The sequence below is a fragment of the Homalodisca vitripennis genome, chromosome 1, assembly GCF_021130785.1.
Source record: "Homalodisca vitripennis isolate AUS2020 chromosome 1, UT_GWSS_2.1, whole genome shotgun sequence".
In the NCBI taxonomy this organism is placed as follows: domain Eukaryota; kingdom Metazoa; phylum Arthropoda; class Insecta; order Hemiptera; family Cicadellidae; genus Homalodisca; species Homalodisca vitripennis.
Genome location: NC_060207.1, coordinates 220757169 through 221045526, shown reverse-complemented (window position 1 = coordinate 221045526; position 288358 = coordinate 220757169). Strand labels below are relative to the sequence as shown.

General features: G+C 32.7%; 12 protein-coding genes and 1 pseudogene across 15 annotated transcripts; 8 read left to right on the top strand and 5 right to left on the bottom strand.

Annotated features, from left to right (window-relative positions):
* The first annotated feature begins 16360 nt into the window (after positions 1–16360).
* LOC124353073 (putative pre-mRNA-splicing factor ATP-dependent RNA helicase PRP1) lies at positions 16361–37978 on the top strand. The gene is made up of 14 exons (XM_046802886.1): positions 16361–16560; positions 23540–23569; positions 24528–24611; positions 25960–26100; positions 26805–26981; positions 28265–28466; positions 29171–29347; positions 30383–30637; positions 30863–30975; positions 31880–32025; positions 32954–33145; positions 33952–34074; positions 36583–36773; positions 37343–37978. The coding sequence occupies exons 1-14, from the start codon at positions 16508–16510 to the stop codon at positions 37631–37633; spliced, it is 2175 nt and encodes a 724-aa protein (XP_046658842.1). The 5' UTR covers positions 16361–16507; the 3' UTR covers positions 37634–37978.
* A 4725-nt stretch (positions 37979–42703) lies between these two features.
* Positions 42704–52817, bottom strand: LOC124353072 (grpE protein homolog 1, mitochondrial-like). The gene is made up of 6 exons (XM_046802885.1): positions 52480–52817; positions 50395–50557; positions 47888–48001; positions 46857–46979; positions 43744–43827; positions 42704–42920 (listed from the first exon to the last, which is right to left on the bottom strand). The coding sequence occupies exons 1-6, from the start codon at positions 52554–52556 to the stop codon at positions 42804–42806; spliced, it is 678 nt and encodes a 225-aa protein (XP_046658841.1). The 5' UTR covers positions 52557–52817; the 3' UTR covers positions 42704–42803.
* Positions 52818–58968: 6151 nt separating this feature from the next.
* On the top strand, positions 58969–67225 carry LOC124353071. Its single transcript, XM_046802884.1, has 2 exons — positions 58969–59029; positions 65387–67225. The coding sequence occupies exon 2, from the start codon at positions 65463–65465 to the stop codon at positions 66975–66977; it is 1515 nt and encodes a 504-aa protein (XP_046658840.1). The 5' UTR covers positions 58969–59029; positions 65387–65462; the 3' UTR covers positions 66978–67225.
* Positions 67226–70215: 2990 nt separating this feature from the next.
* On the bottom strand, positions 70216–114649 carry LOC124353070 (BCL2/adenovirus E1B 19 kDa protein-interacting protein 3-like). The gene is made up of 6 exons (XM_046802882.1): positions 114474–114649; positions 91315–91504; positions 84272–84356; positions 78995–79074; positions 73736–73879; positions 70216–72370 (listed from the first exon to the last, which is right to left on the bottom strand). The coding sequence occupies exons 1-6, from the start codon at positions 114505–114507 to the stop codon at positions 72319–72321; spliced, it is 585 nt and encodes a 194-aa protein (XP_046658838.1). The 5' UTR covers positions 114508–114649; the 3' UTR covers positions 70216–72318.
* Positions 114650–119591: 4942 nt separating this feature from the next.
* On the bottom strand, positions 119592–123943 carry LOC124354926 (RRP15-like protein). Its single transcript, XM_046805739.1, has 3 exons — positions 123909–123943; positions 123557–123809; positions 119592–119777 (listed from the first exon to the last, which is right to left on the bottom strand). The coding sequence occupies exons 1-3, from the start codon at positions 123941–123943 to the stop codon at positions 119670–119672; spliced, it is 396 nt and encodes a 131-aa protein (XP_046661695.1). The 3' UTR covers positions 119592–119669.
* Positions 123944–124930: 987 nt separating this feature from the next.
* Positions 124931–130688, top strand: LOC124353069 (oocyte zinc finger protein XlCOF15-like). Of its 2 annotated transcripts, none has more exons than XM_046802881.1 (2): positions 124931–126183; positions 129640–130688. In XM_046802881.1, the coding sequence occupies exon 1, from the start codon at positions 125377–125379 to the stop codon at positions 126142–126144; it is 768 nt and encodes a 255-aa protein (XP_046658837.1). In that variant the 5' UTR covers positions 124931–125376; the 3' UTR covers positions 126145–126183; positions 129640–130688. The 2 variants fall into 2 exon arrangements, with proteins under 2 accessions (XP_046658837.1, XP_046658836.1); XM_046802880.1 differs by having other exon boundaries at positions 124932–126144.
* Positions 128650–131438, top strand: LOC124353068 (gastrula zinc finger protein XlCGF57.1-like). The gene has a single exon (XM_046802879.1). It carries the CDS (start codon positions 129587–129589, stop codon positions 131300–131302), a length of 1716 nt encoding a protein of 571 aa, XP_046658835.1. The 5' UTR covers positions 128650–129586; the 3' UTR covers positions 131303–131438.
* A 6539-nt stretch (positions 131439–137977) lies between these two features.
* On the top strand, positions 137978–145832 carry LOC124353065 (zinc finger protein 585B-like). 2 transcript variants are annotated; one of them, XR_006921565.1, is made up of 2 exons: positions 137978–141234; positions 145702–145832. XR_006921565.1 is itself a non-coding variant. In XM_046802877.1 (1 exon), the coding sequence occupies exon 1, from the start codon at positions 139574–139576 to the stop codon at positions 141176–141178; it is 1605 nt and encodes a 534-aa protein (XP_046658833.1). In that variant the 5' UTR covers positions 137979–139573; the 3' UTR covers positions 141179–141312. The 2 variants fall into 2 exon arrangements, 1 of the variants encoding a protein (XP_046658833.1); XM_046802877.1 differs by lacking the exon at positions 145702–145832 and having other exon boundaries at positions 137979–141312.
* LOC124353066 (zinc finger protein 239-like) lies at positions 145702–146873 on the top strand. The gene has a single exon (XM_046802878.1). It carries the CDS (start codon positions 145784–145786, stop codon positions 146801–146803), a length of 1020 nt encoding a protein of 339 aa, XP_046658834.1. The 5' UTR covers positions 145702–145783; the 3' UTR covers positions 146804–146873.
* An 8764-nt stretch (positions 146874–155637) lies between these two features.
* LOC124353064 lies at positions 155638–160231 on the top strand (annotated as a pseudogene).
* Positions 160232–162591: 2360 nt separating this feature from the next.
* LOC124353063 lies at positions 162592–173524 on the bottom strand. The gene is made up of 3 exons (XM_046802876.1): positions 173500–173524; positions 166693–166890; positions 162592–162762 (listed from the first exon to the last, which is right to left on the bottom strand). Exons 2-3 carry the CDS (start codon positions 166888–166890, stop codon positions 162601–162603), a joined length of 360 nt encoding a protein of 119 aa, XP_046658832.1. The 5' UTR covers positions 173500–173524; the 3' UTR covers positions 162592–162600.
* A 5416-nt stretch (positions 173525–178940) lies between these two features.
* Positions 178941–246835, top strand: LOC124353062 (signal transducer and activator of transcription 5B). Its single transcript, XM_046802875.1, has 18 exons — positions 178941–179209; positions 195497–195630; positions 195905–196061; positions 197857–197946; positions 202814–202988; positions 207811–207917; positions 208957–209135; positions 210041–210199; positions 211298–211412; positions 212581–212729; positions 213559–213682; positions 213874–214109; positions 216118–216267; positions 226558–226685; positions 226773–226928; positions 228403–228571; positions 237740–237920; positions 246411–246835. Exons 2-17 carry the CDS (start codon positions 195506–195508, stop codon positions 237879–237881), a joined length of 2361 nt encoding a protein of 786 aa, XP_046658831.1. The 5' UTR covers positions 178941–179209; positions 195497–195505; the 3' UTR covers positions 237882–237920; positions 246411–246835.
* A 10634-nt stretch (positions 246836–257469) lies between these two features.
* LOC124353061 lies at positions 257470–287518 on the bottom strand. 2 transcript variants are annotated; one of them, XM_046802874.1, is made up of 11 exons: positions 287420–287518; positions 277237–277295; positions 276026–276061; positions 272300–272457; positions 270390–270475; positions 268168–268269; positions 267349–267438; positions 265964–266064; positions 264911–264948; positions 263362–263455; positions 257470–260959 (listed from the first exon to the last, which is right to left on the bottom strand). In XM_046802874.1, exons 2-9 carry the CDS (start codon positions 277273–277275, stop codon positions 264934–264936), a joined length of 627 nt encoding a protein of 208 aa, XP_046658830.1. In that variant the 5' UTR covers positions 277276–277295; positions 287420–287518; the 3' UTR covers positions 257470–260959; positions 263362–263455; positions 264911–264933. The 2 variants fall into 2 exon arrangements, with proteins under 2 accessions (XP_046658830.1, XP_046658829.1); XM_046802873.1 differs by lacking the exon at positions 287420–287518 and adding an exon at positions 282823–282984.
* Between the last annotated feature and the right edge of the window lie 840 nt (positions 287519–288358).

Sequence of the window (288358 nt, the reverse complement as noted above, 5' to 3'; positions counted from 1 at the left end):
TATACTCTTTTTGGTCTTGTAGTTGTCAGTACATTACCTTTTACAATTAAAAGTAACTACATAATGTTCAAAAGTGTGTCTAATTTTAGTCCAATAAGAATCAAATTGTTCTAAGTTGCTCTTAGAATAATTGAAATTATGTATAATTTTTTTGTTCACTTAGGACAAGAAGCTTATAAATTGCACTTAGTCCTGTAAGAACCTTAGAGTTGCTTCCGGAATGACTGGATATCCGGATGGGTAAGGTTAGAGGGTATGGGCCGCCTCCTATCGATATCCTTAAGGAAGAATTAGGGCACTAATCTCAAAGTTATGTCCCCCCTGGAAGAAGAGGAGGCCAGCTCTGAACCAGCCTTTCCAGTCAAAGCAGGTAGGGTTGGCATCCCCTTGATGAGGCTAGCAAAAACCTCTTATAGTTATGGAACGGACTCCACCAAACTCCAACAGTCATCTCCCGCAGTAGACTTGACCTATCGAATTGCCCTTGCCCAGAATCTCGACATTTGCGGTTAGTGATGTGCCGCTCCTGGAAATCCATAGGGTTGCCCAGATTTAAGTGAACATCGGTTTTTGATGTGCCCAGTGGTAGGTTCAACTGGAAGGTATAAACCAGCCTGAAGTGATCACTGCTGGGTTATTTATAAATGTTACGTGATTGATAAACAAGGAGGAAAACAGTGGTCCTAAAATGGAGCCTAGAGGTACTCCGTAATTACAATGGCGACTACACCTTCAGAATACATAACACTTAACCTTTCCAAATGACCTTTGCAGAGGACTCTATACCAAATTATCGCTAAGTAAATTGATTAAGATTTGTGTCACACGAAACACTACTGATAATGTAAAAGGGTTATTAAGATTGAACAAATATTGAAAGCGCTTCGTGAATATTAAGCACTGTACCTATCATGTGAAATCCCCCATTCCTAAACCGATATTCCGGATACCAATCTCGGCCGATCGTACAACCTCGTTATCCACTCGATTAACCGCTCATGTCCCGTGAGAACTATACGGCAACGTCATTACATCATCAGAGGTTTAATCCAATCTATTTGAGGAAACTGGTGATAATGAGGTTTGGTGGTACATCAGCTGGTTATTAACTCACTGTGACACATCGGTTACCGGTAACGTTATGGAAGGGGATGGTTAACGGGGTGGTTTGGGAGGCGCATGCGCAGAAAGGCACGGCAATGTCTTCCCTCCAGTCAGTTCGCTGCCGCCGTCCCGCAAATAATCCCGCGCGTTTTTGAATTGCTGACATTTCTGTTCACGAGTCACTGAACATCTTCCGAAATCATCCCTTAGAAGGTAACTGGCACGCCGCTTTATCCCAATAATTTTCTAAATCTATTCTGTGAATTATATAGTTTAGCTTAATTACATACACACGCTTTTGTACAGTTGTAATTGTATGCACTAGGATTAATTTATTTTAATATTTATATTCACCACCTAAGTTTATCATCGTTGTTGATATTAAAAAAAATAAAAGTATTAAAGTTATTATTTAGTGCAACAATCGTGATTGGTAACATTGATAGTTACTGCACTGTAACACAATTAACTTCTTTCTAGCATAATAAAACTTTGGTACTAATTTAATTTTGTATGTAATGTAGAAAGTGGATATTATCCTGAGGCAGAGTTTATACGGATAGCATACTTCGTAAACATGCTTTTAAAATTGTAGATAACGTTTTTCCATTTATGAGTTTGACAGTTTAATAAATAATTATGTTTTTTAATTTGATTATTAATTGGTAAATTAGCAATTTACAACAATATTATTGTAAATATGAATATATATTTTTACTAATTATTTTGCTTTCGTCCCTATACAGGATCAAAGTTCAAATAAATATATTGTATGAATGTAAGCGCCTGCTAGGTAAAAATGATAATACAATGAATGGAGCTTACGGTCTTGTAGTAAGTATAATATTCATTTTCATTGAATATTTTAGAGGTTCATTGATGAATTCTCAGTATCACGGGTCCGAAGAGTCACTACGATTGCGTTGCTGCGTTTGACACTTAGAAGCATTGGTCCACCCTTGTATAAAACGTCCATTACAAAAGATTAGAACTGTAGTAATTATCTACCTTTTGTTATTCTGAAGTCCAACGAGAAAACGAAATCGTTATAAAAACAGAAGTGTTTTAAATGCCTGAGGTTCTGAAACATTATAATTTTGCTCTAAGAGGGTATACCGCGGGTACACCGTGGTCCATGCCTGGTGTGTGTATCAGCTATTTACTGAAAAATATTAAAAATTGATTAGTGTACGCTCCGTAAAAATTGTATCTCAACCAATTCCATAAAGAAAAATGAATAGCTTATATTAGTTTTTTTTATATATCCTAGAGTTTCAAGATGGCGACCGTATACTACTAGAAAGGTTTTGAGTTCTAGAACAGTAATACGATACAACAATCAACAAAACGATCTCATTTCTACCGTAATTAATTATTAACTCGTTTAAAAAAAGACTAGTTTGATGATTTGACTTATCCAACGAATGAATAGGTAAGCTACCCAACTCTTGTATAGTTGTGAAGTTTTACATGTACACAATTTCTAAATCTAGGTTATTTCATAGTAAATCGATAAATGCAACCCTTAATTGTCTCGGGGCATATTTTATAGGAAAAATATAAGTAAGTAATTCATATTTCTTTAACTTACACTGCTTAACTTTGAATAGCGTTTTATTCAATTTTACATTACTCACACACATACATATGAAGAAGGTTGAAGCAATTTATTATTTTCATTGCATTCTTTGTCATGAGCGCTTTATTTTGTAATAGCTTAGTAGTTATCATTATATTTATGCTCGTTCAAACTATACATAATCAAATTTTGGTCATATACTCTACTTTTAACACTACAATTAAAGTTATAAATCATGTCATTGTTGTTGAAATAAATACGGCTTTATAATATGACAGTGTCATAATACGAATTTGAAGATGTCATAATTTTACACACTTGAGAAGCCAAATAACAGAGTTTCTTACAAGGTCTTCGTGATAAAGCTGATCCGATTCTTTTGAAGCTTATAATTTTGAGCTGATTTGGTATTTATATAAGTTTTTTCAATTACTAACTTGAGCACTATTTGATTAAGAATTTTATATGTCAACATTGATATTTTTTAGATCACCGGCTTTATTGATGGTAATGTTGGATAATATTTTTATTTTCTTCATAGATAAAAATTCAGAATAACTTCTATTTGTGAAATGGTTTCTTAGTTTGCCTAACACTCACATTTTAAAATTATTTTGAGATATTTTCATATGTTAACACTTATTTTGGAATTTTAAGACAATGAAGTTAACCAGCTAAATCCAAACATAAGGATGGGTATTGTTGTATAAAAGAATGAAATTTATTTTTCATTTGGTAACTTTTATAGCACAGTATTTTACTTTAGCGATAAGAATAATTGCCTGTTGTTGAAATTTTTGAAAACACAAAATGTTATTTCTTATCGCCAATCACTTTTCCTGGGATTTAGGAATTGATTTTCAACGTAATATAACAAAATAATTTAAAAAGGAGTTAATTAATTTTTGAAACATGTATGAAACCTTAAATTTTATAAATTGTGTGGTTTTAAAATCCAGTTTACAAACAGTTTAACCACCAACTTTTATCAGCTGACTCGATGCAGTTTTCTGTCATATTCTGTTAATATTACATAAAAAAACACACCGTAGATAAGTGATAGGAATCGGCAATCACTGCCTTATTGAACTAAATTTTGAATAATTCCAACCTACATTTAAAGGGCAGTGTGTCACAGCTCTGACCCTGAAAGGTAGTTTTGATTACTATAAGAACAAGAAGAGCTCGAATTTATAAACAAAAGTCTATGATTTTGGAGCTCTTAAAACTATGTTAGTTGCTATTGAATTTGTTAAACTCCGGGTGAAATAGCAGCGGCCATCTTGATTTTAGCTCCTTAAGAAAAATGTTAAAATTCAAACACTCTACTTTCTAATCTTTCTCATTTGGCATTAATATGCATAAAATGCACTTTAGATTTTTTATAATACGTTTGATTATTTAGAAAAAATCTCAAATCTCTGTGTACTGAACCATAACTACTCAAAACTTTATTTGTTATTATTAATTATATTTTTAAAGTGAGACATATCGTATAACTGATTAACAAAAAGGTAGCACGGAGAATAATTGTTTAAAGTAATAATTGTTTTTTGAGGAAAAAATTCAACTACAGTTGGTTCTTAAAGACATAAGGAAGAATCCCTGAAGTTAGCAACGATAGATCTTTTTAGTGGGCACTCATGATAATATATGATGGAGGCCAAACATATCTTAAAACTTTATTAAAAAAAAAACTTGAAACTTGATCTTAAATGGGGATATTTGGTAAATAACTTCTGTATTACATATATATACATATAATATATAATGTATATTACTAGAATTATAATGATGTTATATTTTGATACCAGAACAAACACCAAACTTTTAAGATGGTAATACTTAGGATTACTATAATTCCCTAAAAGCACCACAGCCTCCTTGATGGGACCCACATAGCTCGTTTTTATCCAAGAATTGCTCTCTTGGAAATTTTACATTAGATCTGTAAACTGATTCAATATAGTGTGTCTAATTTCTTTCCAATGTTGTTAACTGTATTCTATTTCCAGACCTTTAGACTAGGAAATATCCATACTCATATGGCGATGACTGTAAAAAGGGAATAAGTACAATTTTTACTACTCGAAACTGAGTTTAAAATTTGCTTCACAAGTGTGTTTTCACTACTTGAGTGCAAAAAGAGAGTACGTACATTTCTATTTGCCTTTATAAAAACTAGAAAAAACAACTCATAGTGGGAGAGGTTATCTACAGCAATCGCTTTCCCTCCTTTTTGTACTCAGTCCGCGCCAGTGAACTCCTCATTACATCTAGATGGCTTCTGTTGAAGGAAAGAATTTTAGATCATACAATCATTTAACAATAGAACAAAATAACTCTATATATATTTTATACACGATTTAGAGAAACTTTACCGGGTGTCTTAAAAGTCCCACTCCCTCCAATTAACTTTCCTATGAATAAATATGGAGTAATACACTTTGGGGGATGATTATATGACCAACAAAGGAGTTTTTTATGCATGAAACTTTTGACTCTCCCCCAATGGGGTAACTGGTGGTAAGTCAAAATTTTAAACGAACCCCTTGGAAGTGACACCTAATTTTAAAGGTCTTGGAGAAAGAAGAAGATTGGCACAAGCTAGAGGTGTCTAATGTTACCTTATCAAATTTGGTGGCTAATTAAAGTTTGAATTGGTTTATAAACCTCCATTGCTTGTGAATAATTCTGTAACGAAATTAAATTGTAAAGATCTTAAATTGTAACCTCAATTTAACTCAGATGAGATGCTCGAAATTGCTACCATGCATTTCTTGACAAAAATAAAGGCTGGATTCAAAACCGCGTCTCACATTTTGTAACATTTCAGGTGTTATGGTATCCTTTACCCCACACAAATTACAGGTAGTATCTAATGCATTATTTTGATGGTTTTATTAAAGATATCGTGCTCGCTGCTTATTTTCCCTCGGGAAATAGCTTGTATTGAGCCATAATCGAGCTAGACCCTCTGTTTCTTTTCCATCATCCACTGTAAACATGACGTGTGCAAGCCAATTTCGAGTGGCTCACGTGCACAAATTCACCGCGTTGTTTCTGAAGTTGGTTTTTATACTCTATAAGTTTTTAAGTACGAATCCTCAGTGCACGAAATGGATTGAATTAGAAACTGACACCATGTTTTGTAAAAATTGCAAATCTTATAAATGAATCCAAAAAATGTGTTGCTAACAGCTAATGTCGAAAACAGCTAAACCGATTTGGCTAATTCTTTATGTAAAATTTACGTTGAAATAGCCATCAAGAGAAAGATTTGAAATGTTATCTGGAATATTTTGGAATTATGAAAAAGTTGCAGTATTTATTTTTATAATCCAAATTGAACTGACACTAAACAGTTGTTGACACTTTCAACTGAAGATTGACAAAGTGGCTCAAACATCTGTTTACGTTTAAATTTTATAGTTTATTGAGCATATCAGTGTAGTTGACATAGCAATGACAAAATTAATATATTTTTTACTCCAAAATAAAACGAATTAGATGAATTAAACACATCGAATGCTTTTTTATTTAAAAGAGGTGTAAAACTAACTTGATGAACAAATCTCTGAATGTTTTTATTAGATCAGGTACTCCAAACCGGTGGGCTTCCTTGAAATTATGATATGGCATTTTAACAGTGGCTTAAGGGAAACCGGTGAAATGAACAATTACATTACCTCACCGTTCAATTATTCACAGACCAAAGTCCGAAATTCAACTAGATTTCTATAACGTAAAACCTTATAAATGATTATTTTGAAATGTTGCATGAGCTTAATTAGGATTTATCCGTTATCTCGGGAATATAAGTATGCTTCTTTTGCAGACGATACAGCTTTATCGTATGTAAAAAATAATTGGGATGATATAGAGCAAGAGATGAATTCAGACCTTAAAGCACTGCAGTGGTGGTTTTCAAAAAATAACATGTTATTAAGCCCAGAGAAAACTAAGTACATCAATTTTAGTTTAAAAACAGATCAGCAAATTTTTAGTAATTCAATTTTGTATCGATGTGTCAATTGTTTGTGTAGTAACATTCAGTGCCAACAGAACTGTGCTGTAGTATCCCAGTGCGAAAATTTAAAATATTTAGGAGTCATGCTAGATAGATAAATCAACTGGAAGACACATATTGAAATTTTAAAACGCAAACTAAACAATATTTTAAGATTTTTTTATTTTTTACAATACTTTTGTACTGAAGAAGTGTTAAGAATGCTGTACTTCTCTTTGGTCAATAGTAGGCTTGACTACGGAATATTTTGTTGGGGTGGAGCCTATGAAACAAATCTAAAGCCACTTCTAACTCAACAAAAGAAATTCATAAGGTTGATTAAACGAAAACGAAGAATGGAGAAATCTTTTCCTCTTTTTGTTGATTTAAATATTCTTCCCCTTAAATATATGTTTGTTTATAAAGTTTTAAAAATATTTTATGTCATAAGTGGCAATTTACCAGAATTAAAAAATAATTACAAAAACAAATTAAGAAAGCAAGAACCAATACCAGTTCCAAAGCCTAACTTAGCATTTTTTTCAAATAGTTATTGTTTTTTGGGACCTAAAATGTTTAGTATAATTTCTTCAATTATTAGTTGTGAGAATATAAAGTTATTTTCAAAAACATTAAAGAAGTGGTTATTGGGTTTTGATAAATTAGATTTTCTTCTCTGCATAGATTCCTAGTTAATTAAAGAAAGTAACAGTAAATTTTAGTTTGAATTTATTTAAGTGGATTTTCATTTGCTTTGTAACTGCAGCAGCACACTTTTAATAAATTTTTTTTAGGAGCTTATAAAAAAAATCAAAGTTTTATTGAAAATTTCTTTGAGCTAAAAAATATTTTTGTAATAAAAGGAACCTCCCCACAGGCACTTGCCTCTAGAGGCCCTAGTTATTTTTGAAAATATTTCTTTTAATTTACGACTGTTTTTGTTTTAATTTTATTTACAAGAATGTTACATTTTTATTTAAGTTTGCTCATTAGGTTTGTACATTGTGTATACATTTGGTTGTTTAGGTTACTTTATTGATGTATTACATTGTGTATACCAATGTATATAATGTGTTATTGTAATATTTTCAAAAATAAATTCTATTCTATTCTATTCTCAGTCTTATGTATTTATATTTTCTTTGCCAAGACAACAAGGCAAACTCTTAGACCGGAGGTATATGACTACGCCTTGAAAACAAACGCTCTTTGACCGAAGTAGGTTTCCGAAACCTATGTATTTGTATTTTCTTGATCGGAGCAAGAGAGCAGACTTAGATATGGCCATGGAACATAATGTATTGGAACCAGAAATACACATACACGTGCAAAAAAATGAGTCAAGTTAAACTTCAATATTCTTAATCATGATTATTAAAATTTTATGTACCTAATGTACACCTACCTACGTTTGAAAACTTTCAATTGCGTGCGAAGCCACGGGGTACCAGCTATAATAAAATAATATATGCTTTTCCATTGCTACTTACGCTGCTGATTCAGCATTGTATAGTTCTTTACAGGCCGTGGAAAATTGAATCGGATCCATGTTTAGTTGGATTTAAAATAGGAATTCGTAAGTGAGACGTTAACCAGGGAATTAACCAGGGGTTTAAATACGTTAAGGGAGATGGGGGGGGGTGGGGGGGGGGGGGGGTGGGGGGGGGGGGGGGTGGGGGGGGGGGGGGGTGGGGGGGGGGGGGGGTGGGGGGGGGGGGGGGTGGGGGGGGGGTCCATCAATCTACAAAGAATCAGGGTTTCTAGGTGGGGGAGGATAACAAATTAAGGAGTGGGCAGATATTATAAGGGGAGGGGATAACAGGGTTATCAACATTCATGTAAGAAAGAAGCATATAATTTGAGTGGGAATAATAGCTTTTACCAACTACTTTGGAGGATAATTTAGGAATTATTCAATACTTTTTCTGTTTTTCATCATTCTGGCCACAGTTTCTACCTCCATGGTGCAATGTATTCATTGTTTTTCCTTTGCTTTGGTGTAGCTTTTTCGGATTGATTAGATTTGGGTTACATAGTTCATTTCAAGAAATAGGACATTGTTCTTTCTCTTTTATAATGTTAGTAGTGTGTGATGTTTTTCTACATACTCAATGTAAACACATAGTGAATGCACTTTAAAGTACATACTATAAAGTAGCCTAATACTATTATTGTATCACAATTGACAGAAAAGATGTGTTGTTTCTTTTATTTCACAATGGGGGTTTAATTTTATTTGTGTACTTCTACATTTGCAGAATTATTGTCCCTGTTATATGCAACACTATTGTTAGGTGAGTTTATAATATGTTTAGCTTCAAGCATTAGTGATCAGGTCTTTAGTAATTTTATATTTACTTGATTGGTATTATCTCGACGGATGTTTTTCATTCGTCACCATCGGTAAGGGGCAGCCCAAGTGCCTGCCGCAGGCATTACTGTCAGCCAATTTGACTGATAGTTCCTTTTGCAAAGTTTCATTTTTAAATTGTCGGCCTTTCCAAAACTTAACTGTTTTCTGTGGTTTCTCTGACTCTTTAAGCATTTCCCAGTTGAAAAAAGCAACAAATATTGTGAGGTGGCTAAAGTAAACATTTATCTTTGGTACTTGTTTACTTCTTTAATAAAAATAAAAAAAAGAAGTAAACAAGTACCAAAGATAAATGTTTACTTTAGCCACCTCACAATATTTGTTGCTTTTTCAACTGGGAAATGCTTAAAGAGTCAGAGAAAATGTCAAACAGTAGGCTTAGAGCTAAATGAAAGATAAAACTAAAATTATTCATTTTGGAAGACATGCTGGAAATGTGAGAACAAACTTAAGCATTGATAACTACTCGATTGGCTGGGTAGAAAGTTTTAAATATTTGGGGTGTAACAATAAACAGCAAAAAACGTGGAGGATATAGAGATACAAAGCAAATTAGCTAATGCAAATAGGTGTCTTGGGGCGTGTACAAAACTCTTTACGTCAAGATTGTTGTCACAATGCTCCAAAATAAGAATTTATAAAACAATCATTCAACCAGTCCTAATGTATGGAAGTGAAACATGGACATTAACGAAGAAAAATGAGGGGCGGTTGATTGTTTTTGAGAATAAAGGTTCTCCGAAAAATATTTGGACCAATATGTGATGAAGGGGTGTGGCGAATAAGAAAAAATAGAGAATTACGCAATGTATACCAAGATCCTGATATTGTGGGCGTTGGTGAAGGCAAAGAGAATTAGCTGGCTAGGACATGTACATCGGAGACAGGAGGGCACAAGGTTAAAAGAGGTCTACCAGGCGGTACCGGCAGGAAGGCGCCCTTTGGGTAGGCCAAAGATAAGATGGTGCGATCAAGTGGTCGAAGATGTGACCCGGTGTGGAGGGTCTGTGGATCTGGCGGAAGACAGGGTGGCGTGGAAGAGGCTCATAGACGAGGCAAAGAAATCGACTGAGATTTGTTACGCCCCGGCAAGTAAGTAAGTAAGTACTTGTTTACTTCAGCCACTTCACAATATTTTGTTGCTTTTTCAAAAGGAACATGCTTTAAAAAAATAAATTAAAACCAACAGATAACAATTAAAACTTTGGAAAAATTTATAATCTTGTAAAATGCACTGGTAGTTAAACGAGCTAACAGTAATGCCGGCTATCACCTGCTTTGATGGTGATGAAAGAAAAACATCTCTCGAGACAGCACTGATCAGAAAATACTGCCAAATACTGCCCGAGTCAGGTACTGATTACGGCGTATTATGGACTGATTTACCCCCATCTGTCTTACGGCGTGGTCCTTTGGGGAGCTTGCGCAAACACACAGTTTCAAAGCGTATTCAGACTTCAAAAAAAAGCAATTCGAATAATCGCCAAAATCAAATTTAGAGAGTCGTGCAGGGAAGCTTTCAAGAAATTGCAGCTGTTGACTCTGCCGTGCCTCTACATTTTGGAAACAACTTTTTTTTTGTATGAGTAAATGTGCCTTAACCAGAGGCCGAGACATACACATGTATGAGACACGTGGGAGTGCTAACTACCGAACTGGGAGACACAGAACGGTGGTTTATGAACGCCTGCCCTCGCAGGCGGGTGTTCATTTCCTCAACAGACTGCCCAATTCAATTAAAGATGCCCCAACGCCTAAGGCGTTAAAGACTCGCCTTAAACGCCTATTGGTGTCACAAGCATTCTATAATGCAGGTGACCTTTTTGGCATTCGACTGGGAGACCGCCCAATTAGAAGACTGATTCCGTTGTACTAAGTGGGTAGCATTGGCGATGGATGAAAGAGGCGTAACTGTAAAATTGTATGTGTGAGTGTGTATTGTTGTATGAGTGTTAGAAATTTTTTAAAAAAACCCCATGACGTTTGCCATACAATGTAAATATTGTCTTCGCAATTAAAAAGATTTGATTTGATTTGATTAGAAAAAATATAAATTTCCAAAAGGTTGACCACTAATACTGAATAAATATTACAAACTCATCTAACCACATTAAACCCAACTACACATATAGCCTGTAGATACAACATAGAAGGTAAACCCACTGTTTTAGAAGCATACTAATGACAGAAACAGCACAACTCAAATACAAAATGGCTAATGGCGAAATATAAACACAGAACATCTTTATTTTTAAATGTGCAACACAACTAAATCTGACCAATTATGAAACGGGAAAAAATAATTTAACAAGATTTACAAATAAGATGCGCATTGGCAAACAAGGGAAAAGTGACGATCAGATTTCATTATTAGAGGTAGAAAATGTGGCAAAAATGGTGAATAAGAAGATAAAAGTACTGAAAAATCATAAAATTATCCCTATTTACAGTTGGTAACCCTACTCTGACCTCTCAAATTCCTTGTACTTTTCTGACGTGAATACTGGTATTCTGATTATGCCCTCCACCAATGCCTACCCTTATGTAGCTTATCCCCCTCCACCCACCCAAACTCTGATTAGTCCCCTAGATTGATGAGCTAATTGGGATATTACAACCACGATCAGGCTAAAAATTTGTTCTGGAAATGACAAAATACTATTTTAAGAACTTGATAAAGGTGGTATTAGATTGTTATGCCTAATGCAAACATTATCTTTAGAAAAAATGGGATTACTAGGAAACATTTTACATAACTAGAGTAAACATCTAGTACAGATAACCTAGATTTGGAACTAACCAAATTAGTGTACATGGACATATCCAGGAACTAAATATAAACAAGCAGTTTGTAATGATTTTCCTAATATTTTTTGGTCAAGGGAAACTCCATGGTTCCACTGAACAGCCCCTCCCTTACCTAGTTTGATTTAAAACATGATTAAGGCAAAACTTAACCTAATTTTCCCTAAGGTTGTAAAAGATATTTTTTAATTGAAGTCTTACCATATTATTTTACAGGTTTGGACGGTTCTTTATTACTTATGTAACAAAATAACTGGAACGCAATGAAAACTAACAAAAGTAAATTAGAAAAAGTTTACGTTAACTCTGACAACTGACGTTTACATCTACAATGAGACTTCTTTTTTTCTATTTTACGTGACCGTGAATGATGACGACATTGTTCTTTATTACCATATGGCTAGTCTACCATTCAACGGTGTTTTTTTTCTATTTGTATTAACCCTTTGAGACGTATTGTCCATTTCCATATTTTGTATTTCAAAATTTGAAATTTGAACCTTCATTTTTAATCTCCTCAAGTATACATTCAGTGCGACATCCCTGGGCTCTGATATTGTCTGCTTGTTGAAACATAAACAATTTGACTCAGGAAAAACAGTATAGTCCGATACCTTATCTCGGCCGGGATACATCGTGCGTCCTTTTTCCATCACTTTAGTGGGAAGGGTGGAGTATGCATTCTCACTAGCAAGGCTTTGGAAATTGAACAGAGACACAACCTTGAACCTAGTATTCTTCTGAAGATTTGTGTTAGTTGGCAGCTGAAAGACTAAATTTAAATACTCTGATGCCTATACTTACTTCTAGTTAGTAATTATTTGCGGAATTCCCATATAAGACAAGGTCGTTTTTGGAACAGTTAACCTTCGGTCTTGACGCTCTTCTCCATAAATATACCTTTACAATAGTTATAGGCCACTTCAACATAAATATCATATCAGTTATCGGTGTACTAATCTGAAAATTGCTATGACAACTTATGGCTTAAACATACAAATACATGCTTTTATGGGGGAAGCAAGAAAGTCTCAGACAATTATTGACATGTTCGCTATCACTGAGGGTAACGTGTTACTACAGTATGCTATATGTAGTAAACTGTGTTGTTACAATACAATGTTTTGGTTATAGCTCTTTCAAACTATTATGGATAAGAGCATGTAATCAAAATACCGAACATAGATAACAAAACCATTACAAAGTTTGGATAAACCCGTAAATTCTGTCGCAGTAACATATTAAATTTCAGATACTTTCAGGAATTACACTTGAGAGTAAATGTTTGTTAAAAACAACTTTGACTGAAAGCTAGATATTTTTAAACACATAGTGTTATTCTTATTATTTATTTATAAGATTTATAAGTATTGATTCTTATTATATTTAAACAAAAAACCAAGACTCATCATTAAAAGTTTCGTTAATTACAACTATTTTACAGCTCAAAGGTAATTTACAGTAACTGTATACAAACATAAAAATCTAGAATCTTCAAGTCCCTTTCGCTTGGAGTATAAAATCAAAAAGAACTTGTACAAACGAGAAGTAAATAAGGCAAATCAGAGTACATAACAAATCAAATAAACAATTTGTTAAATAGAACGAAGACCATCTGGAACATTATAAAATATAAGAAACAATGACAGGAAAAAACTAATAACGTCACCATTTTACTAAATATTGACCGTAAAAGCCCTGTGTTGTCGCAAATGTTGAATTCATTGTACAGCAAGAAAGGACAGGGTAAACAAGCTCCAATTGACACTCAAGTGGCTACAAACTGAATCAGACGTTGTGCATTGCTTCTATGTTCTTGTTGCAAACCTCTTAGGAGGAAGTTAGACAACAGATTATACTTAAAATGAAAACCTCTGCTGGCTCAGATGGAATTTTTCAAAGCTGTTGGAAGAAATACGTGATTTGGCCTCTAGTCCTTTGCCTTATCTAATCCGTATGCCCTTTTATCTTAGTATATTCCTTTCGTCTTTGAAACATTCCGTTGTGCGATCTCTATACAAAAGAGGAGGCAAGGTTGTAATGTGAGAGTTTTAGACAGATTACATTAATATCAACTTCAGTGGAAAGAATATTTCTCAATAGGTTAATATGACGTGCAAAAGAACCAAATTCTTTCTCAGTCTCATACTGGGTTTATCAAGGGATAATCTAAGGTAGAGACCATTAATTATTGTTTCATTCATTGTCTATATTTTGATTCTTGTCAGTGTTCTGCAGGGTTATTTTTTATTTAAGGAAGGATTTTGACATAGTACACCCCAACCTTTTTTCACACATACAAAATCATATTGGTTTGAAGAATGTTTTGTATGTATGGATTGTTCCTTCTTATCTCAAAGGTAAGAAGCAATGCCTAAGTGCCAAGTTCCAATGTGCAGTGTTTAATGTGTCCAAGTTCCATTTCATGACACTGTGGGTTGTCTAAGATTGCTGGTCTGAAATTGTAAGGAGAGCTCCTCAGGGTTCAGTCCGGAACCCAGCTATTCCTGCTATTCTTTAACGACTTGCCTAATAGTATCACAACTTCGAATGTTTACATGTTTGCGGACGACACTTCTCTATATATTTCGGTTAAAATTATTAAGCTGCCTTGAGGTAAAAGTACACGAGGAAACAAATTTTCTATTCCAGTGGTTTCAAGCCAGAGCAGCTTGTTTCTCGATCGTGAAAACACATAAGCTATCGAGTATTTCAGTTTTGCACTACCGACACGAGGCCTGTCTTTTCTTCTAACTTTTTTCATCTAACTTCATCTTTATGACTAATGGAACTCAAGAAGGTACACCGGTTGTCATGATTAAATGTTTCAGGGTTGTTCTTGATAGACATCTTAAGTTCGGTGCTCGCGCCAAACTAGTTTGTAAAAAGTCAGCTCAGAAATATTTGCCATGGGGCTGGTGTCTTATCTGATTTATAGGAAAGCTCTGCTTGCAGCCTACTATGGGATTATCAGTCTATACATCCATCTTCTATGGAATTGCTATTTTGGGTATTGAAAGCACAAAAATCAAATTTTTGTTAATTGCAGGAAAAGACCTTTATTTATTACTTAAATTTGGCTGATTTTATTTAACGTAGTAAAATAATTTAACGTACTACAATTTTCGTTAGAACTCTATTTAAGGAAAACTATATATTGAAATTTCTATCAATTTATATACATTCGACTGTTATGTTTTGTTCGGAAGCTTATTACTCTTTCAGAGACATGTCTGCGGCGGGCAATACCTCCGCAGTAAATTGAATCTTAGATTTTCTGTTCATAGAACATTTTCCAAAGCCATTTCACTTACAGAGGTTTGAAACTTTTAATTCACTGCCAGAACAGCTGAGGCGTTGAAGAGTTTCTGGCTTAGCACTGATGAGTTCAATACATACCCTTAAGAAAACTAGTTAAGAATTCTTATTCTTTTGACCTAATCTTATAAAATAATCATTCATGGTTGACGATGTAATACAGTGTATGGATGCTGTTTCAAATATACTTCTTGAGTTTACCAGGTAGGGTTTCATCAATAAACGCTCACCATCCATCATAATATAATCATACTATATGACACAATTTTATTCTTTGTGAGTTATTTCTTGATTTTGGAAACTACTACTAACACATTACTCAAATGGTGATACGCAGCAGTGAAATATACTGAGTTTCTTTTATTATCTTTTACTGTCCATCTATCTTACGAGATGAGCTTTAGTATAATTTAGAAGGTCCCATTATTGTATTTGATTAATATATCAAGTGAAGATTACATAAAAGGCAGGGATATTTTATAAAATGTATATTAGTTGAATTATTGATTAGTAATTTTTAAGTTATTTTGATGACATAAGAATAGGGAAAGGGAGCGTAGTTTTCTTTTCAATATTGTTTTGAAGTGAAATATATAAACAAAACAATGAGTGAAAGGCATAATTTACTACAAAACGATATTTTTCAACATTGTAATGAAAAAACATTCGTATCATGCTAATGAAGTACCAAGTACACTTCTATCTAGTTCTTGTCTAGAAGTTTTCTATGCAATTTATAAACAGATTTATACAGTCAAAAACCTCAATTGAAGCTATGAGTGAGAATTGTGCTATGTAATCTTCATTCAGGGTCTTCTTGGCGCCCCCAAAACCCCATTTTAGGGTAATGGTCAAAGTTGCAAGAGTGACTAAAAGGTTCACCTCTATTTTCAAGAAAGGTGTCTCGAGTTCCATTCCTTCATCTTGATCAATCAATCAAAAACTAAACAGAGTGTATCCAAACTTTTAACTCACTATATTCATTAAATTTGTATAAACGGCAAGAACTTGATTTAATTTAAATATATATTGAAAAAAAAACGTATATAATTATTACATTTCATAGAATTAGAGTATGGTTTATTCATTCTAAATTCCTTTAATTACCCTTTAGTATATATGTATGCACTCTCTGATCTTAAATCTCATTGTGCGCAATAATAGTTTCTTTTCATTCCTCCATGTGGCTGTGGATTGATGTCTGAAATCCGTAGTGGAAGTGGAAGTGGAGTAGCGTTGTTTTCTTATTCAGGATTAACTGTAAACTGTAAAATATAGTTCGATTAGTGTAACATAAGAGTTAATATAATTTTGGACTGCAATGGCTAAGAGAAGAATAGAAGTAATTGATCCATACGTAACGAAGAAACGCAGGTGAGAAAAAGTCTTCCTGATGCTAGCCTAGTTTGCTCTAAGTTAATGGCAGATAAAACACAAAAATTAGTAAGCAGAGCATCATTTTGTCCACTAATTCTCAAAATATTATGTCTTAGTGAACTTTTTACTACTTGTCTTAATTTTATAATTACATAGTAAAGACCACATCCTAGCAATCATTATTCAACTTGTATTTACCCTACATATAATACACAACTAGGCATGTACTAAATGTGTATAATTATGACCAGGAGGTTTTTACAAATATTACATTGTTTCCATATATTCTATTTTAAGAGATCTTTAAAATTTGTACAACTCAGGATGGAAAGAACAATTCTTTAAAAGATTGGCTTAGTATATAAGAAAATCTGAAGTTCATTAAACTTAAGGGGTAGGGTACGATAAGCGGACCCGGTTTTTTTATATTGAAATTAACAAACGATATTACTTAATCATAACCATTGATATAATCAATCGATACTGATTAATTATTTTGAACTATTAACTTAAATAATGTATATTAACAACTAGGCCTATAAACACTCTAAAATAATACTTGTAGGATAATATTTCAATTTTACATAAGTAAATTCTGATTATTAAAAATGGCAGTCAATTTTATAAAACTACATGACGTTGCTTTTTCCTGGCTTCAACATGTTGGACTCAGGGTAGGGTACGATAAGCGGACCCGGTTTTTTATATCGAAGAATGTAATCATCGATAGCTAATATTCGCATCTCAAATCCTAGACTATCAATCGATATAAAGTATCTATATAGTTCTCAATAACAATCATATGTTTTAAATTAAAATATGAATCTAATATTTACAGTGATCAAACAAATTATTATAACCAAAATTAGGAAAACTGAAGACGATCATATTTGCTCCTCTCACAGTTACAGTTGTTTCTTTCCCACAAATTTCACATAATGTTTTTTTTCTGCACGAGTCCAACATGTTGAAGTCATGAAAAACATGTCATCATCTTTCCAAATAATGTTGTGTAGTTTTCTAAAATTGACTGCCATTTTTAATAATCAAATGTTACTTATATAAAATTGAAATATTACATTACGAGTATTATTTTTAAGTGTTTACAGCTGTTGATATGGATTATTTAAGTTAATGGTATTTATTTACATTAGCGTAACCATGGAAAATGGACTTTTTTTCATGGGTTGGGCATTTATAGCCAAGTATTATTATCACAGGTGCATATGAACTGGGGGGAAAGTATATTATTGTATTATATTGATGCCTTTCGGACATTATTGCGTTAAGGAGCAGGGGCAACACGTGATCTGGGATTCGACTTTTGCAAGCTTGAGTTAATTTTTTTTCTAAAAGAGCAAGCAGTGCACAGCACTGCGCAGCGGGCAGGCATCGTTGACAGGATTAACATATACTGGTCTTTACGAATTGCTTCCACGTGAGATACCGAACATCCAACACAAAGGTGTGCCATTACCACTACTGAACTAGGAGGTTAAGAATAGACGTGGAGGAACAACAGTAGTTCAAAATGGCGTCCCTTCTTTATTTGAGAAGGGTCGGAGTAATACCAAACTGTCAAATATGGATAGTGTTGCCAGAGGTACGATAATTTCATTGATTTTATGCGCCGGTAAGATACACGATGGGTAGTTATTATCGTACCATGAAAGATTTTTGACAAATTTATATACAAGTAACAAACCAAAAGTTAATTATAACATAATTTATTACACGAACATAACATACTTTTTCATTAAATGTGTTTGGTACGATTATTTTATATGAAAGTACAATAATTTCTCGTTGTTGGTATGATAATCGGTTTTTAAAATCTGGCTATACTGAGTGTGAGCAGACGCGGAGTTATAGGAAACTGTCAAAAACGGAGTTTTCAGAGGATTTTAAAAAAATCGTAGCTCCTTTGATTTTCGTTGCCGACGAATTTTTTCTTCAATATTTTTTTCAGGAAAAATTGTAGTTTTCAGAAAAAAAAATGAACATACCTTTCCATGGTCACGTTAATGTAAATTGATACCAAGTTAATTGTTCAAAATAATCAATCAGTACGGTATCGATGGTTATGATTAAGTAATATCGTTTGCCAATTTCAATATAAAAAACCGGGTCCGCTTATCGTACCCTACCCTGGACTCTTACCGAAAAACCCATTAAATGTGAAATTTAGTGCATATATGTAGGATATTAGTGCATTAGATATAAAGGGAGGAAAGTCAAAATAATAACAGAAATTACAACGGAAACGCCCATCAGTGCAGGCTTCGGCGCCACCCTGCACTTATGTCAAAAATATCCTTGAGATAGTACCTACCTAATTTCCAACTCAGATCACGTGAGTACCCCGTTTTGCCCTACCCTAAATTCCTTTATCATCATCTAACGTTAGAAAAGTGGCTTATCTGGAGGCCAATCAGTCAACACAAGAATTAAAGTAGTAAAATTTCAAACATAATTAAAATAAAAAATGGGTAGACTTAAATAAGTGGCCTGCACTTGTTATGCGGTTGCTTTTATCAAATGGATTGATTATTTTTATCCTAATGAATGTTACAACTTATTTGAACATATGATTTCAACCTAGTTATAGTAATTTTTAATGTAAGCAATAAACAGCAAGAAGTAATGAACTGTTGGAGAATTTATAAAATGGTGATCAATACGAGGAAATTATGTGAGATATTTTTATATACACATGTGGGTTTTGGGGGGAATTTACCCATGGGGAGAATACTTTCCTCCATTTCACAAAAGAGGTTGCTCACTGCTAATCTGGGCAAGGTGGCTATTGGTAAGCTATCTGGGTGTATTGTAACGTTTTTCTGTCTTTTAGGCCATAGTTGGTTTTTTTATTTTGTAATGTTATTGTTAAATTTATGTCATTAAAATTGTAATGTTTTATTCTTGTTTTAATGTATTAATTATAGACTAACTACTATTACATACGGTTATTATACATTATCAAAGTTTCATAATATATCATATCGTTTGATAATAACAATTGAATAATGAGTGTAGGCCGCTTATTAAAGCCTCCCCAAAAAAATAAATAAAATAATAAAAACTTACTAAATATTTAATGAAGAAGAGGATACAACTTCTTGGCTGCTTTGGAAAAGTTGTGAAGACGGTCTATTCCACAAGGAAATCCCGTTCAAGACTCTAGTTAGACTAAAAAAGGACGCAATTTCCAAATTTTTCATTGTAATGCAGTCAAACAACGTAACAGAACACCCACAACACTTATTTATCTCAGTTTATATTACTTCACCAATTAATTGTAGAAGGTAACTCCATTCTACTTGGAGAACCACGAGAATTAAATTTCACTGAAAAAGACGCCTACACAAAGTGACTAAGGGTCTAAGGGTCATTCCATATAAAATCAGATATAAACGTGACCACCTCAGAATTGTATAAATTTGGTATGAAGGTAGTGCATATAGATTATGAAAATTGCCAATTTTCCCCCAAATATTTCAAACCGCTTCAAAGTTACCGCTATATAAAGTTGCTCAAAATCCAGCAAAAAACCGGAACCAACATATTTAAAATCACAATATATTTTCTCTTAATCGACATATGGGAGTGGTGTCATTTGACTAAGTTTTTTTGAAAAATTTTCTATAAATAGTTTATATTTTTGTTGTCATTCTCAAAGTTTTAAAGTTGGAGGCGAGTGGGAAGTGGCAGTGGAGTTATAGTTAAATAATAATTTAAGAAAGGGTTTTTACTAATTTTTATAAAAATGTCATACTTAGTATCCTTACTTTACTTAATTTCATTATGATGGTGATTATTAGGAGAAAAGCTATGCTGACTTCAAAATATGTTGGTTCTGGTTTATTGGTAGATTTTGAGCAACTTTACATAAGCATAACTTTAAAACCCGTTTGAAATATTTGGGAGAAATTGGCAAGTTTCCTATTTATTTAAGGCCTACCTTCATACCAAATTCAGTGGTGGTTAAGTAAATTTTTTTTTTTTTTTTTTTTTTTTTTTTTTTTTTTTTTTTTTTTTTTATGTTGATTTCATACGGAATAACCCATAAATAATAATATTTTGGTACTTTGGGATTATACCGACCACACCCAGACATGAATCGTTATTTGACATTTTGATTCTACTGATTACTAGATTAGCGTAGAACAATATTTCGTCAATATAAAACAGAATTGTCTTATCGCAACCCCTCCCCATCCTTAGACAGAGGTCAGTAGTAGTCGAGCGGTCTAGTAGATAACGTGATTGCAGAGTCTTGCCGCCCGTTCAGCTGGTGCGTCGCTTTGTTGTACTTCCGTGTTTTACCCCTACATTTCTCCAAACACAAAAATTCAACAAAAACAAACATTACCAAACAAAAACTAAACTCTTTATTGAAAAAAACACACAAAACTTGTTTTTATTCTTGATCACACTCCGCCACCCAAAATGCGAGTGCCTCCGTCCATCAGCGCGGGCTTCGGCAGCACCTTCGGTGATGTCAACGAAAGAAAAACAGGTACTTTGGGATTATACTGACCACACCAAGTATGAAGAACACACACACCAGTATGAACACAAAAATATAAATTTATAGAAACAAACATGATAGAACGAAAAAACAACTGTTTAATCATAAAATTACAAACTTACAAGTGTTTCTAGGTATTGTGATCGGTATTGTTGTCGCTGTTATCTTATCTTTCTCGAGAATCCCGATTACGGCAGGCCGCGCGGCATCACATGATTTGCACGGTACATAATTGCCTTTCCATTAAAATTCAATTTATATTTCTGATCAGCCCCTCTAGAATTTGATATTTTACTGATAGGTACTATCTCGAGAGGGATGTTTTTTCTTTCAACCACATCAAGCGCACTGATGGCCGGAGGCACTCGCATTTTGGGTGGCGGAGTGTGATCAAGAATAAAAACAAGTTTTGAATGTTTTTTCAATAAAGAGTTTAGTTTTAGTTTGGTAATGTTTGTTTTTGTTGAATTTTTGTGTTTGGAGAAATGTAGAGGTACGGAAGTACAACAAAGCGACGAACCAGCTGAACGGGCGGCGAGACTCTGCAATCACATTATCTACTAGACCGCTCGACTTTGACCTCTGTCTGAGGATGGGGAGGGGTTTGCGATAAGACAATTCCTGTTTTATATTGACGAAATATTGTTCTACGCTAATCTAGTAATCAGTAGAAGCAAAATGTCAAATAACGATTCATGTCTGGGTGTGGTCGGTATAATCCCAAAGTACCAAAAAACATCCCTCAAGATAGTACCTATCAGTAAAATATCAAATTCTAGAGGGGCTGATCAGAAATATAAATTGAATTGTAATGGAAATGCAATTATGTACCGTGCAAAAAACTTAAATAATCATGTGATGCCGCACGGCCTGCCGTAATCGGGATTCTCGAGAAAGATAAGATAACAGCGACAACAATACCGATCACAATACCTGGAAATGCATGTTGATTGATGGAATGTTAGTTCTGTTACTCAACTACATCATTTTATAACGTTCTAAGTTCATTGAAAAAGGTTTAAGCGTTGGGGGCATATAACGGAATCTAACCCCATTGATAATCGTTGTAAGTTTGTAATTTTGTAATTAAAGAGTTGTTTTTTCGTTCTATCATGTTTTATTCTATAAATTTATATTTTTGTGTTCTTCATACTGGTGTGGTCGGTATAATCCCAAAGTACCTAATATTTATATATGTGTTTTGATAATGAGGTATGTGTAAATAATTGGAAACTCAAAGAGTTTTTACAATCCAATTATTAAGCAGTATCATGTTTTGTATTAGACTTCAAAAACTGTTATGGACAGGATAAATTTCTCAATAATTATTGTAATAATTAATTGAAGATTCAAAATATTCTATGTCTTAAGCTTTTGTTTTGATCAGTTTAATTTATTAGTGTGCGGTCTATTATAATACATACATAAATTATTGTTGGGTAAATGAGAAATCTGTAACTTTTTGTTTAGGACGGGACGCTTAAAAAGGTACAGACTTTAGAACTCTCAGAACTTTGAATGAAAAGTTTTGAAAGAGTTTATATTGAGACACTTACAACAATAAAAACAGCTTTTCCCCTCTGTAATCAGATGATTCTACGTTCATAGCCAGCCTATAATATAAACTTGATGGTCAAAGAATCAAAACTAAATTTGTATTTAGTACAGGTAATTGGTAACCTAGTTTACATTATAAAAATTCACCTACATAAAATTAATTTTGAAAAATATTTATGTTTTAATAAATTGTAACCTATTATCTATTGAAAAATAAATCTGTCTACAATTTACTGTAAACATATATTTTTTCTAAGATCTTAGTTTTCTGCCTTGGAATGGCTGTGCATTTTAACATGTTTACCCCATTGAGTTCACACGATCTTTCACAACTGCCGTCATGTACCCGATGAATACACACCGAGCATTTATAAAGTGTGTCGGGCGCCCGATGGGCTATACGTTACTATGCATTTCATTATTGCGCTTTTATTGTTTGCCTGTCTTCGTGGTTTGTTAAATTTGATCCCGCTTTTAAACAAATGCCTCAGACTATCATATACACCGTTGATTAGATTATTTATTACTTGTTTAGTTACAAAAACAGCTGGACTCTATTGTAATTTCAAATACTTGTAATTTGGTTCGACATTATGGTTTCAGTAGTTTTAGATAATCATGAATATTGAGGATTTGATAATCATGAATATCAATAATTCGATTGTTGTGGTGGCCGCTTATTATACTGCACACAGCCCATTTTTTTTTATTGTTCTGTAGTTTAGATGATCATAAACATCAGTGATTCAATTATAGTGATGCCACATTATACTGCGGCCTTCACATTTATTAAAGCTATTTAAAATACTAGTTATAACCACCTTCTATGAGCAAATTTGTATGAATGTTTATTTGTATTAATGACTAACATTTTTGTTTCTGTTTCAGCACTGAGGGATCCTCAGAACAATTATTAAGGTAAGAAATCTAAAAAAATATAATTAACAGTCAAAACAGTAAACACCTACCTGCCTCTTAAATTCAAAGTCATATATCAAATTTAATGTCCCTTTCAAAACCTTTTTTATTAATGTTTTAAACAAGTTAACTCAAAGTCTCAACTTATAATTTTTTTAATTGTCAAGCTATTCTGAAGTTCTTAATAATGATGTTTAGAATTATTAAGAATTGACCTCTATATATGTAAGGAAAGTGTTTGATTTTAAATATCTATATGATTTGTTAAGTGAAAGTTTCACGTTAGTAAAACATTAGAACGCTTAGGAGTGTCACAAATTGTTGTTGTGTGGATTGTATTTATTTAGCTAATTATAACTGCTGAATATAATAAATTTTATGACTAAAATTTATATGCCAGCACATAAAAAGTACTGAGAAGTCACTGTGGGGTCACCATTAATAACAGTGTACATTAGTCTGTTTATGTCGTGCCTAATTTACCTAGTGTATGTATTATTAGTGTGAATGTGTAGTATCATGATTGTTAAATAGATAAATATTTAAGTTGCCCACTTCACATTGTTTTCTTCCAAAAGGTGAATGCTTAGAAAAATGATATTTTGTAAAAACTAAATTTAATAGTATAAATTATTTAAAACATCTTTTACTAGCAAAACTTCGCATATATTCTAAAAAACTAAAGTTTGTTGCAATTTATGTAAAACTATAATAAAGTGCAAAAAAATTCCTTATAATATTGGTATTTTAACATTGTGCATCTAGCAAATACAAGCAATTGTGCATGTTCACTTACTAGGAAAATACCAGTATAGTGTGCCAGAATAATGGTTAAATATTACAACCATTGTTGCAGCATTTTTATTACATAGATTTCTAGTGTTATTGATTGAAATAAGGCATTAAGTATGTTTTAAATATCCAGTGCTATAAATAATAACTAAACTGTACTTTTCAGGCCCATGATTCCAGCCGTTATTCCTCAGACTACACAGAAAAATCTGCAGGTCAATCCATTCACCGGTTTGCCTTACACACCCAGGTGAGATTATATTCTGTAATAAACCATTTATTACAAAATATATTCTGTAATAAACCATATATTACAAAATATATTCTGTAATAAACCATATTTACAAAATATATTCTGTAATAAACCATCTTGTTCAAAATATATTCTGTAATAAACCATATATTACAAAATATATTCTGTAATAAACCATCTATTACAAAATATTTTCTGTAATAAGCCATCTATTTCAAAATATATTCTGTAATAAACCATCTATTTCAAAATATATTCTGTAATAAACCATCTATTTCAAAATATATTCTGTAATAAACCATCTATTTCAAAATATATTCTGTAATAAACCATCTATTTCAAAATATATTCTGTAATAAACCATCTATTTCAAATATATATTCTGTAATAAACCCATCTATTACAAAATATATTCTGTAATAAACCATCTATCTCAAAAACATGTTAATGCTTTAATTATATGAACTGTAACGTTACATTTATTATGCCTCAACACTGGATTAATATTTTTTATTTACCTTCTTTTTAAAAAGATTCAAGACACATTCATTAGATACTCATTATATAGTCATTAGATACTCATGAGTATAACAGATGTCAGAAATATATGGTCATCTACTTGTAAATGTGAATAATGACTATATATTTTAATAGAGTTATAATTATTTTTAGTTAGTCAGATATAACTCTACAACCTTTGTTATATTTTAATAGTTAAAACAAAAATAGTAATAAAACAAACAACAGATTTCAATAACTTAAACTTAAAAATTGATATAGTCAACTTAGCTGACGTCATCTTATGTCTGATATCAAATCAAATCAAAATTCTTTAATTTACATATTCTTTGAGAATAGTATTTAAGTCAAATTACAGTAACAAGAAAATAACTTTTAAATACATTAAAAGTAAAAAATCTGTTGATAAAATTCTTCCATGTGATAAAATTCTTCTGATATGATACTGACAGCTAAACTGCTCTCACAGATGATGAAATAAATTGCCAATTAGAAGGTTTGTGATTTTTGCATGTAGCTGAATTTTTCACCCATCGCTGGGGTCATTTGTACATTTTATAAGTCAGTTATATTACAATCTAGAGTTCTCCGATATAATGAACCTTTGGCATTTTAGCTAAACCACAGCTGTTTGATATATCGGCACTGGTCTTAAAAGAATTAACAAACACTTGTCTGATTGTCATTCATATTTTTAACCATTGAGCATAATGAACTGATTACAGTTAAAATGTAAAAGAATAATTAGCTAATCATAATTTATAAGTTTGTAAAATTTTCTACGTATTTAAAATGTATGAAAATAAATACTTTGTTTTTATTTCAGGTACCATGAATTTCTTCGAAAGCGAATAACACTTCCAGTTTTTGAGTATAGAGAGGAGTTCATGAAATTATTGGCTGAGCACCAATGTATCGTGTTGGTAGGAGAGACTGGATCTGGGAAAACCACACAAATTCCACAATGGTATGCATAATGTTAAAATTGTACAATTATAATATTTATTCCACCATGTATGTCGGTGAATCTGGCCAAATCACAATTAATTATATTATTAATTTTAAACTTTGGATATTTCATTTAAAAAAGTGTCAACCTAGGTCATATTTATTTTTAGTAATTATGCATCTCCTGTATAACAAATTATTAAAGGAAAAAAGTAAATCTTTTGTATTTGGATTTCTCCACACTCACAGCGGAAGTCAAGTCGCAATAGACCTGAGCTTGATAATGTTTATTACATTCAAGTTTTGGTTGATAACAAAATTTATAATGTTACATGTATGCACGTTGTTGGCTCGTAACACTATTTTATGCATCAGGTCTATCCAAGTCTTTGCTCAATAAGGATTACATTATCAAAAAGTAACTCTTGTCAACACGCGAGTGTTCCTGGAATATACTGTTGTCACTTCTAATGCACTGTCGGCCCCAAATTGGTGGCAACGCTTCATTGACCTATTGTCAAAACGCGCACTTTTACCACGTAAGTCGCACAGCTGACATAAGTCAAGTGTCTACCCCAAAGGATTATCTTAAAAACTAACAAAACCATTTCAGCATTAATTGAAGCAATTAATTCAGCATTAACTCGAATAACCAATCAAGCTTTTCTTTGACAACATTATTTAGTATTATAATTCCCAATTGTATCTCCTGATATTGCGCAGGTGTGTAGAATATTCTCGGTCAGTGGGCAAGAGAGGCGTGGCCTGCACTCAGCCGAGACGAGTAGCAGCAATGTCCGTGGCTCAGAGAGTCTCGGAGGAGATGGACGTCTGTCTTGGCCAAGAAGTTGGATACAGCATTCGATTTGAGGACTGCTCCTCGGCTAAAACTTTGCTAAAGTAAGTAGAGTTTGATCTGAACTTTAGTAGTAGTACTACAACGTCCGGTAGTAGCATATTATAAGAATCTACTGTATCTCACCTGTTCGGACGTTAATACTGGAAATGTTATATCTTATACTACAGATAGTAAGATGTTATCATATAAGCTCAATAAAATGCCTAGTAATCATAGATTTGTTACGGAATTATACCAGGGATGCTACAGGTCAGGGAAGTCAGGGAAAAAAAACAGGACTGGAAATCAGGGAGAAGTCAGGGAATCCGGTCTCAAGTCAGGGAAAAGTCAGGGAATTTCGATGTTGGTCAGGGAAAAATATAAAATCCCTTTACACAAATAAACTTACTGCCGCCGCGCCGAGTCCAAGCCTGCAGACTACGCGGCGCATATTTAACTTCTGTGTTGTAAAAGATCATTTAAGTCAATCTTTTTGTACGTATTAAACTGTGTTCACTTTATTTTTTTGCTTTTTTATATTTGCCACCCTGTTAGCCTCAACACCGCTTTTTTCCACCCATTAATTGCCAAAAACTCTGGGGATTGCGTCGAAAAAAGTCAGGGAAAAATGAAAAATTTGGTTTGGAAATCAGGGAAAAGTCAGGGAATTTCATTATTGGACTCCTGTAGCAACCCTGTATACAGATTCTCACCAGTTGCTACTGTAAGAATTGAAATGAAAATGCCGAAGCATATGTGTCAGTCAGTGGTGTAACTAAGACTTGGTTTTTGGTGTTGTGGTGAATCTGAAGAAGAGCCCACCACAGGTGGGGGGGAATAAATATAAATTGGACAGGTCTAATTCAAAGTAGTTATTCCCAACTGTATTTCAAACCATTTAAATTGTTGTTATGTGTATATTTAACCCTTTTAATGCCATTGATTGTTATAGTAATCGTTCTCTATTTTATATCTTATGTGTCTTTTTTATAGGCGTTTTTGACATATCTACTGCATAATAGCCTGATATTATTCGTTACACTACAAAAAATCACTCTTGATACTAAAAGGGTTAAATAATTTTTGAGCTTTTGGGGAGGTTCTATCCACCACTCGGTTACACAACTTGTTTTAGTAATAGTAAAAAGTATTAAATGTCTCTATGTTTAAGTATTATAACGTATAATATAAGAATTTATTCAATATTTTGTGTTTTTCTGGTTTTTATTGAGATTCCCAGTTGCCTACCCGAGAAAGACTCTGGGTGGCGGAGCAGCCACTTAATTCCAAAATATTTCTTTGGACAAGGGAACTGAACAGATGATCAAACTGTGAATATTTCTAGGTACATGACTGACGGTATGTTGCTGCGAGAAGGCATGTCAGACCCGATGTTGGAAAACTATCAGGTGATCCTGCTGGACGAGGCCCACGAAAGAACACTAGCTACAGATATCCTCATGGGCGTACTGAAGGAAGTGGCCAAGCAGAGGTCAGATTTGAAGCTGGTCATCATGTCTGCTACTCTTGATGCAGGCAAATTCCAGGTAAATTGTATTTAATATACTCACGGAATTTTATAGCAACCTGCACCCAAATCGATAAAATTTGAGGTGTTGTTGCCATATTGCTGTTCCAAAATGACAGTTATTTTAAAATTTGCATGTTGAAACCAATCGGTGAGTTTTTTAGTATATGATAATGTAAAACATATGTATATAGATTTTTTAAATAAGGCTTAAAATTATATAATAATTTTAATTGAGGACTTGTCTACTAAGATAAATGTGTTATGTTACCTATGACAGCTCTGTGTATGTTCTACAGTTTCTTAAAAACCGGCATTGAAAAAAAGAACTTGACGCCATTCTTGTACATAATGTACTTTTATGAGTAAAGATTTTTTCAATTCAATGTAAGAAAACTGTTAAAAGATCATATAAATACTTGCTCTTAAAAGATTGGATCATTAATAAATAAATAAAAATACATTTTAAATTTTACAATATAAATTTTAAATCCCTTATGCTTGTGCAAGAGCATTAAAATAGCATTTTCTTAGTTATTACAATTTTTAAGTAGTTGCAAATATGAGAATATCGTTCAATGACAGTAACTTATCTCGGGGATGTTTGGGATACCATTTTAAGGATAATATTGCTTACAGATTTCTTAGGTTGAAATTGATTGAACCCATTCTTATTACATTGCTTGACTGTACTGAGTGTGACAAAATGTGTTCTGTTATCAGCAATACTTTGACAATGCACCACTGATGAATGTGCCTGGCCGAACACACCCGGTGGAGATATTCTACACGCCCGAGCCAGAGAGGGACTATCTGGAGGCTGCTATCCGTACCGTCATACAGATCCACATGTGCGAGGAGGTGGCCGGTGACGTCCTGCTCTTCCTCACTGGCCAGGAGGTAAGTCCAACATCAACGCACCTCACAGGTTTATGGTTTGTGTAGGATAACGTAAATCCATAAACTTTCTTAATATATAACTGTGTAATAACTCTTGCAAAAGTAATTTTTTAAACTGGCTCAATCTGGTGTTCCCCAGGGTTTATTTCTAAGATTTCTTTGTTATTAGGAAATGAATCGATTATTTTATTGACTGTGATATTTTTGGGTCTCTGATTGCAGTAAATCAATGTTTTCAAAGAAAAAGTACCTGGCTTGTATAAATTTATAATTTAAAATGTAAATATGTAAAATGATACATACAGTTATATAGGATTAACACAGTTAACCTTATGTGAATTTAGCTTTTTAAATTATAATTTTTTTACTTGGATTAGTCAATTTTCAAATGTAGCAGTGCTTGTATTTGTATATTCCCTTACAATTTATTCTAAATATATTATATTATGCCAATAAATTGTCATATTTATTACTTAGAACACCATTAATTAATTGTACCAATACTAGTATTATTAATGTATGGCCATTTGCAATTCAAATCATTTCCAGTCTTAAAAATGTGCTACGTAAAATAACCTTCACTAATAAATTGCATTAATCTTTATGAATTTTATTAAATTGTTTGACAAAATATTTATGGTTCTTACAAAATGTTTGAAAATAGATTTATTTATATACTACAATAATTCATCATAATTAAATTCATGCTTATTATAATTATCAATTGAATTTAGATAAAAATACAGCCTAAAATATTAAATTTAAATAATAGATTCTTCTTGTCTAAAAACCCCTGAGACACAGGTTGCTAAATACATTTTTGAACACTTTCTTATATTTATTTCAAACGTCTTTTGTGTTCTTACTTAATGCTAACCGGTGAAACTGTTGAACTTTAAAAGGTATTTTGTTTCAAAATGCTGTGTTAGATTAATTTCTGCATCATTTCTTGGTGTTGTTCAAGTATTCCTTATATGTGACTTAAATTACTTTTATTTTCAACGCATTTGCTGTGACCATTGTTGGTGATGACAGGAAATAGAAGAGGCGTGCAAGAGGATCAAAAGAGAGATCGACAACCTCGGACCAGATGTCGGAGAACTTAAATGTATACCCTTGTACTCGACCCTGCCACCCAACCTGCAACAGCGTATCTTCGAGCCCGCACCTCCCAACAAGCCCAATGGCGCCATTGGCCGCAAGGTGGTGGTCAGCACCAACATCGCCGAGACATCCCTCACCATCGACGGTGTGGTGTTTGTCATAGACCCAGGCTTTGCCAAGCAGAAGGTATTTGACCTCTCTTTGTTAGTATTAATCATTGCAGGTTAATACAGGTGGGAAAAATAGAAGAAATATTTCATTGTCTTCAGATCTGTAGCAATTGCATCCTTGTTTGTAATTGATTAAGAATTTATTAAAATTCGCAGAACCCTTTAGCAATCATAAGAGTTGTGGGTGCAATCTCTCAAATGTAAACATATCTAGGTGTAAGTAACACTTGGATTGTTGCAGGTGTACAACCCCCGTATCCGTGTGGAGTCGTTGTTGGTGTCCCCCATCAGTAAGGCCTCAGCACAGCAGAGAGCAGGTCGAGCCGGACGTACCAGACCCGGAAAATGTTTCAGGTAACCGCCGTGACCATTGTCAGTAACCTAAAGAGAAAAGCGGAATTTTTATGTAGGTATAATAAACATTAATGACAGATATACAATAGTGAGTAATACACAACAAAGGTATTAAGTTCTTCCACTTGACAACAGACTGTATACAATATCGTCATAAATGCATTTATCATGTACATGATGTTTTGGTTATTCTACAAAATAAAAATCTACTGATATAGTATTTTATTCAAGTCTTTGTGGCTGATTGTATAATTTTTTACCTTCAGAATTCCCTTGTAAAGAAGTATGTAATCATAATTTTGAAAGGACTGCCATTTGTGACACACATTTTTTTCTTAGTTCGTATTATACCTAATTCAATTTTGAATTTTTATTTTGATTAACCTCATGCACAACATTATATGGACTATTCGGTTTATTGTATTTAAAATGTCCACCATTTTCAAAATAATAGTAATTTTATTGCCTTATACAGTCTAATAAGTGACTTGCCTCACATGTGCATTCAAGATTTTTCACCAAATTCTCTAGAGACATCTAAATGAGAAACAGAAGAGTCACTGATGGCATGAAAAGCCAACCTAGATCTTTCCCTTACTTTCGTTCTGTCAATTTGTATTTGGCACTTTTCTGTCACGTTTTTTAAATTTATAATATTTATTAAATTTGTTGAAGGAACAATAGGGTAATTTAATCTTAAGAGAGGTTGAGAAACAAAAAATATTCTGTCCATTTGGACTAGAATCCAGTTCTTCTACTAGTGATATCTTTGATAACACCAAAACATCCCAGATTAGAAAACATCATAATAGATTTGTGATTGGTATATTTTGTAAAGCTAAGTATCAGTTTTTACAAACAGCAGCCTGCCGTAAACATATAATTGAAATGTAAATGTTTTCAGGTTATACACTGAGAAAGCGTACAAAAATGAGATGCAAGAAAACACATATCCTGAGATTCTGCGGTCAAATCTGGGTTCTGTTGTTCTGCAACTGAAAAAGCTGGGCATTGACGATCTGGTCCATTTTGACTTCATGGATCCCCCAGGTACTTCACTTTAATCACAAATAAAAACTTTAATATTAGTTCCACGTTTTTACTAATTTTGGGGTTAAAAATAAGTACAATAAGTTGATGTTGCAATGTTAAAAGGAAACGGTTTCTTAAAACCATAGAATTACAAACATTTGAAATTCAGATTGTCTGTGCAAGAAACGGTTTCTCCACTATGTTTACTTGTGGTATAAATTTAACAGTAGTGCATTCAGCATTGCATATACAGTAGAGCGATTATTATCTAGACGTCAATATCTTGATGGTTTTCATTGCTAATGTTTGTCGATTGTACATGTCTTCCACATGTTGGCTACACTTCCATGTAGCCTGATTCCACCCCTCCAAGATGAGACTTGTTCAAGATATATATATATATATATTTACATGGTCTAATTTTTTCAGACATTGTGTGAAACTTTACTAATTTGTCTTAAAGTACTAGTAACAGGTGTTACTTTTCATTAAATTATATTACTTTCACACTTTGATGCCCTGGAAATGCCTGGAGTTTATTCTAAAACTCTCAGGGATTTCATTCCAGGAAATTTGTAGCAACCCTAGTTTTGTAAAACAAGGTTCCCGGGATGTATTGTACTTAGAAGCCAAAATCTTTCTTCCCTGGTTCTTTCTCCCTGGTGACATTTTTACAAGTGTTGTAACTTAATTTCCTCTCTTACTGCATTGCTTTTGTAAGCCAAACAATTCCATGAAATCGTTCTCAGTAAATGATCTCCATAAAACGGTTTTATGTGCCAGATGGGGTATGTTAAACCAAAATAGGCTCTTAGAATGTTTTTAGTGGGAGAACTGTGGTGCAAATATTCTACAGCAATCACAAGGACATGTCTGTGTACATTCTGAGAAACTGCGTTTTATCGCTCTTCCGAAACTGTGTACATCAATGATTTGTGGTTTGTAGCTCCTGAAACGCTGATGCGAGCTCTAGAGCTGCTCAACTACCTGGCGGCCTTGGACGATGACGGGAACCTGACAGACCTGGGCTCAGTCATGGCCGAACTGCCGCTGGACCCACAGTTGGCCAAACTGCTCATCTCCAGCTGTACTCTCAACTGTTCCAATGAGATTCTGTCCATTACCGCCATGTTGTCAGGTAGACCCTTAGCATACGCCTATCGATATATCTCATTTTACCTTTGTTGTTGCAATCTTTGAAAAATATTCAAGTTTTACTATAAATTGAGTTTTTTATAGCCTACAAAAGTGTGTTGAGTTTAAACGCTTTTTGTGATAAAGTAGTGTATTATATGGGATACAATTTTTTTTAATTGTACTCTAACATTAACTTACGTTTGTTACTGCTAACTAAATCTCACAAGTTTTGTTTATTATAATTATCTCTTTATAACTAATTAATTCGCTATTCTTCTCGTTATTAAAATGTTTCACTGTTCTTCTCATTAAAATGTTTCACTATTCTTCTCATTATTAAAATGCTTTACGATTCTTCTCATTATTAAAATGTTTCACTATTCTCATTATTAAAATGTTTCACTATTCTCATTATTAAAATGTTATTTTCATTGCAGTTTATCAGTGCAATTAATTGCTACTAAGTAGAGTAGAGAAATCGTACATTTAACTGTTTAAGATTGTCTTACACCATCTGTGCCGGTGAAGTTTCATGTTTGGTTGGCATCTTGCTCAAATGCTCTTTACAGTTTTCCAATCGCAAACTGCAGTTTAACAAAACACTGTTTTGTGCACACGATAGTTAGTTCTACTCGACAGTCAGACTGTGTGTATCTAGGTTACTTCTCTAAGCTTGAAGTTGAAACGTAAAGAGTACCGGAGCAAGATCCCAACTAACACTATAGGTCTGTAGGTGGCTAGTGTATCGACGGGCTACTAAATGGGTTGGATGGTCGGGTCTTCTCCCCCTCCCCCTGTCTTGTTTAGTCCCGCAGTGCTTCGTCCGACCCAATGAGGCCAAGAAAGCCGCAGACGACGCCAAGATGCGGTTCGCCCACATAGACGGCGACCACCTGACACTCCTCAACGTCTATCACGCCTTCAAACAGAGTGAGTTAACAATTTCTTATCGATTAACAGTATTCTCTGTTTGTAAATTCAGAGCCACATTTTGAATTTTTAGCAAAGTAATAAGGATATAATGAGTGTACAAGAAATTTTTATTAGGGGTTTTTTCCAAGTCTGGAGGGTGCTGAATGGGCTGCTCTTTGCGTAGTTTTCTTTCATTGCCTCCATTTTTAGTTGTGATAAATTATTTTAAGCACGTAGTGAGCTATCTTCAATTCTTGGAAGGCCTACTTGCTGCTGTTTTGTGGTTTTGGTCCAGAGAGAACCAAAACACGAACAAAGGATTATCCAGGTCCAATACAGGTTTCATTTGCTCCTACGATTATCAACTATTTGTATCATACCGTATCGCAATGATAGACAACAAGCTAAGACAGTGGCTAGAGCTAACTAGCTTATTATATTTAAAGTGGCAAAAACAGTGATAAGAGCCAAAGGATTAATAGATAGGAAATTGCAAATAAAACAATTATTAAGAGTCAAAAATATCAGTAGGTACGAAATTACAATATATTTTTATTCCCATTAACGGTGTATATAAATCAACATTCAAAGAATTGTAAATTAAGATGCAATAAGCAGTCAACAAGAAATTAGGATTGACGTGAATTAATTGTGACTATCAAATCTGAAAAATGAGTTGCTAAATTGCCTTCACTTTGACAACGGTGTGTCTGGACAGTTGTAGAATTCTGAACTTTACATCTACTTTTTCAATGCAGCCCCATTGTGTCATGTTGCGAACATGGGTGTATATTTAAGTATAATTGATGTATTTCATGAGTCATTGTTTTATATATTTATATTTCAAATATTCTGTATTAGTACTGTGTGTGCATAAATAACATTTGTACCTAATCTCTTAATAAATTTGCTGCTTATAGTAAGGGTTCCAAATTATTTAAATCTTAATTTCAAGCATCATTTGGGATGTAAATGTTTGGGCGATCTTGGAGACACTTTGTAAACAAGTTATTTTTGTGGTGTGTGCGTTCAGTACCTATCATTACATGTGCTCAAAATTAGGTGTTTCAATAAAGCTGCTAAAATCAACTCCCAACTACATATATACATGCATAATACGTGCAATAAAAAATGTTATGGAAAATCAGAGGTTAACTAACTAGTCTTTCTGTTAGTAATTTCTGTGTTTCCTAATATAAAAAAATTATTTTTCCCCAAATTTGTCTCTTCAACTGTTCACAATAAACACCCAGGTAAGTTGACAGCAAAATTTTACAACCAAGTATTGAAAACCTTGTAACTAGATAACTGTTCCAAGTTTAATGGTAGTTGTATAGAAACATAACTTAAAGGAGGCTCTTCCAAATGTATATGTTTCAAACGTATTTGTTTAAAGCTACTCTTGTATTTATAAAACACTTATTATTCAAGCATTTAAGTTATGAAAAACTGTAATATGGCTTTATAGGGGTGAAATAATTTTTTAAAGAGATGTTAATGTATTTATTTTAAAGAAATGCGGCTCTGTGGAAAAGACATTTCTTTTAATGTGGTTTTGAAATGGCAAAACCCAGTTTCCTTTTACTGGAATATATTTTTACTTACTTTTGTATGAAATAGGATAGAAATATATGAAAATTACTCATTAGTCACAAAAACTATCACTCTCTACCATTTTGGAAATGCAGTAACTGTGGTTACCGCTAGCTCCTGAGGATAGTTTTCTTAGCCAGCTGGTAACTCTAGTTACCGCTCGCACTAGGGAACGCCCTTTTATGGCAGTGGGAATATTCTTAATAAATACATCGTAGCTAAGTGAACTGTATTTTATTCGTTTTAGACAAACATAAACAATATTTATACGTAAATGTGTAAACCAAAATGAATGTAGAAGTTTATAAAAATGTGAAAAAGTTTATATACATCTCCACTAACTTACTCAAATTCAGTTATAATTTACAAATATGTGGTGAGTAATTATAACAAAATATATTTAAATGTTTACTTGAAATGATTGTAGTTTACAAAAAATATTGTAGTACAAGATTATAAAAATGTAAGAAAAAAGAAGAAATAAGTGTACTAAAATAAAATATTGATACAAATGTGTATATACATCCTAACCAACCCACCCAAAAGTCGTTTATTTTTTACTAATACGTCTAGAACTTGGTTGTTTACACCGCTTGATGCCGGGGGAGATCCATTGTGTTGCACAATCACTTACTTCTAAAAAAACTTTCAAAATCATTAAAAATAATGAAAAAGTCTTATGTAAAAACAAAGTGCATAGAAATGAGGGAAAAAGTACCTCCCGAGGAGCGAGAAATACGGTGTTGTGATAGCTCGAGTGCTGGCCGCACACTGACCTCATTTCAGAACAAAGGCTCTGTGGTAACCATAGTTATCGCCCACTCCTAGCGCAGCATAGCAGTGGTAACCAGAGTTACCGCTCGCAGTGAACGTGTTGAAAAGAAAATAAAAAATGTTGTTATCCCATGCTAACTGTTGTTGTTGTATGTTGAGATGCGGAAGATCCACAGTGGTGCTATGATAACTTTGTCAACTACCGTTCGCTCAAATCTGGGGACAACGTGAGGCAGCAACTGTCACGGATCATGGACAGATTCAACCTGAAACGCACATCCACAGACTTCACTTCCAAAGACTACTACATCAACATCCGCAAGGCACTCGTTACAGGGTTCTTCATGCAGGTGAGCAAACGTACTATCCTGTAATGTCTTAATTTTATTCACTTATTTGTGGGCAAAGTTGTGGGGTAGAAACAGTTGTGAGTCTGATACTGCTTTCCTTGAAAGCAAAAGGCCTCAAAAAGGTAAAAATTAATCATTGAAGCGTTTGATTTACAAATCCATAAATAATTGCAACTCAAAAAATCATGTACATTTTTACCACAAAGTTGATAATAAACACAAAATTTGTTGCGTGACAAAAGTTGAAACTTAACACAGCATGAACAATCATTGTGCAAAATAATCACACAAATAATCTTGATGAGCTATGGATGATGCTGTCACACACTGAACGAGTAATAGAGATATAAAAAAATTAACGTAATAAAGGTTTTACCAATATCTGATCCATGCCATTTTTATGTAGTAGCCTATGAACCCAATCTAGAATTGACCTATTTTTTATTTTAGAATTCTATACACTATTTGTGTCATAAAAAATAAACTTTGGAAGAAAACTATTGGTTGTTAAGAACATTGCAACAACTACTTAATTAACATGTCTTTAAATGTCTGTATTTTTGTTTGAGGTGGCACACCTGGAGCGGACAGGTCACTACCTGACAATCAAAGACAACCAGGTGGTCCAGCTGCACCCTTCCACGTGTCTGGACCACAAGCCGGAGTGGGTGGTTTACAACGAGTTTGTGCTGACCACCAAAAACTACATCCGCACTGTCACAGACATCAAGCCCGAGTGGTTGCTCAAGCTGGCACCGCAGTACTATGACCTCCAGAACTTCCCCCAGTGTGAGGCCAAGCGTCAGCTGGAGATATTACAAGCCAAAATGGAGACCCGCCAATATCAAGAGGGATTTTGAACTCGTCCGTTGCTAATCCAAAATCACTTGTGGTGACACAAGTTTCCGTAATTTTTTAAATGTTAGGATATCATTTCATATTTTAACATAATGTGATTTCTTGTAATCTTATCATTATACCTGTATAATAATGGCGTATTATGAAAATATTTTTATATCGTTGTTATTTTGCACTATTCTATTTGATTTTGTTTCCGTTTTTTTTTTATTGCCACAGATAACGAGCTTGTAACATTTGTAACTGAGAGTTCAGGGTTAGTGACCTCACCACCTTAATTTGATTATTGGATTACTTGTACAGTTGTTGTAAAAAATTTTGTTTAATAAACCTTATATAATCAACAATGTGTGTGTTTTACTGTCCCTTGAAAATCATGCAGAAAAGACCTTTGAAAAAGTAGAAAGCATGATATTGGTCTATAGTTCTCTGGATCTTGAAGATTTCCATTCTTCAATATTTATCAATAGATTATTTAAACCACATCAAATAGCCCCTTAAAGTGAGAGAATCCTTGTTTAAGTTGCCTCATTTGACACCTAGAAGCAACGGTCCACCCTTAAAAAGGCATCACAATTGCAGTCTTAAGAGACGTTAAGATACAAACTCCACCTTATGCAGTCTACAGGTTGACAGAATCCAGACAAAACTGAGAAGCCAGAAAGACAGAAGGACGTAATATATCTAGCAAAAGTGTTCAGAAACACATAATATATATAGTGTTGTCAACTCATCCAAAATTTCAGTGTGCTCTATCTTTGAAACCATTTTTTCTACAGTTTGGAACATCAGGCATTAATGGACATATGCAGAGTTTTTTTTAAGGAAGCATTAACACGTTCACTGCTGACATGGAAATTCATTATTGTGCAAATGCTGAAATATTTTATTTTATTTTTGGATGTTTATTATTTCTTAATTTATTATGTACATGTTCACGAAATGTTTTATTAAAAAATTAGCAATATAATGTAAAAAATAATAAATGGCGCCACTTGGCGTCATCAGCATATGGCATCTGGTTTTGATGGGATATGCTGATGACGCCAAGTGGCGTCGTTCTTGTTTTTACGAAACTAACTCGAATTATAATATAAGTATTGATAAATGTATTGGGTACTTACCTTGTATCCATAGTTTGTATTCTTTACAAAATATAATATTTACAACAAGTTTATATTTACACTATATACATTGACACTTTTATACTTTTACTTGTGGTGATTTATAAAACAGTCACCCAGACATAGGCCAGGTTTACTGTTGCACGCCTCACATTGATATATTGTGTCTTTACGAATACCTTTACTGTAACACATTACACAACGTTTTCGTTGGTAAATTTCACGGTCAATTTCACTTATTGTCATATCTTGGGTTTCACGAGAGGTACTCGGCATATTATAACTCATTATAACATATATTTATTTACGCACTGATAATTTAAACTCAAAACGAACACTTAAACTAATAAGTATAACTTATTACACGAGTAATCACTCTGAAAAACAACCACTTACTGACTGATAAGACAGGATAATATGGCTACAAGTTTTGGCTTGCAAAAAGGTGGGAGTGACGCCAACTGGCGTCATCAGCATTGAACGTGTTAAAGGTGTGCCATATTGAGGACAACATGCAATTAAGGAAATGTGCAACAAAAGCAACTCTCCTCTAAGAAATAGTTTTATCTCTTAAAGTTCCAGAACACACAGCACAGGCTGTTTCTGCATCATAACTCCGGTCAGGAATAGTGGATAAATGTGAGGGTTGTTTACAGGATATGTTAATGAGTTTTCAAATGCCCCTTTTAATCAAGAATTTCCGACTGTGAATTATGTGCTATTATTTGTTTTCTTGGTGCTAAAGGTGTGAAAGCAGTTGATATTCACTATCAGAATTGTCACATGAATGGAAAAAAAACCTTTAGAGTGTTCAAATGGGTAAGAACTTCAAAAGACCGAAAGAATGTTCATGATGAGCAACGGTGTGGGCGATTCTTAATCAAGTCAACATTTTTTATTGTCATAAAATCACAGATCATTGACAGCCTCATTACATCTTTTACTGATAGCCAAGCCAGTTGAAAATGGAAACATTATCCATCAATACATAAAGAGAACACGGCCAATAAAATAAAATTGGCACAGCATTTGGGAATTCAAAAAAGTTGTTTTTCAATCGGAAGAACTTCTCCAGTACATTAAATGAGTTTTCTAACAGCCATAAACAATGTTTATTTTAAAATATCTTTTTCATTGTACATCAGCACTAAGGGTAAAAATAAGTGGTTGTATTCCCTTAGGAACTTATTAAATAACCTAATAGATAGCCCCATGAGAATAGCTATTAGGTTATTTAATAAGTTACCATTAGAGATAAGACAACTTGGTGATAAGGATTTTAAACATAAACTTAATAATGTTCTCTGTAAAAGATCGTTTTATTCTCTGGAAGAATATATTGACAAGGCTTGGACTGTGAATGACTTTTAGTGTGTATTCTCTCGTATATAATAATTGTGACGTGCCAATGTATTTGTGTAAAATATTTTCTGGCAAAATAGTTCTTATTTTTATTCCCTCAATGCAATAACAGAATGGCTATAAAGAGTCTTACTTAATCTATTAAAGTGTATAGATGCAGCATTCTTATTCCTGGTATTGTGGGAGTGTTTGATACCATTAGGCTTTACTAATTGTGGGTTAAAAAAAAAAAAATATGTTTCATAAGATCAAATATGCAGAAATATTATGCTTTGAATTTTACAAATAGTAAAAAGAGGTTACAATGTTCTATTGGCTATGAGTTGGTAATTATTCTTATAAACTTTTCAGAAGGATAAGAATGTTATTCATCTTACTTGCACTGCCCCACACTAGAAGCAAATAATGGATTGAAAAAAAGAAAAATAAGCTGTTTTCACATTATGACCATTAACGGTTTGGTGCAGAAAGTGAAAATGAACAAACGTTTCACAATTTCTTCCTCATCAGAAGAGTTTCATGAAGTGTTCTCTACAACATATTTTTAAAATATCCGAGAATCATGTTTTTCTATATGGCAATGTCCATCCACATGTGGCAAAACGAAGTCAAGATCTCACCACAGCATTTTGCTAGGAACAGTTAGATAACATATAAACCGCCCCAGTCGGTGGTTTTTGATTATTCATCAGAAGAAGTATCTTTGAGACCAGTGCAACAAAGACAACAATAGAGTCAAAATTATTGTATTTTAGTCACTGTTAACCCTCTCCCGGTCGAATTACCGCGACGCGCTTTTGGTGCTACTGGGCTGAATTAAATCGGCCGCTCTGCCGCGAGGGGACACTTATTTTTTTACGTTTTATAAAGTTACGTTTTTACTAAGTTAAGAACTTTATTTTAATAAAACTATTATGTATTGTACATCGTTACAAAGATGATTAAATCCTCTATAATAACGTTGTATTTATTTTAAAAATATCAACCTTATGAGGTAAATTAAAATCAAACAAAAAGTCAAACTTACATGAAAAATCTTGTTTTAATTGACTGCAAAAACGACTAACAAAATTATTTCAGTAAATGAGTGGTTATAAAAAGTCCCAAATAGTTCATCAAATTACGTAAGATAGCAGCACAAGTCAGAAAGAATTGTACTACTAAACAACTAGATCACCGTCAATGAAGTAATCAATGAACCGTTTCAAATTATTAATTCTAGATAGCGTCCCTAGTCATAAAACTATGAATAACCAAGGCAACAATGACACTGCCAATAGATATTTCCAGTATTAGTTCCCCAAACAATCGTATGACAGCAGCACAAAGCAGAGGGCGTTGATAAAGCAGTTTGAGGCGATTGGAGGTGTTTGGACTTCAGCGCCAGGCGCCCTGCCGAGGCGTTTGCCTGGGAGAGGGTTAAATCAGGTGGCAAACCTTCTATTACGATAGTATACAAAAAGGTGGTTTTTAGGTATGATAAGTGCTTTAATATTGATGGCAATTATGTTTAATAGTACATAAAAGTTTATGTTTTCATATAAAAACAAAATTGTTACAAAACGCTTACTTGGCTTTTATATCAAAACTGTACTTAAGTTAAAAACACACCTTGTATTTTTATAATAAATTTTATACATTTAAAAATAATTAAAAAGCTTATATTTTTTTGTTTTTAAGATGATCCATAGTATGACACATTCATACACTTGCCGAGATGACTGATTTTTAAAAAAGACCCAGGGAAGCATGTCATGACAAATATTAAGGGCTTGAGGCACGAAATGTTACTTTGTAAAAATGCCTCACCTACTGTGGTAAGTTGTTTATATTATTTTGTTTTATTTTTTGCTGCTTTAATATTTAAAAATCAATTTAGTTGAATTTTTGTTTCTTTTTCAGGCTTACCATTTTTTAATTTAATAAATTAGTAAACATAACTTATTGATTTTCAATAAATTACAAAAAGTGGTAGACAGCATGCTGTATTAGAGACTACAACTTCTGAGTAACAGGTGTAAAATATTTCCTGTTTATTAGTTCAGATTTATTTATCGTATAAATAATATTGTGTTTTAGAATAGCAATTTAATTAATGCAATAAATAACTGCCGCAAGTAAATAGAATGAGCCTATCTGCCACTGCCACTGGGTGTTTAATTAAATAAAATCATTACCCAGAAAATATATTCAGTAATGAAGTACTTACATAGATATAAATCTTTAGTTATTTCAGTAAGGTAATTACTGTTGTATTAGAAGCACAAAAAAGATCAAACACAGTTCAAACCATGATCCAACGGCAAAATCTAGGAATTACCATTTACGGCACTTACAACAAGCAAGTCAACTACTTCTAGTAACTAACGTTGGTTAGATTGCTAGGTTTGGATTATGCGAACCCCATACACATATACAACCCTTGTAATAAAGTCGTGTTGGAAACATCACCAGTATCCTAAAATCTAATCCACCTTCTCAAGTTTCAATGTGACTTTAAACATGGGCCATACTAAAAATGTTATACATGAATGGATGGATAGGACTTTTGTATTGTGGGAAACATTTAATAAATGTAATAAAATGTTTTTGTAACAAAGGAATGATTAACTACCTTTATTTTACAAGTACCGGCAATTAGTAAATATAATATAAATACATGAGAATGTAATTAATTTCAGTTCAACTATGTGCTTTTCTGCTTGGATACGGCGACTAGAGCTGGTCTGATGCAACGTCCATTCAGTGTATAGCCAATCTTCGAGACGACAACCACAACATTCGGAGGTCTCCCCTCCACTTCCTGCAACAAACACGATTATTATACCTTTACGCTCATCACTGACTATTTTACCTTTAGAGTTACCATCTGTGAGCATTGTCTGTGAATACACTTAAGTTGAAGAATAAGAATAATTGTTAAAGCAATACGAAAATACGCAGCTCAAATAAAAAACTCCTTTACAATCTACAACTTTAAACAAACAAAATCTTTCAATGAATACTTGTTTTGGTATGAGAAGAAGTACAATAATTTTATGTTCAATGTTATGAGAATATTTATTATAGTAGAATATTAACATGCAGTTAATGCTAACATTTTCACTAAATAATAGCAGACAAATTATTAGTTAACTACAAGCCTTTATTCTGGGGGATGAAAACCTATTTGTATTGTATAAGAACACAATTTTCCATTAAATCGGTTGAGAAAATTACCTCTGAAAAAATTGATCATCAGGTGTGCTAGTTTTTGTTAAGTTAAAATGAGTAGCAAAAAGGTTAAAAATATAACATGTTAAATCTATTACAGGTCACATTTTATATCCTGATCTGTGAAAAAGTATTGGTATTTATAAATATGTCATCCTTTCTATTTCTATCCTCAACAATACTAGCAATCTTTTCAATCAACTCATTTCTTACAAGATTGATTTCATGAAAAAATAGGTTGTGCTCTTATACAATGCAATTAAGTTCTTTCGTCAAGGATTGTTTGTTAGCTACCATGTATCTGAAACATTAATGAAAGAAATAAAAGATACCATAAAAAACAATTGAATTAATAATTACAAATCAAACTCTTATTTTGTAACTCTTACAGAAATTAAAACAATTTAATGTACCTGTTGAAAGAGAGCCTCGTGGAAATTAGGATCGAACGTTTCATCAATTGGATTACATTGTGCTAGACCATGTTTTTTGAAAACCTGCAACAGAAATTGCATAAAAATTGGTTAAACAGTTCAACAAAACATTGTAGATTACAGGCTGTGAATTGAATAAAGAAACTGGAAACGGATTGTAAGAGGACCTTCAGGAACAATCCGAAACCCACTATTACAACAGACATAATATTTCATGACTAGTTTGTTTTAATTACAATTATGACAATTACAACATTGCTGTCTTTAAATACTAGCTTGAGAGACTAAAGAAAAATGACTTTATAGCTTCTAATACAGATTGAACGAACAACTATCATCATAGTGTGACTAGACATTATGGTCAGAGATGGCTTAGCAATGCTTGCGTGTGGACTGTTTCTCACTGAAGCACATTTACAATAGTTTCTTTATTAAACTTCATGCCCTCAGACCATAAAAAATCTATGCCTTTTCCATTTTCTGTACACAATTTTCATTATTAAAAAAACAGCTGGTTCATGGGGTCTGAGTTAACCCCTTGACTGTCATGCCCGTGTTCACAGGTGATCCTACTTTTTCGTTCAACTGCTACACCCGTGCTATCATGTTCCAAACAGCTGCTTCACTACACGACGCCTGACAGCTCTAAAATGACCTCTAGTACATACATCACCACCACCACCTCTATATTGATTGGCCTCTAGTAGTGAACTACTAAAAAATCCACAGTAGTGCTGTTTAATTGCTACTATGCTCTGACGGCCAAATCCAAGGAACTATGATGAAAGCACATGGTGATGTTTTACTTGGACGTTGGAAACAAAACATCATTGTTTTCTAGTTTCATCAATGGCGTTTTTAAAGTTGCAACAGCAAGTTTTTTTTTATTTTCTATTTTGATTGTGGTTTAGTCGGTATGGCAGGAATTAGTAACGAAGGAATTAATAACGATAAAGATGTTTTTGTTTTATTTGACGTTTATCATTATTTATTTGTCTAGTTGCGTTGTGAGCATTCAGCAGTGTAATTTTTGCAGATCAGAATGCGGACCAATACTTCAAACAACAACATAATGTGACAAACCAGGAGATTCTGACTGAAGTTATGAAAATGACGATGTTACTGAAGTAGAATCATGGTAGGCGAGAGACACAGTATATGTGTGCTGGTCATGGAGCAGTTCTGAGAACAGCAAATAAACCCAGTAGTAGTCTATTAACAACACTGTTTAAAACTCGGTACTCAGCCAGAAATGTAAATAGCAACCCTTATAACACTGGCCTGCATCATAAAATATGTTTTCTTAGATCGTTGTTAACTTTAGATCTATTTTAACTCTCTCCCGCTTGCATTGTTTCCAGGCGCTCACGGTGCTTCTAACCTCAATTAATTCGCTCTGCCGGTCGCGCTCGGTCAAAATACGCGGTGCCTCAACTTACACACGTTCTGTCATTGTAATTAACTATAATTATATATATAATTAATAATATTATATTTATATAATTAATTATTATAAGCATACGGTCAGCTGGGCGCCGGTGGCACGGAGCTGTTTGTTGCGCAGTTACTTGGTGAAGGTTATTGTCTGGCTCGCCGTCACTACCACTACCACTGTGATCACTCCGAACTACATCATCAATGCACCAACAACTTCACAAGGCTCTGATACATCACTACACTCACTTGAATCGTCGCAATCACTACTAATAACGAGATCGATTTCACTGTCACGAAGTATACGACTACAACCCGCCATTGTTTGGAATTCCAATAATGGAATAAATCTACTGTAAAAGTAAAGTAAATGGTCTCCTAATAGCAAACAACCCGTAGTAGTACAAAATATTGCTACTCAAGAGCAGCACTTATCGGCTCTAGTGGGTAAAGCAGTGCGTGCCGATCTGTGCCTTTAAGCTGCAGTGGCTATGTGGTGGCCATGCCGATTCATGCTTTGCAAGCGGGAGAGGGTTAAGGAGGAATAATCTTGAAAATATAACATCAACGTGAAATTCAAGACTAATCTGTCATTCTAATCTTATTTAGACGATCTGAGTTGTTCACACTCATTAGACTGAGTTCATGCTACATATTAGACACATACTCCTATTCCTACAATTTAACCTTTTCAATGCTTCTTTCTGATATATTTGGCTATGAAATTATTTAAAATATGTTATTTGCATTTAATTGCCAAGAAACTGCATTAAACTAAAGAGACCAATAACAGCTTTATAAGATAATCTTTTTAAACCTCGTTGAAATTGTAAAAACAAGTTTATACATCTTTGGATTTTTCTATGTGTTTGTCTATGTCTTGTGTACAAAGTTTAAGCTTCACGAAGCATCCTGCACATTCACAATTTTATAAAATTGAAATGTAAATAGTTGTAAATATATATTGTTTAGTATTTTGTGTGAATGTCTGTCAGCTTTAGAGTAAAGTTAGTATGAATGCATAATCTAAAATACAATATAACAGCTTTTATTAATATATGAAGTTCCTATTCCTTGGTATTAGACCAAAAATCAGCATGACATGTTTGAAGAAAACTTCGGACAACGGTCTGAATATAAGATCATAACATTTTCTATACATGTTACTAACAAACTTAACTTTGTGAAATGTATAATTTTAAAATGTACTATTTTTTTAATCCCTTATACAAGTTCAAACTATATGAGGGATACCAGCAGTGAAGGCAACATGTCGAAAATAAAATCCCTCCAGCCATGAGAGCCTCAGTACACTTACTTTGCGCATATGCCTCGTACTTATTGTTTTAAGATTATTTTCAAACTTTATTTTAAACCCAAAATTGCTTACACATATAAAATCAATTTTTTAATATTTTGAGAGCTTAAATATGAGCTATTGTACTAATAGTCTGTTTTATTATCTAAAAAATACATAAAACATTAATATCACATACAAAATAAATTTGTAAAATTCTTAAATTTTGACATTTTTAACTGAATACGTCCAGAGTGCAGAAATTTTAAACAGCAAATTGTATTGAGTGTGCAACCACCAGCTCTCTCAGTAACTGTATATTAAAAAAGAGTTCAACATTTTATTTTTTTAAGAACATTACCTTTTGCAAGATATTTTCTGTCAATACTAGCCCATCATATAGATTCTTTAAATGAGGATTTCTGTTTTCTGAAATTTCTTCTTGTGGAACACACTCCGTAGCTTTGTTGAGAGTATCTGCAACCTGTAACAAACACAACACAATTGTAGCAAGCACTTTTGAATTCCCTGTAAAATATTGCAAGTCACAATAAAAGTTAGAGAACTGTTCTTGACTGAGGGAGCTAAAAGTTACAAAATATCTGATTCGCTCACTTCATACTTCCTAGCATGCAGATTTGTAGGTTTTACTGGTCTAATGTACAAAGACCTCCTTTTGGGAAATCAATGCCAGCAGTTTTTTTTTTTTTTTTTTTTAATAGTGTTGTGATTCAGGAATTTCCTGAAATTGTTCTGAGTAATTTATGCAAGGTATACAGCAAATATAGATTTTTTTACTACAAAATCAGAGTTCTAGAGTACTGAGTTTAAATATATTTACATGTACTCCTTGTACTGCCTTATTTCTAAATTCAACTAAACTTTTCTTTAAAAATTAGTCTCAATATTGATCCTTGGAGCATTCCCTATCTACTTATTAAAAGTTGTATGGATCAGTAGACACACTTTAAGTTTAGTTTTATTAATTTCAAAAACATTAAATGACCTTTAAATTACTTGCAATCAATTAAGATTTGTCTTCTAGAGGTAGTAAAACAAATCACATATGGAATACAAAGCAAAGAACCTATATTGTATGTTGAAGTTTGGTAAGTCTCTCCCCTCAAATGTTAATGTTTTCAACAAATTTTCATTTAAAAAAAACTTAAAAATTTCACAACATAAAATTAGTTTTAAAATGTTTGTATGGCCTACTTCAATTGCAAATAGTATTCTTTGTTAGATTCTTGACAAAAAATAGCCTCTAACATTATATTAGGGACTGTTCCTCGTTTTGAATCATAGTTAATTTTAAAAGCTACAAAACAGCCTAATAATAAAGTAAAACATTACCACAAATTCCTGATTTAAATGTAAAAACATATTACAAACCTCAATTAAATCCTTGCAAAAACCTTGAATTGCAAAGTTTTTGGCTTTTTCAACTTCAGCAGTTTTTATCCTCCGTACATTCTCTGCTTCTGCCAAAGCCCTTTTGTACTTGTCCTATATAAAAAAAAGAATAGCTATATTTAGTCTTATATCAGTTATTTAGTCTTAATAAAAATATTATACAATTTTCTTCTTTAGCTGGACAATTTTGAACAAAACTGATGTACATAAAAACATCATATAAATCAATAAATAGTGTAAATGTGGCACATAGCTTTCCATTAACATACAAGACATTGCATTTCATTGTTTTAAACCCACTTTCAGAGACTTCTGAACCAAAGGTTAGTTTGGCTGAATTTACTGAACATCACTCAATGTGTACTATTTATATCATTTGAAAAAAATAAGGCAGCTGGAATGTCACTCATGCTTGTGTTGCAGAAGGAGTATTAACCCTATTCAATGCACCTTACTCTACTTTCAGTATTAGTAAATAGAGCTTGTGGCTAAAGGGCCAGACAGTAGTCTCGCACAAAAAACCTCCACACTCACGAGCACAGAGGATTGGAACCAGTCCGGCACCTGGTATGATCACATGGTATATGTGTCATGCTGGAGCCATTTTTTATTTTTGTGAAAAACAGAAAGTCTGGACTGTCTACGTGCAAATTATACAATTACAAACTCATTGGTAGCTCAATAAAACATTTCCCAGCACAAAAAACCAGATGTATTATGTCATTTTGTAGTGTATATTGTGTACTTTCACCTAGTATATGTGTCTTGCTGGAGCCGTTTTGTATTTTTGATGAAAAAGTTCAGTTTGGACAGTCTACGTGTAAATCTATAATTCATTGTTATGATTTTCAAATCTGCCGCCAAAAATATCCTACTATGATGTTGTGATGATTATGGATTATTTTTGTTCCAGCCACTGACAGTGTAATTATAAACATTAAATTTATATTAAGTTATGTAATGTGCCAACCCGTAGAACGTTGTATTTAGTAAAGGTTTCAATGACTGTTGTCCGCCATTTTCTTCTCTCGCTTTGGTAAGTAGTGGGAACTGGCTATGAAGTATGGTGGAGGAAGCCTAAGGAAATTTCTTGGTAGAATCCATTCAGTTTCACACAAGTGATTTTTCAATAAAGTCTTATAAATCTCTTTCAAATCTATTTTGTTTTTCATATGTTAGAAAAGAAGTTTTTTGTATAGGCTATGTTAGACAAAATACTATGTTAGTAATTTATTACAAGGAACTAAAAACTAATACAGTAAAAAAAACTTTTCCGAGTACAGTAAATCATAGTATTTAGTAAAGTAACAATTCAAACAATTATACAATTGATTCAAATTATGAAGTAATCTAGTTTAACAATCCATTACACAATAAAAATTTATCTTATCATAACATCATATTTTTAGCATCTTTTGAATTTGAATCATTTGCTAGCGTTGAATTTGAAATGCCACTGTCCAGTAGGACTAACAGTGCTTTCAAAGATTTCTCCAATTGTAGTTCTTTTCTGATAATGAAATTATGGTTCCAAGTAAATTATAGACACTTATTGGTGATAGTACATAGTCAACAGCCTTGTGGAAATAACACTACCATGATCTGTCTGCTTTTGAAACCGATTTCTGCATCTAACTGGGTTTGCAACCAACCCTAGTTTTCACACCATTTAAATGAATGAAATATACTGGATTTTAAATGTAAGTCTTTAAACACGTACATTATAATGCCAAAAAGCAGAAAATATTGTAACCAGAATCAAACAAATTTCATCTATCTGGTTTTAAAACCAAATGACTCAGTTAACACATTGGAGTCTGGCTTGCTATTTGCTGTCTTTATAGCCTGGTCTGCATAAATTAATTGGTTTTCAGATATTTTTTTTAGAAAACTGTTAAATATTATGTATATGATATTATATTTTCTTGAAAGTTCTATCTTTCCTCTTTAAATTGATATGCAAAACTGTATTCCTATAAAATCTAATTAATTTTTAAAAAATTTCAAAACTTATCTTTTTGGAAGAAAAATAAAAACTCTCACATGTCTTGTGTTACTTGAAAACTAACTTTTGAATAAATAAAACAAGTAATTTCAATTTTTTTTAAGGCATTTACTATATACATATTTACAAATAATTTTAATTGCCAAAAAAATTTCAAATGCTAAAAAAATTATTGTTGTCGTAGACAGACTGTCGACGCGCCAGGCCACGTCAGTGGATAAACAAAAGCCTCAAGCGGGTATGACGTAGTAGCACCTAGTGGAATTTTTCTGAACTAACCATCAAAGCTGGCTTTCTAATGCAGCAGACGGCACTCGAATATCACTCGAGCAACTCCGTATATCAATCGGCAAAGCTGTGCTCAAATTACGCTCGAGCGCCGGCCGGGGGTTTAAAAAATGGCGCTCGAGTCTGGCTCGAGCGTAGACTCGATTGTGTTAATATTTAACAACCAAATACACAATTAAATCGAATACGAAACCTCAAGTGATGTTTTTTCTTCAGTCAAACTCTGTATCTGCTTGGAGAGTTCCTCAATATTGGGACCTGAATCGGAAGCGTCAGTTTTAGGTGTGTTTTCTGATGTAGTTTTTTCTTCTGTGGCTGTAGTTAATGTTTTTCTTCCACCAGGTGTCAAGAAAAAGCTGCAAATAATAGAATTCTATTATGATTAACAGTTAAATGAATCCTCAAATTTAGATTTTGTTTACATTTGGCAATTAGATAAACCAACACCTCAAACTTTAAACACAAATCAAAATACAGCCAAAAAGCTAAAATACAGCTAAAAGTTAGTATATCCCGTCTCCAACACCCATTATGAAAATACCACACATGTGGTTTAACTTTGTTTAAATTACTTTGGTTCAATCATGTCGAACTGAATTATGTTATAGACTTTTAAGATAGTATTATTGTACAGCTATAGTTTTATATATGCATTTTAGATTATATAAAATAATAAAACTTTCTTTAAACTAAGTTACATGGTACTTATAATTATTAAACAGGGTAAACAAATTTATCTTATAGCATTTAAATTATTTTGATTAATGATCCGATATTATGGATCACTTGAGTATTGGATGCTTATTATACTGCTGCTGGGTAGACTTTAATAAACGGCCTACATTCGTTATTCAGTTGTTTTTATTGGACAATTCATATATTATCCTACTTCGATATGTACAATTCGTACACAATAAGTTTTGGGTAGCTAGGGTACGATAAGCGGACCCGGTTTTTTATATCGAAGAATGTAATCATCGATACCTAATATTCGCATCTCAAATCCTAGACTATCAATCGATATAAAAGTATCTGTAGTCCGCAACAACAAACATATGTTTTAAATTAAAATGTGAATTTAATACTAACAGTGATCAAACAAATTATTATTATAACCAAAATTAGGAAAACTGAAGACGACAATATTTGCTCCTTTCACAGTTACATTTGTTTCTTTCCCACAAATTTCAAATAATGGGTTTTTCGGTACGAGTCCTAAGTACATGTTGAAGCCATGAAAAACATGTCATCATCTTTCAAAGCAATGTTGTGTAGTTTTCTAAAATTGACTGCCATTCTTAATAATCAAATGTTACTTATGTAAAATTGAAATATTACCTCACGTGTATTATTTGAAAGTGTTTACAGCTGTTAATATAGATTATTTACAGTAAGTTAATTGTTTAAAATAATTAATTAGTATCGATTGATTATATCATTGATGGTTATGATTGAGTTTGCCAATTTCGATATAAAAAACCGGGTCCGCTTATGGTACCCTACCCTAAGTTTTAATAAAATACAGAAAGAAGAATATCGTACATTATAATTTAAAAAAAACTCAACTAACGTTTCAAAATAACGAAACCAATTATGGCCTAGACTTAGATATAAAAGAAACCTTATAATATTAATAACTTGCCCAGCTATATATCAATGAGTAACCGCTATTGTGAGAAGGAGGAAAGAATTCTCCCCATAGGTTATCAGGAGCCAAACCCACATGTTGAAGCCACTTATACAAATTTCATCACTTGTGACAAATATCTCACACATTTTCCTCATTCATCGCCATTTTCAAAGTCTAAAAATATTAGTTACTTCTTACTGTTTATTGTTTACATTAAAATTACTATAGTAACTAAGTTCCCTATGCTAAGTTAAAAAATCGTAATTTCAAATTATTTCTTCAGATAAAAACATCAAAACGTTCAATAAAAACAACCGAGTAACGAGTGTAGGCCGCTTATTAAAGTCTACCCCTGCAGCCTGTAAGATAAAGGCTCTACCTAGCTTACAACAAAAAGTCCCTAAGAAAAGAAATTACCATGAGGATTTGTTTATTAACCATAAGTAAGGCTTGTAAGTTGTGGGCCTATATCACTGTATTATATTAGGCTATCAATCCTAAAAAGTTTAAAAGGTATTTATCTTAAAAATTAGCTTTTCTTCAAGAATATCCTAACCAAAGATAACCTCAACCTTTGTAACCTATACTAAATTACTATAGGCCTACAATTTATCTAATTTAGTGTATTATTGTTTTATATTTAAATACCTTATTCTTCCATCTAAATTTCTTGAGTTTCCGAAAATAAAGCGTCCAGCTCTGTAGCAAATTCGTGAAGTACTCATTGGTAGTACCGCGCTCTTCTTTTACTATAAAATAAAAAAAGTCAAAAATCCGATCGGCTCTTCCAGTCGTAAAATAATAGATCACTCAGAAAAATCAAATTCAGTTGACTTTTATTATGTCTTTAACTAAAAACAATCGAAAATTTAGAAAAATTAATTTATCTTTGTGTAATTTTATATTATATCCAAAATGAGCACATTTTTAAGAGGATTACATCAACTCAAAAATCGGAATGAACAAGAGATTAAATATGAACACTGAACAGCTGATTTGTGATAATGCAGTATGTCGGCTGTCTGTAGATTAACCTACAAAAGATTTACGGAATGTCATAGATTCTACAACGTTGCAATCTGTTAACATTCAGTGATACTCAAAGAATTTTTGTACGACGAAAAAAGTTAGATTCTCCCATTAAGTATTAATTGGAATACTGGATGAAGGTTTCAAAATTGTATTGAAAATACAAGGCAATCAATAGGTTACATGTACCATAACAACCACTAAAGACTATGAATATTGATTAAGCCTTAGATAATTGTGAAAATTTATGCAAAAAGTCTAAAAAATAATCAATTATCTGAACCATTTGCAATCCAGCCAATTGACAACCCTACGGCAACTGAACCTAGACTCTCGACAACTCTACAGGCAACAGGATTAACGGAGGGAACCGGTCAAACCCCAACTAAAAAACTGTCTACACCAACATTGACAGAGGTATCCAGCCAATTGACAACTCTACTTGAAACAGGATTAACGGGGGGAACCAGTCAAACCCCAACTAAAAAACTGTCTACACCAACATTGACAGAGGTATCCAGCCAAATGACAACCCTACAGGTAACAGGATCCCAGGTTAACAGTTTGGACTTCACTCCAAGTGATGACGAGGACTTCAACATCATTGTACTGGAGGCAGATGTTCACCACCCAAACCCCAACTCCACTTTTAAAACTAGCAGACTAACTGACTGTCTGAAAACTTCATCTGCTCTCAACTGCAATCCACCCCTAAACTCAAAAAACATTAGCAGAGGACCAAACTCTAGATGACTTCTTTAGCAGTAATATTGCATTTTATAAAGAACATATGGCTGTAAACTATAACATCATGGCAGATCATAACAAAAAACACAATTTTTTAGAGACAACACACTGGAAAAAAGCAAAACTGAAACATCCGCAGAAACCAAAAACCTTTACAAGAATCTTCATAAACTCCCAGCTGAAACTAAAAGTATAAACCCTCTAAAAAAGCTAAAAATACTCCACCAAAATATTGACTCATTAATGAACAAGACAAACCAGCTTGACCACTTACTTGACACCACAAAACCTCATATTGTAGTCTTGACAGAACATAGTCTAAAAGATTACCAACTTCTACATACCAAACTAAGAGACTACATATTAATTGGGCGGTTTTCCAGAAAGCTTTCGAGAAAAGGAGGAGTGGCCGTATATGCTCATGAATCACTTGGAAATGTAGTAGAAAGTAAAGACACAAGCTCTGAAGAACTGATTTGTGAACAATATGCAGTCAATATTAAAGTGAAGAAGAAAATTGTATACCTTCTTGGCGTCTACAGACCTCCAAGTCCGAACCTTGAAGATGCCCTGAATATAATCTCAAGTACCTTAGACAAGATACCTACATGGAAATGTCCTACCATCATCATGGGAGACATAAATATATACATGCTTACAAAAAACCAAAACAGAAACAAACTAGAAAATATATTGAGCAGTCATAACATCGAAATACTAGAGCTACCCCCAACTAGAGTCACCTCAACCTCAGCCACATTTATTGACATGGTATGCTCTAACTTAAACTCTAAAGACATCAACGTAGAAGTCATCATTACAGGACTGTCGGATCACAAAGCGCAAACAGCACAATCAACGTCCAACCCCAGAACTTGAAACTCCCATCCTCAACACGTCGACAGTATAATCAGGAAAACGTCAATCAACTAAAAATTATACTGTCAAACGTAACCTGGTGTGACGTTTACAACAAAATAGAAGTTGATCAGGCCTATGACAGCTTTAATAATACTTTGATTTTAGCCTTGAATACAGCATGTCCTACCAAAACTTTAAGGTGAAAGAAAAAAAGAAAATTTGGTGTAGTGATTGATGAGGATACACAAACACTAAAACACAACTACTGTACTTACAAGCACTGGACAGAATGCTACTTCATGGTTCAGAAGAAAATAAAACAGAAACAGCTGCTAGAAAAAGGAAATACGACTTAAAACTGAAGGAAAAGCGAAAAGAAATCACATCGAACTACATTCAAAACTGTGAAAACAAACAACCCTTTGGGAGGTGATCAACTATGAAAGGTGTAAAAATACAAAAGATTCCACCAACCTTCAACTACTAGTCAAAAATGAACTGATTGAGGAGCCGCTTGAAATTGCTCAGCACTTCAATCAACACTTTGTATCAGTGGTAGAGAAAACTCTTACTGCTGCTGGCCAGATACAACAAAGGCCACAACCAAATGAGCTAGAAACTGACTATGTTCCTGACTTGACTTTTCTACCAGTATCAGTCATCGATGTAACAAACACCATAATTATCTTCTCTTAAATCCAAACCGTCCTCTGGAATTGATAAAGTGTCCTCCATACTACTAAAACACTGTAAGGAAGAAATTGCACCTCCACTTACATTCATCATAAACCTATCTTTCACCCAAGGAATTTTTCCCAAAGCATTAAAACTAGCAAAAGTCTTTCCTAAACTCAAAAAGAATCCGAGCACCTCAATCGATAACTACCGCCCCATATCCCTCCTATCAACAATATCCAAAGTAATTGAGAAAATTGTCCTTGTCAGACTCTTGAACCACCTGACAGTAAACAACATCATCACAAGCCAGCAACATGGGTTCCTCAAAGGCAGATCAACAACTTCTGCCATAATAAATTTCACTGAGCTTGTGCTGAATGAAATATAGGAAGGAACTGCCATCAGTGCATTTTTCCTGGATTTCAGTAGGGCGTTCGATTGCTTGGAGCATGATCTTATATTAGAAAAGATGAAGAACATGGGGATAAGAGGGATCTCTGGAAAGTGGATGTCAAGTTATCTAAAAGGCAGATCACAAACAGTAGAGATAGCATATATATATTAAACAATACAATTTATAAAACTAGATCGCCACCACTTTTAATTGACAGAGGTGTTCCCCAAGGCTCAGTTCTTGGACCAATGCTTTTTATTCTGTTAACCAATGACCTCCCAAAAATATCTACAAGAGTTCTGCCAAGTCATGATGTATGCTGATGACACAGCCTTGGCTGGTGGCCGAGAAACAAATACCAGAACTTGAAATATCTTCCTTTGTATAGCCCTGGACATGGAAAAGAAATTTATTGTCACAAAAAAACAATCTTATATTAAATGAATGCAAAACCCAACAACTGAACTTAGGAAGAGCAAGTGCAGTAATACATGGCTTGCCAGATATTGAAATTGAAAAATGAAGCTAACTACCTAGGAATCATCATTGACAACAATCTAACCTGGACTCCACATGTAGACCAACTCTGCAGAAAGCTCAGCAGTAGTCTATATGTATTAAAAAGAATAACAAAAATGAGCAATCTGGGGCACAGCAAAAACTGCTTATTTCTCACTCTTTGAAGCACATCTAAGATATGGATTAGTGGTATGGGGATACTCTTCCATCGGGAATCTCCAACGGGTACTAATACTTCAAAAGAAAGCTGTGAGAACATTGGCAGGACTATAGCCAAAGGCTAATTGCGGCAAGCTTTTCAAAATTCTTAAAATTTTGACTGTGATATCTCTGTTTGTGACAGAAGTGATCTGCTATGCTGTCTCACAGAACATTACAAGGCTGGGAGAAATGCACCATTACAACACCCGGAACCCCATGACCTATGCTCTGCCAATTCATCGCCTTGCTTTGTACAAGAGGAAGCCAAGCTGTGCAGGACCTAAACTCTTCAATATTCTTCCAGACCATCTAGAAATAAACAGTGGACAGAAATGCTTCAAGAAGAAACTCCAAGAATGGTTTCTACAGAGGACATTTTACTCCCTTGAAGAATTTATAAACTGGAGGAACCATTTAATCATAGTGCTTAAAATGGTTTATCCACTGTTTTCTACATTGCTGACTAATATTCTAAATTTTTACCTTTACCTACTTGACGCCAATTCTGTAACTCTATGTACATGAATAAAGAAACTGTCTATTGTCTAGATTGGCACTATCATGATCTTTGCCTTTTTAGATTGAGAATAAACTCAAGGACTAATGATCCTGTATTGTCTAAGCTCTGCAAATTGTTCTCCATCGATATGTTTTTGTATGCAGAATAAACTATGATGTCCAGCTTTAGGTTGATTGATATCTCTACTGATTATAGAAGTGACAGATCTATTTCTACACTCAGCCACTGATTGTGCTGTAGGGTCGAGTGAAATCTTGCATATACTCTGAACCTCAGCAAAACCATGGTAGTACATTTATACTTAAAAGAAAGACATTTTGCAGAAGCTTGGACCCGCATAAAGTGATGTGAACAATAACGGTTAATTTAATTAATTTTGATTGACGATCTGTGTATTTGACATAAAGTTGAATTATATTCTGTTGATTTTATTACTATACCCATACCTGAATAATTTGAAATCTGTTAACATTCTTTATGGTTGGCTGGAAGTTGTGCCAATTGGTGTTAAAAAGTCTGAGAAACCTTGATATTAGTCCCTGGAGCCACAAGCCATTTTTTCACTGTATACAAAACTTAGTTTTTCTAAAGTCGATAGAGGAATTTCCTGAGAAATAAATGAATTGCACCATGCTAAGAAATGGAAGGGTTTCAAAAGGTTTCAAACATACCACAAGAATGTTTTCTTAGATCAGATTATTGTTCCTGGTATTACCGATCGTCAGACATATAAATAATATTTATATCACCGTCAGACAACTAGATAAAGGGGCTGAGAGTTACCATCACTTTCTGAGTCTTTATTTTAGAGTCTTTATTATGGTGTATGGCTGACACTGACTAAGATCTATTTGCCAGGCATTTGATTTTAAATGTGATAAGCTAAGAGAAATATAATCTGAGAAAAAAAATTATCGTTTTATAATTTTAAGCCTTTTGTTACCCTCCCCATTTCAATCTCAACTAAAATTAGTGTGGTTGAAAATCGGTTTATTTCTCAGAAGAAATTCATCACCATTTTAGAGAAAAACTAAGTCACATAACGTGGCTATGGTGGGAAAGATTGATTCAATGTGAATGTTGGGTTTACTGAAAAACTAAGTTGTGTGCTTATACAGGGTGTCACGTAACTCTATGGACAAAGGTATACCATGTTATTGCTCAGATCAAGATAGACATATTTTTTGAACATGGGTCTTCAATGCTTAGTTTTTCCCATCTGTCTGTCCGTAAGTTTTTTATAAAAAAAATTAATATCTTAAAAGCTAATAAATTTAAATTGTACAAAATTTGGCTCAGTGTGTTTGTATTGCTGGCTATTCACTGAGAACCAATGAATGTGGCCATGTCTTCTTACAATAAAATCTGCTCTTAATGAACTATTTATTATTCGATTTTTTAAATAATTTTTGGTTGTCATTAAATTTGTGATGAAATCCTTAAAAAATGTTATTCTTGTAATTCTTGAGAAAAATTGCAGGTTCTTAAGATATTCAAAGTTTTAATGGCCGCCATCTTGAAAAAAGCGAATGATAATTTTCATAATATTTTTTTCGGTAACTGACCTTGTTATCATAAACAATTTTAGCCAAAATTGGTATAATTTATTAGTTTTTAAGATATAAATTTTTTAATAAAAAAACATACAGGCAGACAGATGGGAAACTAAGCATTGGAGGACCCATATTCATATGGTAACATATGTTTGTCTTGACCAGAGCAATAACGTGGTATACATTTGTCCAGAGAGTTACAGAACTCCCTGTATTATAATACTCTCACACTCTGGAACTAAAACATGACCTTTGCTGTCCTCATAGGTCACACACCGAATGAAGTCAGAGTGCCAGAAGAACATGGGCACATGTTGTACATGCTATTCTTCATATTGCAGAGCCATAATAATATTTTGCTATGTATGACTTGGAAAGAATGTGTAACATTGGCTCAAATTGATGATTGTATATTAATGTTTACATTATTTTACATCACTGATAGATGGCCGGAAAACCCAATGTAGTATTAGACACTTTGGTAGTCTCTTTGTTAAAAATAAAATATAGGTAACTGATTCATTACAAAACCACCATAGCATAAAAACTGAAGTTTTAAAAAAAAAATATGTTTAAGGAAATGCATGCTGTGAATAAATAATATTAAACAGCTGGAGGTTTGAAATGTCACAATTTTAAAAATGTAAATAAATTTTAACTAAGGTTAAAGAAAAATTATCTGTCATTCCTTAAATTGTAAGTAAAAACTATTTCAATTTATTTTTTATTAAATAATTAACTTTGCATGAATCAAATTACATAATTATCAGTAATATAGATTTATTTATAATTAAAGACATTTTATATTGTAATTATTTATACTAATACAGCTTTTTGATACTTGCATTTAAAAATAAATATATTTATAATTCCAATGGCCAAACACGTACATCGACAAGAATTGTGAGGAATGTAATAGAATTAAAAATAGTGGTAAGATATATAAAAAATATTAACTCAAATGTTAAGTGTGATAATAATGTGAAACTGTATTCAGATAAATCCAAAACAAAGCTTTATGATAAGAAAACAATCAAATCCCCAGAGGAATAAAACAGAAAAAGGCAGGTAATAAAACAGAAAAAGACAGGTAAGAAAGCAGAGGGCAAAACTGATTACGATTCACTTAAGAGTGATGTAGCAGTGAGTTACTGTGTGACTAATCCAAAAAGTACAAAGATGAAAATAAATCCAGAAAGTCAACAAACTGTATACAGTAACAACCAACAAAGTTTAATTCACAATGCCAATTTTGCGCAGAAGAAAAAACGTTTAGAAGAAAAAAGAGGTGCCACTAGATATGAGATATTTAGAGCTGTCCATAAAACAGAGTCGCTGTCCTATGATCGTAAATGTTCATGAAGGATTTAAAGATGTTTCAGATAAGTTGAGGCTGGAAAATTTCAAAGTAAAAAAAGATTGTAGTAACTCTACAAGATCAAACCAGATGAAGTTACATATTGCCGGTGATAGCTTGCAAGATCTTCAGAAAAACTGCATTTAAGTACGAACAAACACCTCCACATAAAAAGAAGTTAAATACTTCCAAAAAAATCTAAGGCTCTGAGCAAAGATTTGCTTCAGGTTAAGTTCAGTGACAAGAAAACAGATTTGTCTCAAGTAAGAATAAAATCAAATGATACATTAGTCAAGAAAAGGCAAGTAAGAAAACAAAATTCAGAAACATGATATAAAAGACGAAACTAATGAAGGACCGATAGATAACAAACAAACTTCGTTTGAGCATAAAGCCAGTAGAAAACACTCACATAGAGACAATAAAATTACTAAGAGACAAATGTCTCTGCTAGTTAAAACAGAAAAAGGATGGTCACTTCTTCTTATAAAAGATGATGACATTAAATCTGACCAAACTTTAAAATGCTCTCTTACAGCAAACCTAGACAATAAACTAAGCAGTAACAGGGAGGATCTTAGAAACCAACGCTCTCTTCAGACAGAAGATGAGAACTATTTCAGACATAAACGTAAACTAAAATCTTCAAATCGTATCATGGCGAACAAAGTGGTTATCCTCAATGCATCCCACAGTCAGTTTCGCAAAATATCAAACTTTCTCCAATGTGACATCTCTAATGAACTGTCTAATCGTGAACATGGCAAAGGTGAAATATTACAGAATTTAACTCATAATGATGATGTGAGTTTGTCAAATCATAATCATCAGTCCAATTTCCAAAATTGTAACTCTGGAAAAGTGAATAAAAACAAAAAAGCACATTCCGGGCATAATCTAGATTTTGCAAACATTATATCGGAAGAAGAAAACACTGAAAATAAAATAATTGCAATTAAAGCCAGGTTGAGAAGAGGAACGTTTCAGAAACTAAACAAAAATAATATTAGACAAACTGAACTTTCATACATGTCTACTATTAACAATATCAACACAATACTTAATGAGCTAAGAAAAAATGAAAAGACTTCAACAATTAATGATAATGATTTAATTGAACCTAAAGAACTGATTAATAATTGTAAAATTCCCAACAAAAATAGAACTTACAATGCAATTAGATCTCACAGTTCATCTTCAATAGTGGGTAAGGGATGTATAAAACAAACGGATAATTTTAGTGAGATTCATAACAAAGACTATTCACTATTACAGCCATACTACTCGTCCAAAAAATCTAAAAGCCTAACCATAGTTAATTACATGGAAAAATATTTACAAAACTCAATACACAATAGTTTTACTTCAAAATATAAAACATGCTGGTGTAAACACAAGGCCCCAAATAGTTACACAAAATGTAACAATGACGATTTGAGAAATGATAGAATTTTCTACTCTGCCCACAGTGGTGTAAATAATTCAGCAGTTTTCAATAACAGAATGCAGTTTGAATCTCATCAAAGCACTCTTGATGAGTTTGAAATTGACAATTTCTCTTACAAAAGTAATCTGACTGGTTGTAACAATTTAAAACAAACAAACAAAGGTAGAAGTGATGTTCTGTCACTAAAAAGTCAATACAATAAACAAAAAATCACTAAAGTTGTTCAACTCGATGAAAAACTTAACAATCGACAACTGGCTTTTCCAGAAGAATTACTTAGTTCTAGATTGCAAGATTCTAGTCTCAAAAATGTTAATTTGTTACCAGAGGTCAGCCCACCAATGATCTCGTATTCTAAAACATCAGTAGACGTTGCTGTGCAGACCGAGCCAGTACAAACACTAGATTGGAACATTCAAACATTAAAAACACACCAAGAAGGATCACAGGCACCTTTGGAACTGGAAGAGAGAAATACAATAAAACCAATACTATCCGAGCCAGTCCAGTTCTTTGAAAAAACATTTTTGATAGATGATAATTCTAATATGGGTTGTCAGAGATTTCCAATTAGTCAGGTCAGACAGGATGAGTTTCTAGAGAGTCTTAAACAACCACCTCTGTATAAAACATTAAAATTTGGCTTGGACTTACAACCATTCCATGTAGAGCTTCAAGAAAGATCCTACAGCAAAGTGTTTTGTTGCAATTTTTGTAAAGAATTCACAAAAGGGAACAATGAGTCAAATGAATGTACAGTACAGAGTTGTACAGATTCAATTTGGACTTCACAATTAGATAAAGCTTCTTCAGCTGCATATTTGAATCACGAAAACATAAATAAAAATGGTAATGCAAAAAATTACACTTTAGAGGAAGGAAAAGAATTATTAACTGCTATGAAACCCACTCTCTCGTATAATGCAAACAAATTAAACTTTTCACACACGAACTCTTACAGAAGCAAAAACGGACACAGTGCCTTAAAACAAGCTGAAACTTGTTCTACTTCACCTCAACAAGGCTCTTATGTTAGAATCGGTCATATTCCTTATGAAACATATAAAGTTCAATCATCACAAATGTCATTGTTTAAATTTGTTAATAAAAACAAACATTGCTCAGATAAAATCTTCCAGCAGAGTTTGCACAAAAAAGAATCACTAAGAAAAACAGACCTTATTACAGAAAATATGCAACCACTTACTGAATTATCAAAAATGCCAGGTAAAATAAAAATTTTTGAGCCACAAATAGTTTATAATCCAGGGAAAAAGTATCCAACCTTACTTAAAAATAAATCTTCAATCCCACAGATACTTGTTAAAGAAAGTAACAAACCTGATCACACATTTTATTTTCCGACAAATAATGAGAAACATAATTCGATTTCTCCTACTGAAAATAAATTAATGAACGGCTATGACAAATCTCATGCAACATCTACTACAGGTCTGAGATTAAATTATGAGCCACTAGTATCATTAACTTCAAGAAATAATCAATTAAATATTAGGGACATAGTAGAAAGTTATTGTAAAAATAAAGATGATTATTTTGTAGATCTAGAGAGTGAACTCAATAGAGAAACTTATGATCAGGATTTTAAAAAACTATCTTCTTCATCTTCAACTTACAGCTTCGGTTCCTTTTCACACATTCTTTTCAATATAAAAGTGCAAGAGGAAAACGCAGATGAAGCTTCTCTAATAACAAAGAAAACAAAGACCTCAATTGCTTTACAAACTAGCTTGATTTTAATGCCAATAGAAAATATGAGCCAAGAAGAAAATACTTATAATTTCAACAGTGATGGCAATAGTAGCAACTTGAATAATGTTCAAGAAAATGTTAATATGGAAGCTATTCAGAAACCAAAATATTCTGATAAGGCAACTCAAATTGATGAAAAACTTAGTTTGAAAGCAAAAAATAATGAAATAAAAACAAAGTTCCAACATAAATCACCCAGTTCCCTGAACAACTTTATAAAACAATTTTTGCTAACAAAGAAGTCATCAAGTAAAAACAAGGAAATACAACAAGTAAAAGAGTCTGACTTGTTTAAAAGCAACAATGGAATTAACACAAAAGAATCCCTGTCTAAAAGCGACAATGGAATTAACACAAAAGAATCCCTGTTTAAAAGCAAAAATGGAATTAACACAAAAGAATCCCTGTCTAAAAGCAACAATGGAATTAACACAAAAGAATCCCTGTCTAAAAGCAACAATGGAATTAACACAAAAGAATCCCTGTTTAAAAGCAACAATGGAATTAACACAAAAGAATCAAATAAATCAAAGCTTAAGAGAAAAAAAACTAAATTTAGAGTAAATAACAATAATTTTGTAAGAGTTAATAAAGCCTTCCTATGTTATTATGCAATGTATAGTCCAACTGAATATTTCATGAATAGGTTAAGAGCCAGAAAAGAAGACGAAGACATGAAATCACAAACTTCATTATCAACCACAGTTAAAAAAATAAAAGAAAACCTCTTGAAATATAAAGGTTTCTTAAGTCGTTAAATTAAAGACTACAACCAGCGAATTGTTTCTTGACCCTAGCAAAGTGACAATTGTTGACCGACAAATTTCCAGCCTTTATGAGATACAACTTGAGGCGTTGGATTAGCTATTTAGATAACGCCGTTTCTGTGATCAATTCCTTAGATTACTCCAACTTCAATCTAGATAATGGTCAAATATGAAATAGATAAACATATAAATGGAGAATTACTTAAAAAGTCCAATAAGCGAAAAACGCAATGCTGCTACACAACTGCTAACCAGAACACAATTAACTCTCTTATATTTCTGGTGCATGATTATGGCCTGGTAATAACTGCATGGCAATAGTGAAGACAAAAGTGTTTTATACAGAAACAAATTGCCAATGAGTTAGAGGAAACAATTTTTTATTCAAGAAAACTGTTAAAATGGATATTGTTTTTGTATAATTACTCTGAATAAAAACCAGTAAATAAAACTTCAATTTAAAACATTAGTTTGAATAAAGTTTATTTCTTGTCAATCCTGAAGTGGAGCAGAGTGCTCTCGAGCAAATAGGCAATATTAAAACCGATGTGTATAAAACTAATAACTATAAATTGTGATTTACTGCAATGTTTAAATATATAGTAAAGGATATCAACCGCATAAATTGCCAAACCTTCTTAAAATAATTTACAATAAATAGGCAGTAAACATTACCATGTTAACATTATGAAAGATTTTGAAATGAAATACAAAATAATAAATTATTATTTAAATCATTATATTGAATTTTACTTATTTTGAATATATATATATATATATATATATATATATATATATATATATTTACATACTTCGTAGCCTCAGTGATATTGAATAAAATTAAACATATCTTCCTAAGACTTATGAAACATCTGATTTTCAGTTAAAATTGGAAATAAGATAGAAAAACAAAATGTTTCCCCAGAAATTTTGTATAGAAAAAAGTTTGATAACTAAGATTGTTTCTGCATTTGTTAAATTTTATGTACAATATCAACTTAGTTATTTAATAATATTGAATTAGCGCACAGCTTTATAGTTCTCTATAAACACAAATTCACATTATTGTGGATGTTTTCAACATTAACATGTAATTCAAAACATGTTTTTACATTATTGGGCAGCAAATTGAAACAAAGAATTAAATTAGTTGTAACCTCACCAAACTGTATTTTGCGAGTAGAGATCTTTAAAATGACTACTTACCCATGTTTCTATATAGGAACACAAAATAGCCTCAAAGTATTGTTTTGTTATGTTTCTTTACATAAAATATCTATGGATCAAACTTAAAACTTGTTTTATTAGAAGGCTTAATATCAAAATATTTTAAATTCTATATAATTGTTTGGATGACTACATGAAACTAATCATTTAAAGTCAACTAAAATAAGGTTTTAAAAGATTATCTGTAAAATTATACACAGTAATTTTTATTATAAAGTGAACTCGAATAAGACATTACAATAATAAATTTGGATTGATTCTTTCAAGACCAGAAAATTTTCTTTACTCAATTAAATTTGACAACCCATCAAAATAATTAATGAGTTTGTAATGTTACTCACTATTAATGATATTTTAAAATATCACCTGTGTATTGTATGCTTTAAAATTTAGCTCATAAACATATGCAGTGAACAATATGATTTTACTGAGGCCTTTAATAATAAGTATTTCAATAATCATAAATTGTTGTTCTTTTACAGTAAAATGAACATAATAATCAAGACGGATTGTGTAGATCCACTTTAAGTAGCTTCTAAAACTCCACAACCAATCAAAATGGGTGAAATGGAAGATGCAGTTTTGAAGAACTCAAAAGGCGCGACTTACATGTCATTTGTTCTTGATGTTGAAGTTATTCTTAAAAAGAAGAAAGGTGCTCAGCGAGGTAATTTAGCTCAGAGCAAAGTCAGGAATGAGAGTAAAGTCCCAACCAAAACAGAACAGGAAGACAAGATTGTCAAACAACCTGAGGAAAATGAGAATATAACAAATCCACCATCCGAGAAGGATGATATAACACCACCACCACCAGAGAAGAAGGAAGGTATAACAATGTCACCACCAGATAGAGAAGAGGATGTTAAAGTATATGCAGCAACATTGGAGCCGACTGATATATTTCTCGAACAAGGCAAAGTTTTGAAAAAGATAAAATCCTCAGAACCACTCGAAGATGACAATCCAACCATAAATGTAGCCAAAAAACACAGTATAAAGAAGAAAATGAAGAAAATAAATCAAAAATCTAAAGTTTTCAAAGGAAAAATTGAGAAAGTTGACTTTTTAGAATGCAATAGAATATTTATGTGCAATTATTTAAAAATACGAAACAATAAACCTCACAATACGAAATCACAAATTGAGCCAAATACAAATGATATCAATTGTAAAATAATGACTGAACATGAAAGAACATTTAAAACTATTGGACTTGTGGATAACATTGAAAAGTCGCCAATCTTGAAGAAGAAGGATACTTTTTCATTTCTGGTTGCTGATGTTATTCAACAAAGAAATTATTCAACTGGTGATTTTATGAATGGAAATCCTGAGGCAGGTTCCAGAAACTTGTCAGTCACTGGTTTAAATAGAAGAGCTAATGTCAAAAAATGTTTAAGCTCAGGTTATTATAAAACTGTTAATATTAGTAGCAGCAGACGTCAAAAATATTTTTACAGACACAACTTTTCCTGTCAAAACGTAGTAAGTGAAAATGAACAATACACTGACAAAGTAATAAAAAGAAGCAAATCGTTGCCCAGCAGGTATTTTGTACAGGAGTTAAATGAGTTCAAGACTTCCCATGAAGACATTAAAAAATCAAATGTTTTTAACTTTCTTCATGGAGATAGAAACAAGTTTTCTGTTGAACCAAATATTCTGAATCAAAGAGCAAATGTCTTCTCCAAAGATGAAATATATAAAGATTTGTTTAACTTGGAGGTTAAATTTTTTCACAATTCTGAGAGGATCATTAAGCCTCATACACACAGAGTAACTAGGTTAAAATGTACAAGCAAAAACGTTAAACTGAAAAGAGTGAATTCTACTTGTGAAATTTCAAATGTAACAAAACAATGTATAGTTTTAAGATCCAAAAGCTTGGACCACGTTCATAGATTTTATAAAGATAACAATAGCAAAATACTGACCTTAGTAGGAACAAACAACGATACTAATGTTCCACAAGGAAATGATAAAAAATTAATAAGTAAGAATAAATTTAAAAAGAAACAGAGTATCTGGAAAACTATTAACAGTTATATATTTGAATGTGTCATAAAAAAATAAAACTTAAAAAAATCAGGAATAGTTCATAAATGAGTCGGTGAAATTTATCTGTAGATATTAATTGTTGCACAAATTAGTTATGATTGACTGAACTAATTTATAATTTGCCGAGTCCGAAGTTTAGATGTAAATAAAGCTAGAAGTGAAGGAGCTTGGACTAACAGAGTATGAAGACTTTTTATGCAGGCAGTGGAAATTATTATGAATTTGATGTCTAATTTTAAATTAAAATTTGTTTAACAGACAAATTTACTTACTTTAATCATAAGTTTAGATTAGTACTAACAGTTTTTATTTTATAAAACCGTTTTATTGTCAAATAAAACATTTGCAGAATATTTATAGAATATTATACATTGTAGATGACTGCTTTGTGAAGCAGAACAAAATTTAATAGTACTAATAATAAAATACCAATCACTTTATTTCACAATTGTTACACTGTCATCTGAGTGCCAGTTATATATTTGGGAGTGTTTAGTACACACACTTATAGAGCTCAGAGCAATCATATAACAAGAACAATTTATAGAATAAATAATTTATGTCTCTAACAAGCATTTTAATCTTTTTGTAATATTACAAATAAATTCTGGTTCAAGATTTTCAATTAAAAACAATGCAAAATGAACAATAATTGAGCAAGTGGGAATAAGTACTGCTCATAAAAGTCTGTATGAATTTAAAACACTTATGATTTAATAATTAAACAAAGTAGGGTATGCCAGATCATGTGTTCGCTGAGGTTGCATGCAAAATTTCTAATCTATAATTCACTTAATTCTCGAGATGTCCTGTGGGCAGAGAGACAGACATACAACCGTACAGAAAAAAAAACTGACAAAAAATTACACTCACCCAAAACAATTCCATGGTTGGGCATGCACCATCATAGAACACATTCTTGTCTATGTATCAAAGTTTCATGGAAAATTTAATGTTGTCGGATAAAATCTTTCTTGAGATATCTTGCCGCATGATACATTCAAATTTTTGTTTGTTAAGTTATGTTTCATAGCAATTTTCAAATAATAAAAGTTACGGTAAGATAGAAAGGGTACAACGCAAGATTGCGCTGAAACCAACATTGACTTTCCACTCTATTATTTTTTTGTTTTACTGTATAGATAAACATGTCACATGTTCAAATCACGTACGATTGTATAGAATTTGTTTAAAAAAAGTTTTATTCTGTTATTTTCTCTTTGCTATCACGGTTACCCAAGAGACCAATTTAAAAATATTCACGAACGCTCAGCCAAATCTCATGGAGTGACATGCACCATCATCAAACTCTGTGTTCCTCATAATAATAAATCTTCAAGTAAAATTTCAAGTCTGTAGGTCATTTTGTTTTTGAGATATCGTGCAGACAGACAGATATGAAATTTTTTCAACCTCCCAAGAAGCTTTGCTAAGCTCAGCTAAAACCAAATAATGTATGCTTCAGTACTCACATGACATGTGAACTGTCTAGCAAGTTTCTAAGGGAATGCTATATTTTTATTAGCTTCAGGATGTCTCACTTTTCCCTACACTTACTGAATTCTTCTGCTGCTTGCTTGTGGAGGTTTGCTTGAAGTAGACTTGGTACAGCAAAATCTGATGTGTCACTAAAATCTAGGTAACCCTATGGATATCCAGGAGCAGCAGCATATCGCTAACTGCACATTGTTGAAGGATGTTGCAAGCCTAAACATTAGTACAATCGGTTCCACGTTCACCGTGCAGTACAGGTCTAATGGGACATACTCCTTTTACTACCTTTACTGGGAATATCAAGCCTAGTGTCATGCGGGTGGCATCAACCATCCTCATGACCCGCACAAAGACGCTTAAATCGATTTTATTGTACCATACCTTTTGAACCTTAGCTCATGTTCATATGTGTTTTTATTTATCTGTGATGTTCGTATCACTATAAAACTCGTAGGTGTAAAAGGAACTTATAATTTATTATGAAAATATATAAATTAATTCACACCGAACTGGTGTTTAAATTAAATACTGAAACATTAAATAGTATGATTTCATTATGATAGTGTTTAGGAGAAAATTTTTATTTCAGGGACAGTAAAAAGATTGTAGCTTTTGCACGTGCAAATATAGGTACAAATATGATATATTTTTATTTATATTACAGTTTATTTGCTGATTCACTCTTGAGTATTTTTAAACTTACATTGTAAGATGTCATGGTTCTGAACAGGGTAAAGGCAGGACAGGAAAGAATCTGTTATCTTATCTGAGACCAGCATGGTTTATATATATGTTATTAGAATTCCTCAGCCTAAACACAACAATAACAGATGACTGCAGATGGATAAGATAAGACTGGCTTATAAACAAAGTTAAAAGTCAAAGTATTCATGAGTTTAATGGAAGTGACAGACCTTTTTTGACATACTTTTTAAAGGCATAAGCTTGTGTACATTAATCAGTGGAATATTTTTAAGTTTATGACCTAATTACATAGTGTAAAATATTTTTATACTTTTTCTTCTCAATGTCACTTTGATATGTTTCTTACTTAACTGTAGATTGTATGTTATGGTGTTAGGAACTGCAAGAACCTATAAAAAGTGGTGACGTAAAACAGAATATTTTAAAATACTTTCAAAAATCTTTTCCTGAAGAAAGTGTGTCGTTTTGGTTAAAAAAAGAACTAGTGAGTCAGAACTTTAACCAGTGTGCGCTCAGTTTATAAATTTCAAAAAGAAGGAACCATTGGGAATATTTTTACGCCAACAAAAATAATCATGTAAAATACAATACAAAACCAGTAGAAAATGATGGGGTTGTTTTTTGGCTGTATTAAAAAAATAATTAATCTTTTTTACCAACAATAAACCTCCAACACTTGAGCAGTTTGAGAAAAATTAAACGAAGATCAAGATATTTAGTTTAAAAAACCATGTTGTGGACTTGCTCAAGGAAAATAGATTTTGCTTTGAAAACACAGCAGACATCTGTATTGTTACAAAGAGACGACTTAATTGTTTGGCATCATTCTTAACTAGGGCAATTTAGGAAACAAAAGGGAAATTCTTGGTTTAAAGTTTATTATTGACAATGGAAGGATTGTGAAGGAAACAGGATTTTTCCGGACATTTGCCATCATTCAGTGAAACAAATGATCAGTAACACTACGTTCAAGATCTGCAATCTGATCTCTTCTTCAGGTAAATAACTAACCTAACACATAATTATCTGGTGTTGGGAAAAATAAAACTTCTTGTTTGATCCATATACAAATAATTTATTTTGGTATACAAACTGTACAATATAAATGAATTAAGTCTTCTAAATCAAACCATCTTAATTCTATTAGCCGATAATCAACTCTTCATATATTATACATACTAATATTATATATAGTAATATATATTATATAGTATATATTAGTCACTCACCGACAACTTCAGTATGATGATTTATTGTGGGCTAATACACAGCTTTTGTGCCAAAAAATTACTATGAGGATCAAAGTGACAGTTCAGTCTTAATAGACAGTTTCCTAAAGTACAAGAATATAAATTTTCTATATAAAGAGATTATAAGAAAGTACACAAATAACTTATACGAGGAGACGACTACCTAAACATGATCTAAGTCTATAATAGTGCTAGTGTTGATTACAAACATTGGAAATGTTGAGTGAATTCGCCAAGCTATGAAAATGTTAACTGTAATAAAAGACTAAGATGATTATATTGATTCAAGATAGGACGATCGTACATTACAGCGCTACATATCACAATAACTTCCCCTTACAGTACGTATCTCGTGAAAAGGTATCTCAAACAAGTGAAACGGAATTCAAAGAATTTCTTTTAACAAGTAACAAATAAATCTTAAAACTGTAATACAAAATAAAAACAAAACAGAATTAATGTATCATGTACTGTAATTTTGAATCACAGACAAACATTACATTTCCAAAACAATACAACTTAGCCACAGCTTACAAAATTAGAAGTTCCCTGAAAGTAATTTCTACTTATAAAGCAATACAAATCACCCCAGTGAATACCTTTCACTTAATTGAATAATCTTAAAAAATTAATTTAAATATAATTTGTTTCAAAAAGATTTAAATACATAAAATAGTATTTTTAATTAAACTGAGCAGAACATAGTTCTTTATTTTATGTTGTAAAAAAGGTGTTTACTCGACAAAATATAGATACAAGTCTCAAAGTATCACATTTTTAAATCCACTCCGGTAATCACTAATAATAATGACTGACAGTTGAATTATTGGGTAAATTTACAGGAACATTCATAGAGCAACCAATTTTGTTATTATTTTTTCATCTATCTGGAGAAAGTATTTAAAGATCTATTTTATCATCCAATTAAATTGTAGTATTGAATAAAATTGTATTTATTGGGGGATATAAATGTTATAATTTTTAGGAGCCAAGCGATAAATGTAAGTATTTCATTATTAATTATGAAGAAAAATGTTACAATGTTGTTAATTGAAAGATGTAAATATACTTCAATAGTTTTTAATAAAAAAAGCAGAAACTTGAGTAATTCTCGACTGAATATTTTAATAATTAACCAAATTTTAAAACTAATTCATAATGACATGCATATAAAATACTAAAATATAAATAAAAAGAATTCATGCTATATCTGACTCGTATGGTTAACAAGGTGTGGTGTGTGTGCCACCTCCAGATGTTTATTTACATTTTTGTAAATAATTAAAAATATTTCCTGAACTGTATTTTTTCTGAGACACATTTTTGTCCTTTACTGACATTTTTTTTAAGAAAAAAGTCCAAAACTCTACACCATCTTTACAAATCACTTCCATGCAAATTTTTTTCTAAAATAGTAGAACCAATGTAGAAGGGTATCCAGTACAATGAATCTTATCAAAATTAAAGTTTATTAAACGTATACCACACTTTGACAGAGTGGTACATAAAATACGGCCTTTTGTGTTTTACGTAAAATCAATTATGTAAATTACAGAATAAGTACTCACAAAAATTTCCAAAAACACAGAAATTATATTAAAAATAAATGTGTTTTTACGAACATTATTGGACACGTTTATAAAAATAACATAACCACTGTATAAACTTAAAATAACCAGTCTTCTTTTTGTGACTAAACTTTTTATCTGGATGTTGCACACAAATAATTTTTCAAAAAAAGATTGGATTAAAAACTAAAACCTTTTCAAGACCGATGTTTCCTCTTCAAAATAAACTACTATTCATATTCCAGTTATACAAACGAACAAATCATTATCAAAATAACACGTAAGAAACTAAAACGATTATTATAATGCATATGTTAAGTGATAGAAATGCTGGTTGTCTCAGTCCAGTCTGATGGGAGTCAGGTTGAGTCCTCGCCGACTCAGCCACATCCTGTCACAAATGACGTCTCATTATGTACACAGCTAATTACACTCTGAATTACATTAGTGAAAACGCTAATTTTCAAAATGCCAAAAAGTGATGTGACATCGTAAAAATGCCGTATAGGTTTTATAATTTATTGCTTTCAATTTCTTCCTATGTAAATAAAGTAAAATATTTTAATGTATTTGAATGTGAAATTGAATTAAGAGATATTATATACAAAATGAAATTTGTTTTAGTTAACCTCACTTTTTTTAAGTCTACATATATCAGCTATTCTTGACTAATACGAAAACTAAATCTATATTTGTAAAAAGAACAAACTTACAACTCTTTTTTCAAGTTTGTTATTCACGATGGAAGGTTTGAAAGAATAACAGGATTTCGAACATTTGCCATCGTTATACAGTAGGTTATAAAAGGTATAACACAGCGTTTCAAGGTTTATATTAATAACTCCCCCACTTGACGAAGAGGATAGATTCCAATCCTCGAAATGTTGAGTTATACCTTTTACAACCTATAACGATGGCAAATGTCCGAAATTCTGTTGTCCTTTCAAACTTAAAACGTTTATATAAAGTTTTGTTTTTATATCCAGAGCAGTTGGATCCAGTGCTCAATGAAACAAAACTATTTTAAACATTAACCTCATTGTGAAGAAAAACAATTTTTTTAAGAGTAACTTAGGTATAAAATAATGAATTGGAAATGTCATTTGCGAATAAAATTATTGTGTTTGGGTTTTGAAAAGTTTGTATTATGTACTTCTTCTGTCCAAAATACTACATAGACAATGCTGGAATACCTCAATAAAATGACAAAAATATCTAAAACCTTATTTAAGATTTTAATAACATAATTTAATCTATGAATGAAAAAATGGTATTATGTAAAACTAAAGATGAAACTATAGGCTGGATCATCTTGTGAGTGAAAGTAACTATAAATTTGCCTCCAAAGAGGTTGTGCTATCCTTTTGTTCAAGTAATAAAGATTGAGATTGTATATGATATTTGTAAGAATATGAACATCCTAAGAATATTAAATTTGAATCACACACAAATTAACACCACATTCTAAAAAAGGGAAGTTAGGGACGTGCTCAAATGCACCTCAATTTAAAAATGTAACAATGGGATCCAAAGTGGTTGAATATAAACAAAGGATGTGAATGAGGTTTATATTCAAAATATAAAGCCTCACTAATACGGACTTTACACACATTTTCAAATAGTGTTTTCTGACATTTAATGAATACTTAAAAAACTATAATTTGGTTAGTATAATAACTATCTAAAAAAAAATCAAACTTGATACCTCTATACATTGTGTTATGTTTTTGTAACAATACTTAAAAACAAAACTTACCCAAATCCTGTTCCAAGAATAAGCGACAGTACGTTTGTCAACAGCAACGTGTACAGAACCTCTTTTGAAAATAAACTATTGTTGCCAACTTTAGTTGTACGAATACTGTAGGTTCTCCTCTTGGGATGCTTGAACTTCCAGTCCCTGCAAACAGTGTACTCATACAATCTAGCAGTGATACCAAGTTCAGAACAAGTAATTATTATGTACCGTAGTTATAATCATTTTGCTGAATCGCGGTAGGAAGTAGGCTCTTTGTTAACTAGACACGGTGCATGGACATTGTTTTGTTGGTTAGGGAAATAAAACAGCTGTTAGAGATCTACATGGTGATATGTTCCCGAGCCGGTTGGTTTGAAGAAGAGAGGGGGGTAGTCTTCAAGTGGAGAGCAGAGCGTCCAGACGTGCGGTTGAGAAGCGATAGTACTTCCTCTAATCCTATACTTTTGGGATATAGAGTAAATTTTTATCCGGTGTGATTTAAGTCACGTTTTTAAATTTCTTTAAGTGCGTAATAGTTTCTTTTCAGCCTCCATAGTCTTCAAAGTAGTAAGTCCCGTACCAGCGTTTAGTTTAACATCTTTATTTTATACTGTTGCGTTTAAATTTCTAAAGTTTGCCATATAGCAGAGTCTGATAATTAATTCAATTCTTTGAAGTATTGTAAATTAGATTTTGATCGTAAAGTTAACATCAAGTTTTGTGTTATTTTGATTTTGAATGTTTTGAGAAGAGAACTTTTTATTTTATTTTGTTAATTTAAACCATTTTGGAGAAGTATACATTTTTGGTTTAATTTTAATTTTGATCAGACTCTTAATTAGATTTGACCGATTGAGAGAAATTTTGAAGAAAATCAAATCAAGATTTTGTAAACTTTGTTAAATTTTGGGTGAAGTTTAAATTCCGAATAAATTAAGTATTTCCGAAAAGTTGTTCTGATTTATAGAAAATTAGCTCCAGACTCTATAATTATATGTACTATAATAACAGTACACTTATTCTAAAACTAATAGTTCGACATGAAAAAGAGTTAACAGCTTTTTGAGATTTCTAGTTTTAAACAACTAACACGAATTTGCACAAAGCGTAATGATATAGCCCTAAAATATCAATTGAATTGTTATATATGAATTTAATTCATATATAATTTTCACTTGATTATATTTAACAATGTCACATATATTAACCCCTTAACAGCTTTTGCTGAGTTAATTCATAGCTAACTTATGACAGGAAAAGGACCGCTGAAGAGTTAATCCTTTGTGCAACAAATGATTACCTGTTTTTTTTTTTTTTTTTTTTTTTTTTTTTTTTTTTATCTACGACGGGTGGCGATTAGACTTGTGGGAAATAAATAACAGTACGTAGTCCAGTTTTGTGTGGGCATGCTGATTGGTTTACATTGAACTATATAGTTTGCTTATAGCATAATAAGTGCATATTATGCACCAAGAGTCGTGTTACAAGTGTAGTGATTGCAATGTAGGTTTTTGCGCGGTTCTTTTTGCTCCAAGGTTTTTCATATCGTAAGAAACTAGTAAAACTGGTATTCACAAATGAGTATGAGTAAATATATGTAAATAATGGGTGAAAAAGTGTTGAATCTAGATTTTTATTCGTCTAACCCTGGATCTGTACAATATTAAATATTTAAATTTTCCCCCCATTTTCAGCACTTTGCATGGTTATTTACTTTTTTAATCGCCACATGTACAAGATTTGCTCTAATTGTAGACTGTTATACATCATTTTTTCAAAAAATATACAGTTGGAATTGGTATAAAAATGACTTAATAGTTGGTGCATGTTATGCATTTTTTATAACTATGCCAGGGTTTTTGTTATCTGACTTTTAAAATTTTAAACAGACGCCATTTTGAAACAGGTAAAAGGATTTTGTTAATACTTTACTTTCAAAAAGGTCTACCAATGGTTAATACAATTCTCAAGTTTCATAACTTTATCTTAACTGGTTCAAAAGATATAATTTTTGTTCATTATAAACACACATACAGACAGATAGATGGAAAACTCAAGGTTTTAGGACATACCTTCCTACAAACTTTTTTACTCATTTTTATGTGTAGAACAAAATCCCAAAGTATTGGAACACTTTTACTGAACACCCTGTATATACTTCTCTCAATCACCAAGAAGTAGTGAAAGAAATGCTGAAACGTGTCCAAACTTGGTATAAAAAATTGTTCTTATACATCTTGATGCATTCATTGGCCGGCCATTAATTTACTTTTTTACAACTCAATTTAACGACTTAGATAAAAAAATAAAAATGTTGAGTAATGCTAATGACATTTTCTACACTTTTTGTAATAAACAATTTTTTTGTATCTCGAACAGTTATAAAACTGATATTGATTATATGTAAATCCATAAGAAACAAATTATTAATACTTTTTTATCACAAAATCTACCATCTTCTTCCGACTGAGCTCGAAGGACTGCTTTTTTATAATGTCAAGATCGATGAGAAAGAAGTCTCAAACAAGTCAATACTTGTGGTCTATCAATCCAAAGATAAGTTTAGAACATTTTGCTATATTTTGTGGATTACCTTATAATGCATCTACATTTATAATTGTGAAATATTTCCAGTGTGAAAATTGAAAACTTTGTCAAGCGTTTTATACTTTTGCATATACAATTTTAATGTATTATTTATGGCCTTGTAAATATTACTGACAGAGATATTTTGTCAAATATTGAAATGATCTAATTTCACTTCAGGTTATTACGTCGGAAGATAACAAAAGCTGTTTCTAACAATGACGTACTCATGCTTAAATTGCTATCAAATCAAATTAGGCTTAAACATATTGATAACACAACTAGATACTAAAATGAAATTTAAAAATGTCTTTATCATAGAGGTGAATTTAGGACTTAAAAGTCCTATATTCCATTTTTCTAAGCACAAATAAAAAAAATATAGTCATTATAAAACTATTTAAAATGACAAGTAGAATTAAAATTATGTTAAACAATAAATTACATAGTGGATCCAAAATAGAAATTACATTTAAAATTTATAATGTAGTATTATACATTAAACTACTCTATGGCAATGTTAAAAGTTTTGAAGACTAGAATAAAAGATTATTCTGTGTATGTATTTACACAGGTTACATACCGTAACAGTCTCTTACGTAGAGGGTTATGTGTTAGATAACCTTGTCGGTATACTGATATTGTTTGTGTGTAAAATGAGTTTAAATAAGAAATATATAAAAAAGAAAATATAAGTTTAAATAAGGAAAACACTGAAAATATGAAGTGATAATCAATTATCCATTGTCCAAGACTATAATAAAGCTAAAAACATTTTACATCACGTAAAACTTTCCACCATTCAGGCAATGTAAAAAAGACTGCTATTAACCCTTAGACCTCAAATTACTTTCAACAAGAATTGGTAGCCTAATCGATTTACCGTTAGTGGGTTTAGGAGTGATTTAGTTTTTTAGGTGTTTCTTGTTATATTTTGTGCTCTTATAGGGGTTTAACAGTTTTGTGTGCATAACTAATAATTTTCCTTTCTGTGATGTTTGCAAGATATACATATATATCCCATTCAGCAGTGTATGTATATATCATGTCAGCAGCAGAATAGTAAGTACGTCCAACTGAATTCTTATACATACAATATTTTCGCTTATATATTTAAAAAAGATATATATTATATTATTTCATGAACTAGCACTCTCTAATAAATACCGATCTAATTCAGGCAATTCTTCATTTTCCATTTTTAACAACACACGAGACACACAACTGATTCTGTAAAATACGAAACTAGTTTCTGATTGTAGAAACAGCTTCAGAAAACAACAGATCAAGTAACGCTATAAAGAGAAGAGTGCTGATGCTTAAACTTCTACATGCAACTGTGATTTATACAATATTTGCAACATGTTTGGGAAAACAAAAAAAAGACCATGTTATACAAATTCAGTAGACTAGTAGTGCTGTTCACACAGTCTACAAGATATTATTAGCACTATTAGGAGGTAAAATTGAAAGCATATAGTTCATTCTGCATGACGAGATATTTCGTAAATGTCTGCAATGGGTTAAACCAAAACTCAAGAATAAAATTTATAAAGAAATTGGCAAATAAATTTAGAATAGGAACAACATAATACGATGTAAAAGTAAATTCATGAAATATTGAATTATGTTTACAAGGATTTTACTCTGTATGAACAAAAATATCACTAGGCGATGATAGTCATGAAACAACCTGCAAATATCTAAAAACTAGTAATAGCTTGCTCTTAGGCAACCACAAACTCATACATAATTTATCATAAGATTGATTTACCTCTTATGTACTGATCTAATTTTACTCACTAACAATGCTTACTCAATTCTAATACTTGGTTGAGATGTCAGATATTCCTGAGTTGACCTTGATTAATTCAATAATAAACAATGTATATTGAAAAAAACCAACAGAATATTTGCAGTGTTACAGTATCAAGTATAATTTATCATCTCACATCATGACTACAAGTCCCTTGCAGTGAGAAAACCATAGAAAGATCTTTGGGCCCAAAACTGACTCTTGTGGTATGCCAAAACAATGAGTTAAGTTTTGGTATTTCTTCACCATGCCATTAAATTTAATGTTCCTGTTCTGATTCCTTCACAGCAAATATATAACCCACTCAATAATATTGAAAAAAAACTCCAATGGAATATTTGATATATTGTAGTATCAAAGTATAATTTATCACCTCACGTCATCACTACAAACCAGTACTTTGCATTGGAGAAACAGTAGAAAGATCTTTAGGCCCAAAACTGACTCTTGTGGTATGCCAAAACAATGAGTTACGTTTTGGTATTTCTTCAACATACTATGATACATGAAACTTATTTTCATGTTCTGATTCCTTCACAGCAAATATATAACCCACTCAATAATATTGAAAAAAATTCCAAAGGAATATTTGCAATATTGCAGTATCAAAGTATAATTTACCACCTCACTTCATGACTGCAAGCAGTACTTTGCATTGGGAAAACCGTAGAAAAAGACCTATGGGCCCAAAACCGACTTGTGGTATGCCAAAAGATCGTAGACAGGTAAACATGGTAAACAGTTTCGATATTTCTTTAACATACCATTAAATTTAATTTTCATGTTCTGATTCCTTCACTTCAAATATTTAACCCACAATAAGCGGCCGGCCTGCTCTGACTTGCACACGTGTGCAATAAACAACTAGGACTCACTTGGGCGGCGTCTGGTCAGGCCGGCTGCTCCAATCCCAGATCCAATCAGTGTTACGGTCCACAGCAACAAAGTCTCCATCCTACACACGCACATACATTCAATTTGTACGTTTTGTATTAATTAGGTTTCATAATGAAAATGCAACAAATTGTTATGATCCACGGGGTTATATATGCATTGATAACATGTAGCAGACGTAAACAAAACATGATTAATGTTCTGTTAAGTGAACAAAACATAAGCCAACTAACTTTAATTATTCCTTACTGCAATCATAATCACCTAATGATTACAGTATCCAAAAATATTTCCATTCAAAGAAGAATATATAGGGCTCTTAAAGGTTTACCATTTATAATTTAATTTTCCTTGTTGATATTTTATACATTAATATCACTTTGATAAACAATGAGAATTACTGAAACCAAATTTGAGCTAGTTATTGACAATAATACTTCCTTTCACATTTACACGTTTATTGATTTGTTATAAACTCAATATATCCAATATAACTACTATTTCACTTATTTAATTATTAATTAGCTATATTAAACACATTTTAGAGTTATATTTATTAAAATAATAATGCTCTCCACAAAACTTTAGATTGCTGTGGGGTAGTCACAAATTTAAGAATAATACTAATATCTTAAAAACATGATTCTGTTTTAAAATTTAAATACACTCTCTGTTCTGGTAGAACCATAACAGACAACAACAAACAGTCAGACAATCTGTTTTGTTCTTTAAGTATCAGTACAATGGATAACAAATAGCACCATTATATTTGATCTTTCCATCTGGCCAATTGCAGGCCAGTAGAATAACAGAACTATACTATGTAAAATGTAGTTTCTACGTATGGCTCTAGGACTTGAAGTATGTGCATGAGATGTTGAGGAGCATGACTCTCGGTATTAATAGAACAATTAATAAGCGAATAGTGCTACACAACATTATAGCACTAAAAGAGTAACGTTCAATAAAATAAAACATACTATATGATAATATATTTTTAAAGGACCTTTCCGAGTTGTATTGCATGTAGTCATTAACAAATTTAATTGTTGTTAAATATTTTTAGAGAAAGTAGTAAAGTATGCAGCACAGTCTAGTATGAAGTAGCAACATGAATTCCATAAAAACTTGCATAAATGAGGTTCGAGTTAGCTGCCCAACATTTTTTAAATAGTATAAATATTTTCACAAAACCGTTCGGTTTTTGAAATAGTATAAATTATGTAAAAATAACTGTATATTACTTGGAAACATTAGTTTATTATAGAATCACAAATAAACATGTTTGTTTTTTTGTCACGCCAACAGCAAATCAGATAAACAACACGCCTCCGCCTCCACCACGATTCACCAAAACGGTTTTAGACGACCAAGGTTGTGCTGTCTGACATGTACTGATGTTTAGTGCAGTGTTTACGTCGTAACAGCCTTGTAGACCGGGAAGTCACTCAAAGTGGGCCACTTGCCAGTCTCTGAACTGCGAATAGTCGCCGATCTACGTATCAGAGCTCCACTTCCGTTATCTCTAGCTGTGACGCAACACACTGTTGCAACACTGGCTCTCGTACCACTATCTATTGGGTTTATTAATAAAGATAAATTTGGAAAAACACTTCTTGCAAGAATCATACAAGTTCAGAATTTCCATGTCTCTTCTTTCAAGTGAAGCTCTTTTGTTGAGTTTACAAAAGAAAAAAAGTATATTAAACTATATGATTTTTACATTCTTGGAGCTCTTTTCTTATTGGAAATTAGATATTAATTTTAAAAAAACACTCTAATAATATAGGTTTTTTATTTTTGTGAGGCCTTTCGTACTCAATGAGAACATCCTCAGACCCACATAACTATTCAGTTATTTTAAATTAATATATATTATTTTTACTTTAATGCAAAGTGAAAATGTATCTCCGAGGTTTGTTGTACAATCACACACACACACACACAAGTGTGTGTGTGTGTGTGTGTGTGCGCGCGTGCGTGTGTGCGTGCGTGCGTGCGTGTGTGTGTGTGTGTGTGTGTGTGTGTGTGTGTGTGTGTGTGTGTGTGTGTGTGTGTGTGTGTGTGTGTGTGTGTGTGTGTGTGTAGGGTACATATGATGTTTTACTCAATTGTAAAGTTTTAATGTACTAGAATAAAAAATATAATCCCTTTTGGCTTAGTTAGAAGAAAGTTAGATTTCACATATGGCTGCCATGTCAAAATATTAAAGTGAAGAATTAAGATACATTATCAGCTTAAACATTAATTTGCACAACACTGATGGGATGATAACTCTTAAGGTTGACTTATTAATGCACTCGCAAAACTTTCAAATATTTAGAAACCCTACAAAAAATATTGTTATAATAAAGCGTATAGACTTAGTCTGTAAAAACGTCGACCAGATTTAATTATGACCTTGATTATTGAACCTTGTGAATTTCAGAAGGTTTAATAAGAGTTACAATCAACACAAAATGATCTTTTAAACATACTCATTAGAACAATTCAATGTTTCTGTATACTTCTAAAAATTTTGAATGGCCATCTTGATATCTTTAAGAGTTATATCAAAATTAGTAAAAAATAAAATTTGTTTTAAATTGTTTGACATTTTTATCAAAAGTGTTTATTTTCATTTAGGTTGTGAAATACCAGAGAAAAACATTTGGACACTTACAAACGGCTGCAAGTTTGAATCGTTTTATTGGTTAATACTGGCTAACAAAGTCATCCAAGCTATGACCAAAATTTGTCTTTGTACAAAATTTACTCTGTATCCATTAAAATTTAGGGCAGTTATCATGTTCACAAATATTTCCATAATGTAATAATAACATTTTTGTACAGTCACTTACGGAAATCTTACATTTTAAAAACGCACAACGTAAGAACAAACATTGTAAATGACAAGAATTAAAAAACACTTATTATTTGTTTCTACCATTGCATAATACCTGTAAAATATGGCCGCCATCTTAAAACGTTTAATTGATTACTACTGGCTATTAATGTCTTTGTTAGAACATAATTTTAAAACTACGGTGGTTTTGGGTTCTGCAAGCCATGATTGTAGAAAATGCAAAAGCCTCCAAAAATTCTGTCTGATTGAAATAATTATGCTGATTTCTACAAAATCTACCAAATATAGATTACACTTTAAAGTGCTAACTGAACTGGAAAACAATATAATACCTATTACACTAATACATTTTATTTTAGTACAAATATTTATATGGCAAGTTTATAGCACGTTAGATGACAATGAATCTCACACACTGACATTCAACTTTAATGATTATTATTAATATTATTACATAAATACCTACTGTGATATTCATAAGTTTTTAGTACAATCATAATAGTCGGAAATAATTCACTATTTCATCATCAATAATTCACTATTTCATCATCATAAATTCACCATGGTCCTGTCCATAGTTATCAACATCGTCAATAAAATAAAAACTATATGAAAAGTAGATTCTGGGAAAGGAGTGCTAAAACAAACGAGATACTTATGAATCACACAATATTTTCATCTCACTTGTCCAATTACGTAACCAACACTTTAAATAACCCCAGAACTGCGTTATTACGCAAAGAAAACCCTCAATGTCGACAAGTATTTTCTTTATAACTTCAGAATTGATTTATGTGATACAGAAGTTTATTTTTTAATATAATCTGTTTTAATACAAAGGTGACCAAAAAATCTTATGCAAATTTATTGTTCACCAAACTTTTAAAGCCTTGTAAAATCTCTTTTAATTAGTTACTTACTTCTTTCTTCGAATTCAAGCCTATAATTGTTTTCCAACAGTAAATAATAAGCCTAGGTTGACATTAAAAAGGCCAGTGATATAATATACAAAATATCCTTGTTTACATACATTTAAAAGGTCCAGATTAGGACTAATTCTTTGGACCCCAGTTGTACACAAATTTAATTTAATCATTAAAATCTGCTTTTGTGACCAAAACTTTTAAATAAAAATAATTATTTATTGATTATAAAAGTCATAAAACAAAACATTCTAAAAATGAAATAATGAAAGCGAGAATAATGAATCTTTATTGTGAGACAATTTCAACGCCAACCAGCAGTAAAATTACCCAATAAGGTAAGTTAAAAATCAACAAGACAGTAAATAAACTTACAATAATTAATTAAAAACAACACTGTAAAAATCCCGGTACTTTGGTATTATTACTTTGGTTTGGTTACCTCAGATCACGTGCCAGATCGTCCAACTAGATCTCAGAGTCAAGTCAGAAAACTGGACGATCTGGGATGTGATCTGAGGTTGGGAAAGTACCAATCGGAAATGCCTCTGTCCATCAATGTATATGGCACCTTTGGCACCACCCTGCGGTTCTGGCGAAGATAGAAAAACATCCCTCGAGATAGTACCCAAATTCAAGCTCAGATCACGTGAGCGCTTGTAAAGGTTATCTTTAACTTTTGCACTACTAGTGGCATATTTATGACAACCTAATCTAAACCTCCTTATACTGTGTACTAACAAGTAGTACATAGGGATAGAGTGGCCATCTTATCGCCGACATCGCTTCCTTTTGGGAGGCAGAAAACAAGAACTCACAATGACATGTAATTTTTACAGTAAGTCAAATAAAGTCTGTTTTTTATATTAAAGAAGATTTTGGGTCCCCAGTAAGTAAAACCCTTAACCCAGTAGGGATCACTTCTGGCTGGTTTATACCTTCCAGTTGAACCTACCACTGGGCACAGCAAAAACTTATGTGTCCCTTAAATCTGGGCAACCTTATGTCCAGGAGTGGCCACATCACTAACCACAAATGTCAAGATTCTGGGGTGCAAAGGTAATTTGATAAGTCTAGTTTACTGCGGGAGATGACTGTTGGAGTTGGTGGGGTTCGTGATAACCTCAACAAGGCCACCCCTGCCTGCTTTGACTGGAGAGGCTGGTTAATAGCTGACCTCCCCTTCTTCCGGGGGTACATGACTTTGAGATTAGTGCCATAATTCTTCCTCATGGATCTCGATAGGAGGCAACCCCTAACCCCTAATCTTACCCATCCTGAATATCCTGTCACTCTAGAAGTAGCGCTAAGGTCCTTATAGGACTAAGTGCAATTTATAAGCTTCTTGTCCAAAGAGAACAAAAAAAGGAAAGTAAAATCTTTCAAAAAATAGTAGCCTCCAGATACTACCAAAACATCAAAATCCTGGACAGATATTAAAACTTCATTTTCAATCCAAAGAAATTCTGACTTATTATTCTAAGGCATACCTTATAAGTATCGTTGATGTAGACTCCTTTGATTTCATCCTCATTGGCAAGTTCGGTATTCGGGCTGTTAGGAGGAGACTTTGGGCTGAAATCACAAATCAATTATTGACTATGTTTCAACAAACACTACAACACATTTAAGCTAACTTAATATTATGTGAAGTAAATTCAGTATTTTGTGATTTTTAGGAATTTGTAAAATTTCCCACAGCATCAATCTTTATCTAAAATACTTATTTTCAATGATGACGTTTAAAATAATTTAATTCTTCTGGACATCAGACACTTAACACACAATACACTTCGATTAACAAAATGTATATGAGAAGATATGAAACGTGAAGAAGCTTTCAAGAAGTACAGTCATGATTCACAGACTCGTACTGACACACTATAATCACGTGACAGCACTTCATAATGTTAATCCTAAATGTTAATAGTTATACGAGTGGGCAGTCAAGAAGACATTTGAGAGAGTGGGCCCTAAGGCCTGCCACTTAACTGCACGCATTGACTTAGTGATGTTCTCAATCTTTAACCTCCGTGCTCCAAACAAAATAAAAATTAAAGTAATCATATAAATATTTTTATATTAACTATTTTTACGTATAACGTGTTTTAATTTTCTCCTGTATTATTTTTACATATTGCATTGCCAAACTAGATTTGTATACAAAATGAAAATAAAATGTTCACAATTTTGATCAATTCACAATGATATATATGTATATATAAAGGCTATTGCCATTTATACAAATTTAATGAATGTAAACAAAAAGTCGTTTGACAGGTATTTGGTCTTCTGACCATATTTTAGTTTGGTCCATAATTGAATCGTAAAAAGTAAGGGCTCTGTTGTGTAATGGTAGCACATTCACCCGGCAAGTGAGAGATCCGGGTTTGAGTCCCGGCGGAGCAAGTACTTTTTGTGATTCAATGTTTATTAAAAAAATTAAATAAGGCTATTGCCATTTATACAAATTTAATGAATATATATATATATATATATATATATATATATATAATTATAATTACACGTTATAATTTTGCAAGAAAACAAAATCTAGCAAATACATTTTCAAATATGTCATCACTTGTAAGATCAATATTATTTGGTGTTACTGATTTTTTGTATCACTGAACAATGGCAAATATCAGGAAAAATCCTGTTTACTTCACAATCCTTCAATCGTCAAAAATATATATTCGAACAAGTATGTATTATTTATACTACAAAAATTGTACAAAATGCATATAAAATACTTTTAATACAGAAATCTTGATGAAAAAATATACAAAATTAACCTGATATTTTTACTATTTTGAGGTTTGATTTCATTTAAGAATGAGAGTATGAATTGAATGTGGACTGTTTGGAAAATATACACAGTGGCGTTATCTAGCCACAATAGCTGATTCCCAACATTTGGCACACTAATGAGCAGTTATTAGATTTAATGAACCATCAATAATAGTTTTCAGGTTGATAAGCGTTAACAGTAAATCGTCCTTGTTGTCAGAGTACTAATACTTGTGTACCAATTAATTTTGCAGCCACGTTTGTGGATGAGTAAAACATGTGATATTTAGTTGTGAAATCAGCTGGGAAGTCCATTTAACAGCCGCCACCCACCCAAAGAGTAGAGAGTAGAGTTTTTAAAATTAAATCATTGCTGTAATTTAACAAGGCATTATAGCTATGTATTAGTGTAGGTAGTATACATTCAGTACATGGTGGATTTGACGTAATTGTGTTATACAAAAATAAATACTACTCAAACCATTGCATTCTATTTTCCCAACGAATGGATTTAATACTAAATCACTCCCAGGCTATATGCTCATTTCATCTTCAGGGCAAAAAATATCACAATAAATTTTTAACTCTTAAAAGTGCTAATGATTGTGTTCGCTCAGAAAGCCTACAGCTGATTCCATTGTTCTGTAAGCACTACACTCTAAAGATTAACCTCTGCTTGCAGGCTAACCATGATGTAGTTGTGAGGTAATTTTGGCTTATCTGTTCTGATAAGTCTCTGATAACATATGAACCACAAAAAACCCAACACAAAAGCACTCTACTGGCCACAAAAGCTGTTTCGTTAGTCTTGTCTGACACTTATTGTACTTTGTTTTTTAATTACAGATGTTTATAATATGCAAGTTTTAAAAAATCTTACATTCTTAACTATTGGGACTAATGTAAGATTTTGTTAAAAATCATATAATTAAAAATCCAAATCAAATAATCATATAAGGTATAAAAATATCTTTCATTAAAACAATTAAAAGACAAAACTGCCTTTCTGCAACCTCTTCTGATCACAAACCATAATATCTATCATTTTTCACTGCCACTATAATATATAACATGATCTTTTGTATTAATCTTTCCCATATTCCAAATAGCAATTCCTTTGTACTAAGAGAGGACTTTTTCTTTGAAATACACAGTAAGGTTAATACAGGGTAGATTCTTAGCCCAACGTCCACGGACAACCTGAGAGATCAATTTTCGTCTGGCTCCAACCGCACAAAGGCTTGCCACTTCCTGGACTATAACACTGGTCTGGTGTTACTGGGCTACATTAATACAGCTGCTCTTTGTTTGGAGAACACTTATTGATGTTTATTAAATTTTACAAATTCCATTTGAAGAAAAATGATACATGTTACATGATCACTGTACTTATTTTAAGCTCTATGACAGTCTATTATAAATGTTACTAGGTTTACAAGGTTTCATTAAAAGAAATATTAAATTTCATCTTCAAACAAAAAATGAGCCTGACATTATGACTGTATACCTTTTTTAATTAATAATCATCTTTAAAATTCAGCACAAAGCAAAAAAAAAACATTTGGTAAATTTGATGTTACTGGCAGTGGAAAATTTAAAAGCAGCACCAAGAATCGTCGTATTACAAAAGCACAAAGTAGAGTGTGTGACTAATGCAGAAAAGGCTTTTAAAAGTGTTATTGGCCGAGAAAATCAAAAAGGAGCGACAGACTATTGAAACAGATGGCAGCATACTGCCTCACTATACGCTCTGGCATTACAGTGTATTACCTCACTGTACGCTCAGGCATTACAGCATATTACCTCACTGTACGCTCTGGCATTAAAACAAAATTGGTAACTTTTGGTATTAGAAATAATGACATCTGAGTGTAGTCCATACTTTCTCTTCAGCAAACAACGTATAAGATTGGGCATAAATTAAAATTCGAGGTAATCTTTTTAATTATTTACATCTTTATTAAAACAAGGCACACCTCAAATTGGTTCTGGCTTCTCAACAAAAGAAAGAAGCAGGCGGACAAAACTTAAAAAATCGGATAAAATCGTTTTTGCTTTTGTTCGGTGTATGAATTATTTGAACAATAAAACATTTAGGAACTTTTGTTCAGACACATCAAGGGGAAATTTACAAATCATAATCACTATCAGTGAACAAGATTATTGGCCCTATTTGTTATTTCTCATAGATAACTAATGTAAAATAAACAACGTGCCTAAACCAGTGTATATCTGTGACTCAGAACCACACGACGGCAGAGTGGGCAGAGATAACTAACTGGCAGTGGTAAGGTTATCATGAGACAGCCAGGCTTTTTGCACACAACGCTTATATAACTACTGTATTACTGAATAGTTTTGTCTGTTTGCGTCTTCTAACATTAATGAGATCAATTATTGTAAACAATTATATATTTGAAAACTTACGAATAAAATCAACTGGAAATTTAATTTACTACATCAATAAATTTGGTTTCTTAATATCAAACAATGCACTGGGTGGTGGGTGACATACCTAAAAACTAATATGTCTCAAGCAGGTTTCCCACAATTAGGCATGGCAAAGAAGGTGTTAAGTAAAAATAACTTTTAAGGGAAATTTAACTTTGGATGCATCAACTACTTACTCAAATACCTGAAGATGAATTCCTAGAATTTGAAATGTACATTGTATGAAATTTAAAAAAATCAAGAGGTGTTAAAAAGGTTTATTATTGTATATATACTTTTTTAGTTTAAAAACACTTTTGTAACAATTTATTATGAAACACATATATGCCTATTCATTATATGAATATTTAAAAACTTTAAACGACTGCCATTTTTCAGGGCTATCAAAATCTTTTGTATTACTATATTCATACTAATTTCTTGGTGCACCACACAAAAGTACAATTTTATGTTCGATATTAATGTGCAGATTTTCTCTTTCTGGTACTTTTTAGAAACGCGACTAATGACTAAAACGCAGAACAATTACATGAATGCTGTAATAATAATCAATTATCTATGGCAAATTATACCTTACAGTTAGTATCAAGTTTCCCGATTCGCACTGAGTTAAATCATTGTTACACAATTACATTTTTTCAATTTCCAACTAAAACAATATTTTCGTTAACTAAAGATGTCAAAGTATTATAAGAAAAAATACTACTTGATATGATGTGAAAGAGAAAACTCTAATTTTAGTTATGATAAAGCACGTGTAAGCGTAAGAGGTATAAAAAAAAGTAATTGAAAGTCTTTATTCAAACACTTATAAACTGTGTTAATAAGTATACTAACCATTTACATGTTCTTTGAATTAATTCACAAATGAACTGTAATCTTAGTCATTCATTGACGAGTGAATGAAAACAATTTTTTCCTCGTCATACCGGTCTTTTATAAACTATATAAAGTTCGATTACTCCATACTATAAAATATAGCACACCTATAGTATACCTTTTGTTCATGAAATATTACGCTAACATTTAGCTGATTGTAGGTAAACATAATTATAAATAATGTACTATTATTTCACAGCAAACGAAGCAGAGAACATCCAGATTTTTTTATTAAAACTAATATTGAAGACAATTGATGAAACAAAATTTGAGGTACGAATATTGGATATAAATTTCAACTGACGTACACATACAGAACACATTATTGAGAGAGTGAACTCTAGATTACATGCAATAAAGAGATAGTCAGTCACATGCATGCAGCATATCAGTTTGAAAACTGGTTTTCATTTTTTGCACAATACCACATTGCATATAGAATAAGTGTAATTGGAGAGTACAAAACACACTCTTTTTACTACGAACAAGGCTGAAAGAACCTGAAAGAACCGTGTTTAAAATAAAACAGAATGAATCTGTCACATAATACTTGACTACATTTTCTTAACTGATTAACTGTAAGTGATTTGTATATTTTAAAATGTATTAAGAAATCACGATTCATCTTAAATCCAGCCATATTTTCACTATCCGAATCATTTAGGAAAATACAAGAAGAAACTTTGAAAAGGTCTTTACTTGTACATAATTTATAAAATTCCACTAAACACTTTTATGCGAGAAAGATATTTTCAAGCTTTACTCCTAGAATTGAAAATATGAATTGTATATTTCTGCTAAAAGCATTTGATAAAGGGAGATTTATTATTCTCTGGATACATGCTTTGCATGAAATATGAAATCAATATTGCTAATTTAATAATATGTACATTGTATGATTACTACTGACATTAAATTAATGTACATAAAATAAATAAATAAAAAGTATACTTTAATGTTTTCATAGTACCATCTCATTATATTTGTGTAGTAAACAGTAAGAGGAATTTTAGGAAAGTTCTAAATTTTAAGAAGGAAGGTTTTCAAACACAAATTATTATCATCAGATATTTAAGATATGTGCTCTATCTTCCACTTAAAATTATTTTATGTACAAACAAGTTGGTTAAACGCAATAATTGGAAAAATGATTGGTGACCAGTCACTTAATGACACCTTTGAAACAACTTGTTTTTAGGTGTTTACCAGATCAATGTTTAAAACAGCTGTGTTACAAATAGTTCAGGAATAATTCTACTGTGATTAGCACTCATTGGTCACACTGGTTACGGCCACCAGCCATGACGTATGCGGTGTATTTCCTGCCTCTGTTTGCGCAGTAACTGAACACAAAACGCTAATCGTGTCTCAGGTAAATTGATATTAGCACTCTGTGGTAATTTGAGTTTGTTACGTAACAAACATTACACAACACAGACTTCTTCCAGCCTTTTCTGGGATCATATTTTAACATGTTTAAAATTATGTTAGGTGGCAGAACAAACATCAGTTATGTTAACAATAAAGTGGTTGTGAGGTACGCCCTAAATCTTTTAGAAGGCTGACGAAGATGTTCGTGGTTCATAAAGCATATTAACTTAGCTACTGCAAGACTTGTATGGGTGTACCGAAATTAAAATTATTAAAATTGAGCGAAATTTTACAATCCAAATTCTGTTGTTTAGAATACAACTGAAAAATTATCACTAATTTTGGAAACCACATTGAAATTCACCAAAAGCGACTTCTTTATCATTTGTCTGATTTGAAAGTGACATCCAAATGTAACTGTGTGGTAAAACTTGAATAAACCTTTTCATGGTATAGGCTACCTCTATTCATGTGAGCATCATTTGATACACTAGAAACAAACTCCACAGTATGCACATGTTCCTAAGATATTGTAGTCTTCAGTGAAGACCAATAAATGATTTTATACTTCATCCCAAAGTTTATTAAAAGAATCACAATTACTATTTCTGGTGATTTTCTTGTCCTAAAATATAGATAAGATTGTTTTGATAAGCGGATAAAAAAGTGTTTACGAATGAAAAGTTAATATACATACCAACTATTAAACATTAATTTTCGAAGTTTTTTAAAAATTGTACAGTATGTATGAACTCTTTAAAACCATTCAAAGTGGTTTATTTTAATATTTTTGGAACACATGCCTATCACTCATGCCAATTTTATACTATCATTCATCATTTTGCAGTTTACAGTGTAAATGAGACATGAAAACGTTAGTAAATCAACATTTTATTTTAAATTTACCCTGTTACAATCCGCTGCTATATTGTTGTGCATAAACTTTATGAGATCATCCACTTTATGCTACTCGACCACACATGAATCAAACTCATTACGTCTAGAAGAAATAATAACTTGTTCTATCTGATAATACACAGACCTGCCATTCTTGGAGCTGACATACGATCCGCTGTAGCTCTCGCGCTGAGCCTCATGTAGCAGCCGCAGGTACTCCTCTCCGGATGCAAAGGGCAGCGGGATCATCCTCTCCGGGCTGGAGTGGCCTGTGTTGATAGGGCTCAGGACCCTCTCCACGGGGGTGGACATGCCAGGGTACTCCACCCATGAGTCTGTTAATGAGTGTTAATTAGTTGTTAATGAGAGTTAATGTCAGTGTTACTAAGGCTAATAAACATAAACGTTAGGATATTTTATAAACATAGCTAAGTGAACCTTCTGTTATCATTACCATTATTTACAAAAATTCACTTGAAATAGGAAACCTAAAAATATTGTAACAATCTACCTCGGCCAACAAATTTGAGCAGAATTAAGACTTTGAGAACAAGTACAAAAACGTAAACCTGAAGGTGTTTATTTCTTATTCCTCTCACCATTCTTGCTTTGTTTTCGGATACTTACCAACATGCAATGGGATGACCTGATTTTGATCATTTTCTCAGTCTGCCACCTGTTTTTGGTGTATGCAGCAATTGTTGAGCAGTGATCTTCTGCTTCTTGTGAAGCAAAAATTGTTTAGTTGCACAAAATAGACTCAATTGATTTTGAAATGGAGGATGTTTTGAATTAGATGGCAAACAATGCATCATCTGATGAATGATGAACGACAAGCTGCAACGACGACCCAAGGCCATCAGACCAGTCTATCATGAATCCAATTAATTACAATCAAAGACAATCTTAGTTCTAATTACCTTGGAAAGTTACCACAGCTTGATTCATAGACAGTGGTTTGTGCTTATTTTGAACACTTCAGGTCTATTAATTGGTCTTTTGACATACCGTACAACTTGTTCTGTTGTCCATTGACTTTGGCGAATCCTTTGCAATATATTAATTTGTGAGTAATTTTTCTGTTCATTCTTAATTTTATGTCATAAGTTCTTTTGAGGCCTAAAGAAAAGTATCGATTCCAATCCTCAAAACATATAACAGTGAAAATGTCCGAAATTCTGTTATCCCTTCAAATCATACATCATCAATACACATAGAACAATATTTTGAGTTTAAGATATTAATAAAATTGTTGCAAAAACAAAATATTAAAACGTTTTGCCAATTGTTATTTATTACAATAATATTATACGTCTATTTGAGTCTAGATCACACAAAAGAACTGACAATGTGATTACCACTGCTGATAGTCATGATAATACGCTATTTTGTTTCCAGAATACAAATCACTTTTGATGCGGATGCAAGTCTTAAAATGGCTTAGACACGCCTCAGTTTAGCCATTCAGACTCACTGCCAGTTTATTTCAGTGAGTAGGTGCGAGTGGGGAACAATATAGAACAATGACTTGTCCACACAATTGGCACACAACATAGACTGTGCCTCTCCCGTCTATAACTGTGCTACTGCTAACACACTGGGCATCAGGCATCCTTCAATACCAGATATAGACCTATCTAAGTACGACCTATGCAAGTATACAGCATCCCAATCCACGACTTATGCAAGTACACAACTAGGCTAATTCCAAAACAGGATTTATGCAAGTACACGACTAATTCCAAAACAGGATTTATGCAAGTACACAACTTATCCCAATCCACAACTTATCCCAATCCACGACTTATCCTAATCCACGATTTATGCAAGTACAACAACTTATCCCATTCCACGACTTATGCAAGTACAAAACTTATCCCAAAAACGATTTATGCAAGTAAATAATTTATCCCAATACATAACTTATTCAAAATATATGGCTGAGATGTGTGTAATGGATGAAGTTGTGTAGCTGAGATTCACTGTTACTCTGGCAAGTGTCACGAAAAGTACAACCAATAGAGTAATTAGAAGATTTTATGTGGAATTTGAACCATGATTCCAGACTTGGGTTTGTTGAGAGGCTACCGAGATTCTGATTTCAATGATGAATTCCATCCTTTCAACACCTAAAGAAAATCCGGACACCCCAAAGAGACCAAGGTGAAATGTGAGAAAGTCCTTTCAGATGGACAAAGTATGCCTACAGTACACAGTAAAACACATTGTATGTGCTGGTCAAGAGACGGATAAGTGCTAGAAAAATCATGAATGCATTGTAAAATAAGAAAAATGTAAAAGAATGAATAATTCAATCAATGTTGGAAGAACCATTGGATGTTGAGTTTGAGTTAGAGAACAAGCATGTTTAAATTCTATCTGAATACGTAGAGTTGTTATCAGTATTATTGACCTTGTACTGTATTGACTCCTATATGTACCCTTTGATAAGACCTCAGTAGACCAGTGGCCTTCGAGAACAAGTAAGGTAAGACTAAATAACAAGTCTGTCCTTTAAAAAAAGACCAAGACACGCATCCAAAAAAAAATCGTTGTGAGATTAATGTATATAAGGTGAAGCCAAAATTGTTTAATTGTATAAAATAGATTCAATTGATTTTGAATGGAGGATGTTTTGAACAATGGCAAACAATGCATCATCAGATGGATGATGAACAACAGCTGCAACGACGGCCCAAGGCCATCAGACCAGTCTATCATGAATCCAATTAATTACAATCAAAGACAATCTTGGCTATGATTACCTTGGAAAGTTACCACAGCATGATTCATAGACGGAGAACATTTTAGTGGAAAAAAATCTAAAATGCCAGGAGAAATCATCAACGAAAGCCAGAACTTTCTGGATATGATTTCCTTCTCTCTAAAAAAATTAACAAGAAAATAATTTGTGCTTTTACTTGTTCTGCAAAAAAATAATAAACACATAATCGATGGACTGTCAACACAAGCAGAATTGACCTGTAGCCACACCAGCAACCATTCATTGTCCATACCATTGTAAGTGGAGCACACTTGGAATTGATATTCACGGCCAATGTTGCAATCCTGGGGGTTGATCCCACGAATTTTGATTCTTTGTATGTGGATGAATGTGTGCTTGCGTGCAACTGTATGGAAAGTCGAGTGGAATGGATTTAGTTTTTAAGATAAATACTGTAAAAAATTGGTATTACTGACTATTGCAATACAATGTAATATATATTGTCAACGCATTAATATATTCTATTCTACCTCTATCACTCCCTCACCCACAATACAATATCCCACCTCATCATAAGACATGTTATAAATAGTGACAGTGTTAATAATACATAGTTTCAATAGAAAAAACAATTTTATCACCAAATTTATATTTAATCCTACCTACATGGGTTATGTGTATAGGTGCCCTGCTCAGCAAACAATATATTCAGTAACTTAATCTAACCTGGATAGAAGACACTGAAATGAACGTAATCACCAACAATTAACATTGAATTCCAATGGAAACTGCTGTACACGATCAATTTCATGTACTATGCAGTACCAACTTATGGGTTCTAAAACTACACTATGTGCTCGGCAGTCATTAGACTCCACACTGAATGTGGTGCCCTGATATGGTACCCAAAAGCACAACATAGAGTGGTGACATCTGATAATAAACTCAAAAGTTTAAAAAGATCTGTGACCACTAGTACCATGGGGCCTTTTGTGGCACTCACTCAGAAATACTTGAGGTGCTACTCGATCTGCTACCCATCAGCATCGTCTTTACAGAAGATGATACCCATATGCTATTCCACACGTGGCAGCATACAGGTTAAGTGTTAATTACATGATAACCGATATAGCAGATATCATGGCATAAAGCCTGATACTCCATAGGCATATCTATGGAGTATCTATTTCATCTCGGGTCATATTGATACTACAAAGTTATGGATAAAAAATAACGAGTAGTCACCAACACCAAAATCAAATAGTACGGTTTACTGTGACTCCATAAGAAATACAAAATCATGCTTTTTTTATTCAGACTCAAAATTTTCGCATAAGCGGAAGTTTTGGAAACTGTGCTATCTTCCAAAAAGAGATCTATGATGCTATTCTTACCTGTACCTACCTGGCAATAGGCATCAAACAGGCAACCGCATCTTCATATCCAAAGGATAATAGGATTTTGGACAATTGCCATTGTTATATGTTACAAAATGTATCTTCTATTGTCAATAACAAACTTTAAACAAAGAATCTTCATAATCTTAGATGGCTAAGTTTAGAGCAGTTAACTCGTCACAAATCTTTCCCAAACTTGTATGGGTATATGAGGAAACCCTGCTCAAGCTAGCATTCCTTGGTCTAGGTCAAGATAAGGGTCTATGACAGCCTTGGCCCTCCAACTTCTAATTACAATCCTAAATGCAGTACCAATATGGTGTTTCTATGGTGTTTCTATTTTTCGTTGGTTTTTAACGTATCATGGAGATGGTCTTCTTAGTATCAAAATGATGTCTAAATAACAAGTGGATCTTAATTTATTATCTTGTAGTTGCATGAAATAGGTGTGTACAAATATTGTTAATATTCATTGATAATATCCAGTGGAGTAGAACTTCATAACATAAAAATAAAGATCAGGAATTAAATAATGTTATAATAAATTTTGAAGTAACATATATTAGAATCACAATAAGGAGTGTTAATGAAAAGATAATGCATAAAAAGTTAAGGGACTGAATGTAGTTCTAAATTTAAAATAATCTTTAAACATTACAGTTTTGAGAAACAGTAAAATGTGCTTATTCCAACAATAAAACTGGGAGCATTTCCCCAAACATTTTAATGTCTTCAGTTAATTTAAAAACAGTGGATTATGATTTTTAAATTTCCGTTTCAAAATAAGCTAACTAATTAACTCTGTCTTTTTGTTGTAACCCAAGAGAATTATGACCAACCTGTAAATTGTACTTTTATTGGTCAACTGTCCCACATAGGATACCTATTATAGGCCAGCCCCACCTGCAAAGGGCAAGGACCAGTTTTTACTACTTTACTCTCCACTCCCGTTCCCATTCCCTTTCTCACTGCGCAGTTGTAACGAACATCAACATCACACCAGCGTCTGTCATTTCATACTATCCATCTTGTTCACCTCACCTATAGGGTATCAGTTACAACTTTCGGTTTATTTAAAATATATTCGAATACAGTATTTATGCGTTCTACAATAATTCAACAACAAATTAATCATACAAGATATACAGAGCGTAATAAAACTCTACACAACATTATTCCATGGATTAAGAGAAGCTAAAACCTAAAAGCAACCAGTGGTCTATCTGTCTATCTCTTTCTGTTCTCTGCCTATCTCTTTCCGTTCACCGTCTATCTCTTTCCGTTCACTGTCTATCTCTTTCCGTTCACTGTCTGTCTGTCAGTGTGTTTTAGTGTTTATTTTTTATTTCAGAAACCAGTAGAGAGACATATAAAACAAAAATTTGTTACAATTATTTTTCTTACCATCTCAAATCAAGGGGGAAATTAATATTTTATTATCATACCTTTGAAGATCGCAGACGATTGAAGATTTTAAAGCTTAATACCGTAAAAACGAATAACATTATGAAAATTTTAAAAAAGTTGCTACATATAATAACAAACATTTTGACACTTGCATAAAAATCGATTGGTAAATAATGCAGATATACGCTTTTAATGGTTGTAATGCACGGTTAATGACGCAGTAAACAATGACAATTTTGCTTGAGTACATTCTCTATTGAGGGATGAGGAAAACTCTAAATTTGATATTTATGAATAAAGAATGATGGCGGAACTTTAACTATTAATTACTTCCATTTTATATATGAATTGGTTTGAAAAACTCTTTGTAACGTATATTGTGTTCATAAATACTATTTTGGAATAAAGTACTCTTTCTGAACGGATAATCAGATTTAAGAGTATTTAAAAAAATAGTTTTCAATAGAAAACACTCCCTCGCCATACTCAAAATGCCTCATTTGATAGTAACACAAAATTAGGAGTTATGGTGAAAATTATACTACGAAATGTTTTACCATTCGTAAATATCTTGGTTCTCTACTATTTTTTATAAATAACAAAATATGTGTAGTAACCCTTAACTTTAAAATCTTGAATAATGATTCAGCATAGTAATTGAAGCAAGAATTCAAAATCTGTGATATTGTTGCTTTGTGAAACTAATAAAGTGTTTGTAGAATTACTCATCTAACTTCTATTAAATGAGAATTATTTTGTAAAATGTTACATTTAAATAATCTTAATAAAGTGTATGAATGTGAGAAACATGCTTAGAATTCCTATTAATGCATTTATTTGATTGTTTTACACTACTTGTACACTACATTGGCAAATTATAAGAATTGAAGTAAATTTATTTAAGTAGGATGGTATTATATCAGTATTAAGTGAGATAAAATTATTAACAAATTAAAATTATAACAACTATAACATCTAATTATTTTGGAAAATTTCATAAACAATGAGAAATTGTTTAGTCCTTTAAAAGGTTTAACACGAAGGTACTAATGTATTAAGGTTTTAAAATTTTAAATACATTAAAATTCTTTTTCATAATATTCTTTGGTAAGGGACATTAATAGTTAATAACGAAGTAATCACATTTCATGTATAACAAAAAATGTCTGAAAAGACTAATACATATTCCAATACCACCAGATTTTTTCTGCCAACAACACTATTGGATTTGACATTCATTTATTTATAGACAAAACAATCAACTTGACTTGATGGTTATCAATTTCATGTTGTGCAATATATAATTTTTAACAAGTTACACAACTCAATGAGGTTCATTATCAGTTACAAATCTTGTTGTTGTGGAGGTTAACTAACACTCGAGCAGCTAAATAAACAAACAAATCGGATGTGCAGCATGTTCTACTTCAATCTGGCAGTGCAGTCTCTGGGTGTGTTTGGTTACTGAAGGCAGACAAAGAGCTAAACTCTAGATCACAAGAAACAGGACAAAAACAAATATTCCAGTCCCAAACCGAGAAGTTGTGTCAACCACAAGTGTACCCACGAACTTATTTGGGGAATTGGAAATAATTTTGAGAGTAAGGAACATACATTTCTCACTATAATCACTTTATATCATACTATTAATCCTCCTAGATAAAACCAACCAGAAGATCTAATTTTGGACATATTAGCATAGAGGTCACATTATATTTAAAAATATTGAATCTTAACAAAAGATTTTGATTTTCATTCTGCATACAAATACAAACAGAATTTTGGAGGCACTCAAATATTTTTCTTTGGCCTTTGAATTGAAACAACCTCAGGATGTATACCAGAAATATTCAATATTTATCACAGCACTTTTCTGTTTTGTGATGAAATTGCTTTTTAAAGAAATTCTGAGTTTCCATATAATTTCTAAAACAATAAGAAAAGTGTTTCTTAAGACAAGAAGAGTGATGATAACAATTCATTACATGAGTTTCCATATAATTTCTAAAACAATGAGAAATGTGTTTCTTAAGACATGAAATGTCACAGTTTCCATATAATTTCTCAAACAATGACAAATGCGTTTCTTCTTAAGACATGAAATGTCACAGTAACAGTTCATTTAGTGAGTTTCCATATACTTTCTAAAACAATGAGAAATGTGTTTCTTAAGACATGAAATGTCACAGTTTCCATATAATTTCTCAAACAATGACAAATGTGTTTCTTCTTAAGACATGAAATGTCACAGTAACAGTTCATTTAGTGAGTTTCCACATACTTTCTAAAACAATGAGAAATGTGTTTCTTAAGACATGAAATGTCACAGTTTCCATATAATTTCTCAAACAATGACAAATGTGTTTCTTCTTAAGACATGAAATGTCACAGTAACAGTTCATTTAGTGAGTTTCCATATACTTTCTAAAACAATGAGAAATGTGTTTCTTAAGACATGAAATGTCACAGTTTCCATATAATTTCTCAAACAATGACAAATGTGTTTCTTCTTAAGACATGAAATGTCACAGTAACAGTTCATTTAGTGAGTTTCCACATACTTTCTAAAACAATGAGAAATGTGTTTCTTAAGACATGAAATGTCACAGTTTCCATATAATTTCTCAAACAATGACAAATGTGTTTCTTCTTAAAAGACATGAAATGTCACAGTAACAATTCATTACATGAGTTTCCATCTCATTTCGGAAACAATGAGAAATGTGTTTCTTAAGACATGCAAAATCATGGTACCTATCAATTCATTACATGAGTTTCCATATAATTTCTAAAATGAGAAATGTGTTTCTTAAAACATAAAAGGTCAACAATTCATTACGTAAGCATTAATTTTATCAGTTCTCAGTATCCACATTGTGTCTGAAAACAGCAATGATGGAGGCCAATGTAAACAGTGTAGGACGTTGATTGAGTAGTTTCACTTTATAAGGGAGAGGCAATGCACTTAAGTTAATCTTTCAATTTATTTTATCACTTTTAGTGTCAAGTATTAGGGCGTCTAATGGTAGTACTTAGGAGAGAATACCCTTCTCACTACAGTATTGGTTGAATAATAATACTAACTTCTTCATTGTTAACATTTTAAAAACTTTTACATGGACTGTGAGTGTTTTTAAATTATAATGTAATATATTTTAATTTACATAGACATTTACACAGAGTGTAAATGCTCATGTGTAAATGATGTGTTTGTGCTCATAAACCAAATGTATTATAACTCACACAATGTAATGTCTTGTTTTTTTAGCCTGCTTATTCGTTTCATCCATAAAATATTTATCACTTCTATTAAAGAGCAAACACACTATGTAGAAATTATAAAATTGTATAAAAAAGGACTGGATTGCACGATTGGGTAAATGTTTCATAATATACAATAGAAATACTTTCGATTTTATTTTCATTACTGTACTTTTATGAAGTTTAAAAACAATATATTGTTTAAAAACATCTCACACCTCTTTGTTACAAGTGTAAGTTACTATGTACTTGTATTCCCGTATCTCAAACCATCATAATCAGAAAACCTACTAAAGAAAAACATCAAATCAATTTATATAAAGCTGTAAAACTCTCTTTCAGGCCGCTGAATAGAGAAGTGTCATTCACTTTCTTTCTGACAAATGTGAAAGCAATTCTGTGTAAAAACTCCTTTTACAGTGTTTATGAGTTTATTTTTGAAGAGGGTTTATTTTTACATTTGGGCATTTATGCTACAATTTTATTTGTTGCTACTGATAATTATTGGGAATTTTTATCATGGCATTTATCAATGTCATATATTTTGTTAAATATCAACCAAGTGTTACGTTTAGTATCCATGTCTGTAGAATGTAATTCCAAAAACACAAATACACACACTTGAGACAAATGGTAAATGTGTTTCCAACTTTTGTTGTGGCCAAATACCAGTGAGTTTTTGCAATTATTGTTGATGAGGAAGATATATGAACACTATTTCCCACTTCATTTGTCAACTGTCGAGTGCATTGTTCAATTTCACTCCAGTCATTGTTCTCTTTGTTTGTGTCTTTGAACTCTGGCCAACATTAGTCCCCAGACCTTACAGTTCCATCAACAACATAACCTACTCTTGGTATTCTCTATTTTTACACGTTCACTGGTGGAATGGAAATTAGATACTTCAGAGGCAGGTGGATCAGTACAAACAAGTTCCCCTTTGAAGTATTTATATAACAATAACATCCCTGCAATTTAGTGAGAAGGAGGTCATAATAGTAAGTATTGACGATGGAGATGACAATGTCAGCTAGGGACCCCAAAATATAACTGAAGAGGGAAGAATGGGGGGAATTTAATCCACGCTACGGCAATAAAATAGTTGCTAACCACCTAATTTTTATTGGACATAATTCAAAATTGTGGATTTTTTCCGAGGGTTGCTCAAAAGTAGATAGGTGCAAAAGGACTCCCAATAACCCCACCCCCTTTGAAAGTCCTTGCTACGCTACTGGTTGATACCTAAATTCACACATGTGGTGGTCGAAAGGTTGTAGGAGACAACATGTGGTGCAGAGGGGTAGCTTGACAGGGGAGGGTAGATTTTTAGTTGACAACAACACGTGTAAAAGACAGGAATAAACATGACGGCTGAAATCACCACGTTTGTCTCGGACAGTTCAGAATTGTTTACAAAATCCGACGTTCCCAGTGACGCGGAACATTGAAAGCCGGAACAGCATGTTCGGCCGAGGTGTGGGCAGGCGAGACCCGGCAGTGTCGGCGATAGCCGGGCCCAAGGTCGAGCAGCAGTTGCCCAAGGCCAAGCACGCGTCGGACGACACGTACTCCCGTCACGGGTAGCCGTATCACGCCGCTGCCGCGTCGTCTATTTATAACAGCGCCATCTTCCAGGCCAGTGCTCCTCTCCGAGCATTCTCCTCACAGTTCGCGGGCGGCAAAAACAAACTGTTATCTGCTCAGTGGCGTATATTGGGGTGTCAAGGTTGGGGGGAGGAGGGGCGAACCCACCTTATTTCGTTACAGTAAGATAGATTGACGTCATTGTTGTATAGTGTTAAAGAAGCAGAATTCTTTTAAAATGTGTACCCAATAATGCCCTCCTCTGTAATTAATACACGTACATCAACCTACATCTTTATCTATGAATACCATAATGCTGAAAAAACCGTGAACTTATCATATTTTAAAATTAACCTTACGAGAGTGTTGGCCCTATCAGAGAACTCCTAAGTGACTTCCGGTTTGAAATATTCCTAAACTGTACTCATACAACAATGCAATGGTTACTAAGTAAACGGACAATGGATTTAGACTGGCATTTATTTTTTCCTGCAAATATTCGAAAATACAACGAAAAGCAGAGGTTTACAACATTACACTTAATGCATACGAGTTTAAATTACGTTAATTACATTTAAATAAACATGTGTTGAATTAATCAATAAAATTATGACAATAGTTTCCACTCTAGTGCAATTTGGGCTCCCCCACACGCGTTGCAAAAACGATCTGGGGTTTGTTCCGACTTAGAGTTGGATCAAGTTACTAATAAATACAAACATCAAATCTAAATAAAAACTTATGCTCATATTCATCCCTAAAAACTAAAAATCCCTTCATTTTTTAAATTTACCTCAAACTGTATGGAAAGGGTGCCGCCCTCCAAAAACTCAGTGGACACGCCACTGTATGTGCCATCTGTTCAACAATAGCCTTGCGACAATAATAAACCGACACTACGGAGTACTGACCGACGCATGGCGGGAAGTAACGAAGTTGAAATGGCCCGTTTTTTGACTAAACTAACCAATCCAACAAAGTTAATCACGAGTTGAAAAATTTCGTATGAATGACTTTCACAGTATAACCAGTTTGTTAACATTTCTTTTGCGTTTTTATCGTCTAAGTCATTCATGGAAATGATTTCATTGTTGTTGTTGTTGAACCGTAAGATAAATGTAAAAATGTTTTATGGATACAATTAATATCATATCAAAGATAGAATAGGGGTCTTCTTTGGATCAAAAAGGAACTATGTGCAAAATTTCCAGTCTGTAGGCCTTGTCGCCATACGAACAGACAGACGGACGGGCAACACGATTTTATTTCAGGAAGAACTGCCCGGGTCCTTAATAATAAAAATAGCAAATTTATTTCCTCCGGTCATTATGACAATTTTATTACTTCGGCCCCCAAAAGCATTTCAGTGTCGCTTTCTACACAACACAAAGTAAATCAATCAATAATTTCAAAAGTAAAAATCCTTTGGGAGTAGTTTTGGTGATAATATTTTTACTAATGAGTGCTGTTCTTGTTACAACATTTCGTTTTTATTCCTTTCAGAATTATTAATTCGAACCAAAATTGGGACGTTTATAGACTGGGATTGTCATAATATATTAATCAGAATTCAGTCGACAAAGAATAAGTTCAATTTTGTTAAAGCTAAAAGATTCGATACCTTCATTTCTTTTCGAGAATACTCCAAGAGACAGATTCGGATAATTAGTGGTTATTTCCAGGAAGAAGAGAAGATAACAATCAGCTATCTCCTACGTTACAGTGTCGGTCCGTTTTTATCGCAGAATCCACAATATTACATCCGTTTGGTTCGTTAGCGACTGCAGTAAGCGAATTAGGTTCTGTGGGAATTGGAACGACTAATTCAATCACTATTCTACGTAAAAACCGACGCTTTAAGTAATAATGCTTACTAAGGTTTCATAACAGTGAGACTGCTATTCTTGGTAGAATCTAATCGCGGCGCAGGCAAAAAATGCCGCCTCGTTAATTAAGGTCAAGTTGTCACAGTGCTACTGTAACTCGAGCTAAACCCGACTCTCTCCTCTAAATTGAGCGTTTAGATCACGTTATAGGTAATGCGTTAACGAAATTCCATTCATTTATTATTATTGTTATTCACTGAATTTTACAACGGGAAAATATAGAACAAGTTGCTCTGTGGTTCTGACTGTGAATGCTACATATCTTTGAAACCACACACACTTTCTTACTAAAAACGTAACAGTATTAAATGACCGCCAATTTTTAATTTAAAAAAATGTTTTTACTTTAATCCCTAATCTCGAAAAACAAATATTGATAACATTACAACCAATTGTTTATGAACAAAATTATAAACATTTAAAATTGACAGACTCTAAAAAATAAATTTTAAACTGTCACGAAAACATTATTTATTTTATTAAAGTGCGTATATAATTCTTTACAATGCAGCCGGAATGGCTTTTACAAGGATTCATCCAACACAAATACATCAAACGTATCATCCTACTTTCTATTGATACATATTTTAACATAAATATTTTTAGTACGACATACACAAAGAATGATTCACTCACTTGCGTTTAATAAAAGTTTATATTCATTTTATTATATTTATTTATCTAAAGAAAAAACCATGGTTGTGTATACCAAAAAGATGTAAAACTTTTTGTTAACGTATAATATTGATTTCGGCCTTGGACGTAAATTGTTTGTACACAAGGGCGTAGCCAGGAAAACATATTGGGGGAGGTCAAAACGAAATCTGGAGGACTCCCCCCCCCCCCCCTGCCACGGAAACATTTCAAGTTTAAGAAGTGAAATAGTGAATTTTGCACAAAGATTTTACGTGATTGAATAGGTTGTATTGACAATTGATATTCATAATTTTGTAAAGGCACTGCAAAACAAAAGTAAAACGTTTCTTGATTTCGGACTCATCGGATCTAGTACTCGCTCTGGAAAATCTGATATTTTCCCGTAGTGGACATAAATTAAGACCAGTTCAGTCAACCACTCATTCCCCATTTTGTTCCTTACAATGTTCTTGAACCGTTTTCAACGTTGAAAACGATCTTTCAGTAGTACATATCAGAAATACTGAATTATTTAAATAATAAGAATCGTTCGCTAAAAAATTAAATTTAGAAGAATTGAAAATGTTGGGGGGGGGGTTCCGGACCCCTTCGCTACGTCCTCGATACGGCACTGTATTCTTGATTTGTACCTCACTCATTTCCCTCGTCCATACATAAAGAAAGGCGTTTCTGGGAATGAGTTAGCACGATTTTACACAATGACTTCGCAGTGACCCTGTTTACTTATCGTACGCGTTAATGGCGACCGGAGTTGATTTAGTGATGCCAGTTCGCGAATTAGCCAGCACTCGCCATGGCGCAGTGTTTACAGCGCACGAAGCCTGAAGCTTGCCCACGGCCGGCCGATACGTACCGTGTTGTATAACCCACCGTAACTCCACACGTAACTGATAAACATGTTTACTGTCCTGGTATAATCTCCACTTGAGCCGTTGTTGTCTAGCGGCAGGCCCAGCCACCTCGTTTGTTTACAATCTTACTGCGTACTTCTGTTTTGTTTTGATACTTCTTGCCTTACTCATCTGACCGCGGGCCCAAGGTATTACGTCTGCTGCAAAGTGTATCTTTTGTTGTGTAGTCAATAAGCTCACCGGATTTTTTCAATTTTGTTTTTATTATTTTATTTCATAGGATGTAGATTAAGAGTATTTACTTAAAACACTGAGTGGATATATTTGGATTGGGCGAGGATGAATAAATAAATGCAGCCAAACATTTCGAATAGATAAAATTTTATTTGAAATACTCGTTTTATTTAATCTTTTTGCGTTTAGTGACCACAGAGGCATACTTATTGAACAACCAACCGCTATAAGAAGAGACCCAAAAATATTGAAATTTTAATTTCTACTACCAAGTCAAGTTAGGAGCGTTATATTTTACTGTATTCAGTATTACGGCTCTCGAAACACCAGTTTTCCTTAGACGTCAAAATCAATATGAAGAAGTAGCCTACTGTATAAAGTGGGCACTACATTAATTCCAATACAACTGTATCATTAATAAATAGCCAATTTCTGCGGAATCATTTCTGTCCTTTATTATGAAGACCCTAAATGGTATTAAAACTACGAGTTGGGTATTAGGTTTTGATTTTCCTGTAAATTTGGCCAAAAGCCTAACTAACTACATGAAAAACTTTCTGAAATAACTAGTAGATTGATACAGATTTAAGTAAGTTAGGAATGACTTCCAACTTTGTACTATATATAGAGATAATACCCATACACAAGGAAGGGAAGGAACTGTTGCTAAAATTGTTACCATTAAAGTAAGACCACAGCATACGTGGCCACCGGGAGAAATCTTCACCGACGGTCCATTCCTCCGTTCCACCGTCTATTGATCACTTCACACTTACGTGTTATGTTTTTTAAAGCGAGAAGATCCGTCGGCTCGCTCGCAACAAAAGAGACCTTCGGGTCAGGATCCTGACAACCAAGTGTTAAATGCAAACAATAGGGTGTTCTCTAAACTGATTTGTGGCAGAAACTCAGAGAGAAAGAGAGAGGGAGTGAGGCTGGCTGTACAAGAAGGAGATGGAACTACGTGGGTAGTCGTGAGAGAAGTCACGTCCGTCCAGCCAGACTATCCTTGTCTAAGAATGTACTCGTGGGCAAGGCTGTAACAGAGAAAACGCCCGTATGGCAAACATAACCTCAAAACAATGCAGCCAGCTGTTATGCTATCATTCTTTCCAACTCATCCTAAAACTACTTATCTGATTATGTACTGCTTTTCGTAATTTGCTTATTTTGGCTACGTTTTAGTGTGTTAAAAATAAAAAAGAATAGCCTTTTGATTGGAAAAAAGACCAAACGATGTCAACTTTAATATTGTAAATAATTTAGCCAAATCAATTTAACTAGCAAAGTTGAGTAAAATAGCTTTATAACTTAATTCTGCGTGAATAAGGTAATGAATTATGGAATTGAAATTTTCTCAATGGATGTGTTGAATTAATTATTAACAAAATGAAATAACAAAGAGTGGTTGTTATAATTAAATTTACATTAATCATAAGTGGCATAGCTGCAACATATCACGTATGCAATGGAGACTACTTTTTTTCTTGTCTATAGCTTTATTTATGTTTACAGAGGTGTGTCGGGCTTTCACAACGTCAATTAAAATCTTCATAATTGACAAGGGAAGATTGTTCTTATATTGCATGCAATACATATTTAATGATATTATACCGAACTGTCAAAAATCTGTATATTTGAATGAGTCGGTCGCAGAATGACAACAGAATTTATTTAACACATTCTCTGCCTACCATAAAACGACAACGCTTTCCACGTTGGGTTAGTAATGATGCGACTCTGGACCCACTGATCTTAGATTAGGCGACCGAAATAACCTCTTGTTTCTACATAAACTATCTACACTATCTGCTCTGTACTTGAAACCGTGGTAAGACTGTCCACTGCAAAACTAACCTCAAACGTAGCATTCCGTAAATGAGGTAGGGCCAAAATAGAGATATTGAACATTAAAAAAAACGCTATGGTGAATAAACTGACGCCGTTACTTAAACGAATAAATAAGTACAGTACATGTTCTGTTAGTAATTATCAGTAGTATGTTTCTCATACAATTATTACACCAGCAACGTGAGAATAATCATCATAAGATATGCCACGATTTAGTAACACGCAGTGGCGAAACTAAGGAAGGACGAGAGGGATAGAACCCCTCCCTCTCCGAACTAAAAATTAAAAATATATCAGAGCAAAAATTCAACTAGTTTGAAATTCAGCAATTAACCCTTAAAGCGCCGTAAGCGCATATGCGCGCGAGGATCGACTTTGCTCTGAACGCCGTAAGCGCGTAGACGCGCAATATACTTGTTTTTACTATTTTGCACTGTTAGTTCAGAGTTTGTCCGCTAGTCTGTGAGGGGTGTATGTTACAGTAGTGTAGCGGGGCTGTGCCACATCACGTGACAATCTTTGTGTTTAACGATCGATACTGAACCGGTTTTGTTGAACAGCTGGCAGTTTGGTAGTATTGCTCAACGCCGCAAGCGCATTTATGCGTACAGCTCTTGTGTTCTTCTTCATATCCTGTTGAAGCAGCGCGAATAGTTGATCGGTAAACTACTGTGTAGTTTTATGTGTTATATGATCATCTTTTTATGAAAGTTATATATTTATAAAACTTTTGAAATAAACAGTTTCTTGAATGGCGATAAAAGTCTTTTTTCCTCGTAGAAATATTTTTACTCCTTATATTTATAATTATGTATTTTAGCTCTTGTTCCGAAATTCTACATTTATGTTTATTTTTTTTATTTAGGCTTTTTTTTTACTCCAATAAGTGTTACAATATTTTATTTACTTCTATAAACATCTGAAAACCATTTTTTAATTATTATAAAAATAACACCCGTTAGAGGACTAAGAATTTGGAAAATATTTGGTTTTCAAATTTTTGGCATGTAAATTTAATTTTTTTATTATAACTTTGTATTAAATATGTAATATACTTATTTTCTAGTTCTATTCTAGTACATATAAGCACGCAATGTCATCATTGAGATACATAATAATAAAAGGAAACAGTAAGCAATGGGTAAAATTTATAAAGGAGCTGGAACGCTACATAGTAAATCATGTGTATTTTGGGCAATAAATATGATAAAAGATATTTTTTTGCAGTTTCTGTTTTATTTTGTTACCTAAAAAAAGAAATTAAAATTAGCGTTGAGAAAATCTAATTTTAATTTTTTATAATAAATGAGCGCTAATCCAGAGTTTAGCTGAAACTGTTTGGCGCTTTAAGGGTTAAATGCTGAATTTGGATTAGATGTATATAATTTATTTAAATTTTGATTAAATACGATTTATTCCATACGCCCCTCACCACGTTGTGTGCTCTTCGATCAGATTTAACCCCCCAAAGGCAAGTCATAGTTACACCACTGGTAACAATAAAATTAAAACAACTCAATAAATAATGGCAACTTGCATGCATCAACTGTAATTCACAAAGAACGCGATTTATCAGTTAAGATAACACACTTTTGTGCAATAAATCACGTTGGATTGTTACGATCACTAAACTATTATAATGAACAATCACAACCTTTTTTACTTGTTCCATATATGAACCATATTTTTCAGCTATGGTTTATTTTTATTTGCTAATGTTTAGCACCCATCATTTTATTGGTCCTCCTTCAATTGTGACGCCTCCGAGACACATTTTCTAACGTGTTTGTTTAGGGCGGTGTTTGACTAGTCTCCCTCCTTCTGTATCAACAGCAGCAATGATAACAGACAGCTGCGAGACTATTATGCATTCAAGTAAAGAAGTGGGAACGCCACCAGCTGGTCACGTTTCAGTCACAACAATCGATATACGAGTAACAACCGAATCAGTAATTCACGTAATACAGTCAAAACCGTCTCGAAGGGGAACTGCTTGACCAATCAAAAGGTAGTACATAACTATTGAAGGTGGTTTCCCCCCAAACTGCCAAGCCGTAGGTAAATAATAAAATCCTCTGACAAGCCGGTTATGCGTTATTTTTATTACATTAATTTAAAAATTGGGTACAAATAAAACGTTTTCAGTTTAATCCCCAACTATTAAAACACGCCTACCGATTAAGGAGAGATAAGACTTGCATTGGTTATTTCTATCCAACTTTAGGACCGGGACAAAATGATTTTCAGCTGAGTGATATTTCTGAAAATCAGTAACCAACAAGCTTGGACAGACTTACGTCAATACGCTAAAAATAACTTTTAAAGTAGAACTGTCAATATGATCTCCCGAGGGGTTTACAGACGCTAATTTGGCAATGATTCATATGAGAACTGCGTAGCAGAAAGCTCTTGAAGCTCAAAAAACTCTGTCGGAAAGAATATTCTGTCAAGTTTGTTACTGACGATGGATGATTTAATTTAACAGGATGTAGACCTTTGCAGTCAATATATGTTAAAAATGTATAACAACACTTTTCGGTGATTGTTCAGTCTGCCCTCTTCAATGCATTAATACAATTAAAATTTCGGCAACGGACAGCTATTCAAAGACAAATGATACTGGTGGACGAACGGCATGAATCCATTATCGCACTTTTTAGTTTATTAATTATAAGGAGTTTTTATACGTGAAAAAGAAGATAGATTTCAATCCTCGAAACGTCGTGTTATATTTGTTTTGTAACATATAACGATGGAAAGAATATATTCGAGTGTCGATAATGGAGAACTTTATCTGTTTAAAAACGTAATTTCAGCTGACATTACAACGAGAATATCTCGTTTACTGTGAACCAACGGATGATAAAACGACGAAAAATATTTACTTTTCCCTCAAAAGTCGAACTCCCCCATTCAACAGACGATTCAGCAGACGACAGACATCACGTGCCCTGTCCTCGTTCGACGAGGCAATCAAGCCTGTTGATATCAGAGTCAGTAGTCATTATATTGTGTCCCCCTCCTCCAGGGCAGATAAAAAAAGAGCCGAAGCCGAGCGGTCAAGGACAGGAGGGGCCCCGCTCGGGCATACAATACGCGAGTGCGGTTGCGTCACCAACAATATCTAAATAAACACTCTAAATCTGTTACTATCACAGTTAATATAGCCATGTAAACAGAATTGGTGATCGCTTTATTTCTAAAAACTCTGTCGTTACTTCACTTTTATATAATGTCAGAAATGTGTGTGCGCTTTACTTTCACGATCTGCGTTTTACACGTGCTCCTTTCGTTGTTTCAAAACAGCTCACTTACACAGATTTAAAATGTCATACAAACCAACGTAACAACAAACCTTCATACACAAAAATAGTTAATGGTTCATACTATATATCAAGTCAATCAAGGTTGCATTATTATTTTGTTTATTTCGATGTTTACTTTCTCACTGAGTTTTTGTTTTTGTCATAAAGCATTGTATTTTGCAATTTGGTTCAACAATTATACAATCTTGTTTTTTAAAGTGCAAACTTTTTAAGAAATACATTTTTGTAAACAATTCTACTTTATTTTGTAACCAAATAAGCCTACTCTGAAGAAATAGCAGGGATAGGGGTTATTCTCCTTCTAAACAATTAGAAAAATAATATATTTCAAAACAGTTTTTTCATCAGAACATTACTATTAAGCTTAGGTTTATAAAATAACTATTTAAAATATGTTTAATTCCAAGTTTTAAAAAGTTAATGACAATTTTTAATACCGTACTACTGACATTAGATATTATTATTCAGAAACAAAAACCTACAGATATAAGATCAAACATGAGGAATCATGGGGAGAGGGGGTTTAATGAAAGAACTAAATTTTATTAGATCCACAACAATTTGCAAATTTTCTTGAAGTAACAATCTCACTTTAGACCACATTTCTGTAAACATTTACTAAAAAAAATATTGATTGATATGGCTGAGCCACTATTGCAAAATACAATGCTTTTTTACTATAAATTAACCCTCGGTGAGAAAGTAGACACATCAAAATTTACAAAAATATTAATAACCTCTAATGATTGAATTTATATAAAATGAGCCTTTAGCTAGCTATTTTATATTTGTTGTAAAGGCTTTCTTGAAGTCAGTGCCTATGTAGTAAAGCATATGGAAAATTTTGAATTTAGATTTACGGTTTTGTTCCTCACATCCATCCAAAAGAATTTGCACAGCACAATGTCTAGTATTCAACATTCTTGGAACTTAGCCTCCAACATAATAATATGTTCTTTTTTTAGATCTTGTGATAAACATGTTGAGTAGTACATACCTTCTCAACACTCACCCAGGGGGACAGTACCATCAACTAACAGCATATTGTTTAGCTTACACATTATTATTCTTGTTTACATTTATATTGTTATTATTTTTGTTGGCCGATTATTGTTATAGCTGTATTGTATTTATCATAGCTTGTTATTGTAAAGTTTAACTTCTATATTTACCTACTATTATATTTTATTTTCTCTGTTTCATCGTATTATGAATTATATTGTTGTACATTTTGTTGTCTCTTTTATTCGTTGCTTATTTTGAGGTAGTTAAGCTGCATTGTCAATTAGTTAGTCTTATAGTTCAACACAGTAATTATTATTTATTGTATATTAGGTCCTCTCTGGTTTTTGCTTAACTTATCATTCTATTTGCATTTTAAATGGAATTTCCCGCTAATGAAGAAATGAATAATTGCTCATAATAGATTAAATGTTCGTAGCTTTATTGTTTACTATTCAAATAAATAAAACTAATTAAGTATTAAACAACTATTACATTAAACAAAAACCTTTTATAAAATAAATAGAATAAAATTTGTACAGGATGCCAACTAAGTAATAAACATTAACTATGATTGAGATTAAGACACACAAATTAGAGCTCATATGTACCCTCCATACTCTGTAAAAATTTGCCAAAATAGTTTTCTAAAATATATTGGATAGTACTTACTTTAGACATTACCAAAATGATCTAAATCCATTTTTAAACAATTTCTTAAAATAGTCTACTTTCATTTCCAGAAAGAAATTTTTAGGCGGTCACAAACCATATGTATCCAAAATATATTGAATTGTTTAATTTTAAGTTATATCTTTATTAGTCTGTCGATTTAGGGTTCCCAGTCTAGGGAATCCTGTTTCCCAGTGGGGAGTATAACAAACTAAGGAGGGGTAAGTTTAAGGGGAGGGGTAACAAGGTAGTCAACATTTCTTACATAAATAACATGTTGGGACTTTGTAGCTAAATGTTGTTCTAGAAGCAATGAAAACACTGTTGTTACTATGCTGCATCACACTGATGGTGAAGAACGAAAATCATCCCTCGAGATAGCGTACTACTGAACAGTACAATGTAAAAATTTTGTATGTCTGATAACACATGCTTCAGAAAACTAAATCTAACGTAACCATGTTGGTTACGTTATATTTTAATATTTTTAATAGAAAAAAAAAAACATTAAAATATAAAATTTAAAAAAATATTAAACATAAAATATTAATATTAAAAATATTAAATATTAAAATATAACGTAACCAACCGTGGTTACATTAGATTTTAATATTTTTAACAGAAAAAAAAATTATTATTATTCTATAAAAAAAAATATTTATGACTTTATTTTTTTTTAGTTTCTCTACCTCTATGGTGAAGTTTGATTGTCGTATTTCCCTCTATGCTTTCAGTATTGTTTGCCAGTATGCATTGTATTTCCACATCTGGTTATTAAATTATATTTTCCTGTTTCGTGATATGTCAGATTTTACTGTGTTGTGCATTTAAAATAAAGTTGTTTTTTGTGTTTTGTTGATGCCATTTAGCCATTTTGTATTCAACTTGTGTTGTGTTCGTGATAATAAGCTTCAAGAACTTCTTGTGATTTCCCTATGGACAATATGTGCAGTGGTTGCAATCAAGTCTTTTACCGTGTTAGAATGACGTTCTTACATTGTGTAGTTTTAAGTTCGACATGAAATTCTACATTGCTTTTCCTTGTATCAAATGTGATGACCATTGTTCTCTAGCTGAGGATACAATGTTGTTTCGTTATTTTATACGGGTTTATTATGGTTAGGCGAGTTTGTAATACTTTGTGTACATTTGTGATCAGCTTTTTGGAATTTTATACTTTACTGATCAGTACTACCTAGAGGGATGTTTTTCGTTTGTCACTATCAACGTAGGGCAGCACTTCAACGCTGATGGCCATTACTCAGGCATTACTGTTAGTCTATTCAACTACTAGTGCCTTTTACAAGTTTAAACATCTTTTCAAAATGTAATTGTTGTAAGTTGTTCTTTTAAATTTAATTTTCAAGCACTTTCCTTTTGAAACAAAGCAACAATTGTTAAGTGGCTAAAGTAAACAATTACCACTCTCCCTTGTGGGAGCCAATACCTGAGCTGAGTGATTGTGTCGCACAATCTCATCAGGTGCACAATACAATGCACTACGATGTTTGACCGGATCTGTTAAACGATTGAGTAACAGATTTATACCAATATTACGTGCTATTAAGTAAGTGGTATATACAATGGCACAACATAGGCTAATAAATGATAATAAAGGAGCCATAACCATCAAACAGACAATTAGGATAGGTAATAGGAATAATCTAATTTAAATATTACAGATAGATATTGAAGCCAAGAAAAAACAGTTTACCCTAATGTCATTCAATGGTAATTAAAATAGTTTTCTAAATTTAACTAAATTTTTTATCTAAATGAAGTCTACCATCAAATACAGGCCATATTTATAATCTTAAAATGTGATTACTTTGGTACAGATGATAAGCTATCAAATCAGAATTATTTTATTAGGGTACTTCGGTGGATGTAATTATGCAATAGCCTATTGTTTATTAATATCAGTTTTCAAAACCAGGTCTACTAATCATTTTCCATCCAAAAATTCTTTTATCAGCTTTATTATAATATATAACAGTAAAACAGCAATAATTGCAATTAGGCCTATACCTTTAACTCAATACAAAGTTATAAATATAATAATCTTACAATATATGGAAATAAAACAAGTATAGAAATATGGACGATAATATAGAAATTTGACTTTAACTTACAGTAGTATCAATAATATAGAAAAAATAGGCTAATGAAATTGTTTATTTTGTCTTTGTATTACAATGTCCCTATATTTTCCTTTTCAAAATAGCCTATTAAATATATCAATAGTAACAAGTACAGAAACAAAACTTAAATTTTATTTAAGTCAGTAAACATTTTATCAACATGCATAGTAAATTTATAAAATTTTAATTCAAAAACTTTGATTACGTGACGCAAAAATACTGCTTCATGTCGAGCAAGCAGCTGTTGCACAGTATTTTTGTTTATCAATTATAAAAAGAAAGACACAACATTACTAATTAATAGACTCACCACCGAGAGCATCTTCATTGCGTGTGGTTGTCATCTTTTAAAAAATATCACTAAACACTCTATTTCACCGAAACTTCGCACAAATGTTCTCCAAACGCGACTAATTAGCACTTTACCATCGACGAGCTTAAACTAGACGTATATCCACTTTAGTGACACACTACTGCTTTGTTATTGTTTTGGTCATCCGTGATTGGTCGAGGAAATGTCGTCTCATTTCTCCACCAATGGGATGCTATCATATGGTTTCTTGTAAATCAACGTCGCATGCAAACAGTTCTACCACAACGAGTCAGCGTGGAGTTAACTTTTTGGTTAACCTGGAGGCCTTATACTATAGCAGGTACATCTGCAATATGCCAGCCCAGGATATGATACCCAGCCTTCTTTATTAGTGAAAAAGCTAATTTCAGTATTGTTAATAGTGAGGTAATTAATTACATCATATAAGTACTTATATGAAATCGAATGAAAAATAAAACTTGACTTTGTTAGAGGCGAAGTTATGACTATAAAGTCCTCTCTTTCAATTAGCACGAAAAGCCCCATGATTTCTAAAAGTTAGCTGTGCCCATAAAATATAGGCCGGTTTAAACTTAGCATTTTGACTTTAGTGGAAGGATCGTTCATGGTTAATCTTTCAATTGATCACAGTTGACGGAGGACAAGTATGTAATAGAACAATTTACCATATTGATCAACCCATAAAATAATCGACAGAATAACAACTGGCTTAAAATAAGAAAAAATACATTTTTCTTTGTATATACTGCTAGTGTTTAATCAGCTAAGGTTAATTATGTTTTTAAAGATCCAATTACCTTTAAACACATTCAAAGAAATATGGATTATCGTAGAATAGATAATTCCAACTAAAATAAAAAACTACAAAAAGGTAAATATATGAACAATTATTATAGTAATAATATAATCACTGATCGCTTTACTTTTTATGTTCACTACCGGTACTCGTTTTTTTTTTTCAAATACAACACATAAAATGTTGTTTTGACTGTAATTGAATAGAATTCATAATCTTCACTGCGATATCTTATGTATTTTTATCTTTTATGCAGTTTTTATTTTTAATCGCAGTAAATCCAGCGTATACTGCAAAGCGTTCTTTCAACCAATGGAGGTATAACCATTGCTTCATAGCTACCAGTCCTACATATCTCACAGACATGGCACGTCCCCCACCTTTTATTAGTCCTACACATTTAGACAAGTCAATCTCGTTTTTTATATGAACAAATCAACAAATTTAAAACCCTCTCCTGTTATACAGGTAAACAATGACCAATGTATTGTCCAATTGTAAGGAATACTTTGTTTGAGAACAGAAAGAAGATACTATGTCGAGACACATTTCATCAATTCTTTTTTAACAGTGTTATATGATAACGGTACAGTTGTTAAACCCTTTTGTCAGACGATTTGGACGCAATGATTTTGGCTGCGTGTAAAAAAAAGACTTTCCCAATTGTAAGAGCAAGAAAAAAGCTAGTATGAAGACATAATAAGTTTCTATTTTATTTCCATACCCCAATGAGACATTTTCCACGTTAGATATGGACAACAATTCTTTATTTTTTTAATAGGGCTTATTACAAAATTCGGGATATTTAGTCGAAATACATTTTTAAAGTTAGGCTTCATTCAATGATTAGCCAATTTTTCTAAACAAATTACACACTAGTGCGAGTTTTTCTTTAATAACTAAAATGTAAAACCAATGTTAAAGTTCTCAGGACTATACTATATTTTGAAAAACATTTTTGTCTCTTTGCTTTTACCATTACGACACAACACGATTCTCCAACATTTGAAATACATTTATTTCAAAGCATTTCACTTTTATAATTTAGGTGATATATTCTTGATAAAGCGTCGCTCCTCCCACAAGAACAAGATTTTGTCTCTCTTTCTATTTTCTTACATTGTATTAATACATCCTATTAACAAATATAGATCACTAAAAAGAAGGATATACATTTCGCGGTCAGACTCTATCCAAATGTTACAATAATTGTACATTCAAGCTCACAACATTAATATATAACAAGATAAGTGTGTATTTGTTGGAATACAAATAAACTTCAACATTTTATGAAGACAACAACACCAATTACTTATTTTATTGAATATAAAAATATTTGTTATGAATTTCGAAATGAACACATGCAAAACATGACACAGTATCCTGCCACGAGGCGTGTTCATAAAGTAAGTACCGTTAAAAAAACAAGCAAAAAATTTTTATGTCAATACAATTTTATTTCTACATGAGAACCCAAACCTTAAACTATTTTTCCACATAGTTTCCACCGATGTTCAAACACTAATTGTAAGCCGGTGATTTTGTCTATACCCTCTTCGTAGAAGGTTCTCTCGCCAACGAATGTAGCCACGACTCCACGGCAGTTTTTACTTTACCATCGGTTTCAAAGCGTTGGCCGCCTAGCTCGCGCTTCATGTGCAGGAACAAGTGGTAGTCTGACGGTGCCAAGTCCGTGCTGCAGGGCGGGTGATCGAACTGCTCCCAACGAAATTGTCGAACCAATGTTTGAGTGTCACCAGCGGTATGGAGCCGAGCATTGTCATGGAGCAACACAACTCCGTAACTGAGCGTTCCTCTCAGTTTATTTTTAATTGCCCGCCTTAGTTTTCTTAAGGTTTCGCAATACCTTGTGAACCTTGTCATGGTTTCACCTCTTGGGAGAAAATCAATCAGCAAAACTCATTTCCGATCCCAAAAAAGTGCACGTTTTTTGTGTGTGCAGACATTGTCGTATTGAATTTTTGTTTCTTCGGGGATTGAGTGTGTCACTACTCTATTGACTGCTGTTTGGATTCCGGTGTTACATGACGGACCCAAGTTTCATCACCTGTCACAATTTTGTTTAAAAAAATCCTCAACATCATCACTGTACCGTGTGAGAAAAGTCAATGAAGGAGAGGCAATGTAGAATTTCTTCAATGCAGGCTATATAAGTATTTAAGAAATAATCATTCTGAAAAATTCCACTAGACTACATATATACTTTGCTTCAAAAATAACACACAGATCTCAACTAATCAGTCAAAAAGACAAACCTACAAGCAACACATTGAAACAGCCCCCAACAGATGCAAAGCAGCATGGGAAACTATCAATTATGAGAATTCTTCAGTCCATTCATGAACAGGCACTTGAAATTGAATAAATTAATTACTTTTCAGAGGTCAAACCTGAAGAGGTAGCTGGAGTAGTGAACAATTTTTCAAATTCCAAGAGCATGGATTTCTTTAGCCTATTAATGTTAAAAACTCTCAATTATATTACAATGACTCTAGCGTAAATTTTACACGTGTCTAGAGCATTGTTATTTCACTGACTCACAAAATCTCTAGTCGTTCCAATCACAATAAAATGCATCAAACCATTACCACAGAATTGTCGACCAGTTTGTAGGGTTCCGATTTTCTCTAAAATTTTGAAACCATAATGCATAAATAACTCTGTTCTCTCACTTGTAACATTTCAATCTCATTCAGATTCACAATTTGGTTTTCAAATTAAAAGATCCACAACTGACAATGTCATGGAAGTTGTTGATCATACCCTTACACAGCTTTTGACAATAGGGAATCAGTTGCTTTATCACTTCTAGATCTAACGAAAGCGTCTGATACAGTTCCCCTCATAGAGAAAATCGGGTTTTATGGTATCTCTGTAAATGCTTGTAGTGTAGTAATGTCTTATCTTGGAAACAGGCGGCAATATGTTTCTCTCAAAGGGTCTAGTACAAACTATGAAATTTTAACAACTGGTATCCCACAAGGGTCCAAACTCGATCCATTTTTTTGCAATATTAAATTATCTGCCTAGGACCACAAATTCAGTCATCTACGGAAACGATTCTTCCATTTTTTTGCTAGTGGGAGGAACACATTTAAGACCTGTCCTATGCTTACATTTAAGACTTTCTTCTTACTTCCTTGTGGGCCGTACACATGAGGAAGTAGCGGGTCACTGGATATGTGTTAAATTAGATATTTATGTCCAGTTATTCTGTACCAAGTTTTGTAGCTCTATCTTAAATTTTTTCAAAAATATTTAACCATCCCGGGACTTTTTGGACTGTATAGGAAGATAAACAATTAAACTATTTAAATAAAGGTGCTTTTAGTAAACCTAAATAATTAATGTCTCCCTTGGTCTAGGATTTGATATACGTGAAGAGTCATAGATTTTCTCAAATCATGTGGTTAGTGATGAGTTGTCTTCTTTTTCTCTTCTTGGCTCGCACTTCTTCCTAGTCATCTACTTTTCATCAAGGGGAGTTTTTGGTAATGTTAGTGCATAAATTAGCCGGTTGTCAATTTTTTCTCAATATTGAAAAGTCAAGTTTATCTCAGTCTGGAGTTTGTGGTGCCTATAGATTAACGATGCAGCACTTTTAAAAAGCCCAACAAATGAAAAAAAAACTGTCCATTTTCTTGTTCTACAACTGATCCAATAATAACAAAAATTAGGGATTCGTAACAGACTTAGGAAATATATATATTTGTGGTCAATAACATTTTTTAGTTATCATATCTAATGCTTGCCATCTTGTAATTGTGGGAAATACGCAAAAGGGAGAATAAAAATGCCTGTCAATAGACTGTAAGTTCTTCAACTTTAATCCAAAATTAATTTACTCTATTTATATCAACTTTCCACGCAGTCCAGTATTTTGTTTTTGTGGTATTATCTACTGATTGATTTCTGTTCCGTAAATCTACTGCAAATGCAGTTTGAATTTACGAGTTTCTCAAATGATTCTATAAGGGAATACTAAATACTGGAAAATCGCTGTATTATCATATCAATATAATCTGATCATTTATATTTTAATATTGAATAGTATTGTATGAAGACGGCTCAAGATCTTCCTGCAGCATTTCAGACATCCGGTTAAATTTACTAAAAAACTCAAAGCATCATTCTTTTTTGTCTTTGAATTTAATAAAGTCAATAATTTTCCTATCATTTACATAAAACTGATTTTATTTTTCAGCACTTTAACGTTTATGTTACATTTCACGTATTACATTATTTTAGTGATGTATTAGAAATTAAATAAACTACTATTAGGATGTAAAAATCAGAAAATAACATTTATTTTTATAAACAAATTATGTACAGTAGCACACACTTATAGATTCAATCTATATTGCGTCCTTAACTTCAGAAGAATCTTGTTTGTCCCAATCCTTCAGTTTGGAACCCATCATAAAATCATCTCTCAAAATTGACCATGTGGGATTGTCAGGATCCTGTAAAAGAAACATATTTTTCTTTTAGAAATCTCATGTTACTTACATTTGAGTCTTACTAATTTGAGCTGATTATTGCTATGAAGGTTTTTAACTGCATGGAAATAATGACAATTTGAACAGCAAAGCACTGATTTATAGGGTGGCGGAAACCGATGTGTCTACAAAACTGTAAGCACAAATCCAAATGGGCTATCACAACAGAAGGAAGCTTGAGAAAACTTAATAACGTGTGTATAATTTCTAAAATACAATATAATTTCAATTACAATATGAAAAAGACATTTTCCTTCAAACTAGTAACTGAAAAATAAGTATAAAAGATCGTTCTCTCTTTTGAAAGTAAGTACTCTGCCGGCGTAGATGAAATTCCAATGACAGTAATTAAAGGTTCAGTAGAATTCTCTTATTTCAGGACATCTTCCCTAAAAATTAAAAATATCAAAAGTCATCTCAATCTTTAAAAAAGATGATACAAAAGAAGTTTCTTGTTATAGACCAGTGTCGATTCTAAATTCCTCCTTCTCAAAAATCTTTGAACGTATTGTTTATAATCAATTACTTACATTTTTAGAATGAAATAAATTATTAGATGAAGAACAGCATGGGGTTTTTTTTTACCAGACAAATCAACTATTACAGTAAGTATAGAATTCATTGAAAATATTATAAATTCAGTTGATGCTAGAAAAAAAGTTAAAAAGATATTTTCCTTGATTTATCACGTGCCTTTGACAGTGTATTCCATGCACTGTTGTTAAACAAACTCAAAAATTTAGGAATAGTCAAAAAAGAACTAAATTGGTTTACTTCCTATCTTAACAATAGGCACCAATATGTAGAAACACAGTTCACAGAAAATATCATGGGCAACACGTATTTAAGGAAGGTCATCTCAGCCCAGCAAACAATCAAGTATGGCGTTCCTCAAGGCTCAATATTGGGACCCCTACTTTTTATTTTCTATCTTGGAGGGATAACCAAAAATATTAATCAAAGTAAAATGTGTATAATATATGCAGATGACACTAATATGGTAGTAACGGGCAATTCCTTCAAGAAGGAAGAGATAGAGATTTCTGCCTATATTGAGCTAGCAGCCATTGAAGAATTCTTAAAAAATCATAATCTGTTATTGAATTTAAAAAAATCCAATTTTATAATGTTCTCTACAAAACAAAATCGGCACAAAATTGAACCATCACTTATAATTGGCAATGACCTCATAAAACAAGAAGAATTGTACAACATTATTAGGTTTAATCATAGATGAACACCTTTCTTGGAATAAACATGTTAACAATGTATTAAATAAAATTTCATCTGGAATCTCTACGCCTTACGGCGTATGTCAAAGTTATGCAACCAAAGTGCTCTAAAAAAAATTTACTACGCTCTCATTCATTCACATTTAGCATATGGAATAAGTATTTATGGAGCAACATCCAAACAAAATCTTGACAAGATACTAAAAATGCAAAAAAAAAGCAGTTAGAATAATATTAAACCTAAACAGACTAGATTCAGTAAAACACCTGTTTAGTGAGCTCAAAATTCCAACAATTACGTTGACCTCCGTCTTTACGTTACGGAGGTCATTAAATATGTTAAAAGTAATTCTACAAAATTTTTAACAGTAAAGCATGACTACAATACACGTAATAAAACCAGCACTGACAAACTTAACTTGACATTCTATGAAATGAAAACAGAATATATGGGGAAAAAATGTTTTAACTGTTTACCCAAAGAAATAAAAGATTACAATGGGAAAAAGTTTGATAGTGAAGTTAAGAAATATTTCACAAATAAAGCTCTACACTCAATCGGAGAATTATTATCAAACAATTAGCAGAAAACTGCTTAAAAAATAATTGTAAATATTAGTGTTAGTTGATATAAGTTTTAGTTTTAGATTTTTATAGATATTGACGCTATTCATGTACAGTTGATGTTTACATTTAATGTAGCTCAATGTATGTTTTGGAATAAAGAAAATTCTCTCTCTCTCTCAATACTGTAATTTATTTTTCCAAGAATACCTTGAAATACAACCTTTGACTTTTGAACATGATTTACAGCAACTTTATTGTATTGTATTGTGTATGAGGTTGAGTTAATTAATAACTGGAATTTCATTTTGACAGTTGTTGTTAAAAATAATGAGTCAACCAAGCGTGTATGGGTTGAAAATTTTGAATGGACCAATATAATGTATCCGCACTCATAAAAAATAAAGTTACGAAACTAACAAATTCTTTCCTGAATTGAATTTTCTTCAAATGGCATGCAGAACAACAATATTTGTCCCAATAACAGTAAGTAGTTTAATTTTGGGCTAAACTCCCAAAATTAAATATTACAAAAATATCAAATTAACTGCCATATGGTTTGATTTGATTACCTTTTTAACAACTATTCAGTATGTGCATGGCCACTGCACAGGCCTTTTTTTAATTTACATTATCTTATCTGACACAAACTTTTTCCTTTTATTTTTTTAACCTATTGGAAGTTGAATTAAATTTGTATGCACATGTAATTAAAAGTGGTTACGGTCAAACAATAAAAAAAAAATTTAATTATATAATATGCTACAGAATGATTTAGAATATGCATATTAACCTCAGCATCGACTAAATAATTTTTTTGTACCTAATAAGCATATATATTATTTTTTGGGTGACTCATTCTGACAATTATTTTTTCAGCCAATCTATAACTATCTTGTTTAAAGTGTGTTATTGATGATGGAATGTATTAAAGGGTAAAAGGATTTTCGATATTTGCCATCGTTGTATGTTACAAAAAAGAATACAAACAATGTTTTGAGGATTAAAAATCTACCCTCTTTTTTTCAGGTGTACAAAATACCCTTGCTGTAAAAAAAACTAAAAAATGTGTAAAAACTAAAAAATGCTCCAATAGACCCTTCTGAAGATGGCAGAGGAGGAATGTGCAGAAGGGAATGGGGCAGGGGAGTCGGTGGCTGGTGTTTTTGCATGGTGGCGATTAATGTTTTCTTGAACAAAGTAAAAGGTTAACTGATAAAAAATAATTAAACATTGCATGCTGAGTGACAAGTACAGTTGGAGGAAATTAGCTGTGCTCGTGCAGCCCTAATACTACCCTTTCAACAAACAAACGTTATCTGTGTGGCGGGTTGCGTTTACATGCTAGCCGCTGAGATGAAGGCGCAACAATCTCTTTAACGACTTTAAACTCACAATTTCGATTTGCAGATTAGTATTGACAAATACATTATTTTCAAAAACATGTTAAACAACACTATAACAACTGAAAAACAAGGATAAGTTCTATTATAGCTATTATTTTGTATTCTCTTATTATTTAATTCCACCACAATCAGCACTGTCACAAAGCAGACTGATTTTGGCGAGTGTGGTGAGTTATTTGTGCAAATACGATTCCTGAAAGGAGGGTTTTACCCATGAGGGACGCAGCGCATAATGCTACCCTGCCACCCCTCCCGCCTATCACCACACACTCAAGGTCACGCGCACAGCTAAAGTCCTCGAACTGTACACACTGTTCTCTTAACTTTATAGACATGAATTAACTTTAATATTGTATTAGATTTTCAACAGTTTTATATATGAAAATTCCCTTAAAACATTCAGTGCTTTTGAGTTGTGAGTATGTTTCATCACAGGTACATACTTGCTTCATAATTTCAAAATGAATGCAATGAAAAAACAAATAACAACGTTCTTGGAACTTTAAAAATGTATGGGGGTATGTTAGTATGTCTCACTTGCCTCTTTTACTTCCTTGGGGATAAGGTTGCTAACTGGTTGACTTTTCGATGGTCCCATCAAAACATCCAAGAACGCTCGCTTGTCCAAGGACTTGAGAACTTTGTCCTTCTTGTGTTCAATGGGTCCTGCATCTTCCAAGTCCTTCTCCAGAGTTTTCTGGTGTTCGCGGACTGCATTGAACAACTGCACCACTCCTCTGTTCGAACATGGAAGTATTTCAGATTTAAATATATTTAAATAAAAAATATAACATCTACCATTAATATTCACAACTATTATATTTATATTCACAACTATTATATTTATATTATAAATTCCACAGTGTAAGGGTAATAAGTGTAAAGTAATTAACCTTTCGATGTGTGATTTTTGGCACAGGGTTTTCATGATTTGGCACAAGGTTTTCACGTTTTGGCACAAGGTTTTTCATGATTTGGTACAAGGTTTTCATGATTTGGTACAGGGTTTCAATGATTTGTCACATGGCTTTCATGATTTGGCGTTATGGTTTAATAACTTTTTTACACTTAAAGGCTAATATTATTTATGGTCATGATTTAATAATAAGTACCTTGTAACATAAAATAACACAAAATGTGTGTTTTTTTATTATTATTATAAAGACAAAAATATAAAACAGGTCTTTAGGAATCCGTACACATATCTTGTCAACTTCCACCCTATTCAACCACAGATAATTTAAGGTGCACCCTTCTGCCAGCTCTACCACAGATCAATGACTCTCATACACCAGACCACAAAAAACCCCTAATGTCAGGTGCGGGGATGAAACCCGTGACTCCAAGACCAAATTCTGCCTCACAGAGTAGTCACACAGTCATCCCAATTTAATGTCTTGAATGTGCTGATATGGGGGGGGGGGGTGGGGGGGGGGGGGGGTGGGGGGGGGGGGGGGTGGGGGGGGGGGGGGGTGGGGGGGGGGGGGGGTGGGGGGGGGGGGGGGTGGGGGGAATCCTATCCTGATTCAACTTTAGTTAGATATTTCAGTTGGAATTTGGCGATTTTTATCATTTTATTTTATTTGTTAATTATTGTTATAGTAAATAATTGTATGGGGCCACATATTTTTTCTGAATAATTGTTTTTACGAACCTGTGAAAATAAGCAGCCAGTTCAAATAATGATGTATTACTTTGATTTTTAAGCAGTGAAAACTTTTCTACTGAAACTTAAATATTTGTGTAGTTAATAATCTTTGTAACTAAAGAAAAAAAAGTTGTTTTCAACGTAAAATATTTATTTTCAACAAAATGCTCATTTAAAGCATGTGAATTATTTAATATTAAACATAGTTAAAACATTAAAAAGTGTCTATATTGTTTTCGAAATCGAAACTGACCAATTAAATTCTTTCATCACAGAATTAATAATAATAATTAACTGAGCAGAATCAAATACTAATGTATTTAGTATTGAAATGAAAATAACATTGAAAGAAGTTAAACATTTCTGCAATCTCAGTTATTGACTGACTGGCTGCTTTATTTTGCAGGTCCGTGTTGTCCTTCAGAAACTACCAAATAGCCACTTGGGCTCTGAGAGACAAGTTGTTGGGGCTAAATGATAAGACAGGCAAATCAAAGCCAGTAAAACAGAAATTCACAAAGCACAGTAAAACTAGAATCGCTGTTGAGCCGAGCACGGAAAACCAATCTGATGTCGTCGTAGAAGACAACAGAAGTTCATCCACTTCTTGTGACATTAAGCAGAACAACACCCCAAAACACAAGTGTAACTCTTGTGGCCGTTGTTTTAATCGGTCGTACGATTTGAAGAGACACAGTTTAGTTCATTTAAATATGGAAGACCTGGAGACCATTGGAAGTAATAACATTAACGAGCTGGAATCTAGATCTATTGTAACATTCACGTGTGAGGTGTGTTCTCGAGTGTTCAAGGTGAAGGACAGTTACGAGAGACATAAGAGGATTCACACAGGAGAACGTCCTTACCAGTGTGCCGAGTGTAGTAAACGCTTCCGGGACTCGGGTGCATTGAACCGTCACGTGAAGGAAGTGCACACCAAGGTGCGCAACCACCGGTGTGACCTTTGCAGCAAGTGGTTTGTGAACCGTGCGACCTTGGAGGATCATCACCGAAGTCACACAGGCGAGCGTCCCTACATCTGCCATCAGTGTGGACGCATGTTTAAGTCCAAAGCAGCGCTCTATCAGCATGGCAAGACCCACTCCGACCACCTGCCCCACGTCTGTGTGTACTGTGGCAAGTGTTTTCGCCGTCGTCAAGAGCTCGTTTTGCACATACCGACCCACACCAATGAGAAAACGCACATATGCGAGAAGTGTGGTAAAGGTTTTAGCACAAGAAGTGAACTGCAGAGACACATTGTGGTCCACTCAGACGAAAAACCTTTTTCGTGCATCTCTTGTGGTCTGAGCTTCAGCCAGAAGAGGTATTTGAAAAATCATGTGAAATCTCGACACGGGAGAAACCGAAGAGATGGTCACCTCTGGGACCATTCCAGTGGAAAACATGGGATTTGGATAGTAGAGAATATTTTAAATCTTGAATATCCATCACGTTCTTCAAATGTTCTTCAGAAATAGGTGATGAATTTGTTCTCATCAGGAATAAAACATTCAATGGTTGATGAACATCAAACACCGTTAAAATACCAATTAACAACGTTAATTGAGCATGTTAAAAGATTCCATAAATTCTATTCTTAAAACAATATAACACAAGATTATATAACTAAATGTTAGTCTGTGCAAGATATGAGTCATAATAATAATTAAAAGGAACCCAATAGTCACCTTAGAAGTGACTCACTGTTGACAGTCGCATATAAAAAGTTTTGTCAAAACAATATTTTATTGTTGCTATTGAGCAGAATTAGATTCACAATACTGGTTATGTACGATTTTCAATTGTTGTACAATCAATCCAACCACTGGTTGGTTTTATTGTTTCAATGCCTACTAAGTATCGTGTCTGTTGGCTGAAAGGATTGACGGATTTCTATCTGGTTTAGGTTTTATTAAGTGATTCATTGTACACAAGTCCTATTCTTATCAACTGGTTAATGGTGATAGGTGGGAGACTATTTTGGTTTGAAATTTTCAAAGATTTTATTGAGGGAAACATCATACCCACAACCCATGACTCAACTTCACTTAAATGTTTCTATCACTTAGGTAGTATCTGACTCACATTGATCACCATTAATGCCTCTTTGCCAAAACTATAAAAACTCATAGTTCATTTTCACAGTATATCATGATTGATTGAATAGGATGCTTGGGAATAATCCATAAAACCAAAGTACTTAACCTTTGGCCCCAATCATATCACTGAATAAATATTTGAGAGCCGTACACAAATTTACGATTTTTCCTACATCCTGATCGTAGTTTTTTTCATATTCTTGCTTTGATATATTGCACAATTGTTTGATCACATTTTTTCCACTATCCTAGACATTGCAGGCAAGATTGAGATTGGTCTTAGTTGTTGCAGACTCGAAGGTACTGAGACTTATGCAGAAGGCTAAGAGTATGTACTCATTGTACTGTAAGCTCTGAGCATGAATGTGTTAATTGTCTTGTCGTTCTAAATAGGCATCACAAAGGCTAGTGGTGTTTTTTTTTTGTAAGAAAATTGTTATTAGAAAAATAAGAGAAGCTTAAAGGAAAAATCATCCTCGTAAAAAAATATCATAACATCTTATTTCTTGGACTTTAGCGGCCATTTTATACCATCTTCTAAGTTTTTTGAGGTGCTCTAATCTCTTAAGACATTGGAGATGTATCTATTGTTGAAGATGGTGATTCTTCACAGCAAGGCTAATGTTGGAGATGTATCTATTGTTGAAGATGGTTACTCTTCACAGCAAGGCTAACATTGGAGATGTATCTATTGTTGAAGATGGTGACTCTTCACAGCAAGGCTAATGTTGGAGATGTATCTATTGTTGAAGATGGTGACTCTTCACAGCAAGGCTAAAATATCTTGAAGATAGTAGGTCCATTATGAACCAGAATACCTAAAAGATAGTTTACTACTGTTCACCCTCACTAAAAAATAGTTTGGGTGAACATTGGTAAATTTTAAATTTTCTGTAAAGTCAGCATTAGAAGATATTGTATAGTCTTTGCAAAGACATTATTTGTTGGATTTCCCTGCAAAGAAATACTCCTGTATTTTAATTGGACTTCTTAGAATCTATTCCCACTAAACTTTAAAAAAAAAAAACATGTTAGAAACTTTAGTAATTTTGTCTAGTTCTGAGTTTTATAAAATAGATCTTGAATAATTAACCGGTCATTATATATTTTTTTTAACTGTAACATCTATTTCTTGGTTTAAGGATGTTAGAAGTTTAAAATTGTGGATAGAGATTGCATTTGCTATTATTAGTGTTTAATAGGAATGAGTAGATTCCAAAACACTGTTAGTTATTGTGTGATGCCAGTTGCTTGTACTGTTGTTTGTTGACATCCAAGTCCAGTTTAAAACATTCAATTATTCATTGATTTATTGTCATCAATTTCATCAATTTTGTTGTGTCTGTTAGAATCCGTTAGAATATTGACTAGTCTGTAGGCAACATTACAGAAAATTCCGTTAGATTATTGATTGTTCAGTATTCAACATTACAGAAAATTACAATTAATTCAATACTTACTTACTTACTTACTGCCGTGGCTCTTGGTACCCAAGGTGGTACTTTGCCTCGCCAACACACTGCCTCCAGATCTCTCTATCCATTGCCTCTTCTTCCCTTCTTCCCAGTTTTCTTATGTCTTTTCTGATCTGGTCTCGCCATCTCAACTTGGGCCTTCCTGGTGGTCTTCTGCCCTCCGGATTGTTTACAAGGACGTTCTTGACTAAGGAGTTGTCCTCCCTTCCTTAGTAAATGGCCAGCCCATCTCATTCTCCTACTTCTCACCTCGGCCACTATGTCTGGGTCCATATATAGTTGCCTCAACTCCACATTATGCTTTATCCTCCACTCTCCATCTTCAAGGGTTGGCCCATAGATTTTCTCAATAATTTGTTCTCAAATACTATCAAACATTTTTCTGTTTTTTTACTTAACACCCACAATTAATTCAATACCCTGAAATTAAATGAAAAATGTATCTATGTAAAGGCAAAGTTGGTCTGTTGCTCTTTCATGTAATCTCAGATGTATTATTTGCTGCATCAGTATATCAATCTTTTATATAGTTATTTTGATATAAAACACATACACACACGCACACAGGTTCTGAATATTCCTCACTGACTCCTATAATGTTCTTTTTGAATTAAAATGTCAGATATATATATATAAAAAAACTTATTTTTGACTATGTTTTTTTCAATTCTTGACATATAATAGTGAGAACTGTTGAGACCGAAAACTGATGAATTTCTTAAGTACCTACATTTAAAATCCTGAATAAACAGATTGAAAAAAGAAGCCGAACTAATAAGGATATGAATATGGCAATTAATTTTCACAACGTTAGCTTCATTGTGTGTTAAAGAATACGAGGTTCTGTCCTTAGTTTGATATAAGAGCTGTTAAAAGTAATAATTAGCTTTTTGGTGTATTGACAAATGGATTAAGTACCTTTATGCTTGTTTTTATACTTTTATTTGTACATACTTTGATTGTTATCGTTGATGTACCATTAACCTTTGTTGGCACTAAAAGTGAACGTTCTACATGACCATTTCACTTGGGTCTACTTTTTCAGTAATCTTTACCCTTGGGATCTTCGTACTTTAAAGAGCAATCGAGTTATGATTCTATGAGCTAATCATTTCTTCTCTCAAAATCCATCTCTATCTCTCTCTATTTCTTCTACTTAGTCCTCATATGACTGTATTCTAGTAAATATCTCTTGTTGTTTTATCGTCAATCCCTAAATTCCTAATTTCCTTAACGGTATCAAAGACTTTAAAGATCATTCTTAAAAGTTGGAAAAAACACTTTGTCAGAAACTTCTGTTATGATAAAATTGCACACTGTTTTAGAGCCGTGTGAACTTATAAAGTATGGAAAAAGAAGAAGACAATGAAGAAGGAGTAATAGTAAATTTTGTTTGCAGGTGTTTGGAACCATTCAGAGCATACCACCAAACACAAATTGCTGTAAGGATGCAACAATGGGTGACCAATGGCCCCGTGTTTTGTATGTTTTGTGGACAGATGAAAGAGAGCCAATCAATGATGATCAAACATTTCTCCGTAGATCATAAGATACAGTGTGGCCACTGCCGTGCGTGTTTCACCAGCAAACAACAGCTGGCCGTCCATATGGCACTCCACAATAGCAAAGAGACATCCAAGACTGATCACTTTGTTGGCCAAAAACTTGAAGGTGACCAAAAAAGGAAGAACACCTGTGGCACGAATAAAGACACAAAAGATTCACAATTTGTATCTAGTGAGGATTGTAGGGCAACAAAACTTAAATCACGCTGCAGAAAGCAACTCGGAAGAAAGCAGGTTTGTAGCACTACTTTGCCCAGAAAGAATCGAAGCAAAACTCGATTTCATTGTGATAAATGCCCATTATTATTTTCTAGACGAGTTGACTTGACAAAACATCTCTGTACGGAAACATTAAATTTAGTAATCAATAAAAATGGAAGCACCTCAAACAAATTTTCACATACGAATAAATTAGACAAGGTATTACATGGAGTGTCAGAAGATTTTTTGGATGAGAAAAGCAGATCAGACATTGAAGATGATATGAATTTGATGAATTACAGTGACGATTCTGTAAAGAGTGAAGATATCAGTCGTCATCTCGATGTTAAACCTCAGTTTTCTGTCCAACCTATGTCTGAATTAATTTCTTCAGGTCAACTATATTCTTGCTCAATGTGTGATTTTGCATGTACAAAAAAGACAGAATTAACTGCTCATCGACTTAAAGAACATGGAACTGAAATTAAAAAACTTCAAGGAACTCCTTTGAAAAATGTTTCAGTCGGTTTGTTTCCATGTACTCTATGCAGTAATTCATACTCTAGGAATTCAGACTTAATGAGGCATGTTCTCAAAAAGCACGGTGGTGAAAAGTTGTCTAGAAGATGTGTTGATTCCGTAGATGACATGGATGTAGAACTCATCAATAAAGCAAAAGAAGTTATAAATGGCATCACTGTATACAGGTGTGAGGTTTGCAACAAGAGTATGATTACTAAGAGAGGTTACGTTCGTCACGTGAGAACTCACACCGGCGAACGTCCGTTCACATGTCACGTTTGTGGTAAACAGTACCGCTCCAGCACTGACCTCTCACGGCATCTCAAGTGCGTTCATGACGGAGTGAAAAACTACCCGTGCGATGTATGTGGGAGGTGTTTTGCCAACAAGGGCACACGAAACGATCACCGGCGTACACACACCGGGGAGAAACCGTTCGTCTGTCACATTTGTGGTAAATCCTTTCCCACACAGAATTCTATATATGTTCACCGTAGAACTCACACGGACGTTTTTCCCCACAGTTGTACCACGTGTAACAAAAAGTTCAGGAGAAGACAACAGCTGATACATCACATCAGAATTCACACCGGGGAGAAACCGCACGCCTGCGATATTTGTGGCAAATACTTTCGAGTAAAAGATGAAGTGTCAAGGCACAGACTGACTCATTCCAATGAAAAACCCCACGTTTGTCCTGTTTGTGGTATTTGTTTTGCACAAAAGCGCTACCTTTCAAACCACACAAAAACACACCATTCAAGATTGATGTAACATAAATGAGTAAGACTGATTTACAATTTAGTTTTATAACCAGATTGATGAGATATTTTGTACCCTATAATAGTTTTGTATTGGACAGTATTTTAAATTTTTGTATAAGCATGTAAAGTAAAATATTTTATACAAAGATGTTTCCAATACTTTTCAAACCCAAATTCCTGTTAAATATAATAGCCAAGGAAAATATTCAATGAAGATAATGGCATTGTGCAGTTTTAAACTATTAGTTTCTTACATTCTAGAGTTGCTTGTACAGAACTAATCAGACAGCTAGTACCTTGCATTCTCACTTCCTCATTATTATCAATTAAGTTGACATCATGTCAGTGTATCAGTTTTGTGTGAAAAGAAGAATAAAATAATATAAATATTTCAGGTTTAATACCAAACTTGAAAATATTAGTTGTTATATAGTCCAGTGGTTAGGAGTATTTAAAACCCAAAATGTACAGCTTGGGAATCGGATTTATCTCAATACTATTAGCTGTATATGATATCTCAAATAACATGAAATTATCTAATTAAGCCATATTCTGCAACTATATACAGTATATATATATATATATATATATATAAGTGAATGGTAGCACATTCACCCGGCAAGTGAGAGATCTGGGTTCGACTCCCGGCGGAGCAAGTACTTTTTGTGATTCAATGTTTATTAAAATTAAATAAGGCTATTGCCATTTATACAATTTAACATATATATATATATATGGAATCGGATTTATATCTCAATACTATTAGCTGTATATGATATCTCGAATAACATGAAATTATCTAATTAAGCCATATTCTGCAACTATATACAGTATATATATATATATATATATATATATATATATATATATATATATATATATATATATTTATATATAAGTGAATGGTAGCACATTCACCCGGCAAGTGAGAGATCTGGGTTCGACTCCCGGCGGAGCAGCAACTACTTTTTGTGATTCAATGTTTATTTAAATTAAATAAGGCTATTGCCATTTATACAATTTAACGTATATATATATATATATATATATATATATATATATATATATATATATATATATATATAGATGTCACAAACTTCTGTGGCTCATAGTAATCTTCAATTCAAACAAAAAAATGTCTCATAAACGTAGGTCAAGAAATGTTTTGTTTAGCCGCCATTTTGAATTTTTTAAAATAATAAACATCTCTGTAAGTAGTAAAGCTAAAAAAACCAAACTTGGAACATAGGTTTGAATTGATAGAAGGAAAATATAAATAATATTAACAAAATGCTGTCTGTTGAAAATTATTAGAGGGCAAATAAAAAGAAACCATTATAGCTATAAAACATTTACTGGACACCTACTATTTGGGACAATTTTATTACAATTCCAGCTGTAATTTTTCCAACACATAAGCAAGCACGACTACTTTAAAGATACACTTGCACAAGCCAGGAGGAGAAAAGAATTGATACCTCTCAAAGGTGACGTGTTTGGCGCTCCCGCCAAACAACGAATTTTGTTGGAATAAGTACCGTTAGAATTGTTAAAAAATTTTAGAATTGTTGGCATCTAGTACATTTTTATAAAAGATGTAATTCATCTGATGCGTATAAAAAGACTAAATGTTCTGCAAACGATTGCCATAACCTCTCATCATCAAAACAGTCAGCCTATCAAACTTGATAATTCCATGTTGGTAGAAATACAATAACACCTACAATAAATAGGTCTGAGTAAACTTGATTCAAATATTTTGTAGACAACTTAAGCGACCAAATGCTCAAATGCAATTGAAGGGACAAAGGAGGAAGTCAAAGCCTTCCATGTAGATAATAGATGGGTGAAACCATAAACATGTTTGTTCCACTTAATTGATAACAAGTAAGGGGTAGGGGTAGTGTTTGTTCTCACATGTAGTTGAGCCTTTAGGTATCCTAAAAATATGTCATAAGATAACAAAAATACTTCAATATCTCTTTTCCAATTTTAATTTATTTCTCTGCACCCTTTTCTACTGTAGAGGGTAAGCTATTACTCAATCTATGCATGTATTGTGTTGATATGCACAAGACATAGGCATTGTCCCTACAGATTATTATTTTTTTCGTTATTTTGCCCATAACTTTTGCTAGGAACGTCGTAGATATGTGTTCTTCATATCATTGTGATTCTATTAAATAGACGTTTAAAATTACATGTCACAAGATAGGGGTTGCAATTTGAAAAATTAAAGTTTTACCCCCTTTGAAAATGGGATGAAATCTTTTTATGCTCAAAAAATTCACAAAACTATTCTGTATAAATATGGTGGAGGTTGTACTTTGATATCTCAATCGATTTGGAATATATCCAGGCCTATCAGGACTTAATTTACACCCTGTAATTTATCTTTAGTTTTGACTGATTTTGTGTTTCTTATTACAAAAAAAGATTATCATTCTTAAACATTTTTCAGAATGAACTATTTAAGTCAATTTTACACTTAACATTATGATATAACATTAAAAATACGTTTTGAACCATTTCCTTTGTTATTTTATATTCTGTTATACAATGTTATTCCATTGTTTTAAAATCATGATACTGTAAAACCTGTCATATGGCCTGATGACAAAAAAAAAAAAATGTTTTTTAACTGTACACTTTGCGAGCAAATAATGTGACAACGTTGTTCATGGCCACACTCTCCCACATGTGTGATGGGGATCAGATAGGTGAGAGATAAGTATGATGATTTTCCCCATATAATGACCTCGTCCACACTATTTTTAGAAATGATGACCTTGGTAAAAATGTGATATCAATAAACAAGAGAGCAATTAAAACTTGTTAAATTGAATTGTACCAATTAAACTCGGACAGTTAAAATTGATTGACCCTGCGTTCAAAAATTACAACCATTCCAACTTTCAGGATGGAAGTGTGCTTTTGTTGTTGTTGTCGTTTATAGTCTCTTCAGTCATGGATAGGTCCAAAGACCACCACAAGATAACATTAATTGTGAAGAAGCAATGATGATCAAACTGATACTCATTAGTTCTCACAAGCGTTTGACTCGCTTTGGCAAACTCCTTCCGTCTGGAGTGCCTTGTTTCAATTTTTTTTACTTAGGTGGAATTTTATACCTCAACTTATAAATTGGAAATGATATTCTAGAGCAAGGCACCATAACCTTGTTTATTGAACAATATCTCAAACAATATCAATACACCATGTGAAATCAAATGTTCTTCCGTTAACTGTCAATTGTGCTTTGGGATGTGTTATAGTGATTAGATAGTTACTTTTTCTTTAAGTTAAGATATAAATTTTAAATACTGTGCAGTAAAAAAATAAATTTTAATTTTAATATGTAACAACAAAAACTAAAATTGTCGAGTGAATTAGTTTGATTTTAAAGTTTCAAATATAATATATATTGCTGTACTATAAATTTATATAATTTCATGGAAAGCTATATAAATAATAAGTATATAATATAAAGAACTATATATGCTAATTGTATTCAACATTTTCATCATTATATAACAGCTTCAAAGAAGTAAACCGCAACAGCAATAGTGTATTTGCAATTAATATAACTTAGGCGCCATATATGACACATTTTATTGTATTAGAAAATTAAAATTGAGAGAAAAGTTAATGTATCTTAGATTCAGATATATTGTAGAATTAAGTTATATAACTTCACTGTTTTATATAAGGGGGAAAAAAGAAAATCTTTTCACTTCAATATTTTGGAGATTTAATTTAACCCTTGTCTTCAGGAAGTTTTAAACATAAATTAACACATTATGACAAAATAATAAAAAGTAAAAAAAGAATCAAGAAAACAAATGTAAACATTGTATAAAATTTGATAGTCTAGCTCAGGGGTGCCCAACCTTTTTTACCCAAGGGCCACATTGTAAAGCCTTTATGGCCAGGCGGGCCAACATCCCAGGGGATTTGGAACCCCAAACAAAACGTATTGCCCGGGGTTTGTTCCAGAAATCTTGTGCAAAATATGAGTTTTAAGGTTATTTGGCCCTTGTTTCCTGATTATTGTAATTTCGTATTATTTATTAGTTGTTAGGTAAAGGTTTATAATATATTATGTTTTTAGGTTCTTTTAGTAGAAATAAATATAAACCCAGACTTTTGGATGTTTGCTCTAATTCTGAGGGAACAATAAAAAAGTCACCAATAAATTGAATACATTTATTTTAATTAATCCTACTAGGATACTAGGACATACAAATTACGTGGCGAGTGGTGACCATGAGTTGGGTAGGGGTTACGTCGCCGCACCGCGCGCTGTGCCGTGCTTTACGCGCGCTCTATTCGGCAGCCATCACCGTAGTCAGTGAAATCTGTCTGCAACTACTTTACTTCTTTCAACACTCATACTCCACCAAATGAACACGGCTCGTTCTACGTGAAATCGGCTGGACTGCTTGGTTCTCAAAATTTGTATTTATTTAATATTTCAAATGCTTGTAAACAAATTTGGTTGTTTTGGCAACAAGGCGGGCCACATAAAACTGACTCACGGGCCGGATTCGGCCCGCGGGCCGTAGGTTGGGCAGCCCTGGTCTAGCTCATGTAAACATTTTCATATTAAATCTTGGTGGAATAGTTGATTTTTGTAAATATGGAATGAAACTAATGATTTTTGACAAGTTTTGAATGTATAAAAATTATCTTAAATTTAGTCCAAATGGTTTTTTATCTTTAATATAATTTATGAGCTTGCTCCATATGCATATCTATTGCATTTTGATCAGGGCATGGTGGTATTTTGTGGATTCCTTTTAATGTAAAACACTATTTAATTTTGTCTTGATCGTGTTCTAGACAATGTCTTGATCGTGTTCTAGACAATGTCTTGCTAATGGTTTCTCTTTGACTTGAGGGTTAAACATCAAACCTATGCTCTGTCATACGAATTCTTAAATAAGTAGACGCTTGGCCAATTTATTGTTTATAGCAAAATTTACAGTTAATTTGGCATATTACATATTTTGTAGAATTACAGTTGATGTTGCCAATTAAAGGTTAAGCAATTCCAGTATTAATGCTAGTGAATTCTCTTGAAAAATTCATAATTTTACATATATTTTACAAGTATTACGTCCATTACTGCTACAGTCAATAGATTTTAGAACTTGTGTGTTAACCAGATTATTTATTAAAATTGGATGTTTTCTAAATATTGCTTGTGATGCTTTTGGAATAATATTTAAAGTGTCAGGGGAATTTTAAAGTAAATTAAAACTAATGTTTGTATTAGAATTAATTTTGTGTAGACCATAGAAGAATTGAGTAATAAGTTTAGGTTCTTTTGAATAATGATATGAAAGGGCATTTTGGTTTGTTAATATATGGACAGTAAAATTCTGGTTAATCTAAAGAAAAGGGGAAAATACATTTTGGATAACAATTTTTTTGGTTAGATTTATATGTTAATGTTCTTTATACTTATTTAATTTAGATATGTTAAAAAGTGAAACTTTTTAAATATATTTTAAAAACGGTTTAGAGTAAACACATCTAGTTTTTTTGCGGTAATCAATTTACTGTGCTTACAGTAACATAAACAAAGGAATTCTATAACTAAAGAGACAAATTGATCTGCAGAAAGGCTTTTCATATTTTAAGAACAGGACTGTTTCTACTTTTAAATGTAATTTCTACCAACATTTATGCACTTATTCTAATGGTTTATTATTAGGTTTTTTATGCTGGCAGCAAACATCTCTGTCTTACTGTTAAGCCAATTCCTCACACATTTTTTGACATTCTCATTATCCTGGAACTTCTTCCCTCGTTAAGTGAACTCATTAAGTGAACCATATTGATAGGAATAACGTGTTGTTACGTTGGGGCCTTAAAGGGGATGAGGTAGTACATCCCAACCCATTTTGTTGATGATTTCATCGTTTAGTTGAGCTCTGTGGCAGTGTGATGATAAGTATTGTCTTGCTGGAGAACTACCTCTCCTCTGAATAGTATTAGCTGCTTATTATACGCTCTGTTCTTTGAGGTAATCGCAAGGAACTACACTTTCAACGTCCCAAACAATACATACACATATACAATAATTGTTAAATACTACATGTGTTTAAAAACCAAACAGATCGTCATTGTTTAGCGGCAACACGTTGTGACGTTATTCTGTCACCCGATAACAGGTCATAGTAACGTGTTATTTCAGCAACTGTTGTCGACTGACCATTGCGAAACCATCTTCTCCATCCATTGCACAACGTTGGTTTAATAAAGTTTCCCAGCCTATAGAACATAGAACAGTGAAACACAATTATTACTTCATGGACCATTATTCAATTATCAAACATTGTTTATACTATCATAAAGTGTTCAAACTTTATCAGTAAATCTATTTAGTCTCAGTACTATCATTTGTTTTGTGATAATTAAAAGTATCTTTTGGTATAATTAAGTACGAATTTTCACATCATTCATCAATTTTTTTAAGATTATGATAATGTATAATAAATTAAAATTTTAACCACATATTTTTATGAAACCAATAAAGAATTATAAAATATTAATACAATTCTTAACTGTGGTTCTATGATATGATTGATTAATCATTTGTATTGTTTAGCATTGAGAATTAATTGCACAATTAAAAGCTTTATTAACATGGTTTTGCAGTACATATTAGAATAATTAATTATAAAGGTAATCAGTAAGAAACTAAAACAAAAATAATCCCAGTAATAAGTGTGTGTAAACATTGCATACATAATTATTTTACACAACTAGAGAACACGTGAACATTGTCAAACTGAACTATTTATTTTGTATATTAAATATAATTTACGCATGGGCTTTATAAAACATATAAATGAGCTGTTGTCGAGCTGTAGATAGATTTCTTCCAATGAACACTGATGGTCACAGTAAAACTCTGTGGACTGTTCATTATAACGCTGTTCCTCAAATAACATCTGAAGAGTTACGTGTCATCTGCTTTCGACTGTTTGCAGCTTGAATCCTCAAGTTTATCGTTTCCAGCAACGGAATGAATGAATTCATTGAACGTTATCATCCTGTTACTAAAATAACAGGGAATTTCTTACTGCATGTTGGAGGGATACTGTTGCTGCATGGCAACGCTGTTGTTTTGTTGTTCTGTTATGTTAAATAACACCCATCACTACACTTTAGAGCTTTCATCATATGTTTCGGGATTTTTTTATGAGAGATTTAAACCCATTCATCAACTTAATGTTTTTCCTTATCTTCACAATTGGAAACTATTTTTACAATATGTCATGTTTTCAAAACTCAGGAGTTTGCTATCATAAAGTTTTTCTAACACTGTCTTAAAGTTTCTACTTTTAAATTTCCTGAGTTCTGTGTACACCAGTAAAGTACATTTTTAGTTTATACTATTTTCAAAATTTTCTATTTCTGCAGAAAACGCAGGCAGTGTCACAACATTTTTAATTCTGGATGGTGCATTATTAATCAATAGTCATCATCGTATTTTCAGTCAGACCTTAATGTAATGAAAACTCTCCACTTTAAACATAAACTTTTCATAAAATTTTATTCAAGCTTGTCATGAAACCATTTGGACCTCACACTTCATAAAGGCCCTTTTTGTGTTGAGGTTTTCTCTATTTTACTCCAGAAGCTGGAAAGCAAGTTTATCTACTGAAATTATTGGCTATTCATTCTTGTATATTTGTGTATATTGGAGCAGAAGCTAGGGATTTTTTAAGTAACATTTTGAAATTCACTAGTTCAAGCTGCTTGTAGGTTTCAGTTTTGGTTAGGTTCTTTCTTGGCTAGGTGTAGTTCAGTTTTGAAAACATCAACCGTACCCTGAATCTGCAGATAATTTTTCTCCATAAAAATGTGTTGTTTCTGTGTATTATCTTTTTATAAATCTGAGTTCGGCTAACCAGAGTTTTGCTGTATTTCATTCAGGATGAAATGTAGAACTTGTCATGACAGTAATCTTGACTGTAAATATTGGTGATAAAAATTAAGATTTTTACATTTGGATACAATATATTAGGGATTCTAATTATTTGTATTTATTGATTCATACAACAATATACAAAGTTGTTCAGATTTTACAAGAAGTAAGTATAAAAATAGTGAAACCAGGCAATGTGTATTTTTAACTGACATTAATTGCTATCGAACAATGATTCGACAGAAGAAGTGAAGCATTGCACTGAATGACATGCATCCAGTTAAATGAAGAAAATGTGAAGTAATTAACAAAGCTTCATTTTATTGCAGGTGGGATGCAATGGAAGAGGACAATGTCGATGACAACAATTACAATGAAATAAGTAGAAAATCGGCAAAATACTGTGAGTTAGAAGATGATGATGAGTTAATGAGTGACTATGACAGTGATGAGGAGTACAGCACGCTGTATTCTTGCAGCATTTGTAACGCATCCGGCATGGTGATAGGGGACTTCCTGAAACACACCAGAGAACACACAAGAGATGAAAGACAGCAGGTATTAGAGAGGATGACCGAAGACAGGCTAGCACAGAAAATGGCAGCCAGAGAGGCTGCCGTTGCTTACGGATTTAAGCGTCAGTCGAGTTTGAAATCTTCTGTAACGTTGTATCTCTGCGTTGTTTGTGGTCAGGGAAATCTGCTGTTGAGGAACCTCAAGGAGCACAGTTCGCTACATCCTGAGTGTGTTCGTAGCCATTACTGTAACCTTTGTCAGCAGCAGTTTCAGAACGAAAAAGAACTGAGCGATCACCTTGAGATGCATTTAGATAACAACGACTTGATTTGTCAGTATTGCAATAGGAAGTTCAGCATCATTGAGGATTTGGAATCGCACGAGAGCGGCCATCATCAGGCCGAGTACAAGTGCACCTATTGCCGTGAAAGTTTCAAATCGAAAGAGTTTGTTCTGTCACATTTGAGGAAAATACACTCGACACAGAGTGTTTGTCACATCTGTGATAAGGATTTCAAAACCGAAAATTTACTTTATAAGCACTTTATAACCCATGCAAGTCTGTGTATAGTTAAAAAATTGGTCCAGTACTTCACTTGTGATTTTTGCGCAAAAAAATACGATAGTAAGATTTCTTTACAACGCCATACCTTGTTCCTGCACAATGACAGAATGCCTTACATCTGTGAACACTGTGGGTTCACAGCTTACCATGAAGAGCCACTGAGAGAACATCTGGTCAAGGAGCACGTCCACAATAGCATGTATTTGTGCTGCAAGTGTGGCCTCGAGTTTAGGAACAAGTCAGAACTCGATGCGCACATGACCACCCATTCGGACAGGACAAACCGGTGCAATATGTGCAGTTTGAAGTTTGAACATTTCTTAGATCTTAAGTACCATATGACCTCCCATTCTGATGTTGGTCCAGTGACTGATGCAAAAGAATCGGATGTATATGAAAACAGTGAAGTCTTAGAAACATCTGAAAAAGATTTTATATTTATTTGCAATCGCTGCGATGAAACGTTTGAGGAGGAAGAGATGTACGCCACGCACATGAACGGACATGTACCGACTGTGTCTTGTGATCTATGTGAAAAATTATTTGAAAGTGATGTATTATTGAATATTCATCTAAATAAAGTCCATACCAACAAATTTGGCAAACCCGACTTGAAAAAAGGAGCATTACCTTTCAAATGCGATATATGTAGTGCTTCATTTAGGCTTGAGTTCGAATTGGAAGACCACTGCATTATTCACAGAGACGTTTTGTACCAGTGCCATGTATGTTTTGAAGAGTTTTTGCTCGACAAAGAGCTTCAAGATCACTTAGGAACTCATGATGAAGAGAGCAATGAAAATTTAGAAAGTACTGTAACCTACAGTGAATCAAAACCCTTATTAAATAATACTGGCTCATAGCAGCCAAAGTAGATATAAAAAAAACTTTTATCTTACCACACATGGTCACTATAAATGTATGTAATAATTTGTACATTTATTTTTGTAAGGATAAGTTAATGCTAAATAAAATTATATGTGTTATTGTTTATGAATATATATTGTTCCTGTTTATGCTGATTTTATTACATATTCTGTGTAATAATGTCTTAGTGATTTGTGTGAAAATTTAAGTAGTAAAGAAAATACACATATAAATATGGAATCTAAAAGTTGTGTTTTGCAATGATCGATGAATATGCATTATTTTGGAAGATTGGCCCTTATGGACTCTAGAATATTTTAAAAAGAGATGATTGTAGGACAATTTTTTTCATTTACGAAAAAAAGTGCAATAACTGAAAAGAATGGAGACTACATATCATTTTGAATATTTTGTAATATTATATAATGTGATTTTACTGTTGCTCAATATTGACTTAGTTAATCAGTGTAGCCTTAAATGTTGTTAACCTTATGAGGCCTTACAATGACCTCTATTACAATAAAGCATTTATTAATATCACTTAAGGTTCAGTATTTTTTTTATGGTTTTCTAAAAACCGGACTCCAAAAGTGAATAGAGCTATAAATAGTAAACAAGAGAGGTTTTCCTGAAAACTTATTATTCGTTAAACATTTTAATGTTTTAGATTTTCCAACATGAATTGCAGGAACAAATGGAATAAAATAATTAAATATTTACAAAACATTTATTATAAGGTTCTGCAATGGATACTAAATTAAAATAGATACAATCCGTATTAAAAAAGTAAATAAATAGTTTAATTAATAAAACTACCAGGCTTTGAAACCACGATTTCATTACAAATTCTGTGAACAGGTCATATTTACACTTTTAGGTTACATACACTCATGGTTGTACAATAAATATCTGATCTCATCAATAATCTACTTAAGCAAAATATGCTTTAAATAGTATTTTTGCATTACTTGAAAAAATAATTCGTAGCTCAGAAGTACTGATGTGGTAGAAGTGAAAATATTATCAGTTAAATACACTCTTAAGTACAGATTTGGTTTAGATGGTGGAGCATTATTGAAATGTAATGCAATTCTTTGCCTCCAGAACGACTGTTTGTTTTAACCCTTTATCAGGCATCATATATGTGACAGGAAAGATGTAATCTATAGTCGCACGGTTGTGTATATGAGGCCAAAGCAGATGTGTGGGAAATTGGCTATGTTTTCATATTTTGGATGTTTTGGTTCCTAAACCTACATTATTCGATCGAAGAGCAATTAATCTAACAATCAAAATAGGATTTTATCTGTTCTTTCAGTTTTTCCTCTTTGAATGGTTGTGAACAAACGCCTTTCAGCAAACGCCTGTGCCACCTGTAACCAGCTATCTCATTGTTTACATCTGATGTTTGTGTTTTGATGTCTATGGAACTGATTCGGATTTAGTTTCTGTAATGTAAAGCAGTGTACAAAACAGTAAAAAATGGAAATAATACATGCAGACTCTGCATAAATTAAAAAATTAATATGGGAAAATGGAAATTATACAAAAAAATAAGTATTAAAACTTTAAAGCCTACTAGTTGTGTATCATCACACAATTATGTATGCTTCTTTTGTATATTTTTTAATTTTCCAGAAATATATTATACGATTTTTCAGAATTCTAAAACGTTCTACGTAAATCTTTATTCAGCATTTTCAAATTCCTAATTTGTTAAAAAAAGTAACAAGAATGATACATTATGTTTCTTTGAGGGATTCTATGGAGAGAGTGATAATATATAGTGAGTCATACATGATTTGAAAGAATTTTTAGTTTTACACACACACACAGATATATATATATATATATATATATATATATATATATATATATATATATATAATTATAGTGTAATAGTAGCACATTCACCTGGCAAGTGAGAGATCCAGGTTCAAGTCTCGGCGGAGCAATTACTTCTTGTGATTAAATTTTATTTAAATTATATATATATATATAAGTAATAAAATTATGTTATGTTATATATACTTGTGTATGTGACAATAGCCTTATTAAATTCAAGAAATATTGATGAACAAAACATACTTGCGGAGACTGGGCTCAACCCAGATCTCTCACTTGCGGGTGAGAATGCTGACCATTAAACCAGAGTCCTCACTTTTTCTCCACCAATTATTTTGTATTATCCGTTTTAGGCAAAGCTTACAACATGTTAGTACAGGAGCTGTTATTGCCAGCAAATAGAGGGACAACACTGTAAAAGCATATGACTGTAAAAGTGTAACACTGTAACACTGTAAAAGTGTTAGCCTACTCAAAACTAGTTTTAAAAGCTATTATTGATAAAAATTTCCATATCTAAGGTCTTGCATGGTATGACAAAGGCAGCTGCAACTGCACAATTTTTGTTTCCATGGGACTCTGCTAAAAACACCATAACTCACATGAAGAATGAAGAGTTTTTTATATAATTTTATCACTTAAAGTGTAGTCTATTATGTTAGGGATCACATGCCATCAAGTCCAGGTACTAACAAGTTAAATACAGAACAAAATTGTGTCTGGGGAGCCACAAAAACTAAAACAAAGTTGGAAATAATGGCAACATGGGATGTCGGATGCTGGAACTACCTACCTACTACCTAGGGGTTACTCACAACCAAGTCCAGGTGCAAACAAGTTAAATGTAGAGCGAAATTGTGTCTGGGAAGCCATAGGAGCCAAAACGTAGTTGGACATAAGGGCAACAACGGATGCTGGAACTACCTACTACCTTAGGGGTTACTCTTCATCAAGTCCAGGTGCAAATAAGTTAAATATAGAAAAAAATTACATACTTACACAGATTTTACTTAATTTGATGAGATAAGATTAGGGGTGTAATTAATAAAATCAGCTTTCTTAAGTTTTAGGTTTATATTTTTTTAGCAAAGAAAGTGTTATTTTTAAGTAAGCTGGAGCAGATTATGTGCAGTTTTATCATGAAGTATTGTTTGAACATTGAGTTTATAATTTATGTTTGACAAAATCAAAAAAATCTTGTAAATAGTGCAAGCTACTAAACCATTGACTTATATGAGCTTAAAATGTTTAAATAATGTGGTTTTTTATGAATATCTGGTAAGTTATGCCTCATTATGTAAAAGTTTTAAATGATTGAGGAAAAACTTTGATCAGAATGTGTTATTGTGTTACACTAGGGACACAGTTATCTGAAGTTGATGGGCCTAAATCTATATGGGTTTTGATGGACCACTATTTAAAACTTGTTTCCTGATGGTATTGATATCTAAACATTTAACAGCAGTATAACACACACATCAACATGTTTACAGCAAGTCTACATTTACTATTTTAGCCTTATAATACAATAGCAGGAGTATCACATGTACATTTACAGTGAGTCTGCATTTACTATTTTACCCTTAGAATGTAATAGCAGTAGTATCACACATACATTTACGTGTTCACAGTGAGTCAGCATTCGATATTTTAGCCTTAGAATGCAATAGCAGGAGTATCTTATGTACATTTACAGTGAGTCTGCATTTACTATTTTACCCTTAGAATGTAATAGCAGTAGTATCACACATACATTTACGTGTTCACAGTGAGTCAGCATTCGATATTTTAGCCTTAGAATGCAATAGCAGGAGTATCACATGTATATTTACAGTGAGTCTGCATTTACTATTTTAGCCTTACAATGTAATAGCAGCAGTATCACACATCTTTTTCAGTGAGTCTATATTTGTTATTTTAACCTTAGAATGTAATAGCAGCAGTAACACAAAATTTCAACATTTACATGTTTACAGTGTTTCTGCATTTGCTATTTGTACGACAAAGCACTAAGTCCTCCTTTGTTACATAGAAAAGTTTACAAAATAACACACATTTGTTTTAATGTATCTATATTCCGGTGGGTGCATGGAACCATCACAATGGCCGAAAACACAGTCTGGCTTCAAACAGTAGTCACATAAATTGTTCTCTATCGTAACATAAAAAGAATCTTTGTTGTCATACAATATGATTTTCATGCTGTAATGATGTATGAAACAAAAAATGTTTAATTATTCAAGAAACATTCTGTTTTTAATGGTATTTAAGTCAGAAACAATTGGGATTACAAAAAAAGTTTATGTTGTGATTCGGTTACCCTGAAACTCTAGATAATCACGTCCCTAGTGTATTCCATTGAGTTCTCATCTTGAATTCTGTTTAATAATAATGTTTGTAACATTTGTTAATTTTAGGCCCAAAGTTAATCAAGATTTTATTAACCATAGTTTCCTGTTGTCATATATGTGGGTAACTTACATGTTTATACTCATTGAAATGAAAAATGTTGAGTATGCCTAAATGAACACCCAAGTGAGTCACATGGACAATATGTACAGCAAGAAAATGTTTGCTTTGCGCATTAAATAAAGTAAATTAGTCTTGTAATGTTAGCTGTACTTAAAAATATTGCAATAGTTCAGTTTTATTATATCATCTAATTTTGTTTCAGAGAAGAAATTGTAGTTAAAGAAGAGGAAGTATCACAAGTAATTTCAGTACCGTTGGGTGCAGACGTATTAACAGCAGTTGAAATGTACGAAGATGTCGAGACTTCTGTTGTTTTACACGATTTTGTTGAAGGTCTGGAAGAAGGGCAATATATTGCTTATATCGATGGTGATGAATATGTTGAATCTTCGGTTGAAGTAATGGATCAAGAAACGGAAGAAACTGCTGATGATATCGTTGATTGTAAACCTTATATGTGTGCAGAGTGTGGCAAAATTTTCACAAATATTATTTTGTTTAGGAGTCATTTAAGTACGCATCAGAATAAAGGTCACTTATGTAGCTATTGTGATGCGACTTATAAGCGGATAGATCATTTGCAGAAACATATAGAACTCATGCATCCTGACTCCAATGTTATATTTGAAGCAAAGGAGAAGAAAGTAAATCCTTACGCCAAAACTTTTCTTTGCAATGTTTGTGGTAAAATCTTGAAAAGCAGCATCGCTTATGAAAACCACACGTTAAGGCATCAAAGTAAGTGTCCTTTTCCCTGCGATCTCTGCTCGGAAACCTTCCCTAATCGAGGGGCCCGAAGAAAACATGAAGTCAAGGTGCACAATATTCTGACAAAGGAAAATGGGAATACTGATGGATACCATATTTGTGAAATTTGCGGTTTAGAAATGTTTTCAGACGGAGCGTACTACCATCATAAAGATAAGCACGGAGACCCGTATCCGTGTCCGCATTGTGGAAAATTGTATGGTAGTAGGAGTCTAATGCAAGTTCACGCTCGAAGACACACCGATGAAAGACCCTATGTATGTTCACAGTGCAACAGAAATTTCAAGATGAAACAAGAACTTAGTGCTCACATGAACATCCACAAGGATGTGCGGCCGTACCCTTGTCCTCACTGCCCCAAGATGTGCAGGAAGAGTTCGGACTTGACCCATCATATCAGAACACACACCGGAGAGAAACCTTACGTTTGTGATAAATGTGGCAGAGGTTTTGCTCAGGCCGGGGACATGAGGAAACATAGACAGTTACACTTCAGGCCTTCAAAAATAAATAAAAAGGCCACTTCTAGTAGTTAATATTAACTGATATGTTGTATCTTTGAATTTCTTGATCAATGTTGTATTAAAACATTATTTTATTACATTACTGGAAGTGTTATTTAATTGTATTAGGTCAACCTGATTCCCAACAAGGTGCTTTTGATAATAAGTAACAAAATCACTATTAACAATTCTAAATGGAGTCCAATTTTAGCTAGACCTTATTAGGGTATCTAAAATGTCTGGATATACCCAAATATTCTTTTCTATTACTGAAATTCTGTAATCAAAATTTGAATACTTATATGAAATTCAATACTTTAAATACTCAATGAGCTCTAATTTCCGGTAGAGTGATTCCTAAAACATTTATCCTATATAAAATGGCAAGCGTTTAAAGGTTCAATATTGATCTTATTTTGATAACCGAAATTCTGTGATGAATAAAGCTTATGAAGTTGCGGCATTACATTTAAAATGATATGCCCATTGACCTACACTTCCATGTAAGATTCCATGACCCTCCCCTCGGACCGCTTGTTCAATGTAGTTTTGTGATAATTATTGCTTAAAAAAGGAGTTAAGATAGCCGTATAACATTGTATAGAGTTTGTAGGTTTAAAAAATATTAACACATTGGCTGCAGGTGATGCTGTAGTGTGTACTGGATGGTTAAAAGTACTAATTATCATTTGGTATAGAGCTATGGCGTCAATTACAGGTATTTAACTGGTTCGGCAAGTAAGTTGCAAAAGATCTCTTATTGCCGAACGGGTGAGATTACGCCCGATCTTTGTCACACAGTACATTCAGTACGCATCTATGAACAATGAATGTTGCTAAACTGATGTTTAAAATGGCCGCCACAATCAAATTTCCCGCCAACTGTGAAGTACATAGCGTCATTGGATTTCTTTTGGTAAACAAAATGCAATTAAAGGGAATTTATCGTGAAATTGTTCTGCTATGAAGGACATTAAGAGCTGTACTACAGTTAAAAATTGTCAGTCGTTCATGAAGAACAAATTAATGTTCACGCTTAAAAGCGAAATAGCCTATGGTTACCGATGACCTTGCATAACAAATCAATCATAACAGTAAGGAAAATCCGAGGTTCACATTCATAGATCTACTGAATGAAAATTGCGACTGAGATACTATAAGGGTTATGTGTAATTTCTTATTTGTTAAGCAATTTACCTTTCGGCCAACTCTCGTAGCAAGGCAGTTATTGTACAGTAGTTTAAAAGGTTTTACCAGGCATTTAGACACCATATGTATACTATGACTGGCAAGCCATGGCTCTTGAAGGGGTATAAATCCTTACCATTTATATACACACACTCTCCCACTCCTGACTACTATGACTTGTAACGTACTGTAAATCATTACTGGTTCTGGCATGTAGAAGTCATAAAAAATGACTTCTACATGTTTTCAAAGTTTTTATATATAACTTTTTATATATAAAAAGTTATCTTTATATATATAAAATAAGTCTAAACATGTGATAATAGTAGAATAATGAATTATAATCCTATACATTCAAATGCCAGCTTTAGTATTTTATAAATACATTGCCCATTTTCTTTTTTTTATATTTAAAGATAGTGTACAGCGTGTCCTGTAACTCTCTGGACAAAGGTATACCATGTTAATGCTCAGGTCAAGACAAACATATTTCACATATTAACATGGATCTCCGATACTCAGTTTCCCATCTGTCTGTCTGTATGTATTTTTTATTTTAAAAAAATAGTATCTTAATAACTAATAAATTAAATTATACCAAATTTGGATCAAATGAAAACAAGGCCAGTTACTGAAAGTTAATGAAATTATCTTCAGTATTTTCAAAATCACGGCCATTAAAACTTTGAATATCTTAAAAAGTAACAATTTTTTTAATTATTGCTAGAATAACAGTTTTTAGAGGCGTTTTCCACAAATCTAATGACACTTAAAATTATTTAAATTGAATAATAAACAACTGATTTAAAGCAGATTTACTGTGACAAGACATGGCCCTCATTGAGAGCTGCCATTTATTCAGTTTTTGTATTGTTGGCTATTCGTTGAGAACCTCAATTTGGGCAGAGAGTTACGGGACACTCCGTATTTAATATAATTAACTAATTTATATTATAATTTATAATTGTTCAATGCACAATCGGGTACACAGTTTGAGAGGCAGTCCGAACTTAGGCCTGTGAGCATTAGTGCTCGGGTCGGAGAGAATCCATAATACTTGGGGGGCCACAATTCTTTGTATGGAATTATAAAAATGTGAAAATAGTGTAATACACTTTATATGGTTGAATGCTATTAAGGAAAATTGTATTTTACGACAGAATCTAATAATTTTATAACAGTGTGGAACCAAAACTATTGCTCCTTTCCTTTTCTTATTTTAAATCAAGAGATGATTTTCAACACTCGTCCTGAATCCTAAATTTATCCTCATCTTTAAAAACTTAATGTAAATTTTATTGTGTTCAGTTTCTTCATCAATTATCTTGTAATACTAAACTCCACTTCGTAAGTCGTCTGTGGAGTAATTCAAAAGACCATACGGAAATTTGTTTTTGACAAAAGAAGGATTTTTCCGGACATTTGCCATCGTTCAGTGATACAAAAACCAGTTACACTATGTTTTGAGATCTGCAATCTGATCTCTTCAGGTAAATAACTAACCTAACACATAATTACAAACTAGGTTAAAATAAACAAATCATACCAAAGCGTTGTGGCACGCCTAAGTCAGGAATCACAACCACCATGTTTTGTCAACTTCACTAACTCTAAAACATGATGCACTTTATAAAAAACTAAACACAACACTAATTATTAAAACTGAACTACAGAATACAGGTCACAATAGGTCCGCATTCGCCGACCAACCACCTACAACTGCCACCAGCAAATGTCCGGAAAAATCCTGTTTCCTTCACCGTATGGAAGCTAGCACCTTTGATCACGATGTACAACAGTCTTATGACATCCATTCACACGATCAGATTTGCAGAATCTTGTGCTGAAAGCTGTCTACTTTTAAACATTTATTTCTTAATCCATGATACTAGTCGTATTCGTCCAAGATCTAGTTGTTTTAGAGTAACCTATGCAGAAAATTGTTTTAAAGTCTGTTCCTTATATTTGTTCTTATTTTATTTTTCCTCTATCACCATTTATTTTTGGAGAGTTTTTGAGAAAAGGGCTAGTGAAAAAGTCTAAAATAGTAAAACATTTCTGGTCTGGAAACCATCACATGAAGTGGAATGAGGCCAATATAATATTGTATGAAGAAAATGTTTTCAAACAAACTTATTGAGGCTTCTTCTTCATTCAAGAAACTAACAGATCAACCACTAAGTCAACTTTTTGTTGAAGTGTAGCCATGTTGGCTACAAATTGAAAAAGAAGACCCAAGAAAAGGTGGCCATTTTTCTCCGTGATGAGCAGGACAATTTTTTATTGTTTTGCACCCTTATTTTAAAAATTTGTAAAAAATTAATCTATATTATAACTTTATATGTGTAATACATTATTTTTCAGGATAATGTAGAAATAATAACAGTATACATAAATAAACAAAAATTTCTAACTATTTCAACTTTATGATTTTGGAAAAGTTGCACCTTGTAAAGTATGATAGAGATTGTGAAAAAGATAGGCAACTTATTCTTTGTTTTATCTAGTTTCAGAAAATATATTATAGTATCTATGTTCTCTTGAAGAAAAACTAAATATATTGTCAAAACCCCTAAGGCAAGAAAGATGCAAGAAAGGCAAAATTTGTTATTATAGGTACCATTATTTACAAAATATATAATTCTTACACTAAATGTTTCCAAAATGTATAGAATTATATGCACTACATAATAGTAAATAAATAACCAACTTTATTTTTGAAACTGCTATTAAGAACACAGATTTTGATAAATTGGTTTCTTATGTAAATTTTGATAACTGAATATTTCGCTGATTATATTAATTTTACAATAAATAAATACTAATTTTAAACTTTTACTGAAGTATTGGCTTAGTTTGGGATTTCAGAAAGCATAAAAAAAAACATATGTGTCACTGTCAATATCTGTTTGTCTGAGTCTGATGGTTCAGCAACGACCTATCAGCAAAACTACGGGTCATTATTGATATGAGAACCTAAAACAAGCTATAAACCATACCGATGATGTGTACGGCATATTGCGTGTAGTGAGTGACCTGTATTGTGTTCAATGATGTAGTCATAAATTTTCCAGTGTGAGAATGCTGAAAAGTGTATGGTTTAAGTCACACTGTAAACCACCATTTTTCAAACAGTGTTTTTATAATCTCCTAGATTTTTTGTGCTCTATTTTTCTACTTTTCTGTAACATATTTTTGGTGTGTGTAAGTTAATGAGTTTTTTATGTTCTATTTTTGTTACATAACAATGGTAAATGTCTGAAATCCTTTCCTATTTTAGAAAATTACTCCAGTCGCCAGATCCTTGGATGGATTATAAGTCTTCTTTAAAGTAATGCATAGTCATAGAAAGGGGAAATAAAATATTTTAAATCCTTTAATTTTATTTATCACATAATATTATGCAAATTTAAACTACAATTTTGATCAAGATTTGAATGCTTAACACAACATCTACCATTAATAATCCAATGAAGGAAACTTTTTCTTGTTTTTCCTAGCCCTTATAGAGGGCTTTTTAATATACTGTCTATGCCATTTGGCACAGATGATAAAGTAGAACAATTGATTCTGAGAGTACACCTGTTTTATTTTAAAATGCATGCAGAACAGAATAAAGAATTGTTTATTTTCTTGGAAATTCAGAGAAACAATATAAAATGGACACATTACTTTACTAAATTAATAAACTTATTCTTTCCAACAACATTATCGTCCATAAAACATCCTATCCAACTTATATAGGTTATTACAAACTAATACTTAAAATTATATACAGCATAATTAACGAAAGGACTAAAAAAAAGCAAACATTATTCAAGAAAACATTAGGGCCCCCAAGGCTGTCCTGTTGTGGATTTCCTATAAATTTTTTTTAATTAAAAAAAAAGATATCCCCTAAGATAATAAACTAACTGTCTCATTTATATCTTTTTTGTTTATCCTGAAGAGTACAAAGTCCACTTATGGTTTTTCTATCGACAAAGACAGTGGATATATTCAGGACAAATAAAATAAATCACCAATTATTATCTTTTATTTATTAATAATGGTATTATTATTAATTAATAGAGGAAAAATATTTTTCTCCATAAATTTAGTATGATATTTTATTACTAATTTAATCAATATTATTATTACTTCTGAACAACAGTTGAAAATTCAATGGTTTTCTGAGCCAACATTTAATCATGTTTACGAGGTGTGTTCAAAAAGTATCGCGAATTTTGTGTATTTTCAAAAATGATTTATTTATTCGTGAATATCTATTTTGTCCCCTTCAAAGTAATCCCCCTGGGATATTATACATTTGTGCTAACGTTTTTTCCAATCTTCGAAGCAATTCAAAAAATCATTTTTTTTGTATCTTGTTCAGCTCCTCCTTCGATGCTGTGTCTATCTCGTCAATCGTGGCGTAGCGTCGTCCTTTCATGGGCCTCTTCAGTTTCGGGAACATGAAAAAGTCACAGAGGGCCAGATCTGGAAAATACGGGGCTGCAGTATCATTAGTGTGTTGTTTTTGGTCAAGAAGTTGAGTACAAGCAGCAATGTGTGAGCAGGGGCGATATCGTGGTGCAAAAGCCAATTTTTGTTTTTCCACAAATTCGGGTGTTTCTGGCGGATTGCTTCGCGCAAATTGCGCATAACTTGCAGGTAATATTCCTTATTCGCCGTTCTACCTTGTGGCAAGAACTCATGATGCACCATGCCCCTGCAATCGAAGAAAACTGTAAGCAAAACTTTCACATTCGACCGAACTTGGCGTGCTTTTTTTCGGTCTTGGTTCGTGCGGCAGCTTCCTTTGAGATGATTGAGCTTTGGTTTCCACGTCATAACCAAAGTCAAAGTCACATTCTCTAGTATATTTAATATGCACTTTTTATTCCTGATCAGTAAGGCATGAAAACCAAAGAATTTTTCAACAAAATTTGATATTACACATTACGTAGTGTAACTTTAAACCGTAACTTAAAAATTCTTTCTCTCTAGTATAATCATAAACCCACGATTCATCACCAGTTATGACCCTCTGGAGCAAATTCGGATCATCGCGGACAGATTCCAACATCTCATTAGCAATGTTCATGCGATGCTGTTTTTGATCGAAATTGAGCAATTTTGGTACAAATTTTGCAGCGACCCATCTCATGCCCAAATTATCGATTAAAATCGAATGGCACGAGCCAATCGATATGCCTAGGTCCTCGGCAATTTCTCTAACAGTGATTCGATGATTGGCCAATACCATTTTCTTCACTTCATCAATTTTTTCGTCTGTTGTTGAAGTGCTCGGCCGTCCGGCACGCTCTTCGTCGTTCGCATCTTCTCTGCCTTCTGAAAACATTTTATACCACCGATAAACGTTGCTTTTGTCCAAAGTAGCTTCTCCGTGTGCCACAGTCAACATTCGGAATGCATCCGCGCACTTAATTTAGTTTTTCACACAAAATTTGATACAGGTTCTTTGTTTCATTTTTTTGAATAGGTAAAAATTGAAGACGAACCAAAACACATGCAAACAAAGCAGCTGTCAACAATTAACTGAACATTCAAAATGGCCGAAATTGTCAACATAAGTGAGAGACATATGTACCAACATAACGCCACAAAAAAATAAAAATTTGAATATACGTAACCTGTGAAAATTCAAAATTTACAATACTTTTTGAACACACCTCGTATATTTTAGCATAGCCTTGTTTCTACTGGTAAAGTAATAACAATTCTTGGCTCTGAACATTTTTCAAAATTAGTAAAATTAAGTCTAAGAATAACCGTGGAATTCTTAAAATGTTTTGGTATGGATTATTGTTTTCAGGTAAATTACCACTTATAATATAAAATCTTTTTAATACTTTAAAAATATACAAATGCTTCAGTGGGAGAATTCTATGTTCAACAAAGAGAGTGGATATGACACTTACTTTCTTCCTGTTTTGGAAATAATTGTCTTAAAACAATTTTTGTTGCTAAAATAATTATTGGTTTTATATTGGAATAAAAAATTCAGCCCCGACAATAAAGCCCATAATTGAATATTCTACTGTGAACTAATGAAAAATAAAGTATTTTAAGAATACTTTTATTAAGACGTGATCTTAGAAAATAAAAAATACTGTAATACATTCCTTAATTTAGATTTCAAATGTACATTTTTCAATTTAAATCTGGTCTAAAATCACTCCTAAATACTTAATATTTTCTATTTGTTTAACAATAACACACTCAATGCTGCAGTTAAATAAATTATGACACAAACAGTCAGCACAATGATACATTAAGTTCCTTACAATAGCAGTGCTTCTTCTCAAACTTAAATTTATATATTTAGTTTTTTCTGGGCATAGTACCAAATGGTTATTTGTAAACCACCATTGAAGTGCTTTAAGATTTTTAATTATCAATGCTGTGTCATCTGCAAATGAAGTCAAATTACTATTACAAAGATCTTTTATGTATATTAAAAACAAAATGGAACAGTACTGATCCTTGGGGTACACTGCGTAATTATTACAATTTCATTGTAAACTGAATTTATTTGTACACATTGTTTCCTGTTTATGATTCTCCTCTATAGTTCAATTGTGGTTTTTTAAAGTGTGCTATGATTTACCATATCAAACGATTTTGTTATATATAAAAAGCTACTGACTGTTTTTTATTTATACTGTTTTAGAAATTAATTATAATCTGTATTAAATCCTTCTCTAAAACCTAATTGATAATTGTTCAAAAAGATATGTGATTTAATTATGTTACTTTTCATTATTTTCTTAAAGATGTTAACAAAGGTTATAAATAATGAGATGGGTCTGAGTTATTTGTATTGGTTTTAGATCCACTTTTAAGCAATGGAATCATCAGAGCCAACATAAGCTAGTCAGAAAAATTTTATTTTTAAAACTAGAATTTATCTACAAGGAATTCTCCCGAGGATACAATTCACCCGAGGATAAAATCGAATCTGTTAAAAACCTAAGCAACTCTGACAGTATTGACATATACAGTAGAGTCCCGTTAATCCGACCTAATTGGGACCGAGCCCTATTCGGATTATGTGATTGTTCGGATTAGCCAGAATTACAGAAAAATACAGTTTTAAACTTGAGAATGGGTCTATTTTGTTATAGAATTATCAACATTGTTTATTAAAACATGTTTTCTGACTGTTGCATTGTATTTCTTGACAAATAAACGTGTTTGCGAATACTAAGCACATTTACCGTATTTAGTGTGGAAGTTCTATTGTTAAGCAATGTTGGAGTACTGTACGTCCAATTTTTGTTTGATTTCACTTCTTAATACAGTAATTTAACTCATACTTAACCTATAAGTTTCAATTTGGTACTGTATTTAACTTCATTATTTATGTACTGTACCGTACACAATTTGTCTTAATAAAATACTGTATGTCTATTTAATTAAAGTTTTCTTTGTTTATGTACGAAATGATGCACCCATTTTCATTTTTTATGTAATTAGTTCCTATAACTGTTCATTATTTATTTTTATAAATAATTTCTCCTGGACCTGTTCGGATTAACCGACGTTCGACGTTCGGATTAACCGATGTTCGGATTAACCGACGTTCGGATTACACGTGTTCGGATTAGCGGGACTCCACTGTACAACATGTCCAATAATGTCTTAAAGAAAGTTATTCCAGGTATTGTTGTCCCTCTTACAATATGTTTTAATCTCTGTTTAAATGAGAGCTATTTTCCTGAATAACTTAAAATTTCAAGAGTTTGTCTAGTGTTTAAGATGGGTTCAAAAAATAAACCTGAAAGTTACCGCCCCATTTCTATTGTTCCGGTTATTGGTAAACTACTTGAAATCCTGGTTTATAAGCAAATTTCTAATTATTTTGAAACAAATAATCTTCTAAATTCTATGCAATTCGGTTTTAGGAAAAATAAATCTACCTTTCAAGCCCTAGACAAATTAGTTAGAGATGTCTCGCAAGCCTTTGAGGAAAAGGCAATTGCTCAGGCCACTTTATGTGACCTGAGCAGGGCTTTTGATTGTGTTGATATCAATGATCTTACCATGAAATTATCAAACTATGGGTTGGGCAGTGTACCGCTCTCATTTCTAAAATCTTATTTAAGCAATAGAAAGTAAAAGGTTTATAACAATGGTAACTGGTCTCAGGAAGTAAATGTCACATATGGCGTCCTCCAGGGATCCATACTAAGTCCTTTGTTATTCTTGGTCTGTATTAATGACTTGCCGTTGTCAGTCTCTGCCACAACAATCTTGTATGTAGATGACTCAACATTTTTAAATACAGGCAATAGCATTGAGGAACTAAACACTCTAACACAAAATACTCTATTGGAAGCTTCAAGCTGGTTTAAAAACAATGGTTTCCATCTAAATGTATCTAAAACCCAAAATATCCTGTTCAGTTTAAGAAAATCTGTAAACTCTCAAAGCAATCTATCGAATCATGCTAAATTCTTAGGAATCATTATTGACAGAAATTTAAATTGGGATGCCCATATTAATTATCTTTCAACTAAAGTTATCTAGAGTGATTTATCTTCTCAGACGGCTTACACTCTATGTTAATACAAATTATGTGAGAACGGCTTATTTTGCCTTTTTTCAATCCATTATAAGGTATGGACTAGTAGTGTGGGGCAATGCAAGTAAAATTAATAACATTCTTATCCTTCAAAAAAAATCTATAAGAATTATTACTAACTCACAGCCACTTGAACATTGTAGACATCTTTTCACTATTTGTAAAATTCAGACCATAATAAACCTGTATCTTTTTGATCTTATGAAATATATCTTTCACAATCCTCAATTAGTAAAGCCTAACAGTATAAAACACTCCCACAATACCAGGAATAAAAATGCTGCATCTATTAATTTTAATAGATTGAGCAAAACTCGTGAAAGCCATTCTGTTATTGCACTGAGGGTGTACAACCATTTGTTACCCTTAGTCCAAAAGTACAATAAAAACATATTTTTGAATAAATATTACTTATGGCTGTTAGATAACCCATTTTATGCACTGGACGAGTTCTTCCAATTAAAAAACATTTTATTTTAAATTCCCCAATGCCACTGGCTGTATTTGAGTATTGTGGTTTGTGTTTACGTAACTTAAGATATAATTAATCTAAGTTTTATAACTGACTTGGCTATATTCATAATGAAAGCTGTAATGAGACTTTGTCAATGATCTTTATTTGATGGCAATAAAAAATGTTGGTTGTTGGATTACATACAATAATAATACATCCAGGATATTAGTACTCACAGATTTAATCAGTACAGAGTTAATACCATTGATACCCGGTGAATGCTGTTTTTTACAACTTAATTTATGGAATTAAGTCAGACAGTACTGTATAAAAGAACATTGAACTGTTTTTTTATTTTTTATTCTAGAGTATAAAATTCTGCGGACTGCATTGTGTTTTTTTTTTTTGTTTAGTCTGTCTACAACAGAAAAAATAATTCATTAGCACAAGTCGTAAGATCATTAATTAAATGTCCACTGATGTTTAAATTTATTATTTCTCTACTTTTAACTGGTTGTGTCATTTAAAACATACCACGTGGTTTTGGAATTGCTTCTACATTTTTCGAAACATTGCATGTGATAAGATTCTTTCTGTTTCCTTATTTCAGTTGTAAGCTTGTTTCTATACTCCTTAAAATAATTTTTTAATTGTACGTGTTGCGGATAAGATCGAAACATGGAGTACAAGTGATAGAGCAGTCTTGTCTCTATACATTTTTTTTTCCATTCCAAGTGGAGAACACTTTGCATCTCTTCAGGTAGGTGTTGATCACAAATTTCAGTGACCTATCTTACAACACAGTTTTTGGATTAAAGATATCTTGGGAATAACGTGAAGGCACAAGAAATTGATAACTTAGCCACCACTGAAACAATACTTATTTAGAATGTTTATTATTCAAGTAAAATTATATTTTCTTGCTTATTATATTGTAAAAATATATTTTTAATTAGTTAGAAACAGATCTCACAACTTAGAAGTGTATAATACACTATAATATTAGTAGCACTCTTTTATTAGGCACATAGATAATCAAAAGCTAATAAAATTATAACAAAAATGCAATTTTATTGTATTTGCTTAATTTGTTGCAGATTGGATATTGCGAAAGAAGGAGAACTTTCACAAATTATCTCAGTTCTACAGAATGAAGACTTATTAACAGCTGTTCAAATGTACGAAGATGTTGAGACTTCCGATGTTTTACAAAGTTTCCTTAAAAGTTTGGAAGAAGGGCAATATATCACTTATATGGATTATGACGAATATGTTGGATCATCAGTTGAAGTTGATTATCATGAAACGGAAGAAGCTGCTGATGATATTGTTGGTTCTAAACCGTATATGTGTACAGAGTGTGGACAACATTTCTCAAACAATGGTTCGTTTAAGAGTCATTTAAGTACACATCAGAATAAAGATCTGTTTTGTAATTACTGCAATCTCCATTATAAACGGATTGATCATTTGCAGAAACATATAGAACAAATACATCGCAAATCTAATACATTTGAACCAAAGGAAAGAAAAGTAAACGCTTATGTCAAAACCTTTCTTTGTAACATGTGTGGTAAAATCTTAAAAAGTAGCATCACTTATGAAAACCACATGTTAAAACATCAAAGTAAGTGTCCATATTCTTGTGATCTCTGCCCGGAAACTTTTCCTAATCGAGGGGCTCGAAGAAAACATGAAGTCAAGGTTCACAATATACTAATAAAAGAAAACGGCAATACTGATGGATACCATGTTTGTGAAGTTTGTGGTTTAGAATTGTTCTCGGACGGAGGGTACTACCATCATAAAGATAAACACGGAGACCCGTATCCATGTCCGCATTGCGGAAAGTTGTACGCAAGTAGAAGTCTAATGCTATGTCACATTCGTAGACACACCAATGAAAGACCTTTTGCGTGTACTCTATGTGACAGAAATTTCAAGATAAAACAAGAACTCAATGCTCACATGAAGATCCATAAGGATGTGCGGCCCGTACCATTGTCCTTACTGCCCCAAGACATGCAGGAAGAATACGGAATTGACCAATCACATCAGAACACACACCGGAGAGAAACCTTACATTTGCGATATATGTGGCAGAGGTTTTGCTCAGGCCGGGGACATGAGGAAACACAGACAGTTACACTTCAGGCCTTCAAAGATAAATAAAACTACCAAAAAAAATTAATATTGGTTATTTATATTGTTTTATGAAATACCTTAAAGCAGGTATGTTGTGTGTTAAATATATTTTTATTAAACTATATTACATTTTTTAGAATTGGTTTTGATAAAAACCCAGTTGAATGCATAATAAGAATCTTCCTTACTGGTAATCAAAAATAGAAGTCAACAAAGTACTAAATTATTTGGACAGAGCACATGTTTTACGTAGTTTAAATAATAAATTAGAATCAAATTTGTACACATCCGATGAATTTAAAAGTATAATTCACAACTATTGGAAAAAATAGGGTTTCCTTGTTCGAATCGTGTTTAAAGTACGAGTCAGTTAAACACTGGAAATTGGATGTTGAACACCATTTTACACAATACTACATCATAAAATAAGTACTATGATTATTAATATTACATAATTTATTACAAAACATGCTGGAACCCCAAAAAGATGATTTTTTAATGATATTGCAAGTTTAAATGAGCATTCTTCGTCAGTGATTGTAAACTTTGAGGAAACTACCGGTGTCTTACAATATCTACATTTAGATTTAACAGTTCATCTTTTCAACGTGCTTCAAAAATGCTAAAATACAGGATATAACTATCATATACTGATTACAATTCTTTATTATTTTTAAGGCAGTTGTTGCATTTAACAATTGAACTAACAGCAGATTTGTTGCCATTAGTGAAAATATATCTCATTAATATTGTTTTATTTACTATTGCATTTATTTATTACCTTAATAAAACTTTTCAATCGTCACTAAAAACTCAATTTTCCTTAAACAACCTGTTCACGCACTGCCCGAGTTATTGTCAAGACGATTGCATGTTTACTTACAAGTAGGTGGTTTTAACTCAATTGTTTTTTAATGTGATTAAGAAGTGAATTATTAGAATAATAGCGATTATTTTTATTCGAGATGAATTACGTCTAGCCTAATTGCCTTGGACATGACATTTTCATAGGCTAAGAAACATTACAAAAATGTACAGTAAAAGCCCGCTAATTCGGCACTTTCGGGGATCGAAGTGTTCCGGATTATTGAAAATTCCGGATTACCGAGCGTCATATGAAAATGCCGGAAAATTCGGTTTTTTAGCCGCGAAAATCGTATCACACTAAAGTAAAAGGAGTGAAATCAAGTGATATTAACTCAGAAAAGCTGAAAACCCAGCCAAAATACAATCACTCTTTAAAAATAGTGGCTGGGTTTTCAGTCCCAAAGAGATAATGTACAGGTACAGTAGCTTGATTTTACTTTTTCTACTTTAGCAATGATAGCGGGCTAAAAATCGTCGTCTAAGTTTCAGAGGGTGGCTTTAAAAATCACTCTTTACGTGTAAACAATTAAAGAATTACTAAGGAGATAAATAAAATTAAGCAAACATTAGTTTGAACACAAAATGAACATTTAATGCCTAGAAAAACATTTCTAAACTTAGGTTAACCTAGATGTAGGCTAACTAGTGAGTACATTATGTAATAAATATTATGGTAAACACAATTTTTGTGTACAGTATTTTATTTGAAAAAAGACCTAATGTCTGTTTGTTTTTTTGTATCATGTTTCTTTTTTAAAAAGTAATTTCTCAGAACACATAAATTTACAAGCTCTGAAGCATTGTAGGAGCTGCTGCGTTCAGCAAATCGTATAAACGTGTCGATAGTGGCACTTGCTTCACTCCACGTAGACACGGGTGTTGGATCATCATCTGCTCCCTCTTCACCATCTGATTCGGACTCCACAGGATGAGGCTCTGACTGAGGTCCAAGTACACTTTTGATGAGCAGTTCATCCGTAATTTCTTCTTCAACTGGCTCGTCGCAATCAATGTGTATCCACTCCAAGATTTCTTCTTGTGGCACTTTCCTTATTTCGTCTTGGGAACTGTGGGCCACCAAGTTGGGGGGGGGGGGGGGTGGGGGGGGGGGGGGGTGGGGGGGGGGGGGGGTGGGGGGGGGGGGGGGTGGGGGGGGGGGGGGGTGGGGGGGGGGGGGGGTGGGAAATTCAGGCATTAGTTAAGAAGTTTTTAATTTTTTAGGAAACTCCCTCACTTAAACTGTTATCAAAATATGTGCTAGAACTTTAATCTAGATAAAGAACTGGTACTATCTGTGGTGAGATATTTTTTACTACAAAACTGAGACAGAATTAGCCCCATATGCCTTAGTTCCAGACAAGTTAATTAATTTGACTGGTTCTTTATCTGCTATGAAACAAAAAAATGGAACGAGGAGGCGACCAAGTCCTGAACAACATCTCATGATCAAGTCTTTGGTGTTCATTAGGTTGCTAAAGCGGGGCAGCCAGACTAGTAGGACCACTAATATAAAACTTGTTTAATTCATCCACAATTAGTTGCTAATTGCTTGTTAAATCTCTGGTGTTATTGTTCTGTTGCCAGATTGCATGGCTGGGACTCACCTATTTGTTAATTACATTCCAGTGTTAAACATGGGTTATTTGAACACTTCTCAAACAATCCCTAGCAATAACGCTTTTTAGAGTCTTAATCCACTTTTCACAAATGTACTGATAATGTATTCTCTGCTTTTCATAATAAATACTATAAACATTACAATTTATGTTCTTAGAAGTGGATTAAGAGCAATTTACACAATTCAAGTGTGACCTTCCTTGTCCTAGATACAGCACTGACACACACTCATGTGGTCAAGCGAGGCTTATATCAGATTTAAGTGTTGAAAACAAAAATTTTAAAACCGATATGCAATTAGCAGACAACAAATACAAAAACTTCTAACCTAAGCATTTTATAAAACATAACTGTTTTAGTACAGCTCATCGTTGTTTGTACTGCTCAAGAAGAGTATTTACATTCATTCTATAAATAAATTATAATAAACTCACCCATGAGTTGGCGTCATAGATGCGCCCCTAACACTTGATGTCTTAGCAAACATTAAAAACAAATCGTAGAGAAAAATTATTTTTGTTTGTATACATGGAAAACATATTTATCTAATTAATATAAAATTTTATTTACACTGATTGTTATTAGGACATAAAATAGGGAAATATTATAAACAAAAAAAGTTAAAGTTAACATTTACTATCACTCACATGATCTGAGCTTGAGTTTAGGTACCTACTATCTTGAGGGATGTTTTTCTTTTTACGTCAGATGTGCAAGGTGGCGCCACTGAAGCACACCCCCTTGAGACAGTACCTAAATTCAAGCTCAGATTCAAAAAGAACTTTAACTTTGGTACTACTAGTAACATATTTATGATAACCTAACCTAAACCTATGTATATCGCGCAACAACAAGTAATAGATAGGGACAGAGTGACCTCCGGATAATTCCAAAGTACCGGATATTCTATTTACAAGGATTTGTTCACATTTGTAAAACCCAGTCTTCTGTTAAGTAATTAATAATACGTCATAAACTTTTACGCACCTCTGCTTCTTTCCCATTGTCCGGAAGGAGGGCTCTGAGTTTCTCATCGGCTTCGAGACACCCAACCACCATGTCATGCCATGCGATCAGTGTAGAAGCACACTGGTAACACAAGTTCGTGGGAAGGTTATCACTCTCAGCAACCTAAAAATCATTAATAAATATTACGTTTCAATAATTTATCATTACATTGCAATATACTTCAAATCAAAATCAAAATCTTTATTGTCTTTAGGCATATAGCAATCAACATGGTGATCATTTTATGTTACAAATCATAACTTGTCATAGTTAATGTTTATACTACTTAGGTAGGACTAACTAGTGTAAATAGATAATATAAAATCTGTTTTGCTATACCTAATTCTTGAATTAAAATAACATTGATAAATATAAAATAAAATCTTAAACTAAATAAATAAACTAAAATAAATAGTCAATAAATAAAATAAATAAATCTTACATATGTAAAAAAACTTACAAAACATTAATTTCTGAATTTGGCATGTTTTAAAAATTCATCGATACTATAGAATGGATGAGCAGCCAGCCATCTATGTAACTTACATTTAAAGAGACTAAAAGATAAATCTTTGGTTGAGAGTGGTAACCTATTATATAATCTAATACACATTATAGTATGGCTAGATCTAATTTTTTCCAATCTTGTGAAGGGTACATCAAGACGATTACTATGCCTTGTAGATTTTTCATGGATTTCATTCCTTACATTATATGATAAAATATCTGTATGAATATATAACAATAAATAAAATATATAGAGATTAAAAACAGTTAAAATACCTAAATTAATAAAAAGTGGTTTACAATTAGCCAGGTAGTGAGACTTGGTAATTATTTGAACAGCCTTCTTCTGTATCAAAAGGATATCTTTAAGGTTGCTGGAATTGCCCCAGAAAATCAAACCACAGCTAATTATTGACTGAATAGACCATAGTAAACAGTAACAATATAATGTTTAGGAACACAACTCACAAGACGTCTTAATAGATAAATCACACGAGATAGCCTAGTTGATATTTGTTCAATGTGTTTTGCCCATGACCGCTTACAATCAATGTACACACCTAAAAACTTTTTAATTTAGTGGATTTCCTTGTTATGATTTTCACACTCCTCTCAGACACAGCAAGATTTTTTTAATTATTTCTGCAAACCGTTTTTACTTGAAAAATATTGATGTATTATATTCCACCTCTGGCATGGAGGTTTTAAGTACTTTAATGAGGTCACAACTCTCTTTCCCAATTCTTAATCAATCTTCTCAAATCAAAAGGGTTGGATCTTCTCTCCGTTCCATGCTATTATTCTTACATTAGGCATTTGAAATGCATTTAAAAAAAATGGCATACGTTCTTTCTCACTTAACCATTTATGTACAGTGTAACCTTGGTTAATCAAGCCTCATTTATCCAAATTTCTGAATTTATCCGGATTTGTTTTATAGAATAACAACTGTTGTTGAATTTTCAGTGTAATTTGTTTTTCCATGGTAAGCATTGAGAGGTTGATATTTAATAGTAAATTTTGAAGACGTAAATTATTAGTTTCGGGCTGACAATAGCATTGGTAAGGTACCATACATCAAAACTGTATCACCAGGTTTTTCTTTAACAGAACAGTGCAAACGTTCTGACAATTAGAACCAGAAACCATTAAGACTCAATGAAGCTAAACCGGCTGATGGTCTATTTTGAGTGAAAGTTAAACAGTTCATGAGCAGTAATGATGGCCTAGAAATGTTTAGATTATCGTACTTCTTGGAACCAGTATAACAATGTTAAACAAAAGGAACCAACTAAGTCTTTTCACAAAATAAAAAACAACAATTTTACAAAAATACAAAATACAATTAATATTTACAGTAAAACAGAATAATAAATTAGCACTGTTGTGTTTCTAACAAGTAAATTCCTTGTTATATGTAATTTATTTAGTTTTTATTGCATTCCGGGTTTTTCTAGACTTTTGTTCATTTAAATCACTTTCTTTTTAATTAATCCGAATAAATAAGATTTTATTGCAGTGTTTTAAATACATAAATGATGTTTTTAAATGATTTATAATTCCAATAAACAATACAAAATTAATATTTATTGAACAATTTTATAATGAATTTCCAATTATATCATCACAATAAAGTACTTTATATGTATATTTATAAAACACGTAAAAAATTAAGACCCCACAATATGGACACAACCTGCACCAAAGAAAACAGCCTGCCACCATTCGTATAGGATAGCGTTAACTCTTCAAGCACGGCTAACGCCAATACACTCGGTCAATTCGATCTCTAAAACGATATAGCGGTTACAGACACAGAGCACTCTCTGGAGGTAAATGAAGTATTAGCTGTTCATTTCTACAGTTTGGCCTAAACAAAGGGTGTTTTCAATGCTGTTTATGGCAATTACCAATCCATAGATTGTATATGGTATTACTTTATGGGGAAATAGTACTTATATGGAACAAGTTTTTAGATGGCAAAAATATGCTTTACGGACCATAAAAGGACTGAACAATCGTGAATCTTGTTTTCCCCCATTTTCAAAGAATTAAAAATAATGACACTCCCATGTTTATATATATATATATATATATATATATATATATATATATATATATTTCTGTCTAATAAACGTAAAAGAAAATTTGCATAAATATAAAATTAGATCTGATATACATAACTATAACACAAGAAATAACTATGCCCTAGATTTACTACCTGCTAGACTTACAAAAACAAATAACAGCATATTTTGCATGAAAAATCGATTATTTAACAAATTGCCTCAATCCGCTCACACTGTCTCTGTTAATAAATTCAAATATTGCTTGAAAAAGTGGTTAAAGGAACAAGTTTTCTACAAGGTTGATGACTATCTAGCTACTGATTATGGTAAATTTAAGGACATCTTTTACTAATTTTTAATCAAAGCTAAATTCAGATTAGATAGTTAAATGTATGTATTTTAATGAATTTTGATGTAATGTATATAGGCTATTCACTGTTCATTGTTTTAAATTTTATTAGTTTATGTTTTTTGTGTTTTTAACTGTTGTCTAATTATTTATTCATAAATGTATGTCTTTTAGTCTGTTAATAATTTACGTTTTTATTGTTGAAGCTATTACAGTGTAGTTTATATAGTGTTATAACTATTTATAATGTTTTATATTTGTTTTAGTTTTCACTTAAATATAGTGGTTATATAGTATGTCTTTTAATCTATTGATAATCTGTGTTTTTGATGTTAAAACTATTACAGTGTACTGTATATAGTGTTGTGGCTATTTATTATGTTATTCTACATTTATTTTTCTATATTTATTTAAACTTTCATTTAAATATAGTAGTTACCAACAACTCAACAAGCAATAAAAAAGTAAAATTATGTTGTATTGATATTGACGAAATCTATTGCATCACTGTATGATTAATGATGAATAAAATCTTGAATCTTCAATCTATAGAAAGATACATAGCAAAAGCTGTTCATTTTCGATTATACCCTGATGTGGATTTCGGCTATAAACATCAGTATGGTTGCTTATTGAGTGTTTACTTTCTGTGTTTAATATCCAAGTTTTAGTCTACAGTTTATGATTAATAATGTTTAGAATAGCGTTTTATTATGTGTTATAAATAACGGAAAATTTTATCAAACCAAAAAAATATAAAAACCAGTTGAATATTGTGAGGTTTGTCATACCAAAGTAAATTTTTAGTGTAAAATGTTCAGTGGTTTCCCATATATAATATTTTGATGGTAAATGAATATAATAACACAATTTTTGTAATTAAACAAGATAGTACTAATTATCTTTATGGGTCTTGTAGATTGCCAACACTGCCAACATACCTGTCAGGTTGTTTACCATTGGAATAAAAATATGATTTTACCTTTTTTCTAGTAGTAATTTACCTTGAGATCCCAAAATAAAAGTAAACAATGACATTTTTAAAAAATAGCTCTTTTACAGCTTTAGAGTTTGGTTATAACATAGACTATAACTTCAAGGGTAGAATTACTATTTAGTATACTGTACCTTAATAGGGAGGTGCCTGCTGATCTTGCTCTTTAATTCATGCTCCAGACCTTCGCCATGAAAGATTGGGATCAAATACTCATTGGGATTAGCACAGATACGGCACAGTTGAGTAATATCGAGTTCATAGTTCCAATCGGTCTCCTCTTGATTCACAAAATCCTCCTCTCCTTCTTCCATCATCGTCTCCATTTTCATCTGGACACAATCATATTGTTTTCAGTAGGCTATTTACTGATAAAACATATGAGAAAAGTGTGATAACATTTTTTTAAAGTTGTCTAAGGTGGCAAACGATCAAACAATTGTTCACAAATCATTGCATTAAGATATTTCAACCTGTGAAATTTCAATACAATTGGTCAAAATCACCTGTTGGAGCTAGCAAAATTTGCTGCTTGAAAACAAAAAATTCTAAGCAGCTGAGAAATTAGAGCCAAACTCATCAAGATCTGAAACAAACAATCCCTTGTCGACTGATCGTGGACGAAAATAAAATGATGTTATCCAAGTTAGAACCTGCCTTATGATGGGACAAGTCAATACTTTACTATCTTCACAGCATGCAAACTACTTAACGCAGTGACTTCACTTAAAGTAATTTATAACTGATGCACATTATCACATATTATTTTAAAATGTAGTATGGTTCGATGTATTTGAACATAGGTTAGGCTAATTTTTTTATAAACCTAAGTGAAATTTCCAAACAATTACATACAACAGATAATTATCACTGTTGCTATACATTAACTTCCCAATACATCTTAAATTCCAGTTGTATGTAAGTTTTATGGAAAATCTTTAAATTTTCACAAAAGTGATTGGTACTTCGCATTTATCCAGAGACCACTTTTGGAATAGATTTACTTACAGGGGACCTAAAAATACTATAAGATATTTGACAAATCGAAATTTACAAGCCATTATGACTGACTATTGGTTCTTGCTTTCTGCCTCCCAAAAGGAAGCAATGTCGGCGAGAAGGAGGCAACTCTGTCTCAATCTACTGCTTGTTATTACACAATATAAGTACATTAGATTAGGTTATCATATATATGATACTAGTAGTATTAAAGTTAAAGATAATTTTTATGAGTATTCACGTGATCTGAACTTGAATTTGGGTATTACCTCGAGGGATGTTTTCCTTCTTTTGCCAGAAGTGCAAAGTCACCAAAGGCTGTACTAATGGCCAGGGGCATTTCCGATTGGTACTTTCCCAACCTTAGATCATCCAATTTTTCCGATCATATCCATCCTGTACTTCTGGATTACATATACTGTAATGTTTGAGTGATAACTATTAAAATAGCTTTATTAGGAGCTCGACACTAAACTTTGCATAATAAAATTAGGAAAACCTTTCGTAGGGCCTAATGATACTCAGAATAAAAAAAGACTTGTGAAGATTGTAACATTTTAGGGACAGAGTGGCTTCCTTACCGATAAAACTTTTTGAGGCAGAAAACAAGACCCAATCATCTTAATCACATGTAATTTTTACAAGTCAAATAAAGTCACTTCTTAAGTCCCAAGTAAGATAACTGTTCCAATAATAAGGGCTGGATATAGCAAAGTACCGAGTTATTTTACATAAATTCCAAAAGCAAGTAAATTATTTTAATTTTAGACCATTTTTATGGTGGCACATATATGCTGCTCGGTCTATGGCAACAACAAAAAAATGTTTCTATTAGGTACTACAGACCAACTGGCACAAATGAGCTCCATTTAAATCTGATAGAAAATCAGGAGGCACTCTAGATGAATAAAGAACAAACCTTTATTCAAATTATGCTTTATTTCTTACAGAAAACATTTTCTCAAAGTGTTAAAAACTTCTGATCACTACCATGTTCTAATATCAGAATTTTTTACCATCTCACAATAGTCAGCTAGAAATGTTGCGCATAAACAAAATTTTACTCTACAAGAACTGATTTTGATAAAAGGCTAGAATTTTGTGAGATCATCACGCAGACACTTTAATCGAGGGCAGTATCTACTTTTGATATTATTTTTACTGACAAAGCATCATTTGAACTTAATGGACAAGTTAACCGATATAACTGTAGTTATTGGGCACAAGAGAACCCTCACTGATACCAGGAAGGCCATACCCAACACCCATAATTTAAACATATAGGTCGGTATGATTGGTAATTTTATTATAGGTTTTAATATTATGTTATTGATGGCAACTTGAATGCGTAACCTATAACAAGCTAAATACACAGATAATTTCAGTTCTCAACAACTTAATAAAAACAACTATAACACCAGATGATAATCATGTTTTTAATAGAGATGATGTTTTTTTTTAACAAGATGGAGACTCTCTCCATTATGCAAGAGTTGGAAGGGATTGGTTAAACCAGCAATTCCCTAATGTAATAATGGGATTGGCCGGAGAGGAAGTATCGAGTAGCCAACCCGATCACCTGACCCACTAGATTTTTTTTGTGGAGCCATTTGAAATCAGTAGTATAGCTCAAAGCTAAATCTATTGAACAATTAACAGAGCTAATAGAGACTGAATGAAGGAGAATTAGAAATGAAACATTTCTCAATATCAGGAACATGTTGAACAAAGACTGTATTACTGCATGGAGGTCCACGGAGAGCAATTTAATTACTTAATTTGAGTTATGGAAGTGATCACCTCTTAATTAATTTATATTTACTAAAATATTATTCAGTATCCAGTACCCATAACTGATTTTATTACAAATTTAACTTTTAAATAATGTTATTTTCATTTTAATACATTTTTTATGTAAAAGTTATAACAAAATTAATTGATTGAAGAAGGTTTCCTCTGTGGTTAAACAATTACTGTTCTTGACTTGTAGCCTTACAATTCATATTCTGAAAAATTGAAGCAAGATATGCAATTAATGCAAATTATTTTTCCAGTTCTTGAAGTGTATTTTTTATTGACTAACCAAGCAAGCAAGACCTTTATGATAAGATGATATGTTACAAGACTGTAAGTGCTATTTGAACATTTTGAAATACCCTCCACCCCCTTTTCCACTGATGGTTTAAAATTTTTAAAATATCATTATTAGTGTAGCCCTTTGTAGCTAGTAAGATTGCCGCAAACAGTTTTTATTTTATGTACCTAAAAAAATACAAAAAGTAAAGAGGGGGTGTAACTTACTTTCCAATCACCCTGTATCTATATAAAAGTAAATCTGAAGTAGTAATATTATCCAATCATGCTAAAACTCGTACAATCGCAAAGAGGAAGAACCAATATTCTCAAATATCAGGTTTTTAACACTTTGAGTGCGGATCCCGTAATTTTACTGAACGCCAAAACTACCAAAGAATGCAGTTATGTAATTTTACAAAATCAAAGTTTTAAATTTTAGGATATTATGCAACTGCTAATTTTACATCTTAATCGTATATTATGTAAATACAAATTTCTAATTTAATGTACAGTACACACTGTATTACATCTGTTTGTTCACAAAGCATTAATTTTCCCAAAAATACATATATTATATAATGTTTAAGTATGATAAATTATCAATTTCTGAAAACAGAATAAAATATGGCAATAAATACAAACTTTTAATACCTATACTTCAAGTTAGGTATAAATGGAATTTGAGAGTAACAAAAACCTATTTTTTAAACTTATTTAAACATTAAAAAGTGATGTACAATATGTTACATTTAAAGCATTGGTTATAGTTAAAATAAGCTACAGAAACATAAACTAATGAATATCCTAAAACACTGTGCCACTCAGTAAGTTTGTAGATTTAGGCAATTTTAAAGAAAAACATTGACGTGGTAATTCTTGAACAGTTTTTGGACGGTTACTCATATCCTGTATTTGAATGATTATTCTCCCCATAATTAGATGACAAATTGGCATTTTAATTAGTTTTGATGCTAAAATTTGCAGTGCTAATTAACGTTTACATCACTGTTATATTGTAAAAATGGTTTTAGTTCACTGAAATCAGTTAAAATCCTGAAGCCAATAAAAACCTATAGGCCTATTATGAATTATTAAAATGTTTACTTTGGCCACATGACCTAAAACAATCTAAAACCACTTTTATCTACTTCTTATAGTTTATGCTTTCATTTCTAGAAAAGTTTTTAGGGGGTCACAAACCATATATTGCACAAAAAATAATGAGTGAATCTAAGGTTATATCTTTATTAGTCCGTCAATCTAACAGGACTGGTAGGAATCAGGGTTTCTTAGAGGGTGAGAATAACAAACTAAGGAAGGAGTATCACTGGCAGTATTTACATAAGAATTTCAGCTAAAAGAGTAGATCTAGCAAATATATTTGAATTTCTTTGGTATTTTTTTCTGTTTTTACATTTTGGTCAGTGAATACTAATCATCATGTTTCATCATTTCAGTTCTGTTTGCTTCTTTGGGAATCTTGATGTTGCTTTTTCTAACTGGTTAGATTTTAGAGCAGTCATTTAAAAAAATTATCATTATTTTACATTTTGGTGCTAGTGATTGCACTTAGTATACTACTTATTACTAAGTAGGAATGGCAAGAAAAGATGTTTTATTTGACTTTGTAATGTAAATTTAAATTTGTTGTGTACTTTTGTTTGTTGTACATAAAATAATAGGGTTATGAGAGTTCGTAATATTTTTAGCTCTCAACCATTGTTGATCATAATAAGCGGCCATCACCAAAATCAAATCATCAATATTCATGATTATCCAAACGGGTAGGGTACGATAAGCGGACCTGGTTTTATATATCGAAATTGGCAAACGATATTACTTAATCATAACCACGATACTGATTAATTATTTTCAACTATTAACCCTCAAAGTGCTACTATCACACTGTGCGATATGCTTGTTTTTTTCATGTCACAGATGAATGGTTCGCTCAATAATGACGTGGTTTATAAGGCTACATGTAGGAATAAATTCCCTATCTAGTTACGTAATTAGAACTATGTAATTAATTCAGATGGTTGCAAGGAAGAGTAAGAAGAATAGTTGGCTGATTTCGATGCGTGTTTGTCTGTTACGGTCGTCTTGCGGCCGATGCCCTGTGACCGTGACGTTGTTGTTTTGCTTTGTTCTTTTGATTTGTAAGTGACTTATATTATTGTTTATTGAGTTTAATTATTTGTGCTATGAGTGAACTTAGTAATTCAAGTGCCATTAGACGCTGTTTTGATGACGATTTGAGTGAAAATGATAGCGATGAAGTCAAAATACAGCACCCCTACCAGAGAGTGACTAAGACTAATTTTTTTAGTCAAATGTAAATATGTGTATAAGCCATTTTTCTGTATTTTTCATACTTTATCTGTCATTTTTCTTACTTTTACTCATATAGTAGCTAAATATGTGTTTATTTTGAGGCAATAATCACTATTCAACTACTTACTGATACTTGTTGATGTGGTTACAAACATTTTAGTAAAATTTGGGCGAAAAAACATTGTTTTGTTTTTTACCAATTAGTACTGTGATATGTTGTGCAAAAGGTTATGAAGTGATATTTTTCTTATTCAACATTCAATTTGGAACATTTTGCATATTTTTTAGAATTAGAACTACTACATTTTGTAAAAACTATACATCAAGGATTTTGAAAAATAAAAATATAAAAAACTACACAACCGGTTAACAGGACCAGATTTTTTTATGATAAAAAAACCATATGTAATACATGCAATTTGAACATATATTTGTATATAAAAAATTGTTTTAAAAAAGGACATGTCATGTACTCGAAAATGGACCAGCACTTTGAAGTGGTTTAGTCATCACTTCGAGGGTTAACTTAAATAATCTATATCAACAGCTGTAAACACTTTAAAATAATACACGTAGGATAGTATTTCAATTTTACATAAGTAATTCCGATTATTAAAAATGGCAGTCAATTTTAGAAAACTACACGGTGTTGCTTTTTCGTGGCTTCAACATGTTGGACTCGTACCGAAAAAACCCATTATGTGAAATTTGTGGGAAAGAAACAACTGCAACTGTGAGAGGAGTAGGCCTAAATATGGTCGTCTTCAGTTTTCCTAATTTTGTTTATAATACTAATTTGTTTGATCACTGTAAATATTAAATTCATATTTTAATTTAAAACATATGATTGTTATTGAGGACTATAGGTACTTTTACATCGACTGATAGTCTAGGATTTGAGATGCGAATATTAGGTATCGATGCTATATTCTTCAATATAAAAAACCAGGTCGGTCCGCTTATCGGACCCTTACCTATCCAAACTAAAAAAATCAAAATTTCGAACCAAATATAACTCAGTTATGAATTACAAACTACCTACGCTATGTGTATTTATAAAATGTAACAAACAAGTCAAAATCAAACTTAGTTACTGTTTTACTATTGCGAAGCTTTCCTTTGGGAAAAACATCAAATATTGCAAAATAACACTAAAATTAACATTAACTATTAAAATGGCTTTATTCTCAGCTTGCCACTAACTTGTCCAATTAGGAAAACCTTTTGTAGGGCCTATTGATACTTAGAATAAAAAAGACTTGTGAAGATTGAAACATATTAGGTTGCATTTAGAATATTTTGAAAGTTTATATATATAGGAGAATTGTGTAAAAGGAAAATAGAATATGCTATACTCCTGCAAAACTATGATTAATATTATCATAGCCTATCTTTTAATATTTATTTTAAACTGATTTATTTCATGTGAACCATTAGGGTTCAAATGAGCTTCAATCTAAACAACGCTAACTTTTACTAAAGTTGAGTCGTATAAAGAAGAGAATGTATACATGATTTAGTTATAATAATACCCTACGAGTCCTAAGAATTAGTAGGCATAACCAATCTATAATATTTAAATACTTACAAACAAACCCAAATATGAAACAGACACTTAAAACTGAAATTCATCGACCGTTACAACTCAACATTCTCTGACTGTGTTTTGTTTTCACCTTCGCTTTACGTTACAAGGCAAAGATGGCGGCTGTTTGGTCGTCTTTGCTGGAATGTTATTCTAGTTGAATTGCATTGTGGAAGTTCCTGTTTCGTTTCGTTTCGGACTGGAAGAAAAATGGCACTTTAGGTAGCCACTACTAGCCTAGTAATGGAATAATTATGAAACGCTTACAAGTAGCAGTAAATTTTTATAGTGGTTACAATTTAATATACAAATAGATGAGTAAGTTAAAACAAGTTAAGTTCATAATTCAGTTAAAACACTATCGGAAAATTAAAAGAGAAGTTAGGTTTGCTATATTTTAACGAGCGGACCCATTAGAGTTCATAAAAAAGGTCCAGTACGCTCATTTTCAGATATAAAGAACAAATGTAAGTATTAACAATCAATTGTTTAAAATTTGCCAATTAAAACTCACTATAAATGTAAACACAATAAATTACATGAGAATTGCCTTGTCCGTAAAAGAACAAAACTCACATATAATGTTTACATTGTGTACGTTAATCATTCATAGGAAACTCAATTCTTATAGAAACAATTCCGATTCAAGATATACAGGGAGGGTCATTTAAAGCTTTGGACGACATTATTTGCTTGATACCGAGATTGTGGATAGCCAGCTGTCAATGTGTGATTAGCATCATCACCATAGGGAGCCGGAGAGAATTCCAGTTCTGGCATGGAATTTTCACGTGCTAAAACAATCAACAGTATATTTAGCTTGTAATAATGTGATAACCGGTTTATTCTGTTATATTTCCAATGGAAAAATCACTATTTACATTTGTTAGAAAACCATGAATATAGTACTGTATCGATATACAATAATAACTATAAACTTAACAACAGTTAATTAAATTATTATTATGAAAAACATGCACAGTATATTACTGGCAAAAATAATATATAAGAAGAAAAAAGTACAATTTAACACTAGATTGCAACTTTATAATATATAAGAATAAGAAAAATGCTATAAATAATGTTTGCTAATAAATAGGTACTAATAATTATAACAACAAGGGCACTGTAACACTAATAATGACCTAACAACAATAAGAGATTGGTGAAATAGATAATAACATTAACATGCAAAAAATAGTGAATTATAAATCACAAGATATCTTGACAGATCAAGTGAACTGCCATGGAAGAAATTATCTATCTCTTCACTGATAGCGTTCCTGAATCGTAGTCATATTACTAGTGGACTATAATATTGGTAAGCTCCCAAAGAGTCCCGTGTGACCGTATGTGTGCGTAGGAACTCGGATGTCGATTTCACTTGGAAATTCAAAGCAATAGATTACGCACTCCAGAATGTTGACTCTGAAGACAGTGGAAAGTTTTTAGTTGATAAAAGATCTATGAACAGTTTTGAATTAAGCTTTAATAGTGAGCGAATATGCCTTAATAACGACGTAGGGAGTGAATGTCACTCAGTATAATTACATTCGGCTTAGTGATACTGGTAGCTCTGAGAATTTTATCAGCAAAAAAACTTGTTTCGAAACTGCGAATTATAACATTTCTAACTACAGTTAGTGTTGCAATTGCATCTATACTTCCTATCAACCAACAAATGGAAGATAATGTATCGTTAATCTAGCTATTCATGGACTTAATTATACTAGAATTATGTTACTTTTCCTAGATGGACTAATGGGATTTACTAGTAAACGTAGTTTCACTATGTCAGATGTTTCTTTTATATAATACCTCTTTAGAAAGTGTGTGAATGTTACCAATGTGCCCAATGTTCTTCTGTACTGTCCTCGTCAGGGTCTATGTCAAAATGATTTGGTTTTGATAGTGTATCCATTTTAATACGTGTGTCTAATAAATTGATTGGAAAACGAAACAACTAGTAAACAACCTAAACTTAAGTTTTATTGTGTACAAAAATAAACAATCAGCTTTATTATTGAACGTAAACAACAAATCAATGGACAGCTTATAATAAATGTAAAATATTACTAAGAACAGATGAGTAATACTATGCTAAATATATATATATATATATATATATATATATATATATATATATATATATATATAAATAAATGAACGTTTGTGTTTCTCCTTTATGGAATCATAAACTATTTGACCGATCATTATGAAAATTTGTAAGTATATGTATTTTTACACGGAGAAGGTTTATATGTTATGCCATTCTGCCCATTGATGTAACTCGCCACAAGGCGGTGCTGCAAAACACAACAGTTTTCAAAGCGCCTGCACACGATAAACTGCAATTTCTAGACAGTTACTTATATTAAATAGCCAAATAATATTTGTAGGCGCTAAGTTATGATGTATATTTGTCTTTAAGATAAATTCCTGGTTGAAATTAAAGCTTGAGTCTTAGACCGCTTTATAATAAAGTACATGTACGTGTACAATTGTTATAAAAATACACAGATTTTCTTGATCGTGGCAACAAAGCAAACTCTACATTGGCGTTGGAAATATAATACACTTGAACCAGAAGTGCACATACACGGGCAAAGTTTATAAAAAGCGCGCGAAGCCGCGGGAAACAGCTAGTATTATATAAACTATGAATCCATTTCAAGAGATAATCATCAATTCCACATACATACAATTTGAAACTATGTATCTACCCTATCCAATTACTCAGCAAAAACTAGGTACTTTGCGTCTACCTGCTCATCATCTCTAAACTTTGAAAACCCGATTTCATAATTACGAGCATGTTTGATAAGGTAGATCCTGAAGTTCTCCTCTTCAATGCAACAGTCACTCCTATGACTCCTGTGGCTAACTAGCAACGACTGTATGGGCCGAAGATGGCGACTAGTTTAATGGAAAACCGGGTGAAGGGGTCAGCTGTGCTGCCATCTCCTACAGGATCGGCTGCTTCCACTTCCGTATTGGAAGCCGGACTTTCTTCCTGGAAATGCTGGTTGGCTAAACTATGTGCCACTGCAGGCGCTGACTGGGCATTACTATGGGCCTATTGGTGACAGCTTGTGCACCGTCAGCTTCGATGAGTGGGGTTGGTGGGGTTGGAGGTCTGGCGTGTCCTTCGGCTCTTCTTCCCCGCCGTGAAGTCGTAATCTTCTTTTTACTACTCCCAGACGGTTCCCTGTGGGTTCTTGTTATGGGCAGGTTGCTTGGCCGTAAAGTTGCTCGAATTTCTTGCCAGCTCTCTTCGTTACTGTGCTGACTTCCTTCTTTCAGCTTCTTTGCAGCCCCAAAAGCTGGCGTTTTAGACTCAGTCTTAAAAACAACAGCAGGCCGTCTCTGTTGTAGTCTTAGAACTGTTGTCTATTTCTTGTGGTGCTCTTCGCAACGGACTTATCGTGTACTTCCACAGTATCCGTAGGCGTGGCCAAATCCTTGACATCGGTAGTTCTGCAGTGGACCAGCCGCCCTCTTGTAGAGCGTAGTGCATGATAGTTACCCTGACGTTGATCAGGCTTCTGACTGTGAATATCACTTGCCCCCATTGTACCCGGCTCCTCTTCTTTACCCTTGTTCAGGGTGATGAGCCCGCTTTTCGTTGACCCTCCAGCTGTCGACAATGAGATGACTTCACAGCGAAACCCTCTTACATCATGACATAAAAATCTTCAACTCCGATCCGGCAGACCGCTGATTACTACATTTAGTGCCTTGTCACGCCCGATATTGAAGGAGTAAAAAGGCAGCTCCTGCGCCACTACACTGCCACGTAGTTGGCATTCGCAACCACTTACAAGCAATAGTGATCAGCGCGGAAGACAGAGACCAGTACATCCGACTCCAATTTCTCTATTATGTTATCGTGGATAGGCCACCCTGAGACACTGTTCAAAAAGATAGCCAATATCCGTCGTGTTGTTGCTGGATCCGGAGTAGCTGCCAAGGGAAACGTTATTGCCATCGTTCCAAAAAGGCATTTTGCTGAGTAGAAGGTTTTCTTGGATCTCGACAGATGGAGAGCTGGATAACTGAGCTCCATCACCGTCATCGCAGCACTTCCGAGTGCCCGCTGTCCCATTTGCTTAAAACATTCCTGCTGCTGAGATATAAACTTCCCAAGAGCTGGTTGTCAAATGTATAAGTTTCTTTTTAGGTATTTGTAACAAGTTCTCTATTAAGTAAAATAATGTACAAATTTATCCAGAATATAATTTGTTAAAAGGGCGTGTATTCTAATACTAATAAGCAATTACAATAAAGGTAATTTCTATTCCAATACAGCTTGTCTCATGTGTTTATGTGTCTTACTAACTTTTATATCATATATGTACGTATATTGTAGAATTAAATGCATTGACCTAAAGTATGCTATTATGGATTTAAGTAATTACACTTTTAATTCCATTGCTGAGAATGATGTTTATCCCAGCAATTTTACAAGTAATTTTTGAAATAGGCTGATCATAATTCAATAGATTAAAATGTTTAAATTCTGTCAAATAAGTCAAACAAATCAGTTTAAAATAAAAATAAACAATAATATTATAATATAACACGATCCTGGAAGGCCTACTTTGGGGAATCCTGCCTGTGCGTAAACCTATTTGCATACAGCCACCTTCATTCAAATCCCAGAAAAGACTGAAAAATTTAGTTAAAAGGAAAGAAAACATAATAAAAACAGACATGTTTATTACTTCTTAATTTTTACTATATAAATCATGAGTTTGGTTGAAGCGGTAACGGTGTAAATAGAATTGTATGTTACCGTTATAATTTAAATAATTAAAAACTATGAAAACTACATTAAAGAACTATATGGCAAATTCTGGAGAAACTTTTAAACACTAAAGAAGAGTTTGATTTGATTTGACTGTTGTTTCATAGTTTCACGTGTTGGGTTCACTCTAGTTCCTGTTGTTTCATATTTTTTTAGGAAATTGATATATGTTACCTCATTACATTTTGTTTACGTTTCTTATATTGCGTGTTGAATGTTTTTGATCTTGTAATCATTTATTCAATAAGTTTAGAGATGGAATAAATAAAATAGTATTTAATCTATTCGGTTACCTGTAGCTTCTTTTGTATTTTTGCGATATATCTGAAATTTTCTGCGCCATGGAAAATATGACAATAAAAGATATGAGCTACTAATTGGTTGTAAATTACAGAAATTACTCTCTACTTTATTCATGAGAGGATTTCTGATGGTTATATAACAATTCGTTGTTTTAAAATGATTTATACTAAGAGAGAAACATTCATTTTCATATATATGCTATTAGTTTTTGCTACTGCATTGTCTTTAGTCAGATACTTCAGTCATTGGTTTACTTGCCCTAATTTAGAACATATTCTTTGGAGAGTATTTCCAATTCCAAGAAGTCTACTGTGTATGATAAAAAACTGAGTGGTTGGTAGGAAAATGTCATGAAATGGATAAATCGATTATGTGGGGTGTTATAACTATTTATTAGTGCTATAGATAAACTTAATATCTTCGTGTTTATTATCAGTGCGCGTTTTCATACATACTGCAGGGCTTGTAAAGGGCAGAAAAGCCATTGCATCATTATTGTCTTCAAGCACCAACCCCATCTAAGTGCGACATCGTAGTGTGATTTTAGGTAAATAATTTACAACTACATTACAGCCAATTACTCAAAAACAGTCTTTATGATGCTTACTTTTAAACATCAAGTATTGTAATAAAACACTGAAATGGTTTCTGTTTTCATTGTTTCTTAAATAGGCTTTTGTATAAAATGGTTCTTAGCAGAATTTAAAATTTAACCTTCCCTCAATTTCTTGCTTTATTGTCATTTAGGCATAGCCTAATCTTAGTATGTAGTTACATAATAAATTGAGAGTAGGTTATTGGATAATACTTCGCTGGACCCATACTGTAATACTTCTATCTATGATAATATCATAGTAGGTAAATCCAGTTTTTATATCACTTAGTTTTACCAACCACTGTTACATATATTGAATAACAGAACAATCAATCTATAATGTATCTAAAATACCAAGCAAGTAAAATATTTTAAAACAAAAGAATGAATTTAACATATAGCCTACAATGACATCTTATAAATAAACATGAATCTCTTAATTTGTTCCTAAATGCCAATCTAGAGAACAGCTCCGAGGCCAATTCAGTTAATTTTTTTGTCATTGGAGGCCAAAGAGGGTTTGTATGCAGAGAAAAATCAAAAAAGTTTCATGAAATATTTTTTAATTTAGATAAAATTATAATATTTGAGAAATATAATTCAAATTTTGTGTAACTGACAGTAATTAGCTGTTGACACTTTCAGGTAAAGTTTGCCAAAGAGATAGAAACATATTTTTACATTTAAATTTTAGAAAATATTAAACATAGGCTACAATGCTTGATCAGTATTAGTGTATGAGATTGCAAGGAGGAAGTTACTACCTCATCTTTTATTACAGATAGCGCCAGTGATGTATTTAAACCATCAAATACATTGGAAATAGTATTTAAACAATGTTATAAAACCCATCTTAATGATCAGAGCTGTCAATGTTTGCACATAATGTACTAGAAATTGGTTGGTTCCCCTGACATTGTGTAGGACATATTTACTGTGGTGGCAAAACAGGGTGGTAGACCAAACATTTCTAAACGAGCCATTCTTTCCCAGACTGTAGAACACAAGCGACAGAAGTAGATTCCGGGTAGGGTACGATAAGCGAACTTGGTTTTTATATCGAAATTGGCAAACGATATTACTTAAACATAACCATCGATATAATCAATCAATACTGATTAATTATTTTGAACAATTAACTTAAATAATCTATATTAACAGTTGTAAACACTTTCAAATAAAACACGTAAGGTAATATTTAAATGTTACGGCGTTAGGGTACGATATGCGGAGCCGGTTTTGGGTAGGGTACGATAAGTGGACCCGGTTTTTTATATCGAAATTGGCAAACGATATTACTTTATTACCTAATCATAACCATCGATATAATCAATCGATACTGATTAATTATTTTGTACTATTAACTTAAATTATCTATATCAACAGCTGTAAACACTCTAAAATAATACTTGTAGGATAATATTTCAATTTTACATAATTAATTCTGATTATTAAAAATGGCAGTCAATTTTATAAAACTACATGACGTCGCTTTTTCCTGGCTTCAACATGTTGGACTCATACAGAAAAAACCCATTATGTGAAATTTGTGGGAAAGAAACAACTGCAACTGTGAGAGGAGTAGGCCTAAATATGGTCGTCTTCAGTTTTCCTAATTTTGTTTATAATACTAATTTGTTTGATCACTGTAAATATTAAATTCATATTTTAATTTAAAACATATGATTGTTATTGAGGACTTATAGATACTTTTATATCGATTGATAGTCTAGGATTTGAGATGTGAATATTAGGTATCGATGACTATATTCTTCGATTAGCAGGTGTATTTTTATTTAATTTAACCTATGTATGTTTTGCACTTTGTATTTGTTGATTATTTATTTGTTATGTCCAATGTCATATCTGCAGTAATTTTGTATAGACCTACAATACATGTTTCAAAAAGGACTTTACAAATTTGAAAATTCATATAACTTTACTCATAAAAGATACAGTGTTTTTAAGAAAGACACGTGAAGATTTTATACCATAACTCATTGGGGTAATTAAAAACATTGTTTAACACATTCACTGCGTATGAGAAAATTACTGGCGACAGAAAATGCGGGAATTTTTTTTACTTAAAACGGAGTCAGGATAGCTGAAAGGGTTGTCCAAGGTATCCCGGAAGCTTCGTTGGTCGGAACGGGTGACGTCATGTCCATGCCGAGTCTGTTCGTCATCCGCACAAGGTGCCGGTCACCATGTTTTATGTGCTCGCATCGCACTAGGTTTCGGCACAATCACTCGTGAATTACACGTATATATTACATGTAGATAGTACATCAATTACACGGATATATTACATATTAGTTTGAAAAATATAAAATATCAAAAACAGTTAAAACTCTCCCCTCCTCAGTAAAAATTAGAAAAAAATCTATATACAGGGTGGCGCAAAAGTCACTGGACAGTTGGTTACGCCACTGCTGTTCGCGATTATTTAAATGAACGTTTCCAAAACAAAGTTATTGGTCAAAGGGCAGATATTGACATGTCCCCACGTTCACCAGATATCACACCAATGGATTTTTTCCTATGGGGAGTAGTCAAGGACTCTGTTTATTCTCGAAAGCTTCATACTATTGACGAACTGAAAGACTACATACATGATGCATTTCGAAAGCTTCATACTATTGATGAACTGAAAGACTACATACATGATGCATTTCGAAAGCTTCATACTATTGATGAACTGAAAGACTACATACATGATGCATTTCGAAAGCTTCATACTATTGATGAACTGAAAGACTACATACATGATGCATTTTATGATCTCACACTATGCGTAGAGTATGTAACAGTATTCCAGAAAGACTTCAAAGATGTATTAATGAAGACGGAAAACAATTTGAATATAAAAAATAATTTTAAGTATTGTTTGTAATAAAAAATAATTTCAAATAAATCTAGTCTTGTTTTAACCAACTGTCCAGTAACTTTTGCGCCACCCTGTACATCCCCACCCACTGCCAAAGACTAAAAACTACTTATTTGTCATCGTGATACTTATCAAAGCAACTAAGTTCACACAGACATGGTTCGTCAGGGCACACTGCACAATAGTACACTGTTTCCTTATGCTTGCCTTCTTGGTAGCAAACGTGGCACCTCCGGGTAACTGACTTGCCGTTTCCTTTGCACTTCGTTAGTTTGGAGAGACGATGCATGCTGTTGCGCGTTGGTGTGATGAGCAGTGGGGTTTCCTTTGGAGGGAGCAGGTCTTCAAGAACACGAACTTGGAAGTCATACAGGGACAGTCTATCTGAGTTTACAGGTAAAAAGAATTTACTACAACAACCTGGAGAAAGTGCACAAAAATTTTCTTGTGCCATCGCAGGGTCTTGCGCTCACAGGTGTAATAAGATACCATTTGGTCCAAGGTCAGACCCCTTCATGTGAGAGTTGTAGTACGTGATTGGTTTTGGCAGCGTTCGTTTTTGGTTTCTCCTGTTGGTGATTTGGACTTTGTCATATTGTGCGGAGATATAGGTCACTGTCCGCTTAACCCTCCATTGTCCAATCATGACACTTTGGGCATAGTTCACTATCGTTTCACCTTTGCCCAATGCCTTTGCCTTCACTGCTGGAGGTGTATGGAGTCTGTCGATGCGTAGGGTGCCGGTAGTGTAGGTTGAGTAACGTAGAATTTTGGATGATAAGACAAAACTATTATAAAAATTATCCATGAACAGGGAATGACCCAGGGGGGAAACCCAGGAAGTCACTCATCAGCTTCATGACGACTTTGACGGTATGAGTCCCTTGGGTTCATTCAGGGAATCAATTTTGATTCCATATTTGTGGTGCTTGCCCTTTACGTACTGGTGGAAGACCAGTCTGCCACGCTACAGTACCATCTCTTCGTCGATTGTCAGTTCACGGTTGGGATAATAGATCTGTCACATCTTATTGTTGAAATAATCAACAATATTTTAAATTTTAAAAGATGGGTCGTTAGCAGGTTTGGGGTGATTAGGGGTATCAACTCTTGAATAATGCAGACATCTCAAAATGCCAAGAAATCGATCTCGAGACATGTACTCCTTGAACATAAGAAAGTTCAACAACCGATGACTTTTCCAATAGTCGTTCAATCCATTCAGTCTGACGTTACTAGTCAACAGTAGAAGGCCTAAGAATGTTCTTAGTTCGGCCATCACTAAGTCCTTCCATTTGGTTATGCGAGACGCGGGAGTAGTGGTGGGGCCAAAAAATAGTTCCAGGGCATACAGGTTGGGTTGTCTAATGATATTCTCTAAAAACACGGTGTCAAAAAGGAGATTGAACCAGTCAATTGGTTTATTGTCACCTGGAATGGGAACGAGCAAGACAGGATGAACAGTGAACGGCAGGTCACGTAAACCAGTCATGTCACTGGCCGTGCCGGCCCACTGGGGGTGGGGGACACCGCCTTCACCGTCCCTAGAACTGTTTGAACTCGACTCATTGTCTTCATCAGATGAAAAATTATCGTCAATAACATTATCGTCTTCCTCCATTATGAGTACATACACTTACACAGTCAACAGACACTATAATCCACTCACACAATATCGAAAAGCATACACAACAAATGAAAATGGCAAACCGCGACGCGATTCGCACCAACTGACTCACCGAAACAGGCACACCTCGCTATGAGTGTTACAGCCTTCCTAGCCAACTGCTCAGCTCACACTGAGGTAATATGCTGTATGCTGAGCTCGCCCGTCCTCCGCCCGGTGCACCACTTTCGCATGACGAGCATGCTTGTCACCCGCAGTGAATGTGTTAAAATAATTGTTCCTTTACATTTTTATATAAAATTTAAAGAAACAAAATGCTTTATTTAAATATGTTACATAAAAAAGTTCCAGAAAAAGAAATAAAAATAATAAACAACACACTTTTTTTAAGTGAGGCATTTCAAACTGTGTATTTATCATTTTTTAAATAGGCCATAATGTTTTTGAACACAGTAAAAACAATAATTAACCATAGGATATACCTAAAAATTCGAACCTAAAAAAAAATAAATACCACAAGTAGACCTACATCTAATACAGTATTTCCAGGTCTATAAAAGTCAAATGTACTTTTCTTTTGTTCATCCTCATGATCTGAAGGAAGGATAATCCGAGTTGTCTTGGCTGGAAAATATTAGATAACCTTTATCCTCAGGGTCTAAGTCATCTACAACTAAATTAGTGAGATGATTTTTAAATCGGGGTATAATGCAATCTTCAAAACTCTCATCACTATCACTGTCACTTGGAATTATACTCAGAATCACTGTTCAACACTATCAACTTCAGAATGACACAAGTTTTCATGCTATATTATTACACATAATGTAAACAAGCAGTCAGAGAACACAGTGTACAAGATGAGCTATCAGCTGATCAACAGGCACAACATATTTAAAAGATCACATTAACCACAGTATGAATACGAAATTATGTATTTGGTTCTGGCATCTAAAATAAGAGACATAAGTACCAACAATATCTAGTGGAAATACGGTGAACTACGTGAACATTATAATGTCAAATGCCAACTACGTAACCAGCACATGACTCGACGTTCGGTTCCGGCCGAGTGCCATGTAATATGCAAAAATCCCATCGGTAGTCAATTTCTTTCCAAACTCGCACTAGGTTTGCAGGTGTAACTTGCTCAGCGGCGGTGTAGATTCTTGCTCTAAATACCAGTAGAGTGGCGGGTAAAGGAGGTACATACACCATATCCTTGATGAATCCTCCCCCAAAAAAAGTAGTGGTGTTAAGTCTGGAGAATGCTTGAGTCATGCAATTGGTGCAGCACGGCCAATCCATCGACCTCGAAAGCGGTCATTGAGAAATTCCTGGACTTCAGTCAGATTATGCGGTGGTGTGCCATCTTGCATGAAGTAACATTTCGTTCTTGGTCATCCACATCAATCTGGGTTATAAAAAATTGTTGCAACATATCCAGGTACACAATCCCGCGGATGGTTCTCTCTTGGAAAAAAAGGATCTGTACATTTCCTTCTTGCTCAACGCACAAAACAAATTCAGCTTAGGGCTATCATGAGCATGTTGCAATGTTTCATGTAGATTTTCACTGCTTTAAATCCTACAGTTATGTGTGTAAACCTTATCACTTTTAAAATCGAAAAGTTGACTCATCAGAAAAGATTGTGTTAATCATCATCATTACAACAACAACTTATTAACAACAATTAACAATTAATGCTGACCTCTCCTGGACAGATCACATACGCGATCTGACCAAAAAACTTTCATCAGGCACTTATGTGGTAAAGCGAATGAAGTGGATAGGAGGTTTGGAGACGGCAAAGACAGCATACTATGCTGTAGTGGAGTCCCACCTCAGATATGGCTTAATTTCATGGGGAGGAACATCTGAAACCAATCTCAACAAAATCCTGATACTCCAGAAAAAAGCTGTAAGGGCACTCTATAGCCTCAGCCCTAGGGAAAGCTGCAGAGAAGCTTTCAAATCCCTGCAGCTTCTTACTGTCATAGCACTATACATCCATGCAGTCGTCATCTACACCAGCCAGATGGACCTTCCTAGAAATGAAAATGCTCACTCATACCACACCAGACGAGCAACGGACTACATTCTCCCTGTACACCACACATCGCAATTCAGCAAAAAACCTTCTTACATTGGACGCAAAATCATTAATGCACTACCACCAAATCTCAAGAACATGAAAGGGAACGAACTGAAAAGACATTTTCGAGACTGGCTGATGGAACGACCTGTATATTCATTGAAGGAGTTCTTCGATCTTCTATAAATACCACATCAATATTTGTAAAGCAAGAAATATTAATCTAAGTTTTTGTTATTATCTACTATTGACGCAATTGTATTTCTTAAAGAAACAACAAATAAAGAATATTGTCTATTGTCTATCATCATCTAATCAATCTGACATATCCACACAGAAGTTCTTCTGTACAATCTATAAGTGTCTTTAATTGGTTGTAATTTGCCGTACTCAATCTGGTTTCAAATACAGACGTTTTCTCAACACACGCCAAACTGTCGTGTGTGGAACTTGCAGCTCACGAGATGGACACCAGGTCGATTTCGTAGGGCTGTTGTCTTACTGAAAACTTAGCCTCACTTGCCCGATGACGGTCAGATATGTATGGACGACCTGATTTCTTATGTTTTACTGACAACCTCGTTTCTACAAAACATGTATGCCACTGATAAATTTTGTGCCTACTAGGATGATCTTCAGCGTACTTGGTATGAAAATTACGCGGAGCTATTGTTGCCGACTTTGATTCTTCAAACCAAAACACACAGCTAGCACGCTCTGGTTCAGTAAAGGCAGCCATCTTTAACGTAACTTCCAATAGTTGTAACGTGATTCTGCACAAGTGAACTCTGCAAGTAAAAAAATTGATGCGTTTTCCTTTAAAACAACACTAAAACCAGCAATGTACCGTTTATTAATAAAATTGTTTTTTTTTTCACTCGTCTCTCTAATTGTAATGATACCATTCACCCTTGCCTTAAGTTTGGATATTATTTCAAGTGATGATTTTGTTTTTTCGGCAGGAGTGCAGGTTACCGCTTGAAGTGCCACTGATGTTTACATGGCCAGGTGCATTTGTTGTCGGTACTTTCCTATGCTCAGATCATGTTGAATGATTGACATGAGAAAGTACTGATCACAAAATAATGTCTCTAGCCCTCAGTGCAGACTGGTATGGTTCTGTCGTGCTTCTGACAGTAAAATAACAAAGTCATAATTCAGGGTAGTACCTGAATTCAAGCTCATACTATGTTAACACTCTGACCACCTTAGGTATTCCATTGATTAATTAAGATAACATTAAATTTACTCTGTTATCTATCTACAATATATAGGCTATCTACCTCATCGTGTAAGCATTTAATAGATTTGATACATATTAAAATAATATCTTATTAAAAAAATTATTTTGTTTATTTAAAAAATATGTCTTTTTAGCATGATGTGTGTTTAATCCATTCAAGACATTGGACGGGCAGTTTCCGTCCTCTACTTTGCGCGGCCCAACGACTAAAGACGGGCCTGTCCGCTAAACATGAAATCGACGTAGTTGAATATATTGCCGATAGATCGCAGAGGCATTCACATTTGCTGCATATTTTGTTCTCAATATTCTAGTCTATGTTTTTCTTCTTCTTCGTTGCTGAAAATCATCTGATATTGCTTCAAATCATCTTGGCAAAACAGCTTTCTTTCGTTTGTAAACAGTCAAGATGGCGTTTTGCGACCGTAAATTCAGATGATTTTGCGGCTTACGTTGCTAATGTTTTAGATGAAAGTGGTGATGAGGAAAGTGACAGTGAACAAGATGACATGATACATGAAAATAATTAAATGTCTGATGGTACAAACGATGACAGCAGTGATAATGAAAGTGACGATAACCCACTGGCTAGGCCTTGTGATTTTGCGTGGAGTGTTGGACCAAATACTGTTAGTACAATGCGTTTTACCGGCAATCATGGAATAAATCCTATCATTTCGAGGCAGTTAAGAGAAAACTGCACTGAATCAGATGTGTTCAATTACTTCTGTGACGAAACCTTTTGGGCTCAGGTAACCCTTTGGTAGGCCTCCCGCTTGTGGAGAATCACCACTGCGCCTTCAAGGAAAGTTTTGGGGGCATTTTATTGAAAAGATACCTCCAACCACCAAAGCCAGGCCCTCAATAAAATGTAAAGTTTGTGCCTTACAGGGGAAAAGAAGTGAAACAGTGTACCAATGTAAAAAGTGTCATGTTCCACTTCATCTGGAAACATGTTTTGAGGTGTTTCACACCCAAACCAACTTCTAAAGAAGTATAATAAAAATTTTTAAATTGTGTAAATATATGTATATTTCCAAACCAACTTCTAAAGAAGTATAATAAAAATGTTTAAATAGTGTAAATATATGTATATTTAAAAAAACTAACATTTTGTGTTCATACAATAAAAAGGAATAACTAAGGTTAATTTATAATATTCATAGCATGTTATACAGTAAGTGTTATGCAAAGTGCACCTATTCTTACTCGAAAGCATGGAAAATATCCAGTTCTGTAGTCCAAAAATTATAGTAATTTATTCAGTCACGAATGGGTTAAAATTGTTATTAATGTAAACAATTTTATTAATGTACATTAATAACAAGAAAAATATTATTATTTATAATTATCAGTACTAAATGTATTTTCAAAATCAAAGTAAAATTATTATTTTAAACTGATGAAGTCAAAAAATTAACTTAACTTCTATTTAATGCAGAAGCTTAAATCACTTGTTAGAGAATCTGCGTAATTTACTTTTAGAACTGTTCAAATTTTAAAACCTTTGATATGATAATATATGCAATACGTGTATTAGAAACTTTAATTTGACCAGTAGGCTATGTCTATTTATAGAACACACCATTCCAATCTAAGTAGTTTCAAAAATCTTAAAAGCTTGTTTTTAACATATGAAATAAGTGTCCAAGGTCTATTAACAATTTAGTTGTATCAGCTAGCAGTAACAGAGACATTCATAATTCCTGATTTGAAACCAAATAAATGCAATAGAGTACCAAAGTATCTGACAGAATGTAACTAGTCTTTACGGAACTGACTAACTTTTTTCCCAACTTTGCTGTCCCCAAAATCAATAGAGTTAATCCTTGGGCCAAGAGGACCCAATGTACCAAGTTTCAAGTCTGTAGGGTCTTTCTGTCAAGATTTACCAAACAGACAGACATATAGATGTCACAATTTTAAGAAGGACCTGGTTGGTACAAAAATAATTTTTGTATATTAACTCAATATATGATAAATATTGTTAATGAGAAGCTGAACACAAAAAGTAACATCTAGATAATAGTGCTAATAATTTCACTTAAGAGAAATTTAAATTTACATTGTTGCGACAGTTTAGCAACTGAATGACTTTCATCTGATAATAACGAGACAAACAATATGTTAGTCAGTACGTTTTTAATCTCTAAAAATCAATGTCAGATTTTGTGTTAAACTTGTTTAACAAAGGCATACATTTTTCAATATATAATGGACGTTTTTCATACGTGGATATAGTTATCCCATCAGATTCTGCTGCAAATCACTGAAAAAGTCTAAAAAACCAACAAGCAATTTAACTTCAACAGAGATTAGTGCTCGTAAATCACCAAGAAATGAATCTATACCGTAGTTATTCTTCCTGCTGATAAAGGTAAAATCACAGTTATCTTAGACAAAGAAGAGTTTGCTTGTAAAATTAATAAATTAATTAATGTTGAATATACTTCTCTAAATAAGAATCATACATTAAAAATTTAGGGAATTGTAAAACAGACACTAAAAATCATTAACATTAATTAGGTAAACCTTCTGATTACTATTTATGAGTGTTTCCTTACATGATCAAATAAAGTGCATTATAAAATAAAACAATTTTTAACTAAAAACAATTATATTGTAAATAACTAAATTTCTGTCTTACAAGCAACCCTTTTTTAAGTATTCAATTTATAATTATGACAATAAATCACAATCTTAATGAAATTAAGTACAATAAGGATACATAGTATGACATTTTTACAAAAACTTGTAAACATCCTCCTTTCTTAAATTATTATTTAACTATGAACCCGTTAGCCACCCACTTTGAAATTTTGAGAACCGCTTACCAAAAATATAAAGTATATATAGGAAATTTTCAAAAATATACTTTTTAAGAAAATAAAAATTTTGATATTTTAACAAAAACTTTATGACAAAGTATGTTGTGCTGTACATCAAAAGAAACGAACATTTAAAACTGAGTAAAATGACATCGCTCCCATCTCTCTAGCTCGATTATAGGGGAAAACCTATGGTGATTTCAAAATGTGTTGGTTCCAGTTTTTTTTGTGGATTTTGAGAAACTTTACCTCCGTAACTTTGAAACTGTTTCAAATATTTGTAGAAAAATTGGAAATTTTCCTAATTTATATGAAAAATTTCTTAATACCAAATTTCATCAAATTTTGAGATGGTGAAGTAGAATTTTTTTTATTTTATTGTGTTGATTTCATACAGAATGACCCTGATATTTTTAAACCTATGGTAAAAGAAATCCAGTCAATATGTTATACTATTATAATTTATTACTTTTTGGTGTTTACCTCTTTCTATTTATACTAACTGATGATGCCGTATTAAACTAGCGAAAGCGCTTTTTAAATAAAACTTTTTTATGTATATAATATAATTATATAGTGAATCATGGTAGAAGGACAAATTGTGCAAAATAATAACAAATTTAAATACTATTATAAACAAATAGGCAAGAAAAGATACAAAATAAAAAAAGACTAACATTTGTATCAATCGTGCAACAGCTATCAGTTTAAAACTAGATATAGTAAAATGTAGGAATAATAAATAATAATGATATAAACGGAACAATAACTACATGTGTACACTTATACAAAACAACATTTGTATCAATCGTGCAACAGCTATCAGTTTAAAACTAGATATAGTAAAATGTAGGAATAATAAATAATAATGATATAAACGGAACAATAACTACATGTGTACACTTATACAAAACAACCGGAGAATAATGTGCTTGTCTGATGTGTTGTGTGTATTTTAACGTGTGATAGTTCCTGGTGCTTTGTAATCAGACCTCTATCAGGGATAAAACCTTCACTGATATTCTTCTCAAGGTGTTGCAGCTGTCGTTGAAATATTCCACCATACCAAGTTTCCAATACAAGTAGTTCTTGCCAAAGGACTGTGGTAATAATAACCACTGGTCCTGGTTCGACGGCCAAAAAGTCAACATTCTGGTCAGAACCCTAAAGTCAACTTCAGACAAGAGCTTAGAACAGCGAAAGTGGCCATTTATAATATTGTGTTGCAGAACTGTGGTACATTTCGTCTCAAGCGCATTGAATGGAGTTTCAACTCATTCGCATCCACATCAGTAAGGACCTCTCAGTAACTAAGTAGATCGATGACTTCTCGGGTTGTAGGTCTGATTATGTGGCATGGTCACCTAAGGAAGCATCATCACATAGTCGGCATCCGCTCTGTAGAATGTGTGATGTGCAGGATGAAACTGCCAAACACTTACTTTTTGATTGCCCTGCAATAGCAAGGGAGCGGTATGCCATCTTTGGTAGTTTGGAAAAGGGTGGTGAATTTCCCCAGGAGGACCTGATAGGTTGTTTTCGGCGGTTTGTGGAACTGCTGAAATCATACACTGGTAGGCCTCATAGTGTGCTTCCGGGGTGCATGGCAATAGGCCGCCTCATAGAAGAAGCAGAACCCAACGTCACGCCCACCAGCCTCAAGAACTTGCTTTGTAGAACTCAATGCTCTCTGCCGTATGAGGAGATCAGACAGGGAGGCATACTTTAACCCTTACCGAGCCAACGTTATTAGACGTCATGCCTAAACTAGCGCTAAAAGCCAACGACGTCCACTGACGCAAAATCAATTTTTTATTTTAATATTATTTAAAAGCATTTCTGGGTAACAAACTTAGTAAAAACTGTCAAACAAGGTTTATCTAAACAAGAGACAATCGTTCGTGTCTACTTTGAAGGTCACGGCTCTTGTTCGATCGACAAAATAGTGGGCGGCCGGATGTTCATAGTCTCCTGCAGAGCCAACGACGTCTACTGATGCGCGCTCAGTCCGCCTGTAGCCTTCCGTGAGGTTAGATGTTTATTCGCCCTTCCATTTTCGATCCGCGTATTTATCTTTTCAATTTTGATGTTAATCAATATTTTTAATCAATTTGCAGTGTAGTTTATGTATTATTATCGTGATGTAGGGCTTTATTGTCAAGTTTTTTTTTAGTTCATTGATTTTATTTAATTTGTATATATATATATATATATAAATTTTTACTATATTCTTTATATTTTTTCTAAATACAAATTACTATATGCTTGTTTTTTGTAAAATATAACAATAACTGTGTTCAACTATTATTAATTTTATATATGAACACATAGAATGTCAAAATTAAATTTTTTTCAGTGAAATTATGATTTTACCATTTTTTGGCTGTAAATTAACAATAAAGAGTGAAAAAAAAATATTTTGTCGTTTTTTTTTTTACCTGTTATGTTATAAGAATTATAAAAAAAAAATTGGTTTTGGTATGTGGGAATTTTTTTATTTTTAAGGTGTATGGCTCTTAGGAGTAGTTTTGGTTATTTATTTGTGGCTCGCTAAGGGTTAAGCCTTGTTATACTATAGAACAGTACAGAGTCCACAGAATTGCAAGATTAATTATACCCTTAGTAGACTGAGAAATAAAGCTCATTAACCTATTAGCCCTGTTGCACACTGTATAAACATGCTCTCCAAAATACAAATCATTATAGATTATGGCTAGGTCTCTGGCAAGGTAATTATCCGTATAACTGCCTACTTCAATGTGTAATAAAAAATCAAGGGAGAAGGAGAGCGGTGAATTTTTATGACGATGCAAGTTTATTTCCATATTGTTGTTGGTGTATTAGGACATAACACTGTCAAGCTTCAAGGCTCATCTATAAATGAGTAACATCGTGGTCAGAGGATATCTGTAGATGAGTAAAATCGTGGCTCATCTGTAGATGAGTAACATCGTGGTCAGAGGACATATCGAGTCACCTGCAAACAGCAATGAATCCGCATCCACCATGACTCAAATTATTATTATTACTCAATCCGGTCATTATTGAATAAATTGAAAAGATTTAAACAGAGGTGGAAGCCTTGAACCCCCAATGTCTGAAACAAATCCCTTTCGACATCTTTGAACCGAACAAGAGATTATTCGAGTGGAATTATCGGTGGAAAACCCAAGCTGGCTGGCGTTAATAATACTTCCGAAGAAGGGATTCATTCTGTCAAGCACTAAACTCTCAAACACTTACCGAGAGCAGGAAGAATTGTTATATTAATTCTTAATATCGGATCGATTTGTGTAGAGGAACAATTTGACCACTTTTTAAAATGTTAGGAATGATCCCAGAACTAAATGACTCATTAAAAAACTGTTGCAAAGGTTCAGCAAGTATATTGCTCCAATGCCCAAGAAGAGCAAGTGATATTTTATCTGGACCAACACCCTTGGACGTATCCTCGCCAGCTAATTTAATTCTTACTTCATCTACGGAAAAATCTAGAAAATTGATACTCTTAGAGGTTAAAATTCAAATGTAGGAACAAATCTTTATGGGAGATTCATTAAAGTATCTTTGTGCATTTTTTATTTAACATCTTGTAACAAAGATGTAAGCATTTTAATTTTTCTTGACAATGTTCCAATAACTAGTAACTAAAAAAACCACCTAGGTCACTTATGTTACATTTTAAATGATTAGGCTATGAAACACTAGTGTAAAAATAAAAATGCGAGGCAAAATATAGCTAGATTAAGTTAAATTTGATTATTACCATATTCTCTACCTTTAAGAAATTAACTACTCCATTGGGTACAAATAATTATTTATAAAATTTGTTTTTAAACCATACATAATGGTTTCTAAGATGTAACTCAATCCTAATGACCTTAGGGCGCTCATCCCCGGTCACTTCCTGGTAGGTTCCCCTGAGTCCAAGGTGACTTAGGAAAACACCAACCCAAATGAGCTGCAAAGAGATCTCATTTCATCTTTTCATGAAAATCGTCATTGAGTTGTTTTCGAAGGGACATGTCAGGGGTTTCCCCGAAAGACATTGCAAAGCTCCAGAAGGCACAAGAGTTGGAAGAAATGCTGTTTTATGCATGAGTCAACTAGGCTGTACAGCATAATTTGGAAGAAGCATTGACTACGAAGCTGAAAAACAGTTTGACAAATTTGCACAGAATGATTGTTTGTTGTCTACTATGAGCGATCTTCTCAGTTGTGGGCTTAATTAGGTCAAAATCGTTTATATAGTTTTTTGGTTTGGTTTTAATGATACTTTTGTTTTTAAAATCTGTAGTATAGTTTACGTGATTTGGTTATTTTTTTTACTCCATATATTTGGCTATCAATTTTACTATTTTCTGTAAAATAAGGAACAATAAGGAAGTTATTGGAACAACTGTATATAATATAGTCTCTTATGATAATTAATCTATGTTGTATTTTAATACGCAAAACTACCTATGTTAGTTACGCATGTAAAAAGTTAAAAACTCCTTATAATCTTAATTACTATTAAAAAGAACTGTACAAACGGAAACCAATGTATAGTTTAAAAAGTTCAATAAACGTTATTCTAATGAATTCACTTGAGAAAATATATCTTAATTCCAGATAAGATAGCCTACTGTAGAGCATTCTCTTAGAAACAAATTCAATGTGGGTTTTCCAATTTATAATCAAATCAATGTTAATAATGCCTAATAGTTTTGCAGATTTATTTTCTATGCATAATATGAGTCTAAATTGTTTTCTGGGCTTTTTTCCTTGGTTACAAAGAAGATTTTTAGTTAAAAAAGTTTTTTTCTCAGATTTCTGATTCTGGAATCCTCTCTGTAAAACAGAAATGTACTGCGGTTCCTAGGAATTAGTATTGTATGTCAGCATAGCAATTGACTGCTACACTGCCAAGTTGGATGGCAAATTATCGGCTGCAATGATTTAAAAAAATCAAAGAACTGATTTCAAAGAATGGAACTATGGTTTTCAAAGATATTTCAAAATCAAAATATGTATTAAGTATTTAAAGTATAAATAAAAAATAAATTTAAAACGCAATGATTGTATCGTAATTATGTGGGCATTTAAAAAATTATTATTTCTTATTATTTACATTTATATTATCACTTTATTAACAACTTTTAAAATTTAATGAAAAGTTATTATTTTTTATTTTTATCGTGTAATATATAGTTAACATCAAAAAGGGATGTAATAATTGCTAATTTGATCTATTATGGCTATAATATCACATAAATATCAGTCTATTTTGGTGATCTATGATCATTTTGCCTTTGTAACAACTATATGTACAAACAATCAGAAAATAAGTGTTCTTACTAATTACTTGTTATAATTTACACTCTTTACTGAATTCTGTAATTGTGTATAAAGTGTTAGTAAATCTTTGACATATATTTTATGTGGCAGCATACTTGTGCTTTGCACTTATGATACTTTTGTCATTGACGTGTCATTACTAAGTAGAGAATCTTTCAATTCATCGTACATGTACACGAAATGATAGTAGGCCTATAGTTAAATCAAACATTTTTCAGTTATTGACCATGGCCTTGTGGACAAAGACGCAAAACCTTCAAGGAGAAGCTCTACAGCAGATAAGGGCCCTGTATGGAGAGCACTTTCCAATAGAAGTACGTCATTTCCTTGCGCCATGGATCGAAGAAAAAATGTAAGTTACATTTTAATTTTTAGGTGATAGGCAATGGAGATGCTTACTCTCTTAATGTGTCAGGTGTTTGACATTTTTTTTTAATCTGTTCCTTAGGATAAAATTGAGCAGAATAATGGAATTTCTTTTGGCGTCATCTATATAAAACAAAATATTTGTATTGGAAAATTATGTGGTGCGTAAAATTTGATATATCTCTGATTCTTTTTTTGGTTTTCTTTTACAAATCTTATTTCAATATTTATGAATCTTGTATTACTTTGTTCTTTTTTAGAAATGATATAAATCCTGATAACCAACAACATGAGCATTTTGCACACAATCTATTCACATCCTTTCTACAAGAGTTGGAGACGAAAGCTAGCACTTTTGTAACAGAGGAGCTGTTTTTGTCGAAGCTCAAACTTGCCGAAGCTGCTAAAATGTTCAGGGTAAGCTAAATAAAAGTGTATTCTGATTTGATAATCTGCTTCATTGATTTTAAGTTCATTTTCAATGTGTTGTATTGTTTTTGGCAGATTCACGAAAGTATCTTTGTACATATTTTATTTTATATCATACAATAAAGATTTAAGCATTATAATTTTTCTTGGCAATTTTCCAATAACTAGTAACTAAAAAAGTCACCTAGGTTGCTTATGTTACATTTAACATTATTAGGTCTTTGAAGCACTAGAGCAGAGATAAAAATACAACGCAACATATACCTAGATTAAGTTAACTTATTATTATCATCTGCCTGGCTTTGAGAAAACTATTCCATTGGGTACAAATGTTCATGTATTAAATATTCATTTAACATTTGTTTTCCATTTTGTAGTAATTGTTTTTAATTTTTTTAATTGTGCTGGTAATCTGCCAATTAGTTTAATTGCCATGTATGTAGCTTTTACTTAAAACTTCAATACTATGTTGTTCACCTAAGAATTGTTGATTTCTTGTCTATTTGTGACTGTTTAATAAGTGATTGTGTACAATTTTTGTGTGTATTTGACTATAGATTTTGGTCTAAATATCACATTCATTATCGGAGAAATTTTCAATGTTGAAATGACGACTTAACTATAGTTAATTATACTTTATTCATTACTACATCTATCATCATCATATACATCACTCAAACTACACAATAACTTTGGACTCAAAAGAAAAAAATTAGCTGGTAAAGATTGCTGTCCTATTACAGCATCTGTCAGTAACATTGCAAGCCATCTAGAAATAAGCAATATCATTATCATGTTGATAATTATTAAATGTTACAACTTATTGTATTTACTTACATTATGCTTAATTATTTGTTGTTTTTAAACACCTAAATGCAATTTCTGAAAATATTCAAAATGTTTGTTTTAAATGGCATAATTAATACAACATAACATAAGTCTGATAATTCGTATTTATGTGTAGCAACGTTACTGCCAGAACCCACTCAGTTTGTTTCAAATGACTGTTGTAAGGAACCATAATGTAAGACATAATTCGTGTTTTGTGTAGCAACATTATTGCCAGAACCCACTCAGTTTGTTTGTTTCTAATGTTACTTTGTAAGGAACCATAATATAAAACATAATTTGTGTTTTGTGTAGCAACGTTACTGCCAGAACCTACTCAATTTGTTTGTTTCTAATGACTGTTGTAAGGAACCATAATATAAGACATAATTTGTGTTTGGTGTAGCAACGTTATAGCCAGAACCTACTCAGTTTGTTTGTTTCAAATGACTGTTGTAAGGAACCATAATGTAAGACTGATAATTTGTGTTTTGTGTAGCAACGTTATAGCCAGAACCTACTCAGTTTGTTTGTTTCAAATGACTGTTGTAAGGAACCATAATGTAAGACATAATTTGTATTTTAGTGTAGCAACGTTATTGCCAGAACCTACTCAGTTTGTTTGTTTCAAATGACTGTTGTAAGGAACCATAATATAAGACATAATTTGTGTTTAGTGTAGCAACATTATTGCCAGAATCCACTCAGTTTGTTTGTTTCAAATGACTGTTGTAAGGAACCATAATATAAGACATAATTTGTGTTTTGTGTAGCAACATTATTGCCAGAACCTACTCAGTTTGTTTGTTTCAAATGACTTGTAAGGAACCATAATATAAGACATAATTTGTGTTTAGTGTAGCAACATTATTGCCAGAACCTACTCAGTTTGTTTGTATCAAATGACTGTTGTAAGGAACCATAATGTAAGACTGATAATTTGTGTTTTGTGTAGCAACGTTACTGCCAGAACCCACTCAGTTTGTTTCGAATCATCAAGCACTGCTTGGACACAGAGATGAGACTAATACATGAGGGAGAAGTGGTAAGTTCATTTTGTTTTCTCAGTTAAGCTCTATGAGTTGGATTTTCGTATTGAAATAGTTCCTAAAAAAAGGTTTGTTATATATTTCACATTTGAAATATTTATTTTAAACCTTGGATATTCATACATGAATCGGTTTGTGGAGTGAAAGTCGTAATATGAATTACTTTTGAATGTTTGTAACTCCCGTCGCTTGTTATCTATGGGATCTCAGAGCAATTTGTTCTACTGATTACTCTATTATCCGGTTGGCTAAAGAATGAAGGTAATAACAATTTTTGCACTTTATATTTTAAGAAATTTAATATGAACGATATCATAAGAAAAGTTCATTTTGATCTTTTTGTTTGCTATAATATGAATGATATCATAAGAAAGGTGCATTTTGATCTTTTTGTGTGCTGGGAAGTAATTATAATTGGAACTTTCTGTCAAGAATTATTTGTTCACTTCTATACAGAGTGTTCCATAACGGGTGACCAACACTACAGGGATTAGTTCAGGGCACCAAAATAAGAAAGAAATGAAATGGGACATATGTTTGAAAATGCCTTGTTTTCCATCTGTTTGTCTGTGTTTTATAAAAAAAATGTTTTTATTTATAAACATATTTAAGCTCTAACAGTGAAGTTTGGCACAAGATTTATGAGTTACCGTAATCATGATAAATAGCAATATACATATTATTATCGTTAGTTTCACAATTTGAAATTTTTTAATTTTCAATACGAAATTTAATGGAAACTGAAGATTTTGACTAATACACGATAAAGTAATAAAATATCTGAAATTTTGGTACCAAATTAAGTAAAAAATTGTCACAGATTGCCTGATATATTACCATTTATTTTTAATAACATAATTGCTGTAGTAGATTACCAGAGTGTCTGGCGACCGGGAAAACTGGGAATAGTCTGATAATGGAGGAAGCCATGGTAAAGTTAAGGAATTTCATGACGGATTGAGAAAATTGTGAAGTTATTCTTGCAGGGTGTCCACCGGTCACATAAAAGTCACGAACTTTGCCACTTACATATTTGATAAGGTATGAAAATAAAAATCTATATCATTATATTACACTTTGTGGACACTTCAGTCATCGTGTATGTGTTCTCAGTATTTTTTTTTTTTTTTTTTTTTTTCATAATAAAGAAACAGTATAAAGTGTACATTCTAGTCAGGTGCCATTTTTTTTCCCTGAGGGAAAAAGGACGGTTTGTCCCTGCGCTTAGTCCTAAAAGGACCTTTGCGCCTCCCTTACTTAAATTTGTGTCCTCTGAGTCCGAGGCTTTTACAGAAGCCTATCAGATTTGAAGGCTCCTGTTCTCTGATATCCTTAGGGCTGAGGAGATATGCCCCCAGGAATCTTTTCCGAATTTTTGAGATGGCAGGACAATTTAACCAAATATGCTCTGCTGATTCCTCCTCTTCTCCGCAAAGTCTACATTCGTCAGTCTGGCTAAGGCCCACCCTCATAAGATGTTTCCCTAGGGGGCCATTTCCTGTCAACATCTCTAATATCAGTCTTATATCCTCCTTACTCTGATCTACAAGAGCTGCCTACCCTAGTTAGGTGCCATGCTATCTCCCATTTTGTCAAATATCTCCTTATTATGGTCAATATTAGAGAAGTCATCAACAAGTAGCAAACTTCCTAATAATTCATATTTATCACATAGCTACCATGGCCTTCTCACTAAAACTAAAATGTGATAAAGATTTTAAAAGTATATTGAGTGACCAGTTTTGATTTTATATGAGAATAAAGTTTGTTTGCACCTGGGTAAACCGAGTGGTAAACAACTACAAACAATGTAGCTCGACAAATTGCCCCTCGTGCTCTGAAGTAAACGAACTGCGATCAAGGTTCCTGTTCCAGAAACAAAAACATGACTGTTTACTGTCAACATGTTACTCAATAGAAGCAAACAACATGCCTAGTACATCTGAACATCAAAACAGGAAATTAGGTATTGATATAGTGAGCAGTTTCTCCATTATGTAGATACAACACTCATCAAAGAACGTAATTTAGATCAACAATGTTGTGAAAATATGTAACTAGCTCGTTATTAACCTTTTTTTTTTGTAAAAAGTTGATAACAAGTTGTTGCAAGGAAATTTGAAATTAAATGAAATTATTTATTAGCCCAACAGAACATGTTACAGGTTACAGTCTTATAAGACTCTTCGAATAGGTAAGAAGCCTAAATACAAATATAAAATTTTCAAAATAAGTTTAAGTATGGTATATCATGGAGTCAATATATACACTGTTTCTATGAACTAGTTTAAAATCACCCAATGTTTATATTTAATTTTCTAGCAAAAATTCTTTAATGACTTTTTTTGAAGGATTTAAATGTTTGAATCTGCTTCTACGCTAATGGTAGTTTACTGGAAAATATTGGCTTTTATAAGAAAATGTTTTTTTAAGTGAGTAGTAATGTGTATTGGGAGGAATAACATTAATGTTTAGTGTAATATAATTATGTTGCGAAATGAGAGGTTTGGTTTGCAAACTTTTGTAAGTTTGAATCAGGATTTTCATTTTATATATAATATAATATACATATATATTATATTTGTATATTTATACAAATATAATATAAATATATTTGTATAATATATACATATAATATAAATATATTTGTAATAATATATACATATAATATAATATAATAATATATACCTGTCGTTTGACAGGTATTTGGTCTTCCGATCATATGTTAGTTTGCTTATTTAAACGCATATGTGACAGATAAGGCCAAATACAAAATAATTGAATCGGAAAAAGTAAGCGCTCTGTGGTGTAATGGTAGCACATTCACCCGGCAAGTGAGAGATCCGGGTTCGACTCCCGGCGGAGCAAGTACTTTTTGTGATTCAATGTTTATTGAAATTAAATAAGGCTATTGCCATTTATACAATTTAATTTATATATATATATATATATATATATATATATATATATATATATATATATATATGCCCCTCACTTTTTTGTGAGCTTTAAACACTTCTCTATAATGCCCCAGTAAACAATTCCATACTTCATTAAAGACTCAAAATAAGCAGTTTTTGCCATTCATAAATCAGTCAGATCTAATTTTTCTGCTGAATTTCATTTTCCAATTAATTAATTGATTGATGTGATTTTCCAATACGAAAATGTCATCTAAAATCTATGAAGGATTACTATTTCCATTTATGCTGTTCAAAGATACTTTTCCAAGAAGTGTTGAATTTCCTCAGAAGTACTAATCTGTTTTAATTTTTTTAAATTAATCAATAGATTTTTAGAATTGTTTATGACTTACCTTCTTGGGGACAGCATCTTAGGACTGTTTTAATGAAAGAATTTAATCAATAGGTTTTTAGAATTTTTGTATGGCTTAAGTGCTTGGGGACAGCATTTTAGGACTGTAGATCTTGTAATTGTCAAATGGTTAAAGTGATTGATGATATGAAGATTGGTTAACTGACTAAGACTTTTAAGAAGAGCTCATTTTCATATGTTTTTATTTTGTACCAAGTCATCTTAATAATTAATAATAAAAATTGAACTATTTTTATAAATTTATTTTACTTAGAATTTTATATTTTGATATAATAGTTATAAAACATTACATACAGATTAAATTTACTTAGGAAGTAGGTGAACAGTGTTTTTAAACATTTACATGTCTATTGTAATAATAAATTTCCTATAAAAGTACAAAATATCAATAAAATATAATGTATTAACATGAAGTTATTGGCAACTATAGTGATTGGTATGAAGTTATTGGCAACTATAGTGATTGGTTTGAAGTTATTGATAGGGTGATCGTTAAGCTTATCACTTGAGGGGTTGGAGAAGTAACATTTGTCCTTCTCTAGACACAGAATCTTGAAGGAGAATGAACTGTACACTTGAAATTTTACATGAGTTGCACTTCAATGATGATGCATGTCACTCACTGGAATTTGGCTGAGTGTTAGTGAACATTTTTACATGGTTCTTGTGGGTAACCATTACGACAATGAGAAAATCACAGAATAATTTAACATGTAACATATAACAAATGTAATTATAGGATTGAAATTTTGCTTAGAACCTCAGTGAACCCACATGGCATGCGTACTCCTACCTTGTACGGATGAAGCCTTGATACTGGACATAGGTATTTGGCAGTCATGTTGGTGTTGGATTTGTAGAAGGCGCAAAATCAGTAGGAACAAGGGAGCGGTATGCCCTCTTTGGTAGCTTGGACAAGGGTGGTGAATTTCCCCGGGAGAACCTGATAGGTTGTTTTCGGCGGTTTGTGGAACTGCTGAAATCATAGACTGGTAGGCCTCATGGTGTGCTTCCGGGGGTGCGCAAAAGGCCCTTGTGGCTTAAGTGCATGGCAATAAGCCGCCCCATAGAAGAAGAAGAAGACCTACACCTGAATAGTCTCAGAATGTAGATCAGCTACACAAAGAACACTACAAGGTCAAATGTGTTGGGCTATTTCTAACAGTTCACTGTGTTTGGAGCAGAATAGTTGCCTCTACTGTGTAATGTAGATGAAATCCTAGAATAAATAACAAAAATTTCTATTTTTAAATTTAAATCAAGTTTAGGGTTTAAAAGATACCAATAGAACCCGAGATAAAAAATGTTGATGTTAATGTTGATTGTATTTTGGCTAAGACAAAAAAAGGAGTAAAACTGATGTAAAATCAACATGCTTATGATTCTGGAATTGCAAAGGCATTGCTGTGGGACTGATACACACATACACAATTTTATAACACTTTTTATTTTGCTTAAAAATATTTAAAATAATAACATATGATCAAGCACAGGAACGGGTAAAATAATGGTTGTTGTTGTTGTCAGATGGGGCTGGGTATCATGCCGACGGGAGTGGTGGCCGATATAACAGCTGTGGAGATCATGCAACAACTGGAACTGTTCCGCAGTCGCACACAGATGACTAGCGAGGACCTGCGGAAATTGGAGCAAGAACAGGAATCATTCGCACTACATTACCACGAGTGCAACAAACTCAACGGTAACTAAACTTTTTTACTTTCTTGCCCTTTAGTATTATGAGATAACTATTTTGATGGTCCAAATCAAATGCTGTAAAACAAAATACACTGTATTAGCATTCGTCACATTTTTTCCCGTAACTAAACATACTTTTTTTCTAAAAAATCCTTAATACTGTAAAAACATTTTTGCATTTCTCAATAAAATGGTGGTGTTACACTCTTTCCTCAAGGTGTCTGGAAGGTTACTGAAAATGTTTATACAATTGTAAATGGTGTGGTTTCTGAAAAGGCAGATTTTTGTCTAAAAATCAAATTTTAATTTTGATTTAAAATATATATTTGAAGAAAGGATCATTACCTGTCATGTTTTTGGTACATGACGGGGACATGCCATGGGTATCTTCAAAAAAATGTTTTATTCACAAACTATCCATTGATCAGTTTATACTGTATACTCTGTGCAAACATTAACTATGATCAAAATACAGTTGGAGGAATTTAGCTGTGCTCGTGCAGCCCTAATACTACCCTTTCAAAAAAACGAACACTATCTGTGTGGCGGGTTGCGTTTACGTGCTAGCCGCTGAGATGAAGGCGCAAGAATCTCTTAACGACTTTAAAACTCACGATTTCGATTTGCCGATTATTATTCACACATACGTTATTTTCAAAAACACGTTAAACAACAATATAACAACTGAAAAACAAGGATAAGTCCTATTATTGTTATTATTTGGTATTCTCTTATTATTTAATTTACAATCACTTCAATAATATTTAATAAAATTTAAATGCTAGAATATAATTTTCTAATAACAAATGTTACTTACAATGATTGTTTTTCATTGGAGTTCTTCAATTCCACTCAAGTTGTCCTCCTCTTCTGGGTCACTGTCATGCTGTATGTATCCGAACCAACTGATATAATAAGGGATTCTACAATATTGTCAATCTGGGGTTCTGCGGCTGCATAGTCCCTTTCGATTTTCTCTACGTGCTTGCACTTTACTGACCACTCTTCTGCGGCCCATACTTGATATCTTGTCTTCGCATAGAGCTTTAGCTTGATACATAGTGAAAGATGTATTTCTCATAACCACATGATGTTGACTTCGGCCCCAAATTAACTCAATGGGATTGAGGTCTGGGTGGTAGGGCGGAAGTCGTAAGATGTCATGACCCTGTAGTTGAACAGTTTCGTCCAAGGCGTACCGGACATGCCTTGGTTTATATAGCTGCACAAGTTTGTAGAGTTCAGAATAAAAAAAATATCTTCGCAGAATGGTATTCCGTTTTTTGAAAGCCACAACTTCATATCTTGCTTCCTACTTTCAGAAGTAGGAGCTTTAATCAATTTGTATGTTATGGCAGGGGCGCGTTATCGAATAACAGTACTGAATTTGGTTCCAAATTCGGTAACACTTTTTTCCTTTATCTACTTCATAAAAATGTCCCCATTCACGTTGTCGTGGTAGTCTCCACTATGGTTTGCTTGCTTTCCAACATGTAAAAGCATTGTGCAAGAACCCTTTCTCTCCATCTGCATGGATAATTATTATTAGTCTCTCGCCTTTGGAATTCGGCACGTGTAACCCTTCATTTGAGCCATTTGACCCAGTTTGGTTTAGATACGTGAGACGATAGTATATAAGATTCGTCTAAATAAATTTATGGGGCGTCCTTGCTCCCTGTAATTTTTCAACGCTCTCAAGTATGTTATCCTCTTCTCTCGGATTTCTGGCTTTTCAATTAATAATTTACCTATTGTTGCGTCCTTCTCCAAGTAAATTCCAGGTCTTTTAATACCCACCTAAAACTTTTCTCACAACCCTGGAAATATATTTTGTCCCTTAGCGCCTCCCTCAATAGTTTTGCAGTCGGTATTCGATGTTCTTCAACATGGAAATTGTCAACTATTCTACGTCGTCGTTGACGGTTTTTTGTTTGGTGTAGTAAAACTTGCCTCACACATGTTACTAACCTTCAACTTGTTAAGTTAACTGTTTATTTTAGTCACAACTCGCTCTGACACTCCAGTTGCTGCAGCAGTTCTTTGGCGAGCCTTTGACAACGGAATTTTGACAGTTTGATGGTCTGCCTCTTCCTTCATAAATTTATAAACATTACTCACAATTTCGCGAGAGCCTGACTATGAATAGGCTTTTGACTTTTGACTTTAACTCAACAGACATTATCGGTAAAAGCGAAGCACAAGCTACACTCAGCACTGTCACAAAACAGACTAATTGTGGCGAGTGCGATGAGTTATTTGGTCCAATACGATTCCTGAAAGGAGGGTTTTAACCATGAGTCACAGGAAATGTTTTCGGGACGCAGCGCATAATGCTACCCCGCCACCCCTCCCGCCCATCACCACACACACTCCAGGTCACGCGCACAGCTAAAGTCCTCGAACTGTACATGGGTTAATTATTTATTAAATTTGATTTGACTTGAGATTTTAGTTGTAGTCTCTTGTATACAATTTGTTATTTGCTTGATTTGTTTATCCAAAAGTCTTTTTAGAAATAATGGTTTCTGTTGGTTTTTTGTGTAGTTGTGTTAAGTTGTGGTTGTGTGTAGTTAAATTAAAGAACATTTAAGTATTTATATGTATTAAGTTGTTTTCATATGTCTCATATGTTAAGTGGTTAAACTAAAAGTTGAAACTCACCATGTTGAAGTATAATATTAAACACAACTTTTTATTAACCGTCGGTGACTTTACCTAATAAGAGGGAAATCTGAAAATAGAGGTTGTCAAATCTCAGATGCAAACTTAAAACAAGTTACAACTCATTTTAACCCTCCAGGTACTAATTTAATGAAATCACTTTATAGTGCAAGGCTAATTCCAAACAGATTACCAAACTGTTGAGGTACTTGTGTTTTTCAATTATGTAGTTAAAATTCTAAAATATGCAAATTCCTTAAAATTAAATTCGAATGAGAAAAATGTCCCATAATAGCATTTAGAACGAATAATAATCTAAAATTGGCAAAAACAATAACCATGTCCCTGTTATGAGCACACAAATGCTAAATGTCTGTTATGAAATGAAATATGTAGAAAATTTATAATATACTGCAAAAAAATGCATCATAGTTATATTTTTTGTGTCAATACGACAGTAAAGTAAAAATCTAAAAAAAAAACAAAAAATTTTTACTGCCAGATGAACAGAACGAAGTACAACACGTAAACAGTTGACTGAATCAGTTATTGTTAGTGCTACTAATTTTCAGAATCTCTAAATTAGCACCTCCGATTTCGTGTAATGAAAGACGTAATTCTTCGCTACGTATTTGTATACAAACTACGATTTATTGAGTAAACCTTTCAGTTGGAATTTAAGGGAAACAAACATACCGCACTGTGTGATAGTAGCACTTGCAGGATCAAATGTCTAATGAGTTGAATATTCAAATTACTATAGTGAAATGAATTAAAAGTAAGTAAATATTGGATTACCCTAAAAATATGAGCAATCATTTTTAAAAAAAATCATGCCATATTATAGGTGATATTTATTTAAACATGGATTTACAAAAATGAATTTAGGATAAAGTAAATAATAACAAGAACTAAAATTAAGAAAAAAATTGAGTATTTCTTTAAGAACTAATTGTTCTCTAGAAACAGATCTTCCCTCACTCCCATTTTAGCCCCCCCCCCTCATTCTCTGGTATAATAACTTTATTGTTTGAGTTACTTGTAACCTTATTTTAAAAAGTGCAATAACCTCGATAACCTCTATAATAATAATAATAAAATATAATAAAAAAAAACATTAATGGTGCAACTCCTAATTTGTCTAATTTTCTTCTATTGTATTCATATCATTATAACTTCTAAATTGTCCTTAACCAATGCTCCCCCATTTCATCCTTTTACAAATAGATGTATTCGCTACTAGGTGGTATCGATGTTGCAGAATGTCCTTTTCTAATTTGCTTCACTATAGTAGAGACGTTCCGGAATGTCATATATTTTATATATATATACATATATAAACAATGTTTTTATGATTTCTTTAAGTTTAATTTGAGATTTCTGTACAGGTAACAAGGTTGTATGTTTCTGAATTTAGAATAAACTAGAAGAGAGTATAATAAGAGAGGTAAAAACACAATGCCATAATATTTTCCTGATCTGATGTCGACACAGTTGTCTTTGTAGAAACTATCGGTTGATTCTTACCTTCCAAGACTGATAAGTTCCTTTTCCCTTATAAATAATTCACATTTTATATTCGTTATTCATGTATGAATAGTTGATTTGAATACGTCACAAAATAATCTCCACATGCAGAAGTCACGTTCGGTTACTATTGTTGGTAATGGTTTCCACACTCAAAATTGTTATTTTAAGGCTATAAACATTTGGAATCGTTTCTTTATATAATGTTCAGTTAGAAGTTAAACAAAAATTCTTTCCTATTTTGGGTATTCTTTGGTTATTATACCCTTACCTTTATGCACACGTAAAGTGATGTTCTATAACGTCATTCATTATTCCCTGATGTTTAAGGTCTTCCATTGATTTCTTCATAGGATATGTTTCTGAGCAGATTAAGCCACCAATGCTAAAAAGATAAGCATTGATATTATGTAGATATGCTATACTGATATGATGGGTTTCATTTTAAAAATGATTGGCCCCATTTAAAAGATTGGCTGAAGATTCTGTATTGACTAGTCCATACATGCTCCTCTCCATCTCCATTCATTTGTGTACTTTGTCCAAAATCTTTGAGAAATAATTCAAAGTATCATAAGCAACAGTTATATTGATTTAGTACATGTGTTCCTCAGTTGTAATAAACATTTCTTTTCTAGCGCATTTGACTCACTTGCAAGGCTCTCCTCAAAATCCCCAGAATGTGGAAGCTGAAAAGAGAATAAGAAAGCAGAAGGAAATGTTTGATCAAGTTCTTAATCAAAAGGTCAGCTATATTTACTACTTTGGTGTCTAGAGCTAAGTAATTGTAACATTTATCGGATTATCCACTTGTATCCACAGAATTATAGCAAAAACATACTGTATTCACTGTTTATAAATTGCTCAGAATTTCAATATTTGTAAATGTTACTTCTTCATAATAAACTCCATCAGTAAGTATTTATTTATTTAAAGGTAATGTTAACCCGTTGCGGATCGTATTGTTTTGGCGCACGGGCACGAATTAATTTACGGTGTGCCACAGTATCGCTCCCTATCGTAAACGAGAAAATTTTGTTGTGAAGGTATTCGTTCAGATGGAACATGGGCCTGCTGGGGTATCCGTGATGTAGGAACGATAACACGCGAGCAAGGTTCCGGGGTGTCAGGGATGATGTCTGAATCATAGTCTAAATAAAGCGGCTCGGGCGAAGTGATTACAACATCCGGGTCATTGTCTAGACTAAACCCGCCAACATGTACGTCTGCGTCTTTTCATTATGTCACTAACCTCAAAAGTATTATAATAACAACTGAGGAAAACACCCAATCAGAAGCGCTAAAAAGCAGAGAGTAAACTCATATGAATGATTTTTCAACTTCGACATACAACTGCGATCTGTAGGATATTTATAAAACTTTTTAAAACTCTTAACGTAGACTGTTGTTAAATACTCTTAGTTGACAAGTGAAGACGATCGCCCGATCTATCGGACATTAAAAGAACTATTTGGAGGGAAATTTAAAAGCAGACCGCTTTTGCGACCTGAGCTCGTCATAGTGCCATTAGGTCCGGCCGCTGCGTGACGAGCCCAGCTCGTCAGTGATCCACAATGGGTTAATATTATTTTTAGTTTTAAAAAGTTCTTTGATTAGATAGTTTGGTTTGAACAAAACCTACAAATTAATTTCTTACTGTTCACATAAGCCAGTAATTATAGTACACTAGTTCGTCAAAACATTTCTGTCTTAGTTTTTCTTTTTACATGTATTGTTTGTTGAGGACATTTGTACTTTTTATATAATCTATTTTTTGTGTCCAGGTGGCCAGCCTTATGCAGCTCCAGATGGCCCTAGCCGACAAATTGAAGGAGACAGTAACACACCTGTCGACTCTGCAGTCCCGTATTCTAGACGATGAACTTATTCGGTGGAAGAGAGACCAACAATTGGCTGGCAACGGAGCAAAGTTCAACAGTAACTTGGACACTATTCAGGAATGGTGAGGTCTTGATTTACTTCATTGATTGATTGCATTTATTTCCAAAATTTGTATACAGAGTAATTAAAATACATAAAAAATATCTTTCTAGGAAAATATCCCTCTATGGGCATCAGCCTGTGTGTGGGGAAATGAGTTCATCAGTCTGCACTATACTAATAAGGCTCAACAACCTTAAATTAAAATAAGGGAATGAATTAACATTAATAACAAAATTTTCATTAACAAATTGAAAAAAAAGATTTAACCTCTAAAATAAACTATACAAGACCAGAGCATGGAATACATGAGTACATTTAGTTAATAAAAAATCTAAAATTAGAAAGGAACAAACTTATGTAGGAAATAAAATTTGAAAACTTAAAAAGGTAATGTAAAAGACTTATATAAAAAAGAGCAATCAGAAAGATTTTAAATAAAAATTAACCAATATAAGTAGAGAGAGATTTGGATCACACCTGCACACACACCACTCATACACACGCACGCACCCCACGCCCTCATTGGCCTGCACTCGATAGATTATACAAACTTACCACACACTCGGACTAACATTGAATGTATTACAAAAACATATAACAGAAATTTAATACATAAAAATACAGCATACCTAGATGTAGATTGAGGAAAACTACTGATGAAATCCATCTCGCCTAGCATCTACTAACCATTTATTGACTCATTTTTTTACGTAATAATAGTGCAAGGTCTTGGGATTTTTATAAAGTTTGGTAATTTTGAGAAAATTACCAAACCAATCGTACAATCCAACCAATCGTAATGGTTTGAAAATGGTGAAAATTACCATTCAGTCGTACAAGAGGTTTGAGGACTAAATTTGAGTTTTTGCAGAGAAATCAGACACAACAAGTATCACAGATGTCATAAGGAGTTGTATTTTTCAGGTGTGAAAGTTTGGCAGAGATAATCTGGCTGAACAGACAGCAGATCAAAGAGGCCGACAGATTGAAACAGAAACTGGGCATCAACCCACCGGGTACTCCAGACATACTCCCCAATCTGAGCGTCCAAGTCACGCAACTCCTATCTTCACTTGTCACAAGGTCAGTTCTAGCGCACAACATTTTGGAAACTTCAGAAGTTGTCACCCACCGGAAGACCTTTTCATGCATGATCCACAAAATATATATGGCTTAAAGTCAAAGTTTTATTTCAAAACTTAATAAACCTTATTTTACTTTTGGTTATGAAATTGTTGGTAAGGTCCGGTAAAGATATTGATTGGTTCCATAGTACCCTTAAAAACATGACACTCCTAGAGAAGATTTGAACAAAATAGAAAGTGATTGATCTGTGTAGATTTGCAGTGAGTCAGTACGAAAGAACGTTATTGTTATTGTGGGATTTAAAAAATTATTGTACATATGTGTTGTGTATTATAATATTTATCAAATTCTAGTCCAATATTGTGAAATTTGAAATTAAATTGACTAAAAAAAGTAAAATGACGGATTGAAATTTAATATTGAGTAATTGTAAAATAAGAATAGTTAAAAAATACTTTCTTAATTTATAATAAATGAAAAATAATTTATCATTTAAGGATAGTAGAATATCTATTGATGTAATTGATTTGACTGTATCTCGCCAATTACTATGAGAAATCATTAATGAATATTTAATTAGAAATAATCATGGTCAGAGCATTTGTTGCAAACAGGTGTATCTTCTTTTATCAGTAATGAATTAAAATTATTTACATAATTTACTCTATATAATTTAGTACTCTGCATTAGTTTTTATTTCAAGATTTATATTTGTCATTAAACGTTTAAAAATAAATGCAATACGCATTGTCAGTGTTATAAAGTGATATACTTAAAATCAATGTTTTAAATTACTACTATAATTTAGCACACTATTTTAAGTAACTTAAAAAATAAATCATATTGTTTTTGCATCTCAGTAAGCAAAATTAGAAATTCAAGCTGTTTGTACCAATCAAATTTGCTAAACTTTTTGAAGCTTATTTTAATATTTAATTGAACAATGTATGACTATTTAGTGTTCAATTAGAAATTTAAGATATTTACACACCATTAGTAAAAGTTTTGTTTAAGATACCATCTTAACACTGAGATATAGGTAGTAAAGGAAAACCAGAAAATTGTATCTAACAAGCTCTTAATTTATATTTGCAGCACATTTATCATTGAAAAGCAGCCGCCTCAAGTGATGAAAACTAACACGAGGTTCACATCAACAGTGCGCCTTTTGGTGGGGGTCAAGTTGAACGTCAACATGAACCCTCCAGTGGTGAGTGAAACAGTAGTTATTCTTGCACGTAACATAGCTGTAGTGGTAAGAGTTGATTCTATGTGAATGTCTGAAATCTGACACTGTCACAGACTTGACTCTTGGAATCTGGAGTCCACATTGAAAAGATACATATAAAAGAGTAAGTGAAGTCCAAAATCGAACTCTTGCGTCGTTTCGACACTATAGATATCTAGACTACAAAAGAGGTCTGTCTAATTTCCCAGCAGACATACAATGTAATCAAGATGAAGAGGTGTTCTCATTGTCTCATCAGGAGCATAATTTTGAGTGCCCAACAGTGTTTTGAACACAATTCCAAAGCACCTGATGAGGTAATGAGAACACCTCTTTATCTGTACTACACTGGATGGGCTGTTGGGAAACCAGGCACAGACCTCATTTGTAGACTAGATGTCTTTGATGTACAAACAATGCAAAGAGTTCGTTTTTGGATTTTGAGGAGAAATGGAGCTAAACTAAACAGTCAACAAATTAGTCTTGATTTTCTTAGTCACAATGCACTCACTGTGTCTAATAGTATATAATTACAGGTAAGTTCATTCAACTAAGCTTTTTTATCATGGAATAGGAAAAACATAGATATAAAACAGAAAATGTTATCTATTTACCTATACAGCGAAAGTGGTCGTGAAGTCTCCTTTGTATTTTGAACGATTGCAGATAGAAAAATGAAAACTTGGCAGATGCTTATAGATCAAGAGTGCTTATTTTTTACTTGAAATTTCAGGCATCGTCTTAACTGAAGATTTTCAAGTTGTAATTCACATTGTGGATGGCATAGAATTCTAAGGAAAACCTGCTGACTCTGGAGAACTCAGAGAATTTTGTGTAGTTTTGTGTGAGGATCCTAGCCCGGATTATCTTCTAGTTTTTAGCAATTCTTTACATTTTGTTCAATCTTAGATTTGACATAAACATTTGATATCATCAGTAATTACACATATTATACTGTAGAAGGTATAGAATACAATACTAGCTTGCAAACACCTCTTGGATTAAGCCATCATTGACTAACTTATGACTGTTACAAGTACTATGTAAAAACTGAAGTGGCTGGAACCGTTCCACATATTGTTTGTAAATTGCAAATAATCAATGGAATTTGATGCTGATTGCTGTCGACATGATGTTGCATGGTGTGCAGGTGAAAGTTACCATCAACAGTGAGTCGCAGGCCAATGCTCTGCTGAAGAACGACAAGATAGGTAAAGGTGAGGCCAGTGGGGAGATACTCAATAACACCGGTACCATGGAGTATCATCAGGCCACTCGTCAGCTGTCTGTCAGTTTCAGGTAGGTCAAGATTACATAGTGAATCTATGCAGTGGTTAGTAAAGTTGTAAGATAATTGAATTATTTGTTATAAGTAATTAATTTTTTTTTTTTTTTAAATAGTCAATTTCAAACCGTTTAAAAATTTTTTTTGTTTTCTTAGGACAAGAAGCTTATAAATTGCACTTAGTCCTATAAGGACCTTGTGCTGCTTCCGGAGTGACAGTATATTCAGGATTGGTAAGGTTAGAGGGTAGGGGCAGCCTCATATTGAGATGTATAAGGAAGAATTAGGACACTAATCTCAAAGTCATGTCTCTCCTGAAGAAGGGGAGGCCAGCTCTGAACCAGCCTCTCCAGTCAAAGCAGGCGGGGGGTGGCATACCCTTGTTGAGGCTAGCAAGAACCTCTAATACTTAGGGAACGAACTCCACCAACTCCAACAGTCATCTCCCGCAGTAGACTATACCTATCGAACTACCCTTGCACCCCAGAATCTCAGCATTTGCGGTTAGTGATGTGCCGCTTGTGGAAAAAGGCCAGTGTTATCAGTGAAACGTAATATATATGTAAGCAGGTAAACTTCATATGCAGAAAATGTTATAGCTGGGTTTCGCTGTATATAGTACTTTGATTTTAAATAATTATACTTCATTTTATTTTTTTTAACACAGTTGAATATATTATTTTTATTTTTAAAACTTAAATTTAACAGTAAAGAGTTTCAGTAAAGTTAACATTTTGGTTTTCTAGTATACAAGTTCTGGAAGCAAATCTCTTACACTCCAATTAGTTAACAGATGTTTGGTAATTTCATCTATTTTTACTAAAACAACTATGTATATTTCAGAAATATGCAGCTGAAGAAAATCAAACGGGCAGAGAAGAAGGGCACTGAATCAGTCATGGATGAGAAATTCTCATTGCTGTTTTCCTCCCAATTTTCAATTGGAGGAGGTGAATTAGTTTTTCAGGCAAGTTTGAATATTTTAATTACTTTTAATTTATCTAAATGTTAGAATGTATGCAATGTTTTTTTTTTACAAGTGTTGAGACTAATTTGTATCTCACATTTAGTGAAATATCCGGAAAATTAGCGTTTCCCTTTAAATGGAAAGCTGGAAACTGATAGACAATCCTAATGAAGAATTGCTAACGCTTGCAGGTGTGGACTTTGTCACTGCCGGTGGTGGTGATAGTCCACGGGAACCAGGAGCCCCACGCCTGGGCCACTGTCACATGGGACAACGCCTTCTCGGAACCAGGCCGAGTGCCGTTTGCTGTGCCAGAGAAAGTGTCTTGGGTACAGGTCGCCGAGGCCCTCAACATCAAGTTCACCGCAGCAACTGGTCGCCCACTGTCCGAGGACAACCTGAGGTTTCTTGCTGAGAAAGCGTTCAGGTAGCGAAACGAAAAGGCTTACTAAGAAAATTTATTTAATTTTTCTTTTGTAATTAACTCGTCTTGTGTAGAACACTATTCACTTGGACTCTAAACACAGTCTTTGGATTGTATGATACAGTGTCCTATGTTTAACACATTGACTGCGGTTGACGCACATCATTACTACTCCCTAATGTTGGTACATGACTCGTAACACAGTGAAGGTGTTAAGCTTATATTATTTGCAATCCAGAGTACCGAACATGAATGTTAGATATTATTAGCCTTTTAAAAACATCAAACTGAAGATCTCTGTATTATATAGCTTGAGGTATAAACAGAATTTTGAGATTTAAAAATGTATAATACATACTGAACCAAACAGCTGGGAGTGGCATACATTTATTTTACCGGTTCCACATGCCCTGTAGCTGCTTCATACTTCTGTGCAACTCGATCTGTGAGTTGTTTACTCAATGCCTATTTGAGATGACTTTTTTTTGTTTATCTTTATTTCAAGAACGAATTTAAAAAAATCCACAGTATATTAACAAACGCTGTGTATAATTAATTCCTTGTACTGCAAGTGACGGTATATTGTTGGAAAAGGATTTAAAGTGACATTCTCCAATATACAGGGTGTAACAAAAAGGTTGGGCTGGCTATGCATTTTCAGAATTTGTGTAATTCTAAGCTAAAAATGAAGAATAACTTTTTTCCAATTTCTACATCGTTTAGCTGCTAGCCGCCATTTTGTATGTTTTATTAACAAATTATTAACTCTAAAGAAACCAAATGTGGCACATAGATTTGAATAGGTAAGCGGAAAAAAAATTGTTTTCTTTAATATTAAAAAAATTGCGTCTGTTGAAAATTTTTACAGTCATGAGAAAAACCAGTATAGTTATAAAAATGTACTAGACAGCAACTATTTGGAGAATGTTATTGTAATTCCAATGGTACTAGTTTTCAACGAAATCCGTCAAGCCATAAACGAGCACAACCACTTTAAAGATACGCTTGCACAAGCCAGAAGCAGCAATCATTTTGTCTTCTGATAGGCATCAGCTGTATCACATCAGTTATAAAAAAATTTACAAGTTGCCAGCTATTTGCACAATATTATTACAATTCCAACGGTACTTATTTCAATGATATCCGTCAATGCATAAGCGAGCTTGACCACTTTAAAGAAATGCTTGCACAAGCCAATCAATTTTCATTTTCATTTATTTCTACTTCTGTTTACTGTAGAAATTACTGTTTTTTAAGTAATGTAAATTTTAAGCAGGGTTATTATCCTTTTTTGTAATTTATAAATTATAAAATTGTTGTATTAATATTTTGAAGATGAACTCAGTCACTTAGTTGATGGGTCTTGCAAGGAACCCATTCCTGAAAGGAATTTCACCTTCTGGAAGTGGTCTTATGCTGTTATGTTTGCAGGGCCCAACACACAGATTACAACAGTCTTTCCCTGAGTTGGTCGCAGTTTTGCAAGGAGCCCCTTCCTGAAAGGAATTTCACCTTCTGGAAGTGGTCTTATGCTGTTATGTTTGCAGGGCCCAACACACAGATTACAACAGTCTTTCCCTGAGTTGGTCGCAGTTTTGCAAGGAGCCCCTTCCTGAAAGGAATTTCACCTTCTGGAAGTGGTCTTATGCTGTTATGTTTGCAGGGCCCAACACACAGATTACAACAGTCTTTCCCTGAGTTGGTCGCAGTTTTGCAAGGAGCCCCTTCCTGAAAGGAATTTCACCTTCTGGAAGTGGTCTTATGCTGTTATGTTTGCAGGGCCCAACACACAGATTACAACAGTCTTTCCCTGAGTTGGTCGCAGTTTTGCAAGGAGCCCCTTCCTGAAAGGAATTTCACCTTCTGGAAGTGGTCTTATGCTGTTATGTTTGCAGGGCCCAACACACAGATTACAACAGTCTTTCCCTGAGTTGGTCGCAGTTTTGCAAGGAGCCCCTTCCTGAAAGGAATTTCACCTTCTGGAAGTGGTCTTATGCTGTTATGTTTGCAGGGCCCAACACACAGATTACAACAGTCTTTCCCTGAGTTGGTCGCAGTTTTGCAAGGAGCCCCTTCCTGAAAGGAATTTCACCTTCTGGGAGTGGTTTTATGCTGTAATGAAACTGACCAGGGAGCATCTGAAAGGCCCTTGGATGGATGGGTAAGGAATAGTATTTTGTATGAACATTCAAAATTAGTGTTGTGAAAGGTTTACACTTGCTTTAATAGTTTGTTTCTGCATAAAAACTTAATACAAAAATGTAGTGATTAAAACGATGATTATTTATTAATTGAATGTCTTGGTACATACTATTGAGAAACCGCTGAAATTGGAAACTAATCAAAGTAATGAATACGTTTATGAAATTCATTAAAATTGTTATCCATTGATATTGGTAAAAAAAGAGACTAGGTAATAAGAAAACTATTTTTTGTTGAATACCTACATATCGAATATGAACCTAATTTAAATATTCTTAAAAACAAATGATTTCTGTATTGTTTTAAGCTGTCAGTAATAATACACATTTTATTTCAATGAATTATTCAAGAGCTCTGTATATAATTTGTAAAATATTTACTGAAGCCAATAGAAAATAAATATAAAAACATATATGTAAAGTAGTAATAAATATAGTTACTCATTTCTTGCTTTTTTATCTGGCCTGCCTACATAATTTTAATTATTGATATACATATTGTTTATTGTTATTCGATTAAAATTGTGTTTTTTTTATTTAATTCCACAAAATCTGTATTAGAATTGTCAAAATTTGTGTGCTTAAGTATGTGTCCATAGTAAGTTGTGGTATGGTAAATAAAAATATTTAATTTCATTTTTGTTATTTTATACTTGCTATAAATTAAATACCATTATTTTGATGGTTAAAGTTTTAAAATTCAAATGTTTTATTGCCACAATTTACATAGTATAAATTCTTTTAATCCAGCACTGCTGGAAGAGAACAGGTTACATGGTCAAGATATAAAATAGAACTTAATATTTGTGTGAGTTATGAAACATTATTATAGTAAAGTTTATAAATTTATGAATTAAATATGTATTGTGTTACGAAATTATAAAATGTTGCCATAAAAATAAAATTTATGTATTTATTATTCATAACATTATTAAATTGTGTGTATCAAATGAGATATATTCTTTAATTGTGTAATAATAAGTCCCTTTTAACATATCTGAAATTTTTATTTTTAATTCATTATATTTTTGGATTTTTTAAATCCAGTAATTAACTTATTGTATAATTTTCTTTCAAGATACTGTGGCAAACGCTCAATCAAACAAAGTGTTTGGATTGGAAATTGGAACATATTTCTATCTCTAGTATTATAATTATGGTTACAGTTATTAGCAAAGAAGAGCTTGAAATTAAGCCTTACAACAATAAAATATCTCAGCATATAAACTGATGGACAGCTTAACAGATTTAACAGATTTAAATCTTTAAATATTCCTTTTAAATGTCTTCCTTCCTACTAGAACTTCCCCCAACTTCAATGCCACATATGTGATGGATGACTCAAGCAAACATAGCATGATAAATTATTAGTTTTCTTTTTAAGTCAACAACATTTCTCGAACTTGACATCTGGAAATATTTAATATTTAGCTTTAGTTTATGTTTTAATTTAGTATTTTCATAAATAAAATTTGAATGTTTTGTTATACACGCGTTAAAAAACAAACATTAAAGTATGGCATACAAATTAGGTTTAAACGGTTTTAATTCACTTTTAGGATTGTAAGAAAGAACACTGTTTTCTTCCCAAAATCTTGAAAAATCCCAAAAAATAGTCACAAGGGGACAGGTCTGGACTGTAAGGAGGGTGTTCGAGAGTTTCCCAGCCCATTTCTTCCAATTTATCCCTTGTCAACAATGCGGTTGTGAGGGCCTTGCTTGTCAGAAATCAGAATCAGAAATTTATTGTCACATAACGTTACATAAATGTAGTAGATAAATCTACAATGAACAGGTGACTCGTCAATATAGTTTTAAAATATACTAAACCTAATTAAAAAAAAGTTATAAACATAATTAACAATTCATTGATAAATAATCAATATTAATCGCACAAACAGTGATCCAGTATATAAAACAGTAAACTCTAATGATACAGGTACAGATTATAATTCATATTAAAATTAAATAAAGATAGATGTAGCTATTATTACACTAAAATAAAAATAATTTACAAAACATAAAACACATTTTAAAAATAATTAGTGATAAAATAAATACAGTGGAATTAATATATATACATCAAAATGTTTTGATACGGTTGGGGGGTTTAATTTAATTAATGAAGGTTGCATCATTTAGAAAATCAGCTTCTGAATAATATTCTTTCTCTATTAAAATATGTTTTAATTTTACAGAGAACTTTTCTGGAGGCAAAAGAGGATAGAGATATTGGAATTTTTAATTATAAAATTTTAGTCCTTTGTAATAAGGGGACATTTCAAATAATTTAGTTCTATGGATTGGGTATGTAAGTCTGTCTCTCTGTCTTGTATTATAATCATGATCTTTTGTGGTGATATTATTAAGTAAGTTTTTATGGGTATATACATTAAGACCTCATATATATAAAGTGATGGAATGGTCAATAAATTTAACTGTTTAAATATAGACCTACAAGATGATCTAAAATTTAATTTTGTTATGATTCTCAAAGCTCTTTTTTGCAATATAAAAATAGAAATTGCTTTGGGGGAAGAACCCCATGCCAATATACCGTATTTCATGTGAGGAAAAAAATAACCATAATACACTGTCATCATCACTTGAAAACTCACAATATTTTGTAAAACTTTTAAGGCAAAACACGCAGAGCTCAGCTTATTTTCCAATTTTTCAATATGATGTTTCCAATTAATGTTTTTGTCAATGTATAATCCTAAAAACTTTACTGTATTAGAAACACCTACCGATTCATCATTGAAATTCACACGGTCTGAAGAATAGATTTATTTTGGTGTGTTTTTAAAAATGAACAATTTCTGATTTTTTGCTGTTTAAAAATAAACCATTTAGATTGAACCAATTATTTAATTTTAAGATAAGTGATGAGATTTTACAATGCAAACTTACAGAGTGTTTAGGTCTTTTACTATTGCTGTTGTATCGTCAGCATACAATATTAAACCTTCATCTGTTACTTCCTGTAGGTCATTTATATAAATTAAAAATAATGTTGGGCCTAAAATGGATCCCTGAGGCACCCCCTTACTTACCAGACTTCCATTCAGATTCATATTTTATGCTTCCAATTTTAATCAAAGTTTTCTGTTTTCCTAGATTGGAAATAAGACCTAAACCCAAGTTTAATTCTCTCACACCATAAAATTCCAATTTTTTAATAAGATTGTTATGTATAACGCAATCAAAAGCGCTAGATAAATCGCAGAAACACACCAGCAGTGGCCCGCGACTCATCCAAGGCTTGAGAAACCTCATTTTACCAAATGAGCAAGGGCCCCTTCAGTGCCATGACCTCTCCTAAAGCCAAATTGATTTTATGAAATAAGTCATATTGTTCCAAATATCCAGTCAACTGAGAATTTACAAACACTTTCAAAAATTTTTGAAAAACTATGGGAACTGAAATTGGGCGATAGTTTTTCAATGTGAGCTCTGTTTCCTTTTTTAAATATAGGTGTTATCACCGAATATTTCAGTCTGTCAGGAAATTCGCTCTTCATAAAGAGAGAAATTAATTAATGTACATAGTTGGGTGCAGATGTAGGGATTAACTTTTTTTATAAGGAAGGTAGGAACATCATCCCATCCTGTGGAATTTGTATTTTTTAATTTCATTATGGCTTTTGATACATCTTTGGTTTTTTACAGTTAAAAATTTGAATTCATGAGGCGTTTGTTTCATATTATGAAAAATCATATCCTTGTTATAGGGTATACTTTTGGAAAGTTTGTTTAAGTTTCTTCTCTGCAGCTAAAGCAAAATGTTCATTGAATTCTTGAACAATTCTATTTGGATCAGATATTGTATCATTGTCAATAATTAATTGTCCAAGACTTTTTTCCTTTTGAACCCGAATCCCAATTCAGATTTAACGACTGACCAGACAGCCTTAGATTTATTTCTTGAGTTGGAAATTAGTTCGTCATTAAACATTCGTTTAGCATTGTTAACAACTTTTCTAAATATTCCTCTGTATGTTCTATTAATATTTAAAAGAAATGGTGATTTGTTTGTTTTGACTAAGCTGTGTAACTCTCTTTTTTTTATACTTGAAATTTTTATCCCCGTAGTACACCAGGAGTTTTTAGTAATTCTCGTCTTCCCACTAATGGTTTTCATTGGAAAACATTCATTAAATATTAACAAGAATTCTGACAAAAAAGCATTAAGTTATTGTTTACATTATCAGATGGGTCCAAAGTCCAATTTTAGTTTTTTTTATTCTTGATTCAAATTGAAGACATTTATTGCAGAAAAAAATCTTTTACTTATTAAAATTGATTCTCTTTTAGTTTTCTCAGGTAACTGGATGGAAACAAACAAAGAATTATGATCTGACCACCCCATGTCAAAATTTATTTTATCATTTACCATACAGTTCATACTTGTGAAAATGTTGTCTATGCATGACATTGTGATATCAGTAATTCTGGTTGGTGCCAAAAAATTATATAAAAACCCATTTTGTGTCAGAATGTTTTTAAAAGTTTTAACATTGTTACAATTTTCATTCAATAAGTTGATATTAAAATCAGAAGCCACCAATACTCTGTTATTTTTATGTTTGCTAACCAAATCTAACCAATTCTGTATTTTATTTAAAAAGAATTTCTGTGGAGTTTGATGAACAATATACAGCTGGTGGTGGAGTTCTATAAACTATGATGCTATTGTAACATTATAATCAATTAGATTTATAAAGCAACCTTCAAAATGAAAGTCAGCATTAAAACATCTAAGGTTAATGTTTTTCTTCAAACTCAATACCAGGTTTGACTAAGATACACGATCCACCTCTATAGCTGTTTTTCTTACAAAGTAAGATGCAAGTTTAAACCCCTTTAATTTTTTCAAAATTTCAATATTTGATTCATTTTAGCCAATGTTCATTAAAACAAATAATAGATATGTCTTTGCCTTCATGTTCAAGAAATATTTCAATGTCATTTATTTTACACAAAAAACCTTGAGTATTACAAAACAATAATCCAAATGCTGTTCCTGTAATTAAATTTTAAACCATCAAATATTTTGTTATCTATACAGAGCATTTTTGCCTGTGGAAGGTTAGTATTATTATTGACATGGGGTGCAATCAATTCTAAAATCTAAACTTCTATTTAACAATCCTTTCTTGACATTTATTTTATTCCTACAAAATGTCTACCAACTTCATCAGGACAAAGGTTTTGTGGAATTCACATTAGAGATTTGACTTTCACTCACACTATCACCATCACTAGAGCCTAGACACAAACTGACTGCTCCTCTCCCATGACACCAGACACAGCAGATGCGTAGCTGTGTTCACCTCGGCATGACGATCAGAGATGAATGAAAATGATTCAGCTGAGAGTCCAGTAACAACCACAGAAAGAGCAAGATTGTTTAGTTGGCAATGGATCTTGTAGTTTGTTTTGAAAATCTTCAGGCAATAAATCACACTTCTGGATCCCAATGTTGTTCATATTTGCATCCATTACAGAAGTTCTGTGAGATGGAGAGAGATCTTTATTAACTAATTCTGCCTTTGCATTTTTGTCTGAAATTTGCTTTTTACAGGAAGAAGCTACCCAGTGAATAGTTCGATTAAGATGATCAGTGCCCTTGTAGTTTAAATGAATGCCATCTTTGGCCAAGTGTAAATCAGATAAATTCCTACTAACATCCAGAAAAACCACACCAAGTTCTCTACAAAGCCATCTTAGGTTTTTATTTGAGCGATTAATCAGATGATACTCTATGTCACGTCTTGGTAGAATAGCATTTAAAATTATTTGAGCACTTGGAAACTTGTATTTTGCCGCCTTTATTAACATTTCCAACCGCCCCCATTACATCTTCCGGACTTCTAGTCTGGTGTAGGTCATTTGTACCGATATGTAGAAAAACAATGTAGGCTGCACCTTACGTTCAGTGAATTTTAGTATTTTGTTGCAAAGTACATTAGCTCTTGCACCACGAAATGCGCCAACATAAGCATCAGGAACTGTAACATGTTTCAGAAAGGAATCTCCCAAAACAAGGATAGATTTCTTTTTTTTTAGTAGTACAAGAAAGACTGCTGTTTTTCCAGGCAAATTTATGACTATCCAGAGATTTAATATTGGAATTAATCATTGTTTTAATTTTGGTTCCTATATTTAAATCCTTTGAATGTGAAACCGAGTGGTTATCAGGTGGCTGTAAAGCAAACTGTAGCACCATCGACGTTGGACTGCTCACCTGAATCCATCAGAACACTGTATCTGTTAGAGACCACAGTTAACTTGTCATTAGTAAAATTTTTAGGTTTGACAGTTTTATTTAAACTTTGCTTCTCAACAGTAGTTCCAGCCAGGTAAAAGTTGTAGTGGACTCCCAAATGATTTACAGTACCAGTCTTCAAGTGACAATCCCTCATAGGGTTCCCTGTTGCAGTAGCCATCAAGTAACAACCCTAGCATTCACCAGAACATCCTAAGCCACACTGGAAGCCATTTTTTTTGCTGTATACATGGCATTTTTATAATATTGTCTGGATTATAGCCTATATTTTTTTGGCAAATTTATCTGCACTGTTTGCATTCATTCCCATCATGGAATCAAAGTGTAAGAGCGACATATTGATAGTGTCAACTACTAACAGACTCCAGTGTGATCCTGAGTCATCTTTATCTGGGATTAAACTGTCACTAAGGCAACAAAAAACAAATTTGTGTAAATTAAAAGAAAGTTGTCTCATAGTATAATCAACATCCATGCCATCAGCCAGCTTCAGGAACTGAGTCGATGCAGGACCCAAGAACAATATAGACTTTTCCAACTATAGATTTTTTCTCTAAAAGAGTCAAAATAACATTCCATCATGGAGTCGTTCAGCCAGTTATTTCTATTAGTTAATGGCACAATTATAAGATTTATGTGAGGATAGTTTTTGTTTTTTTTCCACTAGAGAATTTTGCAGCACAGTTACTTTTTTACTTTGGGTTTTAAGTTGAGTTATCAGGTCTTCATTTTTAGTTTCGAGGTCAGTGACAAGAGCCCTGCTATCAGCTAGCTTACTTTTTAAGGAATACAGTTCTTTATTAAGTATCCCATAACGTTTTTTTAATACTTTCAGCTTTTTCTAATGATGTCTTACTTTCATCCTCCAGTTGAAGTGTAACTAACTCAGCACTTAGCTTCATATGTTTTCATTTCATTTAACTTTATATTCACATATTATTATCATTTTTCCAGAAGTTCTATTTTGGAGTTAAGAGATGTAATATTATCAAAGAACTTTTCCTCAATAGCATTTTCTCTGAGTGACATGTTAAATTTTTGTAGAATGAAGCTCCTCTCTTAGGCTTTCAATTTCCTCTACCAAAGAGCTCAGCATTTCGTCTTGTATTGAAATGTTAACGTCATCTTTATTAATATTATTACACAGTTCAGTTCCTGATAATTTACCAGATGATGAAATGGGGCAATGAATTAAAACAGGAAGATCATCCTCCTTACTATTTAGATGGCTAGACGCTGTACAAGTGCTCTGATTCATAATTATTTCTGCCTCAGTAATAGCATCCTTTAGGCTTTTTTTGATACTAGATTTATTCAGAAGAATTTGTTTAGTTTCTTCAAAAGAGCTGAGGCAAGATATAGTACAGTATGCTGTCTGATTGGTACCAAAAAATGTTAGTTTAAATTTTTTTCTGCCACCCTCATCATCTACAGACATAATAGTAGTAGCAGGCCACTGGGAATGACCTCTTATTTTAGCAAAAACGATGTTCCCTACCATAAATGTCATGTTGATATTAATTCAGAACAATTATCCGTTGATAAACTGTTTTTATAATTTTAGATTGTACAATCAAAGTTCGTACCAAACTACAAAATGAGTATTAAAACTTCTTTCTTTCAAATGTCACCAATTAAAGAAAATTGATTTAAAAAAAATTATAAGAATAAGTAAATAAAAATGTCTGTTAGATATTATTTTTGTATGATAGGTGTCAAAGAATAAATCACAAAATATTTATGTTCAATAGAAATAAGTAACAAAAATTATTCAACAGCAGAGGGATTTTGAACCCATTCTCCTATAGTTCAACAAGTTTTCAGAGATAGACACTATACCAACTGAGCTATTGGACTTGTTGATAAGCAATTGAATAAGTTATATCTTCAGCCAAACAGAAAGCTGGTGTCAGATAAGAACAGCAGAGCCAGCCCAGGGGGTCAAAACTGCAACTAGAGTCCAGCACCAATTTATCTTATCAAGTCATCTACACATGTGATAACAACTAACAACTCAAGTCTCAAGTCTATGCAAAGATAAAAAATAGAATAATTAAACTTTTTCCTTTCACTTTTATAAATGTAACAAATTTTTCACCTGGTTACTGAAGAAAAAAATCTTACTTGACACTTAGGTGTAAATTTTTAGCACTAAAAGAAACTAAGAAACCACAGTATCTGAGCCAGAAAGCAGGAGCACAAAACCTCTTTTACTCACATGTGGGTCTTCCCCCCCATGGAGAAGGATGACATCTCTAATGGGCACACCTCGTCTTTTGTTCGGTAACTGGTTTTTTGCTGACTGTAGCACCTGGCAGTAGTAAGCCGCATTCACTGTTCGTTGATTGTGAAGAAAAAAAATCAATGAGTAGAACTCCCCTTGAGTCAACAAAAATTGTTGCAAGAACTTTTTCCAGCTGAGAGACGAGTTTTGGCTTTCACTGGGCAGCCTTCATCCTTCCTTCGTCGCCACTCCTTTACTTGCCATTTTCGATTCGGGAGTGTAATGGTGGACCCACGTCTCATCACATGTGACGATGTGCCTCAAAAAATCTTCACCTTCTTCTTGAAATCGTTGCAGAAGTCTCCCCAGGCAATCTCCACCTGACCTGTTTTTGATTTCCGGTCAACAACCTCGGAACCCAGCGAGCACTAATTTTTTTTCTGAAGCCAAGGTAGTCTGTGATTGCAGGACTGAAACACTCCCGTAGCTGATACCAATTTCCAACGAGATTTCTTAAACAGTTAACCCGGCGATCACCTTCAATAAGCTGTCGAACCGCACTAATGTTGTCATCTGTAAGACTTGACCTTAGGTGTCGACCGTGACTTTCGTTTTCAACACGTTCTCGGCCATCCCTAAATTCTCTGGCCTACGTATACATCGATTTTGAGACAGAGTAGTGTCCCCAAACTGTGCCTGCAAACGAGTAAAAATTTCCGAAGGCTTAACAGCTTCATTTGTTAAAAATTTGATGATGATGCGTTGCGCAACAGATGGATGTACCTCTCGCTCGGTCATGGCTGTACTGAAGGCAGAACACAACGCTAGTGTGAAGCAAGCAGTTCCCCCACTCCTATTAAGCAAAACGACAATCGCCCACAGCCGCATCACGTCCCGAACGTGTTTGGTACAGTCAACAGCAAAATTACCGTTTATATTTGATTTGCCCTCGTATCTCTTCAAGATCATTCAAGAAAGTATCCTCTATGTGGACAAACTTACATCACCAAAAAACAGAGACTTCCACTCGTACCACACTCGTCATGGCTCAAGATATAACTTGCCAGTCCATCGCACCACCCTATCAGAGAAAAAAAACCATCTTATGCCGGCTGCAGATTTCAAAACCATCTACCTGCATTCATGAAGGACTTTACTGGAGATCGGCTAAGACGAGAATTGAAGACATGACTAGTGAGAAGACCATTCTACAGCACAAGCGAATTCTTCAAAAACAACGGAGAACTCCTACAATCTGACTAAAGCTGAAATGATTTCTGTTTACTGACAATATTGTAATTCTTGATGAATGTACAATAAAAATATTTTGACTTTGAATTCATATATAGTATAAGAAAGATAGATTGTTACTTGTAAAGTTGCTATTAAAACAAGATCATGTACTTTGAACTGTACATTTACTTTGCCTTAATGAAATATATCACAGGAAAATATCTGCTTTATATTTGGTATAAAAAATGATACTGTAGTTGAATAAATATGTTCTTGAATGTGTAGGAATTGTAGTTGAATTTTGTTTTGCTAGCTGACCGCTACACACTTTGCACCTCAAGTCTTTGTTTTCTTATCAGTGCTCTTAAAAGTTTGTAAAGTCCTCTTTTGCTTTTAAAATTTTACTTCTTGAAGCTCAGTTTGCATCAAATAATTAGGTACTAGTTGTGTAAATTATCACATGATGCTGAAATTTAATTGAATTATTTCTTATTTTTCCAGATTAATAATGGGATTTGTCCGCAAAAGACAAGCAGAGGAAATGTTGTCGTCTTGTGCGAGTGGGACATTCCTTCTCCGCTTCTCTGACTCCGAACCAGGTGGCGTGACCATTGCTTGGGTGGGCGGAGGTAAGCTTTCGCCAGAACATCCCAAATCATAGGAATAGATTTTCTGGTGGCAAACAAAAGTGTTTTTGTATTCTTTTCTTTTTTTAGAGTCATCAGAAGTATTCATGCTGCAGCCATTTACCAGCAAAGACTTCACAATCCGTTCCCTTGCCGATCGGATATCCGACTTGCCTCACTTGGTCAACCTCTACCCTGACATCTGTAAAGTGACGGCCTTCAGCAAATACTACACACCTTTCACAGGTATCGTCTACAAAGCATATGTGTAAATTATCTTTTCTTTTTTTACCTGTTTTAAATTACAAGATTTCTACCTGCAGATGTATGTCTGTTGCTTTCGTAATTTATAATGTTTTCTTAGTTTAGTGAAAAAGTTGGAAAAATAATGATTTAAGCATAATAAATTATGCATACTGCACATTGTCGCGAAAAATTGCTAATATGATTTAAATTTGTACAAAATTTTTATCTTTATCCAATACAAACAGGAATAACATTATCATGTTTTAACAAATATGGCAGTAGCTATTTTATCTTATTAACCCTTTCCGGACGAAACACGGGCACTGCCCGGCTGGCGTACTACGTTTCATTTCGCTAACGTATGAGATTAGTTTGATGGGTCCTACTTGCTCTGCATTGTGCTGCTACCTATCAGGAACTACCATTGGAAAAATATTGCAGTACATTTACTGGTTTGTTGACCAAAGTTCCAGCTGATTGAATTGTCTGCCGATGTAAACAAACAAGTCGAGTCATTGTGAATCGCGTTCTTTGTACTTTTATTGTTGTTTTCATTGTAATTCAATTTTGTTTTAGTTTTTAAAATATTGTAAATATGATAGTAAAGTGCATTTAAATAATGTAATCAGTTTTAGGCCTCATTTTTACGTGAAAATACATAACTTTTATTACTTTGAATTGAGTTGCTAGGTATAGTGTTGAAATAATGCGTATATTATTCATTTAGTACTATTTATTTTTCTGATGACTGCAAATACAATTGAATTACATTAGTGATGTACTAGATGATGATTTAACATCCAGTGATGAAGAGACCGATTTGCCTCCTCCACCTGATCTAGGCCTAGATAGCTCTAACAATAGGGTTTTGTGTAAAATTTATTTTTGTTCAGTTTATTAGAGTATAAATAATATTACAAAAGAAACTAAAGTTAAGATACGCATATTCAAGAAAACAAATATTTTTGATGCACCAATAACTTTAAAATGTACAATAAACTTGGGATTTTGGTTTAAAAAAAAAAAAAAAACAAAAACAATGTTTGTTTTAAGTTTTAAATTGTAAAGTAAAAATATAATGGTATAACAAATACCATTGTTTTATACCTGGTTTTACTGTACATTTAGAACCTAATCATAAAAAAACATGCATTACCCTATTTTTCCAAATAAAAAGGGTTTGTTTAAAAAATACAACACTGTACTTTAACTGAACATTTAAATACAACCAGAAAGAGAAATGAAACTTTTAATGAGTCCCAAAGGGTTAATACACCACAAACAAAATTCATGACATTTTCATAGTTAATTGAAAAAGAATAGTTTTGTGCAATAAGTTTATACAAGGACATACAAAAACCATCAGTTACCATCCAAGTTAACCACTAACCAAAAATTCTGCTATTTTTAAAAGGATGAAGCTTTGTTTTTGTTTTCTTAATGATTATGGTAAACATGTGTTAAATGTGTGCAGAGAACCAGCCAACATCGAACAACGGATACGTCAAGCCTCTTTTGGTAACACACATTCCGGGTATGGGAGGACAGCCTGGTAGTAACATCAACAGTTACCCCAACACACCGCAGACAATGTTCCAGCCACAGTCTCCCGACACAGCTTCCGTCATGTCAGACCCTGTCAGGTAAGCATTCACACCTTGCCAACAAAAAATGAGGTGATAATTTTGATTTAAATACTTTTGTCTCAGTTGTGCTTGGACCAATAACAGTCCAGATTGAGAGCCAGTTGTAGTAAAAGGTCTGTTTTACTCCACACGAACAATGTGAAACCCCAAACCACCTTGCACCTTATACATCCATGCTAATATGACATTACAATGCAGCGGAACTGCTCCAAGTAGTCATCATCCATGCTAATATGACATTACAATGCAGCGGAACTGCTCCAAGTAGTCATCATTGGTCCACTGTAAATACAGCTGTTTTGTAATTACAACATATTTAGTTGTTGATACTGACAGTGAAAAAATACTGGAATGAAAATCCGATCTATTTTACTAACTAATTTTCTAAATTGAGTGAAAGATCCAAGAGTTGTCGATCTCTCTATTCAGTAGCTACAATTCCAGAAACGCTAAACTGGAGTTCCATTTATTACATACAGGTTGATTCTGGAAATGACACAAATAGTGCCACAATTGTGATTTGTCGATAACAGACCTTTTCAGTTAAAAATCGCCAGATGATCATAGAAATACTTAGAACCATTCAGATCATCTTATCGATGTGGTTTGGCAGCATCGAAAATTTCTTTCTAACCTGTTTACAGACACAATGAAATAACACTTTATTTTATAGTGATATATTAGTGCTACTCAGAGTATTGAATAGAAAGGTAACAAGATTTAATACATTTGCTTGTATGTTCACTTTATATATATATATATATATATATATATATATATATATATATATATATATATATAATTTGTATAAGCAGCAATAGCCTGATATAATTTTCAGTCAAGCTTGAATTACAAAAAGGACTTGCTTCGCCGAGACTCAAATCCGGATCTCTTAATTACCGAGCGAGCATGTTACTTTTACACAACAGGGTCCTTACTTTTTAAGATTCAATTATTTTTTTATTGGACCGTTTCTGTCACATATGTGTTTAAACAAACGTTTACTAACATGTGATCGGAAGGCCAAATATCTGCCAAATGTCTTTTAACATTCATTAGATTTGTATAAACGGCAATAGCCTGGTTTGATTTTCAATAACGATTGAATCACAAAAAAGTGCTTGCTCCACCAGGACTCGAACCGGGATTTCTCGTATAATTTGTCAATTTGCATTTATTTAAACACATATGTGAAAGACACATATATTATTTTAATGTGTATAGCAAACAACTATATAAAAATGACTGTCATTAAATTTTCATAAAGAATAAGTTTGTTTTGCACTGTAACGTTTTTTAAAGTATTTCTTTTTATAATAAAAAATTTAATTTATGTATTGAATAGAATAAATAAATTTAAAATATTTTGATTTAGACTTGGTGTTTATAGGTCATGTCATTCACCACAATGAGGGTTACTCTAAGAATCTATACCCATACTAATCAAACCATGGAAAACTTCTTTGACATTTTTTTTAGTGTACCAACTCGCCATGACAATTTTCTATCTTTATATCTGTCCAGTGCTCCTGAAGAGCTAGCTAAATTACATTCTCATCCATTCATTCTTTTTCCACCCCTGCTGTAGTCATTATCTTCAAACACCATGTGGGAATATCTCCACGAATTTGATAATGGTTTCTTTTGTTCTCGACACATTCAGCTCTTTGCTGGTCTGTCAAATCATGAAACACCCAAAAAGAAATGTTTCCTGACTGCTTAAAAATCCTTATTTGAGCTTTGATCATAGCGTAAGTGCAGTTTTTGTCTTCTTCAATCATAGCACAATCCTAATTATCCTTTGAAGCAATATCAGAATGCAGCCTACCCGAACGTTCATCATCCTGAAATGAAGTCAACCTCTCCCGAATTCGGACATGTGATTGTGCTTTTACACCAAAACCAAGGTCATTACATTATTATTAAATCATAGCCCAAAAATGCCGTCTTGACAAGTCCATGGTTTAATAATATTGGACTTTGCGCACAGACGATAATGGTAAACTGATGAACACATACTGTTAGTGAGATAAGATTGATGTATCTCAATGCTTTAAATTGAGATTTATCCTCATTTAAGGAGTTTCAATGATTAATTAATTATGATGTAACTGTAACTGCAATGTTATTGTGAAGGTTATATTGTCTGTTTGTAGCTATCACTCGGTGTTGGAGCTTTGAGGCCGGATGGGAACCTGGCTATACATGTCCATGACATCGTCTACTTAGTTTATGACTCGTCCAGTATTTCTATATAAAAAGAATGCAGTTTTACCTCTATACGGTATAAAATGAAAAATTATGAGAAAAATTATCGAAGGCTTATATTATATTTATGACAAGCTACCAAAAGCCTGGAATGCACGTGTGTGTATGGGAATTTGGAATGAAACAACTTTGAAGATTAAAAAAATTATGTCTTCAATATTTATAGATCATAAAATACATTTAATTGTGATACTATGTATCTTTGGGGTGTCTAAATTTGAACTTACCTTAAAAAGACATATATTATATTGTAAAACGGTATGGTTTTTAATGAATATTTTATTATTACAATAGGACCTCGAGTATCAAAGTTTTTATGTAAATTGTTATGTTGACGAAGGGACTTGGAACATGACAAAGTCAGTTATTTACAGATCCCACTCAGTATGTAGTCTGACAAATGAGCATAATCAAAACTGTTAATACTTAGTTTTATAGTAAATGTTAAAGTGGTGGCATATCAATATATATATATATATATATGTCTTGTTTTTCATACACCTCTAGTATTATCTTTATACAGCAAAATCGGCATGGTCCAAACAGTCTTGAATAATCCTGAAAATAGAATATTTATTTATTGCACATATTCTTCGAGAACAGAGCAAAAGTCAGGTATTTTTCTTGTTGCAACTAGTGTTTGTCAAATTAGGTGGTGTCTGTGTCCTCCATTGCAGAAACTCTTGGATTGTGTAGAGCGGGCGATCCAGCAGTCTCTTAGGGAATTCTTGAAGTTCTTCTCTGGAAGCCCTTTCACGGAGTCGGGTAGCTTATTGAAGAAGAATGCTCCCCTGTATGATGCTTTTTCTCGAACAGGCTGAGATGGTGTTGATTAAGGAGCAAGTTGCTTCCGTGTCTGGTACTGTGGAGATGTCTCTTGGATGTAGAGTCCTACAGAAGTCAGGATTTTCAGCTCATTCAAGGCTTCTCAGCAAGTGTCCATTGGTCCAAGCCTTGTAAGTGCTCTGACTGTCCTCTTCTGGATAACGAGCATCCTCTGGAGTTTTGCTGTTGTTCCTTCCCAGACTATCAGGCCGTATCCCAGATGAGTCTCAAACAAAGAGTAGTGTGCTGCCATTGCTGTACTGCCACTTGAGTACTGCCTATCTGTTTCAGTCTTCGTATTGCATAGAGGCTACTGTTAAGTTGGCGACAAAGTTGATTTATGTGGGGTTCCCATGTTAGTTTTTGATCTAAGGTTATTTCTAGGAGGCCGTGATAGTGATTTTGAATTGTAGTGAAGACCAGTTTTTGGGTTTTTGGCTCGTTTAAAACCAGATCATTGAGATGATAGTATTGGTTTGCCATGAAGGCTATAAAAGAGTCGACATCTGGTTGGTCTTTGTTCTTGTTTGCTACAATCAAAGTTGTTTCGTTAGCATACATTACCGTTTCACAGTGGCTCTGAAGATAGTTTGGGAAGTCATTGGTTAAGAGAATACATAGCACAGGTCCAAATACAGAGCCTTGAGGCACCCCTCTGCTTTCAGTAGCTGTTCGGATTTTACTTTTTTTACTGTATGGGTGACTTCTATCAGCTGTTTCCTGTTGCTTAGATAGCTCTTGAACCAGTGCAGTTTCTTGTCTGTAATTTCCAGAATTGCAGCTTTGTTATTATGAGGGTATGATCTAGATAGTTGAATACCTAGCTGTGGATACATCAGATTCCCTGGTGTTAGTGCAAACAAAATCTATAGAGCTCTTACTATGGCAAATTATTCTAGTCGGTGGTAGAGGAAGCCTTCTCAAACCGTAACTGTGGAGCATCTTTTCTAAGTTTCCTTTGTCTCTACTTCCTGTCAGGTTAATTATATAGACATCCCCCATCACAAGTATTGGGGTTGTTAATAGTTGTAACTTTGTCTAGCTCAGATGATAGGATATCAATTGCATTTTCCAGTTTGCCGCAGGCTGGTCTGTAGACACTCAACAGATAAAATAGGCCTTGTTTTAAGTTCTATTTTCGGGATCAGGATTGTTCCTCAAGCATATCTGATTGCTGCCAAAAACATGATGTAATTTGACTTTTTGAGTGGACCTCTTGTGCAATGTAATTAGTTTTTTATTTGATTGGTTAAAAACTTTTATTGTTCATCACATCTACTCCCATTATTTTGACATTTGCAACAGATGTGCGTGAGGTTTACAACTTATTCTCAACACCATTCTTTCAAACCAGTATAAACCGGCCAGGATATTGCTGCTGAACCGGTAGCCAGATCTTTCCCTAGTGTAAATGCGGATCTAGGTATTCGAGGTCTTCAGTTAGTTGATCGAGGTCCTACTGTATACAATTCAAAAGTTTTTTAAAGTATTTTTTTGTCAATTGACAATCTATTTAATTGGTCTTAAGAGAGAAACCTTGGAACCAGTGCTGGTAAAACTGCATTCTCCAGAGAACATACGCGGCCAGTACAACCAATTCTGAAATCATGAAAGAACCAAATATTAGAGCTGTACAGTAGAATATAAGCGAGGAGTAATTTTTCTTGGTTGTTTCTTTTATTAAACTTATGTTCCTAAGTTAATTATTCCAACCTCCTTTCTCTACGGTATTTTATCAATGTTGTTGTAAATTTTATTCAAATTTTTTAAATGTTGTCTATTTTTAATAGCTGATTCAGCATTTATTTTATACGTTGTTTGTAAATTTGTTGGCATTTTCTTACAAATATATATTTTATAATTTGAGAGCTGTGAATTCTTAGTAAGTTTATTCCTGGGATACTGAGAATCATATTATGACTTGTAGCATATTATGACGCATAATTACTGAATACGATAAATAAATATACATATATATATAACTGTAATTTCGAGTTTAGATATCACGACCAATGAGCACAATATTTTATAGTAATTGTACTTAGAGAGTATTTACTGACAAATAACAACGATTACAAGTGACTGGATATCATCATATTTCAATGTTTGTTCTCACAGATTCCACTGTCTTGTCTGTTTTCTTGCACTAGTTGCACTTATTGTATTGTGATAATGTTTCTGGTGCTTGTATTCTAGTGTAATTGAATAGATATATGTTCCAGTCTTTAGTGTCGATAATAATGTATGTCATCGGTGTTCATTTAACATCTAGGTCATGTAAGATTTCGGTGCCAAACACTTCTTTTCGAACAGAACTTCCATCCCACATATCCTTGTCACGTGTAGTAAATTATTTTAAACGACATCTTCCATGTTTCTATATTTATAGCGTTACTTTTTCATGATTTACTTCATACAAATTTCATGTCGCTACGTCAATGTTATAAATCATAAAGATGATTTACTTGGTTTTACCGGCGGTTATTATATTATTATAAATAATTAATGTATAATAAATTTTACCAGGCATATCTAGTTTTCAGTGTTAGTTGTGCATTGCTGAAATTAAATAGAAAATAAACAGTTTTGTTAAGTTAGTTAAACATCCTTATGTTTATGGAGCACTTGCCTAAAATACTTAAAATAATTCCCTAAAATGCTAAGATTATTAAACTTCTTTATTTTTTATTACTTCTGCCAAGATGAAAAATGTAATTTTAAATATAACAGTTGACTACACTTCTCATAATAATAATCTAACGATTAAGATATACATTAATTTGGTTGCCTAATAAGTTGATTTTATTAGGCATGTTTAGTTGATATTTATTTAATTTTTGTCCCAGCTTATCATACTGATAAAAGTTTTTGGGGTTTTGTGAAAGAACCAATTTGTAGCAATTCTTTAACTAAATGTAAGTTATTAAGTCTATAAATATATATTTTTATTCAAAGGAAATGAAACAACATTAAATATACAATTGTTTTTTTTTTTTTTTTTTTTTTTTTTTTTTTAGAGAGATTTATTTACTAAATGTAAAACAAATAGAGAAAATATTTTAAAACACTCATACCTCTTTGGAAGTAAATATATAATTAGCTGAAAATCTTATTACAGTGGGGCCAAAATTAGCTTAGATTGTTTTATAGTATATAGTTAAATATATTTATTAATGGTGATGTTACACGTAATATCTGGCCTAATGTTGAGCTTATACAAGCCTGCAGTGTTTTAAATAGTGTTAGAAAATCTTATATATTTTTTTATGAGTGCCTAAATGAAGATATAATATTATAGCCTACACTAAAAACCACACTTTGGCGTTAGAGACATTTAATACCGTACATTTATGAAATAATTTCCAGTGAACAAAATGATAAAAGCCAATACTTTTTATTGATTATTTTAATTTTTTTTTGTATCTTTAATTGATTTGCTGTGCATAAAAACATAGTAGGAACTTTTAGTGTTTTAGTATTACATGTGATGTCGTCATTGAATCGGTGTAATGTTTGATAAATATATATTTACTATGGTGTTTTGATAAGACATTTAGATTGACTCACTTTCAATTCTCCAGTCAAGTGCTGTGCCGTACCGTAGTTGTGTTTATCGTGCCTGGATCTTGTGCTTCTCCGGTAGATTAGAGTAGATTGAGTGTCTTATAGATAAATGTTTAATTCTTGGCCGGTCCAATCTCCGGTGCCATCCCAGTACATTCCACCCATTTACTCTCAAATCTAATATAAATGTTGTTACGATTGTGAACCTGTTGTTTGTTACTGTAGCTCATTCAAAACTCTATTCTGATTGTTGAATGTTTCAAAACTCTGCATACTTTGTTAGATATGTGATGTGGGGGATGAGCCGATTATGAGTTATGAAATATCGCAGTCGTAGAGGTGACTTTAACAATTCTTTGACTCGTCATGCATTATTCCGTCAGCAATAATTACAATGTATAAATCTAAGTAGTAAATAGCCTGTAAGGAAATTATGGAAAATTCATGGTTGCACTTCTTCATACGTACTGTTCAAACCGAGGTTTAAACCTTAGCAACCCTCACTAAAACAGGTTTGAGTTTTCAGCAGAACCGCGTTTTATAAACAGATTTTGTCCCTGACGTGTGAAGCCAATTTAATTGCATCATAAGAAATTGAACAAACATGCAATCACTTTCAGCCCTTTCCGCTCATCCGGCAAAGGCTGCTCGAGTTAGGAAATAACACTACGACGATAGTTGAGTGAAAAACAGGCAACTTAAGTACATGTATGATTAGTCAAAGATCGAAAAGTAAAAATACCAATTCATAAAAAAAAGTATAATCGGCCCATCTCTGATTATAGAAAAATGAATATGGAAAGCCATAAAAGTTACCACTTGAAAATATTTGATTGATTTAAATTATTTTTGTAAAATAATCGTTTAAAAAAAGATTATCTTTAGGCTGTTAATTCGTCAGATTGATTGGTTCCCATATGTTGGGTTGTAAAGTTCAACACCTGCTTGGATGTAATTTCTGATTATTTTATAAAAATATTGCTATTTAAATAATTAAAATTCAAATTGTATTTCAAAGTACCTTTCAAACAAAAATTCTTAGTTTAATTCAATTGATAAATTATAATCTGTGTTGGACTTTTTAAGTTTTCTATTGTTAATGTCTTCTTAATTTTGTGACAGTTTACAGTTATCACATTGTATTTTTTAATTACTGTACAACATGTGATAAATTAAAATATATTAACATTTAATTAATCAGTTAAAGTTAAAATAAAAAGGGCATCAAGATTATTTTCATTATAGTACTGAAACAACATTATTAAGGAACCAATCAAACTGTTAAAATAAAATTATTTAACTCCAAATATATTATTGAAATATATAGGTAAAATATATCTAAGTCTAGTGTACAAATTGAACAGTTGTTTTTGTTGTAATTAAAATTAACTATGAAATATGTTAACTATTTAATTTTAGATCTCTCATATTTATTATATTATTTCAGTTGGTCTTAACCAACTAAATAGTTTTGTTTAAATTTATATTTTCATTCCACTAAGGTTGATAATTTGTTTATCTATTGCATTTATTTTGATTGTTGATTTATTAAGAACAAGTTTTTATATTCATATCAAGTTTAAAATGCTCAAATACAGGGTTATTGATGCCTTAGAAGAAATGATAACAAGCTTATTGTGGCAACATTTTATTTTGGTAAGTGTTTTTCTTTGTAAACAGAAAAGAAATTAAATAAATTTAAACTTTTCCATTTTTGTTATATACGTTGACACTTGAAATATATTTAACATGTGAATATTTGTATCTTCTATTTCCTTTTTTGATTTCGTTGTGCTTAGGAAAGACAGAATAAAGAAGTATATATTTCACATATACTAGTGTATGTTGATTGTCTACGCCGAATCAAGCTTTCTTGCTCAAGTCAAATAAAAATGCCTTACTAGGCCTAAACGTTGTTTGTTGTACTGTTAACATGTGTAGGAGCTTAACTTGCCTCATTGTTAGATGTAGAAACTATCCGTGTTTACGCAAATCCAAATCTGGAGCCGTTCATGTTGCTGTGTCAAGTTTTGATAATTTTATAAAATCTTGCTCTGTCACAACGAATATTTTTCTGTTGAATAGTTTACTGAAGTCGTATGTTTTACAAAGATATTTATTTAAGTTTTATTTGGCTTAAAAGGTGTGTCACACCGCTTCAACTTCAAGCTCAACGAATCATCGGTGCATATTGGATTTCAATAAATAAGTGCTGTTAGTATTTATGTTGTAAATATGTTGATTTTAGTTTATAAGTTTTAATACGATTCTATTTTTATGTGGTAAACTCACATTATGTGCAATTTGTAGTGTTTATATCGTACTCTGTGTACTTACTAGATGGATTATAATATACTGTAATGTTGAAAGACGTGTTATTGGTATTTGTTGTGCCCTCTTGTCCCCAGGGTTGTCATGTACTCATTGTAGCCCGCACAGACAGACACAACAAATGTCATTAGCCTGTCAGACCGTTCTTGTTCTAACACGTTGTGTCTGTCTGTGTAGTTACCCCTATGGTCCGGGTGACATGGATTACAATGAATTCATGAGCAACCTGCCGGCGTTTGACGAGGTGAACGTGGATCAACTACCGGGCGGTCTCAATTTCTTCGATCTCATGAGCCAGTACCAGAACAGCCAGACGTGAACCGGGTCACTGTCGCCGCCGGGATGGTTAGTTAGCAAGGTCTGTATCTGGAATTAAGTCGTCACTTTAGGGTAGTACGTTCGGTGTTCGGTTACACTTTTTTTATCATTTAAACACACTTTGTCACATTCTTTAAGATAAATTTTCTCCAGACTGAAAAATATTGTTTCGCGAGTAATTGAAATTGAAAGTATTTCAAGTAGTATTTTGGAGGCATCTTGTAATCAGATGCACAGAAAAATTTTTTATCTTTCCACGAAGAATTGATATTTAATAGTATTTTTGGAGGCATCTTGTAATCAGATGCACAGAAAATATTTTTTATCTTTCCACGAAGAATTGATATTTAAAGTAGTATTTTAGAGGCATCATGAAAAGTGCTAAGTTATTTGTTGTATGACTATGCGAAATGTGCCTAAGGTTTTTGATGAAAACGCAAGGTTTTAGAAAAAAAATATATAACATTTATTTTTGATCATAAAAAGCATTTTTTTACTTCTTTTTAAAGGTAAATGAATTACGTGTAAGAAACTCTTTAACATTTAAATTTTTGTATAATTTAAAAAAATAAAATATGAGTTTAACCCTTTCAGGGCCAGGAGATGTTGCAAAATTTTTTCACATATCATATCCGCTTGTGACTAGTCAAAAGTGCCAGGCTAAAATTGGCGATTTTGCAGTCTCTTAGATTAAAAATTTATAACTTTTCTTAAAAATTAGAGAATGACCTAAAAGTTGCGCCAAATTACTCGTATAGAATATATTAATACTAATCAACAAACAAATATATAGATGTAGTTTTAATTAATTTAAAAATTAAAAAAAAAAAATGTGTAATAATTTTATTTTTATTTTTTTTTTGTAAATAACTAAAAAAAGGAAAAAATTTAACTGTGGAAGCTATTTTATTATATTGTACATTTATAAAGGAACACCCATACAAACTTTTGTGTTATTTCTCTTATAAATAAATTTTTTATGACACATTTTGTATAAATACGCATAATTGTACTTCACAACAAGTGATAAAGCAACTGACTTTTTCACTGCAAGAAACTTAAAATAAATATTCACATTAGGATGTACCGGTGTAAACAGATGATTTGTAGGATCCATTAAACAGTTTCAATACAGTTAAAAACACTATTTACCAAGAAATATTTACACAGTTTTATTTGAAATGTATTTACACTTTTTCTATTTACAGATATGCTACTTACAATTTCACTCCCGTGAGATCGCAAATTGTCAGTCATTGTAACTACTACACACAATAGCTAAGCACGTAACTACTAAACACTACTAATATTTACAACCACAAAATAAAATAATGAAGAAGAATCCAGCATACAATAGTACGATTACACTAAAGCATAAAGAAATGAACAACAATAGATTGAGTCAGCTGATAATGTCACGTGACAATTACGAAATAAAAATGCATAGACCTCCAAAATAAAAATTATATTCATATTAATTATCTACAAATATACCTGGGAATAAAAAAACATAAAACTTTAATCATTTGACGTCGTATTTATTTAAGAAAACGACGAATATCAAGGCGACTATATTTTGCCGCCTGGGGCTTTTCGCGTATGTTACCGATGGCAATATATTGCCGCCTGAACACTTTTCAGACGTGATCTATGGCGGCAATATATTGCCCCTGGCCCGGAAAGGGTTAAACACAGCAACATTTCTACGGAAACAAAATAAAAATCAAGTTTGAGGTGAAATAACTATTATAAAATAATTTTATTTTGAAGTTTCAATACTTTCATGATAAAGAAAATGTGAAAACAACCCAAAATCATGTGTAATAACTTAATATTGTACCATAAACAGAATTTTTTTTAATAGTTAATTGCTAGAAATTGTATTTACTAAAACTCAATATTTCAGAAAAAAAACCACCTAAAATTTATTTTATATTTTATTAATAGCTCCTTTTAAATTTGTTTAAAAGTAATTTAACTGTCCATCAGAAAGTATATAACAATAAGAATGTTTATATAATTAAAAAAAACTAAAAAATAACTTTTGACGGTGTCTTTTCTATGGAAACAAAATAAAAATTCAGTTTAAGGTAAAATAACTAATATAAAAAAAGATTTTATTTTTTAAATTTAATACTTTTTATGATAAAGAACATTTTAAAAACACCCTAAATTTATGTGTAATAACCTAATATTGTACATTAAACTCAATTATAAAAATTATTCAAGCCCTAGAGGTTTGTTTTGAGCACAGGGTTTTGGAAAATATTCAGTTAAAGTTCATTTTTCACGATGAAAAGCTCCTTTTTAATTCTTTTTGGAATGTTGTACTTTAATGATAAAACCCATTTAAAACAGTGCAAAATTATGTGCAATGAGGCATCTTGTAATCAGATGCAAAAAAAATATTTTTTAAATTCCACGAGGAATTGAAGGTATTTAAGTAATACTTTGGAGGCATATGTTAATCAGATCCACACAAAATATTTTCTATCATTTCACGAGGAATTGAAGGTATTTAAAGTAGTACTTTGGAGGCATCTTGTAATCAGATCCACAAGAAAAATTTTTTATCATTACACAAGGATGCAGTGACTAAATTCATTACATGCATATATTTATTATTTTATAAAAAAAGTTTGTTGAATATTCCTGGATTAAATTTTATATATATATATATATATATATATATATATATATAAATTACTTGTTTTATATTTTATAATAATAAAATAAAGATAGGTAACGTACAATGTACCAACATTTTTGTGGTATACTCGGTAATCAAACGAGTTTATTCTTAATCAGAGGGAATCAATATAAGGAATACTCAATCAGCAGGGATCTGTGATTCTTCTCATCTATGAAACCATGGTGGCGCCAAACAATATTAATCATTTTACAAGAATTGCGTGCTATTATGTTGTTATTTTATGAACAAAACACAAGATATTCCGTCATGTACATGATGTGGTGAAAGTTAAGAATTTATTGCAAACAAGCTAAATCAACATATACTTTGGTTAGGTAATATTTCTTTTGAAACCAATTTTCCTAAAAAAATCTTTGATTTTCTGTTTACCATGGCTTGTGTGTCTGTGCTAGTACAGAAGCTTGTCTGTTATCAGTGTGGACATTGCCAGCTGTAGCGCTTAAAACATTGGAAGTATGAAAATTGTTCTACCTGTTCTTGGAATTAACTGGAACTCATGAAGTGGTAAATTATAAAAGTCTACTGTCAATGTTAATTTGAGAACTTGTTAAAAAAGTGTGCACAAAGTAGATTTTTAAAGAAATCACAGAAAATAGATACAGGTTATTATCAAAACTATGTACATTTTGTAAAAAAATTATTTAACAAAATTTTAACTTTATCAATATAAAGAAATTTCATATCAATATATTGTGTTTAACTTTCCAAATGTATTAAGAAACAAACACGATATGTAGCATGGCTATAACAAAGCAAGTCTCTATTGTAAAATGTTTTATTTGATATGAAAACATAGTGATAACTTCTTCGTTATGTATATTGAAGCAACTCTTTCTTTCACAGCTTCAACAGATTGAAATCTTGTTCTGCAGATTTGACCTTGGGGAACACATAAATCAAGATGGTACAAGGTCACACAAATAAAGCAGAGTTTAATTATATACCAATAAAATAAAAACTCTGTTGGAATTATAAAAATGTCTTCAATGTTATAACAGTGAGAAGTTGAACTTGACTAGAAACTTCTGTATAAACATTGCTGAATACGCCTGTGCTTTGTATTAATGGAAAATCCATAACTTATTTTTAATAACCAGTTCTTAATAGCAGATGATCAGATTAAGACGGTTAACCAAATTTTTGAATAATTTTAGTTGTTTTGTAATAGATTTTAATGTTTTGTGTGATTCTTTCTTTAAATGGCAAATAGACCATATTACATAAATATAGAATGTCGACTGATCCTTGGTATTGTGGAAAAGGACTGATTTAAGTACGGTAAGTAAAGTGTATTATTCAGTTTCTAATGTCTGTATTTTTTCAAATGGTATTTTCTGTGCCATTTGATTTTAAAGCTGTCAAGAGACTAAAAACATTACTATGCAATGATTGGGTTCGGTGGTTCTTATCAGTGTTGGATTTCTCTGAACAATGCTTCACGGTCCTTTTGAGCCTGAGACCTTTAGACTTGGATATTTGTGGAAAATCCGTTACTGGCTGTTATAGCGCTCTCTGAACAATGCCTCACGGTCCCTTTGAGTCTGAGACCTTTAGGACTGGTTCTTTGGGAAATCTGTCACTGGCTGTTATAGTGCTCTCTGAACAATGCTTCACGGTCTCTTTGAGCCTGTGGCCTGTAGTCCTGGCTCTTTTGGGAAATCCGTCACTGGCTGTTATTGCGCTCCCTGAACAATGCTTCACGGTCCCTTTGAGCCTGTGGATCTGTAGGCCTGGATCTTTTGGGAAATCCATCACTGGCTGTTATAGCGCTCTCTGAACAATGCTCCACGGTCCCTTTGAGCCTGTGGCCAGTAGTCCTAATTCTTTTGGGAAATCCATCACTGGCTGTTATAGCGCTCTCTGAACAATGCTCCACTTTGAGCTGTGGCCTGTGGCTTTCTTTTGGGAAATCCTGACTGGCTGTTATAGCGCTCTCTGAACAATGCTCCACGGTCCCTTTGAGCCTGTGGCCAGTAGTCCTAATTCTTTTGGGAAATCCGTGATTGGCTGTTATAGCGCTCTCTGAACAATGCTCCACGGTCCCTTTGAGCCTGTGGCCTGTAGTCCTAATTCTTTTGGGAAATCCGTGACTGGCTGTTATAGCGCTCTCTGAACAATGCTTCACGGCCCCTTTGAGCCTGTGGCCTGTAGTCCTAATTCTTTTGGGAAATCCGTGACTGGCTGATATAGCGCTCTCTGAACAATGCTTCACGGTCCCTTTGAGCCTGTGGCCTGTAGTCCTAATTCTTTTGGGAAATCCATCACTGGCTGTTATAGCGCTCTCTGAACAATGCTCCACGGTCCCTTTGAGCCTGTGGCCTGTAGTCCTAATTCTTTTGGGAAATCCATCACTGGCTGTTATAGCGCTCTCTGAACAATGCTCCACGGTCCCTTTGAGCCTGGGATCTTTAAGACTGGATCTTTTGGGAAATCCATCACTGGCTGTTATAGCGCTCTCTGAACAATGCTCCACGGTCCCTTTGAGCCTGTGGCCTTTAGGCCTGGATCTTTTGGGAAATCCATCACTGGCTGTTATAGCTCTCTCTGAACAATGCTCCACGGTCCCTTTGAGCCTGTGGCCTGTAGGCCTGGATCTTTTGGGAAATCCATCACTGGTTGTTATTTCACTCTCTCTCCCTGAACAATGCTTTTTCTGAAGTTCATTAGTGATGAAGGATGATTTGAAGGCATTTCAGGATTATAAACATTTGCCATCATTATGAGTTATAACAACAGAATCACGTTTTGTGAAATGTATCTACTCTCTCTCTTGTATGTGTCAAATCCTATGTGTAATTTAAAAAAAAAACAACAAACGCACAATGATGAACACACTAAAGTAGAAGTTGACAACAAAATAGATGTTTATCCAAAGCAAACGTTAATTTGAACCCAACACCAAGTCAGAAGAAACATAAACAAAATAATTATGATACAATTCAATTTGATGTGTGCTTTTAAATACATAATACACTTATTACAACACATACGTACCGATCAAGCAAATGATGCACATATAACAACACAGATGTACCGCTCAAACATTTGATGCACACATTATAGCAAGCAAGTTGATACTGAGCTGAAAGTCCTCAGCGATGTATATGGTTTGTCCCACATCATCATGATGGTTTGGCTCGGCACACCCCTCAAATTCGACAAAGGACAGAAAGGGTTGAACGGAAGAGAAAACTTTTAACACAATTGAAATTAAACCTATTTATTCAAATTATTTTTTAATACAATTCAGAGAAAATTTCTAGTCTTCATGTATTACACTTTAGAAGAGCCTAAGAATCTCTTTTTGACTCAGTTTATCTTTAACAAATGACTGCTAACCACGACTTTCTTTAAGACAAGACAAGACAATTCTTTATTTTCACATTCATCAAGAAGGAAATGGCGTCAAATACATATTATCTTAAAATTTTTCCCAGGTTTGTTGTCATTAGCTGCCTAGGTCTTCACATTCTCTGCGAGTCGGCTCTCCAATTCAAGAATTCTTTTACTGAGTAAAAGGGTCTCTCTTGGAACCAGGAGTGCAGGCTTTTCTTCAACTTCCTTCCTTCCATTTTCTTCAGCTCATCAGGGAGATTATTGAAGAATTTTGCTCCAGCATAGGTTGGTTTTGTTTCAGAGAGAGTTAACTTGTGGATTGGCAAAGTAAAGTTATTGGCATGCCTTAGTATTGTAAGAGTGAATGTCTTGGTGCTGTTGGACGTTATGAGTTGTAGCTATCAAAATACACTCTACAATATAAAGGCTACTGTTGAAAACCTCCACTCTTTGAATACCCCTCTACAGCTCTTTCTAAATCCCAAGCCGACCATGATTCTTAGAGCCTTTTTTTGAAGAATGAGGATTCGTTGGAGATTTCTTTCAGTTGAACCACCCCAAACCGCTAAGCCATATCTCATATGGCTTTCAAACAGAGCATGATAGGCTGTTATTGTGGCTTTTGTCGTGCTTATAGCTTTCGTCCTTTTTATGGCATAGATTGCTGAGCTAAGTTTAAGGCATAAGTTATCAATATGATTTAGCCAAGAGAGTTTGTCATCAACAATGATTCCAAGATAATTAGTTGAGCTGACAGATTGAAGATTAAAGGCTAAAAGGCTTTAAAAGGTTTTCACTACAAAGACACCAAAAATCGAAATAAAACAATTCTCCTGTTATCTAAATCTAAAAATAAATGCTGAACTAAAAGTTTTGTCTTCTAAAAAATCAAAATTCTTGTAGTCAAATTTAAACAAACAGATTGTTAAATAGCTTTTTTAATACAAAGTTCACTTTTAACAAGTACATTTGTTCTAATTTACAAATCAAAGTCTTCTCAATGAATATTACTAACTTCTCACGACACAAAAAATATAAAATAGCAAACAGTAAAATTAAACTAAATTAGTATTGTTAATTTTGATTAAATCAATTTGGCTGTTGGGGGAAATGTTATTATTTATAGCTACATAAATAAACAATAGACTAAATGAAGTCTGGCACGATAAATAATCTCTCTCTCTCTCTCTCTGGGTATCTCCCTTCATCACATTAGCAGAGCTTTTCTAAGCCAGGAAAGTTAACCACTAAGAGTTACCTAAATGGTCGGTTGCACTGCGGACAATTATAATTATAAATTCTGTATTGGAGACTGATGTCATCTCCTCTAAAGGATTCCTCAGACCATGGAAAGAAGGGGGTTCTCAAGATAAGGTAGGTAGTGTTACAGCTTGGTGTGTATTATATGTGATTAGCCATCTGATGTTAATCATGAGAGGTTGAATAAAATTAAATAAGTATTCCAACTAATCGTAATATTTTCAGTAAATTGATGTACGTAAAAACAACTTAGATGAATTTGTCATCAGAGAAAATATGCGTACTCATAATACACGTGGGAAGAGCAAAATTGGTACCCCAATGCATAGACTGCCAAATGACACAAATGGTATACACTTTTTCAATAAATTACCACTGTCTACTAGAACTGCACCTATAAGTATGTTCAGCACTAGGATGTACAGCTGGTCACTTAAAACAGAATTCTTTTGCTGTGAGATTACTGTTGATTTTAATAAGACTAATATAGTTTTTTTACATTAATTTATGAGTGAAAACTGTTTCATTATGTGTGATTTTTAACTCTTATAATAGAGAAATTAATCAAATATTTTAACATTTAAATTATATAAACCAACACAATGGAGCATCAAAAAACCTGACGGAATGTAATGTAAGTCTTACCAACAATCCAACATGGTACACTGACTTTATTTGCTGTATCATGTGATAAAATGTTATATATAACTGTTCCCAATTTGTTTATTCTTCGATTTTCTTGTCGTCATAATGGTCACCGTATCCATAAGACCAATGTAAAAATATAAGAATTCAATTTTTACTTTTACTTCCAAAAACAATAGTTTTTCCTTGGACCTAGTGGACACTATGTACAAAATTTCAAGTGTCTAGGATCTTTCTGGGAAAGAGTTCTTATTTAAATGAAAAATAACAGAAAAAGCTTCTATATTTCATGGGATTTTATACCCACATCTTCAGAAACTAAAATAAGAATATAAAAAGATCAATAAACACAACAAATAAAAAAAAATACACAAAACCACAAATGAATGTTATTGAGTCAGTGCATTTATTTATTCTGTTGACACAAAACTTTAAAGATAACTCGCCGAAAAGTGGCTTGAATAATAGTGGTCAAAGACACTGTTGGTACCAATGATGCCATAGTGACATGTGGCATCCTTAATTTAGGCTGAGCATCAGTACTTTTTTTAAACTTTGTTTTGTTTGCCCTTCCAGAAAATCTTGCAACTCTAGTGTGATGTCCACAACTGGAAAGCATTTTGATGTCACAAATAAGATGATCCACCAGTTCATCTGCTGAAGATGTCTATACATTTTAAAATGTTTTTAATTACTGACTAAATTACGTGGTTTAAATATTTTTATTGTATAAGAAAACTTAATTTGAAAATAGCTTTCAAGAAATATGACTGTAGGAAATATATGAAAAGTTAAAAGTTGTTAGCGTTATCACAAACGTTCAGATGTTAGGTGAATGATTCTTAGAAATATACTCAGTTAAGAAAACACATATAAAGTTAAATAATATCAATATATTGTTGATAATATTCAGTGCAAATGGTGTCCTTGAGAATGTTAAAATAAATAACTGTAAGCATTGTAGAAAGCTTTACAATGTTAGTAAATATAAAGCAGCAATATTTTTATAAACTTTTAACGTCTCCCTATATAAAAAGCATGCTGTTATTATTTGTATTGTATTATACTATTGGGTGTGTTAGTTTATCCTGCTTTGAAGTTATTTGAACTACTCAGGGGCGTGCCCAGGAAGGGGATATCCTTCCCCGAAAATCAGTTCTACCTTGTGAAAATTTTAGTCACATACAATAAAAACCATTCAAAAATCTGAGAATAGTTTAACAATATACATACACTTCAGGTTAAATCTAAGAAAGGACTATGCAGTCACCTGATCAAATAAACCCGTTGCCCATGGAATTATTTCCCTTTCCCCCTGAAATATATTGCTGAGTCCACCCCTAGAACTATTCCACTCCACTGTGATCCAAATTTGCACTAGCTTGTTTTTCTGACATACGAACACAGTGGAGTGAAATGGATCTGATTATCGTTCATTTATTTAATTTTTTAAATTTATTACTGTGTATAAATTATACTAATGATGTATAACTGTATAAAATTAAAATAAATAAAATTATTTTAACAAACAAATATTGCATAAAACATGAAATATCATGATACGATTGATTCCAAAAGGTAGGACTATCTTCGTAATTATTATAAAAAGTAAACTAAATCCCTCGGTTAAACATTTACTGAATGTAAATGTCATGTAAATCTTAATGACACTCTATAAAGGCTGAAACACAAGTCATTTACATTTAATACATGTTTACCAAGGGTTTTAGTTTACGTTTTATAATTATGAATAATCTTGTTTTATTTGTCACAAAGAAAATAAACATTTCAAACATGTGTAAATAAATTTTTTTGTTTTATTTAGAAACTGAATTTTGTGCAAATACTAATGATCGCGTTAAGGGTTGTATAAAAAAATTTTGATCTTGTTTGCAATAGAAAACGGGTAAACCATTAGCATTTGCTCTAAATTCGCTCTCATTGGTTGAGCTTGTTTCAAATCGGTCCTATAAACCAAGCTGCTCACAGCAGGGTAAACAAACAGACCTGTTAGTTCATTAATAGCAACTATAATACGTGCCTTTATTGATTTCTAAATTTACAAAGTTAAATTTCACTTAAGAGCGTTAGCGTAGGAAGCTTTAGTACCTTAAACAAGTTATTTTAGAGATATTAGGAATGTGATCGTGTTGGTTATATTATGTGGTACAATAACAGGTACAAAACGAGTGTATCATCGCCGTATGGTACACGTTATGTGTATATAAAACGTAAATTAGTGTACAATCATCTTTGGCTGTAAATTAAGGTCACCTGAGTGACTATTCTATTGTGATTCTTTAAATATTAGCTTATATAGGGTATAGCTATACAGGTATCTAGATATTACTTTGGCATGGAAACGTGCAACTGTTTTTATGTTTCTTGTATGTTTAGGGTAGAAAGAGTTGATTTTACCTCTATAGATATTTTTTATTGAATGCGAACTAACTCTGTAGAATACTGTTTTGTAAATATAGCTTGCCGGCAACAGGTGACAGATGTTTACACTTGGCCTTAGGTGAGATAATAAACAGTCCGTAGCAAACTTTGCCATATACGTAATAGTGTTATATAAACTTAAGATTACCTTTATACACTTACAGAGCTGTATGTACTTGGAAATAGCCAGCATTCAAATCTACAGCACTTGCTTTTTATCGTAGAAACGGTTATAATTGTAACAATCACCAATGTTTCAAAATACTTCTCACCCTTAAGATTGTCTATTTTCTTTCTATGGAATTTTTGTGGTTGGAATGATTTTGATTGTTTATTCACAAGCATCAGCCTCAAAAGATATTCTCTTTCATTAGTCAATGAAATTGGTTATTTTTTCTCAAAAGCCTTTATTACTCTATTATGTCATAAAATTTTTCAATATTATTAACAAAATTAAATGGCCACAATTGAGCGAAGAATGTTTGTAGCGTCAAAAGCTGAAACCGTTTTAGATCCGGTGTTTGTTACTCTGTAACAAATAGAATGTAACATACTGCGCAATTTTATATTCTGTTAAGTTTATAAGGGGATTATATAATGGTTTAGTATCCTACTTAATCCCTGGTAACCGCATAAAAACCATAATGCTATTAAATTTTGTAATAACCAATTGTATGTATATATGTATTTATAGGGTTTCAATTTTATTTCTAAATGCTGTAGTTTGGGGTCATCCATAACGTATGTCCTGTAAGAATAAAGAAAGGGGAAAAAAAATAGCGATGAGATGGGATCTGAAAATTAACAAAAAGTGATAATGCCATATATGGAGGACCCTTTAGTGTATATTTTACTATTAGGAAAGGTGAGCATCCCTGTGTCTACTCATTTTTTGTTTTGTTTTTGCGATTACCAAACATATTCTTAACTTTTATTTTAATTGTTCAGTTATGAGTTTTACAGCATCTTGAGTGGGTGGATGAGGTCCCCCTTTGTATTGTCCCAAGGGCAACTTCCTCAAAATGTTTCAAGTTCCTTTGTTTTATAGGAAATAAAGTATATCTATCCTTTTGGGCATTGAGAGGTTTGTTGCAAAAGTGGCAATGTCATTTAACGTTTACAAAGTAAATGTATCTTACTTATCGTTGCAGGGTATGTGGTGAAGACAACATTATTTTCTTTTAAAATTTTTTTGGAAGTTATGTCAAAAATTTGTTTCAGGGATTTCCAATATTTGTATTCACATTGATTCCCTGTTCTAGAGGGACTACAAAAAGTGATTTGATTTTGATAGAATATGGAATATGTTATAGAATTATGTCCATGTTTTAATCATTTGTTAAATTTTAACAATTTTAAACCAATGTAAGGTATTGACAATTGCTTTACATATAATGGGGAATTTGGTTAAAAAATTAACATCCTTGAAAATGTGATACAAATGAGCAAAAAATCTAATGAAGAGTCTGGGGTTAGTAAATGATTTGTTGTAAAAATCTTAAATCGGTACTGTCAATATCCAAAATGTGTATGTATTATATATTTACCGTGATAATGGAATTCCCTCAATCGAATAGTAAAACATTTGTTGCTAACATTTTTTTTGTAATGAAGATATTAGGTTTTATTGTAAAAATATTCAAATAGAGAGTTGAGAGTGAAAGGCTTGAAGATCATGTTACCTCAAAAATCAGTTAAGTGAATTGCAGATTATGTATTATTAATTCATAGCTTTTTCCGAATACGGTTAAAATAAGTTCATACACTCACTCAGCCCCTTGTCTACGCCAAATCGATTCGTAATAATGTGCAGATCGATTTGAATGGATGGTCTAAAGGTTTAGCCCCTCCCAATTAGTTAACCCTTTTCTGTACATGCCTACAGAATCTGACAACGAAGCTGTAAGTATGACTGTTCTTATTGCTGTGGCTAACCAATGGCATCTGTATAAGTAGCACATACTTAACTCACTCAGGTGTTGGTTTTCATATAAACCAAGTACTTAAATACTCAGAAAAGACTGTGCAGGTGTTGAAATTTCAGCCTTTGTAGATCTAGATGGATTCTTGTAAAAGTTGTATTTGTCCTTAAAATCCGCCTTTCTGCTTATTTTGGAAGGCCTGTGATCCAAAGTGCATTAGATTAGGACTTTAAGAGAGAAAAATCACAGTTTTCATGCCTAACCTGGTTTAGCGCTCCATAGTTCGTGCTAAGTACTTCAGGTGTTTTATGCATAACATTCAACATTGATGTTGAACCGTGGTTCATCACAATGTAATTTGTAACTGCAGTAAAACCTGTCATATTCGGCATCTCCGGCTTGGTGAAAAACGATAAAATGTTATCTAACTGTAAGCCTTACAAGCAAGGAATACCATATGAGCAAGCTCAATCATTTTCTCCCACATATCTGCCAGGGTGGTAACTATGCGGGAAAGATTGTGGACTTTTTTCCCGTAGTGGTATTTTTAGGCGAATCAATGCTGTTGTGTTTTCAAATGTATATTGGGTCAAAGGTACAGGATGGTTGCTAGTGATGGGATGGTTAAATTTTACATTTTCAGTCATTTAAGATCTAAATTTTAAATACTGCACATTTTACTGAATGTTTAATTTTTTGTAAAATAAATTTGTATTTATATCTTCTTAATTGGTATTTTACTTTACGAACATTACAACAACAAATAATTAAAATATCCATTGCAGTAGAATAAAATTTGAAATAGAATAAATTTTATGAGAAACAGATCCAGTGAAGTATTTATGTTTTTACTGTACAATTACATAGTGGCTAACGTATAACACTAGGTTTCAAGAATTGAATCAATTCTCTTCATCACGCATAGGAAATTTAATGCACAAAAAAGTACTTCAAACGTAAAACGTGCAGCAACGGACTCCCACTAAAATTATTATACCTGACAACATCTTTAAGTCCAGACAGGAGAAAATTAACACAGGCATTGTCACTGCAAATAAGTCAAAAGTACAGGAAGGCGATGGTCGGAAGGGGGAAGGATAAGGCAGCCAATGTCATGGTGTGTGTATGAATTTTGTTGGTTGAGTTTGTTTTATTTTTAAAATCTTTAAGTTTTCTACTTCATTCTTTTTTTATATTGGTACTCAAAGTGGCCTAACTTTAACAGAAGGTTATCTTAGCGGTTGGTCTGCTAATTTATCTATGAGGCCTCAATAAGTTTGCGTTTGAAGAATTTCTCCTCACAATGTATTATGTTTATGTTGGCTTTACCCCATTTCATGTAATGATTTTCAGATCAGCAATGTTGAGCAAGTTTGGACTTTTCCAATGAGCCCTTTCTGTATTTTCTGTATGTTCTGTAAGTATCACATTTAGTGGTGGTTTTTTCCCCCAATGGTGATAAGCAATTCTTGCTGTAAAGATTTAGATGCAAAAGAAACTATTTTACTGATTTCCTTGCTGTATGAAGGTTAGATGACTGGAATGTTAGTTGACCTGAGGTGGAAGTTTTAAGTTTACTGGTTTCGGATGCATACCGATAGAATCAATTCTTTGTTTAAAGTGTGTTGTTGATGATGGAAGATTTGAAAGGATGTAACATATAACAATGGCAAATTTCCGAAATCCCCTTAATCCTTCAAACCTTCCTTTGTCAATAACAAACTTTAAACAAAGAAGTACGTGTGGTGCCTTCAAACCCCTCCGACATATTGGGCCAGATATGTCAGGTTTTACTGTATGTCCTCATTTTTGTGTAAATTGTCTTTTTCGTTACTGTGTTTGCTTTTAAAGCAAATCCGGTAATGGACATTTTTTGAACATCCAAATAATAAGTTTTTGAATTGTAACATTAGTTTTGAATATGTTTTTACTGTTATCTTAAATTCTGAATTACTACAGACCAAATTAAGATACATGATTTAAAATCTGAACAATAAAGCAAATTAAATCTACTTCTACTACACAAGTTGTACAACCACTGGCGTTATAAGCTTTTTGAGTAGTCGCACACATACGACTTTTTAAATCTATGAACTGTTATATAGGATATTATAATCAATTTTGAGATGGGTATAAGTGATGTAAAATAAATTTTGGATTTAATTAATAAAATTACTTGTTAATCATCAGTACCTGCACAGTTGTTACTATTAATAGCTATGTATTTTTGTAACAATACTTTCTATTCCATGTAACTCGTAAGTATATAGCAGACTTTGAATGTATATAAATATTAATGGTGTTTCGGTAGTATGATAACATATAAGAAATATAGAATGTCTAATTTTTCCTTAGATGTTATATTTTCTGGACATAGTTTCGTGAAACACATGCAAACTTTTAAATTGTTGATATTTACTATTGAAATTGGGCTTTGATGTACGAAGTACTGGATATTTCACCATTTACCCAGATTTTACACTACTTTTGCTCATATAATCAAATGCACTTCTAGTACAAGTAATGCTATAATGTACTAAGCATTTCGTTTCGGTTGTTTTCCCACATTTTTTAACCAAAACCTGACGGCCATATTTTAACTCTTATTTCTGGGATAGTTTTGTCTTTTAGTCTTGAGTAGCACAGTGGCAGTTGTAGCAGGTGTTTAATATACCAACTACTGCAAGCTATGGTAGTGAATGTGATGAATTTGTTTTAAATATTGGAACATGTGAACATTAGTTTTTATTTTCTTTGAATTTTATGGTATAAATTACAATAAAAGTTAAGGTTGGCCAACTTGCAAAACAAAATCCAATCAGTTGTATAGTTAATCTGAACACTAAAAAAAGCTATTTATATAAAGCCCATTGAAAAAAATCATTCAAAATTAGTCAGTTTGTTTCTTTGTTTGGAAGTAGTTATATGAGTACCTTTTTATTATACATTCTGTCAGTCTTACTAAAAAGGTACGATTTGATTATTCCAGCTAACTTTTTACTTTGCTTTACATTGTTTTTTTTATATATTAAATATAAGAAAAGAAAAGGCTTTTGTTATATCATTTATGGCATTTTTACTTCAACACTAACTGCAGTATTTTTTTATAGAATTTCTGTAATATTATTTTGGCTATACATTAGTAGTGCCTTCTTAGTACCTAAATATATTGTAGATTAAACCTGCCTACTTTTGCTGCTCAACTGCCCATTTTTTTCCACAAAAAAACTGTTGTAATGTTGTAAGTTTTATATGTCCAGTTTTAATTTGATATCAATGCATAAACTTGCTTGTTGCAATCTGTATTGTGAATTGTTTACTAAAACGAAACGTGTTTTTAGTACGGCTTAGTGTTAGTTTCACTGCCTTGCCCACTTCGAACGAATAGAACTGTTGTGCCCATTGCAAGTTAGCATTGTTGTTGTTGTTGTTGTTAGCCCACCATGTTGTTTTATATCATTGAGTTTGGATTTGTGTGAGGACCGCCACTGGATTGTACTTATGTTGTCATGTACCTCTACGTTTAGTTCGATTTGTTGTTTAGCGTCAGTTAAGCGTTGTGCCTGCAAGTTTCTTTCGTACACACATGGGTCTACGTGTTTTATTAAACGTCTTCAGTTTGTCCTTTCGCAACATTTAATTTTCTTGTACGTTCAATAATGAAAATTAAATTAATTGTTACCAGTGCAAATATTTTATTCAATTTTATAAAGTGATTTTTAAAGGGCTGGTACCAAATGTTTTTCATACGAACAGAGCATAAAATTAATAAGAACCCATGTGTGTAAAGACTGGATGTATTTGAAATATTTGTCAATATTCTATAAAATTATAATGATCGTTGTTCACAGGTTATAGTATATAAGATTAATTTAGGTATATTATATAATTTGTTGATTCATTGTTTTTACTGATTATATTTTGGCCTATGCTTTATAGATGCCTTAGATATTGCCAAATAAACTGTTACTTACAACAAATGACGTGTTTATTTTTAACTCCCACTACTGATAATGAATTACCTGAAAGGATAAACAGATTTAGGATTTAATTTGTCATCATCAAATTATTTCTCATTGGAAGATTCTTCAGTGTATATTTTTCTGAATTTTATTATCCTTATTTATTTTATTTTATTAGACCATATTTTTCCTATTACAAGTTTATTTAATGTTTTGTCTAAATTTATTCTAGTTAAGTTGTACACACTGCGATATGAAACATATGCCATTAGGAGCAAAATTGAGAAAAAACGAGCTGTAATGACAAATGAGTTTAATTCACCAACTGGCCATATAGCAACTTTTGCGTGGACAGGCCTATTTTGGCCAATTTACAGGGTTTTTTTTAAATATTATACAATGCACATGATTTATGCAGATGTACACTAATCATATATATTTTTCGCCAAAGTATGCATAATTTGAATAGTAAACTGGAGAAAAATATTAAAACTCATACAAAAATATTAAATTGCAAAAAATATTGGTTGCTGAGCAAGTATAGTGCAAAACCACAAATATCGAGTTCTCTGGTCATGTAACAAAGGTTTTTTTGGAAAATAAAAAATAGCCAGAAGATGCAAAATTGATTATGACATCATAAACAAAAAGTAGCAATTTCATCAGAAATACAATTGTTTTGCATGTCATTTATTTACAAACACACTTTTATATCATAGTAATCCAAAATAGATGTTATATTAAGTAAATTAAAACTTGTTTGTCGTAGCTTAAAAATTAAAAACAAGAATGTTGATTTTTAAAATATGAAATTTTTGGTGAAAATTATATTGTATTTATGTTGGTTTTGTAAATTCAATATTTTGTAAAATAGTGTAGAATCAAAGCTTTTTATTAAAATATAAGACATTTAGTAAATGTTATTCTTACCAGAATTAAGAGTAATTGAAAGTAATATTGTTTTATATACATGGTGTAAATTTAGTCCTGATATGCTTGGATATGTATTCCAAACGGGTTGAGATATCGATGAACAACCTTCATCATATTTATTACAATACTTTTATGGATTTTTTTAATGATAAAAAGAATGTCACATTTTTTTCAAAGGGAGGTAAGAATAGGGGGTGGGTAACTTTAAAATTTTTCAAATTGTAACATGTAATTTTAAATGTCTAATCAATCGAAACACAATGACATGACAAAACATCACTACGACGATCCTAGCAAAAATTATGGGCAAATAACCCCTTACATTGTAATGCCACCTAGAAAAAGACACCAATACCAAACCATGCAAGAACCAATTTCTATGCACACCAGAAACATTAGTACTAAGTAAAGGGATAAGCTGGGCACCTCAGTCTTACTAAAAGATATCACGCATACATTGTGTTGAAATGCACCAGACGTTGGCATTATCAGATTATATTTTGCGTTATTTGCCCATAACTTTTACTAGAAACGCCGTAGAGGTGTTTTCTTAGTATCATTGTGTTTGTATTAACTAGACCTTTAAAATGACAAGTCACAAGATAGGGGTTGCAATTTAAAAATTTAAAGTTACCCCCCCCATTTTTAAAGGGGGAATTTTATTATTATTCAAAAAAAGTATGGTGAAGGTTGTACATCGATATCTCAATCCGTTTTGAATATATCCAGGCATATCTTCTTAATTTACACCCTGTAATACACAACACACAATACCTAAGATTTTCTAATAATAATTGTAATGGTTTAGTGTTAAAATATAATCACGATAAATAAAACGCACAGAAATATAAATCAGTAAGTAATTTTCATTGTTTACACACATACAGTATTTATGCAACACACTACGTGTCTTTTCAATTGGCGTTTTCAGCCCGGGCAACAGCTGATAATGATAGTAACACGCATAATGTTGCACTTCTTCATCTGGAGGCAAGGCCAACAGTATCAAACAAAATTCACAGACTTTTAAATTGAAACTTCAATTCTTCTAGTTCCAAACTGTAATAGTTTATCCCTAATACATATATATATATATATATATATATATATATATATATATATATATATAATAAAAACTATTAGATAGTCACTTGCCATTATAGAGAAACACATGTGCAATCACTAGGCAACCCATTTTTTATACGTTTAAAGAAAACATAGATTTGTAACAGAAAAAAATAAATGTTTAGAAAGAGCTGCACTTTTCAGTGATGCAAGTTTCATTCTCGCAAAACGAAAATTCCCTTTGGTTTGATACCTTGAAGGTAAAATTTCCCCTGATGGGGTACACATCGTCATGAACATGTTAAAGGTCTTTGACCAGTAATGATGCTTTTACAAAAAAAATCTAAATCAACGCTTTCAGTGTTGATTGCAGGAATTACATGATCTGACACCTAATAGGTCGGTCGATGTATCCAGGGTTAAAGACCTTAACTGGATTGAAGCCATAAGATTCATGTACTATGCATCGAGTGAATGGGGAATATTCTTTGCACTTTGTCACAGGAATAGCCTGCCAATGATGGTAATGGTAAATAAACAAGCTGAACTTAAGACATTTTATACCACTGATGATTTTTTTAAACCAATTTTAATAATAAAAGTCAGGAATATAAATATTTTAATTTTGGTTTTTGTAAATACTATAAAGTAAAGGTATAATCAGACATAACAAAACACAAAATCAGTGTAGTAAAGATTCAATTCAAAATAGCACAAAAACCTTTAACTTTTTGCAAACTGTATACAATTTTGTATTTGATGCAGTAATATTATTCTAGTATAAATGTTCCACATGCTGGAAAATTCTTACTTTTATTAACACTTAAATTTATCTAAAATTAAATTAGGGTTGGTGGAGTAAAAACAACAACAAAAGTACACATGTAAAACACTTTTTATTCATTTTCTTTTTTTTCCATTTTTTTTTAACTTATATAATTTATATTCATGGAACACATTTACATATTTATTACTAATGGTATAAAAACATAGTTATTAACAATATTATGTTATAAATAACATAAAACTAGTTTACAATGTAAGAGATGAACACCTCTTTACATTTTTACAGGAACTGTCATTAAGTAATTAATGACTACTTAACATCTGTGGCCAACATAAGTGCTGGTCATATTAGAGTTAATAAATAAAAATTGATATTAAAATACTACAGGAATGGTTTCAAATGGGGAGAGAAAATTATATAAAAATTACAGTTACATTGTAGAAAATATTAATAAATAGTGGTTTATTGAGTGAATCTAAATGTAGAGTCTACGATTAAAAAAGTGAAAAAGAAACAGAATCAGAAGATATTTACCAACTTTATTGAATTTTTTTACTCAACTGAAGAAAGTTAGCAGCATTTACAATATTATCTACATCTTGATTGGGAACTTATGCTATGATCAGAAGTGGAATAAATAGATTTATGATAAATAAATAATGCGAAGTTATGAGGTAGCTATTAGTTTAAATACTGAAATGTAAAGTATTTAAAGGTGAAAAAAAAAATATCAATGTCGAATAATTTAAGTTAAAATTTAAAACTAACATAAACCCAAATTTGCAAAAATCTGGTGAGATTAGTAAACCTTTTTCTAAAAATAAATATGAAAGCGTGTCATAATTTTTTTTCTTCATAACAGTATTTAACACAGTTTTCATTTATTACAAGTGTACAACCACCAGCTGTTTAACTGACATCAGTCAGGTCTTGCAAAACAGATTAACACGTTGACTGCGGCTGATGCCTTACAACGCAGAATGCCTTACACTGAGCACAGTGACAATACTCAACATCAGTCAGTATACAGCCGCAGTGAAGGCGTTAACAGTTTCATGCAGCCAAATTTTGAAACATTCTAGAGTCATAGATGAAATATATCTATCACGTTTTATGCCACAACACATCTCCTTAAGATTACAGTATTCATCAAGGCTATTGCCGTAATTTGCTTTAACCTTGCGTGTTATGAGTACCATAACGCAATAGTTGTGTATTGGTAGTTCAGTCATGTTGTGATAGCCATACAACACGCAAGGTAGAAGTGAAGTTCGGCAAGAGACGAGACTCGAGTAGTGAAGTTTGATGAGACATCATTATGGCTTAATATTTGATGCGGTAATTCTGACATTATTCTACTTATATGGAGAAAGAAAATTATTTTAATAACTTTACTGATTTTTAGCTGAATGTAGCTTACCAATTAATTGTTTCTTTATACAGAACAGCTGATTGTAGTTCACGTGTTACAATGTTTGGTCACTAATAAATTGTCTTAATGCTGGAATTTTACTTTAATTATGAACGTTTTATATACGATAGACATCCACGAAAGTGTAATGTACACAGTAAATTAATACAAAGAGCTTCAATTATTTAAGTCAACTTTCTAGAAAATACTAACTATGGTATGCACTGTGAAGAAATATATAATTTCATAAAATATAACATATCCAAACTTGTTTTTTAAAAACTATTCACTTTTGACTTTTAGGACCTTTGACCAAAAAAAATTGAGGTCATATTCATACTCATTCGTCAAGTGCCCGTTTATCTAGTATATAATGGAAAGTATTTTTCATATGATAAATATATAAAAAGTTTATTTAGTGACCAAACATTTTGAAATGAAATACGTCTGTTAAATACAAATTGACACATTTGAATAACATAGATAAAAAACCTGCAGCTAATCTATTACAACACAATTGCAATTTTGTGTAGGCGAATAGATGTACACTGGTCTTTGGTATATTGTGTTTTGGGTCTGTAATACACATATTTGTGATTGTGGTTTAGCAAGAATACTGGTTTATTCAAATGGATTGTATTCTTGTATAAACCGCACAAGTACAAAACTTTATTTGAATCATTTTTTTTTATCTTTGATCACACGATTTTTTATGTTTTTGTTCTAAAAGGAGGAATACATGGTTGTCATAATCACACTGTTAATTTTGTAATCTTTTAGACATATTGTTATATCTAATTTAACAGAGAGCAAGTTCCATACATGTCAAACTATACAGCGATTATCCCTCATCATCTCTAAACAGAAGGTATAAGTACATACGATTAAAATACAACATTTACTTTACTATTCCTTGATCTTGTCAGACAATTCATAATATTAAATTATCTATTTTTATTTTTCTGAAACATGTTTTTACGAGCTATACTTATAACTATTTTGGAAACATCCATTTCAATGGACATCCAGAAAGTAAATTTTCAGATTCAGATTCAAAAAACAGATTCAGACATAAATATAACCAATCACAATGTATCAACATTTAGTTTTGAACTTACAACTTAGATTGAGTATTCGAATTAAAATCAATATCAGAATAGTATTCTAAAGTTCTAAATGCACATAACTTGACAACACATTAAATACAATTCACAACAAATAACATCAGATCAAGCCATTTTCTTCAACATCAAGATGGTAGAATACACGAAAAAACTACTACAGAAATTAAGTACCAAATTAAGATCTATTCATAAATTCTGTTTTTTATAATGACCATACTATTACTGTAATAATTATAAATGTGCTCAACTTTAACTAGCTTATTACGGACATGTTAAATAAAATTATGCATAAATGCAGGTCATTATGTTTGTGTAACTAAAGGTCATAAGAGAGAACATGTTTAATATTGATATTAGTGCTGGTTTAAACAATGGCAATCATGTTCATTTATTGTTAAAGCAACACTGAACTTCTATTCCTTCTATTCAACATCCAGTTTACCAAATCTGTCTTTCATTTAACATTCTACATACAGCATCATGCTAACAAACTTCATTACTCAAATAATGACCTAATTACACACTGGTCCACATAACAATAAATCTGAATTTTCATGGCACTTTAAAAGGCAGCATCTACTAAAAAAAATTTAACTCAATGCGGCTACGTTTACTTTCCTAATGGTACAATTATTGCAATTTTGAAAGACAACGGAGTCAGTTCTTATTGCACAACACTGTTTCAAGCACAACAAAAGTCTTTTTACATGGTCCACTTACTTGCTAAATAACAATACGTGAGCTTCCTCTACGGAAAAAATGTTGCTGTTGAACAAATGTCACACGTTTATTCAACAACAACTGACAAAGCTAATCTTCACCCTACCTACGCAGGTACAAACTACAGTATCACGAATAACTTACAATAATGAACTATGTACATGACTTACTAATACATATGACTTAATTATAATTAACAAGGAAAAAATGTTTAATAATTATAATGAACAGGCATTAAGATTTTCAATAATAAAACGGTTTACTGTCCTAAATCGATATATTTACACACAGCTGCTTGAATAGGTCTTACCTCTTGTAAAAATTATGCAATTTGTAAAAATAACCCTTTAATAAAAGCAAAAAACATGCAGTAAACGGAAAGTTTTAATTCTAATAAAAAAATAAAAACCAAGCGCAACATTAACTGATAAATTACGGTACATATTTATCTAATTAAAACTATAAGCTGGATATAACAGTCTATAAAACATGGAAAACTTTGAAACGTAAAAGACAGAAAATAAAAGAATAAAACAAAGGACATTCTAAGCCTTAACGAGTTTTAAGATGGCTTATGAATGGTGACATTGTTGTTGATGATTAAGTTGATGTTATACTGAGTGTTGGATGCGTCACTATCCTCGTGAGTGGGGCTGGTCTTTTGCCGCTTACTGGCAGGTTCGCATGTGTCTTCTGGTTTCCGACACAACTTCTATTTCTGGAGTTTCTAATGTCATTAGCTGTCCGTTGCCATCTTGTCTGAGGAAATTAAAAAGTTATTAAACACTTGATTTAGGAAAAATACAGGGTGATTCGGATAGTGTTATCGGCACTTTCTGAGCTTACTGCACTATAAAAGATAATGAAAAAAGTTCATATACGAGGGGGTACCCAAAAAAAAACCGGAATTATTTTATAAAAATTATATATTATCAAATTTTTTACAATACGACCTTATCTCCTTCAAAATAATCTCCATTACAACTAATACACTTGTCCCAACGGTATTTCCATTAATCAAAACATTTTTTGTAGTCATCTTTAGAAATGGCTGCAAGCTCGAGCTTCGTTTTTTTCTTAACCTCTTCAACGCTGTCAAATCGTTGACCTTTCAAGCCTCTTTTCATGTGTGGAAATAAAAAAAGTCGCATGGAGCGAGGTCAGGCGAGTAAGGTGCGTGGGGCAGCGGAACCATGCCGTTTTTGGCTAAAAACTGCCTAACTGAGATGGCTGTGTGTGCCGGTGCGTTGTCGTGGTGGAAGAACCAGTCTCCAGTCTGCCACAAATCGGGTCTTTTCTGGCGAACTTTTCGCTGAACCGAGCTCCAAGTTAACCCACTACTCTCTGATAGTTCCTCAATTGTCTGTCGACGGTCGGTGAGCACAAGTTCACGAATTTTCTCAACATTTTCGTCCGTTCGAGAGGTTGATGGACGTCCAGAACGAGGTTTGTCTTCAATCGATATGTCGCCATTTTTAAATCGAGCGAACCACTCGTAGACCTGAGTTTTTCCCATAGCATCATCTTTGTAAGCTGTATTCAACATTAAAATAGTTTCTGCAGCATTTTTACCAAGTAAAAAACAAAATTTCACAGCTGCACGTTGTTCACTTAAACTTGCCATGACAAAAAACGAAACAAGAACAAAACATGGTTAGCGAAAACAGTCACTACGAACGAACAGAATGCACTAGGACAACGGAACTGGGGTCACTGAGCTCGCAATGGGTTGCGCGACACACGCCTAGCGGCAGGAATGTGTACTACACGCTGCCGGCTGCCAGCAATACAATTCTGGTTTTTTTTTGGGTACCCCCTCGTAAACATAGGTCATTATTTTTTATATAGTACAATAAGCTCACAAACCCGAATCACCCTGTATATAAAAACAAACAGGGAGTTGTAGATGCATTAAATTTCCAACTGAGAAACAACTATGAACTAAAAGAAGATACAAAGATAGATTACAGATGAAAGATTTTCGAAGTCCGAACCTCACTAACTAAAACATCTTAAGTAATAATATAAACCTCTAAAAATAAATAATTTCTTAAGGGTTAGGCGATAAGCGTTAGTGGCCAACTTCAATGATAAATACTTGAGCAATCCACACCAAAATGGTCCAGTAGTGGTTGTTACAAATAAATCCCTCCTGTATACCTCACGCTTTACGTGTGTGAAACATTACTGATCCGTCTCAGCATCTGTTGCAATAAACATTCGTCTTTTTCTTGGATAACATGTAAATCAAACACACAGTAGTATCCATAGTTTATAATTATTATGGATTTATAATCAAGGTACACCACACCATGAATCGTATAACAGGTTGCATGCACAATTCTAATCTGGAACTCATTTAATTTTCGAAATGTCATGTGAGCAGGTTTATAGACAATCACAGAAAAAAGAAATTGGTAAAAGAATTGTGTTAAGCTAAATTCCATGGTTAGACATACATTATTATAGAACGCATTCTCGTATATTATGTAGAAAGGAAGTTTCATGCAAAATTTTAATTGTATGGATTAAATATTTCTCGAGATATCTTGGAACATGATAAATAAAACTTTTGGAAATCAAATCTTGTCACTAAAATTTATTTTCCACTCTATTATGTTTTAATTTTATTATATGAATAAAAATGCCACATCCTCAGATCACATATGATAGTACGCAGTTTGGTTGCCAATTTATTTATTCTTCTATTTTCTAGACCAATACAAAAATATTCACTAACACAGCCAAATCCAATGGATTGATATGCACCATCATCAAATCAGTGTTACCATACAGATATGAAGCTTGAAACAAAATTTCAAGTCTGTAAGCCGTTTTGTTTTTCGAGATATTGTGCAAGCTTTAAAAAGAAAGAAAAAAACAGATATGTTATTCTAGTATTATAAGAAAATTAACATCCAAAATGTTTAATTTTACCATTAAGTATTACACATACAGTTTTGCTACATTAATTAAACCTGAAGTGTCAAAATTATTAAAGTGATATTTTCTGGAGCAGCAACCTATAAAATAAATAATTTAAATAGTAAACAGGACGTTATAACTTTTGGTATCTGTTTTGCGAAATAAAACATGGTGCTTTTCGGAGTTACAGGTCTCTACATGTTCTATCATACAAGAATTTACAAGTTTGAACTTACTCGGCAGGTGTCCAATCACTAGGCATTGTGTTTTCATCATGAAGCTCTATGTTAGGCGAGGCCAACACAACCCCCTCAACCGTAGATTCTACATCTGAAATAGAAAAAGATCTATGAAAAAAAAGTATTACACAGCAGTGATGTTCTCCCTGACAAAATAAATTAAGTCAATGTCAAAGCAATGAAGGCATTAACGTTATCTGATCCTGCCGGTATCTTTACACAGTATTCACCTCATTCGTACTCATCTGATTCGTTAACACTGGAGCAGCACAATTTTACATGTTATTTAGTTTTTAAGTGTACCAACCTAGTACACCACTACCAGTTTGGGATCCACCTTCACTGTGGTTCAGACTCCAACCACTAAAATATTGAAGGAGTCTCTTTGTTGCTACTGCTAATTGAGTTATAATTAATGGCTAGCTAAGAAATAGTTTATTACAGCTAATTCTACTTTATTATTCTAATAAACAACTGCTTGAATTGCAGCTTTTAGATTTTTGTTTGTCTTTGAATTTTCCGCTATACGCTCAATTTACTTTTATCTAATTCTATGAAACAATATATTCTCAAAAACTACATATTTAGCAAGCCATAGCTATATTAGTATTTTGAAATTTAAATGTTCATTTTTCACGATGTACTGAAAAAATAGTACATAGACACAAAATAATTTATTGACACAGGCATATTTTTTTTAGGATTAAAAAATCCCTTAAGTGACACCTCAAAACAGCCAACCATTAAAAATAATGACTAGTGTTGATGAGATAAGATTTAGACTTGAATACAGTAAAATCTCGATTATCGGAAATAATAAGGACTGAACATGTTTCGGATAACCAAAATTTCCAATAATAAAAGATTATGGTAATGAAGAACTTCCGGGAAATATACGTAGGTATACTCAAATTGTAACATTAATGTATTATTTTATTATATGCACAGAACAAAAATAATTTACAGAATTTTTACAATCAACTGAATTCGTTCCTGAAAAATTCAAGAGGCAACAGTAAATGACCCTGAACTAACCACTGCACACAACCACTGAGCGATAATGGAGAAACTAGTAGGGTTGGCTATTGCGGCACTGACATTCCAAGATAAGAGGTGGAAGGGGTTGGGGCAGCAGTCTGGGGCATGTAGGGATGGTAACTCATCTACTGACAGTACAGTCATGACTGAATGCACTACTAGTGAAAACTCGGATGGTATTGAGGAGGAAGGTTTTTTTTTGCTCGATTTTGCAAACATCGGCCCAGCATTGAGGAGATCGAGGTGTTGTCCTCTACTGACAGCCCGTAATACATATTTTGAGTATATATGTTGAGGTTACTGTTGCCAAATTATTTTTTCTTTCTGTTGTTTCCCGATTCGAGGCTACTGGAACTGATTTCACTATTTCTCAAGACATTTCAGAAAACCTAGATTCCCGGGTAATCAAGTTGCGATAATCAGGGTTTTACTGTAGTGAAATACGCTACAGGATTTTTGTTGAACTACATGACTGATTATACCGAAAATACATAATAAAAATACTTACCGGAGGTGGCTTCTTGGCTGTTGTCAAACAGCATAAGCCTGCAAACAGAAGAGCAGACATTAGTCACATAGCACATTATGCAGAACACTTTAGTTAGGACATTTAATGATCTAAAATGAATTTTTTCCACCTCTATAATTAGCAATTTAAACACAAGAAGTTGGTTGAAAGCCCAAAACACACTCGTGATGATGCAGTGGAATCTTGATACATAAAATTCCTTGATAAATCGAAGTTTTGCCATTCTGCTTGAATGTGCTGTTTACTTCAATGCTAATTTTACCTCTATATATCAAAGGTTTAACATAAATAACCTCAATATATAGAATTTTCGCCTTTGATATTCCCTACTGTTAACCTCTATATATCGGCGTTACAGTTTATAAGAGCAACAAACCAAAGTACCGTTCCATAGTTTTCATTTCGAGACTTGAACTCCACCCACCAAAACTCCTTTGTTTTCTGATGTCGTCAAGTTATGAAACTCCACTCTCAGTTTGAATTGGACGTTACCGTGATTCGAACGAATTAAATTTAACTCAGTGAACTGTACGTGTTAGATTTTCAGTTGTGACAGTATTTTGTGTAAAATTACCATAGCAAAACGAAATACTTAACCTTATCAAAATGAAGTTAAACTTATAGAGGCTGTGGACATCGGTAGCAAGAAAAAAAGTGACATTGCAAAGGAGTTTTGTATACTAGCGAATACTCTCTTTACCATTTCTTTCTACACATTTTCCAATAAGATATTTATAATCAAGCCTACACATTTTGTTATCAAGCCTGTGGTTATTTTGAAATATTGAAGTCTGCCTCAAACAGCCTTGATATACACCGACCCCATTATATAGAAATTCTCGATAAATCCACGTTTTGTATTCTCGATTCAGGTTCGATATATTTAGGTTTCACTGTATTATAATTCCTAGTAATGCCACGTAATACGGTCTCAACGAGTTTATCACCAATCAGACCATATCACACTACTCATAGTGAGGGTTAATTACACTGTAAATTGATAACTATCTGAGTAATTTACACAGTACTTACTCTTCTGCGTAGTCTGGCTGACGGAACGGCACTGCCTGCACCAGACAGTCCTTCTGCTGTCCGAACCATCAACACGTGGTTCTCCTCAGACAGGCGCTCCTCTGGGGGAAAACATGCAGATTAAAATTGTGTTACATCATCTCACTGTCTATTCTATACCAATAAGTGACAATCTTAAAATTTTCTTTTAACACTTTGTACCCTGAGCCTGAGTATAGGTCGGGCCGCCTCGGCAGCGCCTGCTACCGGCGCCCGAGTATAGCTCGGGTCGTGTTATTTAATTGTATTATTTATCTCAGTCATCTTATTTTTGGATCCAAACATTTTGATTATGTTCATTGATTGCCCAAGTTTGTATTTGTTGGTTTTGAGATATCTGGGTCACGTTTTAGTAATAAAATACGTATATTTTTCGTCGTACTACAAGCGAGTCTAGACAGCTGATCGTAGGCTCCGCGGCTGATCGTCGGTACTGTCAGTTTGCTTTTTAATGTTTTACGTTGTGAGTCTTAGTGATGTCTTACTAAGTTTTCTACAAATCTTGCCGACAAATACTGAAGCAAATATTATTATAATGTATTCTAAATGTGAATTTAACTGTTTGTAAATAATCAGAACATTAGTTTCTTACTGAATGAGTAAAGGCAAATGTAAGCAATGTGAGGTTATCAGTGTTTTGTTTTGTATTTACACTCGCTTTGTTCTTTCTTCTCGTCTTTCCGTTGATTTTCTTTTATATTCTTTACTTATTATTTTCGAGTTTAAATAATATGGGTGATGAAATCAAAAGTGATGCAATTCGGGATCTTTTGTTTGACTCCGAGTCGGAAAGTGACGATGATTTTGATACACACCTGCGACCAAATATTGATTTTATGAACGATCTAAACGAAAATGTGCGAGATCCTTTATTTGATTCAGACCATTTTGCTTTAAAAATTACCACACTAAGGCGAACTACCTGAACTAACATGTAGCAAAAACTTTTTTTTTGTATTTTTTACATAACATTCAATATTATGTAATAATTTTATTTTGAAATAAAACTTTATATTTGTATACATTTCAAAAAAGTATGTATCTCTATCTTTAAAAATATATATAGTATGAGTTTATAACATAATTACTGTAATAACACAGAATTTTTTAAAAGCATCGTAAAACTCCCAGGGAGCCACGCCGAAACATGTATAAAGGGCCCAGGGTACAAAGTGTTAATAAGAAGTAAAAAAGTAACAACACAAGCCATTATTTTCATTTAATTTTAATTTCATTACTACTACTACTGTATAGATTTTGCAATCTTGTGTTAATCTTGCTGAATAAACTAAATTACAAATGTTGGAAAATCCAAAAATATTTCTGCTTTGCAGAAATCAACTTACCTGAATTATTGCTAGTCAAGGTGGTCAACTCAATGCTTCGGTAAGGGGGTGGTTCCTCATGAGGGATACCATGGTGATTCACCCCGCCATCTGAAAAATTTATACCGAGTTTAAAAAACATTTTATGTAGTGTTTTGATACAATTTTGCAGATTTTACTTTTATGCTATTGAATAGATGTCATTTAGGCCTACAATTTTGCGTTCAACTCTTAACTTATACTTTTTTTACTAAAAAATAATTAAATGCTCTATCTTTTGTCCAATTTTGGGGTTTTGGCATCACTAATCATAACTTTTGTACAACTAAAAATTTTAAATTCACTTTTGTAAAAAAAACTTTAATGTTTATAAGGATGCACAATCTTTTAGAGAAAATGTTTCCACAATTGAATAAATTAGATAACTGTTATACTTATGTTAAATTATATATATTAGATTATGTACAAGATATCAAAAACACTCGTCACTCACAAAAATTTGACTCCCAATTTCATAGTGTTGAGACTTGTGACAGTTGATAAGCCATAGTAATTTTATTTCGATTGCGGAAATTATCAATATTTCTTTATAAAAATATATGAGAAGCTGTTTTACTCAAGAAGACAATTTTCGTTTGTAAATTCTTAATGATAAATTATTATTAATCAGTGTCCCAAAAACTTTTATTCTATTGACCTCTCTTCTATAATATGGTCAATTATATGAATAAAAAGTTAAAACTAAAGACACCTCCAACTTTTCCCCTCAATGCTGCAGAGACAAAGTAATGCATTGAGTAAAGCTGAAATATGTTCTATAACTAACAGAAATCAGTTTACCTCTTCGTATAGTTTTTCTGCAAAAGACGTAGAACATGATTGGCACCAGGAGAACCGTAACAACGCCACCCCAGATGTATCTCTCTGTATTGTAGGTGCTTGCTGTAAACATATTGTTAGTATAAAAAAGGGTTTAGCAAACACAGAAAATTACCTTTTTAGTAAGAAAATTACGTATTGCTCATTATGTACAACATGGAATTTCTTATTAAATTCACTTTCTATAGAACTGTACAGTATGTGTAAGAAATATTTTGTAAATGCATCCTTTATCATTGTTTGTTTAGTTTAGTTTCTATAATTTCTCTTCTATTATATAACAAATTAAATTTGTTAGTACATTTGGACCAATTTCCCTGAACTGTTGTATATTTAATTATTTCTCCCCAAAAAAATATTTTAATAGTGTGTTTTGTGAAATAAATAAGTTTTCTTTACAGAAAAAGCTTGTATTTTCTCTGAACTTTGACTCAGTAAAACTCCTAAAATCCATCAATATTGGATTCAATACAAGCAGTGGAGAAAATAACGCAAAAACAAATTTAAACTACACTAAGCCAAAAGCATTGTAGAACTTGCAGAATAGTGATAGGTGATGCAATTAGAAAAGAGGTGTGAAATATCCAGTGCAACATTGGTGACACTATTCGGTATTAAAGAATTCACTGCGGTGGATGTGACTACTATTTTTCCGGCTGTCCTAAAGTCGGCAATGTCTGGTGTTGCAGTGAAGGTGTTAAATGTGTATTTAATCAGTCATCCGGGGTAATATTGAATAAAAATGTCAAACGTTGAACTTCGAAAAAATATTATTACAAGAATTCCAAATCACAAACTACATTTTAACTTTCAAACATTAAAAATAAACATAGAACAATGAGAAACATTAACTCTTGGATAGCAAAATTCTTTAGTGTGATGTTCTACAGGTCGCTAAATATGACCAAACAGGTGTGTGTTAAAGTTTTCACAATACAATATATACTACGTTTGTTATGAATACATTTTACCACGCCCGTGTTCGCCACCAAAACATGCCCTTGAAACCCGAAAAAAACATACGTTAACAAGACATTTTTCATAGAACAGCCATACAAACACAGCAATAAAGATACAAACATTGCGTAATATGTGCAAAGTGCAAATGAAATTATGAGAGTGAAGTATTGAAAAAGCAGAATCGAATGTTTTGCTCTACCTGTGTACCCACATACTTACGATTCCAAAAAAAATTGCAAGTCTGAAAAAAAGAAATATTATTGAATTAAAAACCTGAAACTGACAATATTGTATTTAAATGGTTATTTGTGAACATTGAAGACGTAAGTACTATTAATGTTAAATCCACTAATGATGGTAATGTTAAGTTACTGTGTTAACTAAGGTAAAGCTGGAAGGAGGGTGGCTGGTATAGAACAGGCAAAGACCTAGGAGTAAGGATGACCCTTTAATGGAGAGGTCACACGGGTCACAGGTTCGTTCTTAGATACACAAATTCACAACTGTTACAACTTCTGTATAAATACACAACTCAGGACGGCAAAATCGATAATGCCACATATGATGTTGATGATTGATCGTGACAAATAAAATGAAAAATCGTTTAACCCTTTTGGGATCGAAAGGCCAGCAGCACTGGCCACTCAAAGGTTGCAGACAGTTTGTGTTAGTTTTGCCGTAGTTTGTCCTCGCAACCCTTATGATCAGTATAGATGTGTTGTTTGCCTCTACAGATCAGAATTATTTTTCAATACTTCCGCGTTACTTGCATAGTAATTTAAAATGTTTAAAGAAGAGATGAAAAATAATTTTAAATTAACATTATGGCAAAAATTAATCCGCTTCCGACAAAATGGCGGTGGCCAGTAGAGCTGGCCATACGAGCTCCAAGGAAAAATTATAAATACTGTCTCGAGTGCATAAGGTCAATACAATTAATATTTATTGTATTGAAATTTTTGTAACTTTTGGTTGATATGGAAAGAACACGAGTACAATTCCTATACATGATTGCTAGCCAAAACAAAACAAAAACTCACAGAAGTTAAGACTCTTGGAGCAATTGGAAAAAATTTTAAAATAGTAGTAAATGTTATTAACACAATACTTTTCCGATGTAGTTTATTTTTTGGACGAGTTAATTTCATAAAGAAATCTTTTTGTAAATTATTTATTCTTCAACTCTAAAATGTAAAGATTTGTTTAACGATGGTATAACTTACCATTAGTGTGACTCAAAGTGTTGGGTATAATTGAGGGTATGCACATATCCCTGGTTCGCCCCTCGTGCAGGATTTCCTCCTCAAATCTGAAAAAAATCAATAACAATGGTTTAGAGAAACACAACAAAGGTTTTCTGATAGTTTTAAATATGCACATACAGTTTTCAAATAGTACAAATCTCTACACTAATAAACAAAGATTTGTTCACACTTAACCCTTCTCACGCGTTCTACGGGAAATCTTGAGTTTGTCCCCACAAGAACAATATCAAACCTCATGCAATTTTATATCCTTAATTATGACCATATCCTTATGGGAGATATCTCATTTTAAAGATATAATGAATACACTTCCAAAAGCTTTTTTTTGCAAAGTGTATATTATTTGAACAGAGAAATACAAATGTGTTTGAGATTCTTTGTATGAGTAACATAAAAAATATTGAAAAACTAATAAATAGTAATAATTTAGGAGGAACTTGAAATGATTATAAGTTTACTCACGATTATCCATTTTACAGAATACTTTTGATAAAATACTTAACTAAGAAAAGTTAGGGTAAATGATAAATTTATATTTTTGAATAATTTTTTAAAATAAACTCATCTTTTTAGTATGAAGTTTATAAAAACATGTATTTTTTGTTCGGTTCTTCAACTTGAAGAAAAATGTGTGATATTTACGAGGGTCATTAAAGAGACAAATTGGTCTGGAAAAGAAACCGTTTATTTTTTACAAAACAATACTTTTATACTTTTAAAACATTATCCCCTTGAAAATTTACACAGTCCTTCCAACAGGCTGCAAAGAACTCTTTACCCAGATGTTTAAACCAATTTCCCCACAAACATTTTCATGTCCTCGTTATCATGGAACCTCTTTTCGCGTAATGTTTCCTTCAGTGCACCAAACAAATGGAAATCACTAGATGCTAAATCAGGACTGTTAGGGGGACGAGGCAGTACTTCTCAGACAATTTTGTCAAGAGCTTCATTGGGTTAGTTTGAGTAATATGAGACGTGCATTGTCTTGCTGGAAAATGTTTTGCGGTACTTCAGCTTGTTGTTACGGATAATCTTATGATCTATACCAATACTTTATTAACTGTCATTTCCACAGTCATACAAAAATTAAATAAATTATCAGAATTGAATAATGTCATCAATTTGACTGTCAATTCAGGGAGTCGGCCAGAACAGTGTTCGTCAATCACTGAGTCACGACCATTTTTTAACTGCTCTAACCACTTATAAACATTTGCATGACTCATATAACCTTTACCATGACATTTGATCAGTATTCACTGATTTTGCCTTCAGTAAGTAAATACAAATAACAGAACTTTGTTCAACTAATGTAGAATTTTCAAGCAGACTCACCATCTTGAAATGATTTTTGAGATTAAAAACAATACAATATTGATACATCAGCTGGCTGATGGGGGCTTATCCCAGTGATGCCAAACTTAAGGCCATAAAATTACCAAACTTTCTCTACCAACAGTTTTCCCCAAGACAAATTTGTCTCTTTAATTATTGGATGACTCTTGTATTTAATTGTTTGATGCATAAACATTTTGATTGCAATTTTATTTGTGCAACTTTAAAACTCCTGATGCCAATCATAATTTACTTAAGCATTTTTAATCAGTAATAGTTACTGTTGATTGATACACTTATTTTCACTCAAGCAACCTTTTTTGAATGATACTAAAGAGTTTGTCAAGCTATAAAATTTATTATGTTCCATTATAGGCAGGAAAACAATGATTCTGCATTAATCTATCAGAAATGAATTATATTCAGTTAGAAGTAACCAGAATCTAAATCATACCCAAAATCGAAAACCAATGCCAAAATGTTGGCAGTAGTAAATGTTCGATTTTCCTAGTTCCTAGATTGTCTCTTACCCTGTGATACAAGTGCCACAATCCGTTGGTGTCTTAGGGCATGAACGCCAGGAAGCCTTGCGTTTGTACGAGCCACAATCTAGACAGCGGGTGCAGTAGTGGGACTCTTCATAACAGAAAAACCCATCAGGGCACTGGTGATCCAGGTCACACTGCATCTGCACAAACAAGAGACAGGATTATATATATGGCAGTTTTTCATGTTTCATCCATTTCTTAACACGTTCACTGCCGACAAAGTCTTTTGACGGCACCGACTTTTACAGTACATAATAAAATGCATTTAAACGTATTTGAATTTTGCTATTTCCATGTTTTTATTTGTTACTCTATGGATTAAGATCTATGAAATGTTGTTGGTTGCCATCTGGAGTATCGGAAAAATAGTGCTTTGTTTACGAACACATTATTGCGTCGCATCACGACGGCTGTTAGTTGTCATTCTGCTAACGTTCTGATAATTCATCGTCTGCATTGTTATTGTTTTGCTTGCTATTAATTTAGTTTACGATTCTTTTGTAAGTAAATACAATAAATCGTGACAATATTAAAGACAATCAAGTGCTAGAAGAGTTACTCAGATTTTCAAGTGACAGTGAAAGTGATGATTTATTCCAAGATGACACAGATATAATGATCCTGATTTTATTACGATAGACTTCTTCGAAATGTAAGTAGTTTGTTGAAATTGTTTTTTTTTTACTCAAATAACAAATAATATATATAAGCAAAATAGTAATAACAAATTTTAATAACTAAAAAACAATCAGGCAAGGCTGCAAGAAGAGACACTTCCTAGCAGGGTAGCGAGTGCCAAAATTATCATTTGCAAAAAACCATGTTTCAAGACTTTCCACACTAAAAAAATATTTAAAAATAAGTGGATTTCAATGGTAAATATATATATATATATATATATAGCTATAGTGAAAGTAATGTCAGGGCTGAAAACAGTGAATAATAATAAGAAATATATTTATGTTATAGACTAGTTAGTACACAGTGATGTTTTTTTGGTCAACTTATGATTTTTTTTTAAACAAAAACCTTATGTTTTTGTTTTAAAGCAAGACTTTTTGATTGGAAACATTAATTATGCATGAGCATTTAGAACTCGCTTTAAAAAAAAAGTAAGTCCCATGGTTTTCTTATAATTGCTTAAAAAATTATATTTATTTAAAAAAACATTAAAAAATGTGGCAGTGAAAGTGTTAACTCCTTGACTTTTTTGAGCAAGCTAGTAAGCTATAAATGCATAAAAGTTTAGTAAAGCCTCAATATCTTAGTTGATTTAGGTCAGATCTTCACGATTTTTCACTCAATTACTCAAAATTAAATTCAGTTTCCATAAAAAGTACTTAAAGAATATAAAAAATGTAATTTTTGTATATTCCTTCAATCAAAGCAAAATAATTACAATATTTAAAGGTAAGTAATGATTATTATAATTGGCGCAGTAAGAAAATTGTAACGTGTAGCTTTACAGCAAATCATTACTGAAAATTTATCTTTTGAAATGTAAGTGTACTTATTATTCAAGGTTAGATGGCACATCAAAATACTGAGTGAGTTGTGTGAACAAAAATGTGTGATAACTAATGTTGAAATACACATTTAGGGAAAAAAGGTTGGTTTCTGATAAATTTGAACAAGCCTAAGGCAACATTCAAAGGTCATATTAACTTAGACACCTTATCTTTCCTCTTAGATGAATTAAGGTGGCTGTACTTTCAAAGTGTCACTACTTTACACCTCTAATATTGTATAATATGACATTCTTGTGAATTTTAGCCTTTTCAGTATGTAAATTATTCTATTCAGTATTGAAAAAAAAAAATTTGTTGTGTAACAAACATTCTATTACAATTGTATGAAGATTTCTTTTACAAAAACAGTAACGTCTATAGAGTAAAATACTTTGAGACATCTAAATATAAACATCTGCTAATATTCTTTGATAATATTTTCCTTTAAACATGTATATGGTTCAGTATTTTTTGCAATGTTGTCTATATGATTTGAAAATTAAAGTTTAGATTCTAAAGTGACATCTAAGAATTTGATATAACGTAACTTGTTACTATCACGATTCCTCCAAATATAACATTTCACAATATAAAACCATTGTCTCTTGTACTGGCTTTTGAGCCAGCCAAGAGTTTTTAACTATTTTTAAACAAAATTTGTAGTGTCTATGCCTATTCAGAAACAGAATATCTTACTTTAACCCATTGGCTTATACATATTTTTACTATCAGCTCAACTGGAGTTATCCTATTAAAAATGCTAAAAACGTAAGAGTTTTGTTATATGTTTATAAAAAATTTATTTTTCAAGTTATTTGGTTATATATTTTATATCTTTTTGGATTAACATGAAATGGGCTTTAATAATAAATAGATAGTGATATATTTGGTCATAATTTAAAAATAATAATGCTATACAAACTAAAAAAGTTTTGGAATTTTTTAAATTAAAAAAGAATTTTTTTTACTCAAATAATATAAAATAAAATACCCCATTGTTGATTTTATTTTATTTGAAATGTATTTCTCTACCTAGCAATACTAGAATATGTGTATATACATGCATAGTTTGTCAGAATAAATGTTTTTTCTAAATACTGAAAATTCCAAGAATATTGATTTTCTCTCTTGTAGTACACTAATATTCTTATAGTAACTTATTATTCATTTAAATTTCAATTAATTGTAGTATTGCAGTTTTTCTTATGTGTTACAACAATATTAGTCTAATTTATACTAACATTTGGTTGAAAAAGGAGTTAAAAAAATTATTTAGATAGCGCTGTTCTTGTCACGGAACGGTTCCGTAATATAAATTTTGAGCCCAGACTAGCTGTCACGGAACCGTTCCGTGATACAAGGCCATGGGTTAATAAACACCAAACTCAGAAAGAGCATCACGATAATACACAGGCAATTGGGACATTATTGAAAAAAAAAAAAAAAAAAACATTTTAAGTACATAAAGTCGTAATTACGTTTGTTTTTCAATAAAAATCCGTCTTAGTGTAAAATGATTTGTTAATGAACAAGTCTTTCTGCTTGCTTATAGTAATTGTTATGCTATTCTTGTGATTTGTCGATAGGGCATTGAAGAACTTAGTTCCAGCAACAAGATTATGAATGATAATTCTTTCTGTGAATCAGGATGTCTAAAAATTGGAATTAAAATTCTCAGGAAAGACATTAAGCTAACAAAATTCAGAGTTTTTGTTAGTTTAAAGTTTTGTGTTGAACAGTCTCTATTCGTTTGAATTTTTACAAACTTTAAATATTTAAGTCTTTATGACTTTCAGGCTTATCATGGGCTTGTCTTAGGACCTAAATGGTTTTAACTCTTGAACTGACAGTATCTCTGCTCCTATATTGGCACGGGTTTTTTTAGCTGTATGTAAGCTTTTTTTTAACTGTTTTATACCTCTCTCAAAATTTAACAAATATACCATTGTTTTCAGAATATTTAAAGGAATAATAATAAATTATTATTATGTATATTATTTTCTATGACAAATTTATATAAATTTTAAAATATATAAAAGGAGCACAATTTTATACTTACCAAAAATATATACAGTTTTAGTGCTTTCACATAGAAAAGTTTACTTTTTTAGCAATTTTTGAAATGTTGTGCAAATTCTAATTACAATGTATTTTTAGCCCTTATGTATAACACTTTACACTCATTGTAAATTGTACTTACATGTGCAGAATCGACTCCGTCTCCATAAGCAGAGACCTAGAACAAAATTAATTATAAGAATAAGAACACTTCTAAATTAGATTATACAATCAAGATGTACCTAGGCTATTCAAATGATTTGCTGATTAAATCTTAAAATAATACAAAGCAGATTTTTATAAACAATTCCTATCAATATACATTACCACATTATGTACTCATAGATCCTTACTTATCATCTGCCTCAAGGTAATAAATAAATTATTTAACGTAATTATTAATATAATCAATTTATAACCGGCTCTTAAATATTCTGGGTACTTTGGTATTTGGGCGATGAAGCCAGTCTGTCCATCCCTATTATTTAAGTACGTTTAGGTTAAGGTTACCATGAATATGTTACTAGTAGTACCAGAAGTTACAGATATTCTTTCATGAAAATACAAGTACAAAATAAATTAATACATTCAAGGCTGTGGTTGTGTTTGTTAAATTGTAGTTATTAACAATTAAACAACACAAAAGGCTCCTCATGTAAAGTTTGGTTGGACAATTTGGTTTGAATTGTCCGACTAATCGTCTGCGGGAAAATATTTCAGACAGTTAAATGATCGGAGAAATAATGGGATTATCACCTTTCGTCATATCCATATTAATGCCAGTATAACGACAAAAACTGAATTGTGTGGGAAATACGGCCGGCCGATTTTCCGCAGACTGGCAAATATATTAGTTTAAACGAGGTTTGGACATGACCATGATATCAAAATATAACTATTGGAAGCACCTTGCATTGACTGATGTCAGGTGGGGCTAGCGATCACATCTTTGATCACTCACACTGTCCAAGAACTCTCTAAACAATTCAGCAACAACACCCACATGCCGTAAATCTTTATTTACAGTTTCACAGATCGTGTCACGTAAAATATACGATGTTTAAGATTAATCAATTCTCGATTTAAGAATTTGTCAAATTACTTCTAAATTTCATAAGTTCTTAGAGACAAAAAAATTGTTTTTGAAATTTTCTCGGTTTAAAGTGAGGTCCGGCTTATTATTACCAGTTTTCTGGTCAGGTGGCCACCCTGAAAATGTAAAATGCTTAAACTTTTATTTAGTGACAAACAATCTAATGTTACTCTGATAATAAATAATTTTATAAGTGTTACATATACATAATTTCATAAATAGACGGTAATAAAACAAAGTAATTCTCAGTGAATTCTTACCATAAGAACTGCAAAAAATGTAACTATAGCTGATGCCATCTCACACTTAGTATGATGACCTGAAACAAAAAAACACAATGAGTTGAAACTGGTTTATGTACAGCCTAGTGTTATTACTTTTTATAAGTAAGCTATACATAACAAATTCTAAAAAAACAAAGAAGCAATGTAGTCCTAGGCCACTTTCAATGTTTCTTCTTGGGTGGTATTAATCAAGGGGAATCATCTTTGCTTTATAACATTTTCTTTTATAAATATAAATTTATTGGCCTTGAACAAAAATTAAAACAAACTTATGACTAAAATTAATAATTAGGGTAGTTTTTCTTTCTTTGCCCAAAAACAAAATTCATACCACAGACAGGGTAGGTTAGGGCGTGGGTAGGTTGGTAGGTTCTGTTAGGGCATGTAAATTACAGTTATTATTATTTGATAGTGTTTCTATTTATTGTGTAAATTTGGGTTATGGGGATGGTGACTCAGTAATAGAAAGTTATGTTTGGTTGTGTTTCTTCCTTTGCAAAAAAAAAACACATTTGTAGGCCAGTCGATGGGTATAAATTGGTTTACCTTCTTACTACGTAAGGACTCTGAGTCAAACTATACATGGGACAAACCGAAATATAACAGTTGACAATTGGTTTTCGCAAAATGTTGCAAGACCATGGTTGGAACATTACGATCTAGCAAGCCAGAAATACCACCATCGTTTATTGCCAAAAAAGCTGTTAACTTATCTTTGTTTGCTTTTGATGCACATAGTACGCTAGTTTCATACTGTCCAAAAAAGAACAAAAATGTATTACTTTTATCAACAATGCACTTAACAAAGGAAATTGATTTAACCCTTTAACAGTCTCCGGTTGAAAAATCAACCACCTAATTTGCCTTTGTATGGGCAAGGAAATTTTATTACTTTTGCGGGAACAGTCTCCGGTTAAAAAATTCAACCATTTACAATATGATTCATAATTCAGTGACAGAGCATGCAGTTGTCGTTCTTGTTGTTTCCAGTAGCTTGGTAGGTTGTATGGAAGCTTACTAATTTTGTTCAGCTTGCCTGTTGCTTCCTATTGTCAGTTTTAATCTGAAGAGTGGCAAATGGTTGATTTATCAACCAGAGACCTTTCCAGCTCGTGAACCAAGCAGCAGTTGGTGTGATAGCGAGTTAATATCAAATTTATCTCCTGACAGGGAAATATGAAGTTCTTTGTAATAACTTAATTTTATTTACAATGTTTTAGGCATTTTATTTATCAGTCATATATCGTTGTCACCGTCACTTGAAATTATTTAACTACAATTTTGTCTTTGCTTCTACACTTAACTTAAAAATCATGACATTGGAAAATATTTATTAAAAATATATATATAGTCCTCAGAGTTTTACATACATTAGTATAACACTTTACATTACATTAGTATAAAATTATGACAAAAGATAAATTAGGGCGTTTTAAGATATAAATAATCAGTGCAGGCAAGATATTAGGCCAAAAGTACAATAATATGGTATTTACATGATAGCAAGATTTTACAAACTGTTATAATTTTCCACCATTACATAATTTTTCTGTTTGGAAACGTATTTTATGCTAATAGCTACCAAAAACAAATAGACCTATGAAATAGTAGATATTTCTGTAAGAAATAAAATTATTTTGCCTAAAAAAATGAATAATTTATAGAATACTTCACTGTTGGCTGACTTTATAAAATGTTTGAAATAAACTTTATAAAATTACTTTATACAATTTTTTACTGAGTGTCATTTATACTCGTATTTTATTATCTAACTAAATGTTATATTTGTTTTTTTTTTCCTTTTTTTACATAGGTACATTCATATATAAATATGGCCAATTTTATAAATATGTTTTAAAGGTGTAAATATGTACCACTGACAAGATTTTGTATCACAATATTGTGCAATTTTCAATTCTGTATAAATAAAAGGCAGTTTTTATGTTTTGCTAAATCTATTGTTTTAATTTTTCCTTCAATTTCATAAGTTTTCTAAGTGGTTGATTTTTTTAACCGGCAAACACATACATAGTTCATTTTGCGGGAACGCTCTCCGGTTGAAAATTCAACCGCCCTCTAAAAAATTTAATAAATATAAAAAAAATTATTTAGTGATCTGTAATGTCTAGTGTTAGCATTTACAATGACAGAAAATCACTAAACATGTAAAACATGGTAAAAAAGTGGTTGGTCATTTCAAGATTTTTAGGGTGGTTGATTTTTCGACCGGAGAGCATTCCCGCAAAATGGCAAAAATATTTTTTGCCCTATAAAGGGTTAAACACGAATAAACCCTCAGCTATACTTTTTTATAATAGTACTAAGGGAGGTACAGACTCCTTTGATCAGTTATGTCATTCCTACTCAGTAAGTCGAGTTTGTAAACGTTGGCCACTACGAATCTGGTATGGCATAATGGACCAGAGTGCTATAAATGCAATGGTATTGTACAATTTAAAAGGTGAAAACCCAAAAATTAAGAGACGAGTTTTCCTGAAGGAGTTGGCATTGGCATTAGTGAAACATTTTTTGGAATAAAGATTAGAAGTGACCACACTCCGCCGAAGTCTTCGTATTTCTATCCGCGAAATTTTGGGCCTTCCCATTTCTCAACCTGAAAGACTGGAAGTTGGGCAAAATAGACAGCAAAGAAGGTGTGCCTTTTGTCCACGCAATCGGGACAGAAAACATAGAATACCTGCACTTCATGCAACAGGAGCATGTGCGATGAGCACAGAGTGTTACAATGCTACGAGTGTATGGAGTAATAAAAGACTGCCAAAACAAGTGCCTCGGCTAAGGTAAACTATACCTATATGTACAACTGTTCTATTTTGTTGTTGTAAATACATTCATTATCAGTAGAATGAGTTAGTTATTTGAACCTTCTGTAATGAATAAACATGGTCATGGCAATTTAAAAACATGTTTTAAAACTGAACATTACAAAATTTGGGTAGTAAAAATTACTAAAATATATCTTTTGATAAAATGTAAGTGTTTAATTTAAGGGGATCCACCACCATTTCAATAGGTATTTTTGTAATTTTTTTCAATTTTTTTTATTACATATTCTTATAGTGCATCTTGTTTAGAATATTTTCTTGAAGTTTTATGGCATTCTGACCAATATTTCATTAAAAAAATTAAATAAAAGAAAAGTAGTGAATTTCGATATTTTTCACATTTTCAAACATTTTTATAAATTACACAAATGTTTATTACTTATACATAAAATATGTTTCTTATTATGTATAATATGAATGTATATTGAAATTACATCCACATATTGTGTACATTACTATAACACAGGCCTATAAATGTAAATTTTATGTCCTCTATGTTTGTGGACTGATTCTGATTTGTGTGTTTACACTGTGGTCAGTTGACAGATTTGAGGTTATGTTCTAGTGAATGTGTTCTATTATTATGCTATAAGTAAACATATATATTTACTTTGTTTTATTATTGCTCAGCAACTGACAGTGACATAGTTGATAGTATATTTTTATTATTTTTGACAGGCCTAGACAGAATTATTGGCTTGTCGGGTGAGCCACTTTTTAAAAGGTGTTTTTTTTTCAAAGGGATGTTGCCACAAACTCAACTCCAAGAAAGCACCATGACATGATAAAAACTCCATTGAATGAGACTGTTGTAAAAAATCTAATGCCAATTTACAACAGGCTATCTCATGAAGATCTATTGAAACGTTGCGCTAAGGGCAAAACTCAAAACGACAACGAATCGTTACACAACATGATTTGGAGCAAATGTCCAAAACCGACCTTTACAGCAAGAATGAAAATAGAATCAGCTGTAGGAGAAGTAATTTGTATTTATAATCAAGGTTACTTCATCACAATAACACAGCTACAACAGGCTTGCAAGATCTCCCCAGGAACAAATACTTCAAAATATTCAGTGCAAAGAGACTCTAAACGGCTACGCACTAAGAATGTGAGGGCTACAGAAAAGTATCAAAAATATAGGAAGTTGTTGAAAAGCAGACAGATAGCTTCAGAAGATAAGAAGATAGCTGAAGAAGGTGTTACATATGGAGCAGGAGAGTTTTAGTAGAGATTTATGTATTTACAGACTTTCGTTGACGATTTCCGAAAGTTTAGTTTTTTAACACAATTTTTTAAAATAACTTCAAGAGTTTTTGACATAGACTATTGAAATTTTTACCTCAGCACCCTTATACCATGAACTAATTTTAATGGTATAGACAACCTTCTAGGTGAGTAAGTATTTATTTTATTAAATATTGTTTACACAAATTTGAGGTAAAATTTTATGTTTTTACAAATAAAACTATAAAATTAAGAATTTTAGTCCTATGATAGTCTTTATACCATTAAAAATAGAGCATCTCATAGGGAATAAAAAAATATTAAGTTTATTTAAATATCTTAAAAAATAAAAGTTATTTCCATTTTTCGCATTTAACTTTTTTTTAAATAACAAAAAAATATAAATAATGAAAAAAAAAATAATTTTTTTGTAGTATTATTTTTATTTACATGCTAATGGATGAGTAATGAAAGAAAAAACCATTATTTTTTAGTAAATAAAAAAAATTACTGAAATGGTGGCGGATCCCCTTAATAAAATATGCATTATATTACACACAAACAATACCAAGTAAAGTTTATGTAGTTAGATTCCAATAAAATATTATCCAAGTATAAAAAAAAAAACATAACAAGTGGGGTGTAACACACACATTTGTATTGCCATTCATTACATTTACTATATTTACATTTTTATTTTCTGAAATACAATTCTATTAGCTGAAGAACACGACCAATGCCAAGCAAATATAATGATGTATAAAAAAGTTAAAAATGCTTCAGTATTACAATAAAAAAATGTAAATTTGAGCTGAACAGTTTTGGTACTAGATATGTTAAAACCTGAACATTTTTATTATTTTTTTGTGAACAGCCAATAAAACTAATATTATAAAGTAAAAAATATTAAGTCTGTGTAAAGCATGAATGACCGGCTTTTTTCAGGCTTACCATGAATAAATATTGTTTGTACTATTCCACCTAAAATTTTGTTTTAATTAAAAAGAGCTGTAGTTTAATTTAGAAAAAAGTCTACACACTTATTTAAATGCAATAATATTATAAAACCAAGATTTTAATGTAAGTAAAATTAATATCTATAAAAATCCCACAAACATTTTACTGTGGTATTTAAAAAGTTTTGTTGGAAAGGTGTGCAAACATCCAGAGTGTAGTACCTTATTTTATTACAGATTAACTTAATTTTAATAAATATGAATGAAATATAGTTTGAACCATTTCAATATTTGTCAAATACAAAAAATAAGAATAAGACTGGAATTTATATCAGTACCGTTCACAGATAATAAACATATACAGTACCTAGACACTACATTATACTACTACCAGTACAACAATATAACAATATTCGATTAGCGAGCGCGAGTTACAAAATAGGTTATATTGATACTGAACTGTTTACGTCCATGATAAATATACATGAAGCGATAATGAAATTCTAAGAAAAGAGAAAACTTAGGATTACCTGAATATTGTTTGAAAATCCGCAAACACAAGTTTACCATTCACAAGAAACCAATCTTCAACACACACAACTTCACTCCGCGAAATCTGACGCAAGACTGAGACCTGTAGAACCTGTTCAGTACTGATGACTCACATGCGGCGCCGTGCGTGGGCACACTGAGCCTGTCGAAACATGAAAACTTCGGCCTTTGTTATTGGTCAGTCTGCCTGTGGAAGGGGAGGCGTGTTGTGGTGTGACGTACGTACATAGTCTGCCGGCGAGCCTGAAGAGAGAGCGAGCGGCTCTCCCAGCCTCCAATCTCAGATATTAAATGCTTACCATTCACTGTATACATTTAGTTTCCAGCTTCGGCCGTTTACCACCAGATCCCGCGAGAGTCCTGTTTTCGTGCCTAAATAGGTACTGTTGGCCAGGATTTTTACCGGCTGCCGATAAATAGATCAAATTGCATTACAAATTATCTGTTTTATCTTCTAACCATAAGGATCTATAGTTCATAATAATAAAGTTTCACACAATACAATTCAGTATTTTATAAAGACAGATAATTGAAGAAAAATTCTTTTTCAAAATGAATACCATTGTACTGTTCTTAGAGTGTAATAGTTTGACAATCCTTTACAAATCACGTGTTTAATTGACTGTATTAATTTAATATTTATTTATTATACAATCAGATTATTTAATACAAGCTACAAAAAATCTTATCAAAACACTCGGTTCTTTAGCAATTTTCCAGTTTTCAGAAAGCACCAACCACAACGTTGTTTACATTTTTGAGTGGATCCAATTATGTTAGCATTATTTAAATTGCAGTTTATGGAAATTTGTAAGATGTAATAACAACCAGAAGATCATTAGTCATTGAAGATGTTTTTTCTCTCTAAGAGATAAAATGTTCCGGGTAGAAAATGTAATTATATTGTGTACACTACACTAGCTATCGTAAACGAATTTTCTCGGAACTAAACTTGGATGAGATTCATGCATTTTGGTTTGATTGTTCATTAGGTCGATTAACTTCAGTAATCGATTACCAAATTAAAACACAGCACATCTAAAAAAGAAAAACATAACTCCAGATACTTAAATTCAAGCTTGGAACATGTTAAGCACTCGTAAATGTTAGCTTATTAAATTACCGGATCCAACGAAAATGGGAACACAGAAATAAATTGCAGCAAGCGACACAGCTGTAGCGGAAGTGGTATACTATTGGCAGCTATGAGAGTTAACGGCGTTATCTGCTTACGTATGGTGGTGACCTTGACTAGAGTTACTGACTGTACATCAACGCTCAACAATAATAAAAACTTACAGTATATTGTCGTTTCCCCTGGTAAAATGCCAGGTATCGTTATAATGAAAACGTATTATTAGTAAATAAATTAACAATAATGAAACAAGCACCAAACTTTTTTTATTATAGAAACTAAATTCCACAATTTGAATAAAATAGTTTATTTTATTGTGCAGCAAGGTGAGTTTTATTGTATAACTGTAACACCACTATATTCTATAACTCGGTAACAATGTGAAAATAACAAGTTTATTGCAGAATTTTCAGCGTCTGTTGCCTGCAGGAGCGAAAATAACAATTTTCGAAGTTCAAAAGTACTGCATGAATCATCTAGGATAGGCTCGTCTTGCCACAATCCAAGATTTATTGGCTAAGATCAATCTTAGTGTGAAAGAAAAGTATCTTGACAAATTTAAAACATCAAGACTAGCGGCTCTTGGTAGAGTTATTATCAACCATCAAGATAACAATTATCTCTCGCTAAGGGGATATCGGTGCGGGACCTTATCTAGACCCATTGATTATTCTTAAACCACAAAACGAGCTTACACAGTATTGTTTGAACAAATTTTATCACTGCAATGTTGAGCCTATAAAAGTATACAGCAATTGTTGGCCAAAAAATCCAAGTTGATTCAGTAATTTTGTGGAGAAGATTATTCAACTATGGAGGAAGTTGCGCTTGTTGCAGCAAATTTGTTATTTCCGCCAAGAAGAGATGGCTTAAGAGATTGGCAGGCCTTTCTCTTGAAATCAAAGTAAAACGCCTTATTTTAAAGATATCACTCGATCAGGGCCGTAAACAACTTTGGCGGGCCCCGGACGAAACAATCGGTTAGGCCCCCATAATTATATATACATAGGATAACTCAATGAATGGCGCAAACGCCTTGAAATGATTTTCTTCGTGTCAAAATGAACAAAAACGTTTCTTAAATTTATTGTCACACCTCATTTATACTACTTCAGTATAGCTACTGTACCTGATTTTTATAATACAACTCCAAAACTGTCTGGGGGCCTGAATGGCCATTTTACGAGTTACTAAAATTAAATGTCATTAGAACTGTTTTAATTTCAATTTATCCGAAGGGGGTTCTTGTTAAAATAATACGTAGTGTATTCAAACAATTGTGTCTTTAAAAATTCTGGTGGCTTAACACATTGAAGAAACCAATTTTTATTACAGAGTCATGTTGTTAAGGTAAGTTTACACCAGTACAAGTGTATGAGAACTTGCGTGAAATACTACTTGTTGACAAGAACGTAGACAGGGAAAAAATGGGGGGTCCAGACAACTGATATTTTTCCGTAGAGAAAGAGAGAAAGGGCCCATTTTGTTCCTTTAAAAGTTCTTGGCCCGTTTCTTTGTTGAGAACGGTCTTTCAACATTACATGGCAGTAATACTGAATTATTTAAATAATAATAATAATCGTTTACTAAGAAAATAATTGAAAATTTCGGGGGAGAGGTCGGGACCCTTTGGACTCCCTCGCTGGCTACGTCCTTGCTTGTTGAATTAACGAATCGGAAACATTTGCTCACTCAATTTTGTATGTGCAGCAACGTTTACTCATAAATTTGAGTGAACAAAATCTGAGGCAATAGATGAAGCTTTTCTGACTTAGGCAATGTGTTTTGTAATTATTTTCATCGTTTTTAAATCTCGGTATTAATTTTTATATTTTTATCCTCTTCATTTTTTAGTTGCTATGTCTTTAGGCTGTAGTCGAGAAATAATACAGCGGCTAATTGAGAACATTATGGGATCTTAAGTCCACAGGGTATAAGGATAGTAACAAAAGGAAAGACATTTACACTGCTATAGGACAAGAATTAAATCTCTCTTTTAAAGAGATTGAAACTAAATGGTATACCGTAAAAGCTCTTTTTTCTATCCGTAGCATCGTTCAGTGATAGGGCCTACTAAAAAATCAGTAACACTACGTTTCGAGATCTGCGATCTAATCTCTTCTTCAGGTGAATAACTAACCCAACACATAAATACAGTCTAGGCTAAAATAAACCTAGTCATACCAGAGCGTTATGATACGCTAAGTAACGAATCACGACGACCATGTTGTGTGTCAACTCCATAACTCTGAAACATGCACTTAATAATATTCACCTTAATAATAATGTGCAACTAATACATCGATGTCATTTTACCATCTATGTTTGTGATTCTGGGTTTCGCATCATCAGGACTTGGCGAAAAGTTTCCTAAATGACATAGTAACGAAATTTGATAAACATAATTTCAAAGAGCAGACGTCTATATTTACCTTTCAATAGGCAAACAAGGGACTACTGGGCCCCATTAAAAAAATGCTTAAAACAGCATAAATTACAAATACATTGCATATTAATTAGGTTTGTTTACTTCTACGCTCTTACCGTTTGTGGAGTCTGTATATTGATAAAAAATAAATATAAAAACTATATTTTTGCGTAATTCTACAATTTTGTAGAAGAAATGTAAAATTTGAAAGTAATCATATTTACTAATGGTTTAAAAGATTAGATACAAAACTATACAGTATCTCACACATACATAAATGTACAATCAATACATACATGTATTTATTGTATCACAGTTGTGACCTACTTCACAGAAATCAAAAACTTGTAGTTTATCCCATGTAAATACAGGTTTTACTTTCCAAAACTTATATTTTAAATTATAAATTAGACTGATAAATGTGAAAAATAAATTGTCCCCAGTGTGTCCTTTGAAGATTAAGTAAAAAAGAAGCATACATTGTTAAAATTGGAATTTATTCCATAATTTAAAATTTTGTGATTTAAACTAACCAAAAAGTAAAATATAGATAATAAGGATTAACATTTTTTTTCCAGTAAGTACCTCTTTTAGAGGGTGCCAATGCATCTTTTACCTTTAGGTAGTTGTTTTTGCATTCTTCATAGAGTGAACCAAAGCTCAAAGTGGAATGACTGATCAGTAAATACATACAGACCTCAAAATATTCTATGTACCAACATTTCGAATTTTGGCAAGAATCTCTTAAGGACGAAAATGAGAAATTGGGTTATAAGTTTTTTTTGTGTGTGTGTGTGTTGACTGTGTCGAAAAGTGTCGTACGTAAAGGATTGTAAATCTTATGGACTTTGTCCAAATAGGCTGAAAAGTATAAGAGGAAAAGTGTGCGTATTCGTGGTGGGCGGTGGATAGTTGCATTTTCTTCTAGGTTCACGAGAAATAAATCTTTTTTAACCTATTTTGCTTAGCAATGAACACGAACTTCGACTTTATAGACGAGATTATCTCTTACCAAGACGTGTGCAAAGTACACTCTGGAAATAGTCAGATCGTCCTGGGTTGGTGAAAGTTGATAGCTACACAATGATGAACCTTCTCTCTCTATTGACCACTGGAGAATGAAGTGAATTGTTATTTTCATCTCGCTGAAACAGCGGCGGAGGGGCGGCGCAGCGCGCGTCACATGGGCTGTGGAGGGGGTAACCAGAGCCCGTCTTCTCGGTAGGGGAAATGGCCTTGAACCGATTCTCCCACCTTACTTCCTTCTAATTCTTGCATCGCCCTAATGGTTTTTCAAGCGGTATATCGCTCGAATCCAAATAAAATCTTTTAACTTTAAACATCGTGAAAATGTATATTATACATTTATTATAAAGAGTGTGACTGTTACATTACGATGGCCTGAGTGGCTGAGCGTAAGCGAAGCCTGTTCCTTAGGGTGGTTGGTAACGCCAACAGTCTGAGATTTATAAAATTATCGTTCGCATAGTAACAGTGTTTAAGTAATTGGTTATACTTATAGATTGTGTAGTATGTTGAGTATAATATTTTCCCCTGTAATTAATTTTAATGGGAAGTGTTGCAGTAATCGCGGAGTATTCTAATACAAATTCCAGGCGTATTAAACAATAAAACTACGACTACTAAAAGCGCTAACAATAAGTATTATTACTTGCAAATTATGAAATAATCGACACAATTTTATTGTGTTTCTTATATAAAAAGGTTAGTAAAACTGCCAAATCGAATGGTTGCGATTTAAAACGTCGTTAAACATTTAATCTATTAGTGGTACCATTTACACGTCTTATTATTTAATCTTGGAAGAAACGTCTGAATCGTGCAGTCAAAAAAGAGTTTAGGGTTGTGTTTGATTGCGAAAAAAATTGAAAGGAATGCTGAAAATGGTAACAAACAAAAAACACGTTTTTGGAGAAGCGTTGGTGATCTA

Bases quoted from the DNA above. Each gene is read 5' to 3' on its own strand.
- LOC124353072 (XM_046802885.1), bottom strand. From the start codon at position 52,556: ATGAGTACTTCACGAATTTGCTACAGAGCTGGACGCTTTATTTTCGGA. The intron at 48,002-50,394 runs GTTTCGTATTCG...TTTTTTATATAG, and splicing joins AAGAAAAAACATCACTTGAG to GACAAGTACAAAAGGGCTTT. The intron at 46,980-47,887 runs GTTTGTAATATG...TGTTTGTTACAG, and splicing joins TTTGCAAGGATTTAATTGAG to GTTGCAGATACTCTCAACAA.
- LOC124353065 (XM_046802877.1), top strand. From the start codon at position 139,574: ATGGAAGAGGACAATGTCGATGACAACAATTACAATGAAATAAGTAGA.
- LOC124354926 (XM_046805739.1), bottom strand. From the start codon at position 123,943: ATGAAAACCCTGTGCCAAAAATCACACATCGAAAG. The intron at 123,810-123,908 runs GTTAATTACTTT...TATTAATGGTAG, and splicing joins CAAAAATCACACATCGAAAG to ATGTTATATTTTTTATTTAA. The intron at 119,778-123,556 runs GCAAGTGAGACA...TTTCTTTTACAG, and splicing joins TCCCCAAGGAAGTAAAAGAG to GATCCTGACAATCCCACATG.
- LOC124353062 (XM_046802875.1), top strand. From the start codon at position 195,506: ATGGCCTTGTGGACAAAGACGCAAAACCTTCAAGGAGAAGCTCTACAG. The intron at 195,631-195,904 runs GTAAGTTACATT...GTTCTTTTTTAG, and splicing joins CCATGGATCGAAGAAAAAAT to AAATGATATAAATCCTGATA. The intron at 216,268-226,557 runs GTAAGGAATAGT...TTATTTTTCCAG, and splicing joins AAAGGCCCTTGGATGGATGG to ATTAATAATGGGATTTGTCC.
- LOC124353069 (XM_046802881.1), top strand. From the start codon at position 125,377: ATGGAAGACCTGGAGACCATTGGAAGTAATAACATTAACGAGCTGGAA.
- LOC124353068 (XM_046802879.1), top strand. From the start codon at position 129,587: ATGGAAAAAGAAGAAGACAATGAAGAAGGAGTAATAGTAAATTTTGTT.
- LOC124353070 (XM_046802882.1), bottom strand. From the start codon at position 114,507: ATGACAACCACACGCAATGAAGATGCTCTCGGTG. The intron at 91,505-114,473 runs GTGAGTCTATTA...ACTCATTAACAG, and splicing joins CAATGAAGATGCTCTCGGTG to ACTCATGGGTGGAGTACCCT. The intron at 79,075-84,271 runs GTATGCCTTAGA...GTGCGTGTGTAG, and splicing joins ACATCAACGATACTTATAAG to GATGGAGACTTTGTTGCTGT.
- LOC124353061 (XM_046802873.1), bottom strand. From the start codon at position 282,862: ATGGTAAACTTGTGTTTGCGGATTTTCAAACAATATTCAG. The intron at 270,476-272,299 runs GTAAGAGACAAT...GATTTTTTTCAG, and splicing joins TGTGGCACTTGTATCACAGG to ATTTGAGGAGGAAATCCTGC. The intron at 267,439-268,167 runs GTAAACTGATTT...TAAATTTTTCAG, and splicing joins CAGAAAAACTATACGAAGAG to ATGGCGGGGTGAATCACCAT.
- LOC124353066 (XM_046802878.1), top strand. From the start codon at position 145,784: ATGTACGAAGATGTCGAGACTTCTGTTGTTTTACACGATTTTGTTGAA.
- LOC124353073 (XM_046802886.1), top strand. From the start codon at position 16,508: ATGGCTAAGAGAAGAATAGAAGTAATTGATCCATACGTAACGAAGAAA. The intron at 34,075-36,582 runs GTGAGTTAACAA...TTGTATGTTGAG, and splicing joins CTATCACGCCTTCAAACAGA to ATGCGGAAGATCCACAGTGG. The intron at 36,774-37,342 runs GTGAGCAAACGT...TTTTTGTTTGAG, and splicing joins TTACAGGGTTCTTCATGCAG to GTGGCACACCTGGAGCGGAC.
- LOC124353071 (XM_046802884.1), top strand. From the start codon at position 65,463: ATGGGTGAAATGGAAGATGCAGTTTTGAAGAACTCAAAAGGCGCGACT.
- LOC124353063 (XM_046802876.1), bottom strand. From the start codon at position 166,890: ATGAAAATGGAGACGATGATGGAAGAAGGAGAGGAGGATTTTGTGAAT. The intron at 162,763-166,692 runs GTACAGTATACT...AATGATTTTTAG, and splicing joins GCAGGCACCTCCCTATTAAG to GTTGCTGAGAGTGATAACCT.